The following is a 288,358-nucleotide window of genomic DNA, read 5'->3' on the forward strand; positions in this document are numbered from 1 at the left end:
CAAAGACGACAGCAGACCTGTTTGGCAGTGACGAAGATGATGATGAGGAGAGTGACATTTTTAGAGTGGGCTCGCGTTCTGCTATTTCTCAGGCGAGCAAGAAAGTTGCAGAAGAAGAAGAGGTGGTACAACCTCCTGAGAAAAAGGTAGTAAAGGATGTTGCAAGACAAATCTCTAGATGAGGCTATTGCTGATTGTCCTCTTCATGTACTGTAAGAGCTATGGCTGCCAAATCTCTTATGTTTCTTATTGGCTTCCTTATCAAGTTTCTGATGTTTAAAGCTCTAAATGCTTTCCAAGTGTACAGTAGTTTAAAACCCGACATGAGCACACATCTCTTATGTCTCACCACCACATACAGCTCAGACGGCGCTTCACAGAATATTCAATACCTTAGGGACGTTTTTGCTCGTTTTGTTTTTGTATCTAGATCATACACATTATACATGCTGTTTTTTTATTTTTAGTAATGTGTAATTAGTAATATACAAATGTAATCATAACCGTAACAACAGTATTTTTTTTTTCCTGTCTAGAAGAAAAGCAATATTTCACTTCCTGGTTGTAGGATTCTCAGTACGCGTATAAACAAGGCAAGCAAGTTTGACAGTCAATAAATCAAATGTATGATGTGTTTGAATGCAGTTACCTGCTGGTGCCATCTCTATGTTCGGGCCTGGAACTAATAGTCTCCTTGCAGAAAGCCTGAAGAAACGTCATCCTTCAAGTGAGGATTCTGTGAAATCTGAGGAGGTATTCATCCAACTTATTCCTTATTTACTCTCCACATCCGTCTCATTCTCTCTCATTTCTCTAATTTTCCATACCAGTGATTTTTATTTTTTAATTAATTAATACGTTTTTTTTTAGTGTATGCCACCTCCTGTGGTCAAACCGTCAGTTGTGCCTAAAACAGCAGAGAAAGCACAGAGCAAGAGTCTTTTCTCTGATGATGAGGACTCACAGGTATGTTTTGAATGCAATTTATTTTTTTTGTGAATTCCAAAAGTGAAAATTTTATCACATTGTATTTGATTTGCATTTTATCCTTTGCCAAAGATATTTCCTACTCTGCCAAAAAGTCAGTCCAAACCAGAAGGTCCAGCACCGAACAGACCGAGCAAGGCTACCATCTCTATATTTGATGACGAGGAGGAGGAGGAGGTGAGTGCAAGCAGATCTAGCCCTAAGAACTCTCAGGAGATCAGGAAATCAAGGATTTTGCTCTTTTTAATGATCAGTTGTCTTCATTTTCAGGATCTGTTTTCCTCTGTGCCAAAATCTCAATCAGTTCAGGTCAAAACAGCAGCTCCTCCACCCAAGAAAACTTTATCAAGTTCACTTTTTAGTGATGATGAGGTACGGAGAAAATCAAAGCTTCCCATAAAACTGGAAAAGAATTCATTATGTACAGAATATCATGAATGAAATTGTTGTCTTTGGTTAATGTAGCTAGTCTGTGTTTCCCAGGACCAGTGGATGAGTGCCCAGCCCAGCCCAGCCAAGCCTGATGTAAAGGGTAGTGGGATGAAGTCTAGCACCAGTGCCCCCTCCAGGCTACCCAGTGCTAAAGCCCCACAGAAAGACAGCGTGTTTGACGACGATGATCTGTTTGCTGCCACCAAAGAGACCAGGTGTCCTTTAAATCAACATTATTTTAACACGAAAGCGCAAATTCCATTAATTTTCATGCCATCTTTCCACCGTGCAGTTTATTATAACCCAATTTACTAGGAATACAAATAGTACTGATTGTGGCTTTAACCACAGCTTGCAGAATCATAGCATCTGGATATGAATGCAAACTGTTTTGTCTTTTTAGTCAGAAGAAACCTCAGAGAGTCGCCCTACTATTTGAGGATGAAGATGACGAAGACAAAGGGTCACTATTTGGTTTCAAACCATCTGCAAACAAAGGAACTCCAGAAGTCAAAGTAAGATAATAATAATAATAATAATAATAATAATAATAATAATAATAATAATAGGGGGGCACGGTGGCTTAGTGGTTAGCACATTCGCCTCACACCTCCAGGGTCGGGGTTCGATTCCCGCCTCCGCCTTGTGTGTGTGGAGTTTGCATGTTCTCCCCGTGCCTCGGGGGTTTCCTCCGGGTACTCCGGTTTCCTCCCCCCGGTCCAAAGACATGCATGGTAGGTTGATTGGCATCTCTGGAAAATTGTCCCTAGTGTGTGATTGCGTGAGTGAATGAGAGTGTGTGTGTGTGCCCTGCGATGGGTTGGCACTCCGTCCAGGGTGTATCCTGCCTTGATGCCCGATGACGCCTGAGATAGGCACAGGCTCCCCGTGACCCGAGGTAGTTCGGATAAGCAGTAGAAGATGAATGAATGAATAATAATAGTAATAATTATTATTATTATTATTATGATGATAAAAATCATCATAATGATAATAATACCAAGATTAATGTTAAACACATGTACACATGTACAAACTAGTAATGTTTCTGTTTACTACACTGCACTGTTGACTTTATTTGCATTCATAAATTATTCATGTAGAACTCATATTCATCATTAATTGTGCAGTTCATGCAAGCTATAAGTACTAAATAGCTGACTTGCTTGTGGAATCTGATTCAATTCCAACAGGTCAGATGATTTATAATTCATTTAGTTTCAGACAGACTAGCCAGTGTGAAATGCCTCTCTAGAAGCTGTCTGTGTTAGAACAGTGGACGAAGAGCATGCTGGTTCTCAGAGAAGAGAACTAAAAACGAGTCTGTGTGTGTTTCAGGTGCCTGCTGCTGCATCTCAGGCTTCCTCTCTGTTTGGTCCAGAGGACACGCAGGAAGTGGCAAATGCAGCTGAAGTGAAGCCTTTAGACAAGAAGGCAGTACAGGCAGCGTCTTCCCCTGAGGAGGCTAACAAGAGTAAAAAGCCTGCTGGAGCTGTTAGCTTGTTCGGAGGAATTAATGTGCTAGGAGACGAAGCCAAAATCAGCACAGTTAGGATGAAATCTATGCCAATCCCATTTATGAGATTGATGTTAGAATTTTCTTTTCAGAAAACCAAAACCAATTTGTGTATGTGCTTTAGAAACCGGATAAGAATACACCAGAGGATTTTGATGATCTTGACTGGCATAAGGAAGCTCCACCACCCATGGAGACCAAGGAGAAAAAGGCCAAGAAAAGCACATTTAGTCTGTTTGATGATGACGAGGACGAAGAGGAACCTGAAGAAATGCCTCCTCTTTCCTCATCAACCAAGCAGATGGACAAAAGTATATTAAAGGTTGGCTTTAAGACACCCACAGGTTCAATCCCACTTGGATTTTGCTCCCCCTTTTCTGCTGTAATATACAGACATCCTGAGAAGCCACGCATTATTACATTTTTTTTTTGTTGTGATCACGACTTAAATTTTTTTTTTCGGAATCTCTGCATAAGAACACGTTTTAGAGGCAGCAGAAGTCTAGTAACAGCATCATGGATCACATTCGCTTTTACTTTGATCGGGAACTCACACCAGAAACACTTGGAAGGCATGGGATTAGTCTAACAATGCAATTGTCATGAGAAGACAACTTTTGTTATAGAAAATAAAGTCGGGATCATGGGAAAACAGGTTATGTTGAGATCATGAGAAAATTAAAGCTTGTAACAAGAAAACAAGAAAGAAAAAATATAATAACGGTATGGTTTCGTAGGACTTCCGTAATAATTACCTCCACTCTTTACAAATGTCTTCATAGAGTTTGTGCTTTGTGCACAGAGACATTGCCATCTTAATTCATCTTAGCCACAGTCTACAAGGACAACTATGTGGTAACAGTTTGATAAGGACCCAAATATGGGTGTGATATTCAGATATCCCAATACTTTTAACCATATAAAAAGTGTATCTGTTACAAGTAATGAAGGTATCTTTGGTTAACTGATGCAGCAAAGACTTGACTGAATATCGGTGCAGATTTTCCGAGAGTAGCAGTAGCTCTTTCTGTAGCAGCAATGATTCAAAACATCATAACACTTCAAACTACAGCAATAAATTTAGAACCCAACTTATGAAACACAGAACTGAGTTTAGGGATACCATTCTCATCTGATAATTAAAAAAAAAAGATGTGATCACGTGTAGGTACAGGTATTTGCTATTTAGTATTTAGCAGTAAATGAAAAATACATGAATGCTCCACATTAGATCAGTGAAAAGAAGGAAATGTGTTGTGAATGGGATGTTCTCCATTAACCTGATGAACTCAATTAGTCTCCATTTTTTTTTGAAGACCTTGAGATGAATAACACCTTGAGGAGACTGCTATCTCCGTCTTTGTACGTTAGTGTAAAAAGGCCCGATGCACACATTTATCTTTTACCCCTTGATAGTGTCACTCTCCGAAACAAAATTCTGCCAGATGTGGCTTTGCTTAAGAAGACATAGCAAATACATCTAGTGCACATTACTGTGTATGTGTCTACGAGTTAATAAAGAGATGATGTCGGTCGTGTTTCAGCCTCAGGAGCCGCAAGCTTTTGTGAAGAGCACTGGAGTTTTTCAGGATGAGGAGCTTCTATTCAGCCAGACACAGCAAAGAGACAATGACCCAGAGGTGGACCTCTTTGCTACCACTGCTAAACCCTCAGTAAGTTGAAACTACGTAATACTTAATATTTCTCGGATTTACTGGAAAGATCATTTTTTATAGCGGACCATAAAATTGAATAAGTTGTTGTACTCTCAGTAAGCTTTTATGTTTTTAAGGAAAAACTGGTCTATGAAGCATTGTGGTGTTTTGTGGTTCCAGACAACTGTACCGAGCTCAGCGAAGCCTGCTGTGTCCGCATTGTTTGGCGAGGAAGAGGATGATGATGACCTGTTCGGCTCTGCAAAGCCAAAAGTTCCTCCGGTAACACAGAAAAAAAAGTTTTATTAAGTAATACAGAGTCTAATGTGGAGTTATTTTACCTATATGTGACAGAACACTGACACTAGGGGAGGAATCATGAGCATGTATTAATTCTTATTCAATATTTTCCGCATATAGAAAGTTCCCAGTAAGCCGAGTAAAGCTAAACATGATGAAACTGACATGGATACAAGTACAGCACAGTCAGCTAAGAGTGAGGTATGTGATTATAACATTCTTTGCATATTGTGGATAGGAATTACATTCCCATTCTAGAATATAATACATATCATCTAGGGGTGTGATGATACCTTCCTCTCATAATTCGATCTAATTTAGTTCAAATTTTAATTTGGACTGAAAACACTGTCTGTATACAACTAACTAATAAAAACTAATGGTGTAAAGTGTTCTATAGGTTTACCGTATCGAAAATAATTAAATGTATAAATTCTTAATAAGATAAAATATAATTGTAAATATATAAAACCCATAATATCATTTAGAGGATGGATTAAAATATGATTAGCAATTTTTTTACTCTGGCAAGTTTAGCTTCTATCAGCTTCTATATATGCGCAGTATATCCTATCATATATACCTGTTATTTTAGTCAATAGAATCATGCATTATTACAAATGGTTATAAAATGTAATAATTGTTATTGATTGCACAGAAGCCTACAAGTCCCGTAAAAGCCAAAGAAACTTCATCGAAGATTGGAAAACTTCAAGTAATGTTTAATTAATGATTCTCTCTTCCTGTTTCTTTCTGTTACACTCTAAGAGCCGGCTTCACTCACAATGAACTTCATTCTTCAAAAAATAAGCACACAGCTTGGGCATCTAGCTAACACCACTCCCTTTCTACAACACAAAGCTATATTTTTCATTTTGAGGATCACGCTATAAGGACTGATGACTGCATGTCTCTTTGCTTCAGTTGCCTCTGTTGTATTGTTGTGTTTAATCCTCTTCATTTTAGCTTTTTCATATATGCAGCATGTTTATAAAATAATTCCTTAAGTTAATTAATTGTATTAAATTAAATGCCTTTTTTCTTGATTACGAAACACAATCAATTATGGACATTATGGCAAAAAAGTATTAATATCATTACCAGTTATTTCACAAAACTTTTCAGTGAGTATCTTTTTTCGTTCTTTCTACATATCAAAAAATTTACTTTGACATTTAACTTAAGTATAATTGAACTCTAAAATTTAGACTTGAGAAATGAGATGATATTTGCTTTGCCATGTAGCTCTCTCTTAAAATGGTTAAATTTTTCTTTCGGATCTTTGGACTAATCCAGAAAAGTTCTAGTTGTCCTAATACCATTTCTGACAATATATATATATATATATATATATATATATATATATATATATATATATATATATATATATATATATATATATATATATTTATATATTTTTATATATATATATATTTTTTTTTTCATGTTTTCTGTTCTCTCAGGCTAATTTGGCCATCAACCCTGCCAGCCTTGTGCCAGGAGCTGGTCCACGGCTTCCAGGTGCAGTCAGCAAAACCCCCAATTTGGCTCAGTCCTCCTCACCCAGACCTGCAGGGCTGCCGGTCTCTTCTGCCACTGTGGGACTCCAGGCTGCTACTGAGGGAGGGAGTAGCTTTGATCAGCCAGCTCAGGTCACCACACTACAGAATGCCAATAAGGTGGGTCAGACTGCAGCTATTTAATCAGTACTTGCCTTAGGGTTACTCTGTTTTCCACTGGTGTTAAGGGATGCAATTTGTGACTTCACTGATGAGTGTAAAGCAGACAGTCTTTTCCAGATAGTCCACATTTTCCATCTCCCTTTGCATGGACGTACTTTTGTAAATGTAAGATTTCACACCTGTCTGTACAGGACCGCATTAAAGGTGCAACGAAACGGCGTCCTCAAACGCGTGCAGCGAGACACTTGGCTGCTCAGCACTCTGAAGAAGCCCATCTGGAAGAAAAGTCTGCACTTCAGGCCAGTTCTGCACCCGGAACAACTTCAGCACCGTCTGCCTTTAATCCTGTACCAGCCAGACCCACAGCTCTCACACTACCGATAACCACTAGCACCATTGCGGTGCCTGCACAAACACTCTCTGATGGAGCAGTGCGGCCCAAGATTCTCCCTACTGCTGAAGAAGACTTGTTTTCCTCCGAAGACCTTTTTGTTTCTGCCACAGTCCCTAAGCAGGCTCCTCCACCCCAAACCAAAACAAAGGCTTGTGAGACAATGCCCCATGGTGCTGCCAAGAAAAAAGAGCCAGCTCTGCCTATCTATAATGACCATAGTGAGGATCTCTTTGCCAAAGTCAAGCCAAAGCCGGTGAAGAAATCCAAGGCTATGCCGTTCCTTAATGATGATGATGATGATGACATTTTTGGAACAGAGAAGAAGAAGGACGCTAAGACACTTCCCAGCTCAAACAAACCAGACATTTTCCAGGTGATGCATATTTAAATCTTATAAATGTTTATAACAGATAAAACTCAGATGTTTCTTTTATAGTTGGAACTGATGTTAAGAAATGCATTGTGTGACTTCATTGATGATCATCAAGCAGCTGTTCCCTGACAGTCATTTCTGCTAAATCTCTGTGTTGTGTGAGTTGCCATAGATCAACAATCTGGACGATAATGTGGTTTTGAGAACCAATGTTCTAAAATGTCTTTGCAGGATGATAATAAAACACCCTCCAAAGTACTTAAGAAACCTAAAGAAAAGAGCTTGGAGGCAAGCCTGTTTGACGACGATGTCGACATTTTTGCTGATTTGACTCCTCCGACAAAGCCGAAGGAGAAAAAGGCGAAGAAGAAAGTTGAAACTAAATCAATATTTGATGATGACATGGGTAAGTTTCTGCTGCTAGAGGATAACAAGACCAGTAAAAACAGACACATGCATATCAGATAGATGTTCACTACATCTCATTTCTGCTGTTTACAGATGATATTTTCTCATCTGGAATCACAAAACCAGTAGGGGCCTCAACTGCTAAGAAGTCGAAGAAGCCTGTGCAGGAAAACAACTCTGCAGAGGAATCAGGCCATAGTATTTTTGATGATCCTCTTAATGTGCTTGGTGGAAACTAAAGATCTAAAATTTGTGTAGAGATTGTTGGACTGATAAACTGGAACATTTTGAAGTAATACTGTTGATGGATAATTTATAAAATCTAGAATAAAACAGCCTTATGACAAATAGATAATAAAAAAAACTAACTTTTAATGGTATATAAAAACTCATGTTTGATCAATAGCAAACATCATCAAAAAGAGATGAAAATAAATCTTTAGTAACTTCTAATGGCATCTGCTTTTCTCTTAGCAGTCGGGTAAAGCCACTGCCACGAAGTGTTATTTAGATTATTAACGGATTGTTTTATTTCTTTGTGTTTATTATGGTGAAGCACTTTAAAATTGACATCATATAAAATCAAATTGATTTAATTGTGAATGGATCCATTCCTCTGACATGGTAAACACAGTTTATTTTGAGTTCTTTTGCATCACTTTTGCATTTGACTGTCGGGATTGTTTTTCAACCTTAGTGCTCATTGTCTTTTGATGCTGTTTTTATAAATTTTTGTGTTGCATGTAAAATGATTTTTTTTTTTGTAAACTAAAGAAAATATATTTTATGAAGAGTGCTTGTTTTTCTTTTCATACCCTCTTACATGTTAACTTTCACTTCACTGGATTATAAAGATAATGTATATTAATTTTTAAAGCAGAACTGGAACAAAAGAAAAGTTGTGTGGGTTCTAGCAGATCTTGGATAATGTGTTCTGTGACACGTGCCGTTGACTTCCTCTAACCAAATACAGCTATGTCAGTTCACTATTAACCATATTTAGATTCTTTTGCTCTGTAACATCTGCCATTTTACCAACAAAAAAAAGATTAATTCCATAGCCTGCCTTAGTTTAGTATTCTTTGGGTGGAGTTGCACTCGTTCATTCGTGCTTGCTCTTTAAAATGATTTAAATAGGCCATATGCAAAAACATTTCTTGGATTAACTTTTAGGAACAATTTTTTGTCCACGTTTTATGAATGCCAATATAAATTCTTTCTATAATGGGGAAGAAGCCCCACATATCAACTGGATCAACATGATGGCATTTTAAAAACAGATTTGAAATTTTACTTTAAAATCTGAAAGAATAAATAAATAAAATAAACAACCTAGTGAATGTGGCTACAATAAAATATCAAGATTTTTAAGGTTGGTAAATGGCATGTGCATTTTTCATAATAAATAAACAGGCAACATATCTCGTATCTGTGTATCTGCTAAACTATTTACTAACAAGATGATTGTTTCTTTCTACTGAAAGATTTGACTTGTGTAATTCAGCTGTCTCCATACATGCAACAACTTTATGGTTTGGTTTGGATGATGTGTTTTAGGACAGAAAAAAAGACGAAATAGTAATCCTAACAAAAACCTTTAGTGCTTGGAGCTCCAATATTTTTCTATGTAACAGAAGTGTCACAATATCGTGTTTGGATAACAAATGCATAAACAATAAGCATGTAAAAGATTTCGTTTCTTCATGTTGAAGAAAAATGTGCAATGTGTGACATTTTCAGGGAATTGATGGGTTTTACTTTTTGTATATTAAATTTAAATTAAATAGTGTGGTACAGGCCCAATTTCAATGTACTATACACACTTACTGAGCATAGTAATACTGGGTAGGGGCTTCCGTTTGCTCTCAAAACATCTTTAATTCCTCATGGTATGGATTCCTCAAGATGGTGGAAATGTTACTTTGAGATCCATGTTGACGTGATTTCATTACATAATTCTTGCAGATTTTTCAGGTTCTACCACATCCAAAAGGTTTTCTACTGGATTCAGTTCTAGAAACCAGTTTAAAATGGCTTTTAATTTGTAACATGATGCATTATTATTATTATTATTATTATTATTATTATTATTATTATTCAGGAGGTGGTCATTAGAAGATGGGTAAATTGTGGCCATGTAGCAACAACACTCATATATTCTGTGGCAATCAAGCGACGATTGATTGGTATAAACAGGTACAGAAGATTAGATAATTGTATGAATGTGCATGTGTTGTTGATAAAGTGTTAGCTGAGTGTAGTAAGATAGCACAGTCGTAGCCTCACATATGTGTATTTGTGTTACTTAGAAACCAGTGTGTTCACATCCGGGTGACGTCGAGGATTAGTGCTCACCTGCAACCGAACTGGCTGTATTCCCGCCCCCTCTGTGTTTTCATTGGACAACACATTCTTAAATCCAAATTACGGTTGTAGCCATACGGCTTCTCTTATGTCAATCACAAAGTGCAACAATCGACGACTCCCACCATGTTCACTGGGACAGACCGAGAAATGGTGATGATGTCCTAAGGAATTAATGGTACTGAGACGCGCTGTGACGTAAATCATGATTTGGTCATTATTATTATTATTATTATTTTATTTCTTACGATACTAGCTTGGAAAATGGGCTGGAATATTAGCTAATTAGCACAAGAGTCGTTAGCATCATACCTGTTGTTAGCTTTGTGTACAAAACCTTCTAGCTGCTTAAAGAGACGGTTAGCTCGGTTGCTAACCGCGGCGCGTGCTAGTTTTCTTTATGTTCACATTTTTATGTTTATATTTATGTTATTTTTCTTTGATCGGGTTCTTGAGTACTAGCACGAACACTGCATTCGTTTTATTGGGACGGCTAAAAAAAGTGTTATCATCCCTGCAGAGACCTTTGATGGATGACTACATTATTAGGTCGCATCCTTTACAAATGGTGATTTAAACTAATCTCATGGATAGATGTTTTTGTGGGAACGGGGGATTTTTCTCTCTCTTAATAACCTCAGTTCATTAAATGTGTAGAGTTCGCTGTGTGTTGTAGAGACTGGAGCTCGCCGCCATGTCGGATTAACATTAACGGTCTCCTGCAACAAACATGAAGTCTCCTGCTTTGTCTTTCAAACTTTAGTTCGAAAACCTGCTTAAAATATATGATGGTTAATAAGGTGTACATATTTTTTTCATTTAATAAAGTAACTTTAGTTAGTTGGTCTCATTTAGGCTGTTTTTTTAATAACAAAACGATTATTATTATTATTATTATTATTTATTGTTTATTTTTTATTATTGTTTATATTATTTTTATTATTGTTTTTATTTTTATTTATATTGTTTATATTTTATTATTGTTTACTATTACTATATATTTACTATTGTTGTTGTTGTTGTTGTTGTTGTTGTTGTTGTTGTTGTTATTATTATTATTATTATTATTATTATTATTATTATTATATTCCCATAGTACAGGAGTGTTAATTTGCTTGTTTTGATGGTTTTACTTACACCACAGCAATTCCAGATGCTACCTTGTTCTTCCTTTCTGATGACATTTTATGAGCATCTGAGCCTTTTGTGTTTGATTGTTTAGTGCACTGGTGCGTTCCTGAAGTCATCCACACTTTTTTGGTTACTTTTGATGATACACAGAAGTCATCCAGTTGCTGTATGATGCAGTTGCTGAAAGGCGGTTCTACTTCCGGTTGCCATAGTAATAGCGTTTATAGTGTTGTATATAAAATTCACCAGAGTATGTATGCATAATTTCATACATGAAGGAGAAGTGCCTTTGTGCCACAGATAACTTGCGTTCTACTGTCTTCACTCTTAATGGTAATCGCTGCACCAAGTCACTCCATGTTTGCATAAAGTTCAGCTTTTCTCAACGTTGTCACATCACCGGACACACCCGCATCTCATGTTGCTAGAAGCCTGCAGCTCTTGCTGAAAATGTCGAGAGTTGCTGTATATGTGGATGCAGCATCAGAGAGCTACGGTGACCTACATGAGCTCGTTTGGTTGGTGGGTGGGAATTAGCAGGGGAGAAAATGGGGGAAAGATCTTCAAATTAACAGAGTGTGACGTTGAATTTCTTAGTTTAAAAACTGCAGTCTGCAGTGTTTTGAGGAAACTAGCTTTTACTGCTAAGACAGGTTGAATGTATGAATGTAAAGCTTTTATAATTATGGCCTCAGGAATTCTTTTTAAAATCACTGAATGTTGAGTGAGTTTTGGTATATCTGGCACATCTGTATTCGACTGATGCGACCGTCATCTTGCACTAATCATTTAGGGATTCTAGCTTAAGCAGTGTATGTGCTTGTGTTGTATGGTAGCCTGCTACTGAGGTTCAAATCTCTGTCTTGTAACAAGTAAGATGATACAGCTCACACATACCTGTACACAAATAGTTGTTTCAGATGTCACACTACGAATGGCTGCAGCTTGTGTTGCACTGCTCATTGTGTCATGTGTCTCTTCCACAGTGAGGACCTGTGTCCAGGATGAGTGTACCCAGGGACAGTGGTGAGATTACAACCCTCACTCCTCCACCTTGGGCAGGCTTCACCCCAGTCTCTCTCTGAGAATCCTTCACTCCCTACAAACATGGCTGAGAAGAGGGAGCCCCCATTTTTTAACAATGATAATCTAGGGGTTGTCAACTACAAACTGCCCTTCTATGAGACCATGGAGCTGTTCATAGAGACTCTGACAGGGACCTGCTTCCAGCTGCGGGTCTCCCCGTTTGAGACAATTGTCTCTGTAAAAGCCAAGATTCAGAGGCTGGAGGGTATGTGTACTTTTAAAGCTCACATTTAAAGTTTAATCGGTTTACACTTTTTGTGGAGAATTATGGCATAATATATTAATCATTCTGACAAAAATTTTACATGGACAGTATAGATTAAAATTTGAAGATCTCATCTAACAGGTAAAGTAGGATGCATTCAACCTGGCTGAAAACTTGTATGACAAATTCATAAAAGTTTAAACTAACTTCACCAAGTCACAAATGTGACTTAACTGGTTAGTTCATAGAATAACTAGCATAATGTATAATTATATTATAGTAATTAATATATAATAATAATAAGCACTGTGTGCGGTGTTTGCATGTTGGAGTTTGTGTGTGAGAGAGAGAGAGAGAGAGAGAGATTGTGTGTGTGAGAGAGAGAGCTTGTGTGTGAGCAAGATTGTGTTTGTGTGCGCGTGCCTTGGCACTGTCTCCTGCTTTGTGCCCTCTGTCCCCTTGGGATAGTCTCCAGGTTCCCTGAAACTCTATCTAGGATTAGAGGTAAAGAAAGTCATTTGTCATTTGCACAGTTGACGCATGGAACATTGAAATTCTGATGATGGCTGACAAATGCTGGATACTTACATGAATTACTCATACTTGCAATTATCTATTCATCCAGTCATGTAGCAGCAATGCAGATATGGGCCAGCAGCTTCGGGTAATGTTCACATCAACCATCAGAATGAGGGAAAAAATGTGGCAATTAACCGTGGCATGATTGTCTGAGCCAGATGTATATTTCTGTACCTGCTGATCTTCTTGGATTGACACACAGTGTCTAGAGATTACTCAGCATGGTGCAGTAAAGAATAAACTACAGTGGAAGGAACTGCCTTGTTGATTCCCAGTCACCAGATATAAATGAAATGAAAATTAGTAATAAGTATTTATTATTTCTTTGTGGCCCAGTAACAAATGATCCATGACCCAGTAATGATTTGTGGGCCGGTGGCTGATGACCCCAACATTAGAATTGAGGCTGTTTTGAGAGCAAGGAGATGCCCTACCCAGTGTTCTTAATGAAATGTATGTTAACATATAACATCTACTGAACAAAATATGTAAATGCTATATCAAATACACCACAAACAAACAAAAAGTTGTTCACAAACAAAAACAAGAAATCAGTTGTTCTTGGCTTTTAGTAGACTCTGGTGTGGCTTCTGCTTGGTTGGAATGAAGCCTGCACCCACACCGGCCCTTTCCGGATAAGATTGGACACCGCTGGTCTAAATCAAGTATTGTTGGGCCTCATCCGACCTTATGTTGGAATTGGGTCCTATATCGGCATCATGGGATATTGGACGGACAGGGAAGATTCATTTAATAATTTGTATTCCAGTCCACATTTGGAGCGTGAACCTAACATAGTAACCTCAGACGTCACAGAACCGTATTCCATCCCACATCTTACCATAAACCTGTGGCAAATTCTGTCTGTAAGCTATTAGATTTTAGTTGGAACAAAATGCCATTTGTTTGGAGGTATTTTAGTCTGGAAACTTTGAAAAGTGTGCTGAGGAGTGGGAATACAGTTGCATTGTACAATACAACCAATTTAATCAAGCACCTGCAGAGTTTTCAGAAGGTAAAGATGCTTTCCAACAGACAAGAACACAGCACTAGCCAGCAGACTCTTGCTGATGCTTTCCAGAAACGTGATAAATAAATTCCTTTGGAATGAATTTCAGTTTTGTGTGTATTTTTGCTCTTCTAATCAGAAGTGGCTTGTGATTTATTACAGTCTCATGGCGTAATATTAAACAATACCAACAATATCAATGATAATATTAAAGTAAAAAAAGAGTTCTTGTATCGGAATAACTGTAAAAATGGAACTGGAAAAATGTGGATCAGCCTGTGAATCAAGATCCTGCTACTGAAATTTGATACTTGTTTCTAGTTTTCTAGCAGACAGTCCTTTTTTTTTTTTCTTTTTCTAAATGTATTCTAATAGCACATAGAGTGCATAATTGTACATACAAAGCACACAATAAACTGTGTCAGTAGCCTGAAATGACTGTTCTGACATGTTCGCATTTCCCGTTTTGTTTTGTTTTGTTTTTTAAACTCTGTTTCAGACAGTTTAGTTTATTCAAGGTTTACCCACTCAAGGTCACATTTTAAAAATTCTAATTTCTCTATGTGGAGCCTCTGCCTTTTTAGTTCCAGTGTGGTACCTTATAGTTAAGAACATGATGTAATCAGGCTAGAAGGAGATCAGATGTGACTGGGATGACAGGAGGACACAGGAGGGTTTCAATTTGCATTCTTGTGCATACTGATGATGATGTGGGAGGATAAACACATAGATATGCTTCCAGGTCTAATTTATATGCGATTTAATAGTTTCTTGGAGCCAAAACGCATTCATTTATTCATTCCTAGCTGGGGTTATGGTGGCAACAGGCTGAGAAAGTCAGTCCAGACTTCTCTATTCCCTGCCAAAGATCCCAGCTCCTCCAGAGACTCCTAAGCTAACTGTGAAATGTCATTTTCCATTTGAATCCTGGGTTTTCCCCTTCGGTCAGTTTCTGTCTAGATTTGCCTACTTTTTGGAGAAAAGTTGCTAGAAGTTGCTAAATGATGCCATAGAGTAATTTGTACATTCACTGATTTAATGCCTCTTGAATGTTTACATTCATTTAAATGGGTGGTAAAACACGTTTTTTCGAAGGCTTGATTGTGTTTGTGGGGTGCACTGTAATGTGTTCCTGTTTCGTTTTTTAAAAAATTGCATTATTTTTCATTTATTTTACCTTTATTCTACACTGCTTTGTTCCTCCTTGTAAAACGGTCTGATGGTTTCCGGGTTCTATGAAGCCAGTCCCTCAAAAATAGCAATGGGCTTAGATTGGTTAGCTGGCCCAGTGTGAGTTGCTAACTGCCTAGTGCACGTTTTTTGGAAACGTCACGCCCCTTATCTTTACCAGTAGTCTGTGCTTTGGTGGTATTAGAAACAATGGCGTCAATAAAACCATACCAATTATGAGGGGCCGAGTTAAAAAGAAATTTTAACCATTGATCCCTAACTTCCCCGTCCCTAGGAAGGCTGAACAAAGTGGACCTGCAATCCGGATGAAAATAACAGCGTTTCGTCGGCATCGCGGCAAACGACGCTCCAGCCTACTAACTATACCACAACAACTCTTCTCCACAGCAATATAAAATGGCCTCCCCCCCAATTTAATATTCTCGGAGGAGGGGTTTATGTAAATATTGGGCTTAGTGACGTCAGCAACCCTGGAGGAATGTTGTCTAGTCCCTACCGGCCGTTTGCTGTAGTCCTTAGAAATTGATTTCTTTAAAAGCAAATATCTCCCTTAGCTTAAAACTTTGACTCTGCAGATGTTGTTTATGCTCAAACATTACACAATAGCTAAAGTTAGAAAAGTGAAATCGTGTTTTACCACTCCTTTAAATTCATTCAAGAATCTTTAAATACTGTTTAAAAAATGTAACATTATATATAATATATAAATATAAAGCAAATGACATCTTTGCACCCACTGATTCAGAGTCAGTATTTAAGTTGATTCCACCTGCCATCTTGATCCTGCCGATGTCTCTCATCATTAAAGTCTGCTCATCTGTTCTCTGTCTCTCTGTGTCTGTCTGTCTCAGTCACTCAATCTGGCTCTTTTCTCTTGCTGTGGTTAAATTACCCTATTAGAAACACTGGCCTTGATCTTCTATCTCTCAATTTCTAGGCCAATTTTTAAGCTCTTCTTTCTGTTTGAACTTTTCAGGAAATAACGTAGCTTCTCCAGTCCTCTGTGTAGCACTGAGACAGCTTTCAGAAGACCCACTAATAGTCTCTATCTCTCTGTGACTCTGGTGTAATCCTGTAAGACAGCCTTTGAAGCAGTGAAACTTGAGGTTCTTCTTTCATTTCTCTTTCTTTGAGCTCTCTGCCATTGCTGTGATTCACATCCTAAATCTCTGGAGTCCTGGTTTAGTTTTTGGTGACAGTACAGTACTTGAGAACGCCAAACATAGCTTTGCCTCCTGAATCATTAACTGCAAGGATTTAAACACTAGTTAGGCTTTAACGTTCTTGTAAACCTAGTGTAAATTCTGAATTAAAAATGAATAGAAACAAGATCATTAAAAATATTAAGGGATGCTCCCATTTATAGAACAAATCCTCCATGGGGTAGAGGTGAATCTTATCCAACACTTCATGTAAATGCTGATAAACACTTGTAAACTCTTGGCTGGATCAAGTCCAGTTCTACCACATGGTCTTTGGGTGTGATTTTTTTAAATATTGTTAATATTGTGTACTTGAGTATGATTAAGATGGTTGTTCCTATTATGATTGTGTCTGAAATGAACCTTCTGTTGTTCATTTTACTGACTGTATTTCTGTAGCTACAAGGCTAATAACCAGTAAGATGTAAAAGAGCTTCACTTACTGTGTCAGTTGTGTTTTAATCACAGTAAGATTGTTTTAAATATCTGTAAACTACTCCAATTTTTTGGGTAAATGCACTTTGTTCATATTCTGGACACCATACACTTGAGTGATCCCAGAGTGATACCAAAGGGAAGGGTGTGATGTTTGGCTGCTATTAAATCATACCAGTCCTTAAACGGAGCTCTCTCTGTCTGACTTTGGTGTTGAGCTTTGTGAAGCGCGACAGCACACAGACACAGTATTACAAGTGCTGGTATTCACACAGGTGTGTTTTCTCTGCTGTGCAGGTTAGAAGTGAGTGGAAGTGAGAGGAGTTTGAACAGAATTGTATCAATTGTCAGTATACTGTACACTGAAACTCGGGGCAGAAACTGAAGGGCAAGTTAAGACATGTTTTTGGAATAATAGACAAAACTAAGCCTTACCCACTGCAACTGAAGGAATATAACCTGTTTATCCAGCATATTGTTTGCCTCATTATCCTTTATTTAGAGTTTACAGTTATGTTAAGATAAATGTTGAATAATGCTAGGGAAACAGAGAACCTGGAGGAAACCCACACAGCAAGAACAGGAGACACAGACAGTAACCCGAGCTCAGGATCGAACCGTAACGATGTGAGGTAGCACCTGCAGGTTGCCATGTTGTTATTATTAATGCAACAATCCTTACATGGTTACATCCCAACAAAGAGTTCTTCAGTGTTAATTGCATGTGGACACCTGACCAGCAAACCCATGTGCACTTCTTTCCCTAACTGCTGCCACAAAGCTGAAAGCACACCCACAGGTCTATAGGATTGTGTTAGTGTAGAATTACAGTTTCAGCTGAAGCCCATAATGATGATTAGAGATGATGGTGCTCCTGAGCACAAAGTGAGCTTCATGAAGACTGGAATGGAACAACTCTGGGTATCCTGCACAGAGCCCAAATCTCAACCACAGTTGAAAACCTATGGGGTGAACTGGAACTGAAACTGCACTCCTCCATGCCCAACATCAGTGCCTGACTTCTCTACCTCTCTTGGGTCTGAATGAACATATGTTCCAGAGACATGCTCCAGAATCTAGACAAAAGCTTTTATATCAGAGTGAGCATTGTTAGAACAGCAAAGCGGGACAAAATATAGAACGAGATGTTTACCAAGCACAAATGGGTGCGATTGGTCAGGTATCCTCAAACCTCTGTCCATGTAGTGTATGCGAGTTTGTGTTACATACTGTATACACATTCATATTTTTGTGCTTCACAGCTTAAATGTAAACCTATGTAATTCTATTAAGGTAAATGGTTTGGTCACAGACTTAATGCCATCAGTAACTTAGAAAGTCTCACATGTTTTGTAGTTTCACTTTCTTTAGCTGTTCTTCAAGGAAGCCTTAAACAGATTTTGTGCTGAGAGGAAGTGACTAGTTGTCTAGTACCTGTCTAGTTCTTGAAGCTTATTTTGTTGTCTTATTTCTAAATGTGCAGTATGTGCTTTTAATAAACAAGAGCATGGATCATATGTTGAATACGGAATCTTGTGTGGGTTACTCGAGACATGCGTTCTTCATTTTCATTCAGAGTCAACCGTGAAGACCCTTTGTTGAACTTGATCAAGTGTAGATCAATCTACACTGGGGGGCAGCACTGAGACATATTTCTTCTGCATGGGTTTTTCAACACCTGCAATGTGTAACATTTACTATTTTATTTTCTGTTTCATAGGAATCTGTAATGGGATGTATAAGCACCAGGTGTTTCTACTGCTTTTAGTGATTCCCAGTATCGTCCACTTTTAGGACCTTTACTCAGACATAAAATGCATTTAATATCAGTAAGACCTTGAGAGTTCAAGGACAATGGATTTTTTTTTGTGTAAGTATGAAGACACTTTGATTGTACTGTGGGTTTCAAGCAGTCTGATGATTTGAATGTATTTTTTAAGCCATTTTTCTTTGTGTATTTTAAAGTGCGTCTCTGACATTCATTACAGCTTACCATTCCAATGTCCGCCATTAACCAGGCTTCTTTAACCTCCACCCAATTCCTGCACTTTGTCACGGTTAAATGTATCTTGATATATAGGTTACTTAATATGAGTTTATTTCTACTTTGTTTATTCTAGGGATCCCTGTTGCTCAGCAGCATTTGATCTGGAACAACCTGGAACTTGATGATGAGTACTGTTTGAATGACTACAGGTAATTATTTTCCCTCTGATTGAGAACATATCAGCACACAGGCATTTTTGGTCTTCAACACGTAAGCCTGATTTCCTGTTCTGAATCAGCTACTATAGTCATGGTACTCTGTTGAAGTATACAGTTGAGGCCAAAATTATTAGCCCCCCATGAATTTTGGAACATTTTCCTAAAGATCTTTCCAATGTTTGCAGCATTGATAAAACTTGATATAATCAAACATTCGCCAGTGCTATTTAGTAGCTTTTGGTACATTTTGGAATATAAAATACATTTTTAGGCTTGCTTTATAATCAAATATAGTGAAAATGGGGTGGTCAAAAATATTAGCCCCTTGTGAATATTTGCTTTCAAAACACACCCAATTAATCAATCAGCTTTCAAAACACACCTAATTAATCAATCAGCTTTCAAACCACACCTGTGCAGTCAATTGGCTTCCTAACAACACCTGGGCATTCAATCAGCATTAAAGGACTCCAAGGAACAGGGCACTTGAACACATTATTGGGAGAGACTACTTTTACTCACCATGCCAAAGACAAAGGAAATCAGTCTTGAGCTCAGAAAGAAGATAGTGGAGGCTCATGATAAGGGGGAAGGCTATACTGCCATTTCCAAGCTTTTCACAGTGTCTAGAACCGCCGTACGTTGCATCATTGCCAAGTACAAGGAGACAAATTCTGTAAGAAACAAACCTGGGCGTGGTCGTAAGCGCAAGATTTCAAGAACCCTGGAGAGGAAAATAGTCAGAGATATCAGCAAGATGCCCCAGACATCTGCCAAGATGATTGTTGCTGACCTGGCCTCTTCTGGAGTTGATGTTTCAAGGAACACAGTTGTGAGGGCTCTTCATCGTGGTGGGCTTCAGGGCCATCGTCCCAGAAGAACCCCTTTACTCAAACAGCGGCACATCACAGCTAGACTGAGGTTTGCCCGTGAACATTTGAAAGGTAAAGATGAGTTTTGGGAGTCTGTGCTTTGGTCTGATGAGACTAAACTGGAACTGTTTGGGCACATGGATGTTGCTTATGTTTGGCGAAGAAAGGGTGAGGCCTTCAACCCTAAGAACACAGTTCCCACAGGTAAAAATGGTGTTGGCAGCATCATGCTGTGGGGCTGTTTTGCAGCTTCAGGCACAGGGAGCCTTGTTCGGGTGCATGGCATCATGAAAAAAGAAAATTATGTTGACATTTTGAGGGATAATATGCAGAAATCTGCTCGTAGTCTAGCCTTAGGTCGTCGCTGGGTCTTCCAACAAGACAATGACCCAAAGCATACATCGAAATTGGTCCAACAGTTCCTGAAGGATACCAAAACAAAGGTCCTGGAGTGGCCCGCACAGAGCCCAGACCTCAATCCTATTGAGAATCTGTGGCGAGTGCTCAAAGTGAATGTCCATGCTCGGAAACCACGTAATTTGGACCAGCTGGAGCAATTTGCAATGGAAGAATGGGCTAAAATCCCTCAGGAAACCTGTGCCAACCTAGTAAAGAACTACTCTAAGAGGTTGTTGTCAGTTGTGGCTCAGAAAGGGTTCACTATTGACTATTAATGACCGGGGGCTAATAATTTTGGACGTTTCATTTTTGCCCTTTCTTGTTTCAACTCACTATTTCAATTAAATATCCTAATCAAACTTAGTGGAGATTTTGTCTCTGTTATTTTGGAAACAAACACACTATAAAACACTTGTTGTTAATGGTCATTTCCATGGAGAAATCAAGAGTTTTGTCTAATTTCATAAGGGGGCTAATAATTTTGGCCTCAACTGTAGATTAGTGGAAATTGGACTGAGAGAAAGTTTAATTAAATCTTGTATTTGCTGTTTGTTTGGGTTAATGAGTCACTGTCTTTGCAGCATCGCAGAAGGTTGCACTATCAAGCTGGTCCTTGCCATGAGGGGTGGGCCTATCAACACCAAACGAGGTGTCTGACTAATGTTAATGTCTGAGAATTATAAGCTTTGTGCAAACGTTAACTGTTGAAATGAGCATACACTGCATAATGTTTCCCAGTGTAAACAAAAATTCTTTTTTTTTTCCTTTTTGTGACCATTAGTGACCATTGAGAACTCAGTAAAGCATTCCTCTGACTGCTTGGATTCAAAGAAGGATGAGGTGTGGGAAAAGTCTCTATCTAATAAACAGGTCACTTTCCTCGTATACAAAGAGGGTGACCAGCTCAACGTCTTCCGGGTTGTGGATCGTGGAGACGGAACTCTGACGCCTGTGTCTAAGTCGCTAAGGTTTGTTCAAATGGAAATCACAAGTTAAGGAATATCATCTTTCAGTGCTTTCTTTTTTAAATCAAAATAAGACCGTGTACATTTTGTGTATTTTAGTGAAGGTAAGTTAGAAGTGTTAGACTGCTGAAAGGTGTTTTTTTTTTTTCTGTTTGGTAACACAGGACTTAAACACTTGGTGGGTATTTAATTATGCTTCAGTGGTTTTGTTGTCTGCATGTCTTTTTGGTTCAGCAGTGGTTCAGTTCACAATGTGTATGCTGAGGAAGAGGAGGAGGGTGTGAGCATTTCCTCTGCGCAGCTGATGCTAGAGAACTCCATCACAATGAACAAGATGAAGCTACTCAAAGCCAAGATGGAGAATATGAACCTCAATAAAAAGGTACCTGTACAGATGTATAGATAACGGAGTACAAACACGTGTTAAAACGAAGCTAGTCATATTATCCCAACATTAATTATTTGAAGCTTTACTTTTATTAGAATCGTCACTGAAACAGACTTGAAGTAAATGCTACTAGAGTGGAGGAGCAATTTTCATAACCAGTACAGTAATAACAAGTTCAGCACACTGGTGCATTGCTTAATTAACACTCCTTCTCTGAACAGTCTTTATGAGCTTGTAAAATTGTTGCAACTATTTCTGGGATTTAATATCTTCAGGGAACAGTTCTTCGTGTTTTCATTAGCTTACACTAGTGTCCAGTGGCTGTGCTTGCTTTTTATTATCAGTTAAAAGTTTTTATTTTGGCCTGTTGTCTTTTTAGCCCAAGAAGTCTACCAAGTTGAGAGTGAGGCCTCCGGTTGGTCCACGCCCTTTTTGTGGATCCCTTGGCTCTGCTCGCCACCACCGAATGCTCCGCATCCCTCCTCAGATGATTGGCCACACCCCTGTAACACAGCTACCTCCGATTGGTGATCAGCAGCAGTCTTCCTCTGAAGCTGGGCCACCTTTCACATGTCACCCAAGTTTTGCCTCTGGTAGACCCATTTCCTCACTAACAACGTCTAGCAAATACATCATTCAGGAGGAGGAGCCATGGAATAAGCCCACACCGAGGAACATTAGGCTACCTCCTAAAGTGTCCAGGCTGGATGTGGGTGCGCCGAACGCTATAACAGACTGTTTGTACCCTCCAATCCCTGTTTTGTCTGGTCTGGAAGCTGAAGACGAGACCGAGATACAGAGTGATGGACTAATGCTACCAGAAGATGGAGTTATGATGGAGCCTTCCAAACCCTTTCCGTTTAATAACCTGCTCCAAGAGCCACTGAGTCTGGATCTTTCTGCTCAGCCGGAGGCCAGTCTGGACTCTTTAGGAGCACTGAACGAGCCCCTGACTGCAACTCCATTGCTGTCGCAAGTTGTAGGCTCAGACAATATTAACACATGGTCAATAGGCACTAAGACACTACAGTCCCAATCTGACCGAGCTGCACTGAACTCGCTACACACTCCTCCGCTTGTGCCTCGACCTTTCACAGATTTTACCACGGAAGTGTCTCGCCCCTTCCTCGGCTCTAACAGAGCGCCTACCGTTCCACCGCGCCCGACTCCGCAGACCCCTCCTCTCCATCACATCAGAGTGGACTCACCAGGCAAACGGTCAGACGGAGTATACAAGAGTGAAGCGCAGGACGTAACCAATACGGCCAACATTTCCAAAGAGCTGTCTGGCTGTGTGAGTAACATCGATGAAAAACATGCAAGGCCTTGTGATCTTGCCAGATTTAGTGGCACAAACGCCCCCTTGCAAGCCAACATCCATCTGCTACGGGAGGATCTGCTACGGAGAATCGTTCCCCTGCAGAGAGCAACATACACAGTGAGTGTGCAGCTCTCACATCCACTGCTGGATCTGTGCATATGTACTTATCTGCATTTTCCAACAGAGCAAAGACGTTATACTGCAGTGAGTTATTTAGCATAGGAAATGCTTTTAGTCTAGTTATTCTTTCATCTGAAAACGTATTATCAAAGTGGTGCTTCCTTTATTAATGTATGGAGTAAGTTATACTGCTAACAGGTTTTACGAAATATTGTCTTTTCAGCCATCAGGAATCCTGGACTCAAGTGGACTCTCCAGTTCAATTAAGAGACTAGGTGAGTCTGAATATGAATATTACAGAGACTCAATTATGCTATGTGTCAGGGCCAAATAATTTCCTCCACCACGCGTCATCTGCTATAAAATAGCAATTAGGGTAGACGTGCTTCTCATCAATAACTCAGTTCTCTACAAAATGGTAGTGTTACTGAACTGAATTCAGATCCTTTACATTGATCATGCCTACGTATCCCCTGTCCTACATATAATGGCATCAATGACGGTAGAGTTGTTCTCTTGAGGGTTTGACATTTGACGTTGTTTCCTATGTGACATTGGTTCTGTATGAAGAGAGAGAAAGGATCTGACCAAACAACAACTTTTGGTTTTCAATTGTAAAAAAAAAAAAATGTTTGTGGTGCTTTTCTGTCATGAAATTTGTCGGGTTTGAGTGACATCAGTTTTTCTCGCGCTATCCATATGTTCAGTAATGTTAGTGTACTGGGAAAAAAATGTAAATTAAGCTTTGCTACTCATTTACTGTAGATATGTGGAAAAGTGCAACAGCTGGATTTTTTTTTCCTTAGTTTTCCCTGCAAGCGTGTACATTTTTTTTTTTTTTTTTAATATGTGTACAATTTTTTTAATGAATGTGAAAGCATGCTGTTTTAAAACTTCATCTGGAGACTTCATTGACTATTTTGAATATTTTCCAGCCAGTATTTTGAAGAATGAGTTTTCAGTACCACATGACACACGTCACTTGCACGGACCGGGCTGCTGCATCTCTTACCCTCTAAAAACTAGACAGCCGAGTCCTTGAAATGCTTTTTGTCACAGCTAGAAGTCATCTTTTTATTGCATGCATTAGGTCTCACATGAATGGCCTTGAAATTCCAGCTTCTACCTGGCTTTATTTAATCAAGTCTGTTATGTCTGTGTTGAGCAGAGCAGTGAACCAAAAATAGCATTTTTTTTTTGTTATTGCAGCAAATTGTCAACAAGGTTGTGTAGGATGATGTGCTGTTACATCCATGTTTCCAAGTGTGTTTAGAAATGACTGACCACCCTGTTTTTTTTTTTGTTTGTTTTTTTGTTTGTTTTTTAAGCAGTCATGCATCAGAAAGATGATGCGACTGTGTCCATAGCCCAAAGGGCAGCTTGACATTACGGTGCTGCATTATAAAGGCTTATGAATATTTTAGAACCCTAGCATTGTGCATCAGGCATCAGTTCTTTGCTGTCATTGACAGAGGATGTATCCAGAAAACCAAGCAAAAGGAAATACAAACCATGAGTTCCTCCCTTGACTAAACTTGTACATCCATATATAAATTTATATCATGTGCATAGACTAAACCCACAAACTATCAGCTAGTAAGAATGGCTATAGTAAAGCGTCAAGGCAGCAAGAAACGGATGTGTGGGTGTAAAACATTCGTCAGCAGCTGGTGTTGGTGATATTCTAAAATTTGCCCAGAAATCTCACTGCCAGAGTCTTCAGCCCATGCCCAACATGCTGATCTCTCTGAGATCACAACTGATGGCTGTAGACTAAACTACAAATCCAATCTCATGCCTCAGCACCTGGACTAGAGCTTCTTTTGCCTGTTGTCATGCACGAGTTTCTTTGTGTCGTCTGCTTTCAAGCGTAGAACTTGTGGCTGCATTTCCAAAGATGTCTGTATGTGGCAGTGAGCCAGCTGAATGCTGTGAATATGTATGTAGGAGTTGCTTCTGAACTTTAGTGTAGCTGTCTTTATTGTTTGTATCATATTCTCATGATTCAGTGTGTTGCATGTAGAACTGGTGTCAGAGTAGAACTGTATAGATGGCCAGAAATGCAGGCTTAATTTTACAGCTATCTGCTCTCAGATTATGGCTGCTAAGTGATTTTTATAAGAGTTCATTTTCTCTCCCAAGTATCCTTCAACTTCATATAAATGTGAACCTGGCTTTGTAAGCCTCGGTAGAGCATGGGTGTAGAGAAGGGGTGTCTAATCTCATCTCCAAAGGATGGTGTGGGTGTAGGTTTCATTCCAGTTAGGCAGGAGCCACACCTGACTGTGTAACCAGTTACACTCGGCTTTCAGTAGACTCAGTGTGGTTGGAATGAAAACCCGGACTGACACCAGTCCTTTCTTGGTAACAACGGATACCCCTGGTGTCCAGTAGTGTTTTTTTTTGTTGTTTACTCATTTTTGGTCATTCAACCAATTCTTACCCACAAACTAATTCTGAAGCTGGGTATGTTTTTTTTTTTTTTTTTTTTTTACAAAAGATCTTTCTTATCTTTAAGTCTTCATTTCATCTTTAACTCAGCTTATGCTATGTCATGGCAAATGAAGAAACATGGAAGAAAGCACCTTGTTCTCTTCTGCATCATATGTTCACAGAAGCTAGGTGCTGCTATGACGGATGGAGGAGAGAGTAATGCTCTCCCTCCCATTCAAAGAATATGGCCAGCTATTTTGGACTCCTGGCCACTGATGTTTGTAGCATCATGGGGATAGCTTGAACGCTATTCTGTTGCACTACTCTGTAGCTGTGGTACAGTTTTTAATTGTGGTTCTGTGTACCTTTTCTTTATTTGATAGTGCATTTCTTCATTTTTCTATTCTATTTTCTTTTGCTGAAATGTTTAGGCTCTCCGACATATCTCCTCCCTCCTTTGAAGGCTCCCCCGAGCTCAAAGAAGAAGACTTCAAAACACTGCTTCCTATGTGGGAAGAAGACCGGGCTAGCCACCAGCTATGAATGCAGGTATGTAGCTTAGGCTGTAGGCAGTTGAAATTATCCCTCTGTGCTCCTTTGTGCATTTCTTCTTGCCATGTAGTCTAGATCTTCCATTCATAAGACAAGTCTGAGTGTTGATCGCAGTGATGATATTCATTTTCATTGCAGCAGGAGGCTATAGTTCCTCAAAGAACTCGCATGTGAGATCTCTTCTTAAACAAAGGATAAGCCCTGATGTTTTTTGGTCTTACTTTCTTATGGTTATCTTCGAGCTGCCTTTGCAGAGAACCTTTGTTGTTTTTTGATGTGCCGTTTCAGAGCCATAGTTCAGGTGTAAGCTCACTTCGTTCTCAGGAAGATGTGATGCGGTTGAGAATAAAATTGTCAGGTCTTAAATTAGCAGCTCTGCGCAGAAATGCTTTGTAGTGACATCTTTGTGTTATGTTCCTGTCTTAGATGATGATTTTTCATTCCTGGCTAGCCTCAAGGTTTCTGGTATTTGTTCAGAAACATATAAACACAGTGTTTTGATCTGTATTCTTGCGTTTTGGTTCCGATGTGTGCTTTGAAGTAGAGTAACGATGATAAAGGTGCTTAAAAGAGATGGTTGGTTACAGTTCTTATAAAAGAAAAAAAATCAAAACAGAAAGCAATGAAGACCTAGCTCGGCTATGTTATTCTGAATTGATTTGGTTACTACTTAAATTCCACTGAATCTTCTAGAGTTCCTTGATTTAGGCTATTTATTTATAGCCTGTTGTTGTGCTACATGTTCTCACTAGACATACTTCTAGATTGTTTTCCCTCTCAGCTCTCCTGTTTATACTTTACTATTTTCCTAATTAAGGTGTGGCAACAACTTCTGCTCCACGCATCGCTATGCAGAGACCCACAACTGCACTTACGACTACAAAAGTGCAGGACGCCGCTTCCTACAGAAGTCTAACCCCATCATCAGTGCACCAAAGCTGCCCAAAATATGACGGCACTAATAAAGGAAGATGATATACAAATGAAAGCATGATTATCAGAACAAGAACTTAACCAGCAGTGTGCTTTTATCACCAATATTGCTTAAAGACAGATTTTATTTTATTTTATTCAAAAATGTGAAGTTTCTTCTTGATTTTTTTTTTCTTTCTCTTTGTTACTATTTTGTCTACACGCATAGGACAAAAAAAATTAAACTGGTGTGGAAATGTCGTGGAAAAGTGATCACTACAAATTGATATATTTCTTATCGTTTCTTTAAATGTAAATGGCTTAATGAGACAAGTCTTTGCCGGATGCACTTTAGTAATAATGTCGTCACACTTTTTTTTCCCTTTCCTTACTCTAAATTAGTACATTTTGGGCCTACAGCACTTCATTAAAGACGTTACAAAAGGTATTAAGGTTACATAATATAAAAGGATATAAAAGGATACATCTGATAAGGGTTTCACTTTTAATACAAGTATAAATGAGCTGTAAACACTACTATGCAGTATGGCCACATAGCATATGAATATTTGTGAGAAGGGCTTGGTAGGCTGATATGAACACAAAGCTGAGTTGCCAATGTGAATTTTTTTTTTTGTTTGTTTTTTTTGTAATTTTTTTTAATTGCACACCACCATGAACAGCTGTTAAAATGTTCAGTATTTATTTGGGAATTAATCTAATAAACTGAAATATAAATAAAATATATCCTGTTATTCTTTCATGAGATATACATTTTTGTTTCTTATGTTCGCTGCACCTCCAGGGTTGGGGGTTCGATTCCCACCTCCGCCTTGTGTGTGTGGAGTTTGCATGTTCTCCCCGTGCCTCGGGGGTTTCCTCCGGGTACTCCGGTTTCCTCCCCTGGTCCAAAGACATGCATGGTAGGTTGATTTGGCATCTCTGGAAAATTGTCCCTAGTGTGTGATTGCATGAGTGAATGAGTGTGTGTGTGCCCTGCGATGGGTTGGCACTCCGTCCAGGGTGTATCCTGCCTTGGTGCCCAATGACGCCTGAGCTCCCCGTGACCCGAGATAGTTCGGATAAGCAGTAGAAGGTGAATGAATGTTGGCTGCATTATTGTGTATGGCCACATAGCAAGCAGGAACCTGTGTGGAAGCCCTACCTGTTTACATATGACGGCTTTTTTTCCTTAATCTCCATAATTGGAACAGAATTATTTCAGTAATAAACAACAAGCGAGTCACTAAAATGGACAAGCATCCTCTGTTAAAAATCAAAACAGTTGTTTGAAGTAATTTCTTTCCAATCACTGTATATGGAATCTAATCTGTATTTGTCCACTGACATCTAAACTACCTGGTCCCATAGGATCCTAATAAAGTGTTTCAGTTGATTCATTCTTAAATAAATTTAGAAGAATGATTTGCAGAATATTTTTCATTCATCTACACTGAACGAAGAATCGGTCAATTCTCAAGGAAACAGCCCTCGACCAGTTCTTGATAATTCGTTCATTTCTACAGCTGTTTTTGTTCAGCATACTTTGTGTTCCTAGATGTAAACACTCCACAGAAAGCACTGTTCATTATTATTCTTGGTCACTCTTCTACCTTCCTTGATTGCTACATGGCCATGTGTTCACATGTCCTAAAAGACAAAAACTTAAAATCATAGATGGGAAGAATACACCCTACTTGCACTCTTGCAGGTGATAGTGGTTTTGAGTGAGTCTCTTGTGATTACAGAGCTGTATGTGCTTGATTTATACAATATTATATTACAAACCCAGCCATGAAAGAAACACTTAGCTGTTTGTGAGGGAGGGAGAACTGCTGTAACCATTTACACAAATCACTCATTATGAAACTGAAAGAGAAAAATGTCTTATACAACAGAATTACAATGGGTTTTGTTTTGTAGTTTTTCATCTAAGTAAAAAAAAAAAAATCTGTTTCTCTTAGGTTTTGGTGTTGTCTACACACCCTATAACTAGGAAACAATCTCTAGTGACAGATAATTGTCTTTGAGGAAATATGCTAAACAAGTACTTGCTTAACAGGTTAATGCTGCACATGCAACACACAAACCATTTCGAGATTAGGCATCACTAGGCGTGTTGATAGTTTGGACCGTGAATCATGTTTTAGCTGTTTGCCATTCATGAACTGGCAATTCTGGGCAATTGTTGCCTTATAATAGGTCAAGTCCACTGTTTAAACATACTGATCCACCAGGGCAACAGTCGATTTACCATGCAATCGGACAAGCGACGTAAAGCCACACACATTTTTCAGAGTTGGGTCTGGAGACCACCAGAGGCTTGCGAATCATATCCAGGGGTTTATGTGATTCTTTTTCATTTGTTACAGTGATGCAAATGACAACAAATCATTATCTAAATTCTAATAATTGTTAGCTGCTTTGATTAATCCCTTGAATAAATGGGCTAAATACAAACCTCGATATTTGTAGACCTTATTTATTATATATATATATATACTTTAGGCTTATTATACAGTTAATGTCAAGTTGGACCTAATGTGTTCAGGAATAAAAAGCTCCATAGTTCTACCAGAAAGCCAGAACAATACTGCCAAATATTTGGAGATCTGGATTATGTGCATAAAATAAGTATGTATGAAAGGGTAAAGGATGAATTGTAAGTCTTAACACATGGGCTTTATCAATCCCTCTCTATTTGGGTCAGACTGCATTCAGTCCTGCAACAAAAAATCCTCAATTACAGGAGATGAAAAGCTGGTCAAAAGTTACAGGTAAAAAAAAACATTGTTCCAGATGATAGGAAGTGTTCCTCATTGTATGAAATCAAGTGAAACAATCTGAATGCGATTTAAGCATTAAGCATTCAGTAGACGCTGATTTGTGTGTGAACGAGACACGAGGGCGCCCCAAACACCAAATAAGAGCCATTGTGTGCTGGGCGCGCGCATGCGCAGTGTTTATGGGGGTTTTTTTACGTTTCGTTCTTAACGCGGAAGTGTCAGTGACGTGACGCACTCGGTCAGATGGAGACAGTGAAATAATCAAAACATCGCGTTTTCCTCAGGCCGAGGGAGAGGTGAGTAAAAACGATACGGAATGAAATAACTCTGCTCTGGAAACTGAAAAGCGAATTTTTTCTCTAAAAGGTTAAAAAAATGTCGGACAAACTGACGTGCAACCTAAAAATCCTAAATCTAGACATTAAAAAGACAAGAAAGACCGGACATTTAAGCTCAGATATAAACGTGTCATATCTCAGGTCGATATACATTTGTCGCGCTGTGTGATTTAAACCTCATGAATGTTTCAGCTTGTGTGCGTCTCTGTGTGTGATTATTAACTTAACTCGCTTTTCGAGAGAAATATCTGTAGGGAGAAATTTGCTGCAGCACCGAGCGAGTGTCCCTTATTGACCCTCACGTTTGTTTAAAATGAAACCAAAAGACAAAACAAACAAAAAAACCCCAAACAAAAACAAATAAATGCGTAAAGTAGAAGAGCAGCGCGTGCGTGTGTGTATATATATGTATATGTTTATATATATATATATGTGTGTGTGTGTGTGTATGTATGTATGTGTATATGTATGTATGTGTGTTTATATATGTGTATATATAAGTATATGTTTATATATATGTGTATGTTTATATATAACAATATATAACGCACGCGTCACGGTGCAGCTGCAGTGCGTTTATGAGCCTTAATGCATTCCATGGCATGAGAATCCTTACTCGGTTTTACATATAAAGCTGAACTAACACCAATATTATGAGGTTATCTCTATTTAGGGATTATTAGTCCGTCGGTCATTTTTTTTTTTTTTTGGGACTGTGCAAGATTCCACCGTCTTTTACTATATTACCGTTCAAGATTTCCAGACATCAGGACGTCTGTAGTCAGGATGTATATTAAAGCAGTTATAATCTCTGTATAAATCCCAGTGTCTTTTCCGTATGTGTATGAAAATTCAGTGCGTAATGCAAACGGACCGGTTTGACCTTTGTTGCATCCACAAGTTGCACCTGAACGTTAGTAGGTCACATGATCATAACACACGTCATATCTAGTCTGTATTTGTGCAAGGAAACTAATCACTTCTCACTTTATTATTTATTTTGTGATAGTTCTGTGTTTTTAATCTCACTTACTGCTGTTTTAATTGAGAAGAAAAGTGCCATCTTGGTCATGGTCCATGTTCGGTCTGGAATAATAAAACCACTAAAGCATTAGAGTTTTCATTCGTGACACTGAGCGAGACTTTTCAGTCTTTTAATGAGTAATCCTGAAGTTCCTGTCCTGCAAATCACTTGCTGAATGTCGTCTTTCACTGCCGTGCCTATTGTTCTACACAATATATCATCTTTATTTATGTGATGTCATCTAGTATTGAATGTCTCATCCCCCTATTGTCTTCGTGGATATGGTTTGATCCTAGCTCTAGCTATGCATTAAAACCTATTGGTAATTCCGTCTATTTGTATGCATTGTATGCATTTACTAGTATGTTTCATTATTTATCTGTTTATTTATTTATTAACATGTTCCCCTCAGCGGCTGGTTTCTAAAAGCACCATGCATGATTTGCCTTATTGCCCTTTAGCTTGACTGCTTTTTCCACACTGTTGTACTAAGAGGATGTAAGCAACTATGTGATTTGCTGTGAAGTGGGATACTTTCCAAATACTGTTCAAAACACAACACGCTACCTGTGTATGCATGCATGTGTGTATGCATGTGCGCACTTCTGTCGATGTTTGACGAAAGCATGTATAAATAATTTGTGAAGTTCACTTAATCAGTGGACATTATCCGTGTTACGTTCAAACCAAATCTTTGTAAAAATAAACGACAATAGTGTTGTAGTAGTTTCTAAGAATGAAAAATTTAGTTAGAAGCCTTTTAAAATAAAGGGTTTAATGTGTCATCTAACTGTCACATCCACATGTCCTTGTCTAGGCTTAAGATGGACAGCCTTAGGCTCTGTTTTGCACATATAGTCAATAGGACTGTCCATCTTCACTGTGGTGTTTATATAAAGATATAAGGTTATAACAAGTTATTTTTTTAACTTGTTATCCAAGTGGTTCATTTCTCCTGGTATTCTGGGACTCATGTGTCAAGTTTTTAACGGTCCACCTGGAAACAAAGCGTTTGTGGGAGAAGGAACCTGGCGTGTCACAACTGTAACAATGAGCGCTTGTGAGGATGGATTTTCTATATGATCACACTAAAGTTCACAGTAAAGACATGTTAATTTGCACAACTTTCTTAATTAAACGATCTGTGGTTGTACTCAAGTCTCTTTTTGCAGGCAAAACGTATTTGCATCTTCACGCCCCTAAACATGACGCTGAACAAAACAAATTGTGATTGGTTGCTTTTACATGTCAGTCAGGTGCCGTCCTTGTCCTCACTGGTGTCCACACTATGTTGGAGTTGCTTAAACATATTTCTTAAAGATGGTTTGATTTCTTAAAGATTTTTTCTATGGCTTACAGGTAGCCTGACAAAAGACAAATAAATCTTAGGGTCAGTTGCAAAAATATTGTTAAAAAAAGAAAAAATCTTTGATTTCAATGCATAAGAAAAGCTTGCATCTTAAGTGTTTTCTTGAGAAGAAAGCAGCAATTGAATTATTTCATGGCATAAAATAAAAATAATTAATTAATGCAAAAATAGTGCTATTATTTATGTCTGTGGCTAAATTGTAGGTTGCTTAATATTTGAAATCATGCAGTATTTGAACACATAGTTTAAGTAATTATACTGTGTGTGCAGGTACTGGGAAAATGACAGACCTGTAGCTGTTTCTACAGTGGAAGATCTACTTTTTTTTTTCTCTGAGTAAATGGCAGGATCACTTGCAAGGACAGCTTGCAGGACAATTATTAAGACTAAATCCATCTGTATCACGTACAGCTCTTCCTCATTTTTACTTCAGTGCAAACCTTCCATTTTTGTCAAGTTGGCTGACAAGCAATTACCTCGTAGCAGCTTCACAAAGGCCGTTCAAATAAACAAAGAGCTGTACTAAGTTTTGTTGAATTCTGCTTCACAGAGTGACTAACAGAAATTGAAAGTCAAACAACAGACTATTCAAAGGCCTGCTTGTAATTATTGTTGTGCCATAGAACTTTTCCGTCAAAGGAACCGAGTCTGCCAAGAAATGAAGTGAATGCTGAGTTTCTATTGATAAACTTGCTTGTAATTATTTCACTTGTTGATGTACGCTTTCCAGGGAGCCATTATTGTAGAATACAAAATGTATTTCAGTTTACAATAAAATAAAAAAACAAAAACAAGCATGATCATTGCAGTGATTGATTTCCTGGTAAGTCATTTTAGATTGGCACAGCAGGTAACAGTGCTGGCTCACAGCCTCAGGGTTCTTGGTTCTAGCCTGACTCAAGGGTTTGTACTTGTTCTCCATGTTTTCCTGTGAGAGTTTCCTCTAGGTTTCAGTGGATTGACTATTCAGCGGAATGGGCGTGTGTGAATGTGTGTGTATACAGTGCCGATTCCTGCCTCCTGCCCAAAGTTCCTTGGATAGAATCAATATCTGCTGCAATGTATGAATGAATCATTTCAGATACCACTGACTCTTTTATTTTTCCTTTTTGTTTTTTCCCCTTGATTCTTGATTCTTATTTTCATTCATTCATTCATCTTCTACCGCTTATCCGAAACTACCTCGGGTCACGGGGAGCCTGTGCCTATCTCAGGCGTCATCGGGCATCAAGGCAGGATACACCCTGGACGGAGTGCCAACCCATCGCAGGGCACACACACACTCTCATTCACTCACACAATCACACACTAGGGACAATTTTCCAGAGATGTCAATCAACCTACCATGCATGTCTTTGGACCGGGGGAGGAAACCGGAGTACCCGGAGGAAACCCCCGAGGCACGGGGAGAACATGCAAACTCCACACATACAAGGCGGAGGCGGGAATCGAACCCCGACCCTGGAGGTGTGAGGCGAACGTGCTAACCACTAAGCCACCGTGCCCCCCAATTCTTATTTTATTTTATTTTATTTTATTTTTTTCAATAGAGCTCACAGTTCATGTCTTTTTCTAGGTACTCCAGAGAGAACCGGTGTCTGTTTTATCTAGTTTGGATCTCACTGCTGGCATGGCACATCCATTACACCATAAACTAGTGATGTAAAGAATAAATCATGGGAGTCTCTTTGGCTCTTTTGGCTCTTCACTAAGATAGACCTGTATCTGATTTTGCAGTACAGGAAAAAAGAAAAAAAAGCTGAAGGTTCTTGAATTCTTTTGCATTAAATAAGTGTAGACCTGTACAGTTACTCAGCAGGCTGCTTCAGGTAGAATCCTCTAACAGCTTGCTTGTAATAAATATGTTGTGTAACAGGTGCGTTTGATGGGATCTTTTTTCTTTTTAGCTACAGGGAACCAGTTTTCTCCACACAAAACTGGACCTTTTCTTTCAGTTTCTGGAGACACTCCTGTTGGTTATGCAGTAGAGATGACTGAGAGCTGTAGAGCTGTACAGGTCAGACATGAAAGCTCCCAGCAGAACGCAGCGAGAGAGCAGATGATTTACTGTGCCTTCAGTATTAAACTAGGATGCAAGTACTTTGAAACATGAAGAAACTCTTGAACAGGGAGTGTAGATTGCACTTGCGCAGATCCACCAGTGAGAGACACTAACCTTTGTTCACTTACAATGAGGAAGTGCAGGACACTGACTCTGGCTGTACTGAGGATAGCGACAAGCCTTAAGGTTAGGTTTAAAGCTTTTGGCTTGAAGGCTGCCTCGGCAATTCGCCTACGGATTTATGAGCAATTTAGAATGTCTAGAAAGGTCATATTAAGAGTTTTCAGGGTAGAACTGGTGTATCGCCATGTTTCTATGTGAACATGAGGAATATCATTTACAGCATTTAGCAGACACTCTTATCCAGAGTGACTTTTTTGGAAAAGTTTTTCAATTTCAGTTTATACACCTGAGCAATTGAGGGTTAAGGGCCTTGCTCAGGGGCCCTGCAGTGGCAATTTAGTGGACCTGGGATTAAAACTAGTTGAACACCTTAACCACTGAGATGCCATATCCCAGATGCCACATCCCAGATGCCACATCCCACATACCACAAAACAACATCCCACATACCACAAAAACAACAACTTTTTCTACGAATCTTCTGACCACAGTTCAAAGACATCTTGAAAAACATAACAGTCTTGGAGGCAGATTAAGTGCTAAAGTTACAGATAAGCGAAAACCTACTCTACTAGATAGCTATGATTTACAAACTCAATCCTGACATGCAGTGCTTCTGACCTCTGTAAAAAAAAAAAAAAAAAAACAAAAAAAAACAGATATTGTACCTGTTAGCATGAATGCTAGTGGAATACTCACGGCTCCAAGGCTCATGGTTTGATACAGACCCCATTTTGTTGTCGTATGTTCTCCTTGTGTTCATGTTGGTTTTCTTTATGTTCACTGGTTTCATCCTCTACGTCAGGAGATGTCTCTACATGGATTGGCTCTTTAAGCGAGTCAAATGAAAATCTGAATTTTTTTTTCAGTGAGTTTTCTGATCGTCGCACTTTTAAAGTTTTCATTTCAACCACCCTTGTACACTCTATGGCCAAATGTATGTGGGAATATGTGCTTCATATCCAATTCTGGATGTATTCACTTTTTTAACGGTGTTATTTTGTAACAGTCTACTTCTGGGAAAACGTTTCACTAGATTTTGAGTCCATGGAGATTTGTGCTCATTCAGCTATCAGAGCATTGGGGAGCATTGGCATTGATGTTCAATGAGGAGGCCTGGGCTGTTGAATCAGTGTTCCATTTCATCCCAAAGGTGTTCAGTGTGGTTGAGGTCACTTCTCGGTGCAGGTCCCTTGAGATTTCCTACTTCAAACTTTATGGAGGTTGCTATGTGCACAGGGGCAGTGACATGCTGGAACACGTTTGGGTTCCTTACAACCAGTGAATGGAAACTGTAATTCTACACCAATAAAAAACTTTATATACATATATATGTGCTCCTGACTCTGTGGCAACAGTTTGGTGAAGGCGTACATATGGGTGTGATGGCCAGATGCCCACTAGTCTCATGTAGCCAGGCCTTCAGACTAAAGCTACCAATCACAAATTGTTTTGTTCAGCATCATGTTTAGGGACATGAAAATGTAAAGTCAGTGTCCCTTCATTTAAGAAATTCATGCAAATTAATGAGTATTTATCGTGATTTTCACATCATTTGAAAAATCCGGCATTTAGCTAATCCTTATAACTAATCCTCATTATCACAGTTGTAAACACAACGGCTTCATTCTTCCATGAGGGAAGTAGAACTTTGTGGTGGAGGAATGTTAAAAAATGTGACACACTCATCTCCTGGAAAACCTGTAGAATCCAAGCAATCAGATGACGATTTCTGACTATGAAGTGTTTTATGTGTGATATTCATCGTTTAGCCAATGGTTCATGATGTCTGAGGCTGATACTAGATGCCACAATAGTCTTTATTTACTGTATATACATATATGTACTGATGCGTTGTCTTGTCCTGGATCAAACTGTAAGTTAACAACGAATTTGTGTGTTACACTTGTGTACCACTTGTATCATCACGGTACATATCAGAAAACTGCACATCAGAACTCTGATCCTGACAGTTCTATGATTACTATGTTGGACCAAACAGTGGTCTATGCTATTAGTCTGTTTGGCATGCAGTGCAATTGATTGCATTTTACAGTGAAATCGATGATAAAATGTGGGATTGCTGTTCCATATCACTCTTTTTGCAAAAACACATAAATTCTGTTTATTCGAGTTTAAAACTCTGTGTATTGGAAAATGAACTAAACAGAGACTCTGTGAATAGACAGATAGTTTAAGGAGAAACCATGAAGACTTTGTCCTTGAAGGCCCTTTGTCCTGATTGATTATTCTCCTTAAAAGCTCTCAGGATATGGCTTACATTAGGGTCTTTGGACCAACCTCCACTGCTGTAATGTCTTCCGTTCCTTTCCCTCTTCAGTAATCAACATTTCCTTACTACTACTGATGGTTTCACTCTCACTATGAGGCAAAGTGTTTGCCAGATGTTGGGTTATATAGGATGACTTTTTTTTTATTTCAAGCCAAACTACTATTTGATTTTGATTATTATTAGCACTTATTCATTTATTAAATTATTAATGCTTCTAAGCCACTTATATGTGCTTTGTTCGACGTTGTGTACTGTACATGACATTCCTTTTTTTCTGCCCAGTAGGTGTTTTCTAATGGTTCACTTCATAGAACCTTTTTTGTATGATCTTCTAGTCATGCCTAGTTTTGCTTAAAGCAGAAACGATAATGATTCATAGTAGGTCTGCTTTATAGAGTGCATTCACTAGACTGTTCAACACAGCACTATATAACTAATGGCTATTGATTGTGTCTTATCTTAGGTGATGTCATTCCTGAGGTCCATAACGTTGTTGAATGCCATCAGCATTTTTTTATTTTCATATAATTTAGCTTGGCATGGAAAAAAAATAGAGTAGAGAAGGAAGCCAATGCTATCTGACTCTTACTGCCTTCATTAGAGCTCTGCTTTTAGATGAGACTTGATCTACCATCTGGAACGGGAGTAAACGCTTTAGTAGTGTGTTTAATACTACTTTCAATGATTTGATGTTGTTCAGAAGTAGTCAGTTATGTTCTTTGCTATTGATATTGATTGGAAATGCTCAGAAATAGGGGGAAGAAAAGAAAAACACCTTGATTTTACCCTACACTTTAGTTCTACTTCCCTCATGAAGGAAAAAGGAAGCCATTGTGTTTACAACTGTGTCAATGATGATTAGTTATGAGGATCAGCTAAATGTCGGATTTTCCAAATGATGTGAAAATCACAGTATATACTCATTAATTTGCATGAATATCTTAAATGTAGGGACATCTAGCTTAAATGTGTTCATGCAACACGTTGACCTAAAATCATTTAATAAACAGAACCCTTTTGGACAGGGCTCTCAAGTGTCACACATTGACAATCACGCATTTGGGTCTATTGTCACGCTCTCCCGCCACACATTGTATTTGTCACAAAGAAAAACTTCCTATTTATAATATATTTAATATGCCGCAGCCCCCAAAATGTATCTGTCCGCACCGCTGTCTCTATGGAACCGGGCAGGAATCAAGCGCGTCTCCCCTGGAGTTCTTAGTCGAGCCTGACACTTATCAGCCAATCAAAAAAAGAGGCTACACAATAGCCAATCAGAAAATAGCACTATTGTATCTGGGTAAGATTTAAGGCAACTGTTAAACTGTTTAACTGTTTTAAATGGGATCAACATTACAAATGATAAAGGAGTCCAAAAGGGCAACAAACACAATAAACAACACCAGTCATAATCTCTCTCTCGCTCTCGTTCTCACGCTCACTCTCTCTCTCTCTCTCTCTCACACACACACAAATATTAATAAATGGAAATTGAACAAATACTTTGTTCATGTGGTTAGTGATTGGTCAGTGATGGGGGGTGGGGGGGGGGGGTCGCTGGGGGGTTTGGAGATGTCACTCTTGCCTGTCTTCAAAACTTGAGAGCCCTGCTTTTGGAGATGAGAACAATGTTGTTGTACAGATTAAACAAAGTTTCCATCATAAGAAGACATCAGCGAGCTTCTTATCTCAGCAGTTTTGACATCATTGTGATCGCAGCCGTGAGATAGGAAAGAGTTTCCCTTCAGTAGAGCCGAAATTGTTACAGGAAGCTCAGAAATTGGACACTCATTCATCTAGACACTCATAGAGGTATGAAAAATAATAGCTCAGGCAACCGTGTTGTCTTTGCTGCTAATGTTCTTATCTTAGTATAAGATAGGCGTCAGAACCCCTGACTGAGACTGTTTGTTATATAAGAATCTCCAGTTAGTCACAAAGTACACCTGCTTTTTTTTAAAATGGATCATTTTACTCTGCACTTAATCTGACCTAAAACAATCCACTTCTGACACTTCGGAAATGTCACTTAGTTGTTATTTAGATCTGGAGTGAAGTCTGGATAAATGTCATTAAAACAGTGCTGTGTCTCTTTGGGAGTGTTACATTAACTTGCCTTTCTGTTTTGACACTTTCCGTAGCTTTTGTTGTCAGGGATTGGGCTCAGGGCTCAGAGCTGGATACTCGCTTTTCCTTCCTGACTCAAAGCTTATTTTTTTTCCATCCATAACAATCCAGCTACCTCACAGCAACACTTCCTACAGACATAACTGTGCCCATGATTATTCTACGAGTGCACTTTAGCTCTACCCACTCCATGGTGGTGTCCATAGCAAGTTCTATCTCACATGAAACTTCGTTAATGTGTCATTTCTTTCTGTATTCAGTGAAACACTAGTGTTAATAGCAGCAGAGCAAAATGTCAGCTGCTTGTTTTTGTTTTCCTTTGTCTTCCAATTTATTTCCAGCTGGATCCTTGGAAGATATTTTTATAGGTTTTTACAGACAGTAAGTCTGACAAACTCTAATAGGATGTGATATGAGAGCAGATAACCCTCTGGTACATGCTGACACTAGAACATATTGCTCAGGATTTATTTAGAGAATTACTGGAAATGCTGCAGTGCATCAGTGATAACATTTCGTAGAAAACGTCTTGTATAAATTTGCAGCTTTCATTCAATCAGCATTGTCCATGAATTGCGCACGTGTAGAGCCAAGTGATCCGTTGTTATAAAGGGCCTTGATGTTGACATAAGCTCTTCTGTTACTGATCTGTTACTTTCATGCGCTGAGATGTGACTGATCTTTTTGTCACGTGTCTATCCAGTCTGGAATACAGCCTGGAAGGGCCACCAGGCACCATACGCACAGACACACGTGCGTGCACACACACACACACGTGCATGCACACACACACACACACACACACACACACACACACACACACATTGTTTTATGTGTCTTTAAGTTGTTTTAAATAGCATCGTGGTCCTGTGGAAACACTGTTTTCACTGTATGTACTGTGTTAGCTATATTTGCTTGAAATGACAATAAAAGCTTCTTGATTTGACACACACACATACACACATAGTTGGGAGGACACTGGATAATCCAGAGGAAAAACAAGCCACATATCCAGACAGGCAAAAATGTCTTTCCAATTAAAATGCCTTAGAGCTTCATGACTGCTGCAAATACTTTTACTGCTAGCTTAGCAACCGGACACTTTTACTTAAGGTTGAAAAGATGGCTGTTGTCGCTGAATTATTAGCACTAGCTTTTGAATGTCCAGAACTTTCCCCTTCTTCCAACAGCACCTGAGACCTTTTTACGCAGTGTCCAAACTGTGTTTAATGTGAGCACATTGTGAGTACGTTTTGGATCCAAACAAGATCAACTTCCTAACCCAGCAAGGCCAAATTTCTGAACTAGTCTTTCTTCAGTAGTTTATAGTATAGCTTAGTTCTAAAATATAGATAAAGAAGAAAAAGTACTAGATTTTGTTAGATTAAGTTTGACGTGCTTGTGAGGAAGTGTTACCATAGATATAAATGCCCTTTGCTTCCTCTGACTCCAACACCTTGTTGTAATTTCCCTCTATCAGATTCCAATACTTTTACTCTTGCTCCTTTGCCACTGTGGTGGGTTTTTCTGTACGTTGTGGATGAACACACAGATGCAGCATTCCCAACTTTCCGTGTGGCGCAGATGTTTGCAAAATGTCGCTCTGCTTTGTAGATGTGTCCTGAGGTGATTGGTACAGGTTGGTGGGTTTGCTTGTTCGAGCCTGTAGAAGAGATATTTCAGGAGAACACTGGATTCTCCCTTGGGCACAGCACAGCTTTAGTCATGTACTTGTTCTCTGTTCTCACCTGATTAACAAATGTTTCATTATCTCAGCATTTTCTTTGGAAAGCATCCCACTTTTCCTTACAAGCAGTTCCTCTTTTTCGCCTATTTCAACAGCGGTTACTTTGGGTTGATACTGTAGCATCTACACTTCATTTTATACACTTTATACAGACCAGCGCACTCGAAAGACAACAGTGATCTCTTTCTTATAGCATAATCTGTACATCTCAATATTGCTGCCGTGTTCCGTTTTGTGGTATTGCGTCGCTGTTTGTGTAATACAGTTTTATGAATGTTTAGGCTAGAAACAGTAGGCTATAATGCAAGCAATACTACATCTGAACTCATTTAGCATTCGAGGAAAAGAGCATCATGTGTGAACATCACACATGCGCATGCAAATCTGTCAGGATTGACTGATATTGCTTTCAAAAACATAATGATGTTGATTTATTTTTATTCTCACCTCTTTCTTCTCTGAGTAAAAATGTAATCAAAGCCACAGTAAACAGTTCAGTGCAGCCTGTAATTGACTGCAATTGACTGCAATATCTGTTTTTGTTCTTGTTGTTTTAACTCTCTACCCCAGCACATTAGATTGAAATGAATGAGTCTTAAATGTCAGTTTTCTTGGCTCCCTATTATTTTATAGTGCTGTATTTTATATAGATGTATTATAATGTTACGAATGTAAATCATTTTAAATCCCCTCAAAAACTGTCACTGTGTGGATGTGATCCCAGACAGGTTGCACTATATGAATAATTAAATGTGTGTGTGTGTGTGTGTGTGTGTGTGTGTGTGTGTAATGTGCAAAATGTGCATATGTTGTATGGGTCTAATCATTAAATGCAGTTCGACTACAGTTCACAATATCATATTAAAGCATCTAATAAAAACAGCTGTTAAACTTAGTGTTATGTGAATACATCATTAACATTATTATATATTATTAGAAAACTAGCAGACCCTAACCTATTCTATTAGATTTTATTTGGAACTTCAGGATGAAATGTTATAGTGTAGTAAGAACATCGTCATGTGCCCTACAACGTAATAATAAGCACACATCTTTTTTCCTTTAACCACCACAACAATTTGTTCTTAACAGTTTACTCAGTAGTCGGTAAACACGTACGGTTTAACAACAAAGAACAGCGTGTACAGGTTTGGCGTCATCGGGACCTATGTTTCAGACTCACATTACCAGATTGAATCACCAATCCTATTTTCACAGATTAGATTTTTTTCAGGACTGTGTCGACGCAATAAAAAAAAATCTTTCGAACTCAGACCTGAGCAACCTTGATATTTGGGCCAGATTCGTGGACATGCATCATGAATGAGAATGGTCAGATCATCATCATCATCATCACTGAGACAGAGAAGTGCGGTAATACAACGGTGAGCACAGCAAAAGCAGCGATTTATATTTAGTGGAAATAAGAGCAAATTGGAGATTTACTTGATTTTTGAGGAATCCATTCAAGCAAAACTGGAAGCAGATGCATTCTCGTTAAAGACAGATATAACTCTCTTACAATTACGAACGTGAAACTTTAAGATAGATCCAAGTTTGAACAAAAAAAATCTAAAGTATGCAAATAAGCTTGTAATGTAAACTTAGCCTACAGCACACTGTTTCACAGCATGACCATGCAAATCCTTGTGTGTTTTTGTCTCAGAAGGAAGCTGAAAGATGCCTTTGCATGACAGAGCCTTTGCATTATTAACCCCGGGCCATCGTCTATGAGCAGTAGCTCAGTAATTCACTGGCATCTCAAGAAGCAAAGTAATTTTCTCAGCATTGCTTTAAAGAAACCTAATGAAGTTCTCAGCATTAGATTATTTCCTTCCTACTCAGTTCATCTAAGGGCGATAAACAAAACCTAGCTCTTAGTATTAAATATTTCAACTGCTAGTTTGCGATGTGCTACAATTCTTCTCATATTTTTCTCATACATTATCTCTTATTTTGGCTTTGACAGTCCAGTATATCACTTCCTTTCCCTCTCTCTCTCTCTATCTCTCTCTCTCTCTCTCTCTCTCTCTTTCCAAAAATCTCAGCACTCATGACTACAAATATAATTGCTCCTTTACCCACTGAAGCTACAGCTAGCAAGCCAGCATGCTTTGTGCACACACTGATAGCACTGCTGTGTACAGTGCATGCTTTCGTTTTGAACTGGGTATCGAGGGATGGGAGCTGGAAATTGCGAGTGGATGTAGCACTGATGCTGTAACTGGGCTGGATTGATAAGAGAGTTGAGCTTGTCAGAGACACTCCTTTTTCCCTCCTCTCTGACCTGTAGCACTCTGCAGTGGTGGAGATAAAATAGGAGCTAATGCACAGAGAATAGTTTTATCAGAACTTGCTGTCAAATCTAACGACTTCTTAGTTACCACATAGTCTGAAAATGTGAAGTTGGACAGTCACCGTGGCATGAACGCATGATGGCTGTATTGAGCTTAGATGACTAGGAAGGGTTTAGTTACACAATACTGCACTGTGGTGGAGTGGTTCATAAATAAAGCACATTTTGTTATAATTCAGATTGTCTTATCAGGATGCCATTTTGTATGTACTGTAGTTTCTCACTTGCTCAAACACTCAGCTTTGTGTTTCGCGAAGACATTTTAAGACAAGTGTTCAATGGCCATGCAGCAGTCAGGAAGGTAGTGTCAGTATGATGAAGTACTCTGTCCTGAATGTTGTTTTTCTGTGGTTTCTGACAGTACAGTATATTGATATTCTTGTTTAACTGCTAGTAAGGCTGTGGTTGGTGTTCTGTCACTCCTCAGATTTTTCTCATACACACACACATATCCGTAAGTTTAAGGGCATCCGCCAAATGTCTCTAAATACAAATGTAAATGATCTGACGTGCCTGAAAAGTCAGTCATAGATATACTGAACAAGACAATGCACTTCTATAGAATTTAGCAGATGTTGATTTTTATAGAATCCCTTGGTGAGCTTTATCTCATAAACATTTTCCCAGCATCTCAATCTCATACCAGATGCCAATTTGCTTTGGAGGAATCTGTGTGTCTTATTGAACACTGATTGGGATATGTGTCTGATATGATGCCGGGAGTATCGTGAGAGACCTGTCTGTATAAACTGACCAGATGTTCTGAAGACATTTAGTGAATCACCTGCCATTTGGCAGGACAGATGGAAAGGAATAAATTCATCTTGTTTTTCTATTAGTTTCTGGATGCAGAATGTTTTTTTTTGTTTGTTTTTTTAAACCAAGTTCTATTTTAATTTGATTTTTTTCTCAGCTAAGTTTGGGTCCATTAGTCCTGTTTGCACTTTGCCATGTTCTGTAGTGGCAGAGCACTGAGTGTGAAGGTTCACTCAATGAGGTGATTTTCATTTATAATCAGGGTGATGTGGTTTTTTGTTTGTTTGTTTTTAATGATGTCACTGATTATTAGTTATTTTACATTCCTGATGAATATGGCTAATACTGCCGCTGTACATCCTTGTCTGATGGGTCAAGTGTTGTGGCAGTTTGTCCATGCGGTGAGGTTAGAACAGTCACTGGGGTGTAGTCGTTTAATTGCTGTCAGGTCAGCATGCAGTGGTCACAAAGCCAAAATGAGAAATGCAGGTTATTAATAACTGGACATTTTTGACTTCCCAGCAGTGTATGTGCACATAATACTCTTTATATAAAACATCTCATTATTTGTAAAAGCAAGAGGTTGTGTGGGTGTGCATCAGTGCATTGAAGGTTTTATACTCTGCCATGATGACACATTATAATTGTCACTGTTTTGGCTGATGTGCAATCATTGCACATATTTATATAAAGATTGCACAATTTAAATAAAGCAAGCACTTAATGGGAAGATGACTCAATGCACTGATGATGTACAACCAAATGTATTAGATTTACACATGCTGAATAGTGCTGTTATTGACGATGATTTTTCTGTTAAGCTGTTTAAAACTTTATTCCTTCTTTTTTTTCTGATTTACATTTCTCTCTCTTTCTCTTCCCTTATTCCCATCTCGCAGGTCGTAATTAATGTTTTTTTCCATCATGCTGTTGCTGGTGGGCCGGTTCCTGTGTTTGTGAGCGCTACACTGGCCTGCTGGGATGAACATGCCACTGCATCAGATCTCTGTCATCCCCCGGGATGTTACTTCCTCCAGGGGGTCTGGCAGCAGCGGAAAGGCTAAGGATAAGGACAAGGACCGGGACAAACAGGTGTGTCTGCTATACGCTGTTGAGTTCTTGAGATCTCCCACATTTGTAAGATTATATTCTTCGGGATGGGCATCACAATCCACAGGGCCTCTGAGAGTTGTGTTCTGCTTTGTGTTGTCCTTCAGGTCATGTAAGCACTTGTTGGTGTTTATTGCACTGTTGCAAGTTTACATTTTCGTGTTCGTGAAATGACAGATCTGGGAGCGATTGTGTAGATCTGCTCAGCGAGGCAGTATAATCCGAGCTTGCTTTCGGATTTGAGCTGCGGTAAATGAAGTAGATAAGATAGAGGAAGCCTCACAGAAAGGGTGGGGGTGTTGGTGATATAGGGGGTGGAGACAGCTGGGTTCCAGTAAGAGAACTAGAGCAGCATGACTGAGCGAAACCCAAGTGAGGTAAAGGAAGTAAAAAAATAATAAAATTAAAAAATACCTTCCTGGTACAAGGTTTACGTTGAATTCTAGTTTAAAACCACGCTGCGCCAAAAGCCCCAAAAAAGCTCCCTGACTCCCTAAGATTGAAAATGTGAGTTAATTCAGCGATTAGTGCAGAGAAGTGACTGAAAGACTGGGTTTCTACTGAATCATTAACTCTCTTGGCCTGCTGTGTTGTTCACTGGGCTAGACTCATCTGGACAGAGTAATTACAGATAAGGCCATGCCAGGCCTCTGCCTCCACCTGATGCTCTTCAGACTCCTCGCCTGAGCCACATGCCTTCTGTGGACTGATATGTTTTCTCTGTTTGAGCAGAGGTTTATTTTACTGAGTCACTGCTGCATGTGGCAGCCTTTGTGAGTTCAGGTTTAATATTTACCCTCACCTCTTTCCCTCACTCTTCTGCAGCTGTGCTGAAGAAGCTAAAACCCCTTCGACTCACCTTCTGCTCTAGAGCTATGGATTGTGGAAGCTGTTTGGAGGATAACAGTAATGAGTATGTTGTCAGTAGCCAAGGCTGAAAACAGGCATGTCAAGTCATAGAAAGACACAGAGAGAGACACAGAGAGAGACACAGAGAGAGACACAGAGAGAGACACAGAGAGAGACCCAGAGACCGAGAGAGACCCAGAGACCGAGAGAGACCCAGAGACCGAGAGAGACCCAGAGACCGAGACCGAGTGAGACCCAGAGACCGAGGCCGAGTGAGACCCCGAGACCGAGTGAGACCCCGAGACCGAGAGACCCAGAGACCGAGTGAGACCCAGAGTGAGAGAGACCCAGAGTGAGAGAGACCCAGAGTGAGAGAGACCCAGAGTGAGAGAGACCCAGAGTGAGAGACAGCACCCAGTTTATTAATATGCTATTTATAATTCAGTATCTACTATCAAATATTCAGTAACTACATTGACTAGACAAATGGTGCTTATGATTTTTGTGTATATTTGGTTCTGTACGTTCTTTATATCTGCTGAAGTCTATATGATTTAACAATGTTGTTACACTGACCACATTGGTTTGATTAGGTTTAGCTTTGGTGCACTCTGAAAGTGTCACTCTGGGTTTTTGATAAGAGTTCCACAGGCTTCTGTCCAAGTGGCCCAACACAAAAACACATGCTAAGACAACATGCTGCCCTACATTGCTAGTGTTACTCACACAATAGTACTCAGCGCTCGAGTGCTGCAGGCCAGTCAGCCCAGGTGCTCTCGAGTGGCCTCTCATTCTGCCTGGGTGATGAAGCATGTGTGAAAGAATCATAGCCCCATCGCGTTTGCCATTTTTTTCTTTTTAAACTCCAACAGTGAGGGTAGAATTTACACAGCAGAGACTGAACATAGCTATCAGTCACTGTTACAGAGTAATCAGACAGCAATTGTTCCAGACTTGTACTTTGTCCAAAATGACCATAATCTATCAATCCTCAGGGAAACAAAGATGTGCTGCATTTTAAAATCAGCTTTTCTTCTTCAGCATTTCTCCTTCAGTGATTAACTGCTCATTCGTTGTGTTTTCATGTCACTCTGTCTTGTATAGAGCAGAAATACATCAGTGGGCTTTGCTATCAGTAAGTCCCTCTTTCTGTCCTTTGTGGGTTTGTTTGGGTTGTGTCTGACATTTGATATCCCTCATGTTCCTCCTAGAGTGTATGGGATGTAAAGAGAATATGGACGTATTCATTGGTCTCTCTGCATGCACTGCGCTTGAGTGATGAGTGAGAGATATAACCATTTTGCATACAGCTCTTCCAAGAAACAAAATAAGCACTTCCCTTTATTTTAGATTCAGTTTCAGCTGCACAGCACACTTAAACTAAATCCATTCAGAAGAAGAAAATGTCTGTGTCACCTGTACATGCAAGAATGCTTCCATTTCTTTGGTTACATCTTTGCAGAATCACAGATTGGATCCAGCCACGAAAGAGCTGGAACAAAACTCCTTGGCTTATAACCTTTCTCAGTGATTAACTCTGCATTCAATGTTAAGCACTTGTCATGTTTATGCAGGGATTGATGACCATACTGGCTTGATTGATATAACATGAAGATGCGATGCTCTGTGTTTACTAAGCAGAGCTTTAAAAGTGGGCTGGAGAAGCAATACACTGTTCCATGAACCCAATTTTAATCACACTCTTGCTTCTAGAGCACTTTTAGAGATTTCCCAAATGGGTCACCATGTTTCCATGCACATAAAAGATTTTAGTCTGTGTTCTTAAACCTTTGCCTACGTTTGCACACATGCACTTTAGAACTCTTAGTTCTGTGTTGTTTTATGTAGCTCTGCATACATCTCTTATATAGGACTGTCTTCCTGGAAGAACGCTGTTTCATTTCACCTTGGACTGCACCTGCTATATATGGATAAAAGCTCAACTTGACTTGAAATCTTTCCTTTGTACTGTGTGCGTTTCTGTGTTGTGTACAGCATACACACAGGCACGGTGGGTGAAAACAATTAGTTTCAGTTGCCCAGTTTGATATTTAATATAACAGCACTGGTACATTTCACTGTTTGTAACAGTTCTAGCAGTTTTTTTGTTGTATTAAAACCAGCACTACATTTAGTATGGGCAGTCAGTAGTATGGGCAGTCAGTCTGTCAGCTTGTTGGCATGGCAACATGCGACTCTCTAATCAGCTTTGACTTCTTCACTTTGATAACTATGTTTATTAACAGAGGAAGAATATATTTTAGCCATATTGTGTCTGAAATGTCAGTTACTCTATAGTCATTTTTTTTATTCGTAGAATTGTTGTATAGCACAAAGTCCCCCTTGTTGTTATGCTGTTGTATTGAATATCAGCCTACAGCTGAACCACAGCCGTACTGATATTCAGTACAGCTATCTCACTCATGGGACTTATTTAAATCCTTAGATCTCAGGGAAAGTGCTGGAAAATTTAAACTGAAACATGCGAGATGTTTTCGTGATCACACTTCAAATGATCCTGAGCTTATCATATGACCATTCATTACTAATATGTCCCTTTTTAAATGATTTTGGCACAGCAAGTGTGAACATGTGGCAGAAATCAAATATGAAACCAACATTACTGGAATAATAATAATAGAAAACATAACAAAATAGAAAAAACTTTCCCATTTCTAAATGGCTAAAAGTGCAGTTGAGGCAAACGTAGAAGCAAACCAGTAGAAATGGATAGAGAAAAAATCCCAAAGATTCAAACTGGATCTGATCTGCTTTTGGCTCATTTCCAAGTCAAAATATGCCTTTCATGCTTCTGAAGGCTTTATCTAGGCTTTAACTTTTATGCAATACACACATTTCAAGTTATAATATTTTTTCACATACAATAGCCTGGTTTATGCACCCAGAACTAAATGGTAGGAAAAGATGAACCAGTTTGTTTTACTTCTGTACATGTTCAGTTAAATACATATATGCAATTACAACATCCTTTATCTTTGTATTATTTGTAGCAGTACTAATGAATCCATAAATTTTTTTATAAAGTCCAGATCTCTCATTTCCTATATTTTCATTTGCACTGAGAGATTTTGCATAGATTGCTATGCTAATAAAGCTCGTCAGCCTTACAGCACTGCAAATAGCAAAGTGAAGCCATCAGGCTGCTTGAGGGTATTTACTGTGCACTGGCAGGGGTTTAATGCTTGCGCTATCTTATTTCGGTGCTTTTGAGCTTCGTCAACACACTAATCTCTGTGAAAAGAGGCGGAGGTGCTGCTTGATTTCTAGAGTTGAGCCACAGCAACTTCTGTTAGTCAGTATTTGACATTGGTAGTGCTATCAGCAGAGCTCAGAATACGCGCTCATCACTATTTATGAGTAAAAAGACAAATCAGAAGGCTTTATTTGCATACACTGCCAGCATGGAAGTTGTGGATGGAAGGCAAATGCACACTAAATTTTTTTTTTTAGACTAGGTTTACACTCAAATTTTAAAATTGAGATTTCTGTCATCACCAGTGCCTTACAGCAAAGTCTAGAGGAAAGTATTCATGTGTCCTTGCTGCTTCACACAAGTGCTCGAAATGGCAAGGTGAAGAAAAGCCTGCTCTTTCAGCGATGATTAAAATGTGCTTTTAAGCCTCATGTTATCTGCACTACAGACAGTCTGACTATTTCTGATGCACATTTTCTTTCACTGTGGGAAGCCTTAATCATAAAAGCAGCTTTTACCCATACAGTAACTCCACCTCCTCCTCCAAGTGCTTTCAACATGTGGCTCCATCTTAAACAGAGTCTACAGAATATGATTACTGATGTCTCCACTGAGCCGCTTCAGCAGATCGTCCTGGATTTGACATGTCCATCATACGAATCTGTCATATCCTTCAGCAGCTACAGCCCTTGGACACTCGTTACACACACTGCTGTCTGCCTCCCTCAGGGGCTCAGCCTCGGGCCCTCCTTTATTGTATGTCTTGAAACTCTGCCACTCTGGTCTGTAGGGATTACTTTGCACCATGTTTGAATTTAATGCACACACTGTATTTGAACTCTGGGAGTTCCAACAATACAGGAGGAATATTGATAACTCCCTGTTCAATCGTAGACTATTTTCTATTTTTTTTCAGTCAGTGAAAACTCTTACTGGTATTTGCTAGAGCATCTGTTAAGGCTCATCAGTACACAGAGCCATGAACCACTTCCTTTCAGGGAACAAACCCCAAAAAACAATAGTTTGACTAACATGGCAAACGATCAACCCAAGGAAAGAGTGCCAGATTTTCTCATTTACTTACAACTCACTGCTTCAAATCAAAGTTAAAAATAAACTTATCAGACCACAAAATTTCCACAAAGCATGCATAACCAGTCAGATTACAGCTTTTAAGATCCTTGGCTTGTGGCCAGAGAAGTGCACAAACCATCTCAGACACTCAGTAGCTTGTGAGTAGATTATGTGAGAAAATTGATTTGATTTCAGCTGAGCAAAAAAAAGTTTACTGTGTTCTCCAACTTCATATATTTCACTGAAATGTTTATTAATATATTTACATATGTAAATAGCGGTTACCTCCAATACTGTGGACTGCACAGATTTAAAGCCCAGATTAGGTCTGTGCGTTGGAGCATCAGCATGCTGGATGTCAGTGGACCGTGTTTGTACGCTGCTGGCCATTTTGCCAGTATCAATGTATAATATTGACCCAACAAGTCACATTGACATTTAAGGTCTGTGGCATTAATTGCTTTTGCACATGTCAGCTCAATGTCAGATCAGCATCCTATCACATGCATTTGTGAATTGTACTTATGAGGAGTCAGACAGGAGATTCTCTGAAGCTCCCAATAGATCTGACATGGCCACTCAAGAGCTGAAGTATTGAAAAACATAATTAAATTTGGAGTGGAGGACACAATGCTCCAAGCCTCCAGGCAGAACAACCGGGCTGGGAAATGGCTTTAAATACATGTTGCATTACATTTTCATTTTCTTACACCGGCTTTGCGCTAATGCTTTCATTTCATGTTAATTAGTGATATTTTTAGTTAAATATACTGACCCAGAGTGAGCAGTAAAATAGGTTATTATAAGGGTTAAAAATGGCATTATACACAAAAACAGCGTAACAGTCGATGCTGCTGAAGTGAGCTTATAAGTGTCGCTGTGCTCAAGTGCAGTCGATTTTACGCTGAAATCTCAGACTGTCGTTACAATTACAAATGTAGAGGGTCAGTGAGGCGGTCAGTTAGCCTGACGCTGACAAAGAAGACTTCTTTATCCATTAGGTTGTGTTTACCGGATCAGTCATTCTCAAGAAGCGAGCTGTGAAAATGCCAATATTGTCAGTTCATCTAGTACCAGGTGTCCATCAGTCTGAAGGAGTACTGCTTCCTATGCACCTCCTTTCTTCTCCGCTGTCAGTCACTCTTGCACCGGATACACAATTCACAAGCAACTAACAAGACTAAAGTGTTTTGCCTTTTGGTGCCATTTTGCCAGTGGTGTTCTAGAGAAGCCGCTAAACCCAGCAAATCCTAATTAGGGCTAGTGGCATAATTTCCTCTCATGCCAGCTTTAAGTTGAACAATTTGGCCCAGAAGACAGCTGTTACACCAGCCCTTTCAGAGATAAGAATATGGAGATCGCCACCTCCTCTCATATGGACAATTTATGTTCACAAGCTAGGGGCTGTCTCCAGGCTTCGAGATGGACTTCTCCATCTCTGAGACTCCTGGATTTATGAGTGTCTTTGCGCAGTATATAATTATTGTTGACTTGTTGATTATGCTCTTCAGACTCCCACAGCCCAGATGATTCATTTGGCTGGAAATCAGTTGCAGATGGGGGTGGTGGTGGGGGTAAGGCTGGGGGGGCATTTATTTATTTATTTTTGGGTAATGTTTGAATCACATACAAATCCCATGCACACGTCTACTTTAAACATGTAGACAGCTTGTAATGAAGTGTCCATCATGCTCTCAGTGTATATTAGGGGTGTAAACAAATACGAATTGACTGTTTGAAGTTATAGGTTGTGTGTTCTGTTTTTAACAGTGAATGTGTGTCTTGTTTTGTTTGTTTGTACAGTGTCAGAGTGAGCATTAAGTATCAGTGCAAGTATTAAGCTTACTAGACAAACAAAGTAGATGTTTTCACTTGAAAATGAACTAAAAGCATCAAGATTTGAAATAAATCAGACTTGTACAAACAGAAATAATGATAATAATGATGATAATGGGTTCTCAGCCACAGAAGGACAAACTGTCCTTCGAGCCTTTTGCTGTATAATGTGTATAATGACTAAAAAAATACTTGGTGATTCGAAGGTGCCTTGAATACAAATCATTCATTTTCATAATACCATATTCATTATGAAAATTTGCTGTTAGAGCCATTTGGCTGAACCTTTCCTTTAATCACTCTCCACTTGCATGTCTGTTCTTACTGCATTTGTCCTTGGAGGTGAAATCGTAATCACCGTCTTCGTCATTGTCATCGTCATCATCCACAATGTATAAAATGACACCTGCATTTTTTTTAAGTCATGTACACTATCCTGTGTTCAGTTTATGCTTATGAAGGACACTGTGCACATTCTTTTCACACTGATTAGTGAGATATGGCTGTTTTCTCAACTAGCTGACAGCCATATGTGGAGATCTTGGCTCATCAAACCCCTGATGGTTGAATCAGGCTTCAGTGTGTGTTATAAAAGACCTGCTTTTGTCCTAGACATTTGTACAGAGAGCAAGTGGACCGAAATCTGCTTGGCTTTTTTTGTGTTCTGTTGGTCTTTCTAAACCAGTCAGATTTTATAATATCAATGTGCTGCACAAAACCCATATGGAAAAAGTGATGTTAATGCTAATAAGAAAAGGTTTCATTTATTGGTCACTTGGACATTGACCTTTGTACGGCAACTTGTTCTCGATTATACAAACCAGATTTTATTTTAACTGATTGTAGCAGTGGTTTTCCCTGTATATTTTTTCTTATGTTCTTTATTTTGATGGCTATTTTTGTTTGTGCTAAATCAATTTTCTCTTAAGTAAAATACAGCATACACAGATCACACGGTAACTAACAAACAGTGAGATTGAGAGAGCGAGAGTGAGAGTGAGTGCCAGCGAGAGTGAGTGAACAGGCTTTCACCTTCTTAGATGAACCTCTTTTTAAAAAAACAAAAAAAAACTTTCATGTCATCTGGGAATTCTCTAGACTGTTCATGACATGTGCAGTCAACTCACTCAAACCGCAATGACAACGACAGAGTCTCACTCGAATTATTGAGTGTTTCTGTATTGTTCAAATGGACATACAATGGCCTTCAGAATCTTATACTGTAGCACTCTTCTTAAAAATAGGTATAAAATGATTGTATAAAATCCTTACACTGTGCACTTAATAATAAGTTACCTTTCATTTAACAAGAAGAAATATCAATCATTTCATACTCTTTTTATCTTTAAAGTCAGCTCATGTTTCCCTGAGCTAAAATACACTATAGGGCCAAACGTTTGTGGACACCTAACCATCTAACTCGCATGTCCAGTCTAGGTTTAATCCTCATTGCTGTTCCCATTGATCCCCATTGCTGTTATAATAAGCTCCACTCTTCTGGGAAGGCTTTCCACTAGAGTTTGGAGTGTGGATGTGGAGATTTGTGTTCATTCAGCCACAAGAGCATTAGTCAGGTCAGGAGTCCTGGGGTGCAGATGGCATTCTAGTTGAAATCAGGGCTCTGTACAGGACACTCAATTTGTTCCACTCTGTCCTTGGCAAACTATTTATGTTATATTAAATAGTGATTTACATTCGTCGCATTTACACAACTGAGCTGTTGAGGGTTAAAGGCCTTTCTTGGTGGTGCTGGGATTTGAACCCGCAACCTTTATCAGTAGTCCAACACTTTATCCACTGAGTTATTATTTCTCTGCTATTCTTTCTTTGTGCTCTTGCTTTGTCCTGCTGAGAAATGGTCCACATAAATTTGGCCATGTAGTGTACAAGGTTTAAAAAAAATCGAAGCTTGCAAATTTAAAATAGACATATAATTGTTGATCTTAGTAAACCATAAAGTACATTTACTACCTTAACAAAATGTTTCATTCTGAATCAGCTGGAGATTTGGCAGGAATTGGAGCGCGCAGTATAAAGCGACACAGTAAAGACAGTTAGTGGGAAAAGTGCTCAAAGATCACTGTTGTAGAAGTGCACAATTTAATTGACTCTTACAGTTGAAGTTTCAGATTCATCTGTTAAATGGCACTTTTATAATAACCAGCTGATTGCTAAGTATTACAAGAAGAAGCGCTTCCTGAGAACATCACAAAGAGCAGCGTCTGAATGTCACCATGTGTAATTGCCATTGTGTGTTATGGTCAGATGAGAGCAAAAGACCAAAAAAGAGAATGGCGTACAAAAAAAAGGCATCTGATACCCGCTACTGGATTGTTGATGCTTTATGGTCGTTTTGCGGCTGCTGCTTTTCAGAGGCTGTTGTGAAGGATATAATACCAATTTTTTTTTTTTTTTTTAAAGAAACACAAAACTTATATTGCGCTATTTATCTCCAAACCCTGATTTTGAACCCAGCAGAAAATGTGTAGTATGAATTGAAGGAGCAATCCACATGCACAACCCTGAGAATATAAAGGAGCTTAAAACGCCGTGCATGGAGGAGCATCTTTTTATGTCTGTGTGTGAAAACAAAGCCAACTCTGAAATGCTCTCTCCAGACAGTTTTAAATGACTAAGGCGATCATCCAAAAGAAAAAGTGCCTTGAGTGTGTTGAGTAAATTGGGTAGAGCAGACATCCTTGTAATGTAATATTGGGTATTGCACAAATCTCAAGTCTCCAAAGAAGAAGTATGATAAAGTTAGTGGTTGCATGGAAATCGGAAGGAACATGGATGACAAAATCAGTGCTGGGAGAGTCTCCGAGAATAAGCATTAACAACCGTCACCAAAATGACCTTACAGCTTTTTATCCTTCTCAATGATGTTGATAATCAATACAAATCAATATTCAGATTCAAATCCTCAGACACAATCATACACAATAAGACTTTCCGTATTTCAAAACAGTCAAAATAAAATGGATTTAGCTCTAAGAGGGGGAAAAAAAGGGATTTTTTTATGTATCCTGTGAATACAATACAGTAATTAATATCAGTATGGTGCAAGGAATATAGTATTGCTGTTAATGAATATAGTGCAAATGTGTGTGCAGATTTAGTGCATGTTTGCAAACCATATTATTAGTTATTGTTCAATAAATAATAGGATTATTATTATTACCCTGAATGGATTTGATTGCTGATTGTATTTTCCAAAAGTATTATTTATTCCTCATTGACATTTTGTTTACCTGTTCATATCAATAATGTGCACATGTGAAGCTGTACACACACACACAAACACTTAAAGCAGTTTGTTTACAATATAACCGGTTTCCACACTTTGGAACAATTTCTGTGTAGAAGATTAAAAATTTGTGTTAATTTAGGTCGTGTTTATCGGATACCCTGTCATTTACCCCACAGGCAAGTAACCGGTGAAGATTATATGTATATACGAATGATTACAACCATCAGTGATCACACCAGTGGGGTAAATTCTGCAGTTGTGGGTCTTTAACACACTTTTTTTATACAGGATTATTAACACGAGCTTAATACAAGAATAAAGCACTAGAATAAACAAACACGTAGGGTTTGATCATAGACAGTAGGTTTAGGTTATTATTAAGTGGACAACAAAATGGACGTTTATAGAGATGAAGTTCAAAGACGAGGTTTCACTTCTCACCGTATTCACACTGTAAACACTTTAGTCTAGCTTTTCCTGTAGTCAAGAGCAGTTAAGTTTGCACTGTGTTTCACAATCAAAAGAATGTCTGTGAAAGTGCTTTAATCGTGTTCACGGGCTGCTGATGCTGTTGTTTTAAACAAAGTGCAAGGACACGTGATCGAGACGCTACTGTAAAGTTAAACTGCAGGACAAGTTGTTTAGTGTGTTTTATATACTTCACAGTTGTTCCTGATTTATTACAAGTAAACCTGATCAGATAGTTTGAGGTGTTAATGATGAGAATCAGGTCAAAAGTTTCTGCTGAACATTTTTTCTTAATCACTTTCATTCCGTTTATACTGTACTGTAACTGTTTATTATGTTTATAATAATAACTCTTTTCTTGTCCTCGGAGTTGCTTATACATCATCTCGGTTGTAATTATAATCACTTTGCATATTCTTCTTAATATTTCTGTTCTGCTGAGTTTGGGTCTTTAACACGTACTTTCACTAAATGACACTTAATTAAGCCATGTGTAGCAAAGAGAGCACCTGTTCATTAAGACTACGTAAGACGTCAGTTTGTTGAGGTCCCTGAATTATAGTCTAATGCAAACCATGCTGCATGAACTATTTTTATTCAAACTCAAATATCCCATCTCTTAAAGCAGACAGAAGGTAATGTAATATGGATTGTAATAATGTCCTGTGATGTTGAGGGCTGGAAGCAGATGCACAAGATGAACACTAACCTTTAATCTTTGATTTTTGCAGTTAACTCATCATTGTAACGCAGCTGCTGAAATCGGGATGAATCTTACACTGTGGATTATTACCTCATTTTCTTGAAAGTAATCAGGTTTTCATTCTTTTTTTTTTTTTTAAATTTGATATATTGTTCCATCAGATTTGGAGCACATATCTTCAAAGCATGAGGAAGGCTGTTTGAACCAGGGTTTCTCTTATTGCATTTATTTTTTAACTTTTCCTTTCTTTTTTTTTCTTCCTTCTTTCCATTTCTTTAATTCTGGTCATTTCACTGCCAGTTCTGACAATGAAAATGGCTCATTTGCCCAAAAGGTCCTTGTGATCCAAGTGAATCCTCAGATTTCCTGCAACAACTGTGTACTCGTCACTGTTGGCTGATGTTAGCTGCCATTTGTGTTTAGCCTCTTAATCCTAAATTCAGCAGGATTTGATTTGATTAAATTTGTCGAAAGAGTTTACAAATGACATACCAGTAAAACCAGTGTGTGTGTTTTCTGTGTATAGACCAGGCCTGTGGTACTTATGCTGCATGTTTACTTGCTGTTAATAGGATATGAAAATGCTTCAAGTACCTGTTCCCTTTGCAGACTTGCATGCTTCTGAGAACAGAGGAAATAAAAGAGGTACTGATCGCTGGCTTTATTTGAACCATTAAACCCGAGCCCTGAAGCTCTTTCACTTCTCTAGTTCATTTGTGAATTTGCAGACAGTGCACTTTAGAGGGATTTTAGTCCTTTCGGCAAGGCAGAAGCGTGGCCCTGTCTAAAAGGGTTGATAAGCAGACTAGAATAAATGAAGTTGAAGCAGCGTACAGTGGTGAGGCAGAGAGAGAAGATCAGAGCTGGAGGAAAAGCAGGGCTGTATCACGTCTCTGTGCTAGTTTTTGGAACACGTACCTTACAGACACAAAAGTAGCTTTTTCATCCTGCTTTTCTTTAGTGGTCATGAGCTCTGAAAGTGTCGAGTAGGCAGCTGTTACACAAGGCCTTTGCTCTTGCCGTGACTCAGTCCTAAACAACAAGAAGGAATGGAGAGCAAAAAAAGAGCTACAATAGCAGTGTAGAGAGGAACTGTGAAATGGGACAATAACAATTATTATATAAAATTATTTAATTATATAATATATTAACCAGTTATTCCTCTGAGACTATGTCAGAGAATCGATGAATTAAAGATACTAAAAAATCTGAGACCTAAAAGCACATATGTGCTTTTGCATTATTTATTTATTTATTTATTGTGGATGGAGGACAGCTGGGATGGAAATTATGTTAACATCCCACCTGTATGGTTTTAACAGGCAAGGTAAAACTTGACCAAGTAGGGATCCTGCTTAATTTAATTCTCTCCTAAACTGCAGTAATGTTCAGTACACTGTATCACAACTGGTGCTGTGAGTAGCCAGAGTATCCACCAGGCATGTAAATAGGATTAGAAAGTAAAAGATGGACCACGGTGAACGTGTCACGTCTTTACCATCTCACGAAATTTTTTTGTCGTTTTTAGAAAGCAGCGCTATAAACGGCTTAAGAATGATCTTGCTGTCCCTGTCCCTGACAGTCATCCTTCTATGTCTGGCATGAATCACGTGCCTCAGAGACAGCACCGCCACCCAAACCAGATGAAGCAGGACAGCTGTTCGAAAATGGCAGCCAGACCTCAATCCGTCATTAATGAGAAAAATTGAAGTGTGTCTGAGTCAGAGAGAACAGTTGGTGGGGGTCCTGTGGACCTCCTGTTGAGTTAGAACCATGTGGTCTTATGAGCTCAGGGGTGAAATGCAGGAAAGCAAAAAAAAGGAGCTAGAGATTCATGATTGTTATTCATCAGAGTGTGGATGAGCTATTGACTCTGCTTCATCAAAACGAGGGGGAAAAAAAACAGCATCGCAGATGGCTTCTTTGAGCTGTAATCAGACACACACTCATTCCTCAGCTCATATGAAGTGAAATGGTGAATCACTTTTGCCCACCAGCCCCGCACACTAACTGCATTGTTCTCCAAGGTGCACTTTGTCTCGCATATGTTTCTCATTCAGCATTCAGCCATATAAAGAGGATGACCTGTTGAACAGAATGCTCTTCTCACAAGTACAATCATCTCGATTTTCACTATAAACAAAATAGTGCTAGCTGTCTGTATGCAAAAGAAGGGTACTTTCTCTGAGTAGGCTTGAAAAACATGATTCATTTCATGCAGCCTGTTTTACCCACTGTGCAAATTTTCAATGGGTCACAGGTTCCGTAGCAGTGGTTCCAGGTGTATCCTTTAGTGACTGTACTTGGGGTGGTGCTAGCATCGTTGTTTATTGCCGAGTCATTACGCTTACAGTGGCGCTTGTACTTTTCTATTAAAACAGGAATAACTTTAAAACTGGCTTTTCACTTTCGTATCATTGGTGGTGCTTGTCTTATATTTTCAACAGTTTATCAGTTTTGCGACTCAGCGATTTGTAAGAATGTCATTTATTACAAATCTATTGTTGACAAAGTTTAAAAGTCTTCACCAACAGAGCTTTTTGTTAGTAATATTATTGCAGTGAATACACCTTTTAGATTGAAGGCATGTTAAAAGGATGTTTTGTGTGGTGCCATACACCCGTAAGCACTGATTGCTGCGGTCATTTTGCGGTGTCTGTGTGTCTCTGCGATTTTGTCAGCAGCGATTATACATGATGAATCAGTGCAGGATGCTGGTAGGTGAGAGAGCTCCATGATTGGTTATTCAGCACAGCAGATTTGTGCAGGGAAGGAAAAACCAAAGCGAGCAAAACAAGCAAACGATCCACATGATATTGTAGTGATGAGGTGTCGAAACGATCGAAGATTTTGCTTTTAAAAAGCAACAATCATGTATGTAAAGGATAATCCACAGCTAGGTGCATTATACGATTTGAATGCGTGGCGACAAAGCATCACCCGACACCAAGCGGAGTGCATTAAAATCCTCTCATGCACATCTAGCTGTGGATTATCCCACTTATTCCATGGTCACGTGCAAGCGCTGGCAAGTTAAAGCTGCCATTGATGTTTGCAAGGCAAAATAGGACTGAAAGGATAAAAATGGCGGTTCATTTTTTCATTTATTTTATTCACTGGTCATTAGACAATACTGTCCTCTCTAAATCATATACAAAATAAATTAGTGCGAAAAGAATACACGTTTTTGAATGAATTTTAATAGAGAGGCAGGCAGACAGACAGACAGACAGCTGTGTGTGTGTGTGTGTGTGTGTGTGTGTGTGTGTGTGCGCATGCATTACTTGCATCTGTGCTTCGTGTCTCTATTAATAATGAAACTACTTGAAAAACTATGGAGAGGGAAAGAGAGAGAGAGCGGGAGGGAGAGAGAAGGACAGAACTTCTGGTTCTTTGTTATTCTCTAATGATCTACTGTAGTTAGGGACCCTCTGTACTACTGTGCCACACTTTTCTATGATCCTGCATGTTACTTATATTACTGCTAATTTCTACTAATTCTATTTCCTCCTCTTTGCATGGTGAGTTATCTCTTCTTTCACTCACAGGGCGTATGTTCTTTTCAGCTCTGTCTTTGTAGAGCCTTCAAATGCAAGCTTAAGACCTGAGGCAGTGGGGTGGGAGTTAATCCACACTCACATTTGTTTGGCACTATTTCTCTGACGTCAGCTTGGTGTGTCACGGCCCTAATAACGATGTGTCACTGGGTTTGCTCCAGACGTAACTTCCAAAAATGTCTGTAATTAATCGTTTTTGAACGTTCAATAAAACGGAATTTTTAGTTGCAATCAATCCTTTTTTACCAAAATTTTCTTGTATTTACTTTTTTTTTATTCCTACTTTATTGTAGTTAAATAGGTGTGTAAATATGTGTGTAAGATGCTCTGTTGCTGTTTTTAGGGTGACATTTTAACACTTTGTCATGGGTCTGCAGATGAAAATGTGCCTTTTTTGGTTAATTCTGGCACATTTATATCCATGTTTATTAATGTGCATTGTAAACAAATAAACTAAAAAAGAACTTAAAAGGAAAATAGGTTGTTAGTGTTGTATAGCTGTTGTATAGTCTTATGTTCAAATCTCTGACCTTATAGACTAAGTAACTGTCACACTTGATAGAGACTCATAAATCCAACCTCGAGCCCAGATTTACTTTATACCCCCTAAAACCATCTAGGTTGTGCTGTGAAACTGAACTCAATCCTAAACTTGACATGGATTAATATAAATACTGTGTAGTATCTCCCTATACTTTTTATATCTGCTACACGTATACAAAGATCACACATCTAGACATTATATAGAAACATTTGTGATGATTAGTGTCTATTTATTTTTCTTTCTTTTTCGAGGTCTTCCTCTTTAGAATTTCAATTATAAACTTTCTGCTTTGAACGTTCAAAATGTTAATGGATGCGCTCGCTGTTCAGCGGCATGCTTTCAAACGAGTGGCTTTAAAATGCAAATTTATGTGGTGTGCTGCAAATGATAGATTTCAGGCAGAGTAAATGAGAAACGACATTGTCATTACCACGCTGCTAATTTATGGGTGCTGGTGGCGGCCACGCAGGTCTGGGAGTCGAGCCTGGTCCAGGTGTGTTTGCCCTGCTCTCATTAGCAGAACGCCTGCATCCACACTAATGCCAAGTCGCTTCACTTTTCCTCAGCAAGAAGACATTAAATGTGCAGATAATACAGAATGAGCAAGGGTTAAATGTGGCCACAGACCGATTAAACCAGGTTTATCCTGCTTAATTCCAGATGTTTTAATGCCTTTTAAAAGCAGAGATTTTAGAAGATTTAAAAAAAACAACTCCTACACACACACTCCACACAAACCTGGTTAATTACAAGCTTATGTGTGTGCTTCATCCCTGTGGAGGAAAAGACATTACTACATGGTATTTTTCTGCATCATGCAGTTGTCCTGTCCTGCAAATCAAACCATGGTTTAATCAAGTCATACCATTAAAACCGTACAGTTTTAATCAGCTGAAATAAATCCTGTCGATAACATTATATGAGCTGAGCAAAGGCTAATCTGTCGAACTATGTTTCCAATGACATTTCGCAGACGTCTTCCTGTTTGCAGACTCACTAGTGAGGAGAATAGTGAGAGACTCTTCATGGTTTTGTTTTTATCAAACATAGTGTAGATTTAAGATATAAATTGTTTATAGCTTTAAGTTATACATCTGTACAAATAAGAAATAACTTGATTACCAAAAATATTGAATGTAGAGTTTTTTTATAGACTAAAAATGAATTAGCAAATTCAACAGGTGACTTTATTACATTTCTCAACAAATGATAACATGGGAAAAAGAACATTAAAACAAGAGGTGTAAGTAATTGTTCATGAGGCATTTAAGCATTAAAAATCAAGCTGAAATGCTTTCATTTTTCACTTGACTCAAATACTAGAAAGTGAACAGATATTTCCTTGATGGCTTCTTCTTGTTCTTGTTCTTGTTCTTCTTGTTCTTGTTCTTGTTCTCCTCCTCCTGCTGTTTGCTTTTCTGGGGAATGGCATGGTGTTCTGACTTTCTGGGATTTTGTCGGGTTTTGTATCTATGGCGTTTTGTTTGTTTTTCCTCCCACGAAAGGATCTGGTTGGGATTATTTTTAGCTATCACCTAGCTGTAGTTTGGGATCCTGCTTGTGGGGCTGCTCGAGCTGGCACACAGACTGGAGAGAATCTCTCAGAAACCCTGTACAGAAGAGAGGAGAGAGGATTTTAGCAGCTTTGCATGTTTTACAGGCTGATCATTTAGATGGTTTTTTACATTTCTATGGAGCAGCGTGGGAGCCGAGAGATGCCTCTCAGGTCTCGGTTGTAAACGACTGATCGCTCGCTGAGGTAATGGCATGTACGATGACCCGGTTTTACGAAGCAATAAACGAGTCAGTGACGTTCGGTGAAGGCATGCTTCATAATCCTGTGCTTCCCACACAGTGCAGTGCTGCACTGTTCCTCCAGCATTATTTTCACATCTGCGTTATTGCATTTAAGTCAGACCTCAAATGTCAAGCAATGTCGCATGTAATCAAAACATTTCTCGTGTTGTTTTCCCCCAGTGGTCCTCAGAAATGCTCTCAATTAGATTCTTGGTTCTGCTGCGTCCCAGACTACAACCTGAGACCGATGAACAGAGTCACTACAAAGATAGACCTCCATTTGTATGACTCTCTCTCTCTCTCTTCATTCTCTGTGGTCTGGGTTATTGTTAATGTCTATTGTCTGAACTATTTTTCTTCCAGCTAAACTAAGTTAGATAAATGTCCTGTTTTATTTTTTTCTTTTTCTAAACCGTTGTCAATAGCAGCGTTAAAACTAGTCATTGTGTTTCTGTCCTGACGGAAGGCAGAAGAAGAAGTGCATGCATTCTCTTAAATGCCAAGCTAGAAGATATTCCTGTGGCACTAATACTTAAGTCAAGACAGACTCCTCGCTTTTGCTTTGCCACTATGGGAGATTTATTTGAGCTGTGTGTAATCATGGCTTCAAGGAATGATGTTTAAACACTTCATTTTTCACTTTAATCCTCTTAATTTCATCGTAACAAGAGTAGAAAATTGCAGTCTTTTCTAGCAAGATCTACCAAATTGCAATGTTTTCCGGCTCAGAGTTTAAATATGTAGAGTGTAGAAAATGTAAGTAGTGAAATATTTTCTACCTAAGGCTGTGTACAATTGAAACCTTATTAAGAACCAGTGAAGCTGACATTATGTTTCTGTCTTTATGTAACACAGCAGTGTTGGATCTGATACAATATGCTGTGATGACACATTTTTGCTACAGGTCAGATCAGAGCAAACCCTGCTGCGCTACATCAGGAATAAAACATTACGGGACACGCTGTTAAAGGGAAGGTGATCCACAACAGGATTATTTTCCTTTAACAACACATCTGAGGTTTTATTCCTCTAATAACACCATGATCAGTCAACTGTTCAACATCTACAGGACAAGTTATCACTTCCTTTATATCAGCTATTAACAGCTGTTCCCTCACCAGCCTCATTTTTATTTTCCCTTTTTTACATTTATAAAAAACCCACAAAATGTATGTCTGATTATACAAACCCGATTCCCAAAAAGTTGGGACACTGAACAAATTGTGAATAAAAAAAGAATGCAATAATTTACAAATCTCATAAACTTATATTTTGTTCACAGTAGAATATAGATAACATATCAAATGTTGAAAGTGAGACATTTTGAAATGTCATGCCAAATATTGGCTCATTTTGGATTTCATGAGAGCTACACATTCCAAAAAAGTTGGGACAGGTAGCAATAAGAGGCCGGAAAAGTTAAATGTACATATAAGGAACAGCTGGAGGACCAATTTGCAAATTATTAGGTCAGTTGGCAACATGATTGGGTATAAAATGAGCCTCTCAGAGTAGCATTGTCTCTTAGAAGTCAAGATGGGCAAAGGATCACCAATTCCCCCAATGCTGCAGTGAAAAATAGTGGAGAAATATCAGAAAGGAGTTTCTCAGAGAAAAATTGCAAAGAGTTTGAAGTTATCATCATCTACAGTGCATAATATCATCCAAAGATTCAGAGAATCTGGAACAATCTCTGTGTGTAAGGGTCAAGGCCGGAAAACCATACTGGATGCTCGTGATCTTCGGGCCCTTAGACGGTACTGCATCACATACAGGAATGCTACTGTAATGGAAATCACAACATGGGCTCAGGAATACTTCCAGAAAACATTGTCGGTGATCACAATCCACCGTGCCATTCGCTGTTGCCAGCTAAAACTCTATAGGTCAAAAAATAAGCCATATCTTAACATGATCCAGAAGCGTAGCCGTTTTCTCTGGGCCAAGGCTCATTGAAAATGGACTGTGGCAAAGTGGAAAACTGTACTGTGGTCAGATGAATCAAAATTTAAAGTTCTTTTTGGAAAACTGGGACGCCATGTCATCCAGACTAAAGAGGACAAGGACAACCCAAGTTATCAGCGCTCAGTTCAGAAGCCTGCATCTCTGATGGTATGGGGGCATGAGTGCGTGTGGCATGGGCAGCTTACACATCTGAAAAGGCACCATCAATTCTGAAAGGTATATCCAAGTACTAGAACAACATATGCTCCCATCCAGACGTCGTCTCTTTCAGGGAAGACCTTGCATTTTCCAACATGACAATGCCAGACCACATACTGCACCAATTACAACATCATGGCTACATAGATGAAGAATCCGGGTATTGAAATGGCCAACCTGCAGTCCAGATCTTTCACCCATAGGAAACATTTGGCGCATCATAAAGAGGACGATGCGACAAAGAAGACCTAAGACAGTTGAGAAACTAGAAGCCTGTATTAGATAAGAATGGGACAACAATTCCTATTCCTAAACTTGAGCAACTTGTCTCCTCAGTCCCCAGACATTAGCAGACTGTTATAAAAAGAAGAGGGGATGCCACACAGTGGTAAACATGGCCTTGTCTCAACTTTTTTGAGATGGGTTGATGCCACAAAATTAAAAATCAACTTATTTTTCCCTTAAAATGATGAATTTTTTCAGTTTAAACATTTGATATGTCATTTATGTTGTATTCTGAATAAAATATTGAAATTTGAAACTTCCACATCATTGCATTCTGTTTTTATTCACAATTTGTACAGTGCCCCAACTTTTTTGGAATTGGGTTTGTATACACTGTTCCTGACAGCAGAACCAAAATGTTCAAAATACTTACTTTTTTCACTTTCATATTTTAGTGCAGAATAGAAACCTCTTATCTTTTTCCTACTGATGTTCAGTGGCTGGGATTCAGTGGCTGATTTTGGCGTTTTGTTGTCCTGCACATTCAGATAAGGTTATATCTTGCATGACTACTTTTTCACCAGTTCGATGGAAGGCGAGTCATCTCTGGTCTCGTGATTTTTCGTGTACGTTTCAGTTTTCAGTTCGATTCAATTTTATTTGCGTAGCGCTTTTAAAAATGGGCATTGTCTCAAAGCAGCTTTACAGGAAATAAGAAATAAAGTAGAAAAAGGTTTATTATACAGGACTTAATATTATAAAAAAAGTTTAAGATTAATATTAGACTTATATTTAAATGTTTGCATTCACCCTCAATGAGCAAGCCAGAGGTGACTGAGGGGACAGGGGCGAGGAAAAGCTCCCTTAGATGGAAAAGGAAGAAACCTTGAGAGGAACCAGACTCAAAAGGGAACCTCATCCTTATTTGGTTTACATTAGAGAGTGTGATCATAAAAAGAATATATATGTATAATGTATACACGCATATATATACACATGTATATGTGTGTGTATGTATGTATGTATGTATGTATGTATATATATATATATATATATAGGCTATTAGCTCAATAACACACAGGCTTCAAAAATTGTAAATGTGAGAAATCATGTTAAAGTAGCTTGTGATTGTGTTCAAGATGCAGTCTGAGATGTTTTTTAATAATGCTTGTTGATTACCTTCCTGTTTGAGTGTCAGTAACACTTTTAAATTAGAAATCTGACACTCGCAGATACACGAGACATGAAAATTGAGTCATAATTCTCTTTTACTCTCTTTATTTAAACACTAGTAAATCGATAGCCTGCACTTCCACGTCGCCTTACATTCATCTGAACATTTTACAGGCTTCATTAAACTATAAAACTTCACTGTGCCAGTATTTCATATTTCATCTTCCTGCTTCGACCTTAACGTCACTAAAATATCAATCTGCCTCCATGAACCATTATGTAATATGATGCTAATGTCAACTGAACTCGGTCAACTATACTGGCACCGTGTACTAGGATTCTGTTATATAACAGTTACCATAGCAACACGGCCTTCTGTTGTTTACATGCATCTTTTGATTGTAACTGAATAAGATGAACACCAAACTGTTCTCTGTTCTCTGTCAGCTCATAACCGTTTAACATTTAAGTAAATTGTCTACAATATCTGTCTCATAATAATGTCAGTCATTTTCTGTTGTTGCGTTTGCGATCTACTGTATTGTACAATAGGCTCACTTTTTATCACTGTGCAGACCTGACAGACACAGACTGCTCGTTGGTAATGAGTTAGAGCTGGATGTTTAAATCCGTAAGGCTCCTCATGTACAGTGAAGTAAATCAGGACAGATGTCACCAGAATTAACTGGTTTGAAATTGATGACACTACCCATATAGTGTTTTTGCTAGATCAGGTCTTAGGTCTCTGCTTTCCTGAGGCGGTTGTAACCGGTCCAGCATGCGGTGTCATTTTCCTCACTGTTCTGTCTGCCCAAGTGCTCGATCACACAACAACACATCACCACCTAATACTTGTGTTCATTCTACAACTGTTTTGGAGGCATTTCCAGCACATTAAACTGCTCCATTCATGCAGTCATGTCTTCCCCCTGCACTTCCAGAATGTTGGCGACATTATTGATGAATTAGGCATTATGATAATCCGATTATCCTAAAAGATTTCTCACTATATTTAGATGTCTTTTTTTTTTTTTTTTTTTTGTGATCAGCTGAGCCATATGAGCACAGTCCAAAATAGCCTGTCATAATATAGAAAGCTGATGGGAAGTGAGATGAATATGAGCAGAAATATTGCGTTATTTCCGTTCAAATAATTTATTCAGAGAACAATCCTGTAGCCTGGGCATTAAAACAAATGTTTAAACTGTAGAATTTATTTATGTGTAACTTGGTAAATTAGGAGACATAATAGCATTTATTGACTCCTAACTGCACTGATAAGCTGCTGAATGCAGACGTGCTGGCTTTACGATTTTACTTGTGATTTTGATCATTTGCAGCAGCTTCTGATTTAAAGTGATTTTAAAATACACGGGTAATTTCTCTTGTGAGAGGGAAAAAAAAAAAGAATCATCCACTGGTTTGATAAGGCATGAACACACGTGTGTGTGTGTGTGTGATTTTGCTCTTGTGCTTTTAACTCGCTTCTATAAGCATGGTCAGGTGGTATATTAATTAATATTAATAAGTGTGCGTGCCTACTGTGGAAATCTATTTCAAAAATATCCTGCATTTGCACACTGTGCTTGCGTGTCCCCCTTTTAGCCCATACTGAAGAAAAATATTGAACAGAGTGCTGGAGGAATAGGACTGTATTTGAGGCTGATGGATTTGGTATGCACTCCACCAATTATCAATCTCCTGCACAGTCCTGATGGAGAGAGTTCACTGGAGGAGGCAGGGCCTCTGGCTCCCATTAGTATGTATGATTTTAGTTTGAATAAGAGGCAAAAAAAGACAAATACATTGCAATTTCATGCCCTGGGGACTATCTGATGTCTTCTTTAGGAGACATCACCCCTCCTTGGTTTTCTTACCTATAGTCCTTTCTCTATCTCTTTCTTTCTCTCACTCACTCACTTACTCACTCTCACTCACACTCTCTCACACACTCACTCTTTCTCTCTCTCTCTCACACACACACACACACTCTCTCTCTCTCTCTCTCTCTCTCTCTCCCAATCTCCAAGGGAAAATAACTCTGAATCAGCTGTAGATGAAGTATTAAAGGTCTGGGAAATTCAATACAGCAGCAGCAAATAAGTCCATAATATATGCTCCATAAAATTCAGTTGATGTCAATAAATCGGACTTAACATTTAACGGTTTTAAAGCGGAACATTCTAATTGAATTAGAACACTTGAAATAATATTTTCTAGCTTTTACAAAGCACCAATTAATCGCAATCTTTTACAAATAGGCATAATGGCTCTGTGTGTATTTCCTCAAAAGATCGTAGACTACATTCACAATGATTCGTGCTGAGGTCAGAAAACACTGGCCACTTGCCATCTAGGCTCATGTTGACTGACCAAAGTCCAGATTGGGAGTTTTAATAACAGCCAATTAGATGGGAAAGAAGGTATTTTCGAAGAAGGACAAGCCAGCAAGAGTGAATTGAGTCAACCCTTAGTTCATATGCTGCTCATTATCCTGCTTTATCCTTTACTAGCATTTATCCTTTATTAGCATTCATCCCTTCATCCTTTCATTCATTCATGTACAGCCATTATGCTGCTTTCTTGAAGAGCATCATTCATGTAGATACAGATGTCTCATGTTTCTCTTTCTCTCATTCTCTCACACACATATTATACACACACACACACACACACACACACACACAATGCAATGACTAGCCTGATGGTTACTTTGTGTATGAGTGTGGGAGTAGCTTTCACTCTAACCCTGGCCTTACCGATCTGCATAGGCGGCTATCTATGGGTTCACAAACACATCTCGTCACCTGCGTAGGTGTTTTGATGAAATTAATGCATTAATATTGATGTGTTTGGTCTGATACAATGTCTCTGAATACTGAATTTGACTGGAAGGTATACAAGCATTAGTTTGATACAGCTATGTTTAAAAGTGTTGTTGTACTCTCTTGTTTTGGGTATCAGTGTCGGTGGATGCACAAAGAGAATCACACAACAAAGAAAGATTTACTTGAATAATAAAGGCAACACTTTACAACATGGGATTCATGCTGTTGCCGAGTGCTGATGGGTTTGACTACAGCCATCCACACAGGAAACTGTTAGCATACAGTGCTAAAAGCAAACAAACACAGAACTAGTCCCTGTATATTGATGTAACAGTGTCTGATTGGCTGATACTGAACTCATTATGTATGCGTGTAAAAATGTAAAAACTCAGTAACTCTTCAGTATTGAACGTGTGTGTGACTGTGTGTGTGTGTGTGTGTGTGGGAGTGTGTGTGTGTGTGTGTGTGGCTCAGTTGTTTGTGCTATGAGCTGCTGAAATATGATCTATGACTGAAATGGAAAAGATGTTGATATTTATTTATAGCTAAGACTTAAGATAAGCTGTATTTTTTTTCAGGTAGTGACTCTTTGTCATATATACTGTTGAATTAATAAAACAAACAAAACCATGACCTGAAATGTTATGCTTTTTCCCCCTAGCATGCTAAATGAAGCATTGTCTTATTTAATATTGTGCTCAGTAATGTAAATACCGTGGCATTAAGAAACCCGCTACAAACGCCTTCAGAGATGCAGCCTGCCGCTTCTCTATGTGTATTTTTACTAGCTGGTTTATCTCATTTGGTGTCTGAAGGCTATATTATTGTTGAAATAAATTCTAGTTGAATGGGTCATGCTGTGAAGGGACTGAGCTGTAGTGGAAAGTGTGCTGTGTGCTCTTTGTGAAGCAGATGAGCCCTGTGGTTCGATTAATGCAACATAAATCCAGGCTAGAGTAGAACAGGCTTAGTTTCAGCCATGGTAATTTTTCTAACAAATTAGATTCTGCCTTAGGTGCCCCCCGAAATGCTGCCTCCTCCCCTTCCCCCTTCTTCTAGCTTATCTATGCCTGTCCTTTGTTTTTTTTTTCATCGTGCAATTGCCCTGTTCTTTATTTTAGCTGCTCAGTGTCAAAACAAGACACGGCCATCTTTTTGTGGAAGCCTTTTTCGGCATTAAGGACACTGTCAGGCGAATGGAGGTGATGGAGGAAAGAGAGAGGGCCTTTATTATTTGTAAAGCTCACATCAAACAGTGAGCAGGGAGGCGGGCTTTAAGCACAGGGGCTGAAGCTCAAAGCACATTCAAGGCTCTGCCTCTTCATGAATAATTCATCAGATCATCCCTGCTGATTGGAGTCAGCTGGAGGAAGTGGGTTTTGTGGGTGGATTTGAGAGCTTGGAGCAAGCCCGGACAAGCAGTGGCCGAGGGAGCGTGTTACTGTGAATGTACAAGGGAAAGGTGAATGTAGGGCAGCTTGCTACTGTAGCTGGAGGTGCGACTGTGTGTGCCATCATTTAGGGCCTGTGTTGTTTGTCCTGCAGTTGCATTGCTGCTGTGCCACTTCTGCTTTCAGCAACACTTCATCCCCCACTGGATTTACACAGGGGACATGTAACCTTTCCAACAAGGCTTTGTTTGTGTGTGTGTGCTTACGAGAAAGAGAGAAAGAAGGAGAGGGAGGTAACATCCTCCCTTACAAAGGATCCACCGATGCATTCCTGTTGGAAAATGAAGCTTCAGGTAAAAGCTGAAAATGTGTGTGTTTGTATGTGTGTGTGTATTTTTTAAACATTTTTGTGATTGTGCTGTGTGTTTGTGGTTTGTTTTACTGCTGGTCTTTCTGAAGATCAGTGTGTTGTGTGGGAACACTCGTGCACAGAGGAACACTCTGTCGTGTCTGTCGTTGTTATGGTGAGGCCTGCTGGAAGATGATGAGGCACTTGTGTGTTGGTGCTTTTTCTCATTTTGCTTGCTGTGAGTCTTGATAAAGAATTACTGCTCTTTTCCTTGCTTGCCTGCGTGTGTCTACACAACTCCATCTCAACTACGTTTATCCAGATGACTTCTTTATCCACTTCCTTCTTTTATTTCCTTCAGTCATTTTCAGTTCAATTCAGTTGATTTGTATGCCGCTTTTAACAGGTGACATTGTCTCGAAGCAGCTTTACAGAAGTATAGAAACAAAATAAAATGTGAATCTCACCCTAATGAGCAAGCCTGAGGTGACATTTTCAGCTATGCTGGAGTGTGTAACATGAACATTGGGTATAACATGGCTATTTGTCTCTAGTTAGGTCATTGGGATCGGTTATTGTATCCCGGCAGTGTTTTGTTCCCAGATTAAACTGAGATGGTCCTCTGATACTCCTGTAAGGCTCTTATGGCTTGTCACACTGACTCTGAAGTCCACAGATTTACTATCAGCTTCAGAACTTGAGGTTGCTTCTGCTTTGTGTGCTGTACAGCCTCAGTCAGTCTAGTCTACTTCTTCACTCAATGCCATGAACTACCATCATACTGATTAACAGCTTTTTGGTAATGACAGAATAATACACTCCTCTGATTGAAGCTGAGCTCGCATTAGCCATTAGCCGGCTGTACACTTTAATTCTGACGTACGGTTCTGTTAAACGTTTCCTCTGGAATAGAGAAGTAGATTCTCAGTGTCAGGCTGATCTGATTTTTTATCTGGATCCTTAGCGATTAGCTAAGTTGATTTGGAGGCTTTGTGTGAAAATCCTGTGGCTGGGGGAAGGGGGAGGGGAAGGCTGAGTTTAGTGGTTACAGGACTATAGGTGTTGGGGGAGAAGCAGGCTGGAGTAAGACGTCCCTCGCTGAAATCCGTCCCTTTGCTCAGAGCGCAGTCTGATTTTTGTACTGAACATTCTACTGTTTGAATAAAATGAACTGTGCTGTTTTAAGTATGTAAAGATTTTAAATAGACTGAATTGGAGTAAGCTGTTTTAGCATCGTAGCGATGTCACCTTCCCATTTTAAATGAAAGTTTATTGATCAGATGTCTCGGCATTGTCGTGACCCACATAGCATCCTTGAATCTTTATCAGAGCATTTTAATGATTGATACGAAGATAAATACAGTACAACTCCTTCCTCTGTCCTCTATAAAAGCAGACGGACTGCCTCTGAACCAGGAGTACAAAGCTCCCTGTGTGAACACTCTAATTAGGATTCATAGGCCTGAGTCAGTGAGGAGAAGATTGGGATCAACTTGTTATAAATGAAGTAACTGCACCACTGGTTCTACATGTTAGATTGTTTTTTTTAGGCGTAGAATTACTTGCTGTATTAGATTAGGATATCCACACACATCACTTTCCTAAGCGGCTTGGAGAATGCTCTGTGAGTTCAGGCTTTATTTAAAACACTCATACATTGTGTCCCAGTATCTCTGTGTCTGGGAGTCAGGACAGACACAGAAGCATGCACACATGTATGTTAATGTCTTTTCATACAGTCAAATGGAATTCCCCACAGTTAAGACTCAAGTTTCACATTACACTGCTCTGATCCTTGGGGATGATAAGGGATAAGCCTGCAGGAGTCTGCTGCACACTACTGCTTCCTGTTCACACACACACTGCTTGACCAGGGGCCTGACATGCGTGAGGCATCTGACATGATGTTGATATGAGGGTGATATTCTGGTCCTCAACTCTGGTGCTGTTTCAGGCTTGTGGTTAGTTGTGTGACAGTAGCCACCTTCTACTCTTCTGACTGTGAGCTCTTGTTAATCGCATTTGTTATAAATCGCAATATTCACTATATTCAAATATCACTATAAGAATGAATTGTCTTTGGCTTGTTCTATGCAGTCTGGAAAATAGAGGAAATGTGAGATTTGAGTTTTTGAAACAGGAAAGGACACTTAGACAGGTTTCCTGTGAAATGTGTTGTACATTTCAGTAACCGTTTGTGTCTTCCAACATCGACCATGGCTTCTGTTTTTGTTCAAGATTCCCACACTGCTCACTAATCGCATTATCTCCGCTCAAGTTCGAAATCAGAATAGTGCAGGAAGTGTGTTCCTATCGTTCATGACTTTTGTGTAGGTTGTCTGCAACAATAGTTTGTTTTAGGATTATAAAAGTATGTTGTATTGTAGATGCCTCTAAGGGCAGGATCTAACTAACTGTATATGCACTGCAGTAAAGGGCTTTTCTTCCCTCTCGATCCATGTCTTCGGAAATAATTGGTCGAATAATAAACAAGTGCTCAGCTTCTACATCAAGAACAAGCCTTTCCATGAAACTTTCTATGGAAAACAACGTAGTTATATAAAGTATTAGTGTGACATGTTGCCAAACCTAGGATTATGTGCTTGCTTAGGCTTTTGATTAATCAGTTATACTAATTAAATTCGACTCTGAAACACTCTATTAGACTGATTTCCAGGAATAAATCTGCTGTTCACTCAGATTCATTTAGTTTAATTGACTGCTAGAGAAGGCAGGTATGATGTGTGGACTTGGTTCTTACAGAGTCAGCAGTCGGACCCTCTAGATTTCTATGTGCTCTTTCATCACCCCAGTCTATAATATGCTATTAAACTATTAGCGATTATAACATGCAATTAAAATGTCTGAAAGCAGTATTAATACACAGTACCCAGGCAGTCTGGTGAATGTTGATCACCATTTTTCACTGTGCCCGAAAGATACTTGCTTAAGACAAAGCAAAAAAAAAAAAACATAAACAAAACGTATGTGTGCCAAGTGCTGCTTGAAATGAGGTTGATGGTTTTGGATTCACTCCAGTGTTTGGAGTGTGCTAATGATTAGACACAGTAGTGACATTGAGAGAATCATCTCGCATTGAAAGAAATATTGATTCTATAATCAGGCTTGGAAGCTCTAGGCACAGCTGACTTGCTGTACACCTCCTATGTGCTAACTAAATTAGCTGTGAAACAGTTTTGGAGATGTATAGTTGAGAAGCATGTGTGGATAGCACTGAAAGACAGGAGGCTTGGTGCGACAAGTGCCCCTTTGTGTGTAGTGTATAATTTAAACGAAATCAACATGAAGCACTGAAAGGCTACAGAAGAGTTACCTGACTGTCCCTGACAAACCAAGCCGATCCACTAAACAACCAACACTGCTACTGCAGTCTGTCATGCTACTAATATGTTAAAAGGCATTAGTGGTTTAGTGAACCCGTAATGTTTCACTGCTGGCTGCATTAGTTTGAAAATGATCGCAATTATCATATAAAGGTCATCATATCATGCGCTAAACATTTATCTGAACCATCAAGGATTTGTTACGCTCTTCTGTATGGTCTGTATTTCCAAAACCAATAAAGTGTTCAGCCCTAGACAGCTGTGTTTTTTCCGACGATTCAATTTTTCCATCATGTCTTACTGCCTTCATTATAGAGCAATATCTGAGCTGTGCCCATACAAAAAAGTTATACAGACACTTTTCATGCGCCACCATCGATGAGGGGAAAATCACTGCTGTTTCCCTTTAAGATGATGAAAGAACGGGGTTCTCGAGTGGCGCAACAGAAGACTGTTTGCTCGACGATGGCACAGCAATCCATGGCCGAAAGCCAAGGGAACAAAATTGGCTGTGCCCTCTGGGTGGGTGGGATGGATGGCATACTCTATTTCCCCTGTCTATCAAATGAAACTAGACAATTATGAGCTTTTCTGTTGTATAGAATCTTTTATTCGGTTTGAGAAAGGACATGACAAAAAAGAAAAAACAGAAATGGACAGAGTGAGAGACGGCTGAATAAAGGATGAGACAGCAAGACATGGGACGGCAGGCTGAGGTAGTACAGTCTCAACAATCGCTGCTAATTCAGTGCACTGTTAACAACTCCAGCTGTCCAGTCACTCAGACACCGAAGATCTTGGCTCACTTCCTTAAGAATCCCCACACAGAACCTTAAAGGAGGGACAACTTCACTTTCTAACTGTAATTGCAGTTTCAGTCCTATCTTTTATTATGTGTCCTTGAATTTAGCTGATGGCCCACACTAGGATGTTTGGTGAAATTATATATAATTGTATATCATATATAAGTGCTCAGATACTGCTGTCCTAAATATTGTCAATGCTATTTTAGCCTCTGGTTTAGTCTAGTTCTTTAATTCCATCAATTCGCCTCAGGTAAAAGATGCTACACACTTTAAGCGGTAACTCGGCTGATAGTGTCTCCAACTGTGGTCAGGATGCAGTAACCCAAAACAAAATGCCTCTCAGTCCTGATCAATGAGCACATTGGTGAAAAACAGCAATAACAGTGTTACACCCATGTTATTCTCATAAGGATTTAGCAGGTCCAAGATTTTCCGAGTTTTCTGCAGAACTGGATGTTGTTTCTGACAACCAAATATTTTGTATGTTAAGTAACATTTAACATTCATTTGTGGTTAAAGGAAACATCATCTTTCTTTATACAAATTCCATTTTCATACAGAGATAAACAGCAGACTGAAAACTGGATTGGTTCTCATCATCCAGAACATCAACTTTTGCTCATTTGTGAGGGTATGGAAGGGGGTGTTATAACATAAAGCTACTTAGATATGCTTCAATTGCTCTTTGTATGGTGTGCAGTGCTCGTGCCACTACCCTGGTCTAATTATCTCTTGCTCATTAGTCTCGAGGACCGCACGTGTTTTTGAGCCTCATGGTACTGCAGTGCACTCTTGGCAACCTAATCTTAGCTTTCGTCTTATTCATCGCTGTTGTTGTTGTCTGCCTGCCTGCCGTTGCTGTGGAACTCTCTGGCATTGATGTTTTGAATCAGACTGAATGGTGTATGAGCTGCTTAAGTTTTAAGATCACTAAGTATTTTTCTGATGTGACTGTTTATTCAGATTTATTTTTAAAATGCCTTGTAATGGCTTCATCATGTTGAATCCAAACCTAGATGACCAAAGACATTCAGTGATAGTTTAATATAAAGTTCCGAAATATCATCATCTAAACCGGCCAGAGGATCTGTTGCAGTAAGCCCTACTTTTGACCCACTATTAGCTACTCTAAAAGTCGCCATTGGATAGCATTGATCCTTCTCATCTCCAGGTTCCAGGAGCTGATTCTGAGCTCAAATTTGTGTTCATGTGTGTTTCATGTTTCCTCTCTCCTGCAGACCACATGCCTGTAGGTGGATTAACTATGCTAAATTGCCCCTAGGTGTAAATAAGTGTGAGTATGTGTGCATGTATTGTGTTAGCAGGACAGTATCCCAGAATCCTATGCGACCCTGGACAGGATAAAGCACTTTCAGAAGATAAAAGAATGAGTAAATGAAGGTCAGCTAATGCAAAATTCTCCATGGCTTCAGGATTCTATGGAAGTATTGAAACGAAAGAGCGAATCGTTGAGGTGTGGTGAACAGACACTCTTGCTTCCTCTTATCACTTGCAGCCAATTTCTGCATTCCAGCCGATAGCCAATCGCATGCACACACAGGCTTAGAAACATGTCAGAACAATCTAAATAAAGAGGAATTAGGGAGTAAAGTTCTCTTACATCTTACAAAAAAATAAACACCAAATACCATGCAAAAAGCTTGTGACTTCTCACACTTCTGCTCTGTTACGTTTGACAAAACTGTTTTGTTTTAAAAAGCAGCTTGTTATTAGGAATGTTTGCTAGCCTGCGTTATTAAATCATCCCCGATTTTTCTCTGTGCACTTTTAATTATCAGAGTTTGTTTTTCATGCTCGCTGCAAACGTTTCAGGATGCTGCATAAGCACAAAGTTTGCACAGTGTTAAAGATGTCAGTCTGTGTACGTTCTTGTATGTGTAGCAAAGAGGTTTAAATGGTGTGCGTAAGCATCAATACAATGTTAAGGACGAGACATAAAGACAGACGATATTAAAAATGCGCTGTCTTGTAAATGTCCCCTCATCTCTCTGAGTGTGTTTGTGTGTGCTTGTGTTTGTGTGTGTGTGTGTGTGTGCGCATGTTCTAACAGATTTACACATGAATGCAGTTATAGAAATGATGCTAGACCATGTCAAGAGAGTGTAAAAGAAATGATTGTGTGTGGCTAGAATGCTGCGATGTGAGTCTTGCTTTCTAGTTTGGTTTGAATTATCCTTCATTCTAAACAGAGACCAGCAGGGATTTAACACCCAGTCCTCCATCACTGCCATCTCCATGGTAACATGTATTGGTAGGGTCTGTGAGTAAGAAGATGGAGTAATTAATGTTAAAGTACATGTCCTTCTATTGCCGCTCTGCACCACAAAAAACACAGTTTCTCTCACTTCACTTACTGCATTCACATACTGTTCTTCTAACTAGTGCACTTCATTTAATGTTGAACAATGCAACATTCCTGTTCTGCTCAACTCAGCTCAGCCATTAACCTACAATGTATATATATACATATATATGAAATATATGAAAAACACGACATGTTCTCAGGTCCGTGTGTGTGTGTCATGATCGCTTTTAAACTCAAGTTAATCTTTTAAAAAGAAAATGCACACCACCTTATTAAGAGAACAAATCACAGTACCGAGTCTCTTTTCCACTTGTGTGTGTGTCTGTGTGTAACATTAATATTTGCTCGTACAAGTATTGCTCGTACAGTATGTGTTAATTGTCCTTCAGCCTTCATCAGAGATTAGTTTCCATTCATAGATTTGTTGAGGGCTGGATATTTTTGGTGGCTGAACTCTCTAAACACTAAGGACTATAAAAAAATCAGGAACACTTTGCCACTCCAGCTGCTGCTCGTGTCACTGTGTTGATAATCAGGATCAAGTCCTGTCTGTGACGGTCTCTTTCTTTTGATTTGGTAAATAATTCTTAAGCAACAGTCAGTATCTGTATATCTACTGTACAAAGTGCATGCATATGTCTACTGTACACGTATGCATCTGCCTTTTTTTTTTGGTCACTTTTGTTCATACGATAATGCCCATCATCACATTGGCTCACAGAATATAAAAATTGCAAGACTGCAATTATTGCATTATGTGTAATAATACACCTGGTACATCAAAATCAAGCGTCCCTAGTTATAATTGCACCATGCTGCAAATGAGCACTTACAGTTCAGTTGCATGGGATGTGGGCGTAAAGGCTGAGCACCGATAGACCTTACGAGTCTTTTTATTTATTTTTTGTGTGCACATTTTGTTTTGTTTTTTTTGTCATCTGAAATTTCCAGTCTCAAGCCAGTCTTTATGCACAACGTAAAAAAAAAAAATCCTGGATCTCTTAATCCTTAATCCTACACATATGATGTTTGCTGGCTACTGAATATAGATGTATTCAGTTTTCTTTCCCCAAACATGATGACAAGTTTATAGTTTAATATAAGCAATCTAACTGCCAGCTTAATTCTCCTTCTCCATCTCCTATCACCTCATTAACTAGGAAACATGCCACTTGTTACTTCACTGGCTTTCCTGTTCATTTGAAACCACCAGTTTTTCTTCCAGCCTGGAGGATTGTTTGTGGTCTACTCTCCTTCTACAGCCTCTCTCACTTTGCTCGAGTTTTTCACCAGTGTGGGCTCTGGCTTTCTCATTGGGGAGGGTCTACATTCACTTTGTTTCGATTTTTATTTTTAAAAGCACAATACAAATAAAATGAATCATCTGGTTACACCCTCCCAGAATCCCACAGCCCAACCTGCAAAGCAAAGTGTTGTACTTACTGTTAGCAGCAGCATTAGTTATACCCCATCCCATCTTGTTGCCAGTTTACATAACTAATTAACGGGAATTTGCATTATATTTTTTTTTTTTATGTGAGGAAAAAAAAATGAAGCCATCACATCCCACTCATGCATCTTCACAAGGTGGCCAAACACACATGATTGAGACTCTGAACAGATGCCTGCAATTGTCTAGTGTTAGTCTGATTGGCATGCAAGAGATGAACCTCGTCCTTCTCACCCAGAGTGAAGTCCAGTGATGGTGTGTTGGACTGTTGGGGAACAATTTTAGTCCAGAGTTTTAACAGAAAAGGTTATCATTCTATAAATTACTTCTGAATGCCACAGAGGAAAGACAGGGGAAACATGTGCAAAGCTCTGGAGGTTTTTGCAAGCTGCTGATGGATGATCTGACCCAATGACGGTTCCTTTCTTGGGATTCATTTTAAGCATCTAAAGTTATTTAAGCCCAGGCCTAACAAATTCAGCTGTTTTGCCAGCAAGTCTTCTTCCTTCTTTTCTACCGATAATTCCATCCTCCTTTTTCTCAACCTTCTTACCTCCATTTTCCGTCACAATTTTATACATGTAGAGAGGCTGCTGTTTTCTCTAAGGTAGAACTAAAGCATATGGTTTGGAAACTATGGATATTACATTTTTTTTTTATCTATCAGTAAAGAAATGTATTGTTGCTTTGAATGCATTTTTACTGTATACCTCTGTCCAAGCTGACAGCATGGAATTAAAGGTGCTTGCATCAAACTCTTCATAAAATACAAACCTGCATAGCGTTAAAAATAGTTGCTTTATTTAAAACACTGTAAACAAGGTTGTCATTTTCCATGCTGGCAAAATGCATGAACATTGCTTCTGTCATAACATGTCTCTCTCTTTCTTCTTCCCTACAGAATGAGAAACCACTGGGTCATTCTGCAAGCAGGTCCAGCAACATTTCAAAGGTATTGAAATCTGGTTCCCTCTTACCCTCCTCTCTGTTGTGTGTTTCTCTAGAGTATGTGTGTTTGTCCTTCTGCGTCTGTCTCTCTGCGTGTGTGCGCATCAGTGGATGTCTGTGTGTGCGTGTGTGTGGGCCCATAGGAGAGAGAAAGAGATGGAGACAGAGAAAATGAGGACAGGTGAACTAGAAATGATCTCTCATTTCTATTCTCTGAGCATTTTTTTCGAGACACTTAGACTGAACCAGGTTCGGGAGATTGATGGACTGAATATTTAGTATAGATGCTGTGAAACAAGGAAGGCCAAGCATAAACCCTAGGAAGAAACAAACCTCTCTTATTCTAATGCTTCTCATACTTATCACTTATAAATGGGGTGGAGGACGGGTAGTGACGGGGATTACTCCTTTTAACAACAGCCTCATCAATTTATTCGTAGATGTCTGTACGAGCGTTTACACAAGAATTTTGGTGTACATTATTCGGAAAATGTGTGTATCCTACTAGTGTGTGTAAATTTACGCAAAAGAATACTTACTAATGTAAATTTGGACTTGAGAGACTTCATATATTTCTATGGATTACTGCACTTTTATACAGTATATGGAGCATTAAGCAGACCTTTATCCAGAGTGAAGAGCTTATGGAAGAGCTTTAGGGTCTTTGTCAGAAAAATCTTATGCTAGTTAGAGACTAAGAATATCATTGAGAAGATTTTATTAAACCCACTTGTTTTATATTATTGGCATTAATTAAAAAAAAAAGCAAAGCCAACCCAAACCCCTAAATGAAGACAAGTAAAATTAATCACTCATTTATAAATGGAGGAGACACTGTTCAGTCTGAATGACAAAAGTGGCAATTATTTTGGCTCACTTCTGACTTTCTGCCTTTACCCTTGACAGTTCATGTCTGTGCGAATGAACCTTTAGGACGTTTTGTGGGTGTCAACAAAATACAATGAGTTGTGTGAGGAGTTCACTTTGCACATTAGAGGTGACTTTTCTGAAACGTTTATAACTTTTGTGGACAAGATTTACACACAACGTTATGAAAAGACTGATGAATGAGATCCTTTACTGGTTGTACCAATATCCTTCTTAAATGTGTTTATTATTACATGTATTTATTTTGTAAGATACAGATATAGTTTTGGTCATACTTTGGCAGTATAATGTTTTTCAGTAGCATTTCATTACATGAATTCAGTCACAGATGTTTTGGGTTTTTGAAACAGAGTCAAGTAGAATAAAGTAACAGAATGTCACGCTCATGCTATTATATTGAGGATTAATATATACACAAATCTGTCTTTATAACTGTTTCTATAATGCTGATTCTGTAATTATAATTCTTTTCCTAAGGGTAAACAAATAAATAAATATTGGTGGAAACAGCTGGGAAACACTTGCCACACATTCTTATTGTTGTGTACAAGCAGCGCCACAGACACCTAAGTCACTTATTTCGGTGTTTGACGAACTGCAGGGCAGCCATGTCAATGACTTGGCTAAATAATGTGCAGTAGAATGGGATTTTTCTGGGAGGCCTGGCAAATTCTTTCACTTTGGCACAGACTTCTTCCTCTTAGCTGTGCACAAATGCACTAAATCTGACCTTGGAGCCTCTTATCCCATAAACCAGCTCCATGTGCTAAGTGATGCCATCTTTGTGGTGAATTGGTGGTTTGGCTTTAGGGCTGCGTGGTCCGTCTTCCGAAACCCCACAGCTGTGATTTAACACTGACAAACACCCTCATAACCATTCAGCGAGTGATGAGAACATAAACCGGACTGACACCGCAACACCATGCTTTTCATTTTGTCATCAAAATGGTTAGGTTAAGCATCTTCATTTAGCCTCGGAATGAGGTTTTTTTTGATGGTTTATAGGCAGCCGGCGTTTGACCTCTGCAGGACCCCAACGTTCTAGAGCCATTTCATCAGCAGAAACATAAATAACAGAAAATATGTCCTGTTATGTATTTGTACGCTTTCTCTTGAACTGCATAACATCATGCACGCACACACATGCACACATACACAAACGCACGCATGCATGCACACACACGCGCACACACACGCGCACACCCAAATACATACATACAGACATACATGCAATGCTTAAAGGGATGTTTATTGCTAAAAGCTCCATTAAATGTTTCTCTCTCTCTCTCTCTCTCTCTCTCTCTCTCTGTCTCTCTTTCCCTCTTTCTGTGTTTATTTTCATTCTCTCTTTTCCTGTGTAGATTGCAACTGGTTTGCCAGCAGCCCAGCTATTGCCCCTTAGTCACCGGTTATGCTGTATTAAAACGGTTCAGTGTGTGTTCCTACTGTCAGTGTGCCTACAGTTTCAAAAGCCTTTTTCTCACTAAAGAGTGTTTCTATATCATAACACCTGTTAGACTTTCTATTTATGACTCACACACACACACACACACACACACACACACACACACACACACACACACACACACTCAATTTTACTGTCATACATCATTGAGGCATTGCTCTTTTGCTTGTTACATCTGTGTGTACCTATTTTTAACATTCCTATAAACATGTGACTCTCAGCAGATAAAGCAGTTGACAAGCATCATTATTTGCCTGAAGCTGCAGTATGACTTGGCACTTGTAAGGTGATGCCTCTAGAAAATGAGCAAATAATGATAACGATTAAGGTGCACTTTTTAAAGACACATTTTACTTTTAAAAAAGAAAAGAAAAGGTGACAATTAAATATAAATGTGAAATGATGTTAAAGGGCTGCTTTGGTGCGGTACTTTGCGGCTCACATTAAAAAGTACAGCTCACTTTTAAATTCTGGAGTAGATACTTTATCCTGATCGAGGTCTTGCTGCATCTGGTACCAGTCCTGGCCATACTGCATACAAGGTGGCAGAATTCACCCCAGATGGCACACCAATCCTTCGCAGATCAACATGCGCACACACATACACACACACACACATACCCACACACACCTAGGGGAGATTTAGCATAATCAAACCACCCATCTACATGTTTTTGGGAGGTGGGAGAAAATCCAAATGAACATAAAGAGACCATCTGACAGACAGACAATAACCTGAGCTCAGAAACAAGCCAAGGAGCCCAGAGTTGTAAGGTGGCAATACTACCCACCTCGTCACCCATGTCATGCTGTCACACACTGATAAACACAAGAGCAGAATTTGGTGGCCAAGGTTTGTAAATAACCACAAAGAGTAGCAGGTATTTTGATTTGATTTATTTGTCCTTATTTGTGTTAACTGTTTTGTGTATTATATTTGCAACTCTATGACTTAGGGTTTTTTGTGTATTTTTGTGAAGCTTTTATTTTGCAGGTGCCCATATGGGCTTTTTTCCATGTGTTCTCACCACACCACTAAGCTCATCATACTGAACCAACCGAGGCATCTTATTCTTTAACTGTCTAGAACACTATAAAATAGCAGAGCAACTCATTTTAGGTCAATAGAGTCAGTGCTATTATATTGCCCCTTAAGCCTAAGCTATCTTTTTATAATCATTAACCTTCCATAGAGAGCGAGAGATGATGATAATTTACAGAAAATCCTGAGAGGTGGATTGCTTGAAAGAGGGGAATATTGTAGTTAGATGAGCAGTTTAGGTTGTCTGCAGGGCATGTGAAATGATAAGTACCCAGTAGGAGGGACTGGGAATGACTACACAGAAAGATGGCCATTAATAAATGCAGCGTTAAGTGTGTTGTTGCTAAAGGCTTCTGCCCACTAGTGTAGTGAGATTAGATTTATCACGGCGTGCCTCCTCAGGGTGCAGCACCATGCTGATGGATTTATAGAGCATATAATTGTGTGTGTGTGTGTGTTTTGTTTTTTTAAAATATCTTTTTGGTAGCAAATATAGGAATATCTGATTGTTTTCACATTGGAGGGCATTTGATTAAGCTGATATTTCCTACACAGGGAAATCGGCTTGTTTTTCGAAACGAAAAGTTTAATAATTATTTCAGCGGTAGGTTCTCACGAGGAGAGTAGGACAAATGTGTTCAGTGGTCAGTGCAGCCTTTTTTTTTTACTAACTATAAATCAACCAGTGTAATAAATAAAGCCTGTTTAAATAGCAGGCAAAGACTACAGTAAATAACAGCTTACTTCCCCTTCTACCTTCTTCCTTTCTCCCTCTATACCTCCCTCCCTCCCGCACTCCCTCACTCAATTCCAATTTTCCCTTGATATCTGTACCGTTAAGGTCTTCGCTGTTGTTTGTACAGACATCTCTGACTGACATCTCTCTACTTGTGATGGCTTGTAATTTCACATTTTCAAAATTTGCTGTATTTGTAACCGATGCTCAGAATTGCCCATGTTCACTGTCTGAGTGTTGGGTGACATCTTTACTGTGTGTAATCGTACACTAGACAGGTGTTTCACCACAGAGCATTCCTGTGCTGGAAGGAGTATTTGCCTAATGAAGCGTTTAGCCTTTTATATTTTTATTTGTGACATGCCTGGAGTCTAGGAGTTAATGCAGGCACACTTCTTGTGACGTTGTTTGTGTGTATGGGTGCACGCATGTGGAGTTCTGTTCAGAACCTGGATCATGTTTAAATATACACAGTGTGTACTGATTACCTCCTGGGGGAACAGTGGAACTGCAGGAAGTCAGAATAATTTTAATGTAAATTTTGTGCTAAGTCACCACACACACTCTCTCTCTCACACACACACGCACACACACACACACACATACAGAGCTCTGCATCTTTGCAGGATCAATAATCTTTTCTTTCTTGTCCTTCTGTTGTCGTTCATCACCTGTATTTAATAAATCAGTTTACGCAAAATAATAAACATTAAAATACATTAAAAATTATTTTCCATGTCAATTTTCTTCTCGATATATTATATTAAGGTCTTTTATCATCGTATATTTTGTTTCACAAGTTGTAACTACCACAAAAACGAATGACACTTTAATTGTTAAATTTGATGTAGCATTTGCAAAAATGAATCAAAATGTTATCAATATTGTTTGGGATTTCGATAAAGACAATATGTTTACAGGGCTTTTATCTTTATTTCAGTAGCACTTCAATAATGTCTCTGGTCAATTTTGACCAAACAGTATCAAAAGGTCCAAGAAGTGAACATAACGCAAGGTTTAATTATACAATCTGAGGTTGTTCTTCACCTTTCTAACAATATCAGTGTATTGTGTTTTCTTTGCATTTTTGATTACATGCTCTGAATAATTGCATCACAAAATATTATTCAGTGAATTCTCTGTGTTCATGGCTCTCAGATGAAGGTCAGCACTTCACTCTATATTGATTACTGTCCAGCTTTGGGCAATAGAAGTTCTGTTTGTGTTCCACTGTGAATCAATAGCTAATTGGTCTTGGACATAGAGAAATTAAGCATGGCCTGTGGCATCTGTATCTATGATAAGAATGTGATTTCTATATTTTCTGGTGTAAGTTTGTGTCAAAATGCTTAGAAATGAATAGTGTTCAGAATTTTTGTTGTATGCTATAATGAAACTTTCATTTCCTCATTCAGTGACGGTTCAGGTGATGTGCTTTCATGAGAAGTGCTGACAATGTGTCTACTTCTCTCATTTAAAGCCTGAATCTTTGTTTTTTTTCTCGTAGGCAGGAAGCCCGACTTCTGTGAACGCCCCATGTGGCTTTTCTCGAACTTCTGTCACGCCTTCAAACCAGGACATCTGCAGGTACCACCTAACTTGCCCGTATTTTTAAAACGAGCTTCTTCATGTGCTGCCGTGTGTCCTCATATCGTCAAAGCAGGTAGTTCTCTGCATTAGAAATGAAAATTATAAGGCAAGTAACCTGCTGAGGTCAAAGTTTTCTGCTGCTTTTGTGAGTTTTTTTTTTTTTGTCATTTACTTTGTTCAGCTCACAGTTCTCATGCTGTGTATTGCATGTTGCATGTCTATGATTCATTATTCTTTTTGCTTTCTTTCGCCCCTTCTCTGGCCTTGTTTTTTTTTTTTTTTTTTTGTCTTGCTGTGCAGTTCTAATGCTTGTGCTCCAGCTCAGGAGCAGGTCTCTCAGAATCCCGCACAGACTGCTGTGGTTTTGCTCAATTCCACTGATAAATGCTGGCCACCACAGAGCATCACTATGACAACTCTCTGTCTTGAGTCATCCATCAAACCCAAAAATAAATCTGTCTTTGGAGCCGAGTGGCTGTCACTGTTAAAGCCCTCGGTCAACCTCAGGCCGCACGACAGAACGCTCAAGTTCTCCAAGTCCCTCAACGATGTGGCTCAGAAGATGGACGGTCTGTGCAGCCTGCACTTCGCTGAACGCACATGCTCAGATGGCGAGTTGCGCTCTGATACTAAAGGAGATGCAGAATGTGGGCACCAGGCCAAGTCTCTCGTGGTCAAGTTGAATCACCTGCCTCCTCTATACCCCTCTCAGCACACCTCCTACTCCACCACATATAGCTATGCGAGTGCTCACCCTTCTGACATGCAGAAAAGCTCCAATCTGCTACGCTTCTTCTTCCCATTCTCACGCTCCTCCACAGCGGGCAGCTTGCCTTTGGGCGAGCTGGCCTCCTGTGCCAAGCCATCCAGTGCCTTGCTGGTGAATGAGGTATGCAGTGAGGAGATGGGTGATGACGATGTGTTTGAGGAGGAATACTCGGGATGGAGGCTGAAGGCTGGGGAGCAGCACGCTCCTCTCTGCTCTCTGGAGGAAGATGGAGATCTGGATCGCTGCTTCTCACCACTGATGGAGAAAACAGGTCCACCCTCGCCGTACTCTCTGACTGGGGATTGCTGCAGGTTGGTGAGGTTTCTCCTCTCCGACTCAGCCCAATTACTCATGTGCCCTGTCTGTAGAAAAGTGCTCCATCTCTAGAACCCCATCATCCTTCCTGCCTTTCCAAAAGTCCCCAATATCCCTGTGGCTCCACATATTTAAACCCCATATGCTGCACTGCTGCTGTGCTGACTCTTACATTTCTATTCCTCTGCTCATTAGAGTCAGTTCGAAAAGCAATCCAGTAATCTGTAACATTTTATTTTCCTTACATAGTAAAGAAAGATTGATTATGCTGATTTGGCCACATTGCATGACACATAGCGCTTTCTGCTGTGGAGGTTCCCAGCTAGAGCACGTCCACAAAGGCCAGAAGATAGCAGACTACCTATTTCAATTTGTCAATTCATGCAACGTTGCCAGGTTTTATGAGAGAAAATGGATTTGAAGATCTGATTAGTGCACAGGTCACAGTTGCAAAACACACAGAGCTAAAAGCAAACCAAGATTAATGCAATTCTATCAGCTCCTCTTTGAGGCCATTTCTCAGCTATGTAATTAACTTGGAGTTATTCACCAACAGAAAACTTCAAATCAGATAAAGGGATTGATTTTCTTAATTATCCATTTTAGTTCACTTTATTATTTTAGTTTGTTTTTTTTAATTCCTTTTAAAGCCAGTTAAATCTGCTTTGTCTGTATATGTCAAAGTTTGCCCATCATTTCATTTCAGGTTTTTCCATTCAATCAATTCCATTCAGATACCTTAGTAAAAAGATGAAAGGAAAATGAATTTTTCAGTCTGTTCTGTTTTTATGGCTTTTTTCTCTATTTGGGGATGGCAACGTTTGATGTGAATGCAGTCTAGCTTAGCTTTTTCAAAAACATAAAAAACACATGCTGTTTGTGAGGCAGTCCAGTCTCTGCTTGAGTAGTTCAGCTTTTTACACATATATCGGTTCTTCCCAGTGACAGGGCTCCTGTCTCTGCCTTGTCTCCAAATAACTAGAAAAAATATGGAAAGAATATGGATCAGTTGTTCCTTTTCAAGAGATGTCCCTCCTACAGCGTCAGGGATGTTTAAAGAGCATCATCTTAACGTGAACCGCTTTGACAGTCACCTTGAATAGCTAGATTTCTCAGCAGCACAAGGTCACAGTTGCTAGCTTCTCCAGATGAGTTTTGTATCATAATGATCTACAGCAGTGTTTACTTCTGGCCTGTGTGTTGTGGCTCAGTGAATTCAAGCATGGTATTGCGATAACTTGCCACCTGTGCAATAAGTCCATTTGTGAAATTATCTCACTACTAAATAATCAACTGTTAGTGGTATTATAACAAAGAAGCAATTGGGAACAACAGCAACTCAGTCACGAAGTAGTAGACCACATAAAATCACAGTGTGCTGTAAGCGCATGCTGAGGCACACCGTTCACAGAAGTCGTCAACCGTCTGCAGAGTTAATAGCTACAGACCTCCAAACTTCACGTTGCCTTTAGATTAGCTAAAGAACAGTGCGTAGAGAGCTTCATGAAATGGGCTTCCATGGCCGAGCAGCTGCATCCAAGCCTTATATCACCAAGTGCGATGCAAACATTGGAAGCAGTGGTGCAAAGCAGACCACCACTGGACTCTAGAGCGGTGGAGATGTGTTCTTTGCCGTGACCAATCACGCTCCTTTGGAAATCTGATGGATGAGTCTGGGTTTGGTGGTTGCCAGGAGAACGGAACTATGATGAGGGGTTCTTTTTCAGAGTATACCAAGACATTTTGGACAATTTCATAGGTAAATAGATGTGCATATAAGTGTATCTAGTCATTGTAGATAAATATATTCTTGTGGAATGGTGTGATTTGTATCTCTTAAGAAGAGTTCTGCAAAATTAGCTTTAATGTGTGTCACAGTATGCTAAGAAATCCAGTCAGATTGTTAAAATCGTTAAAAATTGTGGCACCCTCTGAAAAATAAATGTGACATTTTCAGGCTCCACAGACATTCACCGTTTTATACAGATAACCAGCTACAGCCTTTATAGTTATACCTATCTACAGGTTTGTCAGTTGTGCAGTCAACACTGGGACCCAGGAGCTGTTACCTTAGTTTGTCAGAACAGGTTGAAATGGGGAACGTCTTATATGCGCTAATTGGATTGAGTCTGTCTAATCGCTGGGAAGCTGGGAGTGTGTCATGGGCTTAAGATGTTCTGACTGAAATAAAGCTGAAGGACAGGATGTTGTCTCTGATGTCCTGTTGTCTGTCTTTGTGCAAAGGATTAAAAAGCTGAATTTAGCACAAGGCTTTTTAAGAGCAGATTTGCACTTTATTTCTGGATACAGTGTAGTTGTTGACATTTTGGGTATTTTTATTAAAACATCTATTATTATTAGTTAGCCTTCTTTCTGTACATTTACTATCCTATTGACCAGAATTATTTGTTTTAGCAAATCTGTTTTATTTACTCCGTACTGTCAAATTCACCACAAATGTAAAAAAGCATTTGCTACTCTATTGTTTATTGAATTACATTTGTTCATATTTTTGAGAATCTCCTAATGTCTCCAAAACAGAAGCCTGTTAATGCATGAAAACAAATAGTCTGCTGGATTAGCGACTGTAATGTAATATAAACTCAGTGTAGCAGCTATCGCAATTCCGTTCCTGCTGGAGGTTCAGTGAAGCCTGGACACTCGTCAGCTCCCTGAATTGGATACCAAAATGAAACGTCCCCTTTAATAATACATAGTAATACATGTAACGTTAGTGCTGACGGCTGTTCAATGGGCTGCTCCTCTCGAAATCTCTGCTAGAAGTCCGTGTACTGAAAGAGAACTTTTTTGTCTCTTAATCCTGTATCCTGGATTAGATAAGACTAGCCTGGAAATAGTCATTATCCTGTCTGTTCTTTGTGGAAAGCCACACCGTAACACATATGGTAGTGCCTTCTTTTTGCTCATTAATTCTGTCGCGCGGTTAATGCCAAAGAGCTGGCTGTCAGAAACACAGTTTGGAAACGAGTGGATCAGATCAGAAGCATCAGATCTGATGCTTATGCTGAGGTGTGTTGTTCTCTGATAAATGCAGACATGTGTTGTTTGCTGTTGGCTTCTTCTTATCTTCTTAAGCCTGCTTTCCAAATCCGGCAGTACTGCAGGCTGCTTTTATAAACCGATAATCGGTAGTGTTGACAAGACTTTGTAACTTCTTCAGTATTCTAAGCGAGATTCAAATATCTAGCAGAGTTTTTGTATCGCACAGCTACTTTCCAACGAACAGTAAAATAATTTTCAGATGATGTTCCTTCTAATGCTTCAGGGATGTTGACGATAAACGCTTCACAAGTCACCTTGAATTGCGAGATTTCTCAGCAGCTCAAGGTGACAGTTGTCAGCTTCTCCAGATGAGTATTTTATCATAATGAGTGATAGCGGCGCTTACATCTGGCCTGTGTATTTTAGCCGGTGGGTTTACAACACGTTTCTTACTTTTTATCAGACTCTCTCTACTTTCTGTCTTTTTTTTCTCCGTATAAATAGATCCTGCACCAATCTTCAATCCAATCCATCTGATTTCCCATCCTAATGTTCTCACTCCTGCTGAAGGCTGCTGTAATAGATCTCTGGTGTGATTTACAGGCATGACTGAGGATCTTATGTCTAATGTATTGATCACCATGAGATCACGAGAGAAGAGTTGTTTTAGCAATCTCAAATGGACTTTAGATTGCATGTGTGCTACATTTATCCCATGCCCCCATGTGGCACTTTCTACGCAGCATACAAACTCTCTCTCTGACACACACACACACACACACACACACACAATACTTTTGTGTTCAGTTTATTAAATATCTGGATGCAGCTTTATAATTGATAATACAGCGCAAAGGTTTGCTGAATTTGAGTCTGCAGAAACAAGATTTGTTTGTGTGTGGGGGGTGACTGGGTGGATTGTTGTTCGTGGGTGTGGGGGTGTGTGTGTGTGAGCGCCATTCCACTTGACATTCTTTACTTTTTTAAAATCATAGGATGCTTGTAATCCTTTCAAACTCTACACTTTGATGTAGTGTCAGTGCTGTCATGCTTTTGATGGTTTTAGCGTGTCTGTAGTGAAAGGTGATATGTAGAACCTTGAAGCAGGCAACACTGACAGAGAAGACAACTCACATCACACGTCAGATTTGCTTCAGTGCAGAAAGCTTCCACAGTGATTTGCCTTGCTGCAGCTCAACTTTGGAGCGAAAGTTGGTGCATGTTGTAGCTGCTGTGTAAGCCTTATATGTGTGCTTGAAGTTCTACAGGCTCTGTCCTTTGTTTGTGTGCAGGATTTGTCACTGCGAAGGTGATGAGGACAGTCCGCTGATCACGCCGTGCCACTGCACTGGCAGCCTGCGCTTCGTGCACCAGGCCTGTCTGCAGCAGTGGATCAAGAGCTCAGACACACGCTGCTGTGAGCTCTGCAAGTTCGAGTTCATCATGGAGACCAAACTAAAGCCACTGCGCAAGGTAAACACTACACACACACACACACATACACACACATACACACACACAAATACATACCTACATGCATTCACACACACACACACACACAGACACTTCAATGAACCTAAATGCATTCTCTCTCTCACACACACACACACACACACACACACTTCAATTAACCTACATGCATTCTCACACACACACAGACACACGTACACACACACACACAAATACACACCTACATGCATTCTCACACAGACACACACGTACACACACGCACACATAAATACACGCCTACAGGCATTCACACACACACACACACACACACACACACTTCAATTAACCTATCCATGTAAACTCTGAAAGTGTAAATGCGTTAGGATAAATACATTAGAAATGCCCTAAAGACAAAGAACATGGGAAATTGCACCAGTCTGAGGTTTTTTTTATTGATTTGATTATTGAATTAGACTTTAGGGTTCTTTTTTGTTCATCCCACCTGTTAACCAACTGAAGTAGCTGCCTTCATTTTCAAAGGGCTGTAATAATTTAACACTGTTTCTTAGCAGAAGCAACAAAATGAAATTCCAAGCAGAAATTGAGTATAGATTTTTGCTGATTGCTCCTTCAATTACATTTTCTGTGTTGTGCATCTCATCCAGATAATCAGTCAGTCATGGTGGAATTTGGATTGTAGTGGACTATAAGCTTTTATACATAAAGTAAAATGTATAAAAAAAAATATATATATATATACCGGCTCACTACATGGTGTCTGGTTAGAGTTTTTCCTTGCCACCATTGCCTTAGGCATGCTCATTAGGGATAAATGTTAAAGATATATCGTAACTTAATTTTAAACTTTACCATTTTTTTTTTTTTAACAAATATGATTGTGGTGACCTTCAAGGGTGATTAATTTTGTTCATAATGTGCAGTGTGGTTTAAAATATTTAAAATATTTATTTCTCTCTGTATTTCGTTGCCTGTGTGATGTACTCATCATCATGTATGTCAGCCATGCCTCCTGGTTGCAAAAGCGAAGTTGGAGACTATAATCTAAATAAGTTTTAGATAATTAGGTCACATTCTTACAGAGGAGCAGCCTGTAATGGACATGTTTAGCTAGCTACATTTGTCATGGTAAAACATTGTCATGAACATCCATAATTTCTCTCTATAAAAGCTTCTGTGAGATACGTACAGACTAGGTTTATTTACTGACAGGATGCCAAGCCGTAAGGATCTTCTGGAGTAACATAAGTTGAACGTGTTCATTTAGCCAAATAGCTTTTAGTGGTAAGGAATACAAATCTATTTTTTTAAAGCCTTCTTTAGCTCTTTGTTTGCAAATGGGTCTATAATCAGATATAGAAGCGTTGGTCTTTTTTTGGATTTCAATGAAAGCATTGATTTAGAGAGCGGAGTTGTTTTTTATTCTCAGCACTTCTTCTGTCACTAACCGCTTAAAGCAGAAGCTTTTAGAAACATCACAGTCCTGTCCTTGATGATTTATGTCTGGTAGTTAGTCAGTGTTCTGTTTTGTTCAAGCAGTAAACAGCACAGCTCTTTAGCTGTTAGAAGCTGAAGACATTTGAAAGGTAATAATATACTGTTCATTGATATTCTGAATTTTAAACAATTGCATTCAGCAACTAGTTTGCTTAATTAAGTACATAATATAATATTGTAAAAATTATTTAATTTACAGGCATTGTTATTGAAACCCTGGTCATGGATCTGATGCTGTAAGATCACACAAGAAGCTACATTAAATATTTATAGTTGGGTTATAGTGGACAGGCCCGGGTGTGTAAGCTGAATGCAGTGTGTGTCTGTAGTCTGTAATGTAATACAGCACAGCCAGCAGGTACAGACAGACAGACAGACAGAGTGGGTTCTGATGGAAACCCCATTTGTTCTGCCATTGATAAGGGGTAAATACCATCTGTTGTTATTGTACACTTGTCAGAGGTAAAAGTCCATGTGTTTAAAGAGTTCATGCCCCACATCTCTGTCTCTATAGTGGGAAAAGCTGCAGATGACAGCCAGCGAGAGGAGGAAGATCATGTGCTCCGTCACTTTCCATGTCATTGCCATTACGTGCGTGGTCTGGTCACTGTACGTCCTGATCGACCGCACTGCAGAGGAGATCAAACAAGGTCAGCTGCTTCTACCAGCCCTCTCTCCCCTCCCCTCCCTACCCTACCCTGCCCTGCCTCGCCAACTTCCCATTGTGCTACTCTATTTGGAGATGTTTTAAAACCATTGGTTCATTTTGTTCCCATCGAAGTGTTCCTCTTACTGAAAGGAAAAATGAACAATGTGAAGTGTTAATGATACCCTTCTTCTATTCAGTGTATGAAAAGCTACCATGTTCTAAACTCAGACTAGGAATAATGCTCATTTAATAAATAACTGCAAATGGACATTTATTAATATGTGGCTATGTAGCATGTGTTGTAGATTTACGTTCTTAAATGTCATTTAACTGACATTAGACTCCAGTACCCTCCCCACTTTCTTATGCCTCCTGCTTCTACCTGTAGTAAAATAGTAATAAACTCTTTTTAACCACGCAGCCAGAAGAATACCAGGTAAATGCTTTCTCTTTTAACATCTGATGTATTTTCTCTGAATCTGGTTCTTACTCCACATATCTACATTTCTAATTCTTCCTCCTATTCTCTGCTCAGCCCTTTGCTTTCTTCCTCCTCTGCCTGAATTTCTGATCCACCATCCTTTCTGCTCAAATGTCTGACTCTTTCTCGCCCCCTAGTTCCCCCTCCCTTCAACTCTCTGCCTGCTAGATATTCGCCCATCATTTTGGGACTTCAATGCTAATATTGGTTGGTGAAGCCTGAATAACATCCACCTTGTGTGCACCATATGCTTTGAATGTGATGGTAAAAAAAACAATAACAAATTAAAAAAAAAGCCTCAAAAGATATAGATGTACTTAATGAAAAGAAAAAAACACAGATTTACACCAAGACAAACACCTGTTCAGGACAATCCAAAGCATTCCAGAGAATAGCAGCTGTGTGCATTTCAAATAATATAAGACTGGCATGATGTAAATAAAGATTCAGTTGCCTTGGCAACAATCACAGAGCAACAAATGTCCAGAAGTATGTTTTTTCCCTCAGCTTATAGCACAGTACCCTTCTCTCTCTCTCTCTCGCTCTCTCTCACTCACACTCACACTCTCTCTCACTCTCTCTCTCTCTCTCTCTCTTTCTCTCACTCTCTTTCTCTCACTCTCTCTCTCTCTCTCTCTCTCTCTCTCTCTGTGTGAAGATCTGCATACTTTCAGTACTGACCTCTGTCTCTTTACTCTATTTTTGCTCGCCATGTCAGGAACTTTAAAGCTGCACCCTGGTCTAACTTATGGAGCCTCCCAAAGCAGTACAGTATTATATTCCATGTTCAGGAATACCTTGTGTGGTAGCTCACAGTAGACATTAAAGATTTACCACTTTACAGCCACTTCCCAATCTGATTAGTGATTACTACAGATGGGAAGGTGATCTGCTTGAAAATGAACATGAAAATTATCGATTTTGAATATCTCTAACGCTCAAAGGCACTATGAAGCTGTAAACTTTATCCTGCCTCAGTAATTCTTAGGAACGACCTACACTGCTTCTGACAGATCATTTGTCAGTTAGAAGGAAGGCGATCGTCACTGGAAAGCTAGGAAACTGCATTAGAACGTTAGCCTTGCTAATTCTAGAAGCCAGGAATAGTTCATTATTGCTGTTCAATTCTCAGTAACACTGGAATGAATTTGAGCGTAAGCAATGCGAGATGTGGAGAATCAGGAGCACCTGTGTCCACCCCATAGCTAGACCACTGTGAACGATTCAGCATTTAGAGAATTTATAACACTCCACAATCCTACTGTATTTATGCACAGAAATGATGTGGCGTTGGTAACGAATGTCATGGTCTTTGACAGCAATATGGCTGGTCCTGGAATTAATGTAGCTATTTTATTATTATTTTTTTTCCTTCCTAAAAATAGTCAGAAAAAAACAGGATTATAAGATGTATAATTGTAATTACTTTGGTCAATTCTGGCTTTATTATTTGTGGCTATTCTTATTTGATGGTGTGAATAAAGATCTGTTCCTGATTTCTGCAGGGATTCTGGAGTGGCCTTTCTGGACCAAGCTTGTGGTGGTGGCTATCGGCTTCACCGGTGGACTGGTTTTCATGTATGTGCAATGCAAAGTCTATATCCAGCTGTGGAGGAGACTTAAAGCCTACAACAGAGTGATATATGTGCAAAACCGTCCAGAGACCTACAAAAAGACTATTTTCGATAAACCTGTACTTATGGAACCAAACTTGGATAATAAAGAAGGTTTTGGGCCAGCGCAGTCAGACACAAACTCTTCACAGTATACAGAGACTGAGGACTACAGCATGGAGATACTGCACGTGTGAGCAGCGCACGCACAGCCCAAATCCACGGGACCAGATGACACTTCGCCTTCTGCCAGGGGACAGTTGGCACCACACAGCACCGGGCAGAGTAACTGAGACGGAACTCCTTCTGTTTTTTAGGTGTTTTTTTTGTTTTTGTCTGTTCTGTTTCTGTAAGTTGTTGGCTATCCATTATGAGTCGGTGTGCACCAGGTCCAACTACTGCCATTGTACTGCTCTTGTACAAGATGTGTGAAGCACCACTCGAGCTGTGTACATCTGTACTCACCGTGTGTGTGTGTGTGTATGTGTGTGTGATTGACTAGGTGTCTCTGCTCTGGTTCTAATGGAGTCCTTAACGCATTTAAGCACTTTTTAGTTCCCTCTTTTAAGGCTCTCCTGTTTTAATACCCATACATTTATATATTCATGAGAAAAAAAAACAAGCTTGAAGTTTGGAGAGATTTTCTTGCATTTTATATGACATTTTCTATTCCCACACATACTTTTGATGTAAAAACTGGAAATTTGAGGAGTTAAAGGTAAATAGACATGTTTTTAGAGTGATCATGCCATCTTTCATAAAATAAAAAAAAAGGAGGGGGGGGGGGTATTTTCTGAGCTGATCAGTCTTTTTCATTTGTTTTTATTTGTTATTTAATTTATTCTTAAGGTGATCCTTGTTCAAAATTAAATCAATGATTATCTACCATGGGCTAGAGCCACTAAAGTTGCTTGCACAGTTTTAGCAGCTTAATGAACTTGATCTTGTGCTGTAAATTGTGACAGGCCCATGACGAATATTGTGACCACTAGCTTTACTAAGGTTTCTGTCTAGTCTTATCAGCCCTTAAGTGTTCCTTCTGAGGGCTCCAAAATGTAGATCATTTTTAAAATCTCATCCATTACCAGAGGACATTTCCCTGCAGAGATGAAATGACTTGTAGCATCGCAACACCTTAGATGATACGTGTTTTCTATACTTGAGTGAATCTTTATATTGAATCTTTGTTTTGACCAATTTCCTTAAGAACTCAATTCCTTTGGCTTTGGTTTAAGAGAACCTTATTTTTCTAACCCAACAGGACAGTTTTCTATTCATGGTTTCATAAAGTTTTGTTTCGTTTCTGCAACCATACACACTTTTATACGTGACATGATGTAATTGGCTTGGATTGACAACCTCAACTGTAGCCTTTCAACACTTTACCTTACACTTCATCATCCATATTTAAAATCTGATTTTAGCATGCATGACCTTAGCATATGACTGTAAATCGGTCTATAAATCGGTCTAGTAGAATTTGTTGCATGTAGTCCCTAAAATAGATTCTTTCAGTCCTTCTCTTAAAGCATAAAGAATGTTGCAAGTGTGTTACGGTTATAAGTGTTGAGAAATGTACATGTTAACTGTGACTTTCACCATTTTCTCATGCAGTAAATGGTTTTGATGGAACAGATCTCCCTTATCAGAGTGTACTTCTGCCATCTAGTGGCAAAGGTCACATTTTCCTTTTTTTTTTCCCCCTTCACAGATTTTAATGTACCACGAATGCATGGTGCAACTTGAGCAAAATGAAAAGTGCAATTACAGTTTGTTGATGGGATCGTCCTTGCAGTCCTTTTCCAGGTTTCACAGAGTTTTAAATCTCACAGTTTATGCAAATAACACTACAGGTTTGATGTTGCACAGCTAATATAATATTGTTCTTAGATCCTTGAACTCTTCTTGTGTATGGCGGAGGGAAGATCAACCATCTACTGCTTTGCTACATGACGACTGTGTCTATCCCCCTTTACAAGCTTTGTAAATCCTAACAAGTGCAGATTTACACAACAGCAGCCCGGCTTCTTTATCATTTGATCCATTTTACTTTGTGCTTTAGAAATCAGTGTATAGATGGATTTTTGTTTGATAAACAGGAGCTGGCTCCTTTAAGACTCTGGCAGTGTGGGAAACCTGACTGTGTATGGAATCAAGTTCAAACTAAGATTTTTTTGGACAAGGTCTGATTTGTAAAATGTCTGGATTGTAATTGTGCGTATTCCTTGTCAGGTGTCAGCTTTTGCTGAATTGCTGCACTGTGTCTGCTTTGTTTAGCGTTGATCTGTTGCAGTATTTGTATTGTTTGTCTCTTGACACTTTATTGCTGCAGGTTGCTAGTAGTTGAGCTCCGGTGATCGACCTGGCTTACTAACACACACATGACATGTCCTTAGAAAGTGTTTCGTGCAAACTGCAATTTATTACTACTGAATCAACTTGAATGTGGTCAACATGACTGTTTCCTAGCCCTCTCTTATTCCATTCTTCTCTCTGTGACTTTTCTTTTAATAGTAAAAAGTAATTTTTCATAATGTTTTTAATGAAATCTTGATGTGCTCTATTTTGTTTGATTTCACATATTTGAGTATTTAGACTGTAAAACAACCAAATAAAATGAAGTAAACCTACATATTGTCACGAATGAGACATTTTGTTTTGTACATGCTCTGTACTGCTGTTATAAAGCGGTGGTTGCTTTGACACAACACTGCCTAAACAATTGAAACGTTTCTTGGACTATCCATTTACTCGGTTTCCACACAGCTACTAAATGTCAGCAAGGCCTTTCACAAGCACTGTGTCAAAATAGAGAAGCAGTGGACCTGATTGAACACATTGCCGTGGCTTTCTCAGTAGCTAAATATGGTTTTGTGAAACTGAAAAAACTGTAATTTACATGTATAGTTTTGTATTTTATGTATCTGTACATTTTTTTCCTCAGTATTACTACGCTTTTAAGAGGTTGACTTTAAGTTTCTTAACTGAGATGTAAGTGATGTTGTTTCGTGTTTTTAAGGGGAGATTAAATGGAGCAATAAAATAAAAATCTTGATGAAACCAGCAGCTGGTTGTCTACTTAAGTTGCTCCTAAAGCTGTTGAATTTCACAGTAAGCACTGCGTTCACATTCACAGTAGCTTTTGGAGATGTGTAGTAGACAAATCTAAAAAGATTAATACTATCTGTCTGACACTTCAACTGACAACAAACACAAATAAGACCTGTTTTTTTTTGGCCTTCTGCTTTACTTTTTGGCTTTAACAGTGATGCTGAGAATTGAAACAATCAGCCAGTCATGTGGCAGCAGCACAATGCACAAAATCATGCAAATACAGATTGATAGACTTGGTTAATGATCAAACATCAGAATCAGGACACTGGCATCAATGTGCAGTGTAACTAAATGTGATCTCAGTGACTCTGGGATGTTGGTGTTAACACCTTCTTGATTTAAACGTGGTCAGAGGAGAATCCCAGACAGTTTTTGGCTCTTTTTTGAGTGCATAAAGTGTCTGCAGAAATTCACTGATTTAAAAAAAATGCATAAATTAGTGTGAATCATGGCAAAAAAATGGTGTCTGTATAAAATACAAGACATGATTCAAATTTTAAAAATGTATTTAGTGGGTTTTCTGTAAGGAACAGCTTGTTTTGTTTAATTCTTCAAAACAGTCTACTGTTATGGAGATGACATCTAATCATTTTAAGCTTTGTAACAACACGTAAGGTCCGTCAATTCTTCAACAGTCTTCATTAACATCTTCATCTACTGATCTTGAAAATCATCTGGTTTCACATCCTAAAGCATCTGAAGCACTTTGCTTATCTGCAATAGTCTGATATAATCTGCACTACAATCTGGACTCAATTACATTGATTTATTTATTTTTTCTTAAAGTGTACAGAAACCATCATAGTGTACACACACTCCAAGCTTTTTTTCATAGTGTTAAATCCATACCAAATTTTATACGTGAGGCCAAAGGAGAAACCAAACAAAATAAGTGCAGGATGTAGTGCTTGTGTTCGTCAAACAAGCATCTAGATAGTCTATTTATATTTTCCTCTGACAGGGTTGGTAAGGATTCTGTGAGCAGGTGAATGAAAAAAAAAATGGTGCCAGACACCCGGACACTATACAACAACAAGCAGTAGCTGCACCAAAGAGGAATTATGACCAGCAAGTTATAGCCTAGGTTTATACCAAACCAAGTATATAGACCGCTTGACCTGAAGGTTCAGAAACCAGGTCTTGTTTTGACTAGAGGACAGGGTCTTGGGTATTAATTCAGGGAGAAATTTGACTGTTGAATTTTATTCCATTTTTTGTATTCTTCTTGTTTCTGGAATTGTGGCTGACTTCTATCTCATAGTCTGTGATCATTTTAATAACTTTGTTAATATCTCAATAAAACAATTGTGTTTTTCCTTTATAGTGGAGATGTACAGTTTTTTTTCCCAGCCACAGGTGTACATTGTAAACACAATGTTTACAAAGTGGCTTCAGTCTCTATAATGGCATGAGGTCATGATGTTTATAGCTCACATTCGAATGTATAGGTCTGTCATTTATAGTTAACAAAAACCTCATGCGACCTGAAATCCTGTAGTTAAGAGTTTCGGAGTTTATACTGATGTTAGTGCCGTCTAGCAGGTCTGAATTGTTGTGCTAACTCCTCTGTTAGGCTGTTAGCTTTTACACTTTATAGGCCTAGAGTTCAACCCACTGAGCTACTGAACTGTCAGGAGGATATATGATGATCTGATGGAAAATAAAAAGCAATTTTCCGAGTGGTTGTGGATAAAGGTGTCTGCTAAACGGATGGATAGTTATAGCACTAATTCACCAATAATGAGTCAATTACAAGAGATTTGTTTTTATTATTGAATATAAAACAGTGCTATTACTTGTGTGCTTGCTGGCTTTAAACTGCTCCCTTTCTCAGAGATGTCCAGACACTGTTGACTGAATAAAGCTAATACTGTATATACATATTAACGCTATTGCTGTTTTCAATTCATTTACAATGATTGGTGGTTATTATCTAGTCACAGCATTTAACAACAATTTTTATTTAACTTTGTAATACTGTGTACTAGCCTCAATGACATTACAGCTAAATCTTGGATGTTTTTATTCACCCAATTTGTTTGTATGGTTTTAATATATGTCTTTTACTGCTATTGAATAAATTACACCTAGTCTACAATTTTACACTTTGCCCAGTAGATGGCGAGCGAGTTTTCTAACGTGTAGTTATATTTTCAGCAGCAGCAGTAATATAACCATAGTGTGACTAATGATCCATATCCATAAATATAAATTTTCAGAAAAACTGTTCTTTGTTTAAAAAGGAAGTCTTGCGTTATGTTGAATCACTCTTTCCATAAAAAAAAAGAAGCATGTACTTTTTTATGTCTGTGTTTATGTATGTATTGTTTATGCCTCGTTTGTGTGTATATTGTTCATATACATGTCATTTTTATAATAATTTTTTTACAAACAGATGTTTTAGAATAAACAATTGAAATAAAATAAATAGCTCTTTACATAATCTTTTTTTCGTTGATTTTTCTGAGGTGTATAGCTGGTAAGTGGCAACTAAAGATGACAAATCAGCTCAGTTAAAGTCAGTGTATTTAGGCATGCTAGGCACCTAACACCTTACTAGGTATATATTATCTTTATACCAGAAAATAATCATGTTTTATACATGTTTTATTCATACCTCCTAAATAAGTCTAGTCTGAGAGCTAATTTAGCTGAACAGTGTTATACCAAAGTCCAACAACTTATCCACCTTTTACACAATATATATTTTATATATATATGATGTATTACACACATGTAGTTTCCTTAATCAGTCACTAAATTACAGTAAAAGAAGCTGTCTGAAACAGTTGGACATTTGCCAGGACCCATAACAAAACAGCATTAGAATTGCACAATTTAGTTTATTCTTGTAGTAATCAAGTTTCAAAATCATCTAAAAGCACTTCTCTTTTTTCTTTTCTTTTCTTTTTTAAAATAGAAACCCTTCCTGATCTATATCACAAAATAACAAAGGTGCATTGTGATTACAGCTTCAGTTGGTATTGTATGTAGCTTTAAGATGAGACCAAAATCCTTTTAGTTATGTACCACACACATATTTGTTGACAATAAAAAATGGATAGCATACAACAAGCACTTGGTATTTGTAAATTATGGAGGTGGATAATTGATGCTTGGGGGTTGTTTTTTGTCTGGTGGGCCAGGAGTTTTGTGAAACCTTATGCCATCATGAATTCTGCAATGTGCTAGGATATTTCAGACCAAAACCATGTGCCTAGAGATTCAGACTTGGTCACAGACACGGCTTTCAACAAGATGGTAAGCCAAACATACTTCAAACTCTAACACACCCCCAAACACATACTGTATAGCAATAGCAATCCCATTCCCTGGCTATAGAGTGTTAAACCTTACAGGAAGTGACTCAGTTGTATTGTCCTCTACAGGACAGGCATGAAGAAGGCAGAATTTTGAAGCCAATGATGAAATTTTGCTGCTTGTTAAAAAAAAAAAAAAATCCAATGTCCCTCTAAGTTTGTCAATTAATGTCACTTACATATTGTTATTTTAAGATATAGAGTGTTGCTCATTATAATGATACTTATGGGGCACTTCACTGCTGCTGTAAGTCATATTAAAGTAATGCTTTCTATTAAACTAGGTCTAGATTTGGTGTTTATAATATATATGTATATATATATATATATATATATATATATATATATATATATATATATATATATATATATATATAGGTTATTATATTGGTTATTATATATAGATTATTTTTAATTCACATTGCTAAAAACAATAGATTTTTTAATAGATATTTGAATTTGTAAATCAATGTAAACAAATGAGAATAATATTGAGGAATGAATATCACTACCTTTATCTTTTATTTTATTTACTAGCAGGCACATAGATGGCTGAATAGGTCCCTGAAGGGTGAAAGGTATGGAAACCTCAGTTTAGTCAAACAGCTCTTTATACCCTACTTAAGTGCACTATATAGGCGATGAAATAATGGTTTGTCGCTTTATGTACAGTAGTGCACTATTATGAGGCCGTTTGGAATTCAGCCATATGCGCGTCCGCATGGTTTGTATTACGCATGCGTTACATCGGTAAGCATGCGCAATACCAATAGGGCAGGCGAGGCATATCGGGTAGAGTAAAGTGCTTCAGTCTCCTTCAGTTCGCCCTCCAATCCTTTCGGTTCACCGCGGCTGTTTAGCGCTGGGGTTAAGTTAATTAAACTTCTTTAAGTTAATCTACAGATCCATCTATTAGTAGGTAAGTTGCATGAGCGAAGTAAGATCCAATAAATGCCATGTACTTGTACATCTATGCTTTTGTAACTTGTATAAACCTCTTTTACACACTGTTAGCATGCTCGTGCTAGTTAGCAGGATAGCTTGTTTAGCTCTGTCTAAATGACACATTGTGGTATTTTTACTGTTTCGGAAATTTAACTACGGAGCCAAACTTAAATGTTTGAGTGAAATTAAGACGCGTTAGTCAGTCTGAATGTTTATGTAGTGTGATTAAGGCTTGTGTGATGATTTATATCGGCGTGATGGGAGCAGCTCATGGATGTAGGCTGGTCAATGACAGGCGTGTTGCTTGCTAACGTTAATAAAAATGACTGAATCCACCCAGTTGAAGGTGGAGTAGCGTTGGGTCGAGAATCCCGACACACACACACACAGGAAGCTTGTGCTCGGGGATGTTTAGTCACCTGTTTGTTTTATTTAGCTAACAGTGTTGGTGAGGAGCTGAAAGTCCGCCATGCATGAGATCCAGTTATGCGGCTTTCTAACTAGCCGGATAATAATAGCTTTTAGCAGCAAGCTAGCAGCCTTGCTACTGAATGCTGACACGATGTTAGCGGAAGCTCATTGGATGAGCTTCACTTTTACAATACAAAAACCGTGATTTTCGTGTATGGACTACTGTAAGCCGTGTGTGTACATGTGAGTACTTGTTGGCGGAATCAGATCAGTGTTTGATTAACCAGTGAAAGCTCATGATCTGGAGGTGGGAATCTGCACCATGTCAGCGTGAGCAGCCAATCCCTGGCCAAGATGGCTTCCACTTTTAACCTTCAGTATCTCCTCAGTATTCTTGCTTTGATATTTAATGTCATTTTCCTTATATTTGTGCTGTAAAGTAATCTGGTTAATCTGTCGTTTAATAAGTGGAGCATTAAACTCCAAGGAACATCCTGTTCCAAGAACGCTTCCTCTAAATGATTGGACAAACATCTGTCAAATACAACATGTTGTTTCTCAGTGGTTTAATTCTACACAAGAAGCTGTTGGAAATGTTTCATCTGAAAGTCTGGACATTTCTATGGCATGTTTACCATGAGGAGCAAGGACAGGACGGGTCGGACAGGACGGGTCAGGCAGCCCTTGAGACTAAAATATATACCTGATCACATAAGAGTTTTTGTCAGGTCTGAATACTGCTTCATGTATAGACCATAGAGACAGACAGTCTGGCATGAGAATGTTCTCTTCCTCATGAAGGACTCATAAAGGTGTGGCCTGCTGTCATGTCTTATTATCTTCCCCATGGGTGTGCAGCAAAGCTAATATGCTACCTTTAAGAGGAAATATGGCAAACCAGAGATAAGCTTCTTTGGACATTTGTTTGTATGACGTTCACATAAGGTCTTTGCACTTGTGCCAATTAGTAGTTGGGATGTGTTAGTATTGTATGGATTGAACTTTATACACACACACGTGTGTATGTATTTGACCATGGTATCTTTCTACTCTTTTTTTTTTCTTTTTTCTCTTCACAGACAATGGCAGTCCCCCCATCATACGCTGATCTTGGAAAATCTGCCAAGGACATCTTTAACAAGGGATATGGTAATGTGACTGGCTAACTGAAAAGCTAAATCAATTGTAATTTTCTTGTGTGTGTGTGTGTTTGATTCCTTACTGTAATTTGCTTTATTTGCTGACAGGCTTTGGTCTGGTGAAACTTGATGTCAAGACAAAATCAACCAGTGGAGTGGTAAGTGCACGATGGATCAATGTTTCAGTTTTAATGGTCATGTTATAGTTTTGTCTTGTGTATGCATTAATTTGTGACATTTTGATTAGATATTTAAAACAAATGAAACTTAATATACTTGTTAAAATGATATTTTCCATTGAACTGCTTTGTTTAAGTATAACTAGTGTTTTATTGCAGGGATCCTGTCTTTTATTTAACCATTCTATTGAACACTTGTGCTCTTCTTCAGTTGATGTGGAATTTGATCCTGTGATGTAAAATGTTGTCTTCCTTCTACAGGAGTTCAAGACTTCAGGTTCCTCCAACACTGACACCAGCAAAGTGGTGGGCAGTCTGGAAACTAAATACAAGAGGCCTGAGTATGGCTTGACCTTTACAGAGAAGTGGAACACGGACAACACTCTAGGAACAGAGATCACCATTGAAGACCAGGTCAGACTGCAGAGACAGAATCAAGGAAGCTTTGTAATTGATTTCTGAGGTTCATTGCACTTAATGTTAATCTGTCTGTCTTTTTAGATTGCAAAAGGGCTTAAGCTGACTTTTGATACAACCTTCTCACCAAACACAGGGTAAATATTTTAATATGTTGTGACTGATTTATGAAATTGTGGTTTTCTGATGGAAATGTAAACTTGAGCTCCATGTAAGTGCCAGGGGCAACATGAGATATGTTAAAGGCAGGTGTGTGTCTTATATAGAAACATCTGTGACTGCTGCAGAGCATGAGGTTAGTTGTAACCTGATTCCATGATGAGCAAGTCCGATGTTGTCTTGTTTTAGTAAAAACATGGTGGAAACCTAGATCACAGACCGTAGCTAATGGCGTAGTTATCTTAGTTTGAGTTGAGTAACTGGTCTGTACGGCCCTAACACTGTCATTACAGTCTCTGTGGCAGGAAGCTAGGGGTGCCAATGTTGATGACAAGACTGATTAGATATAATAATACTTATATGTATGTATTTTTAAAAAAAATATATCTTTAGCCATGATTGGTATCATTCTACTGACTGATTAATGTGCAGTTCTCAAAAACAGACTTTTGTCTTTTATCTATTCTGCTGCCATAATCAGATGAAAGAAAGGAATGCAACATGTTGGCTGTTGAGCCTCATATCATACGTTAATGGGCTTGTTAACAACACTATGAGCCACATTCGTTTTCACCAGTGACCCAGTGGATTCTATACTGCACTGTTTAAAGGTACAATAGCTGATTTCATTTGGGTCCTTACTTATATAGATAACCTGGAACACGATTTAAACACACAGTCATACAATGATTTCAGAAAGTATGGGAAAGAGGAAACTGGAGGTAGGATTGAGAACTTAGCGTGGTTTTATTTTTCCTTGTTCCCATTTCAGCGTTTCTGTATTACACACACATTCACACACTCTTTCCGGCTCTTGTCCCCCCTTCTATCCTTGCCACACTAGGCATTACTAGGCAAAGGCATTAATATGATTCGGCACCGTGCCCACACCCATGTTTCCTCAAGTGTATTAGCAAAAGTTGAATGTTCCTTAGAAAACCCATTTGGTAAACTGATCCTCAATCTGAAACGCTTCTTTGTGTTTGATCTCCTCTCATTTGTTTTATTGACGCAAAACAGGCCTATATAGCTTCATGTACATAGGCAGGAATCTGTCAAAAGCTAAACACGTAACTGATGGAGACGGACATTTGGAGACATAAAAAGGACTAATCGTACCTAATGCACCTTTAATTAGACTCTGTGTGTGGGGGGTGATATTTGCACATGCCTGTGGCAGAGGATACTCGATGTTAATAAAACGCTTTAACAGCAATTCTTGAAACTTTAAAGATTCAAGCTGCTTCTCTATCCAGTGACACACACACAAACACATTATTACTGTCTGTCATTAAATATACCTTAAATATATGCATTTTCTCCCATTTTTATCAAATAGTTTCTTCAATGTGAAAGCCTGAGTGCTTTTTAACTTACATTTTATTGATATTAGCTTCAGTAATAATAACTAATACATTTTTGTTGATTAGTTGTTGTAAGCTTAATGGTGGCATATTACATTGTACAACAATGTGGAAGTAATATTTAATGAGGCACAAATGCAGCATTTTTCTCATGGTTTGATCACTTTTAACATTGGCCTGCTAACCTAGCAGTATTTATGCTGACCGTAAGCAAATAGAACGCTTGATTTATAGTGCAGGTTGAGAGAGATCTATTATTCTCTCCGCTAGCATCACCACATATTTGTTTAAATGTTATTTTTAGTTCTTGCTGAGCTATATGCAGTTGTATGCACTGAGGGTTAGTGAGTTTACTACAGTCGTTGTACAACAGGCGTGGTTTGTAGATTAACGGTTTTTCTGATACTACACATACTGGTGTGATGATCCAGAGCTGTCATGATTCCCTCCCCAATGCACTTAGAGTATTTACATTCTGTTAGTTTTGTTTTATTACTATTTATAATTATTAATAATTAGTGAAGTTAAACTCTATCAAAATGTTAATCTAACATCTAACATTGACGTTGTTAATAGCAAGAAGAGTGGAAAAGTCAAGACGGCCTACAAACGCGAATATGTCAACTTGGGCTGCGACGTTGACTTTGACTTTGCTGGACCCACTATCCATGCTGCTGCTGTGGTTGGTTATGAAGGATGGCTTGCTGGCTACCAGATGTCCTTCGACACAGCCAAGTCTAAGATGACCCAGAACAACTTTGCTGTAGGCTACAAGACCGGTGACTTCCAGCTGCACACCAATGTGTAAGTACAGATGTATATAACTTCACTGTCTATTTTTTTTTTCTGGAGGAGATTTCAGTACTGTTTCTTAGAGAATAATCATTGGAGTAATGATGATTATTCATCATTATAGTAATGATGGTGCAGAGTTTGGTGGCTCCATCTATCAGAAAGTGAGTGATAAGATGGAGACAGCAGTGAACCTGGCCTGGACTGCAGGCAGCAACAGCACACGCTTTGGTATTGCTGCAAAGTACCAGCTGGACAAGGATGCCTCCATTAGTGTGAGTGCATGTTTTCTTTATTCTGTGAATATTCTCAAGCATCGCAGGTGATTAATTTGATCACATCTTTCTATTCTGCCATGTGTAATGCACTGCAGCATTTCAACACATTTTTCCCTTAACTAAAAACGCAATTTTAAGGTTAAATGCTTTGACATTATAAATTAAGTTTTCTTAAATTTCTGGGTTTTAAATATCACCTTCCTTGCAGGCCAAAGTGAACAATACCAGCCTTGTTGGTGTTGGATACACACAGACTCTGAGACCAGGTATGGTGGTGTTCTTTCTATCAACTAAATATCTGTGACTAGTGAAAAGTCATTACTTGTGTATTTTAGCCTCTATATTTTACCACATTATATTATTTAAATAATGTCCACTCAAACATACATGGACTAAAACAGTATTAAAGAGGTGTTGCATACTCTGCTTTTAAACACTGACTTTATAATAAAGAAAGCAACTTGACTTCCACATTCTGTGAAAAATACTTAGTATTTTGGTTAAAGCAAACCTGAGACCTCGTTGTAATCGTGCTGTAATGTTGTTGTGCAGGTGTGAAGCTGACCCTGTCTGCCCTGGTTGATGGAAAGAGCATCAATGCAGGTGGCCATAAGCTGGGTTTGGGGCTGGAGCTGGAGGCCTAAAGTCCTGCACTTGCTCACATCAGGGACAAGGGAATATCAGAGGAATCTGGCCTTAAATCTTAACCAGCAGGGGAATTCTGGATGGGAAGGGATGTGTTCAAAGACTCCAACAAATACAGCCATTTTTAGTAGCCGTTGCAGTGGTGTTCATACTTTTCCCCCCTGTGGTGTCTGGTTTTGTTTAGTAATTCTCTTAAACACAGTCACTTTTGGTTCAGCTGCAAAATTGAATCTCTCACTCCTTTGGCAGTTTATTGCATCCCAGTCTCAGCATTGGCTGTCAAAGCCTCCTCTTCTGTAAATCACTGGAGGTACACGGGGGGAATGTGATGATATTGCACCTGTTTCTGTTACCCGATATTCCTTAGTCATCTGAACTTAGTGTGCAACCATTACCTACTTTATAATTACACTATTTAAATCCTGTTTCTAGCTTTTTCTTTCCAAACATACTAGAAGATGCTCCATAATACCATCTCTGTCAGCCATCAGGATTTGACAAAGTTGTACTTGAAACCTGCCCTTAAACTAAGCAGTTTTTGGGTGGCTTAAATGGATGAATGAAAGCAGTTGGACCTGTTTGGGAGAACATGGCTGGCATTTTTCTGCTTCTCCCCCATTATTTCTGCAAAGATGACTAGGTTAACCTTAAGATAATGCCAAAATGGATGTGTTTTGAGTTCAGTACCTAAAGCTTTCAGTGTTGCCATTATGAACCTGACTTGCTGAGAATGTGCTTTCACCAAATCTTTGAGGTCCTCATGTATGTGTACAATTTTCAATAAAGTCTTTGAACCCCATTTAATTGCTTGAGCTTTTTTTTTTTTTCTTCTTCTTCTTAAGTGAGTTTTTTTAATGAGTGAACTACTATTAGTGAGCTCTATTAACACAAGTTACACTTTGTATAGAGTCCTAGGAGTTCTTTGATTTTTCAAACCTACAGGTACATTGCAGATAAACCCGGAGAAGAAGTTTCAAGAAATTGGCATCATTAGCCATCCAAACAACCCTTGGACAACATGGTGTCCTGATCCTTAATTTAAACTTTAAAAATAAATTATCGCTCTGAATAATTTGTTTAGTTGACATTTACTTTTTAACTGTGGCCTGTGGGCCAGTGTATGTTTAATAGAGGGATTCTGCAGGTACTTGCTGGTTGGTCCTGGTTAGAGTGAACATGGACCACATCAGGTCTCTCAATCATTTCTCTAAATTGTCTAGTGTTTTATTCCAGCACCATAAATTTCTTTCCTCTAATTTGAGTTGATTAGGTTTCTGTAAAACATTTATGATCAGACGTTTGTGCACGCTTTCAGATGCTTTTCTATAATAACAGCTAATTCACAGAGATTGTATGATGGATTTTCTAAAGCGTTCATGTTCTGCTGAGGTTTTCCTCTTGAATTTCCTCTGGGATAAATAATGTATCTATCTATCTTTTTTTATTTGGAAGGAGTCTCAACTGACAGCTTTACAGTATCGTGTTAATATGACAAGAAAAAAAAGAAGCTGGTGAGGAAACTACTGTTTGACAATATTAACATAACTACACATGGATAAAGTCTATGTCTTGTTCTTTTAAACAAAAAAGTTTGTGTTGTCAAATTACATTGCAAAATAAGGACCAAAGCAATACGTTTATCTTAATATACACCTCATGGACCTGGCTTTGTAACTCAAATGCTTAGGATATAGGTATAGGATTCTTCACAATAATAATTAATATCTTCAAATTTCCAGATGCCTCTATAAATAATTACACTTTCACATAACAGTAAAAAAACACCAAAAACAAATCAATATGCTGAAATAATATTTATTCTGCCAATATATAGCATTCTGTTAAATATACACATTCATCTATCAAGCTGTTGAGATGTAGCAAAATACGTTCATGTACGTTTAATCAAATATGTTCTATTTTATTGTATATTTTTAATTCAGCGGCCTAGATTTAACCTAGACATCAGCACACATGCATACCTCAGCTTCATTTGCATGTAGGTTAACACTGCAGTTATATGTTTCATGCAGTTATCTAGCTGTTCATGCAGTTTTAAAGCCTTTAAAGCATCAATTGCATTATTGATCTAAACCGCTATTTATTTTTACACTTGCAATTCTAATATATTAATCCTGCCTGCGAAGGTGTCTGGAAAATCTATTCATATATTTACTCCATTCTCAGTTACTGCTGGCACGTCGCTCTCCTTTTGCGGATCTGCTTCCATGCTGTTGTCCTGTCCTTTCTCAGTGTAAACTTGCTCTGGAGCCTCAGGTTTGTTGGGATCATTAAGTGCTGTAGGAGCTTTCATTTTTGTCGTGTCCATCTTGGTACTGTCCTGCTTTGCCTCACTGTTCTCAGTCTTGTCTGATTTCTCAGGCTGTGTGTCCTTAATTTCCTGCACATCTTTGTCTGTCTTTGTCTGGTCTTTACTTTGCTCTTTTTCTGTTGCGGTCTTAGAAACAATTTGTTCAGGCTGCACATCATTTGAAGTCTTACTGTCTATCTCTTGCACCTTAGGCTTGATTATATCCATCTCTTTGATATCCTCAGAGGTGTCCAGTTCATGATCCTTAGTAACTGGCTTCTCTATTATTTGCTCATTTTTTATTTCCTTATTAATCGATTTTAGTTCTTTGTCCTTCTGAATGATTTCTTCCTGTATTTCAGGAGATTTTACTGTTACTGTTTCCTCTGTTTTAAGACTTTGCTCTGTGTTTATGTCCACAGCATTTTTCTGAGGAGACTGCTCCTCAGATTTTTTCTCTGTTCCTGCAACTTTCTGCTGCTCTGTCATTTGCTTTTCATCAACCTCTGTTTTCTTTGATTCAATACTTCCCTCTGTTTTTCCACTGTCCATCATGTCCTTTGCTTGAATTTCCTTTCTTTCAGATGTTTCAACTTCTGTGTGATTGGCAGCAGTTTTGGAGACATCCTCCTGTGTTTCTTGTACCTTTGTAGACTGAGCACTGTCTCCCTTTTCTGATTTCACAGTTTCTTTACCAGCCTCTGGTTTGCTGTCTATTTTTTCCCCCTCCTCAGATTTGATTTCTTTTACTTCACTTTTTAGTGGTGCCTCTGTCTTTACTTTCTCTGCCGGCTCTTTTTGCACGACCACTGCTGTATTATCCTGTGCTTTTGTAATAGTAAGTACATCAGCTTGTGCTGTTTCTACACCCTGCTTTGAATCTGCTTCGCTTTTAGGACGTGCCTCTTGTCCTGCCTCAGCTTTTTGAGATACTGGCTGTGGGTCAGCAGTAGTTGCGTCCACCTCCACACATTTCTCCTCACTAGTTTCTTTGTCTTTCTCCATTGTTTTTCCAGGAGAGGAACCTTCAGGCTTAGCTACATGTTGTGTCTCCTTTTTTGCCTTTTCATTTTCGGATTTTGGAGAAATCTCTTCCACGGTACTTTTGTCTGGCTTGGTGATAGCCTTCTGTGTAGCTGCTTGCTCTGTTGGCTGTGGATCTTTAATACTGGCTTGGTCTATTTCTTTTGCTATGTCTTGTTTCTCTTCTTCAGTGTTGAGAGCTACCTTTTCTACATCCCTATCAGCATTTATATGTGTTTTTTCTGTTTTTGTGTCTAAAGCTGTTTCCTTGGTTTTGGAGATTGTGTCATCATCTTTGTTGTAATTGTTATCCTTATCTTCCTCTCCAGTTTCTTCTGTTGCAGTTAAGTTGTTTTGTGCTACTTCAGTGTTCATGTCACCTTCCTTAAGACCTGTAGAAACATCTGGTGACTTTTTAATTGACTGCTCTTTATTTTCTGTCGTTTTTTCTTTAGTGTCCAGTTGTTCTGTTTTGGAGATGGCTATATTTTCCTCTGCATCTGGTTCTTGAGTCTTCTTTTCCTTTATGTGTGCTTCACTTCCTCCTGCTACATCTTCACTCTCTTTTTTGCTACACAAGTGATCACTCTCCTTTGGTTCTTCAGCATCATCAGACCCTGTGTCTGATATCTCGATGTCTTCCCTGGTTGTCTCTGTAATGATCTCCTCGACAAACTTGTACTGTGGCTCTACTTTCCGGGTCATTCCCCCCACCCTAGGTAGAGTATAGATGGGTGACTGCCTGTAAACATAAGGCACGGGAATCTGTGCATCAGAAAGAGTGAAGTATCTTGACTCCTCACCCTCCAGCAATTTCCTGTTGGTGGGACATAAATACAACATGATTTTATGCAGCTGTGTCAATAACGCAGACAAATTGTGTTTTTTACGATAGCCAAAACCATGATAATATTATGACTTTCACCTGTATGAATAGATTTCAGTATCCAAGGCCATTTTCACATTAAGCAGATCGTGATACTCTTGCACATGGCTACTCATATCATATTTGGTGTTTTTCAGCTCCTGCTCCAGCTCTCTAATGGTGTCCTGTAAACAGACATCACAAGAATGTTTTTTTTTCTTAGTGTTCATTTAACATTTTTAATTTAAGTCAGGATTAACCATACCCATGCTTCTGAAGTGCATCTATTCTGCCTATTTAATGCACACGGTGTAACATGCCAGAAATAAGACTGGGCCTATAATCTACGTGATACAGATTCTGCAGTATGATTTGTTTTAAAAACATTTTACAGTGCCATCCTACGTGTGACAGAAAACTCACTTGGTAGTGATGGATTTCAGCGTTGTGACGTTGCTCGAGGTCATACAGCTGCCTCTCCAGAGCTTCTCTCATCCCTCTAACTGAATCAAGCTCCACACTCTTGGTCTGTAGCTGCGTTTTAAATTGGCTGATTTCAGCTCTGGTGGCTATCAGAGCATCTCTGTCGGTCTCGGCAGCTTTGGTGAGTTTGACCAGCTGATTGCTGAAGCGCTGTTCTGAGTAGATGTCGGGACAGAGAGCGCAACCTTCCAGCTGCGTCCTGATGTCTCTGAGCGCGGCGGTGAGCTCCCCTTTACCGAAGCTGCTCACTTCTGCAGAAACCCGCGTCTCCTTTATTTGTGTCAAAATATCGGTCACTTCAGCCTCGTGGTCTTTCTTCAGAAACTCGATCTCGTCTACAAGAGCGTTTGCCTTCATGTCCATCTCCTGCTTGGCTAAATACGCATTGTCGATGTATTTCTTTAGCGCAGAAACGCTCTCCATGGCTTCAGCTCTACTGCGCGCCTCCTGCTCGCATTTGTCCATCAGCGCTTTACACTCATCCTCCACACGCTTCTGCTCCAGCTCCAACTGATGCTTCTGCGTCGCTATTTCACACACCTGCTTCCTCAGGTTCTGTATCTCCGGCTCGTACTGCTTGGCCAGAGACGTGGACGACTTTGCTTTGAGTCGAATGTCCTCTATTTCCCTTTCCAGAGCTCTGTTTTGGCTTTCTAGACGATGCACCTTCTCGATGAAGCCCGCGAATCGGTCGTTTAGGCCGCGAAGTAATTCTTTCTCGTTCGTCGTCCTTAATGGCATTTCAGCAGAAAAGTGTTGCGCGCTTTGGCCTGTTTTCGGAGCTGCACCACCGCTACTGCTGGCTCTGCTGAGCGCAGGGGTCCTGATGCGCTGTGAGGATGGAGATAGCTGATAGCGCTGTGAGGATGGAGATGGCTGATAGCGCTCCTCTTCCCGTCTCCAGCCTGGTTCTTTTAGCAGACGCTCCATGCTGAGAGCAGCACGTATTTTCGCTTTGCAGAGTTGGTCGGGGTTTTATATTCTGCGGGATGTGATAAGTTTGCAGATTAGAGGTGTCAGTAACGCACAGAACGAGCAGCTCAGCTGCGCCGGGGACGCGCACACAGTCTGACGTCATAACCCCCCCCACTACACACACACACACACACACACACACACACACACACTTAATTAAAAAAAGGCCTAGTGGCAATTTGTCACTTATGACTAAAAATGTTTAGGTTTTTACCTTTCCAACAAAATGGCCATGCTCTAAGAAAATACGATCTAATTACTTTTATCTGACTACAAACCCCCTCCCAAAATATATGTCTCTACAATGTATATTTAAGTTGTCAGAACTCATCGCCCTGAAGCATTTGATATGTTCCCTACTGCTGATGCTTGCTTTAACCTCAGTCAGCAAATCAACTTTACCCCTATATGATCAGGTTTGTTGATAATAATCAAAGCCACTATTGCTTTCAAGCTACAGCATGTGGAATAAAAAAAGTGATGTATAATGTGATATTCCTGAACTGCAGTAAGTCACAGCAACAATCCTGGAATATTCATTTGTGTTGGTCGTAACTGGTCAGCAAATTGTATGCATACATCATACACCATGCAGCTCACCTCATATATATATATATATATATATATATATATATATATATATATATATATATATATATATATATATATATATATATATATAAAAGGTCTAACTACACTGTGTGTGACAAGTGAGGAGAGAGAAATAGAGACAGAGTAAATGAGACTCCAGTATAAACAATAAGAGGAAAATGGGTTCACGAGTTATGTGTTCTCTGTTTTATTGCTGAATGGTTAAGATATTTAAACTGGTCTCTAATTCGGAGTTTGTGTCGTTATCCAGCTGTAAAGTTGTTTTATCCAAAAAGATATCTACAGCCAGATGGTGAATAAATTTGGTGTGTTTGGTGAGTTTTTTATTATTTTTCTTTAAACACAGTCATATCACAAGTGGTATATACTGAATATATTGCATCTGTGTCTGTTAGTGACTTTGATCCTTTGGAGATGTTACAGTATTGTTTTTTACACAGTATTTTACACAGCTACCTAAAGATAGTGTGTTAGCACCCTAAAAGCCACTAGCCTAAAAATGCATGTAGAAAGCTTGTAGAAAACCTCTAAATTCACCCAGGTGTCCAGTGCTGAGCAACGTGCTGTGAGATTACACCAGAGCAACCCCTTTGCCTTCAGTCAGAACAAATATTAGCTAGCTAGCTAGCTAACAGTAAATGACTTGTTTGTAGTGTTGGTTATGTGCTGTTTGTGATACTGCTTTCTGCACACAGTTGCTCAATTCTCTGCACAATTCTCTTCAAAAAGGTAAAGACAAGCTTTTTACTTTTATACCACTTCTATAATACGTATAATCTATAATATAAGATTATAGTTTCAGTAGCAAACCACATACTGAATAGTGTGTAAGTGCAAATCTTTGTCCTGTTAAGTAAAACTATAGCATGCTGTCTAGAACAATGCCTTGAATGATCTCTGAATATACATTGACCTAGTGCTTACAACAGCAGAAATCAATGAAGAACATCCCATGTTATAAATCTTCTTCACACGGAGATCGAAATACCAATCCCCCCCCCCAGCTTTAGATTTAAGTATACACCTCACTGCCCTTATTTTCCCAGTTTAAAGGCACATACCAAAGACACACCCTTGATGGTTCCACCCTAGTCACAGGCAATGAGACAGTTCAGTACTTTTTAATCAGAGACTAAAGCATTGTACTGAGATATAAACACATTGACATTTTTTTCTCCAAATTTCTGTACTTCCTCGTTTTCCTTTTTGACTTAACGTAAAATCCATGAGTCATAGGATCCATTAGGTTGTTTTGTAATAATCATACTGATGTTCTGGCAGCTGTCAGCCATATAAAAATATATGCTCAGAGCAGAAATATTCAGTGGCACTTCAGGTTCTGTTAAAAAAAACAAAAAACAAAAGAAACCTGATGGGCGTCACCAACATTCCGTGAATCAGGACAAAGGCATATTTCCACTTGCCTGCCAGTTATATTGCTTGTCAATTCAGAAAGCCTCTGATCTTGCCCTACCATTCAGTTTCTCTAGCCTTGGCAGCATGTGTTTATTGTGTTTTTGTTGGAGACTGTATGGATTTGAATGATGAGTTTCAAAGTTTCATCATTAAACACTTAGGGTATAGTAAGGTATATTATTTTACTATTCGCATAACATGTGATACAAAGATTAATCTTGGGTTCTAAATATGACTCATTTTAATATCTTTATCTGGCTTCAGTAAGGCCCATCAAATAATGAAGAGGACAACGAGACTATTTTAAAAACTAAGGTAGTGTCAGGGATCAGCGCGGACCTTTAGACACGTGCGAATGTTTTTATTATTGTCACGTGTCTGCCCCGCCTTCGTCCGCTCCTCCCTGTCTCCTCACCTGTTTCCCATCCTGTGATTGACACTGTGTATGTATATATGTGAGCCGCGTTGCCAATGGCAGCGCGGATTCATTAGTGTAATTTCCGTTAGTTCCCCGTGTCGTGTGGATGTCTGTTTGTTTCCCTACTGTATTAAACCCCTTTCATTTGAAGCTATACCTGCCTACGGGTCTGTCTCCTTCCCACCGTATCCGGGGGCCTGACAGGTAGGCTGTAGTTACAGTAGCACTAGCACCATTCTTTAGTTTTCCGGTATCTCTGGCTATTAGGAACAGTAGTCTGGAGCCTTGAAGTTACTCTGTAATTGACTTTTACATTTATATTGTTCTTCTGCTGTTTAATATTGACTATTGAATATTGTTTGTTAATATGAATTACACAATATATAATAGATCTATAATACATCATTTGAATATTAGTTTCGAATGGTTTAAAAATCCTCACAGAAATCCCATCACTTTAGCTCATGTTAGTTCACTGCTTGGTAAAATTGTGTTGCTGTCTTTTCAGAGAGAGTATTAATGTAGTTTGTCTTCAATATCAGACGAAAACCAATGGAGCATGTGTAGCCATAGAGACTCACTGTTTATTATTTTCCAGCACTTTCAGTCACGCTCATGAAAGGCCTAATAATGAGATAGCAGTTTAGTTAAGGTGTAGTAAAAACACAGACACTGAAACCTGGAAACCTCTGTTTTAATCTATAATATACACATTTTATTGATCAAAATCCTGCTCTATTTGTAGTTTCGGTGATGCTGAACAAAGAGAAAGAAATTGAATGGCATTCACACACACACACACACACACACACCATGTAACAGCAAGTTATCTGAAGCATATAGATAAGATAGATAGTAAACCTTCTTCCTTGCTGTGTAAAGGATTAGATGAGATTAGAGTTTATTATCTAAAACCCAAACTAAATCCTGTTTATATATATATATATATACTGTATATGCTTAAAGGGAAAAACTAAATGGAACGACTGTTAAATGGAACACAGGTGCTTCCACAACCTCCTGTGCCCTGTGGCATGTATAAAAATACATTGAAGCCAAACTGACCGTAGTTTCTGGTCTTGAAGGCAAGAAGAAAAGATCTAAGTACCTGTAAAATTGGGATTATTGGAGTTTGGATGACATGAGATTCAATTATAAAATAGCTCTTCTGGTGGTGCATTATTTAGTAACAGATCATAAAGTTTAGATTTATGATCTATGAGAAAGATCTTTAGATCTACATATTCTTGTGCAATATGTAAGAGAATACCAATATACTATATGCACATATTTAGGATGAAACAACATAACCAACATATGTTTATTGCTAGAACAGCTTCAGCACACCTTGGCCCAGATTCTACAAATAGTGCTGTATTGTAGAGATGAACGCCATTCCAGTGAAGGTGTCTTAATGACCGTGGAGGAGAGTGTCAGTCTAAAATCATGTACACAGTAGATGTTCAGATGGGTTGATTATACTCATGGATCCATTCAGTGAGTCCTGGGGATTTTGGTGTTTGAAGGAAATGTTTCATCAGAGAGTAAAAGCAGTCAGTCAGAGTAACTTTTCCTGATTGTACTGAATTGTACTGTAATGACACGTTTGTCTAACGGAACAAAACATTACAGCAAAATCCCTTCACAAAATAACAGAGCCCTGGTTTTCAATTTGCTATCCATCTCTTGATAATAGTAAGTAAGAAAATCTTGCTATGATTATTCATTCATCTTCTACTGCTTATCCGAACTACCTCGGGTCACGGGGAGCCTGTGCCTATCTCAGGCGTCATCGGGCATCAAGGCAGGATACACCCTGGATGGAGTTTGCTATGATTATATTATATTAGATTAGATTCAACTTCATGATCATATGTTAATCAGTGAACTTGTAGGAATATATAATCAATCATGATTACTGAAATGGGGGGCACGGTGGCTTAGTGTTTAGCACGTTCGCCTCACACCTCCAGGGTCGGGGTTCGATTCCCGCCTCCACCTTGTGTGTGTGGAGTTTGCATGTTCTCCCCGTGCCTCGGGGGTTTCCTCCGGGTACTCCGGTTTCCTCCCCCGGTCCAAAGACATGCATGGTAGGTTGATTGGCATCTCTGGAAAATTGTCCCTAGTGTGTGATTGCGTGAGTGAGTGAATGAGTGTGTGTGTGTGTGTGTGCCCTGCGATGGGTTGGCACTCCGTCCAGTGTGTATCCTGCCTTGATGCCCGATGACGCCTGAGATAGGCACAGGCTCCCCGTGACCCGAGGTAGTTCGGATAAGCGGTAGAAGATGAATGAATGAATGAATGAATGAATGATTACTGAAATTTCGATGTGATTTAATAAAAAGTTACATCTCGTCTTCTGGACAAAGAAAATCTATTTTTCATTATGCAGAGAATTTTCTCTTAAAGAATTCATGAACTCTCGAATCTGGTACACATCCTTTCTAGTATTGGAAATGACTTTTTGGAGCCTGTTTTTGCAGATCCTCCATTCAGTGGATACTTTTTGCAGTGCCATGCCCTCTTTGTAATGCTTAACTGCCGTTGCCTCTGAGCCCAGACGATACATATTAAAGTCTCCATATATGCGATGCCAAGCCTGGAGATCTGCTGGCTGCAGGTTTGGGCGTGCAAACAACTCTTGAAACTTTTGTTTTGCTTTAGCATAGTTACCAACTTCAGAATACCTGAGTGCTAACTCAATCTGTGGGTAGACAAAATGTGGATTTAAACGGGCTCCCTCTTCTAAATGGTGTATACAATGGCTTAGGAGCACTGGGTTATGCGTGTCTCCCATCTGCATGGCTTTCCAGCGATAATTATTGGCAATTTCATGATGCAAACGTGAGGAGTCTGGTGCTTTCTCCAACATTTTCTTCAGCACACCAAGAGCCATGTCATAGCATTGTTCCTTCTTCATGAATTTAGCAACACTCAGGACAACACTCAGGTCATATGGAGCCATGTCTATTGCGTGCTTCATGTGTTCCCATGCCTCTGCATTTCTCTTGTTCTTGTAGCACTTGAGACCCATGAAGACATGGATCATGGCATTGTCTGGATCCAGCTTTAGGGCTCTCTTTAGCTGTTTCACCGCAGGCGACTCTTCAAAAGGTACACGCCTGTCCTCTCTGATCTCCAAGCCCTCAAGGTGAAACAGAGCAAAGGCATAGCCAGTGTTCCACTCTTTGTCTTCTGGTTCTTTCTGTAGAGCCTCATGAAAGATCTCTTTTGCCTTGATATAATGCTTTTTGTTGAAACTGAGAAAAGACCATGCTTTTTCACTCAGGACCTCATGGAGCAACTCTTTTTCTGGAGCAGGAAATGCTCCAGAGATTTGTGCCAATTTCTCCAAATACACGTTGGCCATGGTATCATCAGCCATGTGATGGTGCAACCAGGCCAAATTTCCATATGTGACAATATTGTAGGAATTATCATTCCGCACTTCCTTTGCTTTTTCTAAACATTCCCGAGCCTTGTCATCGAAGCCCTGCAAGTGATAAATATAAGCACAAAAATTTAACTCCCTCTGTCTGAATTTCCTTCCATGATCAGTTAGGATTGAAAGACTCTCAGTGAATTTGATCTCCAGGTAATTAAGATCAGCATCCTCCTTCTGTAAGTCCCAAGTAAAGTGGCACTCCAGTTTCTGAAGTTCCTCCTCAGACATGTTTCTGTAAAGCGAATAAACACAATACTACACCGTGTTCTTTCAGCAGTGTTCAAGTGTTAGAAAAACTAAAAAATCTGAAATTATTTCATTCTTTTAAGTGCATAAAGCTGGTTTAGTTTTTTTCATAACTTTCATTCTACAGAAAAAACAACTTACACAAAACTTATTACAAAAAAACAACTTGACATTGTTGTGTGTTGGTATTGAACAAATAAAGTATAAAAACCAAATAGTTGTAAAACATAAAACCACTCACTGTTTGATGCTCTGCACAGCAGGATGTTTGAAGGCTTCTCTTACAATGTCTCGTGAATAGTTATTAACATAGAGCCAGGGATTTGACTTAAGTTTCACTTTCTATTCCTGAGAATCGAGTTAAACGAAACTAAACTCTGGAGCTGTGATCTGGGTTTGACCAATAAATCCGGCATCCAGCAAAAATATAAAACCATTCACAGCCCAGAAATTCCTGTAAATCCTGGACACAATATTATTATATTGTATATTATAATATTAATATGAAATATTATTTTCTAGCGAAGTATCTACTCAAACCTATTTTGTTCATTTTTTGCAAAATTTTTATGTCTGTATATATCCGGTTTATGGTTTTATTTATCTCACCTTCTTTTACACTGGTTATTTTATTTATTATTTATTGATTTTTATATATATTTACATATATACATATATTTTTTTTTAAGAATTCTTATTTTAGTTTCTTGAACTACTTTGTGCATGTGTGTATTCTTAAGTGTATGTGTGTGTATGTCAAACGCACTGTGAAGCACTTTGGTCAGCCATGTGGCTGTTTGTAAATGTGCTATACAAATAAAGATGAACTTGAACTTGAACTTTTGCAATCTTTCTTATATTACTTAAAAAATTTATTCTCTTAAGCCACGCAGAACAAGTACAGTAAACGGACCGACGGCGCCATCTAGCGGCTACGGATTGGTATTAAACTTACTTCAACAAAAACATTTCCCTGTTTAACACAACACAAATCTTATAAAAAAAAAACAAAAAAACAAACACACGATAAATTGCAAGTAACACAGGGTAAATAGGACAGCAGAGAAACATTATAGCTTCGATGGAAATGACACAACGATACTCAGACAGATTAAATATAATTTTAATGAAATAAAATTCACTTAGATTGTGTTTAAAGAAATCTGGAAATAAACATAAACAGGAATTGTTTATTCAACATTTTTGGAAGTAAAGGCGATTATTGAGTTGGTGAATGATGTCTATGTCTTGAAGAAATCACATAATACATGATGAAGTTACAATTAATTATCAATAACAATTATACGATATCACAGGACAAAAAAAAAAATTATTTGTTTGTTTGTTTGTTTGTTTGTTTCTTTACTTTAGCAAAGGATTCGATTATAATTTGATAGCCAGGGTTAGACCGTCACCCACAGTGAGCATGCTCAGATCCACTCGCTGGTCTTTGTGGAGTTTCTTATTCAGCTGGTCAATGGTCTGGGAGGTGACGTCATCCTTGTCTGGATTTATGACTTTCCCTCCCCAAAGGACCTGAAGAGTGCAGGGATGTCAGATCAGTATGTGTGCTGTCTCAGTGAGGACATGGTTATCCTTGTCGAATATGTTGTTATATTGAAATTTTCCACATACTTGCAGTTATTGTCCTATGTCATACTTACATTGTCGATAGCTATTATGCCACCTTTACGAATGAGCTGGAGGGATTTCTCATAGTAATTATCATAGTTTTTCTTGTCCGCATCAATGAATACAAAGTCATATGTTTCGGCTTCACCAGCCTCAAGGAGTTCATCTGTAAAGAGGACAAAACTATGACAAGTTGCAGGCATTTATAACTTAGCCTGAAGGAATAAAGCTAAAATCTCTTGACATTACCCAAGGTTTTGAGTGCAATTTGATGCTGGATGTCAATTTTCTTTTCTACTCCAGCCTAAATACAAAAAGAGAGAATATCATGGTGGTGTGGGCCAAAAGCTGCCCTTCTGCCCTTCAGATGCAAAAACACAGATAAAGCAAAAGTACTGTAACGCTTGACTTTGCAAGCTGTGTCAACACTGACACTAAAGCTGACACTGCCAACTACATCAGTCAGCATTCTCACATCTCTGATAGACATTTCTGCATCTCTTCACTTTCCAGGGAATTAGGCTACATTCTGCCCATCGTCCAGGGAATTGGAGGAAATCATTCTTTGTAGCTAGCTACCTTGCAGTTCTCTTAAATAGAGCAATAAGTCAGCAATAACATATACAAAAAAGAAACAAGGTTTTTTTCTTTTTAAACCTGACTAGTCTACTAGCCATTTGTTACAGATCCTGAAAGATCTTCAAAGATTTTAATGCCAATTTTGAACCAACTATTTAAATTTATAACATTTGGCAGAGACCCTTTTCCAGACATGCTTGCATTTTTATCTCAATTTTATACAACTGAGCGTGTGAGGGTCTGGTTCCAGAGTCCATCAGTGGCAGCTTGGTGGACCTGGGATTTGAGCTCAAGACCTTCCAATCAGTAGTCCAACACTGTAACCACTAAGCTGCTACGCCCCACATTAAACCATATTTAAAACATTTTTAGTAAATGTACTGTATGTTACTCGTGTTCACCAACCTCTTTAAAGTATGGTTTAGCTATTTGCACATAATCATCGTTGATTTCACAGGCCACCACTCGGCCGTCCTCAGGAATAGCCAAAGCCATACTCAAGGTGTTGTATCCTGTATACATGCCTGAGACAAGTAACCAGAGCCATTTTTTCAGAGACATGCATCTGTTCTTCACTGAAATGTACTGAAGTCTTAACAGAACTTGCATTCTTACCTACTTCAATAGTTTTGTTGCCTTTAATCAGTTTTATTAAATTAGCCATGAACTGAGCTTGTTCTGGAGACACCATCATACTGTTCCAGGAATCTTCCATTGTTCTCTACGAATTAGAAATAGAGATTATATATAAAAATTAAAGTATTAAGTGAGCATTATAGATAAAGATGCAGAGCACACGTGATTTTTGTTCATTTTTTGTTCATTTATATTTATATACTAGATTTTACTCCCATCTAGTATCTGTAGTTTTCAACAGGCCTAAGCATGCATGCACTTTACTACTTTATCTCTAGATTACAGTGATTTTGTTTGGATTTGTGATTGAAGTATATTCTTGTGACTGCATGTACCAGCTGCAGTTTGGCCAGCACTGGATGCGCCCTTAAAGAGTTATTCACCACATAATTGAGCAGAGGATTGTCTCCTTTGTGACTCTTGCCAATAAAACTTAATGTTCCCGCTCCTAAAGACACAATAAGACTACATTAATAATGGCTGGAAAAAAAACTGCAAGTCATACTTTGATAGTCAGGTATCATTTGTCAGAGAGTTGGCTGGAATAATCTTGTTATCTGTTATGATCACATATCCACACAGGTAACACTTTCTTTACAGACCATTCAAAGTTTAACAAAAATTCCCACACAAGAACTGGGGAATTATCTTTTGAACATTTCACTGAAAACAATTATAATTAATTGTATATACTAAACTAATTTATAACACATTGCTATATTCAGAAGGATTGTTTTATACTGACATTGTATAGACCTATAAACATTGTAGTATTTACTCAACATACTATAGAATGTATAGAAAATCTGTAATAGACTGCTTCATACACTATACAGTATATAACAATTGCAGTGAAAATAAATGTCATTTTAAAGGTAGTTGTAAAATACACAGTAGGTCTACAGTTACTAATGAAAAGAAAAAGAAAAATAATGAACAAGTAAGTGTTGTTGATGTTTTTGCTCACTATTAGGTTTTACAATTAACAGTTGTCAGATTTACAGCAATTATTATTATTATTATTATTATTATTATTATTATTATTATTATTATTTTCCAATAATATATCAGAAGGGTTGATCACAACTTTGACACAGCAGTTTAAATATAAACAGTATTTATACTGGACTTATTTTACTTGTGAATAAATATCTGTGAACTTTCAGTTAAAAGTCTTCTTAGATTTGTTCCTGTTCTAATGATCATGTGACAGTCTTACCTGACAGTGCCACGTAAAAAAGAACAGAGAAAATAATTTTGGAAATCATTTTGATGCCTCTTCCAGTGTTTTCAGCAGGTGCCTAAGTCCAGCAACTAGTCAGTGCATGTGTTATTTATACAAACACACACACACACAGAGACAAGTGGGAAGGTCCATTGTATGTTTGTTCTACTCAGGGTGAACAGGGACCTCTGGTTTCTGCAGTGTTTACTTTGGACGAACCTGCATATCTTTGGTAATGTTGAAAGAATAATATCAACTGAAATTCCATTGATCAGAAAGCTGTTGTGTGTGTGATATGATGATATGATCATTGTATAAGTGTCGATATTCGATAAATTAATCTCACTTCACAGGGACATACACTTGTGTACTCCAACAAAATGTTTCCTCAGTGCAGACTTTTACCTTTCCATTACATTGTGTCATTCAGGGCATTCCAGTACATGTGTTATTTATATATGTGCTACATTTAGGACTTTCCAGCACTGACACTCTGTTGTGACTGAGTGGGTAAAAATCAGCTATGTTGCCAGCAGTACTATAGGTGGAGCTGAAATCAGTGCAAACATTACACTTGCTTACACCACAACTGTTGAATTCTTTTGGATTTTCTCCCTAATTTAGTCATGGCATTTCCCACCCATCAGGCAGCTCTCCCCATCACACGACAGCTACCAACCAGAGAGAGACCGACAAGCATCCAAACTGCTGCATCTGGGGCAGAGTAACACACTAGTAATTGCTGATAGAAAGTGCTTTTAGCTCCATTCTGCATGCATGAGCTCACAGATTTGAGTACTATCCTATTGTAAGAGGCCACTACCATTAGGGAACACCATTATCACGTAGCAGCGTACATGGACTACCACAGTATTTAGGTAGGTGGTACGTGCCAAGGTAACATTCACAGGAATGCCAGGATACAAGGTTTGCCAGCAGAGCATTGACCAGAGCATTTGTGTGCTTGCATTTGCCCATAATGCATCTTGGTGCCATCTCGTCCCCAGGTAAGCGAGTTTTCTTTTACACACCTGGCTGTCCACATGATGTAAAAGAAAACATGATTCAACAGACAAAACCATCTTCTTCCATTGCAACATGACCCAGTTCTGAGGCTAACCTGCCCTTTGTTGGACCATAGGGCAGTGGCCGCACTACAATAGTTCTTCAGTGGGATTGGACCACAAAGGCTAGACTTCACTCCTTGTCATTGCTTCACGTCATTGGTTATCCTTCGTTTGACCACTTGTGGAAGGTATTAACCCCTGCTTAATAACACTCCTCAAGCCCTGCTGTGTTGGAGATGCTCTGAACAAGTCCATCCATCACAATTTGGTCAGTTTTTCCTGCTTTCAACACAACAGTTTTGAGAACTGACCTGTTCACTTGCTGCCTAGTATATCCCTGTCCTTGTCAGGTGCCACTGTAACGAGATAATCAATGTTATTCACTTCACCTGCCAGTTGTTTTAATGTTTTGGACACACACACGCACACACACACACAATAAATTAATACATACATAAATACACGCACACATTTAGATATAAATTCAAAGTACGAGTGTCGAATATGATGCAGATCCAAATTCTGTAAAATTCTTGTGGGATTCTTTTTTAAGGAGTGCAGAATAAATAACATATAATATTTACAGACAAAAGAATTACAGAAGAATTACAAAGACTCTGGACTGCTTTTCTGTTGTAAAACTGATATGTATAGATCATCATCTGTGTCAGAATCTAATGCCATCCAACTCCCAAAAAAGAAACTACACCCTGTGTAATTTATGGTTGTTCTGAGTCACAGAAAACGCATCGCTGTCAGAGTAGATTTCTTCTGGCAGGACAAATGTAGTCTGCAGACCTGAGTTTGGAGCCCAGACTATTGAAGTGTGCTTGGAATCTTTATAAGTTGTGAGCTATAGTGCATTCTACTGCCCCCTAATGGACAAGGCCTATGTGTTTCACGCCTGGTAAATAATGAGGATTTCTCTCTTTTATACACTTCCAGGACCACGTAATGTCTAGTTCTGAATAATTAATCTGTTTACAGATTTGATCACATATTATTGCCTTTGCTAAATGAAAGTTTCTTCCTAAAGTGCCTTTAATTTATTAGCACGATGTAATATTGCCCACAGATACAATCCTGCCTGTGGATCAGCCTCCCACATACAGCAGTGAGGTTCTTGCTGTCAGTCTCCAAAGTGTGTGCACCTCCGTGAAAAGTTGTTTACTTCGTCTCATTACTCACAGTCCAAAACAAGCTAAGACTGTGTGTGCGCGACTAGGAGTTTGTCGGCGTGCGAGTCTGTGCGCAAAAGCAGGAGCGGGATGTCAGAAAAATATTCCCAGTGTTGGAGGTGGGATGGTGGGGCACTCTCGGAGGAGCGGCACACTTCCTTCACCGCTTCTCTAATTAGGTATGCGCGGATGCAAACAAATCCCCCTGCCCACACGTAGGTATCAGTGAAATGAGCCGTGACTGCTGCTGTCTCTAAAACTTGCCCGTGCCTCCTATGATGATGGGGGGGATGGAGCTGCCACTGTATGTGTGTGTGTGTCGCTCAAGTCCGCTGGGTGAAAATAAGATGCTGTGTTTTCACATCCTCTCTCCCTCTTCTTCCTTGCTGCTCCAGGCTGCTTATGTGACGCTAATTGTTTCTGCTACTTGTTCCAAGTAGCTAGTGTTCAGTGGCATATTGTGTAGCTATGGCCTGGTCCATGTGCTCCTTTACAGACCACTTGAAGGCCTGAAGACATCTATGGAGCGTGTCTTCCTTTCTAATACCTGACCCTGCTTGGTTTGGCATTGACTGTTACCTGTCATATATATGACCCATATAACTAGGTTATACAGGAAACCATGCATATATAAATGATTGCTTTTGAAAGGTGTTCATCTATGACAGTTTAATTCATCTTCATTACTCTATATTTGAAGGGTTGCTGCATGAATATGTCTTTGTGTAGAGTTTAACTTTAATATTTTGAGATGATTATGGTTTGGCTTTAGAGTATGTGTAATGTAGGGGAACGTGCATCCCTACTAAATAAAGCACAAATAGAACGTGAATAAAGTTAATCCATAAAGCGTCCACCTTCCTAATAGTGTGGTTTTCTGTTTAAAAAGCCCTGCAGATTCTGTTGTGTATAACACAGGCATTATTATTAAACAGATTTCACTTTTACAGTACTTAAACGTTTTATAAAAGCCCTCTGCGATTTGGGTTTTCTCAAATAGTTTGAAAATTTGATACCGATTGTTTCTCCCTCAGCAGCTTGTAGAGCAACATAAGCAAATTCTAATTCAATCATATACCTCAGAGAGGAGGAAACACACCGCACGTATTCTTTAAGCTGATTTAGCTTTAACTTTGATTTTGTTGCACAGAGCAAAAATGTTGTTTGTTTTTTCTTGGTTTACTTTTTTTATTTATTTTGCATATAAGAACACTACCTACTGTACATAACACAGTATAATACAGTAACAAATGTAAAAATACAGCAAAATGTTATTAGTCTGTGATTTCATGAATAAAGATACAAAAATTTTTATATATATCTGCTATGCTCTTTGTTTTTGTTAACCTTGAGTCATATCTCAAGGATTTCTTTTTGTGACCATATTTTTACATTATTAAATAAAATTTCATGTATATGACAGGTATTGTATATATTAACGTTAAACTACTGCCACATATCCCAAAGTATACAAAAGAAAAAACAAATTGATAAATAGTAAAAGTAGAACCCGCAATATGTGTGCACTCATATGAAGGATGAAGCGATAGAGATTAGACTGTTCTCTGTAAGGAAGGAGAAAATGCTTTTCTTGTTGTTTTGCACCAAGTGGCAGTGTTGTCTATATAATAGCAGTGTTTAGAGTACAGTGGCTCTGCTGTTCCACAACACCATTACTGTCTCTGAAATAAAGTACCATATATTGTGTGTGTTTCTATATATATATATATATATATATATATATATATATATATATATATATATATATATATATATATATATGTATATGTATGTGTGTGTGTGTGTGTGTGTGTGTGTGTGTGTGTGTGTGTGTGTGTGTGTGTGTGTGTGTGTGTGTGTGTGTGTGTAAATGAATTATAGACATTTTAAAAAGCAGAAACACAATGTTAGATGTTTTATTATCAGACATAGAATCTATCCATCCTTATTATTATTATTAAGCACAAGAATTGGAATTTTATTTATTTGTTAATACAGGTTCTTTTTTGGAAATAGGATTTAATGCTGGCTTTACAGTACAGTGACGATACAATAAAGTATTGTTTAAAAAACGTTTATTATCCTGGCCTTATGCCTCTCCTGTAATGTACAGCTGAACTGCACTTGGCTGTATACGTTCACACTGAAGTGGCAGGTGCACTTAGGCATTATTTCTATTAACCTTGTGTGAAAATAAACACAGATTTCAATGTCTGTGGAGTCACACGAAGCAGTGACACTCCTCAAAATATCAAATAAGGTGCTTGGGGGCAATCATGCCATTGCAAGCCCTCTAATCTGAGAGGCAGTGACACCTGAAGCAAGGTGCAAAAAAGACAAATGTCATTTTTTCCGAAACAATTAGGGAGGAAAGGAAGGCTTTCCACTGTTATGTCGTGTCTGTCTCAGGCTGTCTGCTTGGCAGTGCTGTGGCAGTGCGTGTATATCACTCACTACTGACGGCTGCCTGTTCATGTCAGTCACAGCTCTACAGTATACACACACACACATCTTCCTTCTCTCTGAATACTAAACAATGTGTGATTTTGTTGCACTTTAAAAAAAAAACTTTTAACAGGCTAACAGTTCCACCTCCATAGTCAGTATTAAATGATTATAACTAGTTTTATGTATACAGTACCTGAAGTGATTTAGTGTGAATTTGACACTCAAGAGTTTCATACACAGATATCCAGCTAAGGTGAGTGCTAGAAAATGAAAAAAAAAGAAAAAGAAAAGAAAATATCCACATGCACTCATTTGTCTACTGATGGATTGTGCAGCACAACCAAAGGGAGAGAGAAGCTGACACACGTGATGGGATGTTTCAGTTCTTTTATCTCCATACTGCTGACACCGGGGCTATTTACACCACCCAGTGCGTCTGAAATGGATGTCCTTTTGTGCAAAGTCACTTCATTTTCCTTCCCTATTCTTTTCCCTCTGCTTGTGAATGTCCTATAATTGCCATACTTGAAGTGCTAATGATAATGTTATAACTTGGATCAATTTGCTATGGCAATTGGACCTACTTAATTGAGTCGATTATTAAGCCTGTGTGTCCTGAAGCTTACAGAGACAGACCGAGAGGGCTGGACACAGAGGGAGCTCTCCTCAGACTCCTTTTGTGTTTGTATAGAGTGAATCTGACGTGTTCTTGTAAGAATATAGAAGAAGAGGTTTATACTCTCAGACACTTGCCAGATCTGAAGTTAATCCAATAATAAAGAAATGCCTTATTTTCATCTGCTCCAGACATACAAGCATAAGGTCAAGAGCAGCTTGTATTAGCAGAATGAACTCAGAGTAGTGTAGATAATTAACTTTTAATCTACTAATCTAATCTACTTCTAATCTAATTATCTGACTCTGATATCCAGTCAGCCATGTGTAACACAAACTTTCCTGCCATTTTTAAAAAAGGAAAAGGCAGTAAAATAACATCTTTTCTTTCATTCTTTTCTATCCAGACATCAGGACGGTCTTGCAGAATTATCTCAAAGAGCAGGAATGCCGTCATTTCTCCGAGCTGAGGTGCTGCCAAGAGCCTATCCTGACTGCAGGTCTTTGACATGTTTCAGTTCTGTAAAGAAGGTTCACACTTTGGAACATTACTGCAGCCCCTCTCTTGTTCGCTGTGATTCCTATAAATGGGGGATAAGGCACTACAGTGTGTTGTAAAAAATGTTATCCAAACATTTTCTATCCATTTTGGGACTGAAATATTAATGAAAGCACACGTTCATACCATTGAAAATGCTTTGAGTGAATTGTAATGTGGCATGATTTATGAATGAAATCACACGTTTATTTTGTTACACAACACTGTATTTCAAAAAGCTACGCTCTGAAATAAATGTTTCATGGCCTATTTACAGCTGTGTTATTCACATGAGTGAAAAAAATTCTTTAAAGGAATCATTTTGGTGTTTTTCTTCGGCCCCTCCCTTTTTGCAGTGTGTATCAGCGGTTGAGGCGCAGGACTTTGTAGGGAAAACAGAAATCCGCCTAATGTTCCATGAAGACCATGGTGAATTTATATTGATGGGAGTGTTGACTCTGAACCACATAGCCATGATTTTTTCATAAGCCACTGGGAACAAGAAGTCAGTCAGCTGACAGGTGTTAACACTGAGAATAGCGCCGTGAATAAGAAAAGGGACACGCATAAGAGCACGGTTGGATTTTCTCTTGCAGAACTTGTGCGCCTCACCCTGTTAAGTGTACTGCTGGAGGTTTTACTGGGACTCTGTAAACACCACAATGCATGTCAAATATGATGAGTCTTGATAGCTGTAAAACATACCCAAGGACTGTTCCTCACTTATTATCTGTAGCCGTGCCCTGGAGCCATGTCTGTATCCTCACTTGCTCGTCAGCTCCGCCAGGCCGCGCGGGAAGCCATTGATTATTTTGGCATGAGATGGGGAGAGGGAGAGGTGTGATTTTTTTTTTGTACTTTTCACTTGAAAGAAATGGGGGGAAAATCAAGAAAAAATAAATATTTGTATGTGCACGTGAGACGGGGAGAGAATAAAGTTGATGCATCCTCTGGGTCGTATGCATGTGTGTGTGTGAGTGTGTGAGTGTGAGAGAGAGTGTGTTTGCAAGGAGTGTCGTAGCGTTTCTCCTCAGAGGAGCAGTCTGCCAACCCCAGGCTGTGCAGCATTCTCACCAGTCAACTTTACTGCCTTTATTTGGGCTCACGAATGGCTGCCTGACTTATCAGCTCCTGCAGGCTGTAGTGGGTCTCAGGAGCTCTAGCGGAGCTGCTGCTGGCCCAGCACACTTGCGCTGTATTAACTTTGCCTGGCTCCTGCAAAGGGGAGGTGGAGAATGCTGCATGGCTCCAGCAAGTGGACTTATGTGGCTCCGGGGACCAACCTCCCTGCATCTGCTCAGGCCTTCATTCCCAGCGCTTTGCTCAGCACACATACATCAGATAGATATTACAGTAATCCAAAGGTAATACATTAGCTAGTGCGCCATGGGGACACTGTGCTAGGAATAGATGCCTCAACCACTCACCCTTTTGTCAGGCCCGATTCTACATCTCCGGGAGAAAACTCCACTGCTAACCATTTATTTATTTATTTATTTATTTATTTTTTTTTTATGTTTTTTTTTTTTTTTTGCTATGTCACTGCTGGAATTTATTCAGAAGTAATGTGCTCAGTATTTTATTCCTAATCACACTGCCCAAAGGATTGAGGCATATTTCCAAAAAGCAAATACATCTTGCATGCTCTTATGAAAGCAATATATTACTTAAGCACTTAAGCACCAGAGAGGAGGAATGAAGCTAGCCACACTTGTAGTCTGTTTATAAGGCTATATTACTAGAAGAGATTCCCTCTGGGCTTAAGGCCATCTATTATGGCAAATACTGCATCTTTATCTGCGTTGTTTTACCTTCAGGTTATTATAACGCAGATTTGTTTAACTTAATTTAGTATTCAATGTGTTTTATGATGCACACTCAGTAAAACCATCTCAGACGTGTTCCCCCGGATCTGTTATATTGCTGAAAGAGATGTTCGGAAAAGAAAATTACAAATATATTTATGCAGGCAGAAAGCAAACATCATCAATGTTTAGATATAACAAATCAAATAATGCAGGAAGGGAAGGGGTGGGACAGATATGAGGCTCCTTATTGACTGTAGTTCATGAAGTCGGTTACAGAGAGAAACCTGTCAGGAGGAGCAGTGAACGAGACACCTCTGACTTCCTTGCATATGGAGAGCCATATGTTTGCTTGATAGACAGTACTTAGACAGGGCAAGAAAAACAGAAACAAGTTCTTGGCAGTCTGAGCACTCAACCTCCCGCTTAAAAGGAAATAAAAGAGCATCAGTCTCACATGTCTCTTGTGTCTGCTGATAGAGCAAACAAATGTATTGCTAAAGGCTGTATTCTAATCGGCAACTCATCCTGATTGATATTCTGACAACAAAGACTATATTACACCTTGAAATGACTCGTTTTCATGATTATACTCAGCATGCTTTTTTTTTGATGACTGCTAATGCCAAGAAAAGCTAAACCACGGGGTACTGGAGTGGAGGTGAAGGCAGCTGGATCAATATCATCTTTCCAAAAGTTTATCAGCTTTAGGGCTTTGTAGAGAAGTAGGGTTGTGTGTTGGTGTAAATGGGGGATGTGTGGATCTGCTCCCATCCCCATGTTAGCCGTTGTCAGCGGAACCTTAGATAGCTGTCTGTCTGTAAGACTGACAGGCCTGCTGATGAGATGATGGCATCAGAAAGAACTGGCTGACAGCTGCTGCTTGACAGGCTTCATGTCTGCCTCCACAGCAGCTCCCTGCTCTACTCTGCTCTTCTCCATGCTGTTGAGAGCACACACACAAACACACACACTCACACACACACTCATCCCTGGTCGAGGGGTGGAGTGAGGCTGTCATCAGCAGATCTGTTTTTTTGGTTTTGATGGAACTAGAATGGTAATCATGGAAGACTCAGAGATGTAGACAAGTGCTTGTGTGTGCGTTAAAGGAAGATGTAAAGTTTGTCAAATTATAACCTTAAATGTGACGACATCTAGCTGAGATTTTCCTGCCTCACCTTTCTTGTGGGAAGTTGTCTATAAACAGGACATTATGGATAACTTGCTTTTTGTCTATTATTAATAATTCAGGTACATGTTCATTTGAGGTTTTTATGTTCACTATAATGGAATGAATTCCTCCTTTTGAACAACTCTGTGATTGAGCGCTGTCTATTGCCATCTCACCTCAATGCTTAAAAGTGACAGGCACAGAGTGAGAACAAATATGTCAATCACCAGGCTGTCAGTGCTAACTGATACTCAAAAAACAAATACTTTCTATTCAAAATGCTCCTGCATGTACAGCATAGAGCTAGTCTTTTTCCAAAAAAAAAAAATGCATCTAATGTTCAGTTTGTTTTCTACTACAAAGTCATTGGGACAGTTATTTTTAATAGGTTGTGGCCACAAATGTATACATTAAGGCCAGGAGTTCATATTTAGACGCTACAAACCGAATCATGGTCATGAAGTGTATGAATTGAGACCATGACTTATTATAATGTCATACGCCATTTATATAAAACGAAAAGTGTATAATTGTAAAACTAAAGATATCCATGTCACAATAGTAGTTTATTTCAAGACTGATGTAAAGTGTAGAACTACCCATTATCTCCATGCTTAGGTTTGTGTGTTAATTAATGGGTCGCTTATTCTGACAAGTATTTTGAAGCATCAACACATCGACAAGTATTTACTCATCCAAAGGAACTATCTTGTCGATTTTACATTTTCTACATTTTGTATCATGTGCTTACACAAACCTCCCTTGTACTTTGGTCAGTTTTCAGTTTCCATCCTGCCCTCATGATGGCTTACTGTAGATTACATTTAAGCAACAATCACATTAGCCAGATTATACTGAAAATCTATATTTTTTACAGCAGCTCTATAAAAAAGAAATTAACATTTAGTAACTGACATTTCAGACACGGTTATGGTCATATGTTTTCTTTAAACTTGCTCTGGGAGGGGACTTTGGAAGAAGCACATGAAGACAACTGACTGCATGGTTTTTTAACTGCTGCTCATACAATGTCATTAGATGGCATGACTTATCCGCCCACTTTCACAAATATTCAATCACAAATGCCTGTGATTGGCTAACATCTCTGTGATTAATAGGGGGCCATATGTCTGGTGCTCTCATTCACTTTATTATAGGTTTAGGACTATTGCTAGTATTGCAATTGTATGTGTATTTGACTTGAAGAACACAGATGAGCAAAATTATACAAAACCTAACACGCACACACACAGACACACAAAAGCAGTGTACTCATTACTCATTAATAGGCTGATCCTTAATATCCTAATGCAAGTCTATGAATTGCTCAGTTAATTATGATGTTTCATCAGCCAAAGTCTGCTCTCTCCTTGCTCCCTTCACAGGATTAGCAGCTGATCCTATTTTAAGGAAAAATACATGCTATTATTTTTTCAACAAATTAATTAACACTTAAAAATTGGGCATGCAACTATAGCCTTAGATGGACTCAAGTGACACTCTGTCATCCTGTGTTTTATATATACATACGTATGGGAAACTCAGAGCTGCGAAAGGTGTTGTGGTTCTTGTTCATTTGAAAGGGCAAAACTCCACTTTACACCATGTCCTTTAAAATGCCATGCCAAATCTTTAAAGCTATTATATACAAAGAAAGAAAGGAACCAAATAACAATTCTTGTTATTTACTATATATTCACAAGCACATAATGACTTTTAAACAGATTAAAAAAACAGATATGTATAGGAGCCGCATTATTTTTATTTTTTATTATTGCCAGATATGATCACATGGAGACCTAGTTAAGACAATCCTTCGCTTTTTATAATTCATCAATAGTCTCAGGTATAATTTGTGCCGTTTAATGAAGGAATTAAGTTTTACTGAGCATTTTGAAGAACCTGTTACAGTTCTTCTAGAGACTTTGACTCTTGCACTTGCATCTGTTTCTGTAGAAAAAACCCAACAGACTGCATTATCTTTTTTTGTTTGAAATGTGGTCTATTATATGATGATTTCTCTTTAATCACATGTAAACATTTAGAATTTATAGTTAAAAAGTAATGTTTCTTTTTACAGATTATAGTGCAATGGTCATATAAAATATAAACATCTATAACAAAATGTGTATCCAAAAAAGAATTAGGGTGCTTAAGGCGTTTGCACGGTGCTATAGTTTTCATCAAGCTGCCAGCAGTTGGATTTAAACCACTCCACAAAACAATTAGTGGTGAATTTTTCGGCCCATGTAACCAAAGCTGTGGATCTATTTGCATTCAGGATGTCAGTCACCTTCTGCCCACTTGCACGTCTCATGTAAGACTTATTGCCAGCAGCTGGGGCTTCAGATATAGCACCTCCCTGTCCAGCTCTTTCAGCTTTCCTGGTCTCAATGCGTGCTGGCCTTTGAAGTTAGGAACGGTGCTGTAACTCATCTGACTGCTTTACATTTCTCTCTGCCTGCCATATCTTGCAGCTCTGAGGCCGACTCGGCTGGCAACCGTGTGCTGCAAATGGGGTGGGGGTGGAGGGGTTGGGGCACTGGGGAAATATCCCATTTCTCTCTTTAGCAGCCAGAGCAATGGCCTCTTAATATAGTTAATGAGAAAAAGGGTGGCTCCATGAATCCTCATGAGGGAGTAATTGTCAGGCCCCCCCCGAGGAAGATGAGCTGTGCATGTGTGTGTGTACAGTACATGTGTGTATATTGACTGCTTCTAGCCTCCTACCATCATGTGACCCCCACCCCCCCTCCCTTTTCTCTCACAGCCCTTTGGGTCGACACTTTTACTTGATTATTGAGGAGTTATCAGCTCACCTCCCACCTACAGAAAATACTGTGCAATTAAAAGTGCCCCTGGGTATAGAGTGGCCAATCAAAACACAGTGCAGCATATATACTGTACTCAGAAGTGTGGACTGGCATTTACACTGAGAAGATGGATGGCCTAGTTTAAAGCAGGGCCTATTTGGGTGCCATGTAAACAGGAGTTGGAGTTGGAGCACTAGGCTGATTTGCTGCTGCGCATAATGTCAGGCTGTAGTTTAAATGGAACAGTTGTGTGGAAGGGGAAAGCTGAAGCATTAATAGGCCAAAATTATTCCATGGAAACTCAATGGTTATTTGAATGAAGCAACTATTTGAGCCATATGGTGTGTATCAGTGACAAACGCTGCTTGTTTTGAGGACAGATAAACAACAATTATGTTAATGTTTAATACAACTGCAAAAGTCTTTCAGAATAGTTGATCATGTTAAGCCAAATCAGTCGAATCAAACTAAAGTATTTGTGTTTATTACGTTGACATTAATATGATGAAGGAGGTGTGAGTTTTTGCAATAGAACATCTGATCTAAATTGCACAGTGCTTTTGCCTTAATATATTAACAGCAGTATCTTTGACTTAAACAAGTTAATAAAGGAATGTCAAGGATTATTTACTGGATTATATCACCGTATTCTTTATCTTAATGTATACTGTAGTTAATTCAGAAGCTCAGTAATTATCAGTCTCAGCGCACTTGTGAATGTATAACTTTACGCAAATTTAACACATGTTTTATTGAACAATGCCATTATCTCTTCTGTACTCACAGCTGCTTAAGCAATGAATTTGATTAATTAAGATGAATTATGGGCCATCAGTTTGGCTCAAAAACAGTCATTCTCATTACTTATTTTGTCACTTATCAGATTATTATTAAAATTGCTTGGCTCGCAATCAGTTTGTGTTTCAAAATGGGACTGCGCAGAATTGAGAAAGCATTCATATAAGTCACTGTTATATACCCAAATCCTATTTTCCGATTTAGCTAATAATGTGCATAAATGATTCATGGCAGACATATTCATTATTTATAATTAGATTACTGCTTGATGAGGTGGAATTTATTAATTGTGAAGGTATGTGTGCCGCTGTTAATAAACTAATTTATTTCTGTAGTTTCCTTCACCGGCACCTTGCTTGCTGAGCTGTATGGGGCTGTTGGGTCTAGTTACTGAACTGCACTAACACTTTCTTACAGCAAATTATCTCTTCTCCAGGGGAGAGCAGACATTTAGTGATGGCTACAATATGCGTTTGCCTTTAAAACTTAAGGAGGGCGGTTAATTTATTGAAAGTGTCACATGGCCCCAGTAAGTAATTATTTCAAACGCCCTTAAAATGGCGGCTAATATATTCCACCGCCATAGGGAATAAAGTGTGACTAGGTTGTCCTTTCCTTTACATCCATTCAAACAAACCACTAATGCAACATGGGCATTAGCATATCACTGGCCTATAAGATTTTTTTTGCTCTCAGGACTACTATTGTTCTGCCTGTTTTAATAATGGTTTGAATGTACTGGAAAGGCTGTTGTTATTTAATAAGCATAGTAGTGCAAAAGTTTGCTGTAGCCCTAAGAGTACACACATTAAAATGTTCACAAAATAACAAGCCTGACATCCCTTATGCACAGGGGCCTAAGCTGAAAAGTAGTACAGAAGGTTCTTGTTACACTCTGTGCTACATTTGTTTATACCACTCTGCTTGTGCCCAAGTAGTTTAACCAAAGAGAAAAAAATCTATAAGATCTATCTATCTATGAAATCTAGTTGTTCATATGGAAATTAATTAGCAACATTTTAGTGTATACTTTTCAGTATTAGAACAAATAGTGATTAGACCACCAGGCGTATAGCCAGAAAAAACAACATGCACACTTCCAGCAAACTTCCGCTGTGTTCCTTCCCTGACAGTGAAAGGTTCAGCTCAGAAGTTATGTGTTGGAGCATGTGTGTGTACAGGCTGCACCCCGAGCATGACCTCAGTCTGTGGTTTGCTCCTCCACCCGTCACAATGTCATCTTCATTTGGGAGGAGTTAGGTATTATGACACAGTAATCTCCTGTTCTTCCTGTGTTCTCCTCGCTGTGGAACATTCTACTCAAAGGCCTAACTTTATCTGGACAGCTGGGAACCATAACTCTAACTGCCTGGGAGAAACGCATTTGTCTTACTCTGTTAGTTCCTCTAATTAAAACTGCTGTCAGATGACTGTATGAGTGTTTATGTTTATGTTTTACTGAATGGTATGAATCAGTCAAGTCTTTTCTGCCTGGTGAACAGCATGCTATCCTCGTCAGTTGTCAGTTTAATCACACAGGCTCACATTTGTGCTCTTCTTTGCATCTGTAGTTGGGCAACGGATTGCAATTTTTGCCAAAAGTATTAAATAAAGGACCTGTAACAAATATATTCAGGATTAAATAAAAATAAATAAAAATTGTATTGCATAAAAACAAATGATACCTTCTCATACTCTTTTTTTTTTTCTTTCATTTTAGCAGTTTGAGTTTTGCTTCTGGAAATGTTCTCTCTGGATCTTGTTACATTTGGGTCTTAGTTTATTTAAAGTTATTATTTAATGCTAATTTATTATTTTTATGCACTTACCAACTGCCTATAATTAGCTTCTCCCAATAAAATGATCAATGTTAGAAAAAACAAGAAGATAAACGTAATGGACTCCGTATTTGGTTTACTTGAATTTTGGTTACTTTGGTTTGCTTTATATTATAAAGACAAACAAAGCTTACTCTTGTAATGACCTCTTTAGTATTCATGAGAATCTACTGCTATATACTGATTCAGTCTTATAGCACCTCCCTTATTCTTATTACTGGGAACAGTGTATTCTTTTAAAGCTAAACAATAGGCCATTTGTGTGTAGGGCTACAAAATATGAGGAAGCATCTCCAAGCCATATGAACTCGTGACTCTTCAGTTTGAAAAGAAAAAACCCCAAAACAACAGGAGCCCAGAGTCTCTTGTCAAAGTCCTCTCTGTGACCTCACGCTCGACATGGGGAGGAGTAGGGGTGTCGGAATGCTCAGGTAAATCTGATCGCTCTGCAGATAAATCAGAAAATTGAATCTCATTCATTTCATGTGATGTAGGGTGAAGCGGGGAGGATGAGGGGGGCCTAAAATAGAAGCGGGCTACTTGCCTATAAACCTGTCACAGAGATATGTCTCTTGCTATGATGGCATCCGATTCTCTCTAAACCCCAAACCCTCATCCCCCACCTTCCCACTTCAGCGGCCCGCTATCTCCTTTCTCCCGCTATGTCTCTCTGCTCTTTAAGACAAAGGGTAATAAAGCTATAAATTGTGTGTCTTGCAGAACGTATAGACATTCTGTCTCAGAACTGCTGTTAGAACTGCCATAAAGCACCCTCAAAGTCATAGATAAAGATTTACAGTTATTTAACATCCTCCTCCTGCACTAAATCAGTGTGATAAGAGAATTAAGTGATGGCTATAGGTTCTTTGTCCTTAGGCTATTGATTTTTTCGCCCCCAGAAGGTTCTGCTATGTTATAATTATTGAGCTCTGGATTTGATTCAGGTTTACAGAGGGGAAAGGGTGCCTGCTTCTCTCATTTCAACATAGATTAAAAAAAAGACAGACCATACTCTTTCCGTACTGTTTTTAATAACGCTATTTGAGGCTTATGTGTAATAAAACTCTCATTTTCACTTAAATTAAGGTTATTTTGACAGTTTTTAGGCTCAGATTCATATCACTGTTCTGCCTAATACTTATTTGTTGTGGTTACTAGATTCCTTGGTTTACTTGGGTTACTTGATCTGTTGTACATAAGGGAGATGTGTTACGAGTTTAAAGCCGTTTAACACGCTGACATTCAAGCTAGGCTCTAAAAAGCTGCAGTCTAGCTCAGGTGTCACACTGAGCACATTGCAGTGAGTTAGTGTAACACTACTTGGCCACAGAAATGCCTTCAATCTCCATAAACCATGCCATTATATGTGATGTCTTATCAATATGTGTCACATTGAGAAAAAACAGGTGCGCAGGAGTGATGCCATTAAACGCAACCCAGACGCTTGTTAACAGTTAAGTGTGGCACTCACAATGCAAACCTCCAAATGAATTAGTGCAGTGTCACCTGAAGTGATCAGGATCTGTCCTAAACTTGTGCGCCCATAAAACACAAATCAGCCTGATCTTAGAAATGACTCACTGCATGTCTGTGTTCTTCTCTCTTGAGTGAGAGAATGAAAGTGTGACAGAGAGTCTTGTCGTGTTGTGTTTGGAAAGGCCAGAGACTTGCCAATCACAATGCTGCATTCAGGAGAGAGAGCATGCAAGCTGAACCACTCCCTGTACCTGCTAATTCCTGTTTCTGACTGCTTGACTGAGCCAAACCCCCGGGCACGCTACACACAGACCCAATGTACTGCAGCTTGACACAAAAATACTGGGGAAATGATTAAATTGTATTTTCTGCTGATCTCCATTTATCTCTGTAATTAATAAATTCTCCCACAGTGCACTTGAATGACACACTGAAAGAAAACAATGAAAGAACTGACTGTGCACACTTTGGGGAGAAAAGACAGGCTTAAGTAGTTAAGTGGTTGTGCTACAGTCCTTGTCAGGCAAATCTACATTGGCGTTTAGGCTAATGTCTAAGGACATGGGGCTTTTCTACACAATCATGCAGACTTTAATTTCCCTTGACCTTTCACCATGAAGAAAATTCCAGCTGACGTTGTCATCAGGGCACTCCGAAAATAGCCGTGGAGATCCACAGCATCTGCTTGATGAATGGGAGCATAGGCCATGAATCCACACAGACCATCTGGTTCAAGGCCTTGGATACACATGCACATACACGTTTAACAACATGGAGGCAAGTATAATATGTGAAATGCAATTGCCACTGTTAGCCTGAACAGCTCTCTCAAAGTGAATGTTACATTATATTTCTACATAGCTGCTCCATAAATCTTATGGCAGGAGTATTTACACCTCTTCTAAATACGAGATCATTAGCTGCTTTTGACTTTTGCCTATTTATGACTGACTTTCTATATGTTTCTGACTGTACTCATGGCCTTGTGTGTGTGTGTGTGTGTGCCTGCTCTTGAAAGCATCAACCATTTTAATCAATGGTATTTCACTACCTATTCAATTTATCCTTTAGATTGCAGACGGCTTTGCCACTGAGCAAGAAAATACAGTTATATTGTTTTTTTCTTCACTCATAAATTACGGCCACGAAATAAAAAGCATCGGAAACCACTTCTGTAAATTATCGTCGACAAATAATAATGAATCACTTACTGAATTGAGAGACACTTGATTTATAATTGGAGGCTGACTGCAGCAGGAAATATGGCCAGTGGAGCCAGGAGGATTTGGTGGGTCTGTGAGCTCGTACATCATTCTGCCCTTAAAGCATGATCTCAAGACCTGCCACTGTTCATGCAGGGAGAAGTTTCCCACTCCTTCTGTTTTAGAGCACTGCTTAAACATGTTAGCGTGCCTTCAGGAATGCAAAAAAACTGTTTTAAAGTTAATAAATAAATGATCAACATATAACATGCTATCTTTAATACTTATGAGATGAGAAAAGCTTTTGCTTTTGCATAACAATTAGAACAAATCACTCTTTGAGATAAACATATGAATTTTGGGCAAGATCTTATGAATAATACATTTCTACTTATGCTAGTATCTGGGAAAAATACAGTCTCCAGAAAGAATAGCTTTAGGTTTGTGATTATTTTAAGATTTTTAATATAAATTTTCAACATGCACTTAAAGTCCATTAAGGTGATTTTTTTCTGGCTTGTTGATGCATGTGTATAAGACTGCCAGAGCTTGCTTTATTTGTAGCCATTTGTTTGAATAATGGATGACGGAATAATTTTGGCAAAAAAAAAAATGCTTTTCTATGATAGTGAATGAAGTTTTTTTTATTAAACACCCAAAACAATTAGTCAAAGGGGAGAAAAACCAAGGCTTTGTCCTTGGCTGCTTGACCTAATCTTGAAGATACTCCTCGTACCCTCATTCCCCTCATCCCACTCCCTCTCTTTACTTCTTCACTGTTGGGTGCAGTGGAAGTGATTTATCTCAGCATGAAAAGACTTGTGATAATACCCCCAACAGGATGAGGCCTAAAGCCTTGCCTATTGAATGCTTCAATTCCGTTTGCATGAAGTTCACGGCCCTGGAGCAATGATAAATGTCAAAAGCAACAAATGTCCTGTAAATAAGGGCCTCTAACAGTAAGACACAGTACTGGTCATAGCCTGCCAGAGACTGTGAATTCAGGAGAGGTGTCCAAACAGAAGCTTCCTGACAAACAAAAACAACACTATTCACTGGCACTCTCATGTATATGAACACACACACACACACACACACAAACAGTGGGAATTTTTTGAACCTTACATCTTTTTTGCAAATATAAATCTCTGTTAATTTCTGATGATCAGGCTTGTTAATTTTATTACAATTAACAAGGCTTAATTTTATTAAGCCTTTATTGCATGCTTTAATTGAATGAAAAGTTAATATTAATCAACTGAAAACAGCAAACTAGTGGTTGGTTAAATTTTTTCACAACATACAAAGAGCTCGGTGCTGCCATCTAATGGACAACATATACACCAGCAGAACCATGGACTGTAAGCAACGGCATGACAACCACCTACACAAACGTGTTACTACTATTATTGTTCACTTATGCACATATGGACACATATAAGCAATGCTAAAAGGTATCACATGAGTAGTTAACGCAAGATATTTGAATATGTAACATGTTGTCAGGTTTTTTCAACCCCATATTAGTGATGTAGAAAAGAAGGGTATACGATGTACACACACTTCATTCATAAGTCATTTTGTATTAAAGCTGCTCACTTCAACATATTGGTACATTTATTGATTCCTTTTTCTTAGTCCCTGTGCACAGGTGTCTGTGCTATTAGTCCTCTTATCTGAGGAGGAACAGTGTATTTCATAGTAAACTGTGTCATCTACACTCGACGAGCAACCTTTGCTTTCACCAGGGGAGTCTGAAGGTTAATAAATGAGGACAGAAAAAAACCCTCTGTATTTTATCCTGTGGGAAATAATGATGTTTTTTTTTTTACATTCTCAAAACAACACTTTCTATTTGAATTGTTGTAGATGGGCAGCATGGTGGGTAGATTTGCAGGTAGCATTGAAGGGTTTGATTTTGGACTCATGATTGAATTTGTGCTCAGATTACTTTCTACGTGGAGTTTTGCTTTTCTCTGCTGAGTTTCCTATGTGTTTTCTGGTTTCCTTCCATACACCCAAAATATGCTGGTGTCTGAATTGGCAGCTCCAAGTGAATGGTGGAATAAAAGGTCAGCATTCATAGCATTCCCACATATTCCAGAGACCCACCATGACCCTGACCATTAGTGGAGATGAAAGATTGAATGAATTGTTGTAGACTGTAAACACAAGTCATGCTTGCAGCTGATTGTGTGCACTGATGTAATGACAATTCCACAGGACATGACACTATCTGCAATTTCTGTAATACTATATAAGAAGGACACATGCATATAGTACGACATATAACCTGCACCATGGTCTATATGCAAACTTATTTGTGCATCCACTTTCCTGGATTAAAACCCTGACATAAATTATAGCACTGAAATATTGACCGTATGAGAGAACATTGTGGTCCCTCCCTTTGCCTTACAAATATAACATCTCTGGCACTGTTGCTTGTCTCTGGCCTGGTATGGTTGCACGCTCTGCTGTATATCCAGTGCTTACTTCCCTGGCCATGACCATGCTCGACAGACATGCCTGGATTTATAGACCACTGGCTGCTAGCTGATTAGGGCACAGCTTGTAAAACGTATTTTGGCATGTACAGAGGTTTTAGTGGAGCTCCTCCTGCCAGGCCATTGCAATACATCAACAGCAGGAGAGAAGAGAGAAAGAGGGGGGGCACGGTGACAGTTGTAGCCCCTGCTATGTTTAATCCCACTTGCAATGTTTGAGTTTCATGCGTGCTTATACTTCAGCCTTGTGATAGTCATATCCTGCTGCATTGGGCCTAGTTAAACCCGACTGACTATTAACACATCTACACCATTTAATCCTGGTGTTATTCATAGGACTGAACACTTGAGGTACACACTCAGATGTTGTGAGTGTTCTGTTGCTGTCGGGTTATGCATCACAGCTGGGAAAACTCTACGTTACCCATACAGTCACATAAAAGGAAACGATTCTCCCAGTGCTCTGCACACGCTGAGGATTTATGACTCCTTACAGGCCTCTGCCTCTGGGGGTTAATGAGGCCTGTTTTTCCTGTTGTACTCTGTAATGCAGTTGGTACCACCATTTCTTTTTTCAACAAACAGCACAAAAGCAGCTCCTTGTAAACGATCACCCTGTATGCACAGGAAATGTGGGTGAGGTCTCCTACCTGCTACCTATATCACAACTGCTAGTTTATACTAAATCTTTCTAACCCCACTTGATTCTATTATCAGAGCAGCAAAAGACCAAATTGTCTTTTAAAACCATGTGAGAACTGAATTACACACGCTTGAAAACATACCAGCATCACATGAACGCACCATTTATTTAAGTGTCCTGGAAAATAGACAAGGGAGAATGCAAAGCCTTTTACAGTGTTTCCCTTAAGGCAACCCGACTGCAGATAGACAAGAGGCTCATGTGGAACTAAAGGATGGCTCTCTGGCTGTATATTTGTGTTGACCAGCTTACTGTCAGAGCCAGAGAATGTGGGTTGAGAACGCAGGGCAGCTTAATCAACAGAACCTGAGACCACCTTTAAACAGTTTCCTGTAATGCCACAGCCAAAGGGCAGCTCTTGCAAAAGACAGCTAGGGGACGTTCATCAAGAATATTGTCAAGCACATTTGCTAGGATGTGGATAAACAATTACATTCAGCAATCCTCTGAGGTGCATTAATGTTATTTATGGTGACATGTAAATATATAAATTGGTCCACATACCAAATCAAGTCCTCTCCTGGGTACCATGCTAGTCATGCTGCCTCACATTAAATCACTGATGCAGATAACAATGGGCATAGTGTGCATATGATAATGCCCTGACTGTAAAATATCGCTCCTACTTAGCTGCCTATGAGAGAGTGCAGTGACATATGCTGAGAGGCACAAGCGCTCCTGCAGGATCAATAAACTCCATCAGGTTTTGGGATTTATGGCGATATGCTATCAGTCAATTAGGAATGAACTCGTTTTAAGCGCTCAGAAATGCCAATGGGCATTATACCCGAATCAGAGGCGAGACAAATACAGCTGAAAGGGAGAAACTTTCAACATGACTTACAGTACAGCAAATTTATAGCACACTTTTACAGCACACCACTAAAGTCTTAAAGAGAAAGTCTTATACAGCTATCAAACACAGGGAAAGAAAGGAAAGCCTTGTGTGGCAAAAGGAGATGAGCTCTATAACTCTGCACACCATCTGCAGGACAACACTGATTGCTACGAGAAGCTCAGGACTACAGCAGAGATACAAACAAGAACGTTATGCTGTCACGGCCCCTCCCAACCTTCCTCCCACCCTCCCACCACACAGATGCACTCATTTGCCTGATCACTCTCCCTCTGGCTATCACTCAAAAGCAGGAGCTTTCAGCATGCCGCTGATAATCATACATATTCTATGTGCCGGCAGCCCATAAATCTCAGTCACTGCTTTATCTTCCAGTCATTCATCAATCACACGGGAGTCGAATGGCGAACAGCCTGCTTTACAATATATTAAATTAGTACCTGGGATGTTTACCAAAATAATGCATGACAACAGGATGAGGTGAAAATATAGCTCTGCAGCATTCCCCAAATTAAAAGTCCTCCCATTTGCACACTCAGGAGGAAAGTGCAGTGCTTTACGTTTGTCTGGACTCGAGCTGCTCCCACAGATTCTGCAAGCTCAGAGATTGATAAAAAATTATGGACTACAGCTGAATAGTGACTTTGTGTCTATTTTAAATCGCAGTTGGGCAAAAATCAGCCTTTGGTAAAATATTGAAGATGCAATATTTCAGGAAGGCAATAAGGCTAATGCAGCATATTTTCTGTTTATATTTCTTATAATTAGATCCAGAATGATGCCGAAAAAGCTAAGGAACTGCTGTTTCTCTTCAATGGAACTAAAAATCAATAGAAATAGTCCAATATCTCATTTTGCTTTTCTTGGGCAATAAATGAAATGAAATATTCAATTTGATTTAGCTGTGGCTGCACCTTTATAAGAAATATGAAGGAATAAATTCACCACTTCATGTGCTACCCAATTTCTCTCCCACTATGAGACAGGAAGCATAGACTCTACTTATTAGTGTGTCAGACTGTGTTCAATAATTAAAAGGAAAACCACCCTCTCATGCTATGAACTATAACAAACAGAGAGAGGGAGCTGTCTGGTTATACTTCATGTCAGCACAGTCAGAAATGAAAGAAGTAAGAAGATCTAATTCTTTGCCTACTAATTAAAGCAGAGGGATAATCAAGGTAGGTGGCATTTGCTGGTTAACTGAAAAAGTGTTCATTCGTTTGATTGCCATTACAAAGAGCATCAATGCCAGTTGCATGTGGACAGAGTTTTCATTTCAGTACAAGAATATTCTCTCTAAGAATCTATCCTCAGGCAGGTTTGGGAAATGCTGTCCAAAATGTATTTAGTGGGCATAGAATTAGGCTTGAAGTTTCTTCTAGTCCCATTTCCTTTTGTAGAACCAGGTCACACTGATACTAGGTGAAATGGATGCTCTCACTGGGAGAGTAATCCATTTTGATCTGGCTGGATTCATTAGGGGCAGTTAGCTAGTAATAATTTGTGCATATTACGGTATATAATTCACAGTGCAGACAGTCTTCTTGATGCCAGCACCCATTTTTTATCCACTCCCTTTCCTCTGTACACACACACACACACACACAAACACACACACACACACTTGACACTGAAAGGGCTTTTGATCTATTGCATGTGGGATATTTATGGTGAGGGTATGAGAAAGGCTTTGCGTTGAATTGAATCTCTTGGCCTGTAAGCAGTGTGTATCAGGCTGTCTCAGGAGAACGTGTTCAGTCTTTTTCATTGTCAGCTCCATTCAGATTGCGAGCTGAAAAGGGGGAAAATGATCACAGGACAGTCCATAGAAATTCCTTGTGGAGTGAACACAACACACTTGAAATCCATGGAGCAAACACAAAATGATTACTATCAGTTACTACTGCTTATATCCAAATGGACAGGAGTCCAGATATAGACGATGATGACCTGGATGAGATATAATCTGATGCATTGTAAGCAGTTGGTCATTATATGGTATTGACAGGTATTACATAGCTTACGTATCTTCATTACTCATATATGTCCCATATATGTACCACTTTTTCCTTGTCAGGGTTGTGAAGGATCCTGAACCTATTCTGGGAACAGTAGTCACTGCACATGAGAATTCACCCTGGTTGTGATGCCACACAACCATGACCATCACAGGTCATCACATGTCTGTAGTGATTATATTACTGCCAATTGCAGCAGTGGAATAAATTGTGAAATTCACAGCAGTATATTATCGGGCCCAACTACATGAATTAATTCTGAAGCAGGACGATGACCCAAAACAAAGCAACAAAGCAACTATAGTTTGCAGGGTAAGAAAGCTCTTGATTGGCGAAGTCATTCACCTAATCTGAACCCTATAGAGCAAATCATTTAGAGAAGACTGAGTACTCTTTAAAAATAAGCCAGAGATAAAACTGGCTGCATTATAGGCCTGGCAGATCATCGGCAGTCTATGAGTCTGCAGATATCAGGCAGTCACTGACCACAAAGAAGCTGAAACCAATTACTATCCAAGACAAATGTATTTAAGATGTTGGTTGTTAATTTATCTGATTATATCTGGCCTACTGAAATGTTAGACTATGTATAAATAAGTCTTGGCTCCAATACTGTTTGCCAGTGTAAATACCCTGTCCCTGTCATAGTCCTCTCTCTGTACTTTTATTCTCCATTTGTTTCCTTACATGGTCTGTGCTTCCTGCACTTGTTATCTGTTGTCTAGGTATTTAATTAGTCACACCTGTCCCTTGTTTCCCTGTAATTAGCCTGTCTATTTATAACCTGCTTGTGCTTATTGGGCTGTGATGTGTACAGTATGTGTATGTATGTATGCTTATGTGTGTTTATGTGTATATAAATAGTTCCCTGAGTTCTGCTGGGCTTTGTTGTAGCTTCCACTTCTTAGTTTTCCGTTTGTCTGATTTTGCCCAAACCACTCATACTGTAGGTGTTGTGTTGTGTCTTGATTGTAACTGTATTAAAACACATATTCTTTCTCAAATGCAACACGTTTTCTTGTACCAATATTATTGTGTTAACTGTGTCTGCACTTAACTTTCACTGAAGTACAATTCAAAGATTAGATTTCTGTCCATATATCCTGATAAGTGTTCATCTCCCCAACACAATACACTATATAAATCATTATAACAAGCATTGCAGTCAGACTCTCATGCTGCCTCTCTTGCACAGATGAGAGACAAATACAAACTTGGCATTCTCACTAGAACTGGTTTTAATTCAGTATGATGCTTCAGATTATTGCAGTTTTTATTACTTGATGCATTTTGTCCATGGTCAGTTAGTATGGGATTAATAAGAACAGAATTATGTTTTCATGTATTCAGCAAGCAGATATATTACAGTTCTTTAGATATGTGTGTTTTTATGCACTTAAAAGAACTTTCTGAACATTTTATTACGACCTTACCCTGTTTTATTTACTTCTTCCTGGACTTCGGACTTTGAATGTGCTTATTGGATTTCCTTTAACATCCCTTTCCTTAAATAGTCTTTGAGTACACACTTTTGTCCTTCACATCCTTCTGACAAAGAAATGTTGCAGTTTGGAACAAAAGTAAGGTGCAGTCTAAAAGAAAATAGTGCTATAATACAGTTAATGCAACACTGCAAAATGGTCCCACTAACTTAGTGCCGAGCATGAACTCAAATGGTATGTAATCTCTTGCTTTGAACAGGACGACTACATGCAGCAAAGCAACCATGTTTGTAAAATGGTCTCCATGAGTAAGAAATCTCTTTTAGTCAATACCACTCTCTCTGTCCGATATCAGTCTGATGGACTTTCACTCCTTTAACTACTGCACTGACAGATACATAGCAAGTAGGTTTCTGTCTACACCAACTGATGCAGAAGTCAATGAAGACCACATAACACTGCATCTTCTTTTACATTAATGACACTTACACTATTGGATTCCTATTGATGTCCACAGGCCTCATATTATTTGTGAAATCATTAGAAGCAATTAGCTTAGGTTTCTCCCAACAGACCACATACATTAAAGACCATGCTCTGGGAAATAATGCAATTTTCTAAGTGAATAGTATTCAAATATTTAAATATTTGTTATCTAGAGCATCAATGGACAAAGTGCTACACCAGATTGGTTAGTATTATTATAAGTTAGATAGTAATAGAGCCAGTTTGGTTGGATATTTGCCAGCATTGTGGCTTTGTGTTTTGTAAATACTATGTTAATATGTATTTTGAGCACTGTCAATGAATTGTTAATATGTATGTTGATGCAATTTTTTATAAACAAGAGAAGGATACATCTTATTTTCAGGTCACATTAATCTCACTGCCTAGTAATCCCTGTATTAAAAAGTCCACGTCATTTGTTAGCAAGCTCACTCTGAAAGAAGGGGACATGTAGGCTACTGTATTCATATGAATCCCTTTTCCGGTTACAAATCTAATTTGCAGAGATGAATGCATGCTATTTCACTTTGCTGCAATCAGAGGATGCTGTGCCAGAGATGAGCGTTGCCTCCTGATTATTGAATTTTTATGGTCATGTAATTAATTGCAGATTCCCTGTTTTGTTCTACTTCTTTTTCCCTGACATTTTAATTTCGAAGGAAGGCCACACTCTCCATGCTGCCTTTCTCTAGAGATCCTAATGGCCTATAAAACACAATGACTTATAAATATGGCACAGACTTCACTTCACCAGTGATTGTTTAAAACCTTGCTGATCGAATGAATTTGGCTTCTTCTTGTCCTCGTGAATTTATCTCCTGTCAGTTTCACTGTGGCTTGTGTCCCTGACAGATAAATGGATGCATATCAATATCATTGACCAGGAATTCATTATTACAGGACACCTTGAAAATGTTTAAAAAAGCTGCATGGAGGCCGTTATTTCTTAAATATGATTGCCATTATCTGTCCAATGAGCCATCATTGGTGTTGTATGTTGCATTTATGAGGCAGAAAGGGCACTGTGTTTGAGAGGACAGGTCAGAACTGTGCAAGTGTCACAAGGGACCCACGATTTTGCCTCAGTTTCTTTGTCAATATGCTGTGCAACTCAATTGGTTTCTTTAGAAAATATATTTATCTCTGGTTTTAAAACACAGAACAAAACTTCATTACTTTGCCAATACTTATTGACTGCTCTAGATGTTTCAGTAGTGAGGTTAGCATTGATCAACCTTCACTTGATGACTTCCTCTCTTGCTTATCACTGTACTAACTTAGCTACTGTATAAACTCAAGCCTTTTTTGGTTGAAGCAGGAAAACTGTATTTTACATTTTTAAAAATTCTGTAAATCCAACTAAATATATCTTATAGAGTATTGGTAGACAGCAAGGAATAGGTTTTGTTGAGACATGCAATGATTTTTGAGTGCCCACTCATTCTACAAGACACTGATCGTTTCTGTAGTATTTGTGAGTCATTTAATATATAGCCCCAAGAGAGAGATCCATCTTAGCCGACTTATTTATTATCTTGTGACCATGCCTCTCTGTCCCTCATCATTGGACTGTTTTTCTGCTGTGTAAGCACAAGTCCTCACACACCAGCCATCACTCCTGAAAGCCAAGCGTAACCTTCAGCTTCTCTGTCTACTCTTTCTTTTGGAGCACACAATAATGAGTCCAGCAGTTATCATATTTCAGGTCTAATTGGAAGCATGGTTTGGAGGCAAGAGTTCCTCTGTGACATTGTTAAGGCATCAGGATGCCTCCTCTGTCTAGCAGAGTGAAAGTGTAATTGCTGAAAAGAGCAACCCTACAGATGTATGCAAAGCACTTTGTTGGACCATAGTAGTGAAAGGACACTGCTAGGTTATGAATGTTCTAGACACTACACTAGCACCGTCAGCAAAGATCACAGGAGCGCTCTGTTGCTGCATGTGCAATGACCACATTTTGTTGTACTGGTAAATAAGTCTTTGGAGGAAAAGAATATTAAATAACTGTACACAAGTAGAACTTAACTGCGACTGTATTATTTGAAGAAAGAAGACCAATAAAAGTAAATAAGAAATTTTCATAAAGTGCTTTGTGGTAATATTTGGCTAGCCTGCTGTGTTGTTGAATGAATGGCTTTCTTCGATCTGAAAGCTTACTACTATGGGGCTTTTACCATTACAACATATAACTTTGATGGGTATATGTGATGATGTCTTTTCATAATAAGCAATATTATATATTTTAATATTGTATATCTAGACCATTTATAAACACATGTACGTTAAAATCTGGCAATGTTAGTTTTGTTAGCATGTCTCAATATAATAATAGTGTACTACTTTAATATCATTATTATTATTATTATTATTATTATTATTATTATTATTATTATTATTATATAATAATAATTATGGTATAATCTCTTATCAGAAATTTATAAATTAGGTCCAGACATTTGCTTTAGCATCCTGTCGCCAAAAAAATAGATCTATGGGGCGATTTCCCAGCCAACCAGTCATGAAGAACCAGGAGATGTAAATGTCAGTCCAGCTCTCCTTTACACTCAATAAAAGCTGGAATTGGGGCTTTCTCGCCCTCAGTCGATTGGCCATCTAATGAGGTAAGGCTTTACCATAACTCTTAAAGATTCATTACTGTTTATTTTCCTGTGGGAGGGCCTTGCAAAGTAATAATTCCAAGTGGATAAATGCTTTCCCTATAACAAGCTGAAATAACCTGTCTGAAATAGGTTGAAGCAGACAAGAAGAATCACACAATTAGTGATTGTGGAACAGTGATCATGAGATGAGAATTAAAAAAAAAGACATTATCTTAACTCTTCCCAAATATCTACCTCACCAAAAGGAATTTCTTTTTGTGTCTTTAAGACAGGCTCATCATTAGTCATAGGCACCTTGCTCAGCCATGGCCCCTGGTCTGTCCTTAACTGTGTTTTAACACCAACATTAAGCTCGTTAATGTAATTGAAGTCACATGTAGGGCCCAGTGATGGATGACACTTTTGGAATGGGATAGAGGAGTAATCTTAGTTTATCTTCCCTTCGAGTGAGTGCTCTTTGGCCTGAGAGTGTAGCGGAGGCCATTTTGAGATTGCCGGAGCAGATACTAATGCAATGGATTCAGCAGATGAGACTACCAATCACTATAAGCATGCAGCCACTCAGAGGAGCCATTTTCTTCACCCTATCTGTTCTTAGGAAGATGTTCACAAAATTCAAATCAAGGTGAAAGAGGAGGATATATTCTTCACCCAGAGAAAAACAGAAATGATGAAATGAAATGATGCAAATACTATAGAATTGAACTATGTGCAAGTTTATGGAAAAGCTCTATATGTTTGTCCAAAAATATCTTAAGGGTTTATGATGATGATATTATATAGATACAAAGGTATTAAAATACTTGAAACAACTCAAATAGTTGTAGTAAAGTATTTTTGTCAGGTCTAATGTACAATAAATGTTTAAATAAAGACTTTAACAAGTATCTCTAGTGTAAACATTAAGGTTAATGCAATTAACGTTAATATAATAAAAACATGACAGGCTTATATTAAAATATGCAAAATGCTACAACAACTACTACTACTACTACTACTACTACTACTACTAATGTTTTATATAGAATGAGAATTTGGCTAATTTATGAGTGGTGATGTCACATCTCTATTAGCCATTAAATAATCCCACATTGCCCAGATCTCACCAACAGATTGCCTTTAGCGCAAATGCTTCATTTAAGCTATTACTAGTTGCAAGCTCTTTCATTAGAATCAACTATATCATCCTTTCCCCGAGTAGCCTTGGGGGTGCTCGGCTGAGAGAATACATCTTACTAAGCTAATGCTTTGAAAGCAGCAACATGCCTAGGTAAAGTATTACTTAATTTATACTGCTAATGCATAACATTGATTCTCTGTAGAGAAAATAAAGGACAACATATTTTTGGTGCTCACATCATTAGGTTTAATAATTTAGTAGCAGTTAGCATGGTAATAAATATACTACAAGAACTTAGGTCGGGCTTGGTGATGAATGCAATTAGAAAACTTGGCACTTACATAAAAGAGTAATATGAATGGGTATGGAAATTAATTAGATCTGGGCATATAGTATAGCTTGCAGCACAAAAAAAACTTACCTAGGTGCTGAATACTAACAACCCTGTGAAGTTTCCCCAGACTCCATTTTACCACCCTAAATAAATGACATTGTTGAGAACTGACTCCTATTTATCTCCTACTTCACACACCATCCAGCACACTCAAATTAACAGGCGTCCAAAGTGATAATGCCCGTCTCTTTTTATCGGTTGTTGGGATGCACAGCCCCTATATATTAGCTCTGCTGGTAAGAACGATTCATTAACACGGATATAATGGGGAAAATAAAAGTGCTGGGGAAGATGGAGGATCTCTGATGTATGAGTGCCTGTGAAGCAGTTCAGTGGTCTGGTGGTTTTATTTACTCAATTCTAGCTCCAAAGCCTTCAGGGTAGAACTGGCCTGAGAAAATGTGGCTACATTGCTCATCTTGTAACAATGATTGTAACAGATGTAAAATCTCCATGCCTTGATATAAAAAAAAAATGGCAATTTATAGTATATTCAGCAAAAAGTATGTGTTCAGAGATGGAAGTGCTAGAAATTAACCTCAATAACAAAAGTCATAGTATTAGTCGCAGCTAAACCCTCTAACCCTCTAACACTCTAAACACTGCCCTTTGCAGAAATTCATTTGTTCTCTTTATAGGTATCATATTTCAAGCAGACAGGTTTATTTAGTCATTTCAGAGTTTGCATGTATAACACCACTGTGCATAAGAGAGATAGCACCGTTACTATGGACATACTAGCAATTCTGCAACAAGCTAGGTCTAATATTTGACTGCAGGGATCAGAGTAATATGTGGTTTGTGGCATTATTAATATTTAAGTGGAAGACCTTGTAACTGTAAAAGGTAGAGAGCATGCAGCGTTTTTAAAAAAAGGGTTTCCTTGAACAAAATTTTGCATCACGCCAAAAGATGAATACACTAGCCTTGGAAAAAGAAAATTGCACAAGGTATCAAAATACTCCAGAGGATTATGCATTTTACAGGCTGATAGCATTGAGCATGCAATACTGATCTGAGTGCCAGGTTGGTGTAATTTTCTGCATACTTCATAAATCTGCTTCACCGATTTCTGAGTGTTCCAGATGGACAAGGAGCTCTCTTTTGAAAAGTGATAAGTATGGCTCTAAACATTTACTGCTGTCACTCAGTCTCAGTGGACCTGTGGTATTAATGCTGCTTAGCATCATGTAACACTTCGATGTGTGAGTGAATGCACAAATGTGTCGGAGGTCCCGCTGAGTAAGTTTACGCAGGCTGTAAATCATAGGCCAGGCCAGCTGGCTGTCTGCTGTGACCAGGTGGAGCTGTCATGTTGGCAGCTTGAGTCATGCAGAGGGGCAACAGGATCTAGTGTGAGGCATGCACAAGTATCTTTCTACACTAACGTCAACTGCTTCTTAATAAGTACTGTTTTAACTGATCTTTAGATAAGAGTTAAGTGTGTTTAACCTATGGGGTGTGGTAAATAAACCACAGAAGGCATTAAATATCAAAGAAGAGGTTAGGATTTTGTTATTTTCTTCACATTGGACGGGCCTTTGGTCAGAATTAATTCACCTGTGATGAAGAGGTTATGTTTCACTCAAGGAACTCTGGGCTATCCATTCCTTCCAGATGCTTGGCCAATAGGAAAAATAAATCAGAGAGCTCATATATCTTCATCAGCCCTGGACTGCATTAACATTCAGCTGCTGCCTGCCGTTTTCCAAGTAGAAGTAATAAATAGGAAAAGCAACATGTGACATTAGCAAACTTACAAACAATCAGACTTTATAGAATTCTAAAGACATTGGTAAATATTAATCATTTTGGTTAATGCTGTATTTAGGACACTAAAATTCCCTATTTCTACATCCAAGCTGACCTTGCCTTCAATAAGCAGCTGAACTGGGAGTAAAGCCGCTGTAACTTTGATTTCTCATATGAATATAATACTCATAAAATTACACCGGGACAGCAGAAATTCTCTTTGGAGAATGTCATTTCTCAAAAGAGCTATGCTGATGACTGCCATGGAAGATCCTCAAACAGGTTCAGCTTCTCATATTAGAACCAAAAGCCTATTAGCCTTTCACACATACTTGGCTAGCACTTAGCAGCAGAATATAAAGAGGCACGATTATGGCTGCGTTTTTCCACTACACTACATAGACTGATCACACGTGAGCTTGCTGGGCTCAACTTTCCACCCATCCGTTTTGTAGTGGCTCTGACAGATAGGCCTCCACACCTCTGGGAACTAAGTGCCCTACAAAGCAGAGAGGAATGCCAGGGCTTTGGATTTGTGCCCTCGATGGGGCTTAAGGCACTGCTGGGGATACTCTCCAAATGTCTTAATCTGTGCAGTTGAGAGAAAAGAGAAGGGATTGAAATGAGTCTTATCTCAACACTCACTCAATATTTATCACAGTATTTACGGATGGCTGATGTTGATGAGTTGTGCCCATGGCATATCTCCTCACTGAGTTCATTGTCTAATTTCTTTTGAAAAAGGTGACTGTCAGCTATAACTTTATTATGCCCAGCTGGAAAACTCTTGGAAGAATCTTAATTTTTTCAACAGAATCATCTGCTGGCTTTACACATCAGTCACAGAAAATGCAGACTCCAGTCATTCTGTATTGTTGCATCATGAGCATTGCATCATATATTCAGATATTTTATCGTGCTGTTTTACTGTTCTGTTGTATAAATTGTAGTGTTGCCAGTGTCAATTACTCCAGCTGCTGTGGTCATTATAGATGTTAGGGCACAGTCAGAAATATGATGTGGAAGTTGAAACTTTGTGTTTTCACACCAGGCAAAGCTGAGTGTTGAATAGAAATTGTATCATATTATTTTCATGGCTGATTAAATTAGTGATAAGAAGTGATTTTGCCATCAGAAAAATCTGTCTTTGTCCAGCATGAGATAATAATGAAACAGAAATCCAGGCATATTTATATGATTATAATGCATTTGCATGATTGTGGAGCAGTTTTTTGCAGTTTGTAAAACACCAGAAAAGACAGCAGATAAATATTGCTTGGATTTCAGTCAAGGTCAGTTAAACTACCAGGAAGATGGTTCTATAAAGCACTTCCACTGTTTTTCCAAACCAATGTCAAATAAATCATTTTGTCCAGTGCTAATGCTGTTGTCTTTATTATGCTGTATACATAATTTCACTTGACATCCTCAGCATGACATTCAGCACATACAATAATAGTTCTCATTATCATTCAGTAACTGCTTTATTCTGGTGGATATAACATGTGGGACACTGAGGTCTTAGGCACCCTGGATCACAATATCCATTGAAGGACATCATGCACACATATGCACACCTAAAGGCATATACTGTATAATGTAGTCAATCAACCTACTAGTAGGTACAGTACATACAGACTGGAACCTTGAAGTCAAAACTGAAACTGGTGACCCTGAGGCTGTGATGCACTAGTGCTACATGCTACACTTTTTATGAGTGCTTAGTTATCCTTTTTTTTTTAAAAAGGACCTTATTTTAAGGGCCTCTGTGACTTATTTACCTATGAGTCACTCTACTCATGTCAATATTACTGTGTGCTGTTGTTGTGATAATGCTCCAGTGAACCTGTGAGGGTACTATTTTGTAAAGCCAGAGCAGGGAAGCAAGGATAGTGGAAATCAGAGTCATACGCTGCTGCTATTGATAGCTCTAAGAGTTCTGTTTTCCCCACTGTTTAGTGTTTCCTTGAAACCTTCCTAGAACCATTGAAAACACCATTGACAACGTGTTCTCTCATTTCTTAAGAACTGCATGACTGACTGTTATTAAAAAAAGTCTGTTATTAAATACTGAGCATGGGAACGTGTCTAAATTACCACCCCCTTGTTTGTCAAACTTCCAAATCTCAAGAAAGACCAGCACTGTTTAGAAGTGAAAGATCTTAGGATGTCATTCCAGGGGTTTGTATACTTAAAGAAAAGAACTTTTGTATTCATTTGGCTGAAAACTTCTGTGGAGCACTAGTCGTCGGATCACGTTGTTAATCTTGCCAATGCATTTGTCATGATACAATAAAACCCTTTTAATGGAGGATGACCTGCGAGCCTGCTGGAGAACTGGTAGAGGCATGCAAGATATGGACAGGGTTAATCCGAGAGCATTGTGCTTGTGGTCACTTAAGTCCTTGCATTTAGAGTTCAGCCCATGCTAGTAAAGCCTACTGAGCTAAACTTGGCCATCAGGAAACGTCTGTTTCTGTCTTATCATTGGATTTTTTGTAGATTTGCTCTTAACAAAAGAGACCCTCTTATTTTGAAAGTTTACACCGATGCTAGAACTGTGTTTTTCAGTTACTGAAAAATCAAGAGAGCTGCAAGGAGTTGGAGTTGATTTTGGAATGCAGATGCCCAGCAGCCGAGGCTGCCAGCACCATTCTGTGGGCTTCCATTCTGCATGGTTTTAAAGGTTATTGATTACCCCCTTGGGACTCCCTTTATGAAAATATGATTTACAGGCAAAATTCAGCATAGCTATAATTGTTCTCTGTTCTGGGTTCAGCGGCTGTGGGTTAACAGGGGAGGCAGTCATAAAGACATGCCTGGAGTCCCTGCTGATCTGAGAACATCTGCTCCACCATTTACCAGGCTAATAGATCAGCTCAGAGAATAGGTGCAGGTGTTTGCTGCCCAAGCCAAAAAACATCAAAACCAGATTCCTGTCCAGCTCCAGCACCAGCATGCAATTGAGCAGGAATGACTCATGGCCTCTCGCAGATAATAAAACATGCATAAAGTTTGCTTAAGGTACAGGTGGGGGGTGTTGGTGGAGGGGTGTGCAGAGCAAATCCGTACCCTGTTTGGGAATATGGTAATTGAACGCAGATGGGAGGAGGTAAATGAAAGAATTTCACAAATATCTCAGTGGAATACCTAATGGGAATGGGACAGAAAGGGAAATTAAAAATTATTGGAAGCAGATGGATGGTTCTTTGAGTTTTTTTCGGAAATTTATTAGGACTGTGAAAGAAATGTGTCTGTTTATTTTGCATTGCCACAAAATTAATGGCCTGCTGAGTTGTGTTGGTGTTAGTTTATGACTGCTATGCCATTAGTCATAATTTAGAAGGTATTTGTTATTGATTTGTGATTTAGCTTGATTTATTGGTGCTTGTCAGCTTCAATTTTAAAGTTCACCACTTTCATTTCAACACCAGGTCCAAAATTCTGGAAAAAAAGAGAATAAAATGCACAACACAGTCTTGCACTAAGTTTTTTCTTTTTGTTTATTTGTATTCAAAAGGTATAAGGAGTCACTTAGGGTTCCCAAACCACCAAAGGGCCACTCAAAGTATGTAATTATTTTTTATTTTCTAAAAAAATGCACAGTGGGTCACTGAGCCTAACAGTCAGTTTAGTAGGCCCCCTTGTGGTACTCATATTTGCATCCATTTTAATCAAAGACCAAAGAAGAAGGCAAAATAAATGTTAACCTATATTAAAATACTGCTTACCTACTTGTTGGTAGCCTAATGATCAGTTTTATGAGTTGTGTCATTTAACACATAAACACTTCAGGATTAAACAGTAAAAATCTTTGATCATGCAAATTACTCACTCACTCACTCACTAATTTTCTACCTTATCCGAACTACCTCGGGTTCTTGCAAATTAGACCTTTTGAATTAGTTTCCATTTTACATTCAGTGCTGATATTAGCAGTTGTTTAATGTCAACAGCAAGCTCATCGTTGCATATTTATTAGCATATTAATTAGGTTACTTAGCATCCAGACTGTTTAGAATCTTCTCAACTTGTATCTACTTTACCTATATACATTTTTTGGATTCACATTTCTTCTACAGTGTTAGCAGTCTACCCAAAATAGCCCATAGTTTGCAAAATGTGTCGACCTTTGTGTATGTAAGGTATCACATTATCTCAATAAAAATACACCTATACATGAAAGGCTGTAGAGTTTGTTCAAAAACAGACTGCAACACCATGAAGTCAAAGTTAAATGTAAAGTATCAGTCAGGAAAAAAAGGAAAATTGAAAGCAGACAAATTGGAAATAAAATGGGACAACCAACCAACCAACCACCCAAATAAGAGAATAGGAGCTATTGAGAAAGCTGTAAGTTTTGCAAAAACCCAACACTGCTCTGCCCTGATAACACCAGCTCCACAGTGAAGCATAGTGGTGGTAGCATCATATTGAATGTTACCCTCAGTCTCTTGAGAAATGTAGATGCCAAATAGAATCTATTCTGCCAAATGATGCAAATGTAAATGTCTACATTTCCATTTAATTTTACAATAACCTTCTATTAACAAAATCAAAGAGAAACACTGGATATCAGTATGTTTAGACAGATATCACGCTGGGAGTGTTTGCTTTTTTCCGACTGCCAAGTATTCTAATAGGGAACAAATGTATGTGCTTGTAACAAAAATAATGAGAGGTGAGCATTCTCCTAACTCAAGATTTCTTTTCCACATTTTTCCTTAAAGAATAACTATGATTGCTTTTAACCCTGTTCAGGAGCTCTTGTGGTTTACATTGTGCAGAGCAGGGGGCTTCATGCTGACCACAGCAGGTCGTAGTGTAAGTACACACTCTAGTGCGGAGTGTAGCTAGGGGAGTTATCTGTGCTGTAGGGAACAAGCAGAGAAAATGGAGTCTGATTATTATTCCAGAGGGAGCTGCCTAAGTGCATAGCTATTGCACTTCCTGTATCCTCTGATCAATGGCAGGAAGCAGTAAAGAGAAGAGGGAATGCAGCAGATTCTCCAGGTTTTGTCTGTTTAGTGGGCCAAATGGGATTTTAAACACCTCTGCAGCCTTGGAGAGCGTGTCCCTATGCAGGCCGTTCTCCCTCACACATCTACCACACACTTATTCTGCGCTGTGAGGAACACCTCAGCTAATGTTTGGGCTCAAAGCTGGGAGAGAAAAGATGCAGTGTGAATTGTGAGAACAAAAACAATTCTCACCTTGAAGGAAATGTAGCAGTACAGGGGTCTATACCACTGGGCTCAACGAAAATGCCCATCTCTCTCTCTCTCTCTCTCTCTCTCTCTCTCTCTCTCTCTCCCCCATCCCAGTCTCTCCCCCATCCCAGTCTCTCTCTCTCTCTCTCTCTCCCATACAATACAATGCTATCAGATACTCTAACTTTAAATACCCCAACTGCTGTGTTGCATTCATTTACTTCTCCATTTCTAATAATAAAATATCACCACAAATATTACACTGTTTGTTAGTTTTTTGCATATATTATGAATAATATGAAGCCATGGAAGTTCACATTTTATTACTTTTATTTAATCCTGCTTAGCTCCCTTAAGTGATCCCTAAATGTATAAATGATGGCTGTTCTCAGAAACCACCTATGACTGTGTATAGCTGTATGCCCATTTGTTATTTCATAATTGCATGTTTTGGGAATGTCACTGTCATAATTTTTGTTTATTAGAGTAATTTTGGTTTGCTGTTTTTTCCTGACACACATTTCTCATGTTTGTCTGTGTCTCAGTCCCTGCGCTGTGCTGGATGCTTAATGCAAAAAGAAAAGAAGACAACAAAAATGTCCCCTGGCACTTTAAAATACTTTTGTGTCGTTTTGAAGACTGCACGGCACAATACGTTGACACATTGTAAAGGAAACAATTGCTTCATTAGTAATAGGTGAGATCTTTTGAAAGGTGCTTGCTCCCCTGCTGAGCTGGTGTTATAAGGCTTTGGATGGAACTAAATTAAGTTCATGGCTGACAGAATGGCTCAGAGATAGGAGGAACTATTTAAAAGAGCTTAATCCCTTTCTCGCCACTCTATATGATTGGGATTCTTGCTTATGTGACAAAAAGAATTGTGCATACCAAAAATGATTCTCAGGATTATCAATCGCATTTTTATTTATTCGTTTATTTTTATATCGAGGTTTGTTATCTAGCTGTATATTTAAACTTTAAAATGTAAATCTGTAAGAAGAAATTGTCAATTCCAAATGCATTTGCAGCTCTGCAGCATTGGCTCCTGCAATCTTTTTTGCCATATTCCTGCGAATGAGCACTTCCCCATGCATCCCTCAGGTCCCTGTTACCCACGTCGGCCTGATGCTCTGTACCTGTCCAAAAACACCTGCATTTCCTCTCGCTGCATCCTCTGCTGGCAACGAAGGCTTTTCAGCCAATGCTCGTTAATGCTGTCACACGCCAGAGAGACAGGCCACGCCAAACTGAGGAGAGATGAGAGAGCAGAGTGAGGCTGGAGAGAGCAGAAAGCAGAAAGGCAGCAGTTTTATCATTGTCACGAAGGTGAATAATTTGGCGCTGAGGAGGACCTTGATGTGCAAGCAAGTCCAGGGAAACTGAATTTGTTTTGGTTGCACTCCAGCGGTGGAATGATAATACGATGCTGCACACCAAAACATGGCAGCAACAAGTTGCTTTTCCTTTTTTTTGTTTCCTGCCACAAAAGCACAGCCACAGTTGTCTCGTTGCACTCGTGGATAAGTCTCTACTTTTATTTAAGTGGACCGAACATCAAAAGACACCGGTAAGCCTAGGGAAGGAAGTCCAATGTCAAGTGGTTTTGTCGAAAATCCTACCAGGAATTTTTTTCCTAGGATCCAGGCTCTGTCGAAAAGCCTTGTGAAGCGGTGAATCTCTAACCCTCCCCTCACTTCACCCTGACAAGCAGTGCGCTGCTTAAATCGAATTGACATGTCAGCAGGGAGCAACGCTTTGTCCCTTTTCTGGATGCCGGCATACTTAACCTTACCATTTAAAGCCTTAGCTACTAGCATTGGCACTCATGAGAAAACTAGCCCTGGAAGCACCTCTCCACCCCCACCTGTTGCCCCTGGTACATTTACCCCCTTTTTTTTCTGTCTCTTTATTGGCCCTCCATTTCTCTTGCTCAGTTGGCAGTTCTGATGGTCACATGATCAGCAGCTTTTGTTTTACATTGTAATCCAGCCTGGGCCATCTGGGTTTCATTTACAGTTAACTGCAAGATATACACAGAGTGTACTTATACCAGTGAAAAAGAGAGGGGGGGTGTGGGGGGTGAGGGGGTAGGAAGAGTTGAGTGAGCTTAGCAGAGAGATAAAGAGTGAAAAAGGTAGAGAGAAAAAGAGCTATGTTTGAAGTGGGGCCCTAATGTAGTGGGGATGGAATCTGTCACTCAGCTTATTGCATGTTGATGACTCAGGGCAGTTTCGGCTGTAAGCAGCCCATGATTTATGGACACCAAGTGAACTCCTGCAGGCGAAAAAGCAAGTTGGAGACCAGCGCGGCAACAGGGTCCTTTTTTGGCTGGAGCTCGGCCCTGCATTTTTTTTCATTCATGCCAAACTGCTTTGCATGGCAATTAGCTCTGTCCTCATTTAGTCTCTCCAGTCCCAAAGGGTAATGAAAGTCATATATCATCTTCAAGGCTGCTAATTATCCAGCTCAGTTGCAGGTAGAGCTTTGTAACAGTGAGAAGGGCCTGTCGGCCTGATATTTATTGCTCCTCCAATAAGCAAGTAAAAAATACTCTCTTGAAAGGTTGCCCACAGCCCTCTCCTCGCATCCCTGACATACCTTTTTGCAAATGTGCTAGTCAAAGGGGAAATGTCTTCATTCCACATAACTCATTTTTCATGCTGTAACGAAGCGTTCAGCAAAAGCCTCTGCACAAGTGCTGGAAACCAGAGAGGAGACACATAGCAGAGGTCAGCTTGTCTCCATTGATTTACGGTGGCTTAGTTAATGCCAGGACAAAACAGAATGAGGAGGAGTGAACACAGCGAGGAAAAAGAGACACGCTGCTGTCACCTTTTCCTGTTTGTGTGTAGTGCAATTGTTATTAATTATCAGATTTTTGTGTGCATATTATTCCAATGTATTACGAATTCATCGTTTCTGTACTGCATCAAATGGTGATTCTGAGGTCGCCTTGTTGCATGATTCATGACGTGAACTTGCCGAATTCACAAACACGGTCCACAAACACAGTCCGCAGACTAAAACTTCCTTAAACTTAATATTCAAGCTTTCATTTTCTCTTTTCTTCCCCCTGCCTCTCCTGCTCCCTTATTCTTTCTCTTTTCCCGTTTGCAGTGGCTCATGGTTGTGATTATAAATTTAAGGGATGAATGTGCTTGTTATAAGTTGTGACTTGTTTTACTAGCATCTTCTCAATAAAAAATGATTGTGTTTTCCCCTGCGTATCCATTCCGATTGAAACCATGTGATTTAATGTCAAATTAAGAGGAACCATTTAGTTGAGTCTGTAATGCATGAAGTCTTGTTAAGCAGAGTTATTAGGACCCGTGACACATTATGTTTTGTAGCTTTGCCTGCCAGCGCCCCCCTCCTTTGAATCACTAGCACTGAAATGTGAAGGGTGTCTCAAATGGAAATATTTATATGGTTCCAACATGCCTGAAGGGCATCATTAATGCCCATATCCAGAGATGTAAAATATATGCAGGGCGCAATTCTGATTTCAGTGCTTAGGCATCTACATATTTTCTCAGGCTAATGACTTTATATTTGCCTTGTTGCTTATTGCTCGGAGACACCGTTTTTTCTCCTGCTGAGAAAAGGAAACTTGCCGGCTAAATAAGGAGGGGAAATAATGATAAATGTAAAACTTATGGAGATCTGATTTTTAATTACACACACGGCTCTGATGGAAGCCTTATCCACATGTCAGATTTTGTACAGTAAAGATTCTGCATTTAAAACAAAACGGATCGTTGTATGTACCGGATAGATTGGAGCACATGTGAGCAATGATGTGTTAGGTATGGGAGAGGTGCTGGGTGGAGTTAGGCCCAATATCAGTGAGGAGACTAATTGTCAAGGTTAAGCCTCAGAAGATGATTGATGTCAGGCCAGGCAATCCTGTCAGCCTGTCAGGAGGCAGGAATGTTTAATGTTCTCATTATTGGTTGCGCTGTTGTGTATATTTCTCTGTCAGCGCCGCGGACCCATCTGAACTGCCAAAGCACTTCAAAGGCCTGCAGGTCATTTATCTTCCCCCTGACGTGCAGAGTGTTCTGCCTCAGCTGAGTGCCAGTGATTTGTTATGACTTGAGAGCCAGCTGACAGACAGTTCTTCTGGTACAGAAAAAAAGGATTCCTTTTTGTCACACTGCGAAAACATCAATGTCCCTGTAATGGGCTACAACTGTCAGAGGAGGCCAGCACCTGACAGTTGTGTGGCCGCACTAATTTGCAGCCCCGGTGACTTGCTTTCTCTGAGTTTAGATTTGGTTATGGTGTCACATACAAACAGGTCACCATCTGCTGTTGGCTGCTAGGGGCTTGCAGAGAAGGAAGAAGTGACCAGGCTAATTGAAGACACATTGTCATTTCATATTAATCACCTAGGCCCAAGTATCTTATCTTTGAAGTCAGCTTGAACGAAAAGGAAAGCCATGACAACACAGAAGGGAAAAAATGGAAGGAGCATGCACCACAGGCTGGAGCTGGAGAGGGAACAAGAAACAGAGAGGGAGGAGAGAGAGGAGGAAAATCAGATCTTTGTTTCCTTTCCCAGGCCATGACATGATTAATCGTTCTCTTCTGATCTAATTTTGGAACATGAAAAACAGCGCATTTGTCTTGAAGAAAAATGATGTGCCGTACTGTGCAGATGGAAATTTCAAACCCTGAAAAAGATTAAAGTGAAATTCCACTCCTTAGACCTAATCATGAGTTGTAGATTATTCTGTCGTTTTAACCAGATGGTAGGTTTGATTCAGCAGCCCCCTCCTTATATTAATGAATACTAGACTCTTATATTTGACTTAGGTAAGTGAAATGTCTCTCACACCTAATGGACTGCCAACCCACAGAAAACATGCCCTACCACTATGTGCCCTTGCTACATTTGTCATGTTTTAAACTAATGTAGAATTATTTTGTTGCCTTCTGTTTTTCATCCGTGTCACCAATTTGCTAAATATTTTTATACATGAATGGAGGCAAAGAACAAACTTGTGTCCATGGCTAATTTCCTCTTATAGGTCACAGCTATATCTCTGCAACTAAAACCGTCACCCAGGGCAAGAGGCGTCAAGAACTCAATAGTAACTTGATTAAGTTCCCAGTCAACATGTCTGCATACATGGCAGTATGTTAACCAACCTAATTATAGGAGAGGAGAGGAGGAGGTGCCTCAGGCTGATCACAAGACCCTCTACACTGGCTGACCCGACTGGAGTGGGAAGAACTCTCGTCACCCTATACCTCTCTCTCTCTCATTCTCTCTCTGTTTTTTTTCACCTCGCGAATACATGAATTTCTCAGCCCATTCTTCACTTGGCCCAGATCTGGTTATTTGATTAAGTCCCTAAGGCAAACTTGCCGCACCCATGCAGATAGTATAATGGTGAGGATCTTTCTTAGTAGCAAGATTTGTACCAGCAGTTTGTTGTTTCCTTTACATCATGCCCAATACAGAAGAGTATTAGCAGCCATCATACTTTTAGAATTTTGTGAGGAAGAGAATGATTGATTTGTTGTTGAATTCCAGATCTTCTTTTATCATGCCATGCCATGCCATGTGATTAATAATCCAACTATTAATTAATAACTTACAGACATGACAAGTTGATAATCAGTTGCTGGAATGTGTCTTTGTGGTGCTGCCAAATAAATGTGCTAGTCCCATCATTTAAGTAAGTGACACTTGATGAAAGATCTTTGGGCTATATGTAACTTTGTACCTGATGACTGAGGTATGGTTACACTTTCTCACTGCCTAAAACTGGTATATGACTTCAGGTACATTGAGCAATATGTTGTTTTGACAAAGTCATAGCTTGTTTAGCCAGTGTTTATTGAAAATATTTAAAATACTAACACTTATAATCCACAGATAAGAAAAAGAAAGAAAATTCCTAGAAGCATCAATGCCAAAAGTATGGATTGTTCACCCAAAATATGAGGAAAGTGAAAACAAGAAGACCATGTCCATATGTCACACACTAAATAGTTCTAAATTAGAGCCTGTATATGCCTGTTGGAGAGTACATTCATCATCCTCAGCTTTGGTCTGCTTCTAACCACTTTGGCAGTAAGAGCTTCCACATGCCAAGTTTGTGTGAGAGCGAAAATGAGTGGGGAAGAGAGAGAGAGAGAGAGAGAGAGAGAGAGAGAGAGAGAGAGAGAGAGAGAGAGCGCAGGATCAAGAAAGGGAGAGAAAATGCAGGTTATCAGCAAAGTTTACATGTCTTTAATCAGTCTGCAGTTAATTAGCAGCTTCCACACATTGTGGCCATGAGTCATTAATCATAGGAGTCTGGCGCGGTTAGCTCCATCCAAGACATTTGGAAACAAAAGTTTTGTTTTCCGTGAAGGGTTCGAGCGTGGCCTGGCGTTGCCTTTCTTGGCCATTAGGCTGGAAATGAAAGGCCTTGTCATGGGGTTGACAGACAAGGGCCCACTGTTCAGCTCCCTGTTGGTCTTTCCCTAAACCCTGCTCCACAAAAGATGACTTCACCCCTTAAACAAAGCTTACACACATGCATGCATTTGGGTGCATTTGTCTGCATGGCACTCAATTCAAAATGTCATACAGTCAGCTAGGATTCTGTGATACTGTGCAGAAACCCAGCCACATCTAGGGACATTCCTCAGCATGAGTGCCCTTGTTAGAAGAAGAAAAAAAAGATAGGGTGGATATAATTTTGGGCTAGTTGGATTAATTCACCTCATACACACAGCAATTGGCTATGTAGGTATGACTCCTTGTGTGTGACCCACAAGTCACAAGGCTGTCTGAGCTAAGGATGACATTGAAATAGAGGCTTCCAAAGGAATCTGTCTCCTGAAGTTCCGACCTGCACATGTTTAATCCGGACTCGAGATGAGGAAAAGTGTCCGTCTACCTGTCTGTTGCAGATAAATCTGTCGCTGGGAATTTTTCTGAACTTACCTCTAGTGCAAGTTGTAAATCTATTACAGCAGAGAGGCAAAGTCTTCCCAGCCCCAATCACTCTGAGGGCTCTGACAGATCAATTTACCATTCCTGATCATTCTATGACAGGGAGTATTTCCTGCCACTGACTCTGTTTCCCAATCCCTTCTCAGCTGAGAAGCCTGGCCAAAACGTATGTTTCATTCTCCAGAAATTCATGAGCAGCCCTGGCAACTGCAAAGCGAAGCTTTCAGCTGCTTTTCATGCTTGTGCATAATGTAGATTTTGGCAATTTAATGAGTGACTGAGGAGAGAAAAAATGTTCTTGTGGTTATGCTGAGAATGTGATTGCCAATCAGTGCTAAAATACACATGAAATGTCAGTCTGAGGTTAAGGTGTGTCTCAAGCACTGACACAACACACGCACACACCAAATAGCTCTTAGCCTGACAGGCCTTCCTGGCAAATAGCTCTGGCACGTCAAAGAGTTCCTGAACTTCTCATAGAGGAGGAAAAAAATAAAAATGTGGCATCAAATGAAAGATTATTTAAAGTTGGAACTGCCAAAGCTTTTTTACCCATCATTTATCTTGTTACTGATATATCAAATTCACTTCATAGTGCATTCATAAAAATGTATGAGGATGTAAATGTCTGAGTGACCCATTAATCTTGTTTAAACTGGCAGGTGAAGCATGTTCTTCATCCGGGGTGACAAAGTTACACTTCATACTCTTATGAAGAATTCATTGTTGATGGCAAGATGTTCTGCAAATCATTATAATGAGCAAAGTGGAATATGTAAAACAGGTCTGCCTTGGAGAAATCACTCATGATCTCATTGTGGTGTGAATGGTACGTGTCAGCGGTAGTTTGGGACGGGTGTCACTGCAGAACGGATCGCTCAATTTCACTTTCACTTTTTTTTTATGAGCTTCTGACTTATTTTCAAAACACAGCAAGAGGTTTGTGGGTAGATATATGGGTCTCACTCACCTCAAGTGAAAGCTCTGCTTTTTTTCACCTACTGCTTCATGTTTTTCTGAAGTTGTCCATCACTCACCCTCTGGGCGGAACGTCCAGGTGACATTAGTCCCAGTGAGAGAACAAACCTCCCCACATTAAAATATTTCCATTGGAGAAGAACGATTGCTGTTTGGCATTTCTTAAAGAGAGATATTTCAAAAAGTGCTGCTTTAAGAAAAATCATGAATGAATGCCGAACGGGCGAGTTGTGTCTGCATAATGCTGTATTTCTGCCGGTCTGAGTGAAGGGTGAAGTGAATAAAAGTTCAGCATGTTTTTTTTTGCTGGGTGTGATTAAGCACACATTCAGGCCTCACACACTGAGGAGTTTATTCGCCTTGTCACACAGGGGAAGTGATGAAGTAATGATTAATATGGGGGATGTTTGGAAATGTAAATCCCTGCTGCAACACAAATAAACCGAGGGGCTTTCTCAGGATGATTAAATGTACATTTCACAGTTGATTGAGCATGCAAGAAGTCATCCATTTTCCCTGTGAACTCTGTAAACAGTGATGCAGGTCTCCTTTCTGCTGAAGTATATGACTGTCGTTGTGGGTTTATATGCACATACAGGCCATTGAAGACGAATGACTGCTCCAATTTATATTACCGCCAGGATCTCTTGATTAGGTAATTTATATGGAGGACAGGTTTATAACCACTAACTTACCGTCTTGTCTTGCAACAATTATTTCAGAAATCTGGCTGTAAAAGCATACAGTAAATTCTGGATTTTTCTCCTGCTGTCATTGACAGCCCATAACCTGGGGTCTGATTTTCAATAAATCCTCTTTATGAAACAGAAAGCAATTACATCATGAGAGCAACTTTGCTGAACTGATCCATTTGGAGAACAACAGTTTCGCCTTTGGGCCACAGCTTGTGAGTCAAATGGATTTGGAGTATGGATATAGAGCAAATGTCAGAACATGGGTTGAGGGCAGCTGGGCAGCTACATGGATTTATAGTACACAAGTGCACCATTTCAATTATCAAGTAGTCTTGATTTTAGCTATCTTGACATCAACAAGGATGTATTGATCTGTAGAGTAAAGCTGGTCAGTCATTTTCACTTCAAAAACTGAGGAAAAATGGCTTGACTGAAAGCAGACAGCTCTGTGACGTCCACCTTGGTGGTGAATTGATTAATTAACAGAAAATGATCTGCATTTAAAATATTAGGATATAATTGTCTTTGGCCAAGGAAATCTTGATGCCGTTGGTTGATATCATTGAATGTTACTGAGGAACTAAAGCTGCACCTATTACAGAATAATGATAGGTTATGATAATAATCACGCTCACTACAATACTTTTACTAATGAAGGTGGTTCTTAGTGCAAAGCATTTAGCTGCACACATGAAAGACATGCATCATTGCCGTGGTTTGCATATCATTAAATATGTATTACACCCTTTGGCTATAGTCTTATAATGACTTGATGTGATGTAAGTATGTTTCTTTTCTGTGTGTTGGGTGACCTGGTGACAAATGAGTAAATAGACTGCTTTTTGATAACCCTGTCAGGAATAGTCAGATTTGTTAAATCTGACTAAATATTTTGCATAAGAAAACAGTTGTAGCTTGTTATATTAGTGACACTCTCTGCAGCTATAATTCATAATTTAACAATTGTACAGATTTTTGGTTTGCAGTGACAACATTATACATCAAACATGCAATAGAGTGTGCTGTAGAATGAACCTCAGGCCTGAACCATTTTAGGGGAAATGCTAGACTTTTTTTTTTTTTTGTAGCACTAATATGATACATAAGGAATAGCACACAAGAGGCCGGGATGTTATAAGAATCCACATCAGAACAATGACTGTTTTCCTGTAAAAGCACGGCCTAAAATGTCTTATTCCTCTTATACTTTCTCTTGCATCACACTAGGTCTTGTTATCACTTACATTACAGCAGCTTTTTTTTAACATCATCTTTTTCCCCTTTATTCTTACTTTTAAAGTTAATAAGACAAAAACACCAAAAAAACAACAACAAACAAACAGACACCTCGTCAAATTAGATATTCCTCTGTCCTAAAGACTGACCGTTACAAAACAGAACTTTAAAAAATGCTACATAAACATCTCCTAACAGGAAACTCCACCTTATCTATGATTTATAATGTTTGTTTTGTTTGTTAAGCACCAGCACGTTGTTTATAAGAAGTGTAGTAATCTGTTTATTAGATTTGGGTAATGTGATGCATCTGCTATAACATACACGACCCTGTATCTGAGGTTTTACATATCATTTATATTATAAAACTAAATTACTGTTAAGCTGAGGGTTGGCACATGATTGACAGCAATTGTAATTGGTATAAACAAACATGCTCAGACCTTCACTGATCTTTAATGAATAACAAAGAGAGTCTCATCACCAGAGTATTTATATCTTTATAATGAGTATTAAATATCCTTTGACCTGAGGTGTGAGCTTGAAAAAAAAAGATGTCAGAAGTGTTTAAATATAGATACCCAGCTTTAACAGTTCTAGCTTTATATTAAGTGACATCTCTTTCCGAAGTATGCACTGGTTGTGTTCAGAGGGGAGCATCTGGAGCCCTGTGGATGAGAGCTATTAACAAGCACACTGTTTGTGGCCTTTTCTCAGCACGACTGCTTGTAAATGGTACTCTTTTATAGTAAAAGATCCTCTTATTGGCTCAATCGCCTATGAAAGAGCACATGGGTAGACGACTTAAATTTAGACTCAAACGCTATCAGAAACCATGTGATACGTGCAACCTCTGTTTAGAGCGCTCTAACCCAGTAGAATTTTTGAATACAGGCCATATAAATACATGTGTGACTTCATAATGCTGGTATTATGAAGCACTTTGATGCAAGTCGAACCGGAACGTGTTTAGTGTTGGAGTATATTAGTGTCAGGAGGCTGATGATATTTAATGACAGAAAGAGTGGGTAGTCTGTGTGAGCAGGCCCAGCATGCACCATTAATAACAGAGCAAACACACACCAGGATGAACTGAGTCATCGTGAGTAAAATCCAGACTGACTCTTTGAGGCAGAACACAAATTAAATCATGGCCACATTAGATATGCTTTCATCTACAGTTTTTATCATTAGGCTTCGTGTAGAACAACTGTTGTTAACAGTGACAAAGTCATACAGCTGTCGTTACCAGCTGGGGCTTTTGGGATGTTAAAAGAATGGAGTGTTGTGATGATGGTTTACGTGTGGTCCCACCATGTCAGTATGCTGTAGTTTGAATATCTTGTAAATACAGGAACAAGCAGCTGGATACATGCGGTTCTCACTTTCACTAATTTCTTCCAACTATATGTTTATTCAGTTCTGTCTGTGTGTTTCACTGGATGCATTTAAAATCCAATACTATTCATGTTAATATATTTATCACTCATCCTGAATTATGCATGAATGCCTTTCAATTTTGTTAGTACAGCCTAGGAATTATTTGCCAACTACCTCAATTCACGTTCCACATCTACCTCATGTTGGTACATCACTAATACTTATTAAGGCTTTTTTAAGGTTCTGTCTCAGGTCTCAGGTAATGCAGGTCATTCTTTTATTTCTATGCAGAACACCCATGTGGTGTGTCTCTTATTATTATCCTCTGCTTTTTTGTCTGTAGGGCAACAGAGAAGCAGGATTGAAGGTGATTTTAATCTCCTGTTTTGCAGTTAACACTAAAATACATTAAAGCAATAAAAAATAATGGGAGGCCCATATTTCCTAAGGCTGTGTTTCCTAGACCCATTTGTCTCTTGGTCAGCACCATTAGTTTAGTTTTGGAGCTTAGCAGCACCTCGCAGCCTCCACAAACGCTCTGGATCAACATGGGACACATCTAGGCATCATCTGTGCTTGTGTAAATATCAGACCAGAATTTTGATATATAGTTCCAACCACAAGAGGCGGACTGACAAGGCTAGTTCTATTTTGTTTGCTATACACTGACTCCATTTGGGTTTGAGATTAAAAGATGAATATGAGATGATAGATTGTACACTCTGTGTTAATTGTTTAATAAAATAAAGTTATTTTATTAAACAATTAACACAGAGTGTACAATCTATCATCTCATATTCATCTTTTGACGTAGCCAGTTTAAAACCTTACTTTTTTTCTTTGATGAAGTGCTTTATTGATTTGGTAATAAATTGTCTGTACATTTTTAGACTAAAATGAAAAAACTATGTTTTTGTAAACTTCTGAATTTATTCTGCTGTTTCCATAATGGGTTTTCCTGCACTGTCTTTTTGTCTTTTGTCTTGCACTGTTTGCACCAGGTTGCACAAATGCACGTTATGTGGCTAGGACTAACTTACTTAAGTAGTTAGCTCTGTCTTTGCTTTTATGTAGCACCATGGTCCTGGAGAAACGTTGTCTCAGTTCACTGTGTACTGCTACTTCTAGAAGCAGCCATATGTGCCCAAACCATAACACTACTTCCACCAAGCTTGACCAATGAGTTCATATGTTTTGGATCATGAGCACATCCTTTCATTCGCCACGCTTTGTGGCTCATCTCTGTATTTCTTTGCAGAAACAAATCTGGCCTTTCGATTCTTATTGCTGATGAGTATTTTGCACTGTGTATTTTAGCTTTTAATTGCTATTCTGTTTCCCACTTTTTGCCTTTCAGTCACGTTACAATATTTTTGATCACTTTGAAAGTGCTAAGTTGTTTAACTCGTACAGTAGTAAATAAAGCTGAAATTCTGACTTTTCATTTCACTTATTATTTGACCTTAAACCAAATCTCTTTAGTGTATAGCAAAAACAAAAGACTTGGCCATGCTGTTTCAGTGGGACTGTATCAAATCTTCTCCTATATTGCTTGTGATAGAGCATGTAATAAAACACATACACATCTCCCATAACCTTAGCAATAAGGAAGGTATGCTGTATATAAAATCATAGGGAGAAGCCTTTCTAAAGAATGGGCCAGCAGGTGTGTGTTTTTGGTTGACTAATGTGTTCATGATCACCTGGTGATTCAATTCACCTGTTACTGCAAGCCATTCTTCATATCCATGCCAGAGAGGTTAAATATTAGCCATGAATATATGGCACAATGCAACAATGGCTTTTGATTGGCGGCGTCCATAAAATGGAGTATAAATTACCTGGTAATGAATAATATAAAACCGCTGTGTTTGCTAACAAAAGAGTAGACTCCGACAGCAGAGTGACCTTATTTTCCTTTGAACTGGCATTTAGACTGACAAAAACAAACATTCACAGCAAACAGATCTATTCATATTTTATCATACTGCTCCCCTATGAACACTGAAGGTAAATCATGCATCAAATATTAAAACATTTTGTGTGTGTGTGTGTGTGTGTGTGTGTGTGTGTGTCTGTGTGTGTGTGTGTTACATCAGACATATATAATGCACGTTACTCACTTTGGTTCTCTGAAGGAAGGCTTTGTAGTTAAAGCCTTGTGTACGCTGTGTTTATGAGGTCGATTATTAATCACCAATGAAGTCCACCTCCTCACCCTGGCCTAGCCTGCAGGACATTTTAACATACAGCACACTCAACAGCAAACATTTCTGGGCACTGAAAACACACATGCTAGTAAATTATTTAGTGGTTTGTAGCAAATTACAGTGTATGTCTCATTCATCACATATATTTAATGAAAAATGTATACAGGGCAAACAGGCTGCATTAAGAGCATAGTACACCAAAGCCAGAGGCAGGCTGGATTGTACAGTAATGAAACAAGCAATTTGTCAAGACTAATTATGAATGATCTTCTTTAAAGTGCTTGTCGGTGATGGATTTTACTGCAGAATGGGTTTGTCATGTTGGGCCATGCTGGTATTTGAAAAATAACTCTGAAAAATAAAACCCTAAAAAGGTTGTGTGTACAACTTAAAGACAAAATACAGGTTTTCTTCTAACTACATGAAGACCAAAACTTGGGAAGATTATTTTATCACATAAAATTGAATTAAATTCAACATTAAAGTATATACTGTAAGAGGTGAACCACTCATCTTAAAATAAACACATATTACTCTTAAAATTCTATGGTCTATCCTTGCAGCATGTCAGCGCCTCAGTACGACAGCGTACCATCATGAGCTGGATTTGACTGACAGCAAATCACTCTTATTCATCCTCCCAAAAGAGAAATGCGATTCTTGTCAAAATAGGAACTTGACTTTGCTAAAGACAATATGTGAAATAATAACGTATACATATGATTTATTAGTGACAAGGTTTTAAATTCCATATAAAATATGCACATCATTGTGTACGTAGATTAAAGTGATTCATGATAGTTAGCTTCAAAGATTCAGTTTGTAGAAGCTGTGTCTGCTTTTACAGCCATTTCTAAAGCATTAAGCAGATTTTCATTACAAGCTTTATGAAAATACCTATAGGGGGTGCTAAAGATGATACATTACCCCTTAACACTCTACCCGGATCTCAATACTCTGTGCCTACACTCCACCCAGATCTCTATGTAATCCCACTTTGATTAATTAAACTATTATATGAAATAAAAATAATGAAAAAATCATACATTAAGCTAATATCCATTTTGAGCTGTCTCTTGTCCAGGATTTTTGTCCACTATGTCAGTATCACTATACAGAGCAGGTTGGAGAAGCAACAACATATGGAGTACAGCTGCACAGGATAGCACAGGGGGCTATGAAATGTGACTGCAATGTTCAAAGAGGTAGCAGTTATCTGTTGGGGGTCATGATACACACATATCCTCTTGAATTCCAGGACACCACCATACCGAGGTCAAGGAGACCATGGTAGGTGGCAGGGAGGATATATGGGTGTTGTATAATTTACTGGCATGTTTAAGGGCATGTATAATTTACTGTGCTCAGGTGCTTTCTTAGAGCTCTCATCCCATTACATTGTTGAAATTTTTATATGATGCACAGGAATTGTTTAGAGATTTTTAAAAATTAGTACACCGGTGGTGTATACTTAATGAAAGTCTCTCTCTCTCTCTCTCTCTCTCTACATATATATATATATATATATATATATATATATATATATATATATATATATATATATATATAGTTGTATTCTCCTTTTTGTGAGTATATGTTGTGTATGTGTGCTGATGTCTAAAGGTGGATGATGGATGTGTGTATGAAGGCACAGTTGCAGCTGTGATCTACCACCAGATGTGTCTGGGCCAAGGGGAGAAGTTCCACACAGGCTGTCAGGATGAGAGTGCTTTCAGAGGAGACACAGGTGTTGGCCCCAGGACAGCTGAAAGAAATAAACCGTGGTGTGTTAGGACGATGCTTGCAGGAGGTGATCGAGGGGGGAGATCTGTTCTCCGAATTATGTCTTAATAAACTCTATTTGATGTACTTACTTAGAAGGTGGTTAAATATACTATGATTGAAGTGAAGCTGCATGGAAAATAATGGCTGGTGCTACTGAATTGTTTTCAGTTGGATATGATAAGAAGGGGAAAAAGTTGCTAATATACAAAGTCTTGAGATTTTGCTGAGCGTTGAGAGAACAAAGAAGCAGTACATAAAATTACACCCAACAGTATAAATAAAGCTTGATGAAACTACTCAATAGCTTTAGGATACTTTGCTTAAGTAGTCCTAAAGCATGTGAAGTGTTGTGATGCAACATTTCTGCGAATTTGAAGCTATGAACAAAGCATCATTAAGTCCTCTTACAAACATACACGCACACACTTTTGCACACAAAGCACCTATAACTCGATTACCAGAAAGGAAACATTTCCAACCACACCATACACAGGTTTTCTAAGAGGGATTTCCTTATTATCACTACTGCTTCTTTGTCCATGGGGTAAAAGAGAGGCAGGATTGAAGGTGATTTTGATCTCCTGTTTTGCAGTTAACAGTGAAGTACATTAAAGCAATAAAAATAATGGGAGGCCCATATTTCCTGAGGCTGCGTTGCCTAGACTCATTTGTCTCTTGGTCAGCTCCATTAGTTTGGCTTTGGAGCTCAGCAGCATCTGTCAGCCTCCACAAACACTCCGGATCAACCTGAGAGACATCTGAGCATCATCGCTGCTTGTGTAAGTATCGGATCAGAATTTCCACCTATGCACAATGCGATTGCTGCTTTTCAGAAGTGAGGTCAGCTGCCAACAGTCTGCCATTTTCAGAATTAGCACTGATCCTGGTTATAGTTCTACTAATATCAACTTGCCAAATAAATCTGTCATCAATCACTTGAGTGTTATATGTTTAATTTCTTATTCGGTATGGATATAAGGAGATCAAAAACACAATTCCTCACCAACATCTCTGATATTAGCATGAGCAGCGAGGCATGTTGACAGTCCATCATTAGGTCTGTCATGCTATCAGTTCTGAAAGGAAATGTGGCTGTTAATATTATTCAGTGTCTGCTCAAGAAAATGAACTTCCATCGCAACGCGAACATGTTTTAACAACCACACGGAGAGTGTGGCATGTAATTTTATTATAATCAGAAGTGTGTTCAAAAAATGTTACCTAGACTGACAGCATGATTTAGGTGTCATGCACAAAAACTCTGGAAGCTGATACATCCCTCAATAGACTGAGACCAACCACCAGAGCGCTCCGATTTGATGAAAAGAATAAAAAAAGTCAGCTTTCTATCATGCAAGCAGTTTTTTTGAGTAAACAGGTATAAATAACTTACTATAAAATTAATGTTGGCTGCATATTTGTTAGATCGATAGTACTCTTAATCCATGACCTAGTAAGCCAGTATGGATGTATTTGTTGATGGAGACTTTAAAGCACTTCTTAAAGTTGCTCTGAGTAAAGCCGTCTGCCAAACCCCATAAACATATGTGTTGTAATGTAACATTTGTGCAGCCTGAATAAAAACTATAGAATATGACTAAGGTCATAATGGCTGCTTGATGAGAAAACAGTTGGCTTTGCTTTTAATTTAGCCAGGGATCAAATATAAAGGAAATGTTGTCCCAAAATGTATCTTAATAAAGTATTGGGCAACCACAAGATTCCACAAATGTCTGGAAGTGTACTGGAGGAATAAACAGCATTCCTCCAATTGTTATTCCCTCAGTTAATGTTTTGATGGTGGTAGTGGAAGGTGCTAACACTTCACTCCAAAATCTCTCGTAAGTCTTCTGTCGTGTTGAGAAGCGCTGACTGTGAAGGCCATAGCAATGATTTATATCATTTTCGTCCTCATAAAATTATTCCGCGGGCCGTTGTGACTTGTGCATGGTGGTGGAGTTATCCTTGAAGTGACCATCGGGGTAGAAATGTTTCATCATATCAGAAAGGTGATCAATTAGAATAAATTTGTATTGATTTGGAGTGATGCTTTCCTATAAAGGGACAAGTAGGTTCAGACATAACAGAGCCATCAGTTTTCCTCTTAATTTGTCACCTGTCTGTATATATGGTCTAACTACTCATACTGGGTAATAGCTGGGTTGAAATTCAGTGAACTCCTCTTTCAATGGAGATTTAGATCATTTCAAATGAATGTCAGAGATCATACTACTCTGTAGTATGGACCCATTTTTGACATCTACTTTGACATCTATTTACATTGAACAGCCATCATCAAAGCCATCAGCGAGCTCTCTAAGCACCTAGGACCATTAAGTATTCTCAGACATGGCGCTCATTTCCATAAAATATTCTTTGTCAAAACCTAAAAAGTGCAAATGAAACAGGCATTGAGCTATGATAGCAGGCCTACTTGGCTGCCATAAATGACCTCAATTATGCACTTACAGAGCAAGAAGGTGCCTAGAAAAGTAGAAGCTTTGAATGACAAGCCGTCACAGGAGCCATTTTTCTTTGGGTCTGTCTCACCTTGATTAGCACTTTGAATTTGTAAATAGAGAGAGTGGAGGAGAGAGAAAGGGGGGAGAGAGAGAGAGAGAGAGAGAGAGAGAGAGAGAGAGAGAGAGAGAGCGAGAGAGAGAAGCTCTGAGTGCTAACCAGAGCTGCCGTGTTCAATGAATGAATTGTTTGCTTGAATCTCCATTACCGCCCTCTCTGGGAGTCTCGGCCGGGATTAATCTGTCAAAAGAAGATAGTTTAGCATTGATGAATATGACATGTGACCATTGATGATGTTGATTTTATCTCTTGGGATTAGCAAGATTTACTTCAGATGGGTAATAATGTCATTTGCTTGATGCAATGGATCTGTTTATGAGCTGATTAAATCACAGTGCTACTGCTTCGTTTCATGCTATTTAGTTTATAGCTCTATTACTGTGATCCAAAAAAGCTGTGGACATTTCCTCTTCCTGTGTCACCATAAATCACTGTTTAAGATGGTTGTACAGCATTTAATCAGGACACCTTTTTAGCAGAAGGAAAAAGCAATCATCTTAAAAGTGAAAGATTTGTTTCTGCTTTGGTTTGAACATATGTGTTTAAATTCTTATCAAATTTAAGTTTGATCTCATCAAGTGATTTTGACAGAAAGCCTCCTTATTTCGAAGTAACAGGATTTGATCATTATCTTATCACTATCTTAGTCCCATTAACCATGACCTCCTGAATATGGAAATAATGAGAGTTTGGTCTAAGAGTTCAGCAGTTTAACACCACTTACATATTGACACAGCTGCTGCTCAAATCCATAGGCTTTCCATCGTAGACCATGGCACGTATGTATACATACCCAGTAATTCTATTTATATATGCTAGTAGTGATCCTTTGCTATTAAATAAGAAATCATTAGAAGTGTTTCCTTTACATAGAAGTGTTTCCTTTACCTCCAAGTGTCTCATAATGTCTTAAAACAATGGCATGATAGTCAAGGGAAAAACAAGAAGCAATTCAGCTCAGCAAAACCTTGCATTTCAGCATAATGTGGAAAAAGCCTTTAGAGAAATCCCTTTACAGTAGCCCATCCAGTTGCTATTCATCTTCTCCAGTGTGATTAGTTATTCTAACATTCCAGGCATTAGTCTGAGTCAGTTGCCATGTATTTTTGAAGAACATTCAACAAAAGATGACACTGTTTCAACAATAATTATGGATATTATAATTTTATAAGTTGAATAGGTGTTAAATAATTCAGACATGAAATGGTGTTTGTGTTGTTTTTATACCGTGGCAGGTATGAACAATAATTCCTCTTCTAAGGCCTTACAAAAAAAATCCTTGCCCCACTATTGAGTTGAGCAGTAAAGTGTGATCCCCGTACTCTCATACATACTCTCCATTTCTTGTTTATTACCATATCCTCTTCAGAAAGCTAGCCTGAATGATGTGCTGTTTTTCAGAGTCAGCAGCATGCGTTGTTTTACACAAAAACACAGTGGATGCTATCCTCTTTATTTATCTCCCACATAAACATGCTCATTGCAGAGCTGATCAGCAGTGTAAGTTATGTTGTGGTACTAAGCCATGCAGCTCTGTGCTTCTCTTTATTCTCCTTAGCCACAGTAAGTAGAAGGCAGGCACAAGCAGGGTAATTTATGCACACATGTGCCTTGGAGCTCCTCTGATGACAGGCCCGGGAGGAGGGGCACATGATGAATGGCTTTCCATCGGGGACCGCCACACAGCCACCATGATGTGGGTAAAAATGGAAATTGCTCTCTTTCACCGTCATTACATCAGTTTAAAGCTTGTGTGGGCCTCTGGAACGTACTCTGGTTGCTCTGTTTTTTTTTTGTGTGTACTTTTTGTAAAGGGGAGGTGTTAAATTGTTGATGTGAATAAATTAAAGTGATTAATAATTGTTTTGTATACCAAGGCTATATTAAATTACGGGTCTATAATAGGTATACTTATTGTTCTATATGTTAATAAATTGTCATTTTATGACAGGCCTATTTATCATTAATGTAATCGGGATACATTGGCAAATATTGACATAGGCCCATTCTTATAAAGCATAATGTGTCCGTAGCTTAGAAAAAGTTCATTATAAAATTGGATAACACTGATGCAAGTAAATAAAACGACTCACAATTAAATTTAATCTTGTATAGAAAAAACCTAAACACCCACAAGCACACGAATAAGCCCTTAAAGCCAGAGCTATAGACTAAACCAAGCACTGAATAGGTTTTATTTATGTGAAAACATTCGTTGTAAGCAGTCACAAAATTGCCTACACATGTTAGTGTTAGTAATAAAGCAGCTTGGCTGAGTATTACTGACGTTTTCTTCCTAATCCTGTGTGAACCACAAGACGCTTTCACTTTCTTCAGTATTTAATGCTGTGGAACTAAAGCCAACCTCAACATCCCATAATAGTCCTCAACATCCCATAATAGTCTCTCACTGTAACCTGGTTATTATTTTATTTATTACCACTTAATATAAAGTTATTTTTTTTTATACGCTGAGTGTATTCAGCACTGACAATACGGGTAAATTATAGAGGACCTAATAAAATAGAGTGATAACCTAGCGCGAGGTTTAACGGGAAAAGTTTCAGACATATCGACATTGATAATTAATAATGACGGTAATTATTTATGCTAAGCTATAAGTTTGTTTTAAAAAATAAAAGTTCTCTGATCGGATTTATTTTACGAAATGACACGTAGATAAGAAGCCAAAAAAAAACACGTAAAAAAAAAACTGTCAGAATAAACTTTTTTTTTTTTCAGTTTTTGTTTTTTAGACCTAATAAAACAACAATGAGAGTTTATTATGATTGGAGAAAAGTCAGTAAAATGGCAAAAATAATAAAATAAAATAAATAAAAATGATAAAATATGCAATAATGAACCCGTTACTATAGAAAAGAAACTATATCTGCACTCCGTGGAAACAGAGGTAAAAATACCCAACAGAGACAACTATAAATCCTTAAAAATACATTGCGTTCTAAAGTTATTTCCACTTTTTTTTTTTTTTTTTAATAAAGTCTTGTAAACGACAGCGCAAATGCTGCACATAATTTATAGCCCACGGCTGGCCTTTGGTTAGAGAATAAATTATACTAAACGATATCTCGATACTGAAATTGTTTCTTAGACAAAACAAAACTATACAATACAAAATAAAAGCCATGCCAATGAATTAATGTGACAAATTCAAGCTTGACTGTGAGAAGTGAACTCCATGTTGTTGCGCTCCATTACTCCTAGTGCTCCCTGAGCAGACAGCAAATAACAAGTAACCTCCAAACTGAGATAAATCATCTATCTCAGTAAAATTACTTTACTTTACGTTCATATACAAGTGTAAATATGTTCTCAGAAATATAACTGTTTTCTGACATTATGGATCATATTAACCTTTCAGTGAAATACTGGAGTTTTAAGTTTTGTCATGCTCTGTTATTTCTTAATATGAAGAAATACTGCGTAAAATGAGCAATTTTATTCTGAAATGATATATTGTTTAATTTGTATAAAAAAAAAGTCCTCCTTTGTTATGACCTAAAAGATTAAATTCTGATGCAGCGCCAACATCTAAAAAAAAGTTTTCATTTTCTTTGTCTTACAAGATATTTACTTATTTTGATATTAAATTATTCTGATAAATTATAAGCTATGTTTATTTATGATTTGTTTATGATTTATTTATGATTTATAGTGCATCTATAAAAAAAAAATAAATCTAGATAGCCACATGTAATGTAAAGTGTTTTCATCGTATAAAAAAATACTGAAGACACAATTATGGAACAGAATTGTTTCTTATTTTTTCCAGAATACATACAAAAAAATACCAATTCTCTCTCCATGGTATACGCCTGAAAAATAACGGCAATTTAAAATTATGCGGACAATTTTTGCTGGCTTTAAAAAAACAAACATGCAAATGTAAATTATTTCCTTTTTCAATGAGACATTAAATAAGAACGTACAATACAATCATAGCAATTTCAAATGAATGCTGAACTGAAGAACCCCTATTTTTATTAGTACTCTAACATGTGTTTCACTTTTACCTACTGAGATTTAAACATAATGCACTTCTGAGTTTGCTCAAATAGTTTTCCTTTTGTATTATTGTCCGCTTTAAGCTGACATAAATAAATACAGTGGAGTCCACGGATCCAGTCCTTCAGTGGTGCGTTGATATAAAAGTCTTTATATTTGAATCTTTATAAGCTCTAAATTTTAGGGTGTGTGGGTCCGTTTCACTGGTAACCGAGAGCTGACGCTGTAGTGAGTCTCTGGCCGTACAGTGCATATGGGGAATAATAAGGACCAGCTGCGGCGGGAACAGGCACCGGGGCACCGGGAGTAGGCAACGGGCTCTTAGAGTACGGGTGATAGCGACTGCTTAGTCCGAGCGCGTGGTGTGGGCTCCTCAGCGCGAGTGTGCCGGGACTTCCAGGAGCTCCAGACGGTGGCATGTGCATGTGGCACGCCATGGCCGCGGCGGCAGCGCTGGCAAGGGACGACGAGCTCGGGTAACCCGAGATCAACTTGTCAGCACCGGTGAAGGCTGTGTGCGTCCGCAGGTGGTTAAGCAGTTCCTCTGAGGACGAGAAGCGCTTGTCGCATGGCCCGTTTGCCGACACCCAGTTGCACACATGAGGCAACGGGTCGTTGGGGAGCATGAAGCCGTAAGGGTACAAAGGATGTCCCCCGAAAGACGGTGGCGTGGAGTGCACGCCGTGCAAAGGGTGCGTCGGGTACATGAGCGGATATCCGGACTTGAGGGCCGCGGCGGCTGAGTCGTGCGTGCACGAGGCACCGGCCGCGCCCGCTAAGTGACTGGCACAGTGATAACTCAAGCAGTACGGGTCTCTACAAAGGCTGGCAGACATGATAGACGGCGGAGAAGCCCCGGCTAATGGGCTCGATCCAGCTTTGCTTGCGCCAAGGGAGCTGGCGAGCTGCGCGTTCACCAGACTTCCTCCGTGGGGCAGAAAGTGCTGAGGGTAGCCCGCGTAGGCCCCAGCTAAACTTCCCGGGTACGTCATGCCGGCAGGGGGTAAAGGGAAAACTGTCTGTCCCGGTTTGTACGGAGAAACTGGTGCCACAAGACCCGACCCCAGAACAGCTACCGAGGAAGCAGAAGACACCGACGACGATTCCGACGTAGCAGCCTTGGATCCGGACGTGGTCTCCTGGTGCTGGTTGACCTCCACGTTAATTCCAGCACAGCTCACGCTTATCCTGCTGTGGCTGACACCGGTAGCTCCAGAGCCGTCCGTGCTGCAGGTTTTATTACAGTCAGCTTCTTTCTTTTCATCCCTCTCTCCTTTGGCGTCAGACGGCATCGGGGAAGCAGAAGTGCTGGAATTCGGGCTGCCGGTGCCGGGAGTAAACGGCTGGCAGGTGGCGCTCGGCACACGGAAACCAGACTTCTCACCGCTAGAAACCCCCGAGGACGAGTCCTTCTTATCCGCTGGTTTTGAGTACGGCTTGAAGCTCGATTTATCTTCCACGCCGATGTCGCTCAGTTTTAAAGGGCCGGACTTGGTCTCCTTCTCGCTAGATCCGTTTGATGTAACCGAGGAGAGTTTAGACGAAGGCGGAGGGTCCGGTTTACCGATCTGAGAACACGTTTGCGCAAGAAGAGCCAGTGGACTTTTCTTTGCATCTAACTGCGAGAATAGACAAAACACACACACACCCAAGTAAATAACCAAATATTATATAAATGAAACACAAGCATATCGAGAAAACAACACCACAACTTAATATCTCGTGTTATAGCCCATGCTTTTGGTTTTGTTTTGGTTTTTCTGTCTGCGTATAAAGTGCTTTAGACATTGCGGACATTGCGCGGTGTGAAAGGGACTAAACAGAGACGAGAATATATTTAGGGTGAAATGTCTGGATGAACAACAGACATAATACTAAGCGTTTATGCAAAAGGGCAATCGGCATTATTTTGTTTTTCTAAATTGAGGTGTTCGATCATTTCCGCAAAACACAAATAGGTAATAAATAAATAAATAAATAAAAAGAAATAACGAATTCATGTCTTACCTCGATTGGACTAACCGGAGTAGACGGTAATGGTTGGAGATACTCCGGGTGCAAAATGTGTCCCGTGCGTGCAGTCAGCATCTTGAGAACCTTGATGGGAAGTCGCTTGGCTTGCCGTAAAGGGTCCGTTGGAGGGACAGAATGGAGAAAAGGCTTGTTGATGCTCACTGAGCTGTTATTCCGAGAACTGCAGCTTTCCCAGGCTAGATCGGTATCGCGATTTCTTAGAGCAATAGCAGAGAGCGATGTGCTCATGACCCAATTCTCATTTATTCTGGCGTTTTGTTCGTCCTATGCATCAATAACTACTTTGAAGCGATCTTCTTTGAAAACGGGCAAAAATAAAGACAAACTCATATTCCGTTTGCTCGTGGCGGAAAGCAGACCCACAGCGCGAGGCTATCGCCGATCCGGAGCTGCGCGTGACACCACAGTCATTGCGCGCTCTGCTATGCCTCCTCCCGCAGATCCATGCGCTACTCCTCCCAGCCCGAGAACTGCCCGAAATTTTCACTTCAAAAGCAACTGAATTAGTCTGAGATTAAAGCCCTTGCCGCCTTCCAATCAAATGGGACCCCGAGGTGATTGGAGGGTCAAGGGGATGTGACGTTCTCCTTTCTCTAGCGCCTCTATTTTGACAGCTTAGGGGAGGAGATTCTGGAAAATATTTTGTTTCTTGTGCACGCCGCACTTTCCAAATTCGTGGCAGCGCTCGCCTTTTTTAATGTTTAAATTGTTTAGGTTAAAAGGAAGATTTTACGTTATACCCTATGATTATTTATCTTCCAGTAGTAGCTAGTAACTCATTTAAAGATTTAACCTAGGTATGTATTAAAGAAGCCAGGTTTATAAGTTCTATAAATACTTGTTTAATCTAAAAACGAATATAAACTCAGTAAACTATTTTGAACTTCCATGTTCCATAGTTGCCTTGTGATGGCTACGTGCTTAAAAAATACCCCCAAATGTGCTAACGCTGGGCGTCTTACTTACATAAAGCACTGTTCCTCTGCTCCGTTTATTTGACGTGAAATCTGATGTGCAACAGAAGATTAACGCGTGGTGTTTGAATTCCCCAATCAGACACGCGTTGACAGGAGAAGACCAATGCAGTGATAGAAGGGATGGGAATGTCACATGTTTTCAGCATAATATACACCGCCCTTCTATTTCTATCCCAACCCCTCAGTCAACTGTCAATTCTGCTCGACCGCAATCAATCAGCTATTTGTCAGTCGCTGTCAATCCTGCTGCTGATTTATGTCAGCTCTTGTAGCTGATTACAAGCTGCGGGTGACTGAGAAAAGGGCAAATGAAAAAGAAGCACCTTGATACAGAGACACTTAATACGATCGGTACAGTCGTCTTGTTTTATTCCGTTTGGAAGGAAGGTAACGCAAAACCAGATGCGGAAAACATGGAGATCACTGTGCTCATATTGTCGGACTAGAGTAAGTATATCAGAAATGAACCAAAGTATTTTACACCATGCTCTTTAAACTTTATTGCTGAATAACTTGTTAATCTGCTGTACAGAGAATTTTATGTTGACGGTTGAAACTCTTTTTGTGAACTAATACCATGATCTAAAAGAAAATATATTGAAATAATCCACTCTTGAGATGTTTAACACTGTACTTATAACCTGTTGGATCAAGTCATTGCGCATTTGCGTTTCGATTTGTTGTGCTTTTTTTTTTTTTTTTAACATGTATTCATTTTTGTTAAACATTTCCTTTATTTCTGGAATAAAGTGGTTTTGCTCATTGTATTTTGGTGTGTGATATTCTTGAATATTGAGGAGTCGAACAGCATCAGGCCTGTGTTCAAGCTGAACATCATCCAGGTGCACAGTGCGGGAAGGGAAGTGCACTTCTTTCTTCTGCTTCGGTGTACAGTTTCACAGTCGCACAAGTCTTTCGTATTCGGCTATATTACCTCTTTTGAACAGATGGAAGCGTACCTGAACTTGCAGACAATAATTACATGCATTTCGCCTGAGGCACTGTAGCACTGTATGAGCACACTTGGATTGTAATAAAGCTTAAAAAAAAAAAAAAACGGGCCCAAGTTTTATATTCATGCACGAAGATGCGATGAGGTTATGAAATGTATTTGTTAAGGAGAAAGTATGTGAGAGAGTTTTTAGGGGAGAAGTGTGGAGAACATGCGCTGACCTCTTCACCACTGATTGGGCTAATCAGGGCTGAGGCTCCGGGCAGCTTTTCAATGCGCTGCGCCTTTCATCTCCCACTGGATGGAGGCGCTCAATTAAAAGCCTATCAGTTTGTAAGTAAATCAACGCCTATCAAAGATGTCACATCAAACAAAACGATTATTATTGCAACCCGCCTCCGCCATTAATCTCTTTCGGCGTTAATCCGGTTGACAGGTCATCTCGGAGAGCAAGAAAACCCGGAGTGGACAGTCTAGAGATGTTGAGCTCTAAGTATGTTGGCTATACATTTAATTATAAATAAATACATTTATGTCAAATAAAAAAAAAATAAACGCATATATATAGTCGCTTTTATACTGTGGGGATGAGTTTTCTCTCTCGTTACAGACGTTTCTTTTTTGTCTTCAGTTAAATTTGTGCTTTAAAACTGTACTTGAATTAACTTATTTTTTTTATTTGGTCAAAACCGCGTTAATCAGAATACAATAATTATAGAACTATAATTACTTCGAACTCACATACAAGTTAAATAACAATATTATTTTCAGGATCAAAAAAAAATATCTTCGGCTGTATTATTCAGTTTCTTACTGTCTTTTCACCAGATTCCTTTTTTTCTATTATAACACCGATCGACCACAAATTTACAAAAGGATTTCCTTCAGACGTTCAAACACAAATGAATCAAAATCATATGCTCAGTTCTTCCATTTAAAATGTGTGTATGTATGTATATATATCTATATATATATATATATATATATATATATATATATATATATATATATATATATATCTATATATATATATCTATATATATATATATAGATATATATATATATATATATATATAAATGAGGTGTTTGCATAAACTGCTTCATTGTATGGTTTATTATATATTTTGTAGCCTGGGACTAGGCTTACGAAATTTATTTGGCATCAGAAAACACTAAAGCGAGCAAAAACACAAGCGTTCAAATGGTCCCTCCTATCGGGCATTTAAAGTGCGGCTGAGGAGAAGCTCGCAGCTCAGCATGCAGAGATGTGTGTGATGGATAACAGGGCTGCTGTTCTTCTGCAGGGCCTGTCAGTGTGGGACACACTGCGTGAGTTATTAGGGCAGAGAAGGGCAGCCATAAATTTCCAGCGCCAGGCAAAAACTCTCTTTATTGTCTGCATGACGAATGGGCTTCTGAAGCAGACACCAAATACTCGGTATTACCCTTAAATGGGAACACATTTTTCAAGGCCATAATTCATGATATTTAAATAGAAAGTTTTAAACGTTTCCATATATTTCACACCGGTGACATGTTTATGAATCGCTCTCTCCATCTAAATAGAACTATTTGCCTCGACGTGTAAAGTGGACTTCTATCACACGGACACGCGAAATAAAGCGAAAAGGTTCCAATTTTCATACGGAAATGTTAATGAAAGTTAGCAAAGTATCACAATATGAATTTTTAAATAAGAACATGTTTAGGTGGAAACCAGCGTATTAAGTGTTTAAGTGGCTTATAAAAGATAAACTGAGCCCAGGTTGGTGTTTTTTTTTTTTGTTTTTTTTTTAATGAAAAATACAAAAATATTGAACATACTCCAGACAAAAAAAAATCCTAGAATACTAATTCTTATGTTTACGCCCTTAAAGTAAATAAAAGATATGTACAATAAATGCGCTTTTACGCGCGACCGACATTTGGGGATTAGTTTTTCTGTTTGTTTGGTGTTTTTTTCCCCCAACGGTCAAAGTGCTGTCATTAAAAGTAACACTACCTACTATGTGTTAAACAAAAAATTATAAGGGGAAAAAAGATTTAAAGAAATAATTCAAGACGAAAGCAACTCGCAAACCAACACTTTACCTGATATTATAAGGCTACTGCGCTCCGAAAGGGACACAAGCATAACAAACACAAAACCTTTTTTTTATAAACATCCTTTTGTTTTTGTTTGACAATATATTTATATTTCCAAAAAAACGAACTGTGCATTTAGAGAAGCTTACTGAGGTTTAGTGGTATAATTTAGCTTTAACGGCTGTAACGTGCTCGTATCCCGCAGCCTGCGCGCTTTTCTGCTGTGTGTGCATTCTCCAAAACTTCCGCATATGGGAGGAGCCAGGTGACGCAGCAGGGCGCGTGACTCGTCGCTTTTAGTGATGGGGCGGGGCTAGCAAACATTACAACAGTCTTTTCATCTAAAAAGGGTCAGAAAAGCAGAGGAAGGTTTTATTTGTCATAGAAATAAGCAATAATTATGAATGTGGACCGTACACACACAAAGAAAGCCATTCATGACAAACAATATATAAATACAATTAAATGCAGTATGGGATATTTTGAACTTTGGACAAAACATTTTATTCCAAACACAAAAGTTTTTAAGTGGTGCATTTTTTTTGTACAAAAAAGTTGGCACCACTAAAGTTAATATTTTATATCCCTGTCCTAAAATAGGACAAGCACTGAGTCACTTTCTTAAAGGTCTAAGGTTGTAAACACATGTAGATGGGTGTTGGTTCACTCATCCATGCCAAACATTTTGAACATTTTTAACTTATGGACATATGTACATATGGATTATTCTCTTTAATTCAGAACACTGGTTTTCAGTCATTTTCATATCTAGAGACTGAAATGGAGATCAATTTAACACTGATTTTGTGTTTCTGTGTTAATTAATAAGCTCTCTGTATGGCCAAATCTGAACCCCATGATAGAGGTACCCCGGCTCTGAAATATCTTGGTACTCAGCAGAATTCGTGATGTCATCAGAGCCCCTGAAATACCACCAACCTCCAAATCCCAAATCATCAAAGATCAAGCTTCATATTTTACTTTACAGTATATGAGGTGCTTTTCTTTCTTTTTTTGCCTGTTCTCTTTTGCTGCTAAACATGTTGCTGGTGTGCATTAACAAAATGTTTATTTGCAATGAGACTTCTCAAAGTTTAAGTTCTGCATAGTGTGAAATGCTCTCAGGAAAAGCTTTTTCATGTATCAATTATAAAACAGCTTATTATTATTTCCTAAATGTGATAGCAAACAGTTTATTTTAAAATGTGACAACTCCAAGACTATGAAAACTATAATGCTTTACTATTGCCCTGATTGTGTCCATTATTCCAGTTCTTGTATAGTTGTGATTCATGGAATTGTTAAATGCTTGTTGGTTTATTGTCCATTACCTGACTTGTGAAGGTCAACAACCATCTGTCTCTTTGTTTTATTTTTGTTTTCCCATGGAAAAGAAGAGATTTCACATGTAAAATCAAACTCATATTTATACCCCAGGGAAACAGGCCAGTATGTATGTGTGTGTTGGAAAAAGATAAATATAAATTGTGTATATTAGTGTATATACTTTCTATATAGTGTATATACTTTCTATATAGTGTATATACTTTCTACCTTTGTAGAACACGGTAAGAGTTCTCAGATATTCTTATCTTTGTCAAGATATAAAACGCACCACCACAACCACCCCACCACCACCACCACCACCACCAACAAGAACAACTAACTGGTGACACTAATGTAAATTATTCAGTCACTGAATTCTAACCTTGAATTTATATAATGTTCCTTGCATATTATTTGCCTGTATTTGCTTACAATTCCTCCAATGCTCCTGCAAAAACTGGATATAGCACTTTACACCTCACCATTTGGAAGAATCCAACTCTAATAGCTAAACTCCTGTAGGCAGAGTCTCATCTTTCTACTCTTGTTTGTGCTATAAGTCAGTCACAGCACATATTTTCTACGAGACGCAGTTTCGTATGAAAGTAATTACTGTATGCGCTTTGTGGACAGATGTCCGTGTGCAAACAGCACATCATGTGCTTGGACGCATGAACTGTGGCGCATGAATACGCACGCGGCCGATTTGTGGCTTGAACGGTGGCGCGCGCTTCCTTTGCAGATCAGCTGACTTTGGCTATGCGGAAGAAGTCAATTAGAAACGTTAGCTGCCGAGAAAACGGGTTTTTAAACAAAACGTTACAGTCCAAAGTATAAACCAGAGGAAGGGTTATTTTAAGTAGGTTTTTAGCAGGTTTGCTGTTGATATTTGGCACGTTGTGAGCTGTCAGAGAGGTGGAATGGCACACAGCGAGACTGGGGCTGTAGTGACTGGAACTCAGGTGAGTAAAAAAACTACAGTTCAACTCTACACACTTCCTGTTGTTTCTGTAGAGAAATAGGACGATTTATCACCTTTCTTCTTCTTCTTCTTCTTCTTCTTCTTCTTCTTCTTCTTCTTCTTCTTCTTCTTCTTCTTCTTATTATTATTATTTATAAGAACAAATAAGCTGTATCTACTTTCCTAAAGGAATAAACAAACAGTGGCATGTTATTAAAGATGGGAGTATTAAAAACATTAGGCTGATTATTATTTTTTTGCTATATCCAATAATTCCAACAGTTGCTCAGCTCAAGGCAGTTTATAAAGGTTGTATATGTCATATATATATAATCAATTTCTCCTCTTTGTCTTGTTTTATTTCATGAATTAAAGGTGTCCTATATTGGACATGATTGTGAGCTCATCCCAGAGTTTCTTGCAGCTAATTATGGGAGTCTTGCAAAACGACTAGATCTTAGCTTCAACCAACTCAGGTAAGGAGTCTATAACATCAACACATTAAAAACCTAATAATAAACAAATGCATTAAGGGACTATCACTCAGATAAGCTTTAGTTGATTGTTGTGACATTACAAGGGTCAAAGGTGAAGCAGCACTTTCATGACAAGTGTCACTTGCTGTCTAGACATCTTGGCTGCTGATGTGAGAGAAGCTGAATGTGCTGTTGGAGTATTTCTTGAACCTCCACATGTTCTTTCTCTCAAAGTTCACCACAATACATCTCTTGTTTTCAACACTGCGTGTTTTGTTATTGCCCTTCTGTTACACCATTTCTGTGGTTAACACTTTGCACATGCATTTATTTCTTTTGAAATACTTGACTCTGCCTGTATGTCTGTCTGTCTGTTTGTCTACATTCTCAGATAAATAGTACTCAATAAAAATATTGTCAGGATGGTACCCATTAGGGGTATATTTCTGAACTTTTAAGAATGATGTAAGGTACATAAATTTAGTAGTACTTGTTTTTAGAGTAAATCTTTAAAGATACTTAAGGTAAAAAAGGTATAATATTGAGAGTAGTAGTACGCAATGTATAGTTTTCTTTCTTTCTTTCTTTCTTTCTTTCTTTCTTTCTCTCTTTCTTTCTACAGTATGAAGTCACTTACTGTCAAACAGAATACTTACAAGAATATTTACCCAAATGACAGCACCATCACAGGATATGAAACATTTTATTCGGTGTACCTGCTGCGCATGTAGACACAATTTAGCATTAAGTGCAATTTAATATCTGCATTACGTGCATTATGCGGTTTGAGATGTCATCATGGCATCAAAGGGCCTTGGGTTCAGAGCTGGCATGCTGTGGCTGTATGAAAGGTCTGATCAATAAATGTGACATGTTAATGCAGAGCAAATAGAATAAAAGATTCCTTTGACAGGATATGAAGAAGCACCTTGTGGCAGGCGGGGAGGCGAATGCCATTTCACCAGTAGGACTAGCAAAGTTGATCTGACAACTAAAAGAGAAGAGATGATGGTTATAAGGTGCTTTTGTTTCAGACTTCTTTTCTTGACCTGTCAGGCCTTGAAGGACTCTGAATGGGCCTCTCTTTGTCATGTGAAAATTGTCGTCTTGAGGCAGTTATCTGTGCTGAAAATGTGGATTCTTTCGTTTAATTGATTCGCCTTGCGCTCAAGACTGTCAGATTAATAATTGTTAAACCCTGTGCTGCTTTGGCGTGTCGTGCAGAAATATGCGCTTATCAGCGCATTAATATTCCTAATGAGCCTGTGTAACCCGAGTGGCTTACCAGCATTGGTTAAAATCAGAGTATGCTTTTATTCATTTTCTGAAAATACTACAGGCAAAACATACACTGTGTGAGTTTGGACACAGAACTCATCTTCGTTATGCTGACCATTTACTTCATAAAATGAAGAGAATGAGATAAATCAATGTGAGTTTGGGTGTTATAAGAGTGCACTGCTTCTTTCCTGTTTCCTGTTTAACTGAAACTATTAACCTACTTATTTTACCCATGTAAAGTGTTTCACTATCCCATGAATGCCATAAAAACTTCAATGTAGCAAGAGACTGTACTATTTGTCATTCTCTTTCATTGGGAATGCAGCCTGTAGAGTTCATTTTGAGTTTAGACTTCATTATTTCATTTCGATTCAGTCTGAACAGTGCTTTTGGACACACAATGTTTGCCATGTATTAAAACATACACTCTTTAAATATAAAGGTGCCAGAAAATAAAATAATGCCATAGAACCATTTTTGGTTCCCCAAAGAACCCCAGAAAGAGGGTATAGTGTCCCTTTAGAGGATGGAGTTAAGAGTGAAATGTGATTAAATTATGAAATCAGGAAATGTGCTGTGCAAGACCTGCTCTTACTAATGTGCAGATAAAGCTGTCAGTGTGAATGTATATTAAACAGAAAACACATAACATATCTTGACATATATGAGTATAAACATTATTATGTGGCTTTCCTACTGTACAATTTTTTTTCACCCTTGTGTCAGTGACGTTGGTGAGAGAATGGTGTCAGAGTCTGTTCCTGTTTGGAAGCATGTGAATTCACATTCACTTTATCTAGACCTTATCACATGATGCTGTCTGTCAAGGGTTAACATTAAAGCGACGTGATGGTGAGGCAGCACCTGTCCAAAGCCAGAGTGCGGATAGCTAGCAGATGATGGCCTCGAGAGGTAATCCCAAGATGGGGTTCAGGAGCAACCTGTCATATAGAATGATGCTGTGGGTTATTGGATGCTGAAAACAGAGGAGATCTTATTTTCTTGTCTAGTCCTGTCCAGATGATCTGCAAGAAGGCATGCATCTCAGCCACCGAGGCTGAGGATAGCCGCTCTGTCGTCAGAACTGGCTCATATATCATGCTTAGATATAAGCTTGGATCAACACACGTTGGACGAGCATTCATGCTTGGGGAATTTGTGAGCATATCACAGTGATGAATGCCTGGTTCCTGTGGTCAGGGACCAGTAAAAGGCAAAGGCTAGTGAGGACACATTCTATCTTTCCATAAATGTTGTATTCTTTTAGAATCTCAGGCCTAAAATATAAAAGATTTAAATAGATTCTCTTTATTGCATCAAATAATAATATGCCTCGACGAGCACATCATGGTTATGAGAAAAGTCATGCAGTTTGGGTTTCTTTGTTGTTAACAAAAGTTAATATTGGTTCTCTGGAACTAAGGTCTGGGTCGAAGCCATGCGCTCTTTCTTTTTTCATAGTCTGTGTTAGTACACTTTTTATAGTCAGCATGTTAACAATCATTTAACTGTCGTATCCTGGTTAGGGTTGCGGTGGGACTGGGGCCTGTTCCTGGAACCCTTGGTCGTGAGACGGGAATACATCCCGGATGAGATGACACTAAGTCTCAGGGATCCATGCATGCCCACATTCACATGCTTATTCTCTTTGCTTATTAACTTTGCTGCATTGGTTTAATCTCAGATGAGAGATATTGAAATGACATAATTTGAAATTATGACCTTTGTGTGTTTGAGCTATGATGTAGCGAAGAAAAAAAAACGCACTGGTGCCCTCACGTATGTCTTTTGTTAGCAGCAAGCACTGAACAGCCATGTTGATATGATGTGACTTGTTGGGTTGAGGAGACCATCCCAACGTTTCTGATTTGGTGTTGGAAACGATGAATCCCGATCTGATGTTGAATGCTTCATTAGAGAGCATAAAGTGCTATATACTTTATTATTATATCGTATAATATTTATGTACAAAAATGAATTTCAGAATTTCAGGATCTGTCTGTCTTTATGTCTGTTTTATTGCGTTTTGTCTGTTCTCTGTCTTACTGGTAGGAAATATACATATTATCATATGGAATGTGCTCATAAATGTCTTTAGCTAGTAGCACTTTGTAGTATAGTCCTTAAATCTGTACCCAGTTACTACAGAAATGGTTTGGAATTCTGATGTTAGTTTAGTGGTTGTTCAGTGGTTAAGATGTTGGACAACTGATTGGAAAGTTGTGAGCCAAGCTGCTACTCCTCTTGGCAAGTCCCTTAACCCTCTACTGCTCATTTGGGTAAATGAGATAAATGTAAAGTTGTCCTAAATAAAGTTATTTGCCAATATGGCTTAAATTTAAATTGTATATATTTTTATAACATTTCTTGAAAATCATTAGCCCTCTGTGTGTGTGTGTGTGTGTGGTTGTTTTTTTTTTGTTTTTTCTTTTTTTCTTTTTTATTTTATTTTATTTTTTGGAAACTAAACCTTTCCTATCTCTTGCCTTTATAAATTTAGTACAGTGCAGTTTTTCCTCGAGCTGCATGCATAGTAATTTAGTGAGAAAGCTTTCATAGTTTAGAAACGAATCAAATATGCTAACTTCAATTTTTAAAGGAGAAGCGCTTTACATATTCAGTGGCCTGTCATGACGAGACCTATGTAGTCCGGTGAAACTAGAGTAAGGAGACAAAGTGTGGTGTCTGGGTACAGTGAGAAATGAAATAAAACCGTGTACGGGCTGTCAGCAGTGTCGTTTTAAATTCATATCTAAAGCACATTATGATATTACTCTGTAGCTTTATGTCTCATTCAACTGTCTCTCTTCATTCGTCATGAACAACAGTGGATCTTTCAAAACCCTTGCATTCCGACATCAGAAGGCTCCTGCTAATTGACAAATGAGAGTCAGCGGTATGAAGTGCACCCTTTCCATCAAAGTTGTGTGAAATCTCCTATTTGATGGTTCTGTTATTGGCACGAGTCAGGAAGAGGCATCGCTCAGCACCAAAATGAGAAGTGACAAAGGAAGAAGGGGCTGTCATTGTCCTGTGGGTATGCTCAATCTGCGACAATGCCAGTATGCAGATAAAATGTCAGTTAAAAGAGTGCGAGGGGGAGAAACTGTCGGAGCGAGGTCTTCAAATCACTTAGCTGAGAAAGGGAGTGGAAATTGATGCTTGAGCAGAAATGAGAATTTTCCATATCTGATCTATCAGGCTTACTTAGCACTAATATTTGGGAGCAGCCTTGAATATCTTGCTTGTATTAGAAAATGCAATGTTCTTTAAGCTTATAAGACAGCGTCTTCTGCTCTGAATGTAATGTATGCATTTTCATTTGCAGCACAGCTTTTTATAAATCAACTATGCAATGATAAACCACATTTAATTTATCTGAACAAATTGTAGCGCTATGATTTCTTCCAGGAGTGACGAGCTGACAGGGTGGCTAGTAATAACGATAATACAGAGGACTTCCTTTTAGATGCATTATTCTTGACAAGTTTGTTCCTAGCTGTTTTGCTAATGGGAAAAAAAAAGATTTTTTTTTGTTTTCCTCTTTTGCAGCACCGTTTAAGACGTGACCCAATTATGTTTTTTTTTTTTAAAAAAAAAACCCTGTTATATACTGGATTTTCAAGAAGACTCAGGGAAATGAAAAGAATAAATATCATCACATTTCTCTGGGGATCACAGAATGACAGCATTTGTTGGGAAAAGATGACTGACAAGGAACAACAGTGATTTTAAAATTTTTACTTATGAGATAAATAAATTCATTTCCACCCCATGGCTACAACATATAATATAATTTCTGGAAATAAATCGCCGAGATTGCCGCAGGATTGTTCTTGACCCTCAGCTATACATCTTAAGGAAGTTATTCGTTTTTGTATAATCTCTTGCTTTTTATAGATTGTTTATATATTCATTGCCTAGCATATTTGCTTTACTTTTCCTGATTTTTTTCTTCTTCTTGTTATTGTTATTCAATAATATTACTTGTCTGCGTACATTGTGCTAGTTTACTTAACTCTTATTAGAAGCAGGACTGTAATCCAAGTGCTTGAGGCCGTGTAAAAAGCTGCTGCAGAGTGTACCGTCTCCATGGCCTTTGCCAAAACAGATGGTCCAAGCGCCAACAAGGAAAGATCATCATGTCCCACTAGATTAGTTTTGAAATGTTCTTGCAGGCAAGTCGTACACTATGTGTTCATGTAAGATCTTTTTTTTTCTGATGCAAGTTGCTGTATTTAAATCAAAGCAACATGGGCTTCACTGGGAATTTGCTCCGTCCTCATATTGCTGAGAGGATTCCTAAACATGCTTAACAATGCACTGATTTACTGTTGAAAAGTCTGACTAAACCAGATGTTTAGAGCCTCTGTACATCTGTAGCAAAGCAGTTATCTAACTAACTAACTAACTAACCCTTTAATAAAGTTAAAGTTCCAGTGGTGTTATCCTCTTGGATATTATTTAAGCACAACCCTGTGTACCTTTCAAATGGTGTTAATTTAGCTACTAACGTGAATCATTGTAACCCTAAAAACTTTGTGAGAGTGAATACTGATATTGTTTTAAGTTTCGAATCTGACTTATGCGAAAGGTATGAGAATAAAAAACAATTGCATGTAGTTTTCTTCCATAAGACATTTATTATGAGTTCTGCATGGATCCAGATCATTTGAAAAGGGTCACAAACTATTCTGTAATGTTTGTTTAAAGGGTTCACTGTACTGATCATGTCTGAAGGAATACGAAACAAGACATACTGGCAACTAAAGCACCTGGAACGTAAATATCTACCTGCGACTGAAATTGTGTAGCTCTGAAATAATTCCTAATAGTGCCTCGGTATATGTAGGGTATAAAGCATTGAGTAGTCAGATCCAGAAATGTCCTCACTATGTGTATGATTTTATAGGTATATAGCGCTCTAGAGAAGGAGAGTGTATCCTGCAAGCGCCACCTCTGTGGTGTAATTCCCTCCAACAATATGGCATAAATCATGGTTTTATTGTTACAATGCAGCAAAAGACCCCCGATGGCAAAAGAATTGTCTTTAAATCACCGTCAGCATTACCATCGGCCAAATCTCCTCCCAGAATACTCTACTGTAGTGTCTGATCCCAGCAAAGCTTATACTGTCTGTGCTGAAAAGAACGCAATGCTTTCCTTATTTCCTATTTTTCCAATATATGTGTGAGTGTCTATTATATATATATATATATATATATATATATATATATATATATATATATATATATATATATATATATATATAGATATAGATATACACACACACACACACACACACACACACACATATGTGTGTATATATATATATATATATATATATATATATATATATATATATATATATATATATATATATATATATAATATTTTTTCCTTTATAACTGCATCCTCTTTTTTATTGTATATCATAAGACTGATGGTGTGTCTATGACACAGTGATTTACAGGCCTTTAGTTTTCTGTGGCAGGGCTTTAGAGGGCAGAGCTGATGTGCAGCCAACACTTTGGAGGGGTAGAATAAAAGTTGACATTTTATTGGCTTTAAGGAAGAGAGAATAGGAAGGCCGGTCATACACGCAAGGCGGTAATAGTTTCTGTGCTTTCGGTTTCTGAGCTCTGCCAGCTGTCACAGTGCCCCTTGAAACAAAGGAAAAATTTATTGGGTATTATTTAGAAGCATGTCAGTGGTAATGACTACAGCTATGATTTCAATTATCACCCACTAAATATAGCTTAATTCACTGTGCCGGTAGACCTAATGAGTGAATCTGACATCATTTTTCAAAAATTTGATACTATTCCATTTTAATATTTTATGTCGATCGCTGGTTTCATTTTCCTCCCTCGCATTTGGCATGGAGGGAAGGGCCTTGTCCCTCATGGATTGTTGTACCGTCAGCGTTCTGTAGTTCAGAGTCTTCCCAGGGATATATTTTTTCCATTGACAGAAATCCAATTAGTTTTAGTACACAGCCTGGCTGAATAAAAAAGCCTCTTAAAACCTGCAATATCTTTCCTTAGCGCTTAAGCAGAACACAAAGTCCAGGATAGATTTTTACAGCCTGTCCTGATCAGGTCAAGCATGGCTGACAGGCATTGTACAAACCATTTAACTACTCCTCTTATTCACTCTTTCACATTGGTATTACCTGAAAATGTCTTCTTAATGTGTAGATCATTATTGTGTTTTATTTTCAAATATATCCGTGTGCACTTTAGTTGTATAATTTTTTGCGCTTAAAAAAAAAGGTCTGACCTGCAGCCCAGCTGCCTGTGTCATCAAGGTGTTGAGTTAGAGAAGCACTAAAACCCTAAATCTCTGTTAGTCCGTGGATTTTTTCCAGCTGATGTCCACCATCAAGCACAGCCATCCTGCTGATTAATGATGTAAGCAACTCTGAGGTATGGAACGTATTAGTACTTTGAAGCAAAAAAGGGTCTGTCATCCTTTAACTTCCACTGCACTCTTCCCAATAGGGGAAAAAATTTAGCAGCTTGGAAAAGGAACAAAGGAGTTTCCCCTCAGTGTTGCCCTCTGTCTGTGTTTGCTTCATGACACTTTGTCTCCCACAGCCTCTCCTGGAGAGACAGCCCTGAAAAGTGAAGACAGATACGCAGACGTTATCGTGCCAAGACTTGAGGATTGTAGCTCTTTTTTCTGTTTTCAAGTTTGGGTAAAATTTCTCAAGCGGACGATATGATAAATGTCGACACTGTATGAATTTATCCGAGCGATATAAAACACGCCGTGAACCCTGTCATTAGGAATTTACTCCTCCGAACGCTCGTCATTATTAGAAAATATTTGCCAGAACATTTCGTGTATAGATGGTGCCCAGAATAATAAGTCAAGCCTCTGTGTTTTGACTGCTGTTAAGCAGTGACGTGCCACCTGCAGAGTGATGAACTGGAGTGTACTGTCCAAATTGCTTGCTTTGCAAACGTGCACTGGCCCAGAGAGGAGCACATTTTTCCCCCCTGTGCAGAAGACCATAGAGGGTTTAAACAGCTGCTGCAGATTTTGAACACAGCTGCACTACATTTCCCTTCGCACACTTCAGAGTCATTCACAGGCATAGCACACCTCTGTTACACTACTTAAAGAAATCACCATCTCTTTATTCTGTAGGATCTGAAAACATACTGTCAGTGTTATTGCCTTAATATTGTCACTATTAGTCTTATATACTATTAGAAATATTCAATCAATTCTATTATTCTGTTGTAAGCGTGCTGTTATCTGTAATGCATTTTGCGACCCCCCCCAGCAAGATATCTCTTTAATTTGACATAGTCTAAACAATATAGTTTGTGTTTACATTAAATAACATATTTATCATATCGTGAATCCAGACATGCGGTGACTCTGTTTTAAGTGCTTTCTTCTCCTTGTCTTTGGGTTAGAGAGAACAGTCATCTTTTATGTTTGGGCCAGAGGGTTTTCAATGTGCACCTGATAACTGGCTTCAAAACGCCTGGCAGTCGAGTATGAGGAAGAGGAGGAAGATGAAGAGGCACTGGGATATTCTCCTGAGTATGCACTTTACAGACAGACAGCCTCGACTGCCCCAACGCAAGCCGCACTCGTCTGATCTGAGGAGCGTTTGTGTGTCAAATAAGATGAAAGCCTTTCAGGTGAAATCCCTTTACTGGCCTCTGCTGTAGAAGGCCTCATTGGAGCTACGGTAAAGGAAGAAATTGAACAGAGCAGCGATATGAAGTGTCTCTTTCTGTTTGCACTGGCTTTGGACAGAAGCGCATATTCATAGTTTTGACATATACAGCACAGTGAAATGTTTCGACAGAGCCCTCCTTTACGGCATCCTTAAAAATTGCATCAAGCTCTTACAGCGAGCCGAGACATGCACCACGAGAACTAAGAGCGTTTCAAACTTTCATTTCTGCTGGAATGTGCAGCATGTGACTTTGGATAAAAAAGGAACAAGGGCAGTATTTGAACGCCAGCTATACTCCTGTCTGTTTTTGTACCAAGCCCAAGCGCTCATTCTAGTGAGTGGGTTTTAGATTTTTGCAAAGACGTCTTGTGATGGTTGACTTAATGCCATTAAAATGTTCCACAGGCCTTCACAGAGACTGAGACTGTTCAGAACGAGGCACACATCTGCCTCTTGTACAGGGGATATGACTTTATATCCCTAGATTTTCTCTTTAGTACTAGATTGCAGATGACATGTGTAGCGGTCACTGTTCTGTTATTCCGTCACTCGTGCAAACAGATTTACATCCTAGTTGGCTTGTTTTTAATTTATGTGTGTTCTCCTACTAACAATTTACCAGCGGTATCTTAATAAGAAAGTATAAGAAGAGCCTGAGGAAAGGTTCCTTGGCTATGGCAATTGTCTCTTGTAAAACATGCTGAAAGCCTGTTACCACTTCAGGAATGAGAATTGCTGCTGTGTTTGGGTTTTAAGCTTGCCGGCGGTCTACGGATAGATCACGACTGGCTGTTCAGTGGGTTTGCATTCAATACTCTTTCCTCACCCTTAATTTGCTTTTACTATGCCTGTCAATCAGACAGCGAGGCACATGTGGGCTTTATTGTCCTGTTTTGTATGAATACTAAAGTGCGTTTTATTCAGCGTGCTAGACTTCATGCTGTAGCCACACATGTACCGCCTTTGTCCAATGAGCCAGAGATAAAAATAACACAGTACTGCTCTGCGCAGAGACAGTTGCAGACAGTCGGCTGTGTGTTATGAGTGCAGAGCCTTCCATAGCCCAAGCAGGCAGGGCAGTTTAAATTAATTATTAGTTTTATAGCAGCCCCTCAGGCCGTGCTGAGACAGCTGAGCCCTAAAGGGGGCTAATCCGGCCCTGCTTTACAGAAAATCAATGCTGGCCTTTGGTGCTGGCATGCCATCCGGGTAGGGGGACACATGTCAGATAACTCCTGATTTTTTCATGAGGTGTATTTTGAAGTTGTAAAACCAATGGGAGGTAGCTGGAGGTGCTGAAAATGAAAGGAATTTCCAGAAGTTAGCAAAGGTTGGCTGGATTTCTTGTTGAAGGGGTCAGACAAGTGCTTCCAGAAATTTGAACTGAACCGAGTATCATGTACAATGTAATGTAAAATAAAGGAACACGTTCTGTAAATAGCTTTTTTTTTAAATTAGTGCTTTTTTCTCTGGGCATAAGCTGGAACAATAATATATATAATGCATAAGAAATATAAGAACGTAGCTGTAGGAATTCATTTATTTACTATTATACTATTACTTAACAAAATTTGATGATAATGGTTTTCATTTGTGGGTTTTTTTTATGTTTTTATGTGCAAGGTGAATTGAAATGAAGGAAATATAGTCTTATGCACTGTAGCTGTTTTTGTTTTTTTTTTCAGCTCAGTTTTAATATTTTTCTTGTTTTATTTTTTTTTATATTTATCTTATTGTTCTTTAAAAATAATTGTGCTCTTTAACATGAAAATGTCTAATTTAAACATAGGATGTTTAAGGTAAAAGTTAAACAGATTAGATTAAGGCGTTATTGTGAACTGTTTTATATTTTAATCTATTTAAATGTATGTCAGAATAAAATTATGCTACTTAAACTGCATTAATGTGTCTCCTTTCTTGCACCTGCCACTATATTATCTCAGTATGTGTCTTCACCAAAGAACTGGGTCATTGTGACTCTGAATTGTAATTGTCAGGGTCCTGCTTAGCTCTAAACATGGCAATGTATTACTCATTTATTTGATGTACTCAGTTTTTTAAATAACAGAAACAAAGCTAATACATCTGTGAGTGTAGCAGGTACAGCCCTGAGTGAACCGAGCTAACAAAAGTACAGTATGTATTGATTATAGCTTGGACACAATTCCCTCTAGAGCCTTGCAGCTAACTAACATGACTGCACTTATATGAATGATGTGTAAAAAAAAAACATGTACACAAAGGCTCCATAGTGAGAGCACTCTGGGGTCACAAAGTGGAGGTTATTTTTTGTAGCTGATTCTGATGTTCTGTTGTCACACAATCAATTGCACTCATGCAAATAAGTACAAGTATATCAGATTAATAATGTCAACAGCTATAGAGTACATGTCTAAAACCTTCCAGTTACAATCTAATTTTGTAAAACATGCTCATTTATAAATAGATCAATGACAAGGTGTCCAAAATGTCAAAACAGATGCATGACATGAGCTGTTGCAGTTACAGCTGTTACCTACTGTATGTGTGTACTTTCACATTCAATTGACCTTTTTAAATACACATTTTCTTTTGTTGCACCTTGTCCTTATTCAATTTGACATAATTGTTGTGCCGCATGACTTCTCAGCTTAATTTCTAATTAACATATATCTACTTATATATTTGTTAATAATAAGAAATATTTGCACTCAATATCAAACTAAAAGTTCTTTTATTTGAAAGAAATGAACGTTATTATAATAGCACATTTTATTGGATGTCCAACGGTCCATGTCGACCGACAAGGTAAAAAGAATCAGCTTAAAGTTGTTTTTTTTTTTTAATAGTAAAAATGAAAGTGGTCCTGATCTTGTCATTATATCTTTAAGAGGATGTGTTCCTTATGATGCCTCTTAAAATTATGCAAAAATAAAAATATATTTTATATTTCATAAATGTAAAGGTTTCCAACACAAAATTACAACAAACTATATTATTTTACATTTTATTTCACTATATTAGAATTTTTAATAGTTTATTTATTCTGCACATATGGCCAGATGGCCCATATATTTATTTACAAAGATTTTGGGATGCACTGAAAATATATTCACATTTAGGAGATTAATCAACATTGTAATAAGCCGACTATTGGAATATTGGACACAATAATTTCATTGAGCAAAATGTCAGCTAATACAAATGTTCAGTCTAAGGGATGATACACCCTTAAGAAGATAATATGCAGGTAATATTGGAGAACTGTCTTGCGGCAGCTTTACTTTTGGATGTTTTATTCCCTTTAGTTCCAACTTACTATTAGTAATCATATATATTTTATAGTTGGACTTGACCCATAACTTGCTGGTCACAGTAGATATCTTTCCATGTAGAGTAATAACAGCACAAAGTGTCCATCAGGGTCCATCCCATGATGCCTGTTCTAAAGTGCACTATACAGTGAATGCTTTTTGTCACTACAGTTTGGAATGACCTTGTAGATGTCTCCATTCCTACCTCGAGGTCTCCTGTGTAGGCTTCATCAATTCAAGACAGATAGAAATATCCTAGTAAGAAATATTAGCATTGCTTTTTGCTGTCGGCAGCTTAAGCGCTCCTGCTAATCGTTTACTGTACAGTTGCAAATACTTAAGACTATTTGTCATGTGGAGTGGAAAAGGGAATTGGTAGTAGCTTTCAGACAGCTGATGATCAGATTTATTTTGAAACACTGTGTATTAGACTAAATTAGTAGGAGATGACTGACATCCAAGTTCGAGAAACTCTCCATGCCCCTCAACATGGCTAGCTAATCCTGAGGGAAAATGTCAAAGGAGTCAGTGAGTTAGTCATTTATCAGACAGCTGAGCCAGCCAAGTTACTTTGTTTGCTTGTTCCTTTCTTTATTGATTGTGAGTGATTTACTGGAGTTGGGTGTATACTGATATACTGAAAACTGTAGCACATTCAAGTAGAAACACACATAGATTGCACCTTATGTGCTGAATTACATAATTTACAGCTTTTGGCAGGGTTTTAAGATGTAGGTAAGAACTAGAATTTTAAGCTTAAGTTTGTGTGTCAGTCACAAACTCTTTGGGGCAGACCTACAACCAGGAAATGTTAGTATTCTCTTCACGACTTTTCAAGGCCATAAGACTTTCTTTCTAAGAAATAGTCAGAACATGCAGCCGATGGAAGGTGTGGTGTTCCTACAGACCATATATACTCTAGTCAAGATTCAAGCTTCATTCAAAAATCATAAAGAATTGAAGCTAATCTGTTTGGACAAGCTGGATCCACACTTTTTCCTTTTTGTTTTTATTTTAAAGTAATACGCAAAGCTCAAGTGCCTTCTCTCCAACCTGGGTCTGCTATGTCTTTTTGTGAGACATGTTCTTTTTCTTTCTGTTCCTTTGTTGCCATGCTGCAAGCTTTTTAACTGCAGCTCCAGCGGAGGTCCTGTTATCCCAAGGATGTATGCGGTGGATGTTTCTCGCTCAGTGAGAGACCTCTCATTATCTCAGGGGAAGCCCTCTAGCACATCTGAAGGGGAGAATCCTCTTCAATCCCTCAGAGGACGCATCTCAACCACCCCCTCCATCTCTGTCCATGCCTCCTACTGACCTTTTGCAATCGTGAAAATGTTCAGCATCTCTAATCCAGCGCCATCATCTCCCCATGCTTACTTTGCACAAGAGCTTTCTGTTCTGAGTCATGCCAAGGAGATAAAAGCTATCCAGAGAGGAAGGGATTATTGTCTTGCAGAGGTGTGGATGATTTTATTCAACAAATTGAAAACCGACTGATTGTGTATATCATATCAAGCAAACTTTTTTATTGTTCTAATGATTAAAAAAAAGTTGGTGTTGCCTTGCACATTTTCTGTGTCTCCTTTGCTTTGATATGAAGACAAATATCGTTGCCTGCCCTCGTTCATTCACATTATTATTCGCTGCCTTCTTTATAACAGAGTGTGAGAAATTGATTAATTATTCCCATCACTGTGAATCCATCTTTCACCCGGCAAAATGAGTAATAGAGTAATGTGAAAAATGCGCCTCACAATGAAGGGAAAAACCTCCTGAATTGAATTTAGGGAGTGATGCAACTCAGCATAGCTCTCCGTCTGATTCACTGCGGCCCATAGATCATTTTATATTTAGCCGGGTGTCTAGGAGATCTGGATATTAAACAGGACCTTGAGTTTGTTCAGCTGGGCGTCTGTCTCTGCGCTTGACTCGGGCCAGAAATGAACTCTTCCCATCGCACACTAAAAGGCCAGAAGAGGGATGATATAATTATTTTAATATGCCTCTAAAGCTGTGAGGGTGGACGCTGAGCGAGTTTGAAGGGCGTGTTCGAGTCTCCAAAATACAAAGACGGTCTATAAGGCTGTACATTGATGACCCTTACCGAAGGAATTTTTTTTTAATAAGATCCTAATTAGCATGAAGTGATTTTATGTTTTTAAAGAGTGACATGGAGTCACTTGGAGGAAATGGGTGTGTGGTGTGTGGCATGATGTTCTGACTGATTCACGTTTATCAGTCTTTTCAGACTTTGGAATTTATCTTTATTTTCAGAAACAGATGTGAGATTTTGGCTATCTGCAGTTTTTCTGCTTATTTAGATTTATGATGTACTATGTCTGTCAATATTTATGCCATTGAGGCATGACACGCAAGCTTATCTGACATATGAGTTATGATTCTTCCAAAAAGAATATGTATGTAAATGTATTTTCCCCTCAGCTGTGGATTCCTCTATTTGCTTAGCACACCTCTGATTAAGGGTTGTGAGGCAGAATTATTCAGTTTTATGGTGTACTTGCCAGCTTGGCAACAGCAGTAGCATTTAAACGTCCATTTACAACCTTTTAACTGTCAGGATCTGTTGAATTATGGATATTTACTTTCCTCACAGCTTCTCGAACCACCAAAATGACTTTAATAGCTCAAGTGGTAATATTAATGTTTGCTTATGAGGAACACCGTTATTAGCATATCAGTCCAGTGCCTAAGCGTTTAACATTGACTTTTTCGATGAGGAGTGCTGCACACACTCGGGGAATCCAGGAGTTCATAATTCTCCACTTTATTTGCTGTCATTTTTCGAGCTCAAGCGGGGGGGATAAATTTAGGAGAGATTTTGCATCTCAGTAAATCTGACGCTATCAGCTTGTCAGTGAAAGTGTTGATACCACCTTTTAGACAGTATATATTTCTCAAAGCTGAGCACAGGCTGCGCATTTAGCTGGGAACTTGTTTTGGTAGGGATAGGGAGACTTGTTTGAGATGTGCATTTTAATCCTGGCCTGTTTAATGTTTGCCCCCTGACAATCTGAGCCAGACATCATTTTAATGGCATGTACAGTGATAAAGCCAATAAAACGTCAAGATGATTGATAATATGAGCATTATGGCAATATGACTTTCCTGTCCGCCTCTCTGCTCTAGATGATGGTTTCCAAATTGAATTTTGTGCGTGCGTGCGCGTGTGTGTGTGTACGTACACGTACATATGAATGTGTATGTATGTAAGTATGCACTATTTCCCTGTTAATATAAATACATGGTCAGCATTTTTCACTTAAACCTTTTATTCTAAAATAAATGTTCATACTTTGTGAAAATTTCTATGTATTGAAAGTTAATCATGGAAAGTATTATATATTACTGTAGTAAATCTAATGATATATGGTTCCCAAGAATCACTGCAGAGATTAAAGGATAATACATTATTTCATGTTTGCCCAAACTAGTTAAACTGATACAAGGAAAAAGGAGTTCATTCATATTTGTGTGTGTGTGTGTGTGTCATGGCTTGTGTGCTGAATGTGATGTCTTGGGATTAGTGTATGTGAGAATCTTGGACCTCTATGAAAGCATAGGAAATCACTCATTGGTAATAAATAGTGTTAATGCTTACCTCTGGAGTGACAAAGATCTGAAGCGCTTTGCCAAAATTCACAGCCTGTGTGTATGTGTTTCATATCAAATGAGGCTTATTTAAAGGAAATCTTAAATGGCTTTGAGAGCCTGCAGAGACCTGAAGTATAATTCATTTCCCTTAACATTTCTTCACTTGTACAAACAGCGTCGAGCTGATCCTGGCCACGAGGAAGAAGGGAGCCATCTTTCACTCTCTGCACCATAACTGGGCCGTAATGGCTCAGCTTAAACTTTCAGTCCTGTTCCCTTCCCAATAAGGCTTGAATCACAGCAGCATTGTTGTATTTAAGAAACTTCTTCATAGCATGATAGCAATCTTTAATCTTTGCCATATATTGTAGGGACTTACACCACATGGCAGAATGCTTGAATTTGATTATAATATAATTATAATACATTTATTTCTATACCGAAACAGCTTGTACACAGAGACTTGGACTTCAAGTGAATAGATATGATATAGATATAGATAATAGATAATGAATTGATATAAATAGATATTTGTTTAACAAGGACAACAATAACTTTAACGATGTGATGAAACATTTATGATGAGGTATTTGTTCAAGTCTTGGGGGTTTGTGTTTTGTAACAGTCACTATGATTCCCAGCACAGGAAAGTCTTCACTATAGAAGAGTTTATGCTTCCTGGTTTCTCTGTAAAATGACAAAATTAGTGAGTGTGTGTGAGTGTGTGTGAGTGTGTGTGAGTGTGTGTGAGTGTGTGTGAGTGTGTGTGAGTGTGTGAGTGAGTGTGTGAGTGAGTGTGTGAGTGAGTGTGTGAGTGAGTGTGTGAATGAGTGTGTGTGAGTGAGTGAGTGAGTGAGTGTGTGTGAGAGGTGGAGAAATGTTTGTCACTGCAATAACATGTGATAAGAGAAACTTGTTCCACATCAATAAATCCAACAGTTAACTGTTAATATAAGACTGACATATCGTTCCTTAATAAATTGAACTTTGCTGTAGAATAACACACACCATACCGTGCTGTTATATGATAATAATCCCTCTTTGGGTCACATCACACCACTGCAGTGTGGATTAATTTTGTATGTGTTGTATGTTATTTTTTACATAGACAGTAGAACATATAGCTCCAAATCTAGTTAAAGGTTTATTTATTTTTTTTTCAATATATTTTTTTTTACTGTTGTAGTCAATAATCAGTTCAGTATACAGACAGATTAGAATAAGAATAAAAGGTGAGATAAATCCACCAGTTAGTAGTCTATTACATTAATAAGGAATTGTTAGACACTGCAGAGGAAAGAAAATCGAAAAATGGGAAAGGAAAAAAATCAAACATACATTAGAATATCAGAAGTAGGAAAAAGAACATTGCATTGTAATATTTAAAAAAACAGCAGTCCAGGTCTCTAATGTCATCAGTCCCACCCATGTTTATGAGCTGTTGATCGCTCCAAAGAAGTTATATCCAGTAGAAATAAGGCCTAATATACATCTGCTTACTATATGTGGACGGTTCCAGCGACTGACATACATTTTTCAGTCACTTGTAATGGTCAGTATGTTTTCCGCCATGTGAGAGCCTTCAGCACCGAGAACTTTGCCCTTTCCTGTTCATGGAAACATGACAATCTTATTAACTTCAAAAGACAGAGAGAAAAAGAGGCTGATGTGGGAATGATGGTTGATAGCTCTTGTGTTAACAGAAATGAAGTAATAACAGAAATGAACTCATGTTGCAAATATGTAACCATAAATGGATAAAAATTGATTAATTTATTTAGTCATTAAAAATCAAAAGCGTTGGCAATCTGCTGTTCAAAACTCATGCTGCTATTGGAAAACGATTAAATGTATTGTTTTATTCATATAGAACACAATCATTTTTTTGATATCGATATGATTTGGCTCATAAACTCACCGTGTCCGACAACACAGGGACTTTTCTGTTAACTTGGTTTATTCAGCAGTATTAAGTAACTTGTAGTTAGAGAGGGAAATTACTGTAATATCGTCATACTACTGCTGACACAATGTTTCCTCTCTTGCACTCAACTCGCTCTCGTAATAAAAACCGTCATGTGTTGAGCACTTCATTAGGTTTTTAACAGATTGATTATAACAGTTTGAATGTAAACACATTTTTATCATTCAAACATAAATTGCTTGTAACAGAATGTGAGACTGGGTGTATGTGGGAGATATTAATCCTCCGTCAGCATATTTTGACCCGTGTCCTCAGAAAAACTCCGCTCGCCATTTTAAACCTCCCCGCTGGCTCGTCTGGAGAAAGGCTTTTTGCGTTTTATGTAAATAGTGATTGATGATGCATCTTACCTAGCGTGCAGCTTTTGACAAAAAGTATTGATGGGTGCTCTCAGTAAGTGTTAGTCGAGGTGACAGAGCAATCCATTTTAAGATGAATTACAGCACAAACTACCTCCATGGCAAAGTCGCAGATTCTGTTTCATCTGCTGTTTAAGGGCTGACTGAATTCAGAAGTGCTAGACTGAGAGAGGATTGTCATTTTAACACCGTTTTTTTTTTTTTTTTTTGCACTCACTACTGTCCTGTTGAATTGCTGATTTGTGTTACACCATATTTCAAAACATAGCTACTTTTACCTTCCAAAATCCAAGTGTCTTTGAATTTTTACAGGAAATGTTGTGAACTTCATTTTTATTTCATATGAATAGTTCTTTTTTGTTTGGATTCAGTCTGTTTTTAATTTTAGACTTGTAAATTATAGAATGGTAACCTATAGAATAAAATCATTTCTACCACAGCATTGTTGAATGCACAAATCTGAGGAGGGTTTGGCTTGGCGCATAAGGCAGTCGCTAAGCCATCACAAGACGCAGTCGCATACACACTCACACACCTTTTTATACACTACAGACAATTTAGAGATGCCAGTCAGCCAACAGTGCATGTCTTTGGACTGAGGGAGGAAAACGGAGTACCCAGAGGAAACACCCTAAAGCACAGGAAGGAAATGCAAACACTACACACACTTACACAAACACACTCACATGGTGGAGATGGGAATTGACCTCCCAACCCCAGAAGAGCTAAGCACATGCTAACCACTAGCAGAAATGCTAGACAAGCAGCTGACCACCTTGCATTAAAATAAAGCGACTGTAATTGTTAATATTCTAATGTTTTCTGGTAGGACATTTATTTGTCTATTTGTGTTTTTCTTTTTTGGAAGAAGTCTCAGTCAGAGCATTGTATTATTTATACGTTTTCAGAAGTAGGACAGCCTTCATGATGGTATTTCTTAAGTGGAGAAAAAGTGTTCCACAGGATGTGGAAGAACATTACATGAAACTTTAAATGTATTAAAAATAAATCATGTGATAGCCTTTGATAAATACTGATTGGTAAATAATTAGCTTACATAATGGTAATCATTGGTAAGTTGCTGTGGAATATAACATTTTGGAGCATGTTGATAATGAATCATGGTAAGGGTAATGTGTTAACAGTTTTATTGTGTTAACAGTAAAGCATGTAACGTTTTATGCTTTTATTCACATTTTTATAGTGTACTCTGTAACAGCTGAAGTTTATGATTTTGCAGGGAACCGACTGTAGGAAGAAGCAAATTGTTAGTGAGTTGTGCTTAGTGATTGGTCTATCCATCTCTCTTTTTAAGTGGTGATGGTTGTGTGCACCTATTACATGGCCTTTTTGCCATTAAGGCTCATTTGCTCAGTACATCCTTCCTGCTTGGTGCCTGCATGGTTTGTTTAAGTTAGATAATGTGGTTGATCCTGCATGCTAGTCAGAGTTACAGCCCACCCTTAAGCCTAATGATCGATGGACAGACACATTTTCTTAACCATGCACACCAAGGAAACACAATTCCAGTAATGGCCACAATCAAGGAGAACCGCTCTCGCCTCTTTGACAAATGCAGGAACAATATAACACAGCTACAGACATTATACAGGATGATACAGTTTGTGTATTTTTTTAAAAGAAAAATACCAGAGCTGTGAATTGGATCTGGTGCAGACGCAGGGTTGACAGAAGCCGATTTTAACAGATACTTTAAGGAGACCTCAGCCCATGAAACCATCCTGTTCTGGATCCAGAGCCCCACCTTCTAACTGCTGTATAAATAGATTCTCATGACAGGGCAATTCATCTCCAGCCATGAAAACATCAACTTTAAAAGACAGCTTGTACAGACCCAGCGCTTGTTAAGGCCAGATCAGCAGTGCAGATGCCTGGGATGTAAACTCATGAAGAGAAGATTAATTTATCTGTCATCCCTGACTTTGACAGTTGCTGTAAATCTGTTTCAGGCCTGCGTAGGAGGGGAAAAGGAAGCGAGAGAGAGAGAGAGAGAGAGAGAGAGGTGCGGCTGGTGTCAGAAAATCGGGGCAAGCGAAGGCCACAGAGTATAGTAAAGGAGAAAAATTCAAATGGCCAATATCAAAATAGCTCACTCTCCTACTCACCACTTGTGTCCACCTGAATATGTTCAGCGTTATTGTCGGATGATGTGCTTGGAACTCTTTGTGCTTGGAACATTTGGCAACGATTTCAAGTCATCCCTTTCACCCATGTTTTTTTTTTTTTTTTTTAACTCTTCTTATCTTCAAGATGGTGGTCACGTAAGGTGCCCTGGAAAATGAATAGTGGGAGTGTCAGAAGAGCCATTTGCTGTTTGATTGATGGGAGCAGGCGAGCTAGAGTGGCCCTGTTCTGTGATCTGCTGCATATGAACCGTGCCTGGCATTCCCTTGGAAACAGTGCAAGTTTTTCAACAGTCTCACTGGATCTATAACACACCCTTAAAGAAAAGTTCTCTGCTATAATACAGTAATGGAAGGTTAACTTGGAAGGTTAAAAAGTAGGACCCCGGGTTTATTGAGTGAATTTGCTGTTGTGCAGTCTGATTGGTACTATTTGATTTTCCTTCACAGAAATACTACTTTATAATTTCACAGGTTTGTGTGGAATTTCAAGCAATGTTTCTCTCCCTGTTCCAAATACCAAAATGACTGTGTCCAATGAAAAAGATTTTGTTTGATATATTGATGAACAGATGTGGATGTAGTTACAGCCATGTCCAAAGCACTTATAGCGTCATTAAAAGAAAAGGCCACTGGATAACAATTTGCCATATGCACTTTGATGTCTGTCTGTCTGTCTTCAAGTGGCCATTTTTGTTAGGTTATATTTCTACTAGCAACCCCCCCTTAAAATTACTTCATATTATGGAACCAACTGTGATGAACCTTTAGAAGCCTTTCCAGTAGGTCCATCTCAGGGTAGCTTTTGCTCTATGCAGGCATTGTTATTAAATGGATAACGATTGCATTTTAGACATATAAACACATTTACTGTTAATTTTGTATGATCAGACTCTGGGATTAAGAGGTGACAAATGTTAGTTTGGATTTCCTTGATCTGAATTTGCATGCAAATGGATTTTTGCCTTGATATGTCAGCTCTTGACATGGAGGAATGATAGGGGGATGGTTCGAATGTATAAAGGGGTGGGGGATCTTGTTAATTAGCATGTGGAAAGAAAGTGCTCCTGACATGTAGTAAGTGGGCCCTGATAAATATGGTGACTAAACATTTCCCTATCCCTTTTGTCTGTCAGATCCTCCCAGCTGAGGAGTTTAAACCCCTTTTCACCTGAGAGGAAATCAAAGATAATCCAAAGTTTGATGTTGATGAAACTTTTTAGTGTGGGAAAAAGGGGGTCACCAAATGTATGGGGCAATGGGTTTAAGCTGTAAACCCTAGACAAAGGCTTCTGACAGGCTGCGTTTCCCTGCTCTTCTCAGAAGAGTCTTTTGCAAACTTCTAAGCACCTTCTCCGTGCATGACTAAACCTATTGAGGGCCGAGGAGATAAAGAAACCCAAAGGCTTAAAAATCAAACTTGCATTTTCTATTAAAAAAATCCAGTGGATCAATTTGTGTAGGCTACAAGTTTGCAAAAGTTCACTGTACTGGTGGAAAGACAGAGGAATAGAATTTGATTTTATTCCACAGCGTGAGCATTGTAAATGCTAACGTTACCATGGAGATGCTGAAAAGAGAGATTATTCAGTGTTTACCCCTATAAATGGCAGCCTATTTAATTCTAAACAAGCATAGTGTCAGCATTGTAGATTTATTCTTACAGGGTTTTCTTTTTAGTCAATCATTAGCAAACTCTGCCAGAGAGATTGCTGAACTTTGACTATTGGAAAACTAAGCTACAGTGAAAGCATTGAAATACGATGTTTCATTCGATGCAGTTGGTCTTACCCTTATTGTTATTTAATAATGCTTTTTTATTTTTACCATTTGGGGTGGATTTCTTTGCCTGATTGGATAGATTTGGTCCAGACCATGCTTTCTTTTGGGGTATTATTGCTTTGTGAAAGTAAACATACCACGAAGAATTAAGTTTAAAAAAGGTATATTTTTGTGCCATGAATAATTCAATAATATTAAGTAAAGGGAAAATGTATACATAGAGTTGTACAGTCTTGTTTAGGGTCACACATACCATTTGTTCAACTTTGGGTAATTGTTTATTCATTTGACAAAGGCAATGGCATGCATCTGGTCCATGCAATAATTTAACGACTGGTCGTATGGATCGGTCATTAGGCATCACAGGGTGCTTTCTAAGTGGCTGAGACCTTTAAGATACTTCCTTCCTCCAGGCCGTGAGTAATGACCTTTCCCCCTTTCCCCTCTGACTGATTCATGCAACTTCACTATTGCTTTACTGCACATTTGCTTACCATAAGAATGTAATTTTCAGCTATAAAGTCCCAGGACTTGGCAGGAGATTGGGGTGAGGATGAGGGGGGAATGGTCCATTCCTTGCCAAAGCAACAGCCCTGGATGATCTAGAGCTGTGCCCTGGGGGATGGGTTAGCCACATCAGGCCAATGTGCTGTCATGCTGTGGAAAAATGATTAATTTCCCCTTGCTTCCTTTTATCCCTGAAAGATGCCGGGTTGCATAGGCGCACTTGCTCGGATAAATGCTGCTTGCATGCATATGCAGATCTTCATCAGGAGCCATCAGGCACTCTCTGATCAATAATTGACTGCATGATTATCATTTAGCACTGCGTCGAGAGAAAAGCTGCGCTGCGTGCCTGTGCATATGTGCCAGTTGCCCAGTCAGTTTCCACCCATGGGGACCGATTTTGGACAGGATCAGCAACTGTTAATGTGTTAAAGTGTTGATGAAAGTGTACTGTACACAGTGAATAGGATTGCTTTGTATCGACAGTGCAGTATTTCACAGGCTGAATGGCACAGATGTGCTCTCATAAACATACAGTACAATTTTATTTCTTTCAGTTATTGTGGAGGAAGAGACAGAAAGACAGAAAACAGGAATATATGGTCAATGTGCGATTACAATAACACACTTAATGGCCTAAACTATTTGAATGTCTCAGAGGGCAGTGCACTGTGCCCTCTCCTGTACTGTTACAAAACAGAAGACAGTACCAGTTTGACAGCTCCAAGTGTCTGAGGCCAAAGAAATAATTGATAGCAGGCTGCCTGCATCCAAGGTCCTTTAGCAGTAATTGCAAGCAGAATGTGACTCTCTGATCTCACCAGTGGTATTTGCCATGCCAAAACAGCCTGGCTTTGACAGATTGCCTTCCTGCAGTAATAACTTAGGCATGTTTGCTGCTTTCTCACACAAGGCCACGTAGCGTTCCTACCACAAAACCAGCCGAATGATTATTTTATGCCGAGTTTTTATTTCGCTTCTACTTCTGTTTTTCACAGACGACTCTCACAATAATGGTTTGATTTTATAACTGCCAGAAGAATTCAAGACATGCCTTTTTTCCTCGCACTCCTGATTTCAATGACAAAAAAATAACTAGTTGTGAATAATAAGCGCTTGTACGAGTTCTTGGGTGTTGCTGGATGTGCGGTTGCTTTTTATGTCGACCACGGAGTGCTTTTCCTCTGAACTTTTGTTTGAAAAGTTTGTATTACGAACCACATTTTCATGAAGTGTTTTACAGCTTCCTGTTTTTATTCACACTGTATATCTTTTGGATGCCCTGGTGGTGTGTGGTAGCGGTTACAGAATGATCGTGCCTGTTGAACGAGTGTGTAAAGTGCAGCTATCAGAGACCTCTTCCACCCTCTGCGTGTCTCCTCATCGTGCCGTGTCTACACCAGACAGCACACTGGGTTATTGTCAGCCAGAGTTTCCTTGATAGGGTGTAATAATACTGAATAATACTTGGTCCCCTGCCAACGTGATAGAATCTCCCCTTGGAAGGCCAAGAGGACCCCTGTGTACTCCTCTGCAGTAGCCTGTGTTCTCTGCTGGAGTCAGAAGCCTGCCAGCTCCACCCTATGGCTGTCCAAACAAGGTTTCTCTACAGGCGCCGACATCAAAAAGATTTGCGCAAAGCCTTCTGGAATGCCAAATGGCAGGATGTTAGTTTCATTTATTTATTTCCCTCCTCCCAAATCTATAAATAATATATGGCACTTGAAGGTGGCTTCATACCCACCCCCCATCTTATAGTCATGGCTATTTCCTCACATTTGTTACTACTGATGAACATGTTCAATTTACGTCACAGACCAAATGTTGGCGATTCAACCTGAAAGTCATTGTTAACACACAAAAAAATGTAAGGAAACTATTATTGCTAAGGATAATGAATCTACAGAAAGTGTCATTAATTATAGAAACCACTCATCTGAATAAAGTATTCCCAGCCAAACCATATACTGTAAATTGAAATTTAGGTTTGTTCAGAGACCTAAAGCATATTATGTATTGGGTTGTGAAGGCCTCAGAGCTGGAGCCTGCAGCTGTGGAACTGCAGAGACAGTGAAAAATATATTAATAGAATTCCCTATTACAAAGACATAATTGATAGAAAATCCCTTGAATCTTCTTTTTTTTTTCTTTTTTTTTTTTACGGTGAAGGATGTGAAGAGACTTTAAAGAAGGATGAAGCAAATAAAACCCCTAACAACAACCACACAAGACACATCACAGCTTTAAATGGACTAAACATAGAAGTTTTAAAGGTGGACACAATGTGCAAATGTAAATAAAGTTTATAGGGTCTGTGGGGTCAGGCCCGGTTGGATTTATGGCTTTGGCATTCACCCTGCGGTCATCAGTCATCCCTCCCCCTGCTAACTCCAGCCAAGCCCTCGATCACAAGACCTCCAGCTGAACTACAGCTGACCTGCTGCATCTCCAACCAGCTGGGCTTCAGATGAGTTAATGAGAACCATTCAGGCCCCTTAATAATTGTGCGACTATCGGATGGGTTCTCTTCTCTCTCACACACTCGCGCTTCCTCTCTCTATTTCTAAACAAGTACAAGTACACATCTGTTGGGCTGCTTCAGCTGGTTCTGAAGGTCTATGTGAAACTGGGCTAATTGAAAGACTTGTAAGGCATGTCGAGGACAAGTCTCCTCCCCGGTGGCTGTGATGTCACTAGAGAGGCCTTGAAGAATGTCTGTATTTATTTGGAGCTCTCTTGGTTACTCCGTCTCATGCCTGCAGGCTTCAAAAATTCCAGAAGCTTTATCTAACTGATCTGCAATACCAAAACTGAACAGTGTATTTGTGAATACATTAATGTACTTCCTCTGTAAGCGAAAATTGAACTGCTCGATTTCTGTAATCGAATCAGTATCTCTGTAAGTCGTACTAAAAATAATAAAGATCATCACAATAGATATTTTTTTTGCCTGTCTTTGGATTCATTAACATATTTGGGAAACAGTGTGTAATGTAATCGGGGCATGTTCTGCCTTTTGTCGAATCCGTCCGCGTGATTTTTATCCCAGCGCCATTGTTTTGCCATGAAAGTGATTAATGTGTAGAATTACACAGAAAGCCATAGATGTATATTCCTGTAGAGTGAAAATGTGCTTAATGTTGCATAAACATAATGGAGTTGGCAACCTTTCAACTCTTCCTTCTGGGGTGTATCACTGAGCTATATAAAATAATGTGGTGTGCTGCAAGGGCTAAGTCAATCCTTAATAAGGGGTATGGGCCTCTTTAAGCAAAGTGACATTTTACTTAATTGTACTCCATAAAAGTTGCAATAACATCATTCCAATAAGTTGTTTGCTTGCCTGCCTGCTTGATAAATGACCAACTGGCTAGGACAGAAGCTGACCTCTGGAGAATATTTCACTATAAACTGCAAAGTATTCGCTAGCGTTTTAGACCCACAGTGTGTTTGTGTCTGAATGCTAAACATAAGTGCGAGGTTGTTTTTTTTTTTTTTTCATCCTGTACTTGACGGAATAGAAAAACAAGTATATAATTCTTTATTTGAGTAGGTTTTATGAGCAAACTGGGTACACAGTCAGGATATATTGGCTCTGATATCATCCAGTTTTAAGCACATGGGCGTAAAGTGGTATGGACACAGCAGTAGCTGAGCCGGTGCTCTTTGCCGATAAGAGTTCATGCACTTGTCTTGGCTTTTAGAATAGGAGGGGACACCTGTCTGAACTCCTCTCCGTCTCCGACAGCGGCCCTTTGATCTGGATGACAGTTTCACTGCATTAGTGGGAGTGTCACACTTAATCCTTTTGCTTTCCTCCCTTCCTTTGGTCCAGTCAGAGGCCAGTGTTGAGCAGGCTAAATCTTAATCAAACACCCATGCCATGACTGCACAAGCAGTACAGAGAGATTTAAGTGAGCAATGAAAGGGTCATTGTTCAGATGGGAATGAGTTCACACAAATGTAATGTTTGCTGATAGCTTGCGGTGAAAGCAGAGGATTCTGACAGGTTACTGAGTGGTTGACACATGGCTTTAGTAAAAGCCTAGTCAATTCTGAGATCCTTGCAGATATATCTTAAAAAAAAAACAATCTCAGTATTATGGCTGTGCTTTTCAAAGGTATGAATGGGTGTGTTTGTTGAGTGATTGATTGATTGATTGATTGAATGTAGTTTTTTCTTGGTTATAACTCTGTCAGTCATTACAAAGAAAAAAATGTTCATCCAAACATTTTACAGCACAGTCCTCCAAATTATATTCAAATTTATAAATGAGATGCAGCTTCCCGTTCTTTAATCAAGAATCTTTCTTCTTCTCATTTATAATTCACACCATTATTGATTTGATTACAAAGTTCCTGGATGTAAACTGTTGGCTTATTGACAGCCTTGTCCTTTTCCATAGTTTCCGTAGTTTCAATAGCAACTTATCAACTACATAATTACTTTTTTTTTCACATTGTGAAAGTACATTTTCTATCAAAGATACTAAATTAAATAGTTTTTAATTTTTCTATTTTCAGTCACTATTTCCAGAAGTATGATTCATATTTAACTGCTGCAAATGATGACATCCAAAGCAAGCGAAAATATCTTGAATTCAGTAAAATTGATCTATAATAAGATTAGAAAGACAAATATATTATATTATTTCACTGTTATTCTTTTAGCAGATACTTCTGCGTCTTTTTTTAAAAAAAATAATCGTTTAATCAAAGAAGCTAAATGACCTGCCAATAGATTCGACAAGACTAAACAAGATTATTGCAATTTTAAAATGAATAAATACATATAAATAAAAAAAATGTACCTTATGATAGGAAATACTGATACTGAAATATCAAATGTACTATATTCAAGATGTTTTCCTTCACTAAGATGTGTTTATTTTTTCTTGCAGTGATATAGATCACTATTTAGCACAGTGTCCAATTGTTTAGAAAGTGAGACCTTCATATATATTTTGTAGCTTGTTAAGGTGAGCCTAACATTTCCCTAAGGACAGAGGGCTTGCGTGTGGTAACATGTTTATCTCACACCTTGCCTACCATTGTTAGTTGTCAAGTGTGGTTAAGGGCATGGGTATCTAAAATAGAACAAATAAATATATAAAATAAAGGGAGTTTTGGTGCTTGAAGTACTCCTTGTAGATCAGGGGTCAGACTTATGCTGCACTTTACACTCTTCACTTTCTTAATCACCTCCTCCTTAACAGACGATCACCACGGACGGCTTCTCGCTGATGCTGCCGTCATATTATCTACAAAGCATCATATCTACAATACGTCCACGACAAACCAGATCAGTGTGTGAAACCCGGTTTATAATTAATAATGTACCTTCCCCAAGATTTCACATATCAATTAACACAGAATAAAAATAAAAATGATTCTGATCCGGACGCAAGTATTTTGTTTACTTGTGCACTTACTTATTTATGATCATTAATAATCATTAAGCACAGCATCTCCATTTAGTGGATTACTGATGACTTAACACAAATGAGCCATCAACACCTAAAATGCAAGCAACAACTCACCTGGAATTATTAACCTGTTTTATGCCATTCCTTATTGATTTTTCTACCTAGTAGTTTATTCCTGGCAGTAAAAATACACCCTCACTGAGGATTTACGGCTCCGAAGGCCTTGCCTGCCAGGGCTGCCATTATGAACAGATGAAAGTTGGAGGGTAGCCGGAGCCCTGGTGCAGTGTGGGATATTGTTTAAACAGCATAAAAAAGCCCTGCTCATTTACACAGCCGGAGTACAGGCTGGGAAAAATGGCTGCTATAATCCAGCTTGTAGCAGGTGGCACTACTTTAATATTGGTATAAAACAAAACCGTGGAGCTGATTGGCAACAAAGCCTGCTCTAGGTTTAAATCCTGATAGAGACAAAATGCACAGTTGGCAGTAGGTTAAAATATTTGTTCTGTTCAGTGTTGACCGGGTTAAAGATGGCATGGGTTTTATTACATATTTATTTGTATGTATTTTGTCACAATGCAGCGTCGTGCACATTTTTAGAGAATGCTGTCAAAGGAAAATTCCCCATCTCCATCTCTCTCTCTCTCTCTCTCTCTCTCTCTCTCTCTCTCTCTTTCTCCTCTCATCTGAATTACCTGCTGGGTCCGAGCTCTTTTATGCTGTTGTTGTGACGGGTAGATTTATAAGGCTTGAAATTTGTACAAATCAGTTGTCATTCACCGCGAGCTGTCAATGTGTCAAGCTGTCAGACCTGCTGTGAGGGGGGAGTGGAGGAGCCTGGAAGGGGGTTGGGGGCTGCGTGAAGTGGGCAACCACAGAGAAAGGAAAATGAGTTCAAACAGACCTGAAACGGAGCTCCATTCTTCCCTCTCCATGCCCCTGTGGAGCCGCCATTGATTTTCCTTGATGTTGAGCAACAGCGTGCCGAAAATGACATGCCTCCTCCATCGGTCTATTGCCGCTTGCTTATTGTCTTTTAAATGGCAGGAAATCATTTGGAGGAGAATACAGGGTCATGTAGTTGTGTGTTGTGTTTCTGAATGGTGAGCATATTTCAGCGGCGTGTCGCTGTACACAGGCGTATGAGTGTGATGATGGAGTCATGCTGCTGCGTTGATGGGCCTAGCTGTCTCTTTAACTCTGAAAGCCCTGCTTGAAGCTCCTCAGAGGAGGAAGACCAGTCCAGGTAAATGAGCAGGATGCAGAAATTTGTGTCCTCTTTTTAGGGTGTAATTCTAATGTGCACATTGTGTACTCCTTCCATCTATTTTCCATTAAATTTCTGTACGAGTTGTCCTTAACTGGGTTATGGAAAGTCTGAAGTCTATCTCAGGGAACTTGGGGCACAAGCGGGGGGCAACCTGGATGAGGTGCCGACCCATGGCTAGGCACAATCAGCCACACATATAAGTGGACAATTTTGTGATGCAAATCATCCTAAGGTGCAGGTTTTTGAACTGTTGGAGGAAACCAGAGTACCCAGAGGAAACCCCTAAGGCATGAGGAGAACATGCAAACTCCATGCAAACAGGTGGAGGAAGGAATCAGTCCCCAACCCTGAAGGTGCCAAGCAAACTAGCTAACCACAGTGTATTCGAATAAAGCTGCCTTTAAACTGTATGATTGTTTTGGCTCGTTTTTGCTATAACAGACATTTGGACATGATCTGAGATTAGGGATCTTGAAACTTGGAGTTGAGGATAGGACGTCATTGCATTCACGTGAACGCTGGGGAACTCTGTGCACTTCAACATAAAAGCAGAAACCATTTGTCCTGTTAAGTGGGATTTAATTGTTGGTGGAAAGTTTTTACTGCTGATTTACTGTATGAGTCTCATATATGGGTCAGTTTTTTGAATCCTTTAAATCTGACAGGATGCTGCTTGACAGTAGTGAAACATTCCAGCGAAAATTAACGGTGTAGTGTTCAGCCAAGTTTGTGCTGGATTTGAGCGATGGGATTGCCATGGTGATGTTTCTTCATTGTGAAGCTTAAATCTATAATGGTAAAACCTGTAGAGAGTTTTGACATAAGATGCTGCTTATATATACAAGCTCCTCTATATATATATATATATATATATATATATATATATATATATATATATATATATATATATATATATATATATAATGAGAGAGAGAGAAGGAGAGATCAACACCTTGGGTCCTTGTTAGTGCCCTCTCCCATGTTATTTGAGAAGCCTGCCATGATTTTGAGCGGTATTAGCTGAATTCTGTTTGAGAGCTGTGTAATTTGTAGGATGAGGCCTTGATTTCCTCACGCATTCCTGGCACTCACACACGTCCTGCTTGGCACCCATCCAGCTTCTGTGCTTCGTACACATCTGGCCTGTTTTGTTTTGGCTTTAATTAGCCCTATGATTTCTTTTGGAGTCAGTTTAACTGATCCATCATCTCTGGGAACATGCAGGAAGGAGCAAGGGTGCCAAGGGATGGAGCGGGGAAGGTGACACTTGAGCAACATTCGGTACCAAGAGGTAAAAAATTAATCAAAGATTTCCATATCGCCGTGAGCAGCTGGCCGGCCTGGCCCGGGTGCCGTTGAGCGGGAGGGGTCCTTTGAGAGAGGAGCATGATGCAGCCCGAGTTTGTCTTGCAAAAGTGCAGCTGTCCAAAACATGACAGCTACAGCATTAGCGAGGCCATTAAGAGGTGTAGAACATTTCCAGGGAAATGATTTGAAAAATGACAATGCAAGCTCCTGTGCAATATTAATTACAACAAGCAGGCACTGAAAATAAGTTAAAATCTGGCTGAGCGGAACATGTGTCGATGTGTTATTTGGCTTGCTCTCTCTCTCTTTTGTTTGAGCAGGGATTTTCACATCCTTGTTAAAGATAAAGACTTATGATTTTGGGGGTGGTGTTTAAAACAATGGCACACTGTTCTTGAGTTTTGCGTTTAAATCTGGCTGTTCAGCCTGCTGGAGCTTTAATGTAAGAGTTTCTTTGTTACTTTAGATGTTGTAGATGTTGACCTACTTAATCTTGTTGGTGTAAATAGGGAAAGTGGGCATTTTACTTCCATTGGGCCTAGACATGGGTTTTCCTTGTTTAACAAGGACTGTCTCCACTGCTGGAATGCTTTGGTTTGCAAATAACCCTCGTGTTTTGTTCAGCTTGCATTCATTTGCAAATTGTTGTTAATTGTCAGAAACTCATTTGCGCATGTTATGCAAATAGTTCGCAGCACGTGGGTGTTTTGGAACTTTCGCATCTCAGCGCATAGTTTGTTTATCTGCCACCGCTGGCTGTTTTGAGTGAGTTTTTACGATCACCATAATATTTTTTAATTGTGAGACTTGACTGGTGGTTTGATATTGATTTGCTGACTCAAACAATGAAATGTCTGCTATGTTGAATGCTTTTGTGTGTAGTGCAGACTCTGTCCTGAACTAGCCTCGAGACAGGCCAGATTGATGAAGGTGGTTTTTAAAAGGGGGAAGGCCTCCCCAAAGTCCAGTGTTGGCCCATTAAAGTCAGACACCCAGACTGTGGTAAGCCTTATAATTGACAGAGAAACTGGGTCTGATGACAGGCAAGCATTTTAATAAGGTGATGTGTGCATAAATCAAAGTGCCTTTAGATACGTACTTTATTTTGATTTAATTCCAAGAACAACTGAAGGAAGTCGTGACGAAAGAAAGGAAAGCGGCCGAGTAGTGCAAAAGTGTGTTGTATGATTCCTTCACTCTGCCTGTGTTATGCCTTTTTTGCACTGATGGTGGATAGGAAATTAATTTTCAGTCCCTGCTTATAAATCAGGCCCTTATAATACAGGACCCAGACACACAGACTAATTAGAATCAAAGGGGCAGAAATCCATAATTGTCTTCCTTCACTCAAAATGGTTACTTTAATTGGTCGTAAATAAACTCTTGCTGTTTTTGTATGTGTTGTAAACAGCTGAATGCTTCAATTAAGCAGAAATCCAAGAGTAGTTGTTTAGGAGCAGGGTGCATAGATGTACTGACATATGGAGGTGATCTGAGCTCCCCCATGAACATTCAGCCGGTCTCTTTTCATACAGTGCGTGAGAAGAGGAGATATTTTTTATTTATTTTTTTTTGCCAGAGTAATATTTTAGTGAGTCATAAATAAATGGTTACCTCTTTGGTACTAAAAGTTTTCATTAAAAACGGCAGAGTTTCGTTATTGACACTGTGGGTTGCCTATGTGAACGGGAATGAGCTAAAATTTATCAGTGTGCTTTTCAGCACCTAATAAATCATCTAAACAGGGGAGCCATATGGCAGATAAGACCTTGAGAACGGAGGCTTTAGCCGAGGAAGAGTCAAATGAGCGAAATCAGAGCACCATCACAGCGCCATCACAGCCTGTTTTCCTCTCATCCTCTCTCCCTCCGAGAGGGGGATATCTGCTTATTTTACACGCCATTTTCTTGTTCACCTTATCACCTCTTTGTCACTTGTTTTCTTCTTTTCAGTAGGAGGAGAAGAAAGAGAGGTGAAGCGAGAGCATGCGAGAGGGAGGCAATTGTGGCGAGTGCGGGAGTGGGCAGAGATAAGGTAGAGAGAGAGAGGGTCCGGGGAGGTGCTCTGACTGATGGGGAGGGATGATGTATGTAGCGGCTGTGTCCCCGCTCTCCTCTGGCCCTTTGTCATTAATCATGGCCATTAGCTTCTTTCTCGGCTGCCTTGTCTGCAGCAGCCTATCAAAAGCTTTCCTTCCTTTCCCCCCTTTATAGCCCACACCAGGAAAGGCCTCACGCTCTCGCCTTGCTGTCAGACGCTTTCTCTTCTTTCCGTACTCAATATCAGACAGGAATTCTAATTTGGAAAATAGATAATACATTTTAATGATGTTGTATGATGCTAAAGGGAAATTAACAAGTTGAGAAATATTGGCTTAAATTTAAATAATTATTAAGAAGTGATAGATGTTGGCTTATAATCGTTATAGGGTTTCCTGGTGATTTTATTATTATTATTATTATTATTATTATTATTATTATTATTATTATTATTATTATTATTATTATTATTATTATACTTGATTAATGAGTGGGTAAAGTGGTTGGAGGTGCTGCTGCATGCTACTAAGCTGATTTATTTTGCTTACATGAAATAGAGATGTGAGAATACAGAGATTTTATCATGTACATCAATTTGAGATGCTTTTCCTAACTGTACATAGTTTAACAATTGAACATGCTTATCCAAAATCATAAATAGAGTAAAATGCACATCTATAGACTACCGAAAGATATACATGAACTTTTATTGGTTTGATTCCACCAGAAATTGAATAATTAGTCCTCTCATCTATAAACATGATTCTGTTCAATTTAACATTGAGTTACACTAAATAAACTTGTTGGCTAAGTTGTTCCCTTGATTATACATGTGAAGATAAATAAATACTTATCATTAATGCTATTCCTTAAAATATATATATTAACATAATGATGATGCACATTGATCAATCTTTATTCTGAGAATGCTTACTCACACACAGAGCTAGTAGGAGGATAGATGTGTGGCCCAGCTCGTTCTTATTGTCTTGGCTAATGAGAATAAACAACTGGCCAGCAGACTGACCATCAGATGTAATAGAGATATATAGCAGCCTGGTGCCTGTGAGCCTCCCTTTGTGCTTCTTAAACTGAGAGTGACACATATACTAAAGCACCATCAGGCCCAGTGCCACTATCCACCTTACATCTGCGTGTTTTTTGCCCTCTCCATATTCCCTTCATGCATCATGCTTACACAGTGAAATTATTACTGCCTTTAACACGCTATCATTATAAAGACACAGGGCTTTTTTCCAACACAAAGCGAGCTGTATTGATTTAGTGCAGGGCAGTCACATGGTGTGGGTGAGGGGTGTGTTTATTTACCTTCCAGGCACTTTAATGAGATTGAACAAAGCTGCAGTCCAGTCATTTTACATTCTCACTTCATTATGCCCAATTGTTGAGAAAGCAACAGGAAATACATACTAGTATGTGTTCATTTTGTGTTTGGTTATTTGAATTATTTATGCTTTTTTTCCTCCTTAACCTACCTTTATTTGGAGCATCGCAGATAATAAATGGCTAAACAGGGTAAATGCCTTATTCAGCAGGTGTACCTGTAAAGGCTGATTTGAAACGGTGTGTTTTATTTTGCAGAGTGGAGAATCCTCACCCCAGAGGATTTATACAGGCAAGATCAGCACTTGTCTCAGCAAGCCCGAAGTGGCTCTTGTTAGGCAACCAGCCCCGAAGATGACTGATTTTGACAACACAATTTGCATCTTTGTATGAAACAACCTGCACCAGGCGAGCTGATTTAGGTCGGATTAAGCTGTTCGTCTCCGTCACCAGATAACTAGTGCAATCTATCAGCGCTCCCGGGTTTTCCAATAACACGTCTCTTCGCCCAACCCAAGGGACTGCGAATTGATCTGGAATATAGAGAGCAAAATTGCTGCTGCAACTTCATAGAGGTACACAATTACTGAATCATGCAGATGTCAGTAATTCCATAAAACTGATATGGGGGTAATGAAAACATCTGACTGCTAGATGGTGTGTGGATTTATGGCAGCATTAAGAGAGGAAAGAGGCTGCGATGACAGTTTTGTAGCTCGGCTTCTGTTGTTTCACACGCTTAAAGGGCCAGATCAATTAGTGTCTGCAGCCCCGACACGGCACCTCTGACAATGCTTTTATAGCAGCATGAAAAATGCATGTGTTTCAGAGGGAGATTTTGGAGCCATTAGGTGTCCACATATATGATTTCATGTGAGTGCACATTTACGATGATGTATTGCGCTAGCGTCATGTTGCTCCCTATCAGCAGTAAAACATGGCCTTTCTCATAGTGGCATAATAAAACCGTTTAGTCAGACCATAATGTTTGTCCTCAACTTTGACAATTAAACTGACCAAAGATTAATTGACTTTCAGGCTTTCGTGTGTGTTGAAAGAGTACGACCAGAAACACAATCTAGGGTGCAGAAAACACTCTGCTTTTGTGCTTCACAGCATAGCAGCATAGAAACATTATCATTTCTTTCCCCAGAAGTCCATTAGTAAGTAAAGGGATTTGAGTATAATGCTCTTTCCACACTACGTTTATCTTTAGTAAATGATGAAATGTGTAATGATTCATGTGTGCTATATACTAATCTTTCAGTGATTAAAAAGGCAGATTATCCCTTTTAATATTAATTTTCTGGTGCTGGAAGGAGCTCATTCTATCCCCTCACCCCTCTGTTCTTCTATTCTCTCCATGATCCACTGCTGTCGCACTTATTTCACCCCTTTTTCTTGAGCCATACATCTAATTCTAATTAAACAGGCATTAGGTCTCTCTCATTCTCTCTCTCTCTCTCTCTCTCTCTCTCTCTCTCTCTCTCTCTCACTTTCTCTCTCTTACTCGTCTCCGCTCTCCTCTGATGCTATCAGGCTCTGAAGGTTCTTATTACTGTAATAAGTGTGAAGGGAATCTCAGCCTGGCAGTTCATATGCACCCGTGGACTGGATGTGCAGAATTTGCATAACCTGTTAAGGAGATATGTGAGGTCCAGCATGATTGAATTTCACAGTGCGGCGCTGTTAATTAATAATGCCGTAGATGTGACAGGCCTTTATCATGCACTGTGGATTGGTGATGATGTGTGTGCTAGTGCGGGTACAGGCAGGCAGGCACTGCCATTATGATGGCAATGGCCCATGCTGTAATGAACTCAGTGTAAAAAAAATTGCCTGTAAATATTACAGTAATTTACTGGCAGGTGGGTTGCAGCTGAAATATAGTACAGATGATAGTAAATAACTGTAAAACATATTTACAGTAAAATACTGTAATATCCTTCATAGTATTAAAGAGCACATGCTCCAGCTCATTTGAAAAATTCAGCCGACTGTGAAGTAATGCACAGTTGTTTTAAGTGTCATGCTCAAGCAAGAGGTGGAGGTGGTGGGATTTGAACACACAAACTTCTTAACGGTAATTCACAACCGAGTCTCCATAAGCAGCTCAACAAACCTGCACTGGTTTAACTACTTTAAACTGCTGAATTAACTCCACTAAAAGACTGCACTGAATCAATGCAAGCTAGTTGAGTTACTTGGGGTTACAGTTTAGAAGGTTGTTTTTTCATATCCCAGGACCACCCAGGGGTTTCAGGTCTTATCCAGAAAGAGCTGGTGTTGGTGCAGCTTTTCATTCCAAGCAAGCACCTTTGTGGATATCTTAAACATCTCTTCTTTTAACCTTCTGCTCTGTTGTTTCAACCAAATAAGCAAATGCACTGCGTTATGTTTTATTTTATACTATGTAAAATATTATAGTACTTTACTGTAAATATGTATGAGACTTGTTGTCTGTATATCGTACTGTGTTTTACAGGTAATCTCGTTGCCACCAAGTGACTGTACTAATGTTTACAGCCAATTAACTTTTGAATGATTTTCCTAGACTCACTAAGGACCCAGCAATGGGTCGTGTTGTTCTCCAGTGTAACTGAAAGGTAAACAAGTGCTACTTTGCTTAGATCAGCTCACAAGGAATAAATGTAAATGCAATGCATCTGCATACTTTCCTTGAAAAAGATTGTATGTCCATTTGTGATGTAAGTTCAGATGCAGTGGCTTAGAATACTGCTTTGGCTGTGCCTTGGCTCAAGGTTACCTCGAGAGGCAAACTATGTATGCAAACCATAGCCCTGTACTTTAATGTGCAGGCTCCATATGCCCGGGAATGTGTGTACAGCAGCACTGCCAGCTGCTCCGGCTTTAATATTCTACCTCTCTCTGCCGTCCCTGTCCTTTTGGCCTCTCTCTGTTTTACTGCCAGATTAGGTAGCAGTAATTGCCAATTATGTTGATTCTTTTATGATTTGGACTCCACTCGAGACTGGACTGAAACAGAGCATATTTCATGTACACCACATATGGTTTGAGACATTTGGACCTGAAGTGACATAGCAATTGGCCAAATGGTGGTGTAGAAACAAGTCCACGTGGGGCACTGAGGTTACTGAGATGACAAGTCTTTTTTAAGAGGTGGTAAGAAAGTGTTTTGGACAGTCTATAACAGTCGGGGCTTGTTTTACTATCTATTTTCGTGTGCTGTTTTCTTTTTTTTAAATTATGGCTTCATTTTCTGGGTTGTCCTCCAGGGTAATTCGGAGTGACCTCTACATTTTTTGACACCACAAAGCTACATACGGTCAACATATTTAGCATTGCTAATGATCTGCTGCAATTCAGTTCTGGAAATGTGAAAGTGAATTGCTTCTTTTTGTGTAACACATTGCTGCATTCGACAAAGTTGGGAATTATGTAATTTTTTGTTTCATTTCTGTACATTCTGAGCTACAAAGAGGGAGGAAAAAAACATGGACGCCTCCATGTACATCTTTCGTTAGCTACAAGCTAGCCAGCTGATTCTGATGAGAAATGTATATGTACCTCCTCAAAACAGTGAACTATGTAGTTAAGATAAGAAGTGCTAAATTGTTTACTATTGATGCCATGAGCAGTCATGTTGATTCATGTCACTTGCTGCACTTGTGGGGTTGTGGAAACCCAGTCCCCAATTTCCTGAGTAGGAATTCCGATTTGAGGAAGCGTTTTCTTTGTTTTTTTCCCCCTAGTCCTAGGAGAGAAACGATGAGTTACGACCTCTAGATGTATGCAGCATAGATTTTCCCCTGAGTTGGATCCTCTCTCTATGTCGTTGTTTTGTTTTTGGTTCTATATCTGATCTGAATCACATTGAACAAACTGTGTGAAATAAATTGCCCTCTACAATGTGGCAGCATATTGTACTCTTATAAGCAATATGTTAAGGACCTCTTTTCCGAATAATAAGTCACTTTAGACTAGAGGTTGACTCCTCCTAGATTATAAACCGGGAAAAAAATCAATACATACTGAGACGCTTGTTTATTAGATACACCTGCATTGTAGCTATTCTCCTGGGCCAGGCTATCAGGTAACTCTGCCATATAGGTACATTTTATATAGTGTTATTTTAATTACTGACTGTAGCTGAACTTTTGCTATGACTATATGTTACCCAGCCCTGTGAGTCAGTGGAAAGTGTCCACTACTGAACCCACTGCTGAAGAGAGATTATTTTGTTAATGGACCGTTCTAGGATATGACAATGATATATGTCTGTGTGTGTTATCCCAAGTCTGAAAGATCATATTATGAATTTATTAGCTATACCCATGTCCCTTTCTAGATTTATATACATATATTATTTATTTATTTATTTATTTATTTATTTATTTATTTATTTATTAACATTATGAGGACCATACAGAATAGAATACATCAATTATTATTTTTAATTTCAAGCACATACAAATAAATGATCATCATCCTAATCATCATAACATTGTTGATTAATAATTAATAATAATTCACATATAATATAAACCTTTGTAATATACAAGACTCAAGTATCAAGTCTAAAAAAAGTCAGAAATATTTTATTTTCTATCTGTTTTCTTTGCAGTTTTATTTTAGTTCTATAGACAGGATTACACACTGATCATTATGTAACATCCTTAACAACAAGCAAAATGTGTTCAAAGTCTCCTTAAAGCCAGTACAGAATGTACATGACTGAATGTGGTTCATGACAGTGTGAGTTCAAGGTCAGATACGGTTTCTGAAACTAAACGTGAGTTTGAAGAAAGATGAAGTCAAGCTTTAGTCATGGTTTAACTAAAATAACATTTATTTTGAATGGAAAATAAATCTTTAACATGATCAACAACAGGAAAATGATTATACCCTTTTATAATAATATATTAATAAAATAATAATAATAATAACAACAATAATAATTACATTTATTTATTTATTTATTTTGTTGTTGTTGTTGTTGCATTTGTTTTTCTGCAAACCGCAGCACTGTTGAATGATTTATTCTGATTGGTCAGAAGGTCTTAATGATTTTTCTCCGGTTAAAATTTGAAAAGTCAGGGTTATATTAATAGTATTGTGCTAATGTTTTAGTGTTTCTATAGTCAGTTCTTTCAGGATTTTCGTGGATTTATTTTTATGATGTTGCAGCCAATACAGCTGTTTTGCAGTTTTACGATGCATTGTACTTTTTTGCAGAAAGCTTGAACTGTCAAAATTTCCAGCACAGGCTTTTTCGTGTAAACTACTCCCAGTGAAGATTCATACAGTATGCAATTACTTTCTTTGCTAGCTGTACTCATGTCCCACACGTGAATGGAAGTGGCTGAATATGTGTTATGATGTCACATGACACGTCTTAGCCCAAATCTGCAGTAATTTTGAAAAATTGCAAACTTCTACTAATATAGCAGTTTACTTGATAATGCAAAGATTACTGCTGTTGTATAATTGTGAAATCCTGCAGGGAATGTATAGTCATTTTATTGACTTTTTATTGTTTTATTAATTTATTGTTTGTTTTTTTCCATGAGGACTTGTTGAATAATCTACATAATCTAAGGCTAAGGATTAATACACACTAATTGTTTGTATGGTTAAAGTTTAATGAACATTTTTATCTTATGAAAATAAAAAAAGTTATGATGGAACAATAACATGAACTTGGATGGATGTGTCATTTGACTATAAACAGTTAAAAGTATGATCACGTTCATTAATAAATTAGCATCTTCCTGTGGCGTAAGAAGAATAAGACACAGTGGGACACATTCTGTTATTGAAAAGAATCAACTTCAGGCTGCATCAAGCCACACTGGTTATTGGATCTTTGATCGAAACGGTGAATTTGAATCTGAAGTTTTTCGCTATTTATGTTACGTTCATGGGCAATATTACTAACGTTCATTATTAATATTTATTTTGTTTTCGATTTTCTTAAATTAACTTTAGTAGATTATTTCATTACACCTTCAGTTTGCATTAACCATTAACCTTTTCCTTTTTATTTATTTCCATGCTCCCGCATTTCCCCCCAGTGATCCAAAATAAATTACACTATCTACTAATAAATCTGAAACTGCTTTCTATTTACTTTGCTGGATTCCTATGGATATAACAATATAGTGAAGCTGATCAACCTAGGTACAGTATATACCTACTGTGCTCAGACTATTTCAGTTTCACTAAAGGTTGTTTAAGTTTTGGCACACTTAGTTGTGTTGGAGGGCACTGAGTAAAGGTTTGCACTATAAACAATATCATAGTTGTGCACTTCCCTTAACTCAGTCTGGTTGATTCTCATGCGTTTCACTCAGTGACAGAGAAGCACAGCAGCTTCATGCACATTTGAACATTAAATGAGATATGCCTAGTTTCACTTCTAAATTGTTTATTGAAATGTAAATGGAGAGAATTTTACTACAAGTGCTTAACCTCCAGAAAAACCCCTCCTACTGTCATGAGCAGAGTTATACGATGGGAAAGCTACACACACACACAGGCACGATATGGGTGGTCCGGGTTTGAAATTTGTTGCTGAGGCACGGCCTAAAAGTGACCTGTCTGCTATTTGGATCTGACAGAAGGGTCAGTAGGTGTGCCTACTAGGTATATTTTAATGAAGGGGCATCTTAACACATTTGCTAAGTTGTATTGGAAAGGGAGACAGTTTATTTGTGATCCTACAGCAGGTTACAAGCTTATGCTAAGATTTATTATTATGACATCACAAAACAGAGAACTGAGTAGCAAAATAATATCTAGTACACAAACCAATTCATTTTTTAATATTAAATTGAACGGTTCACATAATAATAAATTATAATGAATGGTATATCTGATTGAGTGTTAATAATAATATATTAATATAATAATCTGATTTAGTAATAAATAATAATAATAATAATAATAATAATATAAAAATAATAATAATAATAATAATAATAACAGCAGCACCTTTCACCCATAAACCTGCAGTTCAGAGTGGCTTTCCAAAAAAAAAAAAAAAAAACCCAGCATATAACAGAAAATAGAGGAAAAAAAAGTTTTATAAATGTCTATTAATAAATATTCCTAAAACATTTTCCTGTTATAAGACTGTAACCATAAAGTAAAGCAGTTATTATGAAAATCTAGTAATAATAGTATAGTAACAGGGTTAAGTATTACATTTTAGCTCTGGAAAAAGATTAAAAGTACATAAAAATAATATATAAATGTTAAAAATAATAAAATAGCAATATAATAAATATAAAAGTAAAATACAAAATAAAAATTTTTAAAAATAAAATAAATCCGTTAATAATGTGCAATAATTTAATAATAGAAACACAGTTTTTAAATAAACAATAAAAAAACATGGTCTGTGGTTGGCTGATTATGGGTAACTGATGCTGTTAGGGTAAAATGCCACTGGGGCAGTAAAATCAACTGGGAGTTAACTGGTAACATGGAAAAAAGTAACATGTAGTCACATGAGATGATTCCCACAATTGAGGCAGTAGTTTTCAAACAGAAAGCTATGTCTCTTTTGTCAGCACGTAGAATTTATGCATCAGTATTTGACTTGTATCTCTTGGTTACATTGTGACTGTTGTGCCAATCTAAAACATGTACCGTTAATCAATACACTATTGTCAGACTGTATATGATTGTAGTAAGGACATTATTCATACTGTCAACCAAATGAGGATGAGGTTCCCTTCTGGTTCCTCTCAAGGTTTCTTCCTCTTTCATCTAAGGGAGTTTTTCCTCACCACAGTCGCCTCGGTCACCTCAGGCTTGCTCACTGAGGATAAATACAAAGACATTTAAACACAAGTCTAATATTAATAATGAACTTTTATATAATATTAAACTATGTATAATAAACTGTTTGTTATATTTTTTATGTTCTATAAAGCTGCTTTGATGCAATGTCCATTGTTAAAAGTAGTATATAAAATACAATTGAATACTGTTCATTTTTTAAGGTTTATTAACATTGATGTAGGATAATAGGGACACTGACATAAGAGATATTCACATATAACTACATAAATAATACTACATAAATTCTCATAGGCTCTAATTCTATGCTGAAGCTGGATGTGTGCCTTCATCACTGTAAGGTGATTAACATGAATACCAATGATTATTATTTATGAAAAAGTTGGATCTCTCTCTGTAAAGTGTGTGAACATGGGAACATTTTGTTGTCATCCAAACAAGCGATAAAGGTCTAATAGCCTGTTTTGTCGATGGTTATCCAAGTCCACATCTCTAAAGTGTTACACGAATACTCTCCTGAAAACGACGTAAACATATATAACTCAGTTGACTCGAAATCCACTTTGTATAATACTAGTTTATTCAATAGAAGTTAAATTGTTTTAAAGAAAGAAAATGTGGTCTCTGGTTCATGAAAACCGTGACAGTTTTATTCTATCTCGCAAATAAAGGATGAAAAATGTTGCTGAGGTAGATACGGTGATAAAACGGTGCAGCTTCCTGCATTAGAGATTTGAAAAGCTCCGAATAACTTATGTCGAAATATGAACTACTATTACTGTGCTTTATAGCTTGTTTGCTGACATTATGTAGCATCTTCAAAGGCAGTGCTGAAATTCTTCCAGCTTTAAATTGCTTCTACTAAATCAGATACACCTTCCGTAAGGGACAGGAGGCTTTTTTGTTTCTTTAATGTTGCATATTGTTCCAGCGCGGTGGATGCTTTGGTGCTCTTAATCTTGGCTGAAATGGGCGAGTGTGAAGTGTAATAGTGGCGTCTTCATTGGAAGGTAACTTATGAAAGTAATATATTCCAACAAGCTCTATATCAGCTGTAGTGATGTAAACACCCTCTGTGGAATGCACCAATAAATGAAGATATTTGCCTACATTTTCTCAAGGACATATATTCAGTTCTTGTATTTAATATGGGCTATATTCGTTTTAATGAAATGGTTTGGAGAATCGCCTTCTTTTGCTGTTGTCTCTGGCTCGTACAAGTTCAGAAAAACCTTTACCTGATTTTTCCTTGTACAATTAAGAATGTACGCATTTGTTCTGCTTGTTAAATGCTTTTAGAGTAAGAAGTTAGTAGTCAGGGATCTTGGGAACTCTTGTCTACTTTAATACCGTTGTATCTTATTGAATTTAAATGCTTGTAATGGACCTCCATGTGTGTAATTTGTCTAAGTGAGCACAAGTCATTATTCCAAACCCTAAGCCCATCTTAAGCTTTTTAGCCATTAGTGGTCAGATATCTTTTTAAACACAACAAATAGGTGGTCTGTGACAGAAATAAGGTGTAAGCATTCAATACCTCTTTTCTCCTCTACTTCTTTTTTCTCTCTCTCAGTCTCTCAGCAATACACAACCATGCATAATGTGCAATCTGATAAGTGTTCTGGACCACGCAGCTCCCCCCCATCCTATACATCACAGTGGCAAGCTCAGCTGTGCTGTGAGAGAAGTGAACTCTGGGATTGGGCCGGCTGAAGTTGATTAATCGGTCGGTGCGGGTGAGAGACTCCAGGGCCAAGCAGTAGGTCCATCCTCGTGGCATGTGATGTTGATTGGCTTTGTCCTGCGCGGCCGCGCTGGAGGAGCGGACATTAAGATTAAGTGATGCTGTCGTGTCGGCGAGCGCTGCACTGCATCATTCGGGCCGAGAGACAGCTGCGGTGCTTAATCCTTCATCGCCAGGGGAGGCCTGCCAGCCCAAAGATATACAGCCAAAGATAACCCTCCATAACTTCTGCTAAAGATCAGGAAACTTTGAATTCACATCCATCTGCTCCATAAGCTCCCCACCTAAAAAATGAGCAGTCGCTCGAAATGCAAAACGTAAAGGAGAGACGATGTAGAGAGGAATGGTTGGATCCATCAATGTGAGGCTGTGTGTTTGTGTGTCGGAGGGTGTGTGCTGCATAAATAACTTCTCCTGCTAATAGCCTTCATTGCTCTTTGTAAGCTCTATTTTGTAGGATTGACTACGCTGCTGCTGAGCACTGGGAGAGGAGCTCGGTGTGGGAGTAAACACATTTTCACGTCCAGAAGCTGTCACCATGGCTGACAATAATACTCAATAATATTTAACATCATTCTTCCTTGTTTGGTCTGACCTCTTATGGCTTTTGGAATACATTTGGGACGTTACGGGCAGTTGTGTTGCATAAACCCTCTTTGTTAATATTTAAGATTAGTAAGAAGTTGCTCTTTGTCATTATTTAAAAATATTAAAATAATGGTTTGAGGTTTTTTTTGACCTAAAAGGCTTCTTTCTTTCTTTTCTTTATTTTCTTTCTTAATGCTAGTGAGTTTCTTAGGAATGACCTTCCAAAGTCAAGCTCTTAAGTCGATATAATGACAGTGAGGTTAAGCTCCCTGGCCCTGCACATAAGGTTAGCACTATTGGCCTGCAGGCCTGCTTGATTAGGTTTAGTCACCTCCACTTTTTCCTTCCTGCCTAATCGTTAACTCTGCATGTGCCAGCTCGGGGTTAGAGGCATTGTTCCAGCAAAATGGATGGTATTTCTTGTACAGAGGCTGAAAGAAGAAGGAGCCTTTCTAATATGAGAGAAAATAAATCCAGGGTTCGGGCCTGGGTGGAATGATTATTTTCTATGCAGCGATCGGTGGTGTCAGCATGTTTCAGACTGCTGGGCTTTGCATGTTTGCAGCTGGCTTGATGCAGCTGTCAGTGCGTGATTGATGAGTATCATCATTTAAAGTGTGAAAGAAAACGTCTCTGTGAAGGCAGACATGATGAACTGCCGTCTGCTGGCTCTCCCCAAGACACGCTCCACGTTTTCTTCCCTGTGCTTTCTCCCCATTCTCTCTCTCTCTCTCTCTCTCTCTCTCTCTCTCTCTCTCTCTCGCTCTCTATCTCTCTCTCAGTTCATGTCCGAGAGGGGGAGGAGTCCTCAGTAGCAGACTCTGCCGAGCCCTTCTCAGGCCTCTCACTTCGGTAGTTGTCAGATCGTATGAAATGTCAAAATTCATGTGTCCCGCACAAGGAGATATATTTAGTTTGCCTGCCGCATACCTACATAGCACCTCTGACAGTGACATATTAGTTCTGCTGTCTCCTGCAATCTGATATCTTTAAATTTGCCACCTTGTTAAGTTTTGATTAATGTGATTCCATTTCAGTGGAGTAATTGGCTGGGCCTGTTGGTAGAAAATGCCCAGCCTTTCAGAACAGACAAATGCTGGGCCATGCTAATGAAGAAATGAGTTTGTTATATTGATGGCACGGACTGACAGTTATTAATGATTGTTATGATAAACAGACGAGTGCAAATCAGGATGAGCCTGGCGAAAGTGACAGTTTAAAAATAACCGGCGTTGGAAAGTACTAACGAAGTAATATACTGTTAGGAAAACAATCATGCAGGTTGTCAAAGGAAGAAGTGTAATTACAGGGCTACACAGGCTGCCAGGCAGCACTAGAACCTGCGCTATAATGAATCAAGAGGAATATGTTGTGACAGAGCCAACAGATTGATATGCGCTATTAATTGGATCTTTTTTTATTAGACCATAACGGACACTGCATTTGAATTATGTTGGATATGATGCTTTTAAATGTTCTAGAGGACAAAAAGAACTGTAACAGTTTTAGACTATGAGTAGATGTTTTGAAGATTTTTGCTCAATTTCCTAATAACCTCCTATTTCTGACATAAGCAGGGAGATTTTTTTTTTTGTTTTGGAATGCATTTTTTCAATTATCCCATCTTCCGGCTATTACGTGTTCCACAGTTATGTTAGGAAAAGAACATAATAGCTTTTGCATACCCTGGATACTTTAAGAACTTGCATCTGTGCAATGTATCCTAAGCAAATTGTGCTGAACTTTTCCCAGTGCTTCAGTTTGTTACTGTGTCCCCTGCAGCTGCTTCTCTACATGATTTACTTTGCTGTACAAATGTTGCTTAGTGAAATTTCCAGGGAATAATTTGGTTTGGATGTGTGGCGCTGTAAATGCGCCGCATGTTTTGTTGTTGAGTGTGAAAGAGCTGATTGTGGAATGTGACGATCGGATGACTCGCCCGCTTGACCTTTGGATGAACCTTTTTCTGGTGTTGATTTAAGCGTCTCTGGGATTAAAGCGATGGACGCATCCTTGTCAGGAAAGTGTTATAGTGTGTGAAACAATAAAGGGCACAAAAACCAAATAATTAAATAAAGGTGTACTTCATACATGGAGCCTCCTCTTCCGGCAGGGGAATGTTAAAGCTATATGATTTAACGTGTTAGATGTGTAATATTCATGAGGAAAAGAGAGCGTATTTGTCTTTTGACTTGGCTCGCATTAAAACGTGTCACTGAGGGGAGCCGGTGTTAAGTACTAGCTCATATTCATCCACAGTCTTTTACTTGACTTCTAACTCCTTTCATGCTGATGAACTTTTAAGGTATCATTACACAGAAGCCTAAATGACACTGAAGAATAATTTGTGAGAGGACAGCATTAATACTCCCTGGACTTGAACGCTCTTGCTACACTTTTAAGGTTGATTACCTATAAAAATAGATTGGAATGAGCTCATAAATCATATGATTATTACAATGTCATTCGAACCACAAATTATGGTGATTAAACTGGCTCCTATCTCTCTCTCTCTCTCTCTCTCTCTCTCTCTCTCTCTCTATTCCTCTCTCTGCTTTTAGGTTTAGTGGACTGGAAAAGCTTAAATACTGGTTAAATATGAACAGGATCATGGAGTCCTGAGTCAAGGCATGAATCAAACATGAGAGATCACTAAGTCACTGAGTCTAAAGTGCTGTTTAGTGTGATGCTGATCATTCAGATATTCTCTGCGTACGTCACTACCCCATTCACTCCATCACTACGCACGTTCATGCTGCTATCTAATCAGCCAATCATGTGGCAGCAGCACAATGCAAAAATCATGCAGATACAGATTAAGATCTTTAGTTAATGTTTACATGTTTACTGTGTGGCCTTGATTGTGGCATGGATGGAGGTAATACATGGGCTGGTTTGAGTAGTTCAGAAACTGCTGATCTGCTGAACATTTCACACACAACAGTCTCTAGAGTTTCCACAGAATGGTGGGAAAAACAAATAAACACTGAGGAAGTTGTGTGCGGAAATTTCAGATCAACGCATTTCAGTGTGTGAATTAATTAAACTAACTCACCTCACATTGTTTCCCCATTCAGATGTTTCATGTGAACATTATATGAAGCCTTTGTATGATGTTGCATTGTGCTGCTGACACATGATTGGCTGATTAGAAAAACAGCAACACATTCATTTATAGGCATTTTGCAGACTCTGTTCATACTAAGCGACTTACGTTTATCTCAATTATGGAACTGAGCAATTGAGAGTTTAAGGGTCTTGCTCAGAGGCCCATGAGTGGCAGCCTGGTGCCATTGGGATTCAAACTCACGACCTTTCTATCAGTAGTCCAACACCTTATCCACTGAACTACCACTGCACTAGTGAGCAGCTGTATGGGTCACACTAACAAGTCATACTAATAAGTGCTTGTGCTTTTTACAAGCAAGTGAAACTATATGAAGCGTGTTTGTTTGGATGCTTTGAGATGTCTCCTTTCAGCAGAGTGTGGGTGTAAACAAATATGAATATATTATTCAGAATGAACTGATCATGTTTTCTAAACAGATACAAACACACATAGAAATAAAAGGAGTGCTATTAACATTTTTAAACTCTGTTATCATTAGCATCATTATCATCCAAAATAACACCAAATTACTATACAAACTGACCTGAAGCTAATTATTATTATTATTATTATTATTATTATTATTATTATTATTGTTGTTGTTGTTGTTGTTGTTTTTTATGCTTTTTTTCTTTGTTCTTTTTCACCACTATTAAATGAAAACTGAAGTGAAAAGGAACTGACAAACTTTATGACCCAGAAGAACACAGTTTTGGCTTCATTATAGATTCTCCAGTGAATCTTTTTCATCTTCTGTAACATAACAAACCCAAAAGCTGAAAGTAAATCTGCTGAAATATTTTAAATTGGCTGTTTTTTTAAGATGTAAGCAGTCATTTTTATTTAGAAAGATATTTAGCTTGCTTATTTAGTCACATTAGATTGATATCTTGCCAGAAAGATCCACAAGGCATCCACAAGGCTCTCGCCTGAGTGATGTAGCTGTCGAGGTTGAGGAACTGTGAAAGTTCAGGAGTTAGAAATGGAAACCTTCTGGTTTAGGCCATGCGTACTTCTGTTTATTTTGCACTTTTATTTATTTATATTCAAATCCAGATTCGGATCCAGATATTTGAGCTACAGCAGTAAATTACAGATACAGAGAGTCGCACTGAAATACACTCCTCATACAAAGTAAGAAGCAAATGGTGCAATGTACTGTGAGCTTAAGAAGGCTTATCCTTTCTTACTGTAATTTACAATGATTACACCATTAATAGTAATAATACAAATAATAATATTAATGCTATAGCGGAACAATTGACATGACAGCAGAAACTTAAACATGACACAAGGACAAATAGTTTTTCAGTTTGAGACACACTCAGCCAGCATTTTCTGTGGAATTTGTATCAGTGCAAAGCACTGTTTTTCATCATCCTCTGGAGCATCAGGGTGATGGCCCTCCAAACACTCCTTGAGCTATACTTTTGATAAATGCTCATTTTAAGTGTTTTTCCCTCCTCAGAAATCAACAACGCCCAGAGCTTCAAGAAGAATCTCAAGAATTCTTTTTTTTTTTTTTTTAAAGTCAGATCTCACACATACACACAACCCCTTTAAATGACGCCATTCAAGCTGCATTTCAAGGCTTTTCTATTTTGCGCATTAACAAGCACTCAGGAACTGGCTGTGCACTCTGTATTGAAGTCTTTCTTCATGGTCCTTTTCACGTTTTTATTTTTTGAATACTATGATTTCAAGCCATATGACGACTATCCAGCAATTGTAGTCACACTATTCACTTTTTTTTCCAGCGTCCCTCATAAATAAAAGGCCAGGCCCTGCTCTCTTCTTCTTTGCTCTCTGACTGTTGTTCCAGTTGTGTTTTGCTGATGTGTGGAACAGTACTGGCTACTCATTTCCAATAAATGTAAAGCAGGGTCATAACCAGGATGAAAATTTCTGCAAGGTCCACACTGAAGAAACGTGTCTTTGTTAATATATAACAACGCACAATGTGTATTACATCAGCTGCTATTTTCTGATCTGTTATGTTATCGTTCCTTTACTGCATAAACTGCCTTGACTCTAGTTCTACTGTGTAATTTGAGAGTGTTTGGCATGGCATGGTGAACGGTGACACAGCAGGAAGCATTGCTGTTTCACCACCTTCCTTTCCGTGTGTGTTCTTCCTCTATCTGTTTAGGATCTCCTCCCAGATCACCGGTTTCCTCAAAACTTCTAAAAACATGGCAGAAGGTGGACTGGCTGTAATAAATTGTTCCTAGCTGCACATGAGTGTGTTAGACTATGTGCATGCGTGGTCTACTGAAGTGGCTTGGTGACCTATTTAGGGTCTATTCCCACCTCATACCCGGTCTTCCCAGGTTAGGTTCTGGTACCATCCCAGCCTCGACAGAATAAAGTGGTTATTAAAAGTGAGTGAATTACGTATAAATTATTAAACAATCGTTTCTTTGCATGATTAGAAGATTTTAGTTTGTTATTAGTGAGCAACATTTCACATCCCTCCATCCATCCATACTGCTTATCCTACACAGGGTCGTAAGTAACCTGGTGTCTATCTTCGGTGCCTGACCCCCATCCCAAAATGTTACACAATACGAATTAAAATAAATCTAACATCTAATAAATAAATCTAAAATAAATCATAACTGCTAGCCAGACCAGCTAACATTACTGGCTAACACCCCCACCAACAGCAGCAGGGGCACTTGAACTGTACCTGCATTGCATTTAGAATCATTTAAACAAATCACCCATTGAAACAACCGAGGGTAAGAGTGATACCCTAATGACTTTGACATTTATGAAATTAATTACATGAAAAAGACTTGAGAAATTGAAAATGTACTGCACGTCAGACCGAATTAGACCACATTCAAACACGAGCTCCAGCTGGTGAACCTTTTAATAAGCCCTACATCTCCAGCTCAGAACAGACCACCTGTTTCTAATTTATGCCTCCATGCGCTGGGAAGCAGATTATATTCATTGTGAGTGTGCAGGAATGCTGGACACACATGGAAAAGTGCTTGTTTTGATGGCTTTGTTAAGGAGGTGTATATGAGTGGGTGTAATGGCAGCGTCTGTCAGGCCAGTTGAGTGCTTTCTCTTAGCCTCCTATTCTACAGTGACAACTGCTGGGAGATTCAGGCTGAATATGAGGATTAATACTACTTTTATATTGAAGTTGCAACTTGTAATTCACCGCCCACAACGAACTGGAAGTTTCAACTCGTCAACATGGTGTCGTCGTCTCAACTACTAGTTCCTTTCCCTGTTTACATAATAGTGACGTCAACTCATCATGACCAGACACTGTGAGCAGTGTAACATTCCACTTCACTCATTTTAAAAGAGTTTATAGCATTAGGCTTTACATCAGTTAGTACAGACACAGTAACATTAAATCCAGAACATTGACCATACTAATACCTCTGAGAAGGTAATCATCCATGTTAGAATTATCATTAATCTTATCCAGCTAGCTTGATGCAAACGTTGACTATGTTGACTTCACTCGCATCTCAAACTCAAAGTCTTTACGCTCAGCCAGAGACACTAGGTGAGAAAGTGACTATTATAATTCTTATTCTAAATAACATGTCGTTATTAAACTGTGGAAACTGAAGGTATTAATAAATGTAATCAATTTTTATTCATATTTACTTTTATATATTGTATGTCATATTTTTATTAGTCTCATTTCATCGTGCTGACTGCTAACATGCTAACATCTGTATTATGCTAGTTATCAAATTTACAGGATCTTGGACTTAAGGACATTTTTCCATTTGGTTTTTCTTCAGTAAGACATCTTTTCTTCCCACTCAACCTTTGTTCTAGTTTATGTAAGTTTTATTCCAGCTGGGCTAGAGCTGTGAGATTTCTGCAGGCTGGGCTTTTATGTCCTGTGTTATGGACATCTGAGCCATGGTCCTATGTGAAAAAGCTCATCACTGTGTTGTGTTGCACATATACACACATGCACACAGATACACAGATGTAGTGCAGAAACAAAAAAAATCTCTTCCTTCATTCTCTTTATGCTTGTTGAGATATTATTATTCTTCAGTTTCTCACAAGTTTTTCTACTAACTGCCAACATTTACGCGAAGAGACGGCTGAGTAAGTGCACGCTGAACTTCAGAACCCTCTGTAATTGTGTTTCATGTGGGATGAAACTTGTGAATTGGACAGGGATTGCAGAAGAACAACACAGCTGATTAGCGGTCGTTAACTTTGCTTGCTGGAGCGTTTTGACACCTGTCTCCTCTGTCTCTCTCTCTCTCTCTCTCTCTCTCTCTCTCTCTCTCTCTCTCACTTTCTGTCTCTCCATACTCAAGCTAACCTCGCTATTGCTGATCACATGTTAAAGAGACTTTAGAAAAGAAGAGAGACATAAACAGAGACGGTTTCTCCATCTATTTTTCCTGCGCTACAGACAGTATTATTAAATAAACAAATAAATCTATTGACTTTGATCGAAGTAGCTGTAGCCGAAGTTTCATTCATGTCTCTTTTGTCATCTGTTCACTGTGTTGCTGTGTAGATTTACACTTTGATCATTATCTGTAACCCCTAGTAAAAATATTTCTAACTCATAATTTCAATCTTTCATTAGCCCATTGTGGTTTACATTGCATTAAAGGCGTACTGTTTTGCTGGATGTTGTTTCTTATACTTATTTGTACCTCAATTCCAGTTGGTCAGGAGGTGTTGTTAAATTTTCTGTAACTATGTCAACAGTTCCATCTGCAAGGCTTTAAGAATGGCTTTGTTCTATTACATTATCGTTTATTTCATGCAGTAATGTCTTATAGAGGTACTTGTATGGTAGAAATACAAAAAATAATAAGGTTAAACAGGAAGTGAAAGTCGCTAGCGTGTGAGATGTTCTGAAGCGTTTTGGAAGGAGTCTCCAATGTCTGCGTTTTTTGACAGTTAGTGATGAATTACGACGACATCAGTGTCAAGATAAATAATGCAGATACACTTTTCTAAGATGTCACAGCTATCATGATTGTTGAACATCCCATTGCAGAGTTTCTCTTCCTCTACTCTTCTAGGAAGGATTTCTGATAGATTTTGGAGCATGGCTGTGGGGATTTGTGTTCATTCAGATGTAAGAGAGTTTGTGAGGTCAGACATTTCATCCCAGAGGAGTTCAGTGGGCTTTGAGGTCAGCGCTCTTTGCAGGTCCCTTAAGTTATTCCACTCATGCTTGTATAGCGCTTGCTTTGTGTACAGGGGCTTTGTAATCATAGTACAGGTTTGGGCCTCTTAGTTCCAGTGACAACATTTACATTGACGTTGTGCACGTCCAAATTCATTACTCTGTAGCCATATAGTGTGTATTTTTTAACCTTTGTTAAACATAATGGAATGTTGGCTGACTTTAGAGACTCGTTCCAACAGTGTTAAATAGACCGAAAACAAGCTCATTCATATAAACCTGTAATTTGTAGCTGATTATTCATTGAAATTAATCACTGAAAAAGTCAACAGCACTATGGTATAATGTTGTTCATGTAATTCTTTTTATCAATTCTGTTCAGAAGCAGATGAATTGCTAAAATCCCGAAGCTGTAAAATGATTTACACAATTTTTAGCATGTTTTTGTTTGACTATCTCATCTGAAAAGGAGAGAATGTTGTTTCTCAGGAACTACAGTATTAACAAATTAAAAGTAAAACTTGCCGTTCTTTATTTTAGAAACATATCTGTGATAGTTGGTAATTTGCTTTTGTTTAAGAGGAATCAGACTCACAAACAGTGTGCTGTTAATAATTTTCCTATTACTGCACACCCTGTTGTGTTTATTTGCTACTTAGAACACCTCTTTTGGTAAACATTTCTCCTTCTATATATTTTCAGGGAGCGTGCTCTGGCTCATTTCTCAAATAAGCAGTGCGTGGTGATGGGAGCGGAGGACTCTTGTGCTGTGGTGGTGATGGGGTGGTGGTGGGTAGAGCAAGGGGAGGGCTACACTACTGCATGCTTTCATTTAGAGGATACTTCAGCTTGGCATGAAATGCATTATGTGGCAAACCATCTGGTTGCCTCTTGTTTACAGTACACAGTGTCAGCCCAGGCTTATTAATCATGCTTACACAAGTGTCTTAATTACTCCCTATGTAGCTGCTCCAACTCCAACCCAGGAGTTGACCTTTCTCTCCCTGTTCCTTTAAACCATTAATCATACACAATCAACGGCAGCAGAGCCAAGGAGAGGGCTACCCACGTTCCCCAGCACAGAGCAGGTCCTCACAGACACATAGCAGAGCCCAGTCTGGTGCCAGCCATGGGCATATCTTTATTAATGACTCGCAGTTGCCACACGAGTCACATGCATGTGCATGCAAACAGCAGCACTAACCTGACTTCACTTCACTTCACTTCACTTCACAGGACCCCGCAATCGCGTTCCGCTCGGCTGCAAAGACACGCTGATTGGATTTATTTAGCATTTGTATCAAGCCAGCTCAGTACACATGATAAATGGGTGAATATCTTAAGGAAAACAACGCATAAATAAAATTATATTTTACAGAATGCAAGATGTTTTCTCACTTTGAAATTGGAATAATAAGACAAGCCAACATAATAAATCTTTGATAATAATTTAATTGTATTTTATGGAACTGCATGTTCAGCCTCTAATCTGTATACTTGAAAGACATTTCCATATCATTTTTCATCCCTTCTTGAGCTACAAATGAAGCTCTCATTCAAGTAGCTCTGGGCAAAACAGATGCTTTCCGATGCAATGCTCTGACATTTATTGTGCGTGGTGATTCATGCGCGTCACACGGATGCGATGTATAGGCGTATTGCCTGGTGAGAAACTCTGATGCAGTAGGCCTTCAGCCTTTCTGGTCTTGTTTAACTACGTGTGTGTTGGATTGATGAATAGAGCTTTTTTCTACCAGGTAACTGACATACCCAGCTTTCTCCCTGCTGAATGAAAGCTTAATCTATCATTCACCAGTAACAGATAGACTTCTCTTCAGCATTGTTAGCAACAGTAGAAGCAATAGTCAAGCACAAAAGCGGGCAAACTGGGTGTCGACTGTTTAAACAGTACCGTTGATTGTGATTGTCAGTAAATCACACGCCCAAAAAACACTTTAGCTTTCTGCCTTATTATGCTTCCTTTGACATGTATCTCTGAAGGAGAGAACTGTTATGTTTTCATAAATCATCTTGCCTCACTTAGAGACAAAAGGACTCCAAAGTTCTCTAATAGTTTATGGCTGCCCACAAATTGCACTCATAAATTTTTCATTCCTTTTAATTTATGTCCATAAATCAGTCTTGAATCTTGCTTTAGCAATCTAAGTGCCGTTGCTGCATATTTTTGGCATGTGTGTATCCCGGATCCCTGAGAACCTGAAAGCTCATGGAAAGTAGCCGACTTTAATTGAAGGTCATAAATTATATATGCTTCTTTTATAATACTAGGGTCATAAATAACTCTTGTGTATCGGAAAGTATAACAGAATTACGTATCTGGCTCTGCTGATTTCACTGTAATAGATGTTGCTTAATGGGCTCTGTTTACATCTTATTATTAAGGACTGAAACCTTTATGTGAGATTGTATGGTGTGCCAAAACTTTCTGCCCTAAAACTGTATTTTCCATTTCATACGTTTAGATTTTACACAATAAAATGTTAGATATATCTGCTCTACACAAGAAGAGCCCACTTTCATGTTCATGTTCGTGACATTATGGTGTGTAGTATTATCATTTTTTATTTGTTTGTTTAAGTGCCAATGAAAAGCATTTTTATAGAGCTGCACATATGACAGTCTTGATGATGGATATATTTGCTGTTCAAATTAGCCGTCGTCAACATATGATCTAAAACAGGCTCGGCAAACTCTGCTTTTTTCCTCCCTAGATTTAATTTATCCTCTATTTACCAAGAAAATATGTACTAGTATGAAATAGTAACATTTTTCAGACACATTTTCCATTTTCCGAAGATACAGACTTGCTATTTCCTTCACACTGGATTTTATATACTTAATTCATTTAGTGTTTCTAATGGATAAAGCACAATAGGGCATGAACTTGATTATTTTCTTCTGACAGCACATACAAACATGTTTTATTCATCTTATACCACAGAATTTTGCCAGTTATGATATTTACGTTGATCGTAAAAGTTAGTTCTCATTATTGCTTATGTAAAAAAAACAGCACTAGAAGAGATCTTACATCTTTTACGTCATTTTTCAGAGAAACTGTCTTCATCCATTCTGTCTACATACAATGCTGATGCTCATAAAAAAGCACTTGGGGCTTCTTAGAAAGCAGAAACGGGTTTGATTTTACTTTATTTACTTTGAAGATGTAAATATTTGTGTGAAAAAAAGACAAACCGTTTTTTGTTTTTTTGGAAATTTTCTATGAATATTTTGCTAATAGGACACGAAAAACAGAACTACATTATGAACACCTACGAATTCTTACAGAGTGTTTACTTTTATATTAGTTAACCCTAAACATTAGGGGCAGTGGTGGCTCAAGCGGTTAAGGCTCTGGGGTGTTAATCAGAGGATAGGGGTTCTCAGACTGTTGGGCCCTTGACCCAGGCCCTTAACCCTCTGTGTCCCAGGAGCACTGTATCATGGCTTACCCTGTGGTCTGACCCCAACCTCCAAAGTTGGTATATGCAAAGAAAGGTATTTCACTGAGCTGTAATGTATACTGTATGTGACAAATAATGAATTCTATTCTATCCTATTCTAACCGCTCACACTGTGGAGTGTGACAGAGAAATTCAATGCTGTACATGGGAAAAGCACAACATAAATAACAACATATATTCTTGGGCTTAGATTTCATAAGCATTTGCCATACAAATACCTGTGAATTATATATTTTTTTATTTGCATTGTGATAGAAAATGAATCATCACCTTTCGACCAATCAGATTCGAGAATTCAACAGCACTGTGTTATTTACTTATCAAAACAATAAACCACTGACGTATGTATAAAAATCTATATGCTTTGTAGTGTATAGTTTATATTGCTTTCTCCTTCCTGGATGGTGCTAAAATAAGTCTTTTTCGCTGTGTAAATTGTGATCTTGTAATCTACTAATGAACATGTAGGCTTGGTGTGGCCTTATTACTGATTATTCTTGCCCGGTCCCTAGAGTGTGAAATGCATGATTAAGTACAGCACTTTACAAAGGCATTTGCAAACACGCTACACATTGAACTCTTGAATATTGTGTATTATCCACCATTAGATGGTGATATTAGTGCTAGAGTCAGTAATGGGCTTAAAGAAGAGTTATTCAACTGGCTCACTCTGTGCTTCACTGGCAGGGGAACAGGAATAGAATTATGTAGCCATCAGTTTATTAGTGCAGCACTCAGAGCAAACTAAGGATGATGATGATGATGATGTGTTGGAGGGCTGCATAATTCACTCATGATATAGTGGCAAACCCCAGCCATGATGTACAACCTAATTATCTTGGAGAGCACAATTGAAAAATGAATTCATTTAGTGATGATTTTATTGACATGACTTTCTTCCACTGAGCAAGGCAAAGGCTCCGATCAATAGGTAGTGTGAGATGGCTTCATCATGATAATCCTCTCCTGCGAGAATGTGGAAACAGGCCGGAGCACAACACTGATGAAGTAGACTCGCTACACACCAGTTTCCTTTCCTTATACATCAAACAAAAGCAGCTTCTGTGTCGCTTACGACTGTCAGTAAATCACACAAAGGAACAGGATGCGCCGTAATCTTCATCCTTACATGGCTCTTTTTCTGTCACTTTCTTTATCTCCATGTGGACTGACCTTCCTCCAAGTGCGGAGTCCTGCTGTCCTTTGTAGATTACTTCAGCTGCATGTTTACATGAAAGGCAAACAGCCTGGTCTGAGTGGTCACACCTGCCTATTCATTACTCAATGCTGCCTGACTTACAAAGACTCTTTGTCTGTCATCATCAAAGTTCTGTCACAATAGAGAAAGTTAACACAAGGCACTAATCTGTATGTATTAGATCTAAATTATGGTGATACAGTTTACACCTGACTCAGATCACCTACAAAGTTCACATAGAAAATATGAAAACTATTGTCTCCATCATAGTTGCTGCGTCTTCTCAGATGTGGACTATTATTATTATTGTTGTTGTTGTTGTTGTTATTATTATACATATAACAATACAATATTATAATATAACGCTACTACTAGGATGAAGACCTACTTATTCATGAAACACTTATTTTATTCATGAAAAACTAGCGCTTCCTTGTATGTGTGTATGTATATATATATATATATATATATATATATATATATATATATATATATATATATATATATATATAAATTGGAAAGTGTTTTACACTCATGGTATCTTAAGTATGTAACCTAGTGAACCAGAGGTAATGTATCCAATGATAGATATTTAAACACTTCTGTACGTCACTCTGGATAAAGGCATCTGTAAATGTAAATACTTCTACTAGTGAATTATTACTACTACTGCTGCTTATTGTTACTATATTGTTACTGTTTATATTGTTATTACTATTATTATTCATTTTTCAGTTGGTAGTAGCATTATTGATACTTCTACTATTATTACTATTCTGCTTCTACTAGTACTTATTCTTTTTTTTTTTTTTTTTTTACATCTTTTATTATTATTATTATTATTATTATTACTGTTATTATTAGTAGCTTTTGTAGTAGGGTTTTTCTAATGTTATTATTGTTATTCTTAATATTATTAGTATTTTTTTAGTATTGGTAGTATTATTGCTTCTTCTTCTTCTTCTTCTTCTTCTTCTTCTTCTTCTTCTTCTTCTTCTTCTTCTTCTTCTTCTTGCTTGTACTAGTACTGTTATTATTATTATTGCTTTTACTATTACTATTACTACTCATGGTAGCACTGATAATTTTTCTACCATAAGAGTACTTAGGGCTGGGAAGCACACTGCTATTGTGAATATGGTGAATACTGACATATTGCAGTGCCCTGAAATGGAATTTACCTCAACACTGATATAATGAAAAGCTCAATAATAATAATAACAACAGTAATTTCTGCAGGGTTTTCTGCAGGGTCAGCAGGTGAGAGGTTAGAAGGCAAAGCTTTGTCCCTGTGATTTACAGGCACACTTAAGGGAAGAGGACACCACCGCTATTCTCCTCTGAAAGCTGCCACTCTCCTGTATAATTTGCTCTGGTGAGGAGAGAGTCAAACCATGGATAATGAAAGGTTGTTAGCCTTCGAGACAGAACAAGCAAAGCAAAACACAAAACACTCTAACAAAAAAGCTGTAATTACTGATGAACCACTGTACTTTTGTAAGGAGTATTTTGGAGCATGGACGACCTTTTTAAGTCTTTGGCACATGCCACTGGAGCAGAGGCACGTTTCATATCTCCTCAAAAACATCAGAAGTATGCGCAAAAAAATATAAACAATAACTGAAATGAAAATTTCACAGCTTTCACACGTGTCAGTATTTGTAGGCAGATTTATTTACTTTTTAATGCTTTTTTAGGACACAGTGCTCCGTTGTTTCCATTTCTGTTTTCATTGTTTTCATTTTTCATAAAACCTCTCCTACACAGAATTTACAATCTCTTAAAAAATTTCCCTGCATTTAAACTCAATTTTAATGCACCCAGAAAGCTAAATTGCATTTGGCATTGGGTTAATGATGATTTTTAAAGTTAGGGCAACTTGTAAATTAAGCACTCATTATAGCATTTTGTGTTAACTAAGTAGAGCATCTGCATGTGAAACCAGCGTCCTGCTGATCAGGCCTGTGTTTGGGCTTGGGCCGGCGTAGACCACCCATGGGAAGATGGATGAGCCGAAGCTACCTGTATCGGCCTCTTTCCGTCCCTCTGGTTTGTCGAGACCCTTTTAAAAAACCTCCTGCTACAAATGGCTAGATTAAACAGTGACTCACTCGCAGATGACAAATAACGCAGCGTGGCCTAAAACAGTGCGGGAAACAGGATCTCGCCTGCCTCTTTAAGATTTATTTTATCAGTCAACTAATTAACATGATTTATGGTGCAGGCCTGGCTGTGACTGAAAGTACAAAGGGAGCGCAGTGACTCCTCCTCCCCAAAGGAGATGCTATCAGGTGCTTTCTGCTGTGCTTGCATGGAGTCAGCATGCAGTTGTAAATCCAAGCAGCTCGGCATTCAAGTGCTGACCCCCCCCAACGTCGCCAAGGTCGGGAGTTCACATCCCAGCCTTAACTGTTCAAACCTGGGGTTTGAACTCTTGACCCCTCCTACTGTAGAGAGAAGTGTGTGTGTTTATCAGGGACACCACTCCAGGCAGAGCAACTAGGCTTTTCTGACTACATCCTGCTCTCAAATGACTGTCTGAGGAATAGTGAGCAGAACCATAGGGGTCTTAATTATGCCTTGTATAGGAGTTTTGGCATCTTTCTAAGCTAGAGGGCTTCCTTAGATGTTAATGTACTCTACTGCTCTATACATAAACCCATGAGCTTGCAGAAAAAGGTGTATAAAACTGTAGCTTTTCTTGTCACTGGTGTGGTAGTCTTATCTTTTGTGTCTTTAATATATATATATTTTACCTGGATATGTGCATGTAGTGTACCTTTAATACGTACCTTTTACCTAGAAAAGTGAACTGTGGTCCAGTTATTTACCTCAAATCATTTTTAAAGGTGTTTGTATTGTTATAATAACCTCAGTCTCAAGGAATGCTGCAGTTTGGTGAATAATGCAGAAAAACAGCAGAAGCGATTTTAAAAACTGATGGAAAATATACTAAATATATATATACTCGCATATTTATTTCTAATCATAACCTTAAGTTTTATTTTCATTCATCAATTTGCTGTTTTTGTGAATTTCATTTCAACTGCTTCTCAAGATGATTTTTTCCAGGGATGAAAAAGGAAAAAAAAACAACAAGACAAAATCTCTAAAAGCTTACAAGCTGATTTTATGATCTGATAAAGCGTGCTATTTACCACTGAATGATCTACTGCCTGCCAAACTTTGTAAGTGGATGGTTTTACAACAGTGGCTCCATTATAACTGCAACTTATTGAGAGGAATTTTCATTGCCATGTTTGTCTCCAAACAAAGGAGTTTTCTCTTAGAAAAGTACATGCATAAAAATCCCCCTTTACCAAAAAAATAAATAAAAAATACTAATCCTCCAGAACTTGAAATAAGTCCTCTTAGAGTTTAAACAGTGATGGTGAAAACACTGCAAACACAAATGAAGGATCTGAGTGATTTCTGAAGACTAGCCTGCATAGATCAGATAATCCAGTTGACCACACAGATTTATCTGGAACACCGTTTTCGCGTCTGCTTCAAAATATCTCGGTGTCTCACAAATATTAGTTCGGCTTATTTGATGCAGCTCAGTTTCTAATAAGATGGTAAATTCAGCTCCGTTCTTGACAGCTCGAAGGCACTATAGAACGCTCTTTACATTCATAGGATCCCAACAGCATCTCTCGTTTTTGTGTGAAAAATCTTAGTCGTGCTTGATGCCATGGCAGTGTGTTAGCAGTGGATGTGTTAATGAAGGTTTTATGGCCTGTTAGAACCCTGTTAATTAGACATTGTAGTGCAGGGCAGATGTATTTCTGTTAATAACACAGTGGGGAGATATTTCTTTTGACTGTCCTTTTTGAAGGCGTTTGCTCTCCAGGTGCTAAGTGGATGTCCTAATTAAAAGTGGATGATTTAAGGTGCTGTTGCATACATTAAAACTGAGAATGAACAGCTAGCAGGCACTGCGTCTTTAAATGACGCAATCCATTCCAGAGTACTATTCAAAATGTCTACAGATGAAGTTTGTGGATTTATGGAAATTATTGTGTCATTTCGAGAAGTCATATGGGCCTGAAACTGCTTTGGCTTTGGCAGGTTACAGATATAATATAATGTTGGATTCACAAATCTAAATTTGTCTTTTGGCTTGTTCTTAAACACATAAACAAAGCTTAATGCCTAAATTGAAAACCATGGCTTCTACATTTCCCTACTACATACCTGCGTCTACTGAATTAAGTGGCTTTGAGTGAGTTTCATTCTCCATAGTTCCTGACCTGGAAAATATGTGCATTTAGAAACAGACTGTGTGTGTGCCAGCAACTCAATACCACTGCATTCTTCATTCTTCCAGCCTTTGGGCCTGACAGGGGCACTGAGTGCATATTTTAAAGAGAAGATAGGCATCATTTTGGAGTTTTGAGATGAATATGGAGCTGGCAGGAGTTCGGTTAATGTTGTTTTTTTTTTTCCTCGACTAAAATTGCATTACGCACTCAGGAAGAGAACATTTAGTTCCTTTCTTAACCTTTTTGGGTAGGATTTACTGAACTTCAACCTGCAACTCATCATGCAGCTCTATCATGATGCCCATGTCTGTTGTCTATATATCCATCTCTCGGAGAATCTGCGCAATAGCTCGGCATCGCCAAAAAACTATTTTCATTAAACTCCTATTCTTGTGTAGAAGTTTATCCTGTCACAATATTTTTATTTCTAGTTCCTGTACTCTTTGTAATTTATTTTTTTTGTGTCTTTTGTATGTCCTGTTTAAATGATGTCAGAGGTTGCTCTAGGAGTCACAGCGTAAGAATTTCGTTGTATCGTTTAACTGACTCGTTCCTGTACATAAACAATAAGCTCTTGAATCCTCAACTACCGTTCTTTGTTCACAACACAGAATAACATGTCTTGATTAGGGGTATTTCTGTTTTTCTAACTGCAGGAGGCTTTGCAGAGTAGCGCTGCTTTGTTGTTTGACCTACAGCAAGAAGATTGCGGTTGCATACTAATAAAACTGCCTAAATTGAGATGATTGATGTGGCCAGCCACTCCCCTGTACTGAGGTTGACCTTCTCCAATGTGTCCCAGCACGTCTCTCCTTACCATACCCCCCACCAAATACACACACACACACACACACACACACAAACAAACACCGTGTCATCTCAAACTCCAACACGTACAAATTAATGTCGTCCATGAGCTTGGTGAATATTCAGCTGAAGCCAGCAGCTAAATTATCCTCCTACTCACTTGCATCTACCCTAATGCAGGGAAACGAAAGGTGAAGGAAGTTCTGTCTTTCTCCTTTTCTTCTCTGTTGACTTTATTTCACCTTTCACTCACCCATAACCCCCTCCTGCCTGGTGAACTCTAAATGCACTTTGACTCCTTCATGGTCATTTTTTGCACATTTGCTCTGTGTGTGTGTGTGTGTGTGTGTGGAAATGACTAAGCACAGTGAATAAGATTCTCTTCTCATATGTTCAGGCCCAGTGGCTGCCCTCCAGAGGTCAAAGATTTTCAGGCCTCAGGTGCTATGCAACTCTGGCATCGGCCAGTTTGTGGTCATGATATCTGTTTTATACCAGAATGGAAATCTTGACCACATGCTGCCACGACCAAGTCTCTGGCAGCAATACAAATATTTATTTTCTACTCACAGGAGAGGACACGAGGCCACGAATCCTGGGTCAGGAAGATGCCAGGAACAGCAGTTTTCAGCTTTTGATCTTTATTTACATTCCCACATTTTGCGGCATCCTTTTTAGCCACGAATAACGTGTACAGTGAGTGTTGTGACTATACTGGTTTTGTGTTGCGTATCTTTATCGCTATTTCTAAATTGTAAATTTATGCTAGCAGTAGGAACATACTACTCTTTACCTACTGTTTACAGTTGAAGTGTTAAATCCTTAACAGTTCCATCTTTCATTTCAGCTCACTGTCTTCTGTTTTCTTTTAATCACAATATGATTAATATTATGTCAGTACATTTTGTGAAATTTAAGCTAGCTGCTCTGTCTAGTGATTAACTAAAAGCTCATGCATTAACCATTTATCTCCAGTTTAATACTGATCATTGTTGTGAGGAATCCAAGGAACACTGCCGTGAGGTACATGAATGTTTCACGCATCTTTTCAGGCATCCATGACCCATCACATTCATACCTCTGGCCATTTTAGAATCACCGGTTCATCTACTGGCATGTTTTTTTGGAAGAAGGGAGGAAACTGGAGAAATGTGAGTAAACCCAGGACTAAGATCATGCATAGACAATAACCGGAGCTTCGGGTAGAACCAGGGACCTTGGCTACAGTATACCCCGGGCAGCTGTTCAATAGAAAAGGTCTTGGCAAATCTATATTTTGTTACTGTGGACTAATAACGACAGGCAGCCTTAAAGGGCCAGAGTGATGCAAATGCAAACAGTTAAGGTTCTGGTTTGTTTACCAGAAGCTCTGGGTTCAAGCCCCAGCACTGCCAAACTGCCACTATACAGTTCTTGTTCAAGGCCCATGATATTCTATATGAACTTATGTGAAGGATTAATATGAAGGATATGAATAATAAACATTGGTGATTTACATTAGCAGCTACGAAAAACTACAAAATCTATTTTAAAAAAATATGTATCTTTATAATCACACCCTCCAGTGTCCAGGATGGGTTCCGCTTTGAGTCTGGTTCCTCTCAAGGTTTCTTCCTTCCATCTAAGGGAGTTTTTCCTTGCCACTGCTGCCTGAGTCACCTCAGATTTGCTCATTGGGGATAAATACAAACACATTTAAATATATCTAATATTAATCTTGAATTTTGTATTCTATTAATCTTTATATTATTATTTATAACTTTTTGTTCTGTAAAGCTGCTTTGAGACAATGTCTGTTGTTAAAAGTGCTATACAAATAAACTTGAATTGAATTGAATTAAAATGACCTTGCTTTAACAGATCGTGTTATATATGTGTCTGGTGTAATCCCAGCGTGCACACGATTCATTTCTGTTTCATAGTTTGATGCCATTATAATATCTTTGTAGCCAGGGCTCAGATTAGGTTGTAGTTCCTGGAGAGTTAATAGACATTTTAGAATAGCTAATGCTCTAAACAATACTCAATGTAATAGTAATCGTCATATTAATTAGTGGGTTATGGCATCATCAGTTTTTGACTGTCAGCTTGAGTCCAATCCCAAGTGTACATGAAGGATCAAACGCCAAGCATCCCACTTCTAAAAGCTGGAATAATGAGTTTCCTCCTTCTCCGTGCCTGAATTTCACTGTGATGTACAACTTGCAATTAAGCATGCCTTAGTGATTCTGTGATTAATTCCCGTGCAGGGACTGAAGGATCCATGCAGCCGTCCTGATCAGCATCTCCTCCTGTCTAACAGCTTCCCTCCTATTAGCAGCAAGATGGAAGCTCCATTTACCATTCCCTAACCTTTCACAGCTCTCTCTTTAATCAGCACTTTATTTCCCTTGTAACATTTTCAGTCATACACAAATGTCAGTGTGCAGTGCTTCGTAATTCGCTGATGGAGATGCAGTAAGTTTTGTAGGGTGTGGCTTTAGATATTTGATGGAAGGTGGCACCAGGTAAAATGGCGGTTGTTTAAAAGAGAGATTAACACTAGTTTTTTTCAGTTGTGCTGACACACACACACACACACACACACACACACACACACAAGACAAACATCAGTTAGTCATAGCAATGAGATGTGTTCGAAGAAATGTACCTGTGGCTTATAAGCCTGAGTGTCTCTGACTAGTTATATATAGGTATTAGATTAATGCACTCATCCTAGTGAATTATTGTTTCTATAGTAACAGGATAATCAATGGAAACAGGTTTAATAATCATGTGTGCAGTCATCGATATGGTAAGGTTTTTCTGTGAGAAAGAGTCTTCAGGACTGAACCAGGACTCAACTCTTCTTGACTATATAAACTTATAAAAAGAAAATGATTTGTAATCTGATAAGTTTGAGTTCACTTTTGAGTTTTCTTCCTCTCGTGGTTTCTTCCTAATATTGTCTGAGGAAGTTTGTCCTTGCCAACGTTGTCTCTGGCTTGCTCAGTAGGGATAAATTTCTTGTAATCCTATTGTGAATTTTTATTTTACCTTTAAGCTGCTTTATGATAATGTCCACTGTTAAAAATGCTATACAAAAATCAAAATACAAAAATCCCTAAAATTGACGACATAGTCAGATAGCTGAATTGATTTCACTGCATGTTGTACTGTGTATGATTGTGTGACCAATATAATGTGTTTGATGAGAGGAAGGAGGGCTTTGAGTTGCTGGGTTCTGGGTGAGGTGACAGTGTTTTCTCTTCTGAGCTTAAAGAGAGAGGCAAAATTCTGGCTGGTGAAGCTGTTATAAGTGACACAATTGGCAGTTGCTGTGGTATAAGAGGAATCAAACACTGGACATACAGTACTGATATAGGAAAAATGGTGGGCTGTATCACTCCACCCTGTCACAAATAATGTTCCTATATTTATGTTTCCTTCAAGACACACAGCTCAGTTCTGTAGAAGAGACACAGAACTTCAGCAATGATGACAGATGCTTGTGTCTTACATTGTTAATGGAAGACGCTTTTGACGTTAATTGTTACACAAAACATTTGCTGCTTTATTGGCAAACTGATATTCTGTGTGAGAGCTGTTGTTTTCAGTAAACAAATGGCCTATACAATTACTCATTAAATATTTAATTTTGCACTCATGTACAGTGTCGTATCAGATTTGGCCTACAGTGGTGTTGTGTTGATTTGCGCGAGTAGACTGACGGGGCTTTTATAGGAATTAGGAGAAGTTGTGGTTATGGTGGACGTTGTAGACCTGATAGGATCCTAAAATGGGCATGAAGTTTTGCTCTCGCTGTGCCGTTTATGTTTAGTGGTGAAATCGTTTTGATTTAGCTCCGTCCCCATGGGTACTATTCGGTTGAATAGGCGACAGTGGTTGTGCAGCACTCATTCTCTCTCTCTCTCTCTCTCTCTCTCTCTCACACACACTCACACACACACACACACACACACACACACACACACGCGCACACTCACACATACACACACACTGTTGGCTAGCTAGCTAGCTCAGCCAGGGTCATTTCCTTTTTCACACCGACTGCTCTGGCTTGGACAGTGTCATTTTCTCTTTCTGTCTTTCCATGCACTCTATTCTCTCCTGTCAACGTTTTTTTCCTCCAAAGCAAGTTTCATAAGCTCAGTAAAGCATGGCCTTCAATTCCCTTGTTCTAGTGTTTTCACTTAAGATCAGGAGTGATGAGCAAAAGGGTTTCTGGCTCAATCCTTGAGCAAAGGCCTGTCGTGACAGGGATTATTATTTATTTGTCATGGTGGATGTAATAAGCTGTAGGTACAGCATGGAGAGCCCTTGATTTATTGCTCTGTCGAGCGCTACTAGCGGCCCGTCTGCTGTGGCGTGCAGGATGAATACGCTGCTGTCAGTGCTGTCCATCCTTCTCTCACGCGCCGCTCCCTCCTAACACCCAGCCCATTTCATGCCAGAATACATAAACAATCTTTCATTATTTTGATGCCTTTCTTCATATTTGCTCTTCACACTACATGAGGTTTGAATTTATCGGTTTTCCTTTTTGTTTTATTTCATCGGGTTTTGCCCATTTTGTCGGAACTCGCAATCTTAACAGTTTAGCTGTCAGCCTGTATTGGATTGATATTTGTTACTGACTTGCACGATCCCACTGCCTGCTGATTGTTATTATAGCCCTAAAATTGCAACCTCACACTTTTTAAAGGTTTATGAGCCTTTGCAGACATTATGGATCATCTGTGTGTCTTTGTTTCTATGAAAAATGGATTTGGATATGCGATCTGTGCCATGGACACTTTGACACACGGACCTGAGAGGAGCAAAATGGAGCAGCTTTTCTGTCATATCTTCCAAACGATCCTCCTCACAACCTGCGCCTGATGCATTAGTGTCTGTCTTGGATCTGCTGTTTGGACACAGAAAGAGAGAGAGAGGGAGAGAGAGAGAGAGAGAGAGAGAGAGAGAGAGCGAGCGAGCTCTATGAAATATCATGCCGTCACCACTGTCAGAGACCCAGCAACAAACCCATTCTGTCAGCTTAATATTTCATGCTAAGCCAGTTGCATTTGGTTAGTGGCTCGATGTAATCCAATCGGAGCCCATAAAAGCAGCACCTCACCTCCTGGGCACGATGCTCCTCTCAGTCCAGATGAAGCGGTTGAAATCGAGATGTGGAAATATGGCCTAATAGGGCCTTGCCTCTGAAGGAGAGTGACTTGTCTCCTCCTGTCCTTATGTATTTACATTTCTCCTGAGCAGACTTAACCGCTTTCCAGGGCTAAGGGATTTGCTAAAGTGGAACTGACTGGGTAAATAGGACTCCCATTTATTAGTGGGCTTTTTATTTGAGATCAGGCTTGAGTGAAGCATCAGAGCAGATACTTAGCCAGTATATCAGAGAGGGGCCACTGGATGTGTTCTGGGAGATGAGAGTTAATTAATATGAGGAATTTGTTTTGTGTTCTAATAAAAGGCTGAGCTGAGGAGGTTTGTCATTTAAACCCGGCTCGTGTGAAAGCCTTGAAGGGCGGTAATCTGTGAATTACATTGCTCCTGGCACCGCCGAGCCAACAGCTAGCATGTAATGGCTGCATTACTGCTGCTGGATGCTGATAATTATAATAGAATTTCATTTTTAAAGGCACAAATAAGTGTTAATTATGTAGAAAACAAGATCCTCTCACACAACGCTGCTGGAGCCAAACTGTCTGTTTTTTGTCACCACAGGAGACTTAAGCTGTTTTGTGGGATGAATTTAGTTTTACTTCCTTTTTTTTGAGTGAGACTTTTAGTTCTATTTGTTTGTGGATTTCTTGGCCGTCTTCACTAACAGTATGGTTAATAGTAATCATTAGTTATCCGGCAGGAATGGGGGAGTGCTCAGATGTAGCCAGTGAACTGAGAATACTCATTTGGTGGCTGAATGTGAGTTTGACAGGACCCATTTATAACAGGCTCATTCTGTAATGTCCGGCCTATTAATAACATTTTGTTGCTGTCTAATTAGCAGCGTCGGATGCGAACGGGCCCAGAATGAAGCACAGGTTGGATTTGTTTTCCCTTCATTTTAAACAAGGCTCCAAATCCTGCTTGTTATTTTGCCTCCATAATTATGGCTTGTCTTGTTTGCCGAATTAGTTTAGGATGAAAATCTGAACGTGAACGAGTACACGTCAGTGTCGAAATCCTTCATGTTATTGTGAAACTACTGTCATGTTTAAGTCATTTCTGACCTTATTTTACCTGTAAATTTTATGAAGTGTTATGGAAGTATGAATCCCCGTATTTCTGTTTCACTAAAAAGTACAAGTACTACAGTGAATATATACAGTGGGTCCAAAAATCCGCCAAGTGGAAATTTTATATTTTTTGTTAATTAAATACAAAAATGTTCTTTACAAGTACAATGTATATCATCAACAACCAACTGTTTAAAAAAATGACAGGAATATCAGAGTTTTTTAAGAATTTGTGTCCAGGTTTTACTTGACTTGAACATGACTTCGAGCTAACACAGACTCCGCGAGTTTCGGTCAAACTTAATGAGCCGTTATATCAAATCCAATGTTGCCTGAACATGTGCTACGATTGAACAGATGTTGAACATTTCCTCCCTTTCTTGTTTCAAATGTTAAAAAAAAAATGTTTTTTAATGCCCAATATCAAATGAAAAAAATCTGAGGTTTTCAATGAGGTCTCAACATTTTGGACACCACTCTATATAGAATGAAATATATTTCCCAGAATTCATTAGCACTTGGTGAATTCGTTTATAATAGCAGAGTGCTTTTTAACTATTTATTGAAATGAAACTATTTACAAGAAATTGTTCAAGTGTAAAAATGTTCTCTTTTAGGAGTATGGTATTTATGTATATGCTATTATATCTTTATATAATGAGCAATGAGTATGAGGGTGAGTCAAATGAAAAGGTTCAAGATGTAATGTAGACGTCGATTATATTACATTTGTAGATGCAACCTCAATCTTATTTGCAGTAAACAAAATGAATGAAAATACACTTCACCTTGCTTTTTATTTTGTGAGTGTACAAGAATGAGTTGTTCAGCAGTGTTTTTCACTAGGCGCTTGTGCAGAGGACTAAAAGTCCCTTCAGAGTTCCTCTTCTCTCCTTCTAAAGCACAGCTGACGTGAGCCTGATGAGCCCTTAATTAGCGATACATTTTCACCCTGTGATTTCTATTGATGTGCGGGCAAGAAAAGACAAATTGAGCCGCAGCCTGACCTGAGCACCAATTGTTTCAGAAAATCCAGTAAACATCACTCCCTCCCCCTCTTTCCAAATGCCACCCTCTATTTTTCTCACCCTCCATTTTCCTTTCTACCTCTCACTTTCTTTCTCGCTTTCTCGTTTGCTGCCTGTCTTTTTCCTCTCCCTTGCTCCCCATCTGTCTTTGTCTGTTCATGTCTATATGTTTGAGTGAGAGAAGATGTGTGTGTCTGCCTGTATTAAGGTGCGTGCGTGTGTGGTAGCTAGAGGACAGAGGGGCCACTGCCTATGTAGAAAAAGGAGACACACTCCAAGGTTCCCAGGTTCCATTGCTGCTCAGAGGAGAAGAGTGAAAGAGAACCGCACATGCGAATGGAGATTGTGCGACTCGTCTGTCTGTACCTGTGAACTCTCTTTCCGGCTTGATTGCGGCATCTGGGTTGAAGTTGGTGCTGACAAAGTGCTGCAATTGATTGATGCACAAAGCCAGGAAGTGGATGAGAGAATGGATGAGGGCAAAGGGGGAGTTTAACACAGGCAAACAAAGACAGACAGAGAGGAATGGCCTGCTGAAATATTCAGCCACACAAAGCCCCACTGCAATTTACTCCCTGCTACTTTAGCTCACTCAGGATTCTTTGCATCTGTGCAGGTTTGGTTACGGCATAATCTTTCAGAGCATCGTTCAGTATCTGTGCGCAAGCGCAGACGATATTTGTTCATAAGCCTCAGTGATGTTTAGGGGTTATGCTATATACTGATTATGTAGGATTTTAGTTATCTTCTTTTGTTAAACCCATGTCAAATTTCACTCAGAAAATAAAATGGACATAATTCAGCAAGAAAGTGTCACTAGAGCTAAGGTTTAAAGCATTCACTTGAATGTATTGACTTTGGTGTCTGTGTGGTTGTATTGCAGTGGGAGACTCCAGCCATTTTCTAGTCTAGCCCTTGAATATGTATTGGCTGCTGGAGGCAAAGATGGGGGCCGGTAACCTTGTTGTCCCGAGCGAAGACTTCCTGTGTGATATGGGGTAGAGGGTAGGCAGTGGCTTGGCTGCAGAATGGATTCTCATTACGGGTGGACCTGCTCTACATTAGATGTCACGGGTGGCGGAGAGGGCCCTTCGGAGATGAAGACTAATGCTGCTGGCCTCAGGAACTCCGATTAGAATCACACTCATTACTCAGCACCACTGACGGAAGCAATTTAAAGTCCCCGTCCATACTGTACAAGGGGCAGGGCAGACCTCTGTCTCGCACTCGCACATTTGCACACACAGACACACACACACACACTTTCTCCCCCACTGCTTCACACTACTCTCCACCAAGGACGTTTAGAGGCCAGCAGCTTTTTTCATCCACTTCTCCTTCTTTCCTCCATTGACTTCATTAGAAGTAAGGAACTTCGCTGGAGTGCTGTTTTATTCTACTCGCTGTCAGAAGCAGACATCTATCGGAGAATTTGTCTCAAGCAATGACCAGAAAGACAATCCGACATGCGGTTGATGGAATATTGATACAAATGTAAGGTGATCTTAAAAAAGCCAACCGATGCTCTCTGGCTCCTTGTTAAAGATTAGACGGTCAATACACGCCAAGTGCTTGTCGGCCCGTGATTTAGAAGGGTGTGTGACACTCTCTCACGGCAAGGTTACCACTGATCCCAGTCACCGTGACAGCCGGGCAAAGGAATGACAATCAGGAGGTGTAGCGTAGTACCTGCTTTTCAATAATGACTGATTGGCCCATCAATTAGCCAAGTGTCACTCTGGGAACTCTATCATTGTCATGAAGGAGAAATCAGCGTACACGTTTACTGTCACACCTTAATGTCACTGCAGCTATAGGAGGCAGAGGATTTATCTCACCCTGAGACTTAAACAGCTCTATTTGATAAATTGGCATGTGTGTATGTGTTATGAGTATGCACGTACATGTGTGATCATTTCCTTGTGTTGACCTTGACAAGGCAGTTTGATGAGGAGCAGTGAGCAGATGAGAAATGAATGATGGGATGAAGGCAGACAACATAATCACATTCTTGTGTGTGATTAGCTGTGAATGTGCAAAAAAAAAAAAAAAAAGTATTTTATATATATATATATATATATATATATATATATATATATATATATATATATATATGTGTGTGTGTGTGTGTGTGTGTGTGTATATATATAATTATTAATATATGTAAATTAGAATATATATATATATATATATATATGTATATATATGTGTGTATATATGTATATATACATATATACACACATATATATATATATGTGTGTATATATATGTATATATACATATATATACACACATATATATATATATAAACACTATTCCATTTGTAAAAGTCCCACAATGTAATTAGTTAATTGACTCATTTAGAGCTCATTAATCAGGTCAAGATTTGTCATTAGTAATAACAATTCCAAAGCGTAATAAATTCTTGGATGCTTCAAACCTTGTGCTATCAGTCATGGGCTCTTCATAGTGGCTGACTGAGGATCTGAAAATCGAGCTAATTGCTGCCTACAGAGCAGATGATGGATATCAAGACACTTCCAGCTCAAAGTTCCACTGCTTGCTAACAGTAAGGCATGAAGTTGGATCTGTTATGCTTCAGGGTTGAGTGGCACAAGAAACCCAGATATATGGGAGAATAAATTTGAGTAAATATCAGCAACATCTGGGAACAAATATGACCTAGACAAGAGCTTAATGATCCAAAACATGCCTCAAATTTGCCATGATGATCTACATAAAGAAGCACAGGCTGAAGCTTTTGAAATGATTCTCACAGTCACCAGACTTAAACATCACTGAAAAACACATGAACAAGTCTAACTCTAAATCTAGAAGCATTTGACAAGAAAATCGATGAAACAGTAGATAGACTCCTAGATGCCTACAAAAAGTGTTTACAGGCTGTGAAATATCCTGCTCCAACTTTTGTACATGCCACAATATTTTTTTTCTCTTTTCACAATTTTACATTCATCAGATATAAAATCTGTATGCATTAATATCAGCAGACAAAAATCGATTGGTCCATTTGATCTGCTTCCACAATTCTGTCGATTTTATTGATATGGCAAAACACACACACACATACACACACACACACACAGACACAGCCTCACACACGCTCACACAACACACACCCATACACACACACTCACACAAACACCCACATGCACATCCGCACACACATGGACACCCATACACACACACATGGACACCCATTTACATACAGTACACCCACGCGCACACGCACCCACACACAGACAAACACAAAACCCATTTTTTTGTCTGACTAGAAATATATTACAAAAACAACAACAGCACTTTACATGACACACTATCTGAGATCTGTTATTTTTATTTATGGTTCCACAAAACACTACAGTTTGATTAATAGCTGTCAGTCACTGAGGCCTGTATGTTAGAGTATGACTATGTGTTGGGTGTGAACATCAGTCTTGGTGAGGTAATGTGCTCATGATCTACTTATAAAACCATGAGCAGTCTGTTTATTTCTCTCTCTCTCTCTCTCTCTCTCTCTCTCTCTCTCTCACTCACTCACACCTTCATTTTCCTTCTTCTTTCCCCCTCTCTCTTTTTCTCCACTCTTTTTTAACAAATGGGCATCAACAGGCCATGAAATAATCAATGCTGATGATCCATCTTGGGTGCTGTCGATATGTTAATGAGTCTGCCTCATCGTTTTGGCGACAAGGCCATAAATCATTCTCTTTTACCAGAATGCATAGCAGCTGGTGAGGCAAACCCCTGGCCAGGAATAAAACACTGTCTTTTAACGATTAATGTCCAAACATTCTGCTGCTCTGCTGCTTGATTGTTTTCAGATGCCAAAAAAGTAGGACAGATTGTAAATCAATAAAACAATAAGACAAAGTGTTTTAATAAAAGGAGAGGTTGCAAGTAAATCATCGAGCCTCTCCATTTAGCACAGCTTCCTGGGTAACGAATAATTGGATACCTGCTACCCAGAAGTCATTTTTAAGGTTATAAATGTTTGTGTCTGCTCAGAGTGTGAAGCAGGCTGGCCAAATGCTGCTGTGTTTTTCACTTGGTGTATGAAAATGTGTGTGTGTCCATGTATGGTTTTATTTTTTAACTTTTTTTTTATGGCTGTGTATTAGGAATGAAAAAAAAAAAACAGCATTTATCAGTGTATTTACGTGTACAGAATATATTGAGGTAATTGAGGTAAAATAGTAATTCATTTATTTACACCTGTGTATTATAACATTGGATGACTTTTAGAATAGATTTAAATGATATTTAATGGATTTGGTTTTGTTTGTTTGCTTTTTTTAGTTTGTTTATATAGAGATTTTGCTAGAATCGTCAGTTGAAGTATAAATGAATGTAATTGCTAATGTTTAGCACATTACAGTCCAATACATCAACAATGATGTGGATTTTTCTCACCCTGTGTTCGCTCTTCCAATACTATAAATCAATTACATTTTTTTTAAACTGCTTTTTAGTTCACCTCCATGTTCTACATTTGCGTTTAGACAGACACAGTGTCCTTAGAATCAAGAAAATAAGCACAATTTGTAAAAGATTCATTCAGAAATCATGTGCTGAAACACACACACAAACCCCACATATACTGTATTAGTTAGAGAGAACTTGACAGTGCAGGTTTAAAGTAAAACAGTAACATGAGTTACATGACTTGCTGCTAATCTTTTAAAATTATTGGGAAAAAAATATATGTGTAAAATAGCGTGTTATGGAGTTCAGTGTATGAATGAAAGAAACAGTGCTGTATATTCAGCATTGCATAGTATGAGAGTATAGTAAGAAGAGTGAATACGTTGTACAATTAGTGGTGGTAAAGTAAAGTTAATTAATGTCTGTGTGAGATGCCTGTGGTTGCAGGTCATGCTTTTACTAACAAATCTGAAACACACTTGGTTTATCCAGACTTAGATGTTAACATGTTCGACTCATGTTTGTCTCACACCTCTGGGGCTGGGGTTTGATTCGTATCTTCGGCCTGTGTGTGTGGTGTTTTCCTTTTTTTTCTGTGCTTCCAGGTTTCTTCCTGTTACTTCAGTTTCTTCCTCCAGTAAAAAGACATGTTCCGTGGGCTGACCGGTGTCTCTAAATTGTACATAGTGTGTGAATGTGTGTGTGTGGGGTCCAGGGTGTCTAGTGCCCCAAGTTCTATGGGATAGACTCCAGGTTACCTGCAACCCTGGATGGATGGATGGATGGATGGATAGATGGAGGGATGGATTTGTCTGTGTCTGTGTGTGAGACCTTGACTCTTTCGTTGTATGACTCAGGTACAACTGAATGAATCCCTAAGTCCCCAAGACCCAGACCAGCAAAGTCCCAGGCAGCATTTGTTCCAAGTCAGAGCCCCAAGTGTTGGCAGTTCAAATGATTTAGTTCAAATGAAACTTCTTTGCTGGTACACAATATTGTTTACACACAGATTGTACCTGAGATTGTTACTGGCTGAGTGATCCATGTCGCACAAGAGTAACAAACAGCATGAAATATAGTGGCAGCAGTGAAAGATTAGGTGAATATATGATATGTTTAAGGTCTGAGCTGAGCATCAGGTTCTTTCGGGAACTCTGTACAAGAGTATGTTCCTCTGCCAGGAGCGCAGTCGTGTTCTTCTATCAATTTAGCCCTTGTTATGGTTATTGCAGCTTAATGCTGTTATAAAAATTGAACATGACACTGAGGTGATTTATTTTCTGCATGTTTTCTTAACCTTGGATATTGGATTGTTTGTCAGACTATATCCTTTTGATTTATGACAGAAAGTGGGGCTGAAAAAGCATGACACACACACACACACACACATACTTGCATATTATGCAAAGCCAACTTTATACCTCCTCAAGACAGAGACAGAGAGAGAGAGAGAGAGAGAGAGAGAGAGAGAGAGAGAGATAGACCCAAAGAGAGAAAAAGACAGAGTGACACAGAGATACAGATTGAGAGTGAGACAGACAGACAGACAGACAGACAGACAAAGAGAAAGATACAAATTGAGAGAGACATTCAGACTGAAAGATACAAATTGAGAGAGACAGAGTGACAGAGACAGTGACGGGGTAGAGAGAGTGACAGACAGACAGACAGACAGACAGACAGACAGACAGATACAATTTGAGAGAGAGACAGAGTGACAGAGAAATACAAATAGAGAGACAGAGAGAGACAGACAGACAGAAAGGCACAAATTGAGAGAGAGACAGAGTTGCAGAGAGAGCGAGAGAGACAGAGGGAGAGAGACAGAGTGACAGAGAGATACAAATAGAGAGACAGAGAGAGACAGACAGACAGAAAGACACAAATTGAGAGATAGACAGAGTTGCAGAGAGAGAGAGAGAGAGAGGAAGAGGGAGAGAGACAGAGTGACAGAGAGATACAAATAGAGACAGAGAGAGAGACAGACAGACAGAGAGACAGACAGAAAGACACAAATTGAGAGAGAGACAGAGTTGCAGAGAGAGAGAGAGATAGAGAGAGTGACAGAGGAAGAGAGACAGAGTGACAGAGAGATACAGAGACATTCAGATAGACAGACAGACAGAAAGATACAGAGAGAGAGAGGGAGAGGATGTCAGGATGGTTTATTCAGGGACATGTGGCAGCTCAGGGTGACAGAGTGTGTTTATGATGTGTGAGGGAGGGTATGGAGAGTGTCCGTGAGAAATGCTTTTACATTTTACAGGACTCCTGAGTGCAATCAGACTTGAAGTGAAGTATGCTGAGAGGTCCTGTAACTTTTAATGTCCATTAGAGTAACTCTCCTTTTCTTCACTTCAAAAACTAGACCAAGGCAAAAAAACACCCTAGTTTAACAAATGTTGCTTTTTTTTGTCTTTACAAAACCCACAACAAACAAATAAATACGGTTATTGATAATGAGTCTTGCAGCTAAGTAATGTGAAGTAATGTGATATTTCTACAGATATCTGGCTTACATTTTTGGAATTCTAATCATGGACCGTAAACCATGACAGGTTTCCTACTGTAGCTCATATTCCATCCAAGTACTGTATGAGGTTTGTTCAGGAGTTACCTTGCATAGAAACTCTAATAGATTTTGACAGTCGTGATGTAAACTGCATGGTGTAATCATCACACAGTTATGCTTTGAGACCACATTAAGGAGGGACTTGATGTGTTTAACAAAACATTATTCAAAGTGAAAGTTTATTTGGTTGCTTCCATGTGCTGCGTGTGGTTGTGTGACGAGATGACGTTCGAGGAAAGCAGCGTTCTGTTGTAATTGATCGTTATGTAATCACCCAGATGATCCTTAGTATATTTGTTTTTGCCTTATTTAAGAAATATCTGTCAATTAGATGTAAAACTGTAGCACTTGATTGATTAACTAGATGAGAGTCATGTGAACTATTTGCTCTAACAGTGTAGTGTCTAGGATTGTTTGGCATTGAGCCTCTTTTCATTGGCCATCCCTCCTTCCTCTGCCATCTTTCTCCTTCCTTCTTGCCCATTGCAGGATTCTGTGGTGGAATGGCTTTTATTGGATACTCCGGTACATCCATAGAGTGGCGAATCATAAATCTCCAAGATTACAGCTCTGCTAGAAAAGTGAATATTATTCACACCAGTGCCCTCAGTTGCATTGCTCCATATATATTGTGTAGTAAGTGACTTTAGTGCTCAAGGCCTTCACCATGGAGAAGGCTTAGTGCATGGTTCAGTCTCTCTCTAAACATGCAACTTTTTTTTTTTTTTTATATATGACTAGCACTGGTTCGGATTTCTGTATACATGCTGATTTGTAGTGGACAAATCATCAGAAGCAGAACTATCATGGAAACTGTTGGAGTGTCATTCTCAAAAAAATGGATGTTAGCATGAACCTTCTAAGAGCATTTAAATGAAGAATATTTACTTGAATCTTCTCTGTAAAAATTCCTGTTATCACTTATGTGTTAAAAGAAATCCATTAATAAAACTGCTTTTCCCCTTGTAATGATGGATATGCCTGTGTGCTGTATGCCAACTCTGGGCGGACATGACAGCAGTTGTTTAAGTTTTCCCAAATAAATAGAGAGTGTTTCAATAGAGACAGATAGCAGAGACGAGTCTGGGAAACTGCCGAGTTTGACTTGTGGAAGTTGCCTTTCTAAACTGTTTTTGTTACTAAGACAGGGAACATTAACTCCAGATGACAATGTAAGTAAATAATCAGTAGAGTGCAATAAATGCCATGTGTTGGAGGAGCAAATGAGCTCTACATTTTCTCCCACCTCCATTAATCTGTACATGTCTAGTTAAGCCTCGGCAGAAGGAGTGTTACTGGGTATGATGTAATCCCTGACCTCTATCTAAAGACACTGTCTGTCTTCACACTATGTTCCTATTCATTTTGTGCTAACTCTCGACCTAAGAGTATCAGAGATAGGCAACAAAACAACAACCCTCAATGCAACATACAACCGTTTTGAAATCGTTTACTTCACCCAGCAGGGCTGTTTGCATCAGGTATAATCATTTTGTAGAAGTTCTGTAATAAAATGTTTCAGCTTGAAGCCAAAGGAATCTTTAAACCCAATCCAACAGATATCATGATTATGACAGTCACATGAGTGCAAGCAGTTTTATAGTGGAAAAGGCAAAAGACTCCTTGGCTTCTGTTACATTTTATTTCTTTTCCACTGCTTTAAGATTGTTGATATGAGCTAAAGAATCCTGGAAACAGTTAAGAAACAAACAGTATCCAAATAGGTTTAAGAAAGCATCTTAATAATATACATTAACATTCTTCAGAGTATTTATCTCCAGGTTTCACATATGGTCTAATACTTAAGGCTAATTAACAAAGAAGTGACAATCTTGAAAAAAAAATATATATACTCATCCTGTGACAGTGCATGGTAACCCTGCCCCTCTTCCTTTACATAAACAAAGCTGCGAGCACTGAGTGCATTAAGCGCTCAACGCAGTTTTTTGGTTGAATAAGTGCATCATCCAGGTAACTGAAGTGCACTTCTTCTTGTTGGAATTTTCCGTGTGAACACACTAGTCACACTATTTATACTACACAATGATGAAGAATAGTGTATTTATGTGAAGTGAGATGCACCTTCTCACGTTATATAATTTAAACTACTAGATTATATTCTTGTTCAAATTAAATGTTATTGTAAGCAATGATATCATGTTTTGATGAGATAGTCAATCGTTTTATGAGTTTTCTGGCCATATTGATGCCAGTGCAAGATCCTTCTACAGCTTTAGTGGCTCTCAGCCATTAGATATGACACCGGTGTCCAATCCTCTACATTTTCCCCTGTTGCTTTTCCTCTGGATTCCTTATCTTGTAATTATTTGCATGTGTAATTCACCTACAAGGTGCACTGAATAATGTCACCTGGATACACCAGAGACAAACACACAAACACTGAAGCTAGGATTTCACCTAAATGCTTGTAAAGTTCACCATACATTGCCATTTCTCTACAGATTCTAAACCATTATAATGTAATTATCATTACTTTCAATCATCATATCATATCTGTTCACCTAAATGAGTCTGATTCTTCTTGAGGTTTCTTGCTTGCCACTGTCATAACATCTAGACCCAGATTAGTGTTAAAAGAACAATACAAATATATCGAATAGTATTGATATTAGCTATTGCACCACACAAGCACAAAGCTGAAGTCTGCAGTTAATATTTTCAAGCCAATCTACAATTCGAATTAATTCCTAAAAGGAACAAAGCTTTAAAATGACAGACTTTCTTAAAGGCATTTTTAAAGAACTCATTTGTTAAGCCATGATAAAAAGCACTTTTCTCATATCCTTGGGGTCATCTGCCTAATTATTTGCTGAAGAGTATTTTGATGTTAGACGTAATTTGTACTATATTGTGTAAATGAGTGAAGATACTCGAGTTCCTGGGAATTGCTGTCGATGGGAGCAGTCTGTGTGCAGCAAAAAATGATTTAACGCTCTCAGCAGGATTTGTAGGATTTACCATTGTGGTATGATCCTATTAATTCCCATTGGATTGCGAAGCAGCCTGATTGCACACTGTGAACACTGTTTATTGGGAAATTAGTGCAATTTTTTGACGCTGTTGTTTTGGTGTTTCACTAAATGCTAATTAGGCTCTCTTACAATAATTAGAGCCTTTTGCCAGACAGACCAATTTAACTAGTCCCACATTCACAACATTAAGAAGATTAAAATACCCAGCCCTCACACTCTGTAATTAGCTTTACGCTAACCACATGCCCTGACAAAACTGGGGGTCAAAAGTTGTTTTCTTTTACACTTTGCGTATGGCTTAAACATCTCTTATGCCTTTGTAGTTCTCGTTGTTTAGTGTGTGTCTTCTCTCACCGTCTGTCACACAGGCACCAGGCTGCATGCAGTCTCCGGGTTACGTCCCTGAACTTGAACAAGTTTTCATGTGGTGTATTTTCTTAAGACGGCCTCCTCCCGAACCAGACCTCATGCTGGTGATTGGTGGCAACGGATTAGAAAAAAAAAAACAGCCTATTTCTGAGCATAATTGACTCTCATTCATCATGGTTGTCATGTCACATGTAATGCTGAGGAACAACGTGCGGCTTGCACATCAATCTCGGCCTGGCCAGGCTGACAGGCTTTCTGAGGATTCTGGCAGCGGGAATATGGCATCCTCTACTTGGCCTTGCTCTTTTAAACTGCTCGCTTATGCGGGAGATGGTATTGTGGATAGCGAATGGTTACTTAAACACTCCTGAGAGCTTTTCAATCATTCTTCCCTGCACACTCTGTGTCATTTTAGGGGTGTGGCTGACATAAGATTGCATGTTTTTCCTTAGTAGGCAAAAGGATTTTTTTTATTTTTTTTGCTTATAAACGTTCCTAAATATGGAAGCCATTTGAAGCATTCCCGTTGTCCTACGCTTGCAAATTGATTACAGGAAAACATGTTTATTTTAATTAAAGCCGTCTATGACATGCCTACAGATTGTCTTGGTATACGATGATCAATGGTAATTGCACAAAGGAATGGAGGGATTAACAGCAGATTGCTGTGATTATTTTTCTTTCCCAAATGGTCAGCATTGTGTGTATTGGCCTACAATCCAACCCAGAGCAGTCACATTATTCAAACTGGTGCCTAGTGACCCTCTACGCCCAGGTCGTACTTGGAGAAATAGCTGTTGAGCTAAGATGTATGTACATACATATATTATTAATACAAGCATTAGGATATGCTGTTGTTGTCTGGGTACAGATGCAGGCCTGAACTGCAGCCTCGAGGCGATCAGCAGCCCACTTCATCATGTTTTTTGCTCTCATGAATAATTAAAAAACTTAAATTACTTGCCATGTACAAAATTCATATGCTGGGTTAGGGGAAAAGATACATGAAAATTAATTTTCTTTTCTCTGAGAGTGACAGGAAATCAATTAATCTTGATGTATTATTTCATGCAGGACAAGGTACAAGAGGCAGCACAGAGAATGGCTACAGCTGTTCTCATTGGAAGGGCCATATATTATAGTTGGCGTGTTTGACAGCTTCTGAAGGAAATGGCTGAAGGATATCAGGCAGGTGAAGTAACTGCAAAAATGTATCAGAGGATACAGGCTGTTCCCAGGGCCTGACATGAACTTTACAATGATAGCAAAGCAATACTGAGCACCATTCTGGAAAAAAAAAAGGAGAAGAAAAACTTTGAAACAAAACTTGTTTATTTGATTAACTGGTCATATGCTCTTGTAATTTATCTGTTGTGTCCCTCAATGCCTTTTTGGGAAGAATAAAGATTTCGCGTTGGCCGGATAACATGTACTGGAAATATAACACAGCAGATGGAATGACAGCGCTATTTACAGCTCACTTAAAGTTTTATAACTTGTCAGTGTTTGCAAGTTGTTGTGCACTGCTCTCTGTGCCTTTGCTAGGGCTACAAATAAAACTTGTGCACAGATATGATTGCTCTCTAGAGCCGGTCTGATTCAGCAATGCTCTTTAGACTCTTTTTTTTTTTTTTTCCTCTAAAGAGGCATCTACTTTTCCACTTTGTAAAGAAAATGTCCACCTTGTTAAATGTCTATGCATGTACACATCAAATTGTTGGCTGAAGGTTGCTGCATGCTATCATTTTACCACATTAATATAACTTGGCCTGGGTTTTTCATATTTCGGTGCTTATTTATTACCTGTCTGAGTGAAATCGAGATTAAGGTCATCACATGGGCTGGGTATGTGACAGCTATGATTTCCATCCCGAAGCAGCAGTGTAGGACGACGGAGTGACAGAACAGGTGAACCTCACATGTTGCGCCTTTTTGCAGCATCTATAATAACGTCCTTGTGCAGCACCGCTTAGGTGTAGGGTAACCTTTGGCAAACATTCCTCTCAGTAGTCAAACCTGCCATGCCACTTACTGAAAGATTAATTGCAGGCTTGGCCGCAGACGTTGATGCTGAGTGACAAGTGAGTGGCACGCCATAACTCTGCAACTATTTGTTTTGCTGTACAAGGTGTCAGTGGCCAAACAGTTGTTTCCTCTCACACAGAGAAAACAGGACACAAATAAGCCCTAAACAGTGCCATGAATCCATGGCGTGCCGTCCCCTGCATGTGTGTGCCATTCTCAGCAGTGGAACATATGCCGCTGTACCTCAGAGGAAAAAGCGGGCGACTTTGTCTTGCTGATTCACTACACAGAGACTTGGCAGCGTGCTCTGTCCTGCCAAGGAGAGAGACATGTTCTGGTGCACAATAAATTCCATTCCATTTATGAACAGATTTCTCTGGTCAACATGACTGGTAATCAACAATCAGTAAACATCTGTTACTATCTATTAATAACACCGCTCAGCAAATTTATGGCTGCAGACTGCTGGCATATTTGTATGAAAATATATTTCCCACAGCTGACGGGGTGCAGCTTTGTGGAGCGGTCGGCTTCATTTGTAAATGCGAGACAAATTAGGGAGCAGAAGACAACTAAATTAAAAAGGCAAATGACCTCGGCCAGATGGAGCTCGATATAACAAATGTAATAAAGTTGTTGAGTTGCCAGTTGTACAGACGCTGATGGCGAATTGATATGGGCAAAGTGGTGGCCCAGCCAGACAAAAGGTTAAGTCTGCAAACTTTCACAGCAGGCTCTCCAATGTGCTGTCAAAGGAGAAATATGATATTACAGAATGGCTGTTTAATATAATCACACTTGTCGAATTATGATTTGGAAATGTTGAGGTCACCTGGTTTTCGTCACGTGCAGACTTTCAGCCAGTTTCACTTTTTTTGAGCGCTCAGTCGTTTTGACTGATTTAATCATCACGCTGTCATGACAGTTAATACTAGTTTATGTTGTTCACGATCGTTAAGGTTCACCTGACATTTCCTGTTTGCCTTATAACACAAGCGAGATTCTTTTAGTGACATTGTTGTCATAATCATTTCTGGCACCTGATTTTCCTACCTGATTAGCCAGCATCTGTTTACCCACATATACGACACATCTACAGGTTCACAACATGGTGATACGACAATGTAGAATCGCTTTAACTGCAAACGTATTATCCTGTTACACTAACCTGTGTGCTTAATCGCAAGGGTCATAGAAAAATCGTCATTTTTCTTTCGTATTCTGTTCTCATGAGGATTTTTTTTTTTCCTCTACTGAATTCCCTCCACTGAGAATAATCCATTGCGCTCTTCTCAAGTCCGATGCGTCACGCTCATAGTTTAGGATGAAGAATATTAACATTTTTCAGTCTTGTAAATTGATTTGCTCTCATAGGGCAAAGAATACATTTATTTGAGTTGAAGACTGCTTGTTAATGAAATAGATCATGAGCGGTTCCATTATGGTAATGGGTTGCTGCACTTCCCTAGTGGCATAATATTTTATTTATGACTTCTCCTTTAACTTTGATAATGATTTGTAGACCATTGTATTGCCTTATACCCTGTATAAATACACATATAGTTAGCTTCAAGTAGATGCAGTTTGTTTGGTTTCATTTACCCCTCTAAATAAATCAGGACAAGGAATAGGTTAATGAAGTCATGCTCTAAAGGATAAAAAATATTTCTCTTTTCATGCAGGGTACAGAGACATTCTAGTAATTGGTTAATGTATCATTTTATACATTCTCTATTTCAGAACGAAAATTGCTCAGCACCATTAGTCATTGTGAAATGAGTCTAATTGAAGCAAATGTTAAAGTTAAGTAGAATCGAATAACAATTGTATTGTTTTAGTGAACTATTTAAAATGCATGTTTACTGGACAAAATGTTTCGAATTTTAGGATTATGGTAATTACGGGTAATACACTCTGTACACTGTATGATGGTACATTACGTAATTATAGCATAAATATCTCTCTGTATATAATGAGCATTTTGATATAAATTTTTGATGTGGTATTGTGGTATTAGACAGTACCAGTGTCTATATGCTGTCTATTATCTAATAGAAACATTCAGCCAGTCCAATAGGCTCAATCTGCTCTAACGATGACACACACAGCAAAATATATAATGTAGAGATGTGTCGAGGTCAGATAAACAATTTGCTACTAAACTTCAGTACCCATAATGCTCTCAAGCTCAATATGAGGATGGGGTATATATATATATATAGGGAGGACGAGTATATGTATATTAGGTCGGGTGTGGGAGGGGTGAGGAAGGGAGGGGCATGTCACGGTTGGGAGAGGAGGAGGGAGGGTGGTGGTGGTTGGGGGTTCACGACGAACACAAAAGAATTGTGAAAAAGGCTGGGAGCTGATGTCAGTCAGGTTTGCATTTTTTTTTTTTTTTGGTAGGGGGTTAATTCACTGGATGAAAAGCTGCACTGTGCGATGTGTCATATATCAAAGGGAGGGCATCAGTAATCTTTGCTCAAGGGCACGGATAACAGACAGATAGACATGTGAATGAGATGGAAAAAAAAGCAACTCATCCTTTTCTGCTAACACCAGCGAGGAGATAAAGGAAGATTTATGAGTCATCTTGGACCACATACCTGCATGCAGCCCCATTTTTCACATGCTCCAAAAATTGGTGCTGGAAAGCAATCTGCTTGTCACAGTGTCCATCAGGTGCTTCAGGAGGAAATTGGGTCCTTCGGGCTTTTTAGTCCACAGTCAGCTATTTTCTTTATAGTGGCTTTGTTTTTAATGGTATCCATAAATATATGTAGGGTTATAAGTGCCTTTATCACCCAAGGTGGGTTTTTTTGTGATGTGATGTGCAATCCGTGCTTCTGCTTTTGAACTGAAACTGGGCTGATAGCAACCAGGGGGGAAATTGTAGTCGCTGCTGGCTTCCTGCAACATTGACTGACATTGATAAGATGGTATGACTGGCCTCTTGTATATAACAGGAGTGTGTGTCTGTATTTTTGCTGCAACCTTTTGAAGATGATAGTGCGTGTTTGGGTTCCATGGGAATATCATTTTTCACAGGGTTACTTTATAAAAGTTTCTTGTACATGCGTGCTTCATAAAGGCGCTCCTAAACAGCCTCGTTTTCAGCACCGTGTGAGCGGCTTTCAGCTCCCCCCCATGCAGCGCTGCCACTGAAGCTAATGCACTTCGGAAAACCTGTTAAACTTAATGATGATTCAGTCGTGGTTAACAAAGAATGTGTTTTACTGTTGAGAGGGGATATTCATAGCTCATTAATGCCAACCTTTTACAGCACACAGTGTACATATTTATAACAGGAAATCATAAATCACTGCATAATGATCTCGAGCATGTGTTAGGTTTATTTTCCTCACTTACGGAAAGTTTTATCTTGTAAATACCTCCCTGATTTCGAAAATGACCCCCACTTTGAATTCTATCCCAGATACATTATGAATGCTTAGCTATAGAATGGAACAGTTCCTTGTCCTAATTGACTGGGCATGTATTTTAGTATGTAATTTAGTATTAGCCTGGGGTTATTGGAAACATGTTGCTGCATGAGATACTGTTCAACCTGGGTGATCGCACGGGTTGCATACATTAGCCTAGAATAAAATAGAAAATAGGCCTGAAAAAAAATACATGTGCCGTTTAATCTGACCATATTTCGGTCTTGTTTAGGATTTGTCAGTAGCACCTCCGAGTGATGAAAGTCACAGTTTACAATAACCCTGGAGATGTTGAACAGCAGCTGTAAATGACAGGTCACGGTACAGGAAGGGGAACACAGAGTGCAGCGCTCTTTCTGCAGGGCTTCCTACACGAGCAAATGTTTCATCTTGAAGTGTTCACTTAGGAAAAATATGGGATAATTGCAAACAAATGCAGAGCTAGCATGAGCTGTATTCCAGTGCAGCTTTTGGATAAAGCTTTACTGAGTCACACAATTCTCATGTTCCCCCCAAATTATGTACTTTTTTTTTTTTTTTAACAATTACAGAACTCAGTAGTTAAAAATAACCATCAGGACATGTTGGACATGTATTCAGAACATTTGCTTTTCATTTGTGAGAATCACTTCCAATTTGTCAGTTTCTTGTATGTATAGAGAGTGTATGTTATTTAGGACTGCTATGTTTCTCTGTGAATTTTGTGCATATTTTTATTCATCCTAAATTTTTGCAGGAAAAAAACTTATGTTTTTTTTTTTAAGCTCTGTATCCGAGCCAAGTGGAACTGATCAGTGTTGTCTCTTATATATACCATTGCCAAAATATCCTGTGTTCTGGTTTGTCTCTTATCTCTGAGGTGTTACATTTCCTCTGAAAGTGTTAATTGACTGCCAGTATTAAAGAGGAATGAAGCTGATATGCACTATAGGCACTTAAATCACAGGCACTGCTGTTAATCTAGGACTACCCGCAGAAAATATGTGCTAATACGGTTCAAAAGAAACACTCAAAAATGTGTAAGGAATTTATTATTGGACAAGGAATAACTTCTGCTTAGATGTTTAGAGCTTCCTAGGCCTGTATGGAGCCTGGAAGATTCCTTTATTGGTACAATCCACATGATATTGCATTTGTTTTAAATTGTTTTGTGTGCTTGTGTTTTGATGTATCATCAGAGTCATGTCAAGGCTTTACCTGTCTGTTTTTTTTTTTTTTCTTTTGTTCCCTGGTAACTGACAGTTTTGAAAATGCCTTATTAGTGTAACTCCTTTTTATTGACCTGAGTAAGGATGCACCACATCATGGATCAAGTCCCGAATAATGTTAGGTATAAGGTGTATAAGGTCAAAATACTGATGTTAACTAATCTAATTTTTCTCCAGCAGAGAAGTTACCTCCTCAACTGCATCTGGGAGTTGGATGTCTTGGCCCGGTCTATCTGTTCCTATGTCTGTCTCGTTCTTGCTTTCTTTTTTTTTTTGTGCTTCCTAGTCTTGTATTATGTTGCCTGATGGGTAGTGTCTGATGGCACTGTTGGGCTTTCAGAGAGCTGGCAGCTCAGAGGGACAGTGGGATGAGTTTAGCACAACAGGGTATTGACTTTGATATCCTATCTGTTACCACCACTTCCCTTTTACATGGCTGCCAGCAGAGATGACATTAGAACATTAGGCACAGCACTAAGCTCTGGTGCTCCGTTTACCCAGCAGTGGGTGGGGACATGTGTTCACGCGTTTGTCAGCCTTCTAGAAGAGACGACACACACACAACTTGCGCCCTCCCTACACTGTTGCTCCCTCGTTCACGGTGTGTAAATGAAAGACAGGTCAAGGTGAGTGCAGGGCAAACAGGGCTACAGCAAGCAGATGTTCTTTGATGGTAATTGCAAGCCAGGGAAAGGCAAGGGTTGGCCCTGAGATGTTAAAGCACGCACTTGTTGTGAGTCTTGTCAGGATAGGGGGCCGGTAAGCGCTTGTTTCCTGGCCCCTTGAGCTCTGCCGTACCGGCTGTTGCTGTCAAGCATCCTTGCCAATAGTGACATCTGTTCCCGAGTGCGCCTGGTGAATCTGAATGTCAAAATCCTTGCCTTGTACCGCAACCAAGAAGTATTTGTCACTCAGCGACAATCATCCCTCAAACGAAAGGTTAGCGAGACATTGCAAGCCTTTAATCAGGTGGTAGGAGAGCGTTTGTCAGTGGCGCCTTTTAAACATGCAGCAGCTACGACTGGCCTCCGATGAGCCAGTGATTGATCTGCACAAATCATTTTCTTTTGCCAGTGTCAGTCGAGAGCTGATGGCAAGGATGCAGTCAGAAAGATTAAATATGACTGCTCTCGGCTTTCCAGCCCCTGATGAATACTCTCCTGCTCTCATTTACCTGCCTGTCACAGGGTACAACCCAGTCTAGACTGAGGCCATAAAGAACCCTGTCTGCTCGTCATGTCATTAAGAACCATGACACTTATGATAGTTTAGCATAAACCTCACTGCTTCCACCTATTCCTCTTCTAAATATAACGCATAATGTCATAGTCACTGTAAGGATGCATATTTGGCATACTAAACTCATGAATGCTTCAATATTTTTTGCAGCATTAGAGCATGATGTGAATGCTGAATCTTGTAATCAGGAGACATTTATAGTGGTCAGACTTTAGCTTAGACTGGCTATAAAGTTTCTGTAACATTTAGCCATCTTTGTAAACGTTTGTAAGTTGAAAGTAATTGGCCTGTGAGGGATTTGTAATTATGTGGTATTAAATGGCCTGTCAGGCAAAATGAAGTACTGCGTTTCCACTGCCAAATCCTATACACACTCCAGAACCTATAAAATGCTCACACATAACTTTAATGGGATATGGCACTGTTTTTGCCACCACATCATTTTATCATTCAGCTGCATCATTATGTTATGTTAGCAGATTTCATCAGTTGCAGGCCTGTAAGAGAAATCATGCATTAATCAGAGTTTTCTTAAGACAAATGGTTTTTCCAACTGAAGCTCGCTTGCAGTTAAAACGATCTTCATTAGGCTCTCGTTATTGGCTAAGTGCTTCTCATTTCCTTATAGAAAGCAGAGTCTGCCTGATCTTTATACCTCTCTGAAGATTACCACTAACATCACCCACCCACCCACTGGTCATTTGCTCAGTCTGATGCAGCAGCTTCCATTCATTTTTAATGTCCACCATCATGTTGTTGACCTTCAGCTCCTGCTGAGTCTGGCACCTGCTGACCCTGCCCTTGAATCTGTCGGTGCAGATATATCCAGGCGTCCTGTATCTTAGGCCAACCTGAGCTTGCTGTCATGTCCCTGTGATGTTCTACATCTTGTTTGGGAGATATTCCCCCATAATGTTCTCTGACCTTTTCTATTGAGCGAGCCAGCCGTCCAACGGCTCGAAGACGGGGCGAAATTGAGTCATTTCATTCCTCCCTGAGGAGTTTCACGTTTCCTTCTTTGGCCATTTATTTGAACACTATCATTTTCTTGAATTCATAGAGGAAAATTGGCATTGATTTGCAGAATGATGGATGCTGAAAGTCTTTCTATTGACATGGCCATTGACAGTTTTCAGTAAATTCTGCATCTAATTATCACTCTTGGCTAAATGATACCCCTGACTGGCTGGGAAAGGTGGTCGATGGGTCTGGCTGCATTGTTCCTTAAGGCCCTATTGAGCAATGTGTCAGGACTGTGTGATGTAGCTGAACTGAAAGCACATTTCTCTCAGTTAGCACCAGTGCGTAATTAAACCTAATGCTGACTGACGTCAGCCCCGAGAAAGATGCACATGGGAGATTGATGTGGTTAATTGCTGCTTTCAAGTGCTTAAATACTTTGATCAATATACTTCTATCAATATATTATCTGCAGCCTTTTAACTAAAAAATAGTAAAACTTCATTTTTATGTGTAGTTTAAAGAGCCACATTTTACTGTTGACACTCGTTCGTGTACAGATACTAAAACAAATCTGTATCGGTCGCTGCTTTGGGCTTTGACTGGAGCTCATCCACACAAACATCCTCTGTACTATTCATTTACAGGTAAGTTATATGGAGATTATAGTATAGTATAGAGATTACTGTATTTTGGTATTTTTCAACTTTGACTCCTGGCCTGACAAAAAGAAAAACCGTACATTAATTCCGGGGAAGTGATAAGAACTATAAATCCTGTAGCGCTTGTTCTTTATCCGTTCTCCACAGTTTTCTCCAGTATCTTATTTATACTTTGAGTAACCCTTCCACTGCTCACAGACTTGTAAAACTATACATGATTTTCATGGTTTTCTCACTAGTGTAAGATGTTGATGAATATTTATGTCAGATAGACATGAACAAAAATGCATTTTGACAGTGTGAGAATGAAATAAGTTTGTGCCCCCAGGTCAAATGTAAAGCCAAAGTCCACTTTATAATTTTTCTTTTGGAAAATACACTATTAACAGAACATAAAAAAAAAAATATATATATATATATATATATATATATATATATATATATATATATATATATATATATATATATATATATATATATAATTTTTTTATATAAGAACCAATTATACAGTTTAAGATCTTGTTTTTGTTACATGTCTGTTAGATTTTTGAAAGTCGCTGCAGATCCATTCAGTTCTTATTTCATATATATATATATGTGTGTGTGTGTGTGTGTGTGTGTGTGTGTGTGTGTGTGTGTGTGTGTGTGTGTGTGTATATATATAATGTAGTGTAATCCTTTATAGACATTTCAGTCTTTTAAATATGTTTGTATATTTTAAAATCTAATTGGCTAAAACAAAACAAAATCTCTGCTCTGAATCTAGATAAATCACAGCTTTAAGCTAATTCTGAGTCATTGTACACTTTAACCGCATATCCCGTTGTTTTCAGAGTTTTTGATGCTAGTATTAAAGACGTGCTGAGGGAGCTGCTATAGTGCACAGTTAGCCAGGTGAGCTGAGTAATCCGAGCCCGACGGATCCTTCCTTTTCCCACACCAACTATGAATCAACACTTCAGCACAACTAATGGCTCACTCCAGTTCCTTCACAGGCAGCCTATTGTGCTTAGGAATGAGTACAAAGGGAGGGGGAATGGTGTAATCCTGAACGTGCCCTGGATCAGTCCGTTTGAATTTCACACCCACGCTGATGAGCATGTCTGGCCACACTGAGGGTTCTCTATGTGCAGTGTTCCCAAACTGTCACAGGATCACAGAACACAACCTACCCCAGTAATCTAACCCCAATTACCCTTCCCCTAAAGTACCACGCAGAATACCTTAGATTCAACATCTCAATACAATATGTAGCATTACATACACATTACCTGTCTGTGTGTTGGTTCCTATGCCCTTGTGGACTGCGAGCAGTGAAGCCAGTGGTTGTGAATAGTAGCCAGAGAAGGCTGGCGAGATGGCAGCAGCATGGCACCAGCTGAGCAGAGAGCATATGGCCCGGATGGCGTGATGGAGCGCAGTGAACAGAATGCGATACTCTCATCTTCCCTCCGGGACTGTCACCATGAGGAACAGCCCTCCAGATGCAAATCCAGAAGTACAGCAGATCAAACTGTGTTTGCTAGTTCAGTGCCTAAGGGAGCTTTGCTTTGCAAGGTGTAGCTTGGCAAGTCATCCCCGAGCAGAAAAAAGGACAGCTTTTATTTTCACAAATGTCTCCTCTAAGCATTTTTTCTATTTCAGAAATGACAAATTATAACCCTTAATGTTTATACACTTCATATGTTCTGTAAGATGACAATATCAGCCTATCTTGCTTTGTTATCTGAGTTGTAATATACAGTAAAATCCTATTCAGTGATGGTCATTGAACACAGTCTTGAGCATAGCACTGATACAGAACTAAATTGATTTAATGGCAAATGTGTATACCTTTATTGTGAAAGGTAAAAATCTAGTCCTAGGTCTTGTTTTTGGCAAGGCATGTAATGGAATCTTCAATGTGTCAAAGGAAAATGAATCCATGTTTCCTTTATTTTATATTTAGCCAGAGTCTGAGTTATTTCAAGGCCTTCTGGTTCACAGTCTTCTTATGATGGGGTGCTGTGGTGGTGAAGTATTGCCTGACTGGCTGAGTAGTTGCAATGTAGTGTAGTGAATTTCTTTACCTTTTTTTCAGAGGATGGTGGGTGGATGAGTTCATATATGATTTGTTTTTTTTTCCTCTCTCTTTTGATCTTTGACACAGTAATAGAGGCTCAAAGTTCACTTAAACATAACTTTGCTGTTTACCAGAAAGGGCTGAAGGATTTTTATTTTGAATCCACTAGTCTGAACTGTCTCCTTTCTTTATACATGAATTATTATTATTTGGCAGTGACACCGTATTTCTTTTTCTTTACTCTGCTTAGGCATTCATTCCATAATCATGTGATTTAAATACATGTGGTAACGAAATTCACATTAATGCCTTTCTTTATTATAAAGCTCTTTCATGTGGAATAATGGTACTTATCGGACCGAAACCCACATAAGCCCAGCCAAGCCGCCAAAGTGATAGTTTAACCCAACGCTGCTTCTGTAGGTGGAAAAGCTGCAGCTTTATAGAATGGTGTGTTTCATGGCTTTACATCTCCTTTTGTGCCTACATTCTGAGCAGCCTGTTGAGAACATGTACGTCCTCTTAAACTCGACGCCGTACTCCTGCTACCAGGCAGCAGACAAAAAATTGGAAATCCCGCTAGTGCTTGTTGGAACAATCCAGAAAACCTAAGCCAGGCATGCGATCCCTGATGCACTTCTGAGAGGTGCTCATGACAAGCCAAGAAATTCATGGCTCATGTGTGCAGCTGAAGCCTTGTAGTGCCATTATCATCCTTCCAGCGTGCAGCGAGGTGCTCCACGATGCTGCCCTGATTTGGCAACAGCTAAATAGAGTGTCATGTTGTAAAGGCCTACTTTTCCCCTCTTGCTTTTCGGCTCTGTCAGGGGATACAGAGGTGTTTTGCTATGCCAGCCAGATCTCACTGCGAACACAGCCCCGGGTTGAGGAGACAATTGTTTTGCCGTTCTCTTCCAAGCCCTTGCCTCGCCTGCAAGTTTACATGACCCTTCAACTCTGTTTTCACACAAGCTGTGAGTTGCGCTCACAGGCTTCTGTTTGTGCTGTGAAAAGGCGGCTTTTCGGGTTCATTCTGGTGGGATGCTGAGTTCAGCAGGGCCCAGAATAACAGGCTTCTCTTGGCTGGCCTGCACAGGCCTTTCTACATCATGTGAAAATCATCAGCACTCCACCTTCATTAATCAGCATGAGGATGAAGAAATGTGGTTTTGACTGGGTTAGTGCTGTCAGCAGGGCTAATGCCGGGGAGTGAATTCTCTATGGGGAGGAATTACTTTGCTCCAATTTTTAAATCATTCAGCTGTCAGAAATGCAGATTTAAGAGCTTTTATTACTTTTCCTTTCTTCATCTGTTCATGTTCTAATTTTTTTTGTGGATCTTAAATATAGCTTGTGTTCTTTGGCTCTTTACTTAACGATCATGCAAAACTTTTTTTTTTTTTTTTTTTTTTTTTTTTAAAGCTTAATTAAAAAAAAATAATTTAATAATGATACTCTACATGTTACCAAAGAGGGTTACTTGAAAGATTTTATTTATGGACATGGAGTTCGAGGCAAATTACATGCTTGCACTTCAAGTTACAATAGAGTAATAATTTATTATATTTATAAATAGGTTTCTATTTTGGAGCGTATAATACATGACTTTCTGACATGTTGTGATCTTGCCCAGAACATACATGTGGTTACACTCAACGGTAAAATATACACTTAGGTGAATGCGATACCTTCAGGTCGAAATAATCAAATCCCTAATGTCTTATCAGTGTCTTTCCTGTTGTGGAAAGAATCTCACTTCCTGTCCAAAAGAATAAATAGATCATTATATAAACAGTCAGCAGAAATCTGCCTTTTCTCAATCCAGGCAAGTCCACAGTGAACTGTGACGAATGGAAAGTGTATTGAGTCTGTGAAAAATGGGCGTACAGTCAGTATGAAATATGCCTTTCATCCCACATGGCATAATCAGAGACTGCAGTATTTCTGAGCTATGGTTCTAGTGTTCCTCTGGAGCCTGCACTTTATCGTTCTGAAAGCACGGCAGATAATGTAAAGGATAATACAAAGCCATTGCCTTTGAGATGACTGTCAGAGTGCTGTTAGTCTGTCAGGCCTTCCTCTGGGAGGCAGGGTCAGACTGTCCATCAGAGCTGATTGACACCTGTGGGGTGTGAGCTATCAAAGCCTCTGTCAGTGAGACAGCCTAGAAAATAGGTGTGATGGCTAAAGAATTACTGAGACTTTTAGCGAAAAGTGGAATAGGTGTGAGATGTAAAAGGGAGAAAATGGGAAATAGAAGATTAGCTCCTTGCTTCTTGATAGATTTACAGTCTTTTGTATGTTCGTGTGGGTTTTATTTCAAATGAATTAGAAGGACCGTTTGCGTTTCTTCCAGATTCACTAGAAGGAAAGGAACATGTGGTCTGTCATATTTAAGAAAAAATATTATGTATGAATTGCAATAAAAATATTAAGTTTCTGAACAAATTGTGATTTCAGTGTTTATACTAAATTTAAACACGTTTTGTTTTTCTTACTAGACTGAATGATCTGAGTGTGTGTGATCAATTCATGTAATATTAACTTCAACCGGTTACATTGTAAAATCAATCACGTGGAACTGATGTACACATTTGAATTAATATTGCATGACGTCCAGATACACTGGGGTCATAAAGTCTGAGAGAACTGGTGTTGAAAAAGGCTTCTATTTTGCATAATTTTCTAATTTAATACAACTATCAATACAAATTATATTACTGGGAACAGCTTGAACATTTACTATCGTTGTTTAAATATTTGAATGAAACTACAAGCTAGAAGCTTTCCTGAGCTTCCCATGCATGTATCTCAATAAGAATTAAAGTCTAGTTACCTCCATATGTTAAAAGAGAGAAAACGGCATTTACAGAATGTATTTTAACTGAAGGATACAACACCATTTATAAGATGCATTTAATCTACTTATGGGAAAATAAATATCATAGCCAAATTTAAATCTGCTGTAACGTGTGCAGTGTGAGAATACTGTTCTTTGTTTTGATAATGACGAGCTGGTACACGAGCATCACACACAATCTGTCTGCCAGAATGTGACCACAATATGAATCGATCATTCAGATATGTCCATTTCACTATAGCTATATAACTATCCAAAAACCTGATCAGGAGAATACACACACTTGGTTCACACATAACTAGCTTTTTTTCTTTTTCTTTTTTCTCTCTCTTTTTTTTAAGACATCTTCAGGCAGACTACATTTCCTGCTGCATTTATTAAACTAGCTCCTTACCAGGCTTGATCTCTGCAGGCAAAGACCAAGTAAAGGTTATAAAGTAGGCAAGCAAAACAAAAACAAAGTACAAAGTAAAACAATTGTCTTACAGTTTTGGTTAAATATATTTCTCTCTTTAAACAAAAGATTTATTTTTGTTTTGAATGTTCACCAGAATTTAGCTCAAAAATTTTATAGAGATTTTTATTGGATTGTGGATTATAAAGATTTATATTGCATTGTGTTGAAATGTGTTTGTATTTATCCCCAGTGAGGAAGTCTGTAGTGACTGTGGTGACTGTGGCAAGGAAAAAGTCCCTTAGGTGGAAGAGGAAGAAACCTTGAGAGGAACCAAAAGTCATCCTCATTTGGGTGACAGTAGAGGATGTGATTATAAATATACAGTATGACAATTGTGTGGAGGTTGTTGTCCTCAAAGACCACATGTAGTTCCTCTTAGAATGTCCGAATACTTCATGAAGCCCAACTAGAGATGGTACATCTATAGATGCCTCAGGATGCTCACAGGGTTGGCCTCAGTGAAGGTCCGAAATCTTCATGACACGGAACACAACTGGAGTTAGCATAGCTGCTGTTTATAATATTATCAATATGTAGTTGGCATCTGGTCCAGCTGAAGTTGGTAACATCTCTAGATGCCTCAGGATCCTCATAGTGTTGGCCTCATCTCAATGAAGGTCCGAAATCTTAATGACACGGAACACAAATCTGGATCTGGCACAAATTTCCGAATGCCTCAGAATGGTTAGAAAAAGAGAACCAAGTAGAGAGGAATTGTGTATAATATTAGCAAGAACTAGATGATAATGTGCATTTGATCAGATGTACTAGAGCACAAGGTTATGGGAAGTATTATGTGTACGCCTGACTAAAGAGATATTTCTTTAATCTACATTTAAACTGGGAAAGTGTGTCTGAGCCCCAAACGCAGGAAGATTATTCCAAAGTTTGGGAGCTAAATAAGAAAACGCTCTACCGCCTTTAGTAGATTTTGATACACTGGGAACTACAGTATCAAAAGTCCTGAGTTTTGTGATCTCAGAGAGTGTGAAGGATTGTAGAATGTTAAGACTGTTTAGATACATGGAAGCTAAACCATTTAGAGCCTTGTACGTCTGCAGTATTTCTGTAATAAATTAAAAAAACATCGCTGCATTTAGTATTTTTTTTACTAACATCTCTTCTGCTATAAGATTGCTGTTGAGGATATCCTCCTTACCAAGCTGTGTGAGGAACGTCAAGAGATACAGAATGTGCAGGCTTTTTCTATCCATCACATGTCCTCCTCTTTCCATCAGAGCCTCTATCTGCTGTTTCTTTTTCTTCTTTTTTCTTCATATTGCTCTCTGATTAGACGTGACAGAGAGTTGATTCACCTGCAGTGTGCACTTTGCCAATATGCAATGAATAAAAAGGACTAATATGGAAACAAAATAAGTAGCTAAACTCCTCTGTGTGCAGTTCCTTTCATTGCTTATACCACAGTATTGGCAAATAAGGTTGGCTCTTTGCACAAGTGTTCAGTATCCATTTATTTTTTTATTTTTGTCCTTTAAGAGAAACAATGATGGACAGTTCCAGCATAGTCTTGTATAACCCGTGCAAATTCTATTCTCTCTCTTTACGAGATTAAAATGTTATAGAATAGAAAGTTCTTAACACCCCTGTTACAATTTGTGCGACGTAAACAATGAAACCAAGAAAAATCATGTCAGAACGTTTTCTACCTCACTGTAAAACTGCAACATATGAAAATGAAGTGAAAAACAATCATAAACCTTTATAGGAAAAACAGAAACATAGAATTAATACTTTGTTTATTACACTCCTCAGTATTTTCAGGTAAGAGTCTGTCAGCACTTTTGGTTTTTGCAACATGTTCTCGCTCTTTATTGCAAAAACATTCTGGTTTCATCAAATTGTAATGGCGTCTCCTGAGCACAGTTTTCTTCAGGTCACCTCACAGATATTTACTTAGATCTCTAAACACTGATCTTCTTTTGGTTAAGTTATTACTTTGTTGATTTGGGTGTATACTTTAGGGCATTGTCACGCTGCAACTTAAAATTCCTTTTCATCTTCAGCTTACATTAACAGACACCTAAAGGTTTGCACTTAAATTAAACTGGTATTTGAAGCTATTCATGATTCCCTCCACCTTGATGAAAGCTCCAGTTCTGGCTCAAGAAAAACCCTAAATCATGATGCTGTCACCACTATGATACTCTGTGGGTATAGCAGACGTTTAGTGATGTGATTTTTTTGCACCAAATATTCATTTTGGAGTTATTATATATTATTAATTGGTGTCATTAGAGCATAACATTTTGCAAAGAGTAATCCGTTCTTCTCAGATCTTTCTGCAGCTATTGTAATGTTGCATCCCTGGTCTGTTTATTTCTTATCATTGTAAAAATATTTTGGGTGAATTCCTGTTTTTGGTGATGTATCTGTGGTGCTTCAGTTAACCGCAAACGCTGATGATGACCTTTACAGTGTTCCATGGTACATCTAATGTTTTATATAATATAATCCTCTGAGAGAGAGAGAGAGAGAGAGAGAGAAAGGGGGAGGGTGTTTGTGTGTGACATCATTGATTGATGTCACAGTGACATCAAATGAAATCATACTTATGCAACCATGTTATTTTTTATTTTTATCTAGTTTTCCCTAAAATATTTCTGATCTGACATTGAGGTTGGAGAAATTTCTCCCATTAGTTATTTTGCTTTTATTTTACACAATAACCTGCCATTTAAACAGGGGTGTGTATACTTTATACACTGTAGAGCGTAAACACTATATATATTACATGTAGCTTGGTTTATTGGTGTTATCTTTGAATTTTTTACGTGACTCAAATCTGTGTTTTTTTTTCCAGTTGGAAAATTAAAAGCATTTGTAATTGTGTTCTTATCCTGTAACAGTTTTTCATTAAGCTCTAATTGTTATTGTAATTTGTGGAAGTCTATAATCAATCTTTATCTATATGCTTTGCAAAGATGTTGATCAATGAAAATTATTTCCCTTGTTGAATGTATTGGACAAAACAGAGCTGCCATTAGTAGGGCTGGTTAATAGGCTCTATAAGATCTACAAGCCAAAATCAATAAGGCATTGAAATAAAAAGATGAAAGACCCCCATACACTTTTCCTACAAACTCTTAGACTTAAAGTTTTTCTTTTAGTTTAAAAAAAACATTTTTGCAAAAAGCAAAACAACCTTCTCAGTTTATCTTTTTTTTTTTTATTGATTCAGCCACATTAAAATTCTTATGAGGCTT

The 288,358-nt window shown here is 38.8% G+C and overlaps 9 protein-coding genes across 19 annotated transcripts in view; 5 read left to right on the top strand and 4 right to left on the bottom strand.

Moving 5' to 3' along the window:
* The window catches only part of washc2c (WASH complex subunit 2C), a 16,259-nt gene extending 7,725 nt beyond the window's left edge, over positions 1-8,534 (top strand). For 3 of the 5 annotated variants that reach the window (XM_060872340.1, XM_060872339.1, XM_060872341.1), the window contains exons 16-32: positions 1-146; positions 646-753; positions 871-966; positions 1,060-1,164; positions 1,258-1,359; positions 1,471-1,634; positions 1,823-1,934; positions 2,758-2,967; positions 3,060-3,257; positions 4,480-4,608; positions 4,771-4,872; positions 5,011-5,091; positions 5,549-5,605; positions 6,354-6,569; positions 6,764-7,339; positions 7,571-7,745; positions 7,841-8,534. The exon at positions 1-146 is cut by the window's left edge and continues 21 nt beyond it. In XM_060872340.1, coding sequence (XP_060728323.1) covers positions 1-146; positions 646-753; positions 871-966; positions 1,060-1,164; positions 1,258-1,359; positions 1,471-1,634; positions 1,823-1,934; positions 2,758-2,967; positions 3,060-3,257; positions 4,480-4,608; positions 4,771-4,872; positions 5,011-5,091; positions 5,549-5,605; positions 6,354-6,569; positions 6,764-7,339; positions 7,571-7,745; positions 7,841-7,986 — 2,723 coding nt within the window. In that variant the 3' untranslated portion in view covers positions 7,987-8,534. Of the gene's footprint in view, positions 147-645; positions 754-870; positions 967-1,059; positions 1,165-1,255; positions 1,360-1,470; positions 1,635-1,822; positions 1,935-2,757; positions 2,968-3,059; positions 3,258-4,479; positions 4,609-4,770; positions 4,873-5,010; positions 5,092-5,548; positions 5,606-6,353; positions 6,570-6,763; positions 7,340-7,570; positions 7,746-7,840 lie in introns of all 5 variants that reach the window. The other 2 variants (XM_060872342.1, XM_060872343.1) reach the window with 2 other exon arrangements.
* Positions 8,535-10,196: 1,662 nt separating this feature from the next.
* zfand4 (zinc finger, AN1-type domain 4) lies at positions 10,197-27,871 on the top strand. 4 transcript variants are annotated; one of them, XM_060872345.1, is made up of 10 exons: positions 10,197-10,289; positions 12,229-12,533; positions 19,070-19,145; positions 21,007-21,074; positions 21,207-21,393; positions 21,625-21,772; positions 22,158-23,216; positions 23,443-23,494; positions 26,084-26,201; positions 27,022-27,871. In XM_060872345.1, exons 2-10 carry the CDS (start codon positions 12,350-12,352, stop codon positions 27,155-27,157), a joined length of 2,028 nt encoding a protein of 675 aa, XP_060728328.1. In that variant the 5' UTR covers positions 10,197-10,289; positions 12,229-12,349; the 3' UTR covers positions 27,158-27,871. The 4 variants fall into 4 exon arrangements, with proteins under 4 accessions (XP_060728328.1, XP_060728331.1, XP_060728329.1 ...); XM_060872348.1 differs by having other exon boundaries at positions 21,628-21,772; XM_060872346.1 differs by having other exon boundaries at positions 10,202-10,324.
* Positions 27,872-30,110: 2,239 nt separating this feature from the next.
* marchf8 (membrane-associated ring finger (C3HC4) 8) lies at positions 30,111-98,083 on the top strand. 2 transcript variants are annotated; one of them, XM_060872350.1, is made up of 8 exons: positions 30,111-30,198; positions 45,000-45,192; positions 79,459-79,509; positions 85,144-85,223; positions 85,527-86,306; positions 90,606-90,786; positions 92,792-92,927; positions 94,913-98,083. In XM_060872350.1, the coding sequence occupies exons 2-8, from the start codon at positions 45,082-45,084 to the stop codon at positions 95,215-95,217; spliced, it is 1,644 nt and encodes a 547-aa protein (XP_060728333.1). In that variant the 5' UTR covers positions 30,111-30,198; positions 45,000-45,081; the 3' UTR covers positions 95,218-98,083. The 2 variants fall into 2 exon arrangements, with proteins under 2 accessions (XP_060728333.1, XP_060728332.1); XM_060872349.1 differs by lacking the exon at positions 85,527-86,306.
* Positions 98,084-102,213: 4,130 nt separating this feature from the next.
* vdac2 (voltage-dependent anion channel 2) lies at positions 102,214-108,582 on the top strand. The gene is made up of 9 exons (XM_060872351.1): positions 102,214-102,373; positions 103,890-103,959; positions 104,058-104,107; positions 104,390-104,542; positions 104,630-104,682; positions 106,645-106,872; positions 106,985-107,135; positions 107,347-107,404; positions 107,691-108,582. Exons 2-9 carry the CDS (start codon positions 103,893-103,895, stop codon positions 107,780-107,782), a joined length of 852 nt encoding a protein of 283 aa, XP_060728334.1. The 5' UTR covers positions 102,214-102,373; positions 103,890-103,892; the 3' UTR covers positions 107,783-108,582.
* A 1,272-nt stretch (positions 108,583-109,854) lies between these two features.
* LOC132847241 (neurofilament medium polypeptide) lies at positions 109,855-113,538 on the bottom strand. Its single transcript, XM_060872352.1, has 3 exons — positions 112,406-113,538; positions 112,043-112,167; positions 109,855-111,934 (listed from the first exon to the last, which is right to left on the bottom strand). Exons 1-3 carry the CDS (start codon positions 113,393-113,395, stop codon positions 109,948-109,950), a joined length of 3,102 nt encoding a protein of 1,033 aa, XP_060728335.1. The 5' UTR covers positions 113,396-113,538; the 3' UTR covers positions 109,855-109,947.
* A 3,027-nt stretch (positions 113,539-116,565) lies between these two features.
* ifit8 (interferon-induced protein with tetratricopeptide repeats 8) lies at positions 116,566-119,940 on the bottom strand. Its single transcript, XM_060872353.1, has 2 exons — positions 119,819-119,940; positions 116,566-119,563 (listed from the first exon to the last, which is right to left on the bottom strand). The coding sequence occupies exon 2, from the start codon at positions 119,557-119,559 to the stop codon at positions 118,261-118,263; it is 1,299 nt and encodes a 432-aa protein (XP_060728336.1). The 5' UTR covers positions 119,560-119,563; positions 119,819-119,940; the 3' UTR covers positions 116,566-118,260.
* A 744-nt stretch (positions 119,941-120,684) lies between these two features.
* On the bottom strand, positions 120,685-123,768 carry comtd1 (catechol-O-methyltransferase domain containing 1). The gene is made up of 7 exons (XM_060871365.1): positions 123,644-123,768; positions 122,760-122,872; positions 122,404-122,509; positions 122,194-122,312; positions 121,459-121,513; positions 121,242-121,375; positions 120,685-121,113 (listed from the first exon to the last, which is right to left on the bottom strand). Exons 1-7 carry the CDS (start codon positions 123,690-123,692, stop codon positions 120,961-120,963), a joined length of 729 nt encoding a protein of 242 aa, XP_060727348.1. The 5' UTR covers positions 123,693-123,768; the 3' UTR covers positions 120,685-120,960.
* Positions 123,769-181,309: 57,541 nt separating this feature from the next.
* znf503 (zinc finger protein 503) lies at positions 181,310-184,195 on the bottom strand. Its single transcript, XM_060872354.1, has 2 exons — positions 183,587-184,195; positions 181,310-183,198 (listed from the first exon to the last, which is right to left on the bottom strand). The coding sequence occupies exons 1-2, from the start codon at positions 183,839-183,841 to the stop codon at positions 181,780-181,782; spliced, it is 1,674 nt and encodes a 557-aa protein (XP_060728337.1). The 5' UTR covers positions 183,842-184,195; the 3' UTR covers positions 181,310-181,779.
* Positions 184,196-189,636: 5,441 nt separating this feature from the next.
* The window catches only part of lrmda (leucine rich melanocyte differentiation associated), a 250,089-nt gene continuing 151,367 nt past the window's right edge, over positions 189,637-288,358 (top strand). The window contains exons 1-2 of one of the 3 annotated variants that reach the window (XM_060872356.1): positions 189,637-189,915; positions 190,290-190,390. In XM_060872356.1, the coding sequence (XP_060728339.1) occupies positions 189,874-189,915; positions 190,290-190,390 (143 nt within the window). In that variant the 5' untranslated portion in view covers positions 189,637-189,873. The remainder of the gene's footprint in view (positions 189,916-190,289; positions 190,391-288,358) is intronic. The other 2 variants (XM_060872358.1, XM_060872357.1) reach the window with 2 other exon arrangements.

This window comes from Tachysurus vachellii, chromosome 6, assembly GCF_030014155.1.
Source record: "Tachysurus vachellii isolate PV-2020 chromosome 6, HZAU_Pvac_v1, whole genome shotgun sequence".
Lineage (NCBI taxonomy): Eukaryota > Metazoa > Chordata > Actinopteri > Siluriformes > Bagridae > Tachysurus > Tachysurus vachellii.

What these genes read in the sequence shown, in the direction of transcription:
- zfand4 (XM_060872345.1), top strand. Translation starts at nt 12,350, where the DNA reads ATGGCTGAGAAGAGGGAGCCCCCATTTTTTAACAATGATAATCTAGGG. An exon ending in CCTGTGTCTAAGTCGCTAAG is followed by an intron (nt 21,394 to 21,624) that starts GTTTGTTCAAAT and finishes TTTTTGGTTCAG; the next exon opens with CAGTGGTTCAGTTCACAATG. An exon ending in TGCAGAGAGCAACATACACA is followed by an intron (nt 23,217 to 23,442) that starts GTGAGTGTGCAG and finishes TTGTCTTTTCAG; the next exon opens with CCATCAGGAATCCTGGACTC.
- marchf8 (XM_060872350.1), top strand. Translation starts at nt 45,082, where the DNA reads ATGAACATGCCACTGCATCAGATCTCTGTCATCCCCCGGGATGTTACT. An exon ending in CTGACTGGGGATTGCTGCAG is followed by an intron (nt 86,307 to 90,605) that starts GTTGGTGAGGTT and finishes GTTTGTGTGCAG; the next exon opens with GATTTGTCACTGCGAAGGTG. An exon ending in AACTAAAGCCACTGCGCAAG is followed by an intron (nt 90,787 to 92,791) that starts GTAAACACTACA and finishes CTGTCTCTATAG; the next exon opens with TGGGAAAAGCTGCAGATGAC.
- vdac2 (XM_060872351.1), top strand. Translation starts at nt 103,893, where the DNA reads ATGGCAGTCCCCCCATCATACGCTGATCTTGGAAAATCTGCCAAGGAC. An exon ending in CATCTTTAACAAGGGATATG is followed by an intron (nt 103,960 to 104,057) that starts GTAATGTGACTG and finishes ATTTGCTGACAG; the next exon opens with GCTTTGGTCTGGTGAAACTT. An exon ending in ACCTTCTCACCAAACACAGG is followed by an intron (nt 104,683 to 106,644) that starts GTAAATATTTTA and finishes CGTTGTTAATAG; the next exon opens with CAAGAAGAGTGGAAAAGTCA.
- LOC132847241 (XM_060872352.1), bottom strand. Translation starts at nt 113,395, where the DNA reads ATGGAGCGTCTGCTAAAAGAACCAGGCTGGAGACGGGAAGAGGAGCGC. An exon ending in CTGAAATCCATCACTACCAA is followed by an intron (nt 112,168 to 112,405) that starts GTGAGTTTTCTG and finishes GTCTGTTTACAG; the next exon opens with GACACCATTAGAGAGCTGGA. An exon ending in ACTGAAATCTATTCATACAG is followed by an intron (nt 111,935 to 112,042) that starts GTGAAAGTCATA and finishes TCCCACCAACAG; the next exon opens with GAAATTGCTGGAGGGTGAGG.
- ifit8 (XM_060872353.1), bottom strand. Translation starts at nt 119,559, where the DNA reads ATGTCTGAGGAGGAACTTCAGAAACTGGAGTGCCACTTTACTTGGGAC.
- comtd1 (XM_060871365.1), bottom strand. Translation starts at nt 123,692, where the DNA reads ATGATTTCCAAAATTATTTTCTCTGTTCTTTTTTACGTGGCACTGTCA. An exon ending in TTTTTACGTGGCACTGTCAG is followed by an intron (nt 122,873 to 123,643) that starts GTAAGACTGTCA and finishes TTGTGTCTTTAG; the next exon opens with GAGCGGGAACATTAAGTTTT. An exon ending in CAACAAAACTATTGAAGTAG is followed by an intron (nt 122,313 to 122,403) that starts GTAAGAATGCAA and finishes TACTTGTCTCAG; the next exon opens with GCATGTATACAGGATACAAC.
- znf503 (XM_060872354.1), bottom strand. Translation starts at nt 183,841, where the DNA reads ATGAGCACATCGCTCTCTGCTATTGCTCTAAGAAATCGCGATACCGAT. An exon ending in CTCCGGTTAGTCCAATCGAG is followed by an intron (nt 183,199 to 183,586) that starts GTAAGACATGAA and finishes CTATTCTCGCAG; the next exon opens with TTAGATGCAAAGAAAAGTCC.